Below are 288,358 nucleotides of genomic sequence, written 5' to 3'. Positions count from 1 at the left end.
GAGTTCGGGCGTGGCACCCGGCGCTGCAGCCTTTGGGACCAAGACCACTGGGCTGGCCCAAGGACTGCTGGAGGACTCAACCACCCCTAGGGCAAGCATCTTTGAGACCTCCTCTTTGATGCAGGCCCTGACCCTGTCAGTTACCCGGTAGGCCTTGTGCTTCACAGGTAAGCTGTCTCCTGTATCTACATCATGGACGCACCAATTTGTGATACCAGGAACCAGGGAGAACAGGTCAGGGAACTGCCCCAGCAGCTGGCGACAGTCACCCTGTTGCTCAGGGGTCAGGGTGGGTGAGAGGTTAACTCCATCCACTGACCCGTCTCGCTCTGAGGCTACCAAGAGGTCAGGAAGAGGCTCGGACTCCTCTTCCGTCCCATCATCGGTGGCCAAGAGCATGCCCACTTCGGACCTCTCCAAGTGGGGCTTCAGTCGATTGACATGTAGGACCCTTAAGGGGTTCCTAGGCGACCACAAGTTCACCAAGTAGGTGACAGAACTCTTGCGCTCCACAATCTCAAAGGGTCCGGTCCGCTTGTCCTGGAGTGCACAAGGCTCCGCAGGGGCCAGGACCCACACTTTTTGGCCAGGTTGAAGTTCAACAAGAGTGGCGTTCTGGTCGTACCACCGCTTCATTTCCTCCTGGCTGGCTTCCAGGTTTGCCTCAGCAAGTTGCCTGAAACGCCTAGTCTGGTTCCGGAAAGCCAGCATGTAACTGTGTACATTCTGGGGAGGTTTCCTGGGAGATTGCTCCCAGCCTTCCTTGACCAGACTAAGAGGTCCTCGTACTGGGTGGCCGTACAAAAGCTCAAAGGGACTGAACCCTAGAGACTTTTGTGGCACCTCGCGGTACGCAAAGAGAAGGCATGGTAAGAGGACGTCCCACTTACGCCTCATGGGTTCCTCGAGACCCATAATCATGCCCTTCAGGGTTCGGTTGAAGCGCTCAACCAACCCGTTTCCTTGGGGATGGTAAGGGGTGGTGAACTTGTAGGTCACACCACACTCTTGCCAAAGGGACTTCATATATTTCGATATGAAGTTGGTCCCCCTGTCAGACACCACCTCTAGAGGGAATCCTACTCGTGAGAAAATTCCCATCAGTGCCCGTCCCACCACGGGGGCCGTCACTGTCCTCAGAGGGATGGCTTCAGGGTACCGAGTGGCATGGTCCACCAAGACCAGGATAAACCTGTTGCCCATGGCTATCTTGGGGTCCAGTGGCCCCACAATGTCAATCCCCACCCGCTGGAATGGGGTACTGACCACAGGGAAAGGTTGGAGTGGAGCTCTCAGCTTCCTTCCACTCTTGCCACTTGCCTGGCAAGTCTGGCATGTCCTGCAGTGAGTGTCAGAACTCCTGCGCATTTGGGGCCAATAAAAGTGGGTGACAAGCCTTTCAAAGGTCTTGTCCTGCCCCAAATGTCCTGCTAATGGTACGTCGTGAGCCAGCCCCAGTAGGAAGGCTCTGAACTTTTGGGGTACCACCAGCGTACGGGCTGACCCAGGTTCAGCAACCTTAGGCTCTGAGTATAGGAGGTCGTTCTCCCAGTAGATCAAGTGAGTTCCGGACTGATCACCATTGGCCTGGGCTGCAGCCTGCTGCCGCATACCCTCTAGAGAGAGGCACTCTTTCTGCTCCCTGCAGAATTCCTCCCTGGTGGGGCCTCCTTCTTGCTGCCAATGGGTCAGCTCAGGCAGGTCCCCCAGTTCGGCTATCTGTTCCCCGGTAGGCTCCAGGGCATCCCCCTCAAGGTCTGCTTCCTCCTGGGCCGTGGGAACTTCAGGAGCCGGATTCCCGTGCCTCCCTTGCCCTCTCTCTAAGGCCGGTTCCTGGGCCTCTCCCTCAGGCTCCAGGGTTCCTTCAACACCCCTACCGGCTGCCATCGACCGGGTGGTCACGCACGCCCAATCAGGCAAGCCCACCATCCGCCGGTGAGTTGTCTTCTCCACCTTTTCCCAAGGGGAGCTCTCCAAATCGTTACCTAGGAGACAATCAACAGGCATGGCCTCTCTCACAGCCACTTGCAGAGTACCAGAGACCCCCCCCCCCACTCAAAGGGAACCTGAGCCATTGGACACTGACTCTCTGTGTTGTCGGCGTTGACAACACGGCAGAATGCGTGCGGGACAACCTGCTCTTGAGACACCAGGTGTTGCTTGACAGCAGTCACACTGGCTCCTGTATCTCTAAGAGCCCCCACCCTCTTGCCATTTATGGTCACCCACTGCCCATACTTTTGAGTATTGGGGGCAGCTGGGCCTCAGCGACCATCTCACTGTCTCCTAATGAGACTAGGGTCATCTGTACGGGATCCCCCGCCCCTTGGACATCTATCTCCCTCCCCAAGGCTACACTATTCACCTGCTTGGGGGGTGGAGCACCAGAGGGTGCTGGTTTACCATACAGGGGGCACTTGGGATCCACGGAAATGTGCCCCAGGTTGTTACACTTGTAACATCTGAGGGGCCCTCTTTGAACAGGGTTACCTGTCGGGGCCCCGGTCTGCTTCGGGGGTGGGGGTGGCTGAGAACCTTTCCCTTGGTTCCCTTGGGAATTACTTTGGGGCCCTCTGTAGAACTCCCTCTGTTTACCAGCAAGCTTCCTCGGGTTGGACAGCTTGCTATCAATCAGGTGCTGGCGTACCTCAGGAAAACAATTATCCGACAAGTGCTCCCATGCAATTAAATCAAACAGCCCTTGGTAATCATTCACTTTTCTACCCTTCACCCAACCATCCAGCGCTCTGCAAAAAAAGGTCACATATTCTACATAAGTGGTACCAGGTTTCTTGGTGCAATCCCTAAATCTCTGTCTGTACAATTCAGGAGTTAACCCATACCTTGTCATAAGAGCCTCCTTCATGTGTGGATAGGATGTGTGGACATCAGAGGGGAGGTCTAGCAGTGTGTCCCGCCCCTCACTCAGGAACCTTCCCCACAACCCCGCTCCCCAATCCTTCCCAGGGACCCGGTGGGAGGACATGGCTACTTCATAGGCCCTGAACCACTGCCCAATATCATCCTGCTTATAATATTCTTTGACTACATCTTTAGGAATGTGCACCCTTGACTCAGTTGAATTGCTGCCACCAGAGGGTGAGTTGTCTAAACTCCTGGCCTTGAGATCCAACTCTCTCATTTTTACCTCATGCTCCATGGCCAGTTTTTGCCTTTCCATCTCCATTTGCAGTTTTGCCATCTCCACCTCATGTGCTCGTGCAGCACTCCTGTCGGCCATCTCCTCGGGCGACAGGCCTCTGCTAGGCTCAAAAACACCTTCTGGGGGTATCACCTCTCGTACATTCTCTGGAAACTTTGATTCGTGCCAGGCTCTCAGCGCCTTCACGTACTGATCCTTGGTCGTTAGTCCACTTTGCTTAATTCTGTACTTGGAGAGATATCCTTTCAGGACATCATTTGTGCACTTCCTCAGTGCCTCGGGCTCCCAATCGATGTCATCCACTCCAGAGAATACAGAGGACGCTCCGCCTCCACCGACTGAGCTAGGCATGGTTTCTTAAGGTGAAGATTCTTCTTTAGCAACAACTGTCAATCAATCTGTGGCTGCGTTATAGGTCTGCTCTACGTGGTGATCAATAATTCACTGTATGTAAATCATAACTGCAAATTCGAAATCCCACCGCTGCCACCAATGTTAGAATGGGGAACCTCTGGTTGGCACAGGTAGGTACTTGTGACAAGCAGTGGTCCCTTCTTCTATTCAGGGCGAGAGAATTATCCCTTCAGAACAACCCCTGCTCACCCTATAGGTAGTGTGGCGCGAGCAGTCAGGGCTAAACTTCAGGGCGCTAGTCAGTTAAGCATTTATGATCACACACAGTAAACCACAACGATCCCCCACAAATGGACACCAGGCGTAAGTTGTATCAAAAATACGGATGCTTTATATAAAAGATTCTTGGTTACGCAGGCATGTACAAGACCATCAATAACGGTTGCGAAATGGAAGCCACAAGATGATAATTAGGCACTGTTCTTTTCTTTGGTAACTTATTCGATCACGAGCGCTTCACAGGGCTCGGTTGAGTCGGTCCAGTCACGATGATGTGCAGTGCACCCGGGGTACAGTGATACGGGGAAATCAGAACGTTGCGGACCCCGAGTCCGATAGAGAGTTCACTGTACCTGGGAACGTGCGATGTGCTTGGACGAGTCTTCGGGGGAGATGCATGTTCTGCACCTCGCGGGTCTTCCGGATCAAGAATTCAGCGGGCGGCTCTTGGTAGACCGGTGCGGCCCAGGGCCTCCGGCACGGACTGTGCGGGAGGTCACTGCGGAGGGCGGCACGGTCAGACTCAGACTGGGAGGTGAAGCGGGGCGGCCGAATACGTTACGACGTACGGGCGGCCGTCCGAGGCTTGATTTCACTTCCCAATTAGAAATCCGGCGGGAGGGCGAGAGGGCACCAGGCACGCTCCAGTGGCAGGCAGGTGACAGGGAAGCGGGGCAGCCAGCCTAGATGGGTCCAGAGCGACTCAGGTAGAGCGGGGCTCTCGGCGAGGGGAGGCGGCCAGGCTTCTGGGTGGGATGCGAAGGTGCGCAGAGCACTCCGGCGGGAGAAAGCACACGGCTCGAGTTCTCAGACGAGCGGAGACACGGTGAACCCACTGGTCCTGGGGTTCAGTTCAGGGGGCAAGCTCTTCTTCCAAGCCTTTGGAGATAGTTGAAAACAAAGTGCAAAGTCTCTTTCAGTCTTTTCCTCTCCTTCCTCAGCAAGGCACCTACTGCAGGCCAGTCCCTCAGGTCAGGGAAAGTTACTCCTCCTTCAGCTTCTTCCAGGTCCTTCTAGTCGGGCAGAGTTCCTTCGTGGTTCAATCTGGATCTGATTTCTTAGGAGCCAGGCTCCTACTTTTATACAGGGATTCTTTTGTTCTTTAGCGCCAGGGGGCCTGGGCCTGGCTCAGTCCAGTTTTGGAGCACTCTGTGGTGGTGACTCGGCTTGTTCCTTTCAGCAGCAGGGCAGAGACATCAGCCGCTCCACAGGGGGCGGCGCCGGCTTTGTGGTGGCAGAGCACAGGTCTATTCAAGAGTCAGGGTGCACTCCTCCCACCCATCCTGGTGTATTCTCTCTACCCACCACCTGGCAGCCAACCTGTCTCCTGGAATCCCCCAGCCCTGCTCCTGTACTGTTGCTAGGCAGAACACACACCCACGGACTGAGATGGTCAGGCACGCAAAGGCTAACTTTCTAAAAGCAGCATTTGCAAACCCAGGGTATTAAAATAACCTTTACTAAAAGATGTATTTTATTATCCCGAGTTCAGGCATACTAAACATGACTTTCTACCATGCTCTCTGAGTCCACTGGGGTCACAGCGTCGCGATCCCAGCAGCCCATTCTGGCCTACGGAGAGCAGGTAGCCTTCAATAGTGAAAAACGAAAATGGCTGTAATTCACTATTAAGACATGCCACACACCTCAGGGCATGTCCTACCTTATGCCTACAATGCACCCTGCGCTTGGGCCTACCAGAGGGGTGACTAACATGTAGTTAAGGGAAGGTTTAGGGACGGGCAAGTGGGGACACTTGCTCAGTCAGCGCGACGGTACCAGACTGCGCGCAGGTTCTGCAGTGGCAGACCCTAGACACATTTTACCCCGCTGCTTCGGTGGGTGGCACAACCAGTGCTGCAAGCCCACTAGCAGCATTTGGATATACTAGCCCTTGGCACCCCTGGTGCACTCTACTAGGGACTGATAGTAAACCAAATAAGCCAAACGTGGAAGTCAATTCACATAATACATTTTACCATAGGGAGCACTTGCACTTTGGCACTGGATGGCAGTGGCACAGTGCCCTGAGCAGCTAACACCAACACAAAAACACATTGAGGCACAGACAAAAATGGAAGGGTGACCCACGCCAATGGTGCCAGGTCTAACATACGCCATTGTGATACGGTCCGTACCCGCGTGTGTAGGGTCTGTACCAACATGGTCGTGCAGCCCTAGGCGTACGCCATGGTGATACGGTCCGTACCCGCGTGTGTAGGGTCCGTACCACCATGGTTGTGCAGCCCTAGGCGTACGCCATGGTGATACGCTCCGTACACGCATGTGTAGGGTCCGTACCACCATGGTTGTGCAGCCCTAGGCGTACGCCATGGTGATACGGTCCGTACCCGCGTGTGTAGGGTCCGTACCACCATGGTTGTGCAGCCCTAGGTGTACACCATGGTGATACGGTCCGTACCCGCGTGTGTAGGGTCCGTACCACCATGGTTGTGCAGCCCTAGGCGTACGCCATGGTGATACGGTCCATACCCGCGTGTGTAGGGTCCGTACCACTATGGCGTACAATGTGGATATTCACTGTGTCTTCAGCATAGGTTGGGCTCTGTGGCATTGTACCCTGGCCTAATGTGTATATACGTAAAGTGTGCTACATGTGTCCACTGTACAGGGTGACCCCATTTGGCTTGTGCATACTCACAGTGGCCGGTGCCAGTGTGTTTTGGGACAACTATCTGATGATGGTTGTTTGTCAATTTTATGTGTGGACGTGCGCACAAGGGTTAGTTTGTGTACATTCAGGATTTATTGAAGGGCATTTTAGTAATCCCTGAGTAAGAGGTGTAAGTACTTCCTCTGTGTCACTCACATTGTCTCAGCAAGGGGGGGTTTGTGCAGGAAAGGCCTACATGTCCAAACCGTATGTGTTCTTGCCAGGTCTGGCCTGTGTGTGATGATTGTCTGACCATACACTAACATGCAGTGACCCAGTCATGTTGGGCAGGGTTAAATGTATTTGCTAAGCAGCATGTGCCAAAAGCTACAAGACATGGATCCTGCTCATCCCTTTTTTACCTAAGGTGTGTGGTCCAGATGCTGTACTCGACTGTCCCCAGAGTCTAGCTCCTCAGTCTAGTTAGATTTCAAGTTCTTTGCTGTTGTGTCATGCTCTCCATTGTTTCTCAGTGGCATGGTGGGTCAACCAACTGTGTGGTGCAGGGCCTACATATGTGCGTAGTATTGTAGATGTTACTCATGTTGCTTTTCATGCTATGCACTGTGACCTATGTAGTTTTGAATCATGTGTCATATGTATACAGGTGTCTGATTATTTCCTGTCTCTTCACCTTGCGCACAGCATCGTCGGGGGAAACCGAGGGAGACACTGGCACGGAAATTGAGGAGGGATCCAGCAGCTGTGCCACCAGTGCCGGCGTGTCTGGCTCAGCGAGTGGCACGGAGGCGGAGGGGAGTATGGCGGAGGACCTGTCCAGTCCCACCACCGACTATGACGCTGACGGGTCCGAGGCTGAGCTCCCTGAGAGGGCGGACGCTGCTACCAGAGGTGAGAGCAGCACTCCATCTGTCGCCGCCCCTTCAATTCCCATCACCCGCCTCCCACCTGCTCGGGTCCTTCCCACCGTGCTAGGTGCCAACAGGTCACCTTCATGCCAGGCACCGCACCCCCTGCCCCTGTCTCCCCTGCTGCCGTCAATGCCGAGTCTGTGGACATTCTGCGGCAGTTGCAGGTTGGTCAGGCATCGATGCTTACTGTCCTCCATGTCCTCCATGGCCACACCACACTGCTAACACAGATGCAGTCATACATGGAGGCCATGTCAGCAGCGATGTCTGATCAACGAATGTTGCTGAAGTCCATAGACTCCACACTGACTGCAGCAGTGGATTTCCAGCAGCGCTCCGTCCCCCCTACCCCTGCACCATCCACACTTCCTACTCCCATGCCTGTCCCACACACACCCAGACGTCACCATGCACGCACCCCACCAGACACAGGCAGCACACCACCATGGAAGGCAAAGCGCACTCCTCCAGTCATGCACACACAGGGGAAAGTAGGCACACCCACTGGGTCGGGGGCAAACGGCAGCCACGCAGCCAGAGTGGGAGTCCACATTCCTCAAAACCCACTTCCTCCAAAACTACTCCCCTTAGCTCTCCTGGCCAACTGTCAGAGAAGGAGTCCCTCGTGGCCAGTGTGTCCCTCAGCCCCAGTGTGGCACCACCCCGCAAGCGTTGGAGGCAGTGCCCGGCCAGGGTAGTTGAGTCCCCCCCCTGTCCACACCCTCCCCCAGGAGCGCTGCAACCCATCCCTCTGAACCCCCCCCCCTCCTTGGGGCCTGTGGTTCCTTCGGGTGCAGGGGAGACGCTAGTAGACCTTGCCATCGTATGCAGCGCCATCCTCACAACCACCTTTGGTGCTGCCCCACCCCCTGTGGTGGAGTCGTCCCTCCCTGCACCCACAACACCTACCCTTGCCCCTCCTGTCCCTGCGGTGCCTGGTCCTTCCCCCCCACATGATGCCCCCCCTTCTGTGGATGAAATGGACATGTGTCCCCCACCAGGACTTTTCACATGGCATTCATTTAGCAAATATTATTTTCTGCTGAATAAAGCATTTTGTTTTTCTTTTACACAATAATGCTTTCCTGGACTTGCTGTTGGTGGTGCTGCTCCATGATTTGTGGTGGTGATAATGTGTTAGGTGTCTGGGATATGTTGTAGTGTGCTGCTCATGGGGTGGACCCTGGTATCTGTGTGCCATCACAAGGGCTCTGCAAATAATCTTTGGTCATGTGTGCTCTTACTCTATGGTGATATTGTCCCAAGGTGTGTTCCTTCCTCTGTGGACCCTGACATCTTCCTGCAGGCTGTTTCCCAATTGTTGTGCTGAGCTGTGTCTACATATCCTGGGTGTGTGATGGATCCCTTCAACTTTGGCCATGCCTGCTCAGCAATGTCTCCACCTGCATCATTTGTGGCATCCTTGGTGGTCACTGTTCTAGTGTATGGAGTATATTGACATGACTTCATGTGGACATGTTCCCTTTTACGCCCTATGCATGTGTGTACTCCCAGCCTCGCACACATGTGTTGCGTGTTCTGCAGGGTCTTTGGTCACCTGACTGACAATTGTGGGCATTGTATCTGTGGGTACTCCACCCTTTTCCTTCCATAGTAGGCAACAACTTGTTGGCTGCCCCAGCACCTGTACATTCCTATCAGTCCTGGAATGTGCGTGACAGCGTGTGTTCCCTTTGGGTCTCTTAGTTTAGTAGGGTGGCACATGAGTATACAGTCTTGTTGCATGCTCTCATTGTGTGTATTGTGCTGCTAGCACCAGGGGTGGGTATGCATGTGACATATGTCTGGGCACTGCTGGGAGTGATAGGCACCCACCCCTCCTATGTCTGGGCACTGCTGGAGGGACTCTGCACCCACCCCTCCTATGTCTGGGCACTGCTGGGAGTGATAGGAATCCACCCCTATTATGTCTGGGCACTGCTGGGGGGACTCTGCACCCACCCCTTCTATGTCTGGGCACTGCTGGGGGGACTCTGCACCCACCCCTCCTATGTCTGGGCACTGCTGGGAGTTATAGGCACCCACCCCTCCTATGTCTGGGCACTGCTGGGAGTGATAGGCACCCACCCCTCCTATGTCTGGGCACTGCTGGGAGTGATAGGCACCCACCCCTCCTATGTCTGGGCACTGCTGGGGGGACTCTGCACCCACCCCTCCTATGTCTGGGCACTGCTGGGGGGACTCGGCACCCACCCCTCCTATGTCTAGGCACTGCTGGGAGTGATAGGCACCCACCCCTCCTATATCTGGGCACTGCTGGGGGGACTCTGCACCCACCCCTCCTATGTCTGGGCACTGCTGGGGGGACTCTGCACCCACCTCTCATATGTCTGGGCACTGCTGGGAGTGATAGGCACCCACTCCTCCTATGTCTGGGCACTGCTGGGAGTGATAGGCACCCACCCCTCCTATGTCTGGGCACTGCTGGGGCGACTCTGCACCCACCCCTCATATGTCTGGGCACTGCTGGGAGTGATAGGTACCCACCCCTCCTATGTCTGGGCACTGCTGGGGGGACTCTGCACCCACCCCTCCTATGTCTGGGCACTGCTGGGGGGACTCTACAACCATCCCTCCTATGTCTTGGCACTGCTGGGAGTGATAGGCACCCACCCCTCCTATGTCTGGGCACTGCTGGGGGGACTCTGCACCCACCCCTCCTATGTCTGGGCACTGCTGGGAGTGATAGGCACCCACCCCTCCTATGTCTGAGCACTACTGGGGGGACTCTGCACCCACCCCTCCTATGTCTGGGCATTGCTGGGAGTGATAGGCACCCGCCCCTCCTATGTCTGGGCACTGCTGGGAGTGATAGGCACCCACCCCTCCTATGTCTGGGCACTGCTGGGGGGACTCTGCACCCACCCCTCCTATGTCTGGGCACTGCTGGGAGTGATAGGCACCCACCCCTCCTATGTCTGGGCATTGCTGGGGCTGATACCCACACACCCCTATGTGTCTGTCCACTGGCGTGGTATGACCCGTACCCACTTCCTACGACCTGGGTACGGCCCGTACCACCATTGCAGTGGTGATGTAGGGGTACGCCTGGTACAAGCCGTACCCACGTCCTTGAGGCATGGGTACGGGTCATACCCCCATTGTTGGGGTGACGTAGGGGTACGCGTGGTACGGGCCGTAACCACGCTCTAGGGGCGTGGGTATGGGCCGTACCCCCATTGTTGGGGTGCCATAGGGGTACGCACCGTACCCATGCCTTTAGGACGTGGGTACGGGTTGTACCACGCCCACCCCTACGTCACCACTGCAATGGTGGTACAGGCCGTACCCATGCCTGTGGAACGTGGGTACGGGCCGTACCACCATTGTGGCGGTGATGTAGGGGTACGTGGGGTACGGGCCGTGCCCACGCTCTGGGGGCGTGGGTATGGGCCGTACCACCACTCACGCTCTGGGGGTGTGGGTACGGGCCGTACCCCCATTGTTGGGGTGTTGTAGGGGTTTGCACCGTACCCATGCCTTTAGGACATGGGTATGGGTCGTACCACGCCCACCCCTATGTCACCACTGCAATGGTGGTACGGGCCGTACCCATGCCTGTGGGACGTGGGTACGGGCCGTACCACCATTGTGGCGGTGACGTAGGGGTACGCGTGGTATGGGCCGTACCCACGCTCTGGGGTGTGGGTATGGGCTGTACCACCATCCACGCACTGGGGGCGTGGGTACGGGCCGTACCCCCATTGTTGGGGTGCCGTAGGGGTACGCACCATACCCATGCCTTTAGGACGTGGGTACGGGTCGTACCACGCCCACCCCTACGCCACCCCAAGAATGGCGGTACGGCCCGTACCCATGCCTTTAGGACATGGGTACGGGTCGTACCATGCCCACCCCTACGTCACCCCAAGAATGGCGGTACGGCCCGTACCCATGCCTTTGGGACGTGGGTAAGGGCCGTACCGCCATTGTTGGGGTGACGTAGGGGTGGGCGTGGTACGACCCTTACCCACGCTCTTAAGGTGTGGGTCCGGTGCGTCCCACAATTGTTGTGTAGCCGGTTCGCGTCCATGTTGACTTCCGTTGTGGCGGACACAGGCCTTGGTGGAGACGCCCCCATCCCCGAAGTGACCAGGCCCTGGGGGTCAGGTATGTACAGGGCATGTTTGATTTTGGACTTGGGTGGGGGTTATGTTTCCTGACCCTGCCCCCCTCCCCTTTGCCCCTGGGTGTTGTTCTGACCTTCTGCGGCGTCTGCGTCAATTCCTGTACACCAGGTGGACTGCAATGAGGGCCGGGATGACACGTAGGTTGGGGTCCATGGCTGTCCGTCGCGTACAGGTGCTCCTTGTGCGCATCGTCCTGATTTCCCGGCAGTTTTTGGCTCCCGTAAAATATTGTCCGTGCGGAGTGACGTCAGGACGAATCGTACTTGCTGGTTCGTGAAACGCTGCCTGACTCGGTCCGGACGTCACGTCCACGGTGTCACGGATCAGAATTGTGGGTATTTTTTTGTTGGGTCGGTGTTTCTTACGATTCGTACGCAAATGGTGTTTGCGTGCGAATCGTACTTGCATGTTTGTAAGGTATTTCTACCGGGTACGGGTCGGACGGAGAAAACGCTCCGTCCGACGGTTCGTACCCGGTTTATCCAGGATCGGAATCGACCCCTATATGTTAAGCAATTTTGTAACCATCTTGGAATTCCATCCTTTGCAGGATAATGGTCAAATGTTATCATGAGAAATGTAGCCCTTAAAAACTGTTTTAAATAGGAGATTAAACTTGGTTGGGGCTTAATTTTATTGAATTAATTAATGACCGACCAAGTATGCTTTTTTTGCAATCTTTTTCTTATCCAATATAGACGATAAGAAATTTGCTGATTGATTTAATATCTGTTTAAAAGTAGTTTTATTTCTATCCATATGTTCAAAAGGCAGGGGCTTGAAAGTGTTTAGACTCTCTTTTAGGTAAGATCTCCAAGCAATTACATACTCATATTTTGTTACTTCCTGTCAGCACTGATTTGCAAGAGTGCCTGGGTCAGATTAAAAAAAACGATTATAAGCATTTTTTTAAAACACAGATTGCCTCTACATGCTTTGGTTTTTCAGGTCAAATTCCAATCTGACGTTGGTATGTCAGGTGTTTCTCAATACCCTAAAGATTGATTTGAAAACTTTTATTTGTAGATTATCAAGGATTTTGGGGTCTTTACATCGAAAAATTACTGAACCATAAGCTAGAGAGAGAATCAATTTTGTCTTCATTACCTTAAGTCAATGCTCATAACTAGGACATAACAGCTTATCTCACAATGTTCTAAAAGCAAAAGAAAGTGAGGTGGCTTTGACCTTTATGATAGTAAAATGATGTTTAAAAGACACTCTATCATCAAACGTGATTCCTAGATACTTTTTCCATGCTCTCATATTTGATTTGGTCGAACCTATTGTCATGATTAATGTTTTTTTGTCATCATTTGCAGACCATTGCCTAAAATATAATTATTAAATGACTCAATCAGTTTTTGTAAACTTATGGCAGTGTGGCTAAGCAATATAGTGTTGTCAGCAAACTGTAAATATTTCATATTATAACCTGCAAAGTTTGGAGAGTGAGCATTGACGTTTTGCAGATGGCGCAGTAGATCGACCATAAAACGCATAAAAAGACATGGGGCTAATATGCATCCTTCTTTGAGACCACTATGGGTTTCAAGGCGGTGAGTGGTGCATCTGCCATCCCTCAGTTTTAGCTGGACCCACGTATTTGAGTATAATAAATATGATCACATCTAACAGTTGTTTGGTTACACTCCATTCTGATAAATTTGCCCAAAGTAAGTTGCGGGGAACAGAGTCAAAGGCAGCTTTGAGGTCTACAAAACAAATATATAGCTTATGTTTATATGCTTTGCTCTCTCCGCCATCATCGGGGGCGTCCACAACTTCACAATTGTTGACTGTCCCCTACAGAATCCAGTTTGGAAAATCTGTATAATTTTTCTTGTTGTGGCCCATTCTTCCAAGTCCTTAAGTAGACATGTCGCAAAGATTTTTGTCTCCACATCCATTAGGGCGATTAGCCGATAATAAGCCAATTAGGATTTTACAACGTCTTTGAATAATGGTGTTAAAATATATGACTACAGATCTATTTTAGCTTTAAAAACAACATTGGGAATTCCACTGGGGCCTGGCGCCTCATTTGATCCAATCCTACTTATGGCCATTTTTACCGTTTCCTCCTGTAATGACTCAATTAGTAATGGTTGTTCTTTGTAGGAATATTTATTTCCACTGTTCCCACTACCTATGTTGTTTAGCGGGACTGGCATATACTGTTAGATGTTAATACTTGAGTCATTTACTAAAGATGCCCCGTACAGTTTAAAAATAAAGGACACCCAACCTGATTCAGGAATATCGTCACTATTAGTTCTCCTGTTACCATGTTCAAGAAAATTAATTGTTTCCCAGAATGTTTTTGTTTTCAAGCTGTTGATTTTGCTGGAGTAATGCAGTTTTGTCCATATTTCTTCAAGGTGTGCCCTTTTTCTGTTCCATGTCTAATTATTTATATAGTCTTCTCAAGTGTTTTAGTGAGAACAGTTTTGAGAATTTAAAAACACTATTTGGTTGTTTGTAAATAGCCTGTGAGTCTTTGTTAAGTGCCATCTTTTGGAGATGTAACCTGTGCGAGTACTACCTGGTTTTTGCTACCCTGATAGGGTTTCCCCTGGTATTGTTTTTACCCAAAAACGATCTACTAATGAGGAACAGAAACAGGGCCACATTTTCACCATAGGTTTCCCATGTCAGCACTCACTAAGGGGCTGATTACGACGGCTGGCAGTATCGGAAATGGGACCTCCCGACAGTCTGTTGGCGGTTCCGACAAAGGCATTACAAAACGACCACCACCACAGCGGTCACAATGCCTATATTTTGTATTGCTGCGCATGCTGCTGGCAGCATGTCAGTGGGGGTTTCCCCGCCATCGTAATCAGGCCCTTAATACTGATTCTATTGTGGATACCAGGAAGGCCAAGATCTCCATTTGTTTTGCTGAGTGCCACACCAGTTTTCTAAAGTTATAGACAATAGGCCCAGATTCAAGGGTTCTTGACTTTGGTAGATAGTCAACTGTTAACAACAATGTCATTGTTTCCATGGCATCCGTTTTCCCGATTATAATCTAATAGTGTCATCCTATGCAGATGATACCTTACTATACATTAGAAACCCAGAGGATAATCTGTCCCCGGTTCTCAGAGAGGTGGTGAGATTTGGTGAGCTCTATGGTCTTAAAATAAACTGGACTAAGTCGATAATATTTCCTTTGACCAGTTGCACTACCCCTCCTGAAATGGACTTCCCACTGTCTTGGACTACTGATCCCGTACGTTACCTAGGCATCCAGATCCACTCCAATCCAGAGATAATATTCAGGGAAAATTATGGCAAGGTAGTTTCTAAACTTGAAGAAGATGTGGAACTTTGGATACGGCTACCTCTCTCTTTGTTGGGGCGAATATCACTGATGAAAATGGTGTCCTTCCAAGGTTCCTGTTTCTATTTTTAAATATGCCCATCGTCCTCCCAGCCCATTTTTTTAAATCAATCACTTCCATACTGACGAAGTTGGCTTGGGCGGGGAAGCAGCCACGGGTACAGTGGAAGGTGCTTACTCTCCCTTACAGCTTAGAGGGATTTGGCACCCCAGATATGGATCTCTATTGCAGAGTGGCACAGAGTAGCCATGGATTCCATTGGGTTCATCAACAATTGGACGATCCGCACCTACATATAGAAAAAGTAGCTGTCTCCCCCGCTGCTCTTCCGACATGGTTATTTCACTCTCCCGATCGTCGCACAGGTGTTCTAGACTCTATTAACTCCACGGTACATGCATGGCATGATCTGCTGAAAAGGCAAGCTAGCAATATATTGTATTAACCAGTAGCCCCGCTGGAGTGGTGCTCATGGCTGTCTCTGTGTGGTGATCGTGCGGTACTTAAAGCTTTGACCACCATCAGCATTACCGAGGCTGGAGACCTCTTCCTGGATGATAGGGTTCATACGTTGGGCCGAGGTAGCCACTGTAGGTCAGGATGCCACCCTCTTGATACAATTCCAATATCACAGGGTGCGACATGCATTGCGCGAGCTTCTTGGAAATGACATGGAGGAGCCACCTGAGGTGGCGCTCTTCACATTATTGTTGAAATCGAAGTCTCCTCATAGATTAGTCTCAAATGTCTATGGAATAGTGCAAAACCATCGTAAGAATTTCTACACTAAGGCACGTTTGGAGTGGCAGACTGATCTAGATATGGTTATAGATGACGACACCTGGGTCTACTGCTGTGCTGCAACACATGGTGTTTCCCTAAATGGTCGGCATCAGCTAATTCATTTTAAATATCTACAAAGGATCCATTACACTACTGTCCAGCTATTTCGTTATGGATTGAGAGAGACAGATGAGTGTGACAGGTGTAAAGAGCGAACGGCAGATTTCCTGCATGTGGCCTGGCAGTGGCCAAATTTTGGAAAAAAGTATTCCGGGAACTGATTGCTATCATGGAAACATCTATGCCCCCAAAGCCTTTGATCGCACTATTAGGTTGTACTAAGCAACTAAAGAAAGATATTCTGAGACTGGTTGATATGGGTTTATTGATTCCAAAACTAAGGGTAGCAATGCGTTGGGCACGTGACCCCTCTCCCACACTACAGGAGTGGTCCCACGACATGCCGTATTGCAATATTCAGACCGAAATGTATAGTGAGCTGCTTCCTCCCCAGAGTCGGCCTAACCTTTTATGGGGGATTGTAGCAAACATATGTTGCGGGGAAAATTTGTCGACTACTGATCAACCTGCCGGCTGAACTGGTAACCCATCTTGTTAGTTAAGATTAGCTGATGGGACAATGCTCAAAACTGTGATTTATCAAGTAAACAATTTGATGTAATGACTAATGTATTTGTGGGCTGTTGCTGTGTCTATCGCCTAATTATTTTTCTTTTGCGCACACTGCTGTGGTGCATTTGTGGTTTTCTTTTTTTTTCTTTTCTTTGTTTTTTTTCCGTTGAATGTTATGATGTACACTGCGATAGATATTTTTTTCCAGACTATGGATTTGTATCATTATGTGCAGTATGTTTTCTCTTTGTTTAAGATCAATAAACTAAAATAATAAAAAAAACGATAGTAGAGTGTTGCTATTAATTTTTAAACGTTGAAGAGCTTACAATATTATGTGGAGTGTCCGCCTGTAGCAACATGAGCTTGTATTTTTGTAACTGGGAAAAACATATCTGAGTCAAAGCTCTAATTGGTATATGTGGAAGGTTCTTGGAAAACAGATGCATCATAAAATCACCTGAAATTATTAGGCTAGTGACAGGATGTTGATGAGTCAACGTTTTAATTATTTCCCATTGTACAGTAAGTTGAGTCATCTTCACTGATGTCTTTGTGCTCCAATATACTGTTGCGGGGATTCTGCACATATACAGAAGTATGCACAGGAAAACAGGACCTCGGTGAATAGGGGTGTGCCAACCTACCACATTAGTACCCAAAATTCCAAACCGATTAGCTATAGTGTCTCATTCGTTCACCGTCTACAGCGAAGTTACCAATGATTAGACAACCCGGAACACATCTCTCTATCTTGGGAATCGGGGGAGCCAGACACTCTTTCGCTCACTCACTCATACTTGTCCACAATGCGAGTAATCAGAGACGCGGTATAGTTTAAAATGTTTATTTCAATAAACGCGTTCTATTGTGCTGTACACGTGCAAATACTAGCAGCAAAATGCATAAACACAATATAGTCAGCATTGTTACAATACCCTATAATAGAAACGGGGATATCATGTTATAAAAAACACTGGAAAAGAGCTAAACGACCTAACCACCCTCCCCGTGACAAGAAATTGTTTATTATGAAAAAGAAGACCTCTGGGCTTTGTCAGCAGACCCCCATACCTCAAGGTATAGATGCAATGTTCCCATCGAAGGACAAGCACAGCTCTTCTCTTCGCAAAGGTGTCTCTCCAAGTGTGTGAAAACCTGTTTCGTTTGCAATATTAAAGCACACGATTTCCAATAGTGCAGCTGTGTGTAGTATGCTATGTCTAGGTGTGAGGGACTGACCAGAACGAAATAACAAGGGGCATTGTTGTTCGACCTTGAACATCGTGTGCAGACTAAACCTCAGAGCTCAGCAGAGAACGTGCAAGGTAGACAGTTTGCATGTGAAAAGAGCACAAACAAAGGCTTGCGAAATATATGCATGTAGAGTCGTACACAAAAGCAGTCTCATGGCAGCGAAGCTCATGCTAACTTAGCAAATGTCAGCAATGGACCAATAACCTATACTACAATACTTTCAGAGATATTTAAAATTGTATTTTGATGCATAATAGCCAAGTTAGTTGGGAATCAGTTTTGTGATGCTTAGTATCTAGGTCCAACGACATATGTAAATAGCCCACCTTTTGCTTGGCCATAGGCAGATGAATGGAATGCAAAATTAGCGTACTCTTGATTGCCAATAATGTCCTTGTGGCACATTTTCCGAGTTTCATGAATCATTAAAACTTTAACATTCTGTATGAAAATTAATGTGTCATTATCTTCTAGCAGTCTTGTAAGGTCATGGACATTCTATCAACAAATATTTAGGAATTTTCTTTCCTTTGACCAAACTGTTTAACCATCAATAATTCCCTTCAATTTTACTATAGTAAGTATTTTTGAAATCCAGGCTCAGTCATCGCTTAGAGCTGGATTTTTCTGTATTTATTCACACATTTGGGAGCACGAATTGTAGCTTGTGATTTTAATGCCAGAAGATAATGCAGGATTGAATAGTGGGCCTATTGCTCCTTTTAGAACATTAGTATACCCTCTGCATATTCCACTTGTTCTGGGGTTTGTCTGAGAAGTTCTCTTTACCGCTGGCTTGGGAGTTAACAGAGATGGATAATGACTATCATTACATTTCCTTATTTTGATCCCCCTTTTCTAAAATTGTATACCATTTTCTAGGCTTTTATTGATTGTCTCTTCACTATGCCAAATGGTACAAGTTGTTAAGGATTTGCTGGATCTTTTTTGAATTGGTCTGATTCTAAACCTTCTGATGTTAGATTATTAAGCTCTGGAACTTAGGCTAGTAACTTAAGTATATTACTACAATTTAAAATGTCGTGTGTGCTCCTTGAGACGAATGTGTGGAATAAATAGTAATTTTGCAGAAGAAGCAGAACAACTATCCCCAATTGTTGTTGTATTCATCATGTGGCGGTGAACAGGAAATGGTGATGAAGTGAAACCTTGTATCTGCAAACATCTTCAAAGGTATTCTGTTGGAGAATTTAGGGTTAAAATGCAATGTTTTTTCGAGGTGTCTTTTTGTGTTTGTACTGGATGTTTACCAGAGAGGGAAGTTGAAGGTGCCTTTATGTTTGCAGATTCGTTTTGCTGACAGACTGATATATTGCTTCGCCTTCCTTAATCCTTATCTGGCATGGATATCTGTACATCTCTGCTTAGTAGTGGAGGCCATTGACTAGGGCCTTTTCCAAACACAAGCAAGTTGGACCTTTGCAGAAGTGAGTTATTATTGACTTTTTGGGGGTGTCTTCAGAAGAGAGTGCAGGTCTAATCTACATAATCTTGTGGTCAGTTCATTATCCCCCACTTTTGCTTCATAATAAAGTATTTCGGATGATTTAAAGATCAGCTAGTTTTCTTTTGGTTCATGGAGTACACTTGTAATGATTATATTCTATTGTGTGCTTTTCTTTTCATTTCTCTTTTGATAAGCACTACTAATTTTGAATTAGAAGAATAGAAGCTATTGTTTGTTACTTGTATGTCTTCATCATCTTGTGCTGGTGTTAGTTGTGTGGCTTCATTCTGTTTGGAAACATCCGGGAGTCTTGTAAGCCACATGATATTTTTTTGCCTTCCAGTGGGATTTATTCTTCTTTCATCTTCCTTGATAGATAGTGTTTTTATTTGTTGCTGAACTTTTAACTTTTGAGGTGCATTGTTGTTTACTCCCTCATTTCCTTTCCCAGTCATATCTAATTTGTTATTCGCGACTTGTCTGGGTGTTTGCACTGTTGGTATTTTAATATTGTGACACTGACTGTGACTATGATCTATTATATTTGGTAGATCCTTTTTATTCTGTGCCAACATTATCTTAACTTCAGCTACGAGGGATCCAACTATGGTCTGTAAATCTGAAATTTTATGTTCTCTACCTTTCTTTGTTCATTCATAGTCCAATTATAGTGTTTATTACCTCCAGGATCAAGGTTGGTTTCAGTTCAGGATCAGTTCTTCCTGTATCTGATTTTAGGCTGAATGGATCGATCATCTTTCAAGAAGGAATGGAAGCAATTGCCAAGTAGATGAAGAACAGCTGCCTACAACTAAACACGCACAATACCAAATTACTCATCATGGGTCCACACCCCGCTCCTGAAACGGCACCTGCCCCTACCCTCGGGAATCCACCCTCCCAAACGGACCACACGCATAACCTCTGAATCATCCTGGACTCTAAACTCATGATGGACTGCCAGATCAAAACTGTCACCTTTTCCTACTACCACTCCCTCGGCCTCCTCCAATAGACCTTCAAATGGATTCCCCTTGAACACAGGAAAACAGTCACCCACGCCCTCATCAGCAGCAGACTGGACTACGGCAACTCACTCTACGCCGGTATCAACAAGACCTCACCTGCAAACTCCAGAGTGTACAGAATGCAACTTCCAGGCTAGTTCTCAACCTACTGTGCCACTGCCACACCAGCCAACACCTACAGACACTAAACTGGCTCCCCATTGAGAAGAGAATCACATTCAAGCTCTTCTCCCACATCCACAATGCCCTCCACAACACTGACCTGGCCTACATGAACCACTGCCTCTCGTTCCACGCACCCCAAAGATCCCTCCACTCAGCCCAGCTCCCTCTTGTGACAGTACCATGCATCACAAAGACCAGAACAGGAGAAGACTCCTTCTCCTTCCTCGCGGCCAAGGCATGGTACACCCTCCCTCTCCACTTCCAACAGACACCATCACTTGCCAAGTTCTTGAGAGGACTCAAGATCTGGCTCTTAGACGAAGCACCGTAACACCCTGAAGCCGTGAACCTACCCCCCCCAGCACCTTAAGACCCTATCGGGTGAGTAGTCATGCTTAACAAACCTGTGATTGATTGATTGATCTATATCGGTTCAGCTTTTCAGATCATTAGGGCTTGAAAAAGCTTCAAGTCTCACATTTTGGCATTTGTCGTCTATCGAAATTTGGCAGTACTAATTTAGGTGGTCCTATGGGATGACAGAAATACATCATCACTTATATTCAAGTTGAAGCCCGATGATAGATTAATCACCATGTTGTTCACATTTAAGCTGAGATCCAGTTGAACTCTGTCTGAAATTATATCTACATTGGAATCTGATACTAACTTTTTCACAGACCCATCACTGGTATAAGAGGCTGTTTTCTTCCCTTTGACTGACCCACTACTTACTCCTCTTGGCTGAGTCAATGTTGGGGCACAAGAGGCATTTCCTTGTGCTTTTACAACCATTAGGCAAGAGCCCATCTCCAGAGTAGAGGTTACATTAAAGGCTTTAGGTGGTTTTCTGGGGCTTATGCCTGCTATTATAGGTTCATTTCCTGCTTCTTTCCCTGAGAAAATCTTTCCCTGAGAAAATTGTGCAGTTGGTTATTATTATGTCAGATTTTATATAGCTTGTTTCTGTCATTGTAGCAGCTTAGGCCATTTTTATTTACACTCCAGGGTCTATATTACTTCCCCTAATATTCCAAAAAGATTTGAATTAATCTACAATGGTTGTATGAGATGCCTCATTATGGTGTTTTGGGAAATAACCCTCGGAGGCATTTGAAGGGGAGTCAGATGGTGATATTGTCGTGTTAGCCCTTTCTCCTATTGGTATGCTTGGACCACTACATGATGCCTAAGATCCACTTTTGCCCAATCTCTTTTTCCATTGCTTTGTTTTTAGTTGGTGCATTGCCCCACGCAAAAGGCTGGGCATCATGGCTATCTTGCCATGTAGTTTTTGACATTTGTCTTCCTCCTCCAACTTTGCCTTGCCTTATCTCTTAGACCGCTGGAACTGACTTACCAGCTGGTCAAATGATGACCTTTTGACTGATGACTTTTTATGGTACAATCCTCGACTGTTAGATGTTGTTAGAATCTCCCCAGTGTTATTCACTGTTACTGTATAGGCCCAGGCCTGGCAGGAGGTAGGGGGAGGCTCACGATAATACTTGACTAAAATTCAATCAATCAATGTGGCCCAGCTTTTGGATGAGGTAGATGAGGTCAATGCTGGCCTCATACTGTTCCTCTAGGAGGTACAGGCGCAGGGTCACCGGGCCTCAAGGGGCTGGAAGGGGAGAGTGGTGGGTCTCACTGAGAGCTGGGGCATTAGGGAAGATCCTTCCACTCTTAAAACCTTCCTCTCCCCTCCCCTCCTCTTCTCTTCTCCCCTCTCCACTCCTCTCCTCTCCTCTCCTCATTGTCAAATCCTCTGCTGTCTAGCTGTCTTGGCTGCCTCTCAATCTGGCACGTGAGCTTCTCCCTTTCCTAGTCGCTGCCACGAGGTGTAAAAGTGCAGTTTTGCTGGTTAAAGTCCAAAGGAGCATTGAAACGGGCGGGGACTCTGTGGGCCCCTCACCACCCGTAGCGCTACCACCAATGTTGTCACTTCTGACACTAATTCAAACAGCCCCGAAACTCTGCAATTTAATCCCGGTCTCCTCCTCATTGAGCCACCTCCATGGGCGGGGGGACTTGAAAACTAAAGGCAGGAGCGGGGCAGAAACACAGCAACGGCACGGAGCTTGATGCTGACCCGACGCAGATGCTGATGTCTCTGACGATGTATGCTGAATAGCACACAATATTGGCATATTTAAAAAAATTGAGAAATAAAATATATAGATAATATATATAATATTGAGATTTTTTTAAATTTGTTTTATAATATATATGTGTGTGTTTGTGTAAATGCATTTTTATATATATATGTTTAAATATTACTTAAACATATTCAATTTACAATATATTAATGTTATATGTTAAAATAGTAAGGGCCTGATTATGAATTCGGCAGCTTTACTGCCATCCCACTGCAGCAACGGGATCGAGCACGCCAACGAGCATCCGGCCTCCCCGCCCATCACTTAGGAGTTTCCCGCAGTGGTGGTGGTTGCACGGCGGCGGAGTCAAGCCGGATTTCTATGCTGCCCGCACTGCTGACTGCTGGACTATCCCAGAATGTGATCGTAGTCAGTCGGGGTGACATGACATAATGGCACAATCACTCTCGGAACACAATTTGTCCAATTTAATTGCCTTTCTACTGACTCTCACATGGTAGTGTCCCCATCATGAAAATATCGGTGGAAAGACATGTCGTAACTTGGCCGGCAGAAACAATGCTGGGTCCGTCTCTATCGGGCTCCGCTGACTCTGCTGCCACTGCCATGGTAGCAGACAACTATTTTGAACTATTTATATATTTATATATATTTACACATATAAATATTCACTGAAAAAACCATAGGTTTCAGACATGTTATAGTTAGCGGAAATTTTACTGATAAAAAACCAATGAAATTCCCCCGTTATAGTTAGTGCAGGCAACTATAACTCACGCGACCGCAATCCTCTGCTGATGCTAATACTGTATTTAGACACTTATTTGCCCATGTCTTCTTCCATAAATTTTTAGCTATACATATATTACAAATATTTTTTTTTCATAAAGACACATATGTCATCAGCAGAAGATTGCGGTCGCGTGAGTTATAGTTGCCTACACTAACTATAACGGGGGAATTTCATTGGTTTTTTATCAGTAAAATTTCCGCTAACTATAACATGTCTGAAACCTATGGTTTTTTCAGTGAATTTGCAAGGTTTTTTAAATGCTAATTCCTAACTATAACGTGTGTGAAACCTATGGTTTTTTCAGTGAATTTGTACGGTTTTTTAAATGCTAAGTTACTTTACGCCATTCGTGGCGTGCACGCCCACTTAACGCAGTTCGTTCCGTGCGCGCACGGTGCGCTTCGCGCACCGTGCGCGCACAGTGAGCACGCGGTGCGCTTCACGCACCGCGCGCCCACTTTACGCAGTTAGTGCCGTACACGCAAGGTGGGCACATGGAAGACATATTATGCGCTTCCTTGTGATAGGTAATCTGTTAAATTTAATTTGTAAGTGATGACAATAATATGCCATGCACAGAGAGTGTTTTTTTTTTTTTTTATTAAAATTTTTAGCGTAAGCGCACCGTACGCGTACGGTAAGCGTAATCGGCGAAATTTTCAAAAAATAAAAATTTACCGTTTTTGGCCTTGGGGGATCTTTGAGGACTCAACTAACATGGCTATGTGCATGGGCGCTGTCTAAACAGCCCCTTTATATTTTTTTTGCCTTTGTTTACAGCCCCCCCCTCAGAGTGCGAGAGAGAAAATGGCGGCCGCCGCTTCCTGGTTTCGACCGATTCGAATGTTTACTTAGATGTAACAGCCAATCAGAATCGCGCTCGCGCACGCCACCGTACGCGTACGGTAAGCTTACGGTAAGCGTACCGTAAGCTGGCTCAGATATATATATTGATTTAAAGGCTATTTTCTCAGAATCTACTGAACAGATTTACACCAAACCTACAAAAGGCACTTCCTTGACCTGAGGACTACCTCTCTGCCAAATTTCTAGTAATTCTGTTCAGCCGTTCGGGCTGTAGCCCTGTCTAAAGGTCCTATGGAAAAATGCATGGGAAAAACGCGTTTTGGGACCCCCCTTTTATCTCAGCCCCCGCTTGACGAATCCCCCCGAGACATTCAGGGTAGGAGCGGAGCGTAGCGCCCCACCTATTTTGAGAAATTCGCGAGGATTCGTCGACCGGCGCAAAAGTTATTCAAAATAGAATGTTGCGGATTTCCTATGGAAACAGGGTCCTAACTATAACTACCTACTGGCGACCGCCAGTAGGTAATATATTACCTACTGGCGGCCGCCAGTAAGTAGTTATAGTTAGGACCTGGTTTCTATTCAAAAAGCGTTTTTTCTTTTGACCCCCAGGCCCAAAAAAAGCATTAAAAAAAAAATCATGTTGGCCGAATTTACACTGGGTGCGCAAATCCGGCCAAAATTATTAAAAACAAGTGTGGTCTCCCGCGCATTGTTTGTTAAAGAGCCCCCGGGTAGGCCAGGTCCTGGGGGCAATTCTAAATTAAGGTGTGAGCGCTCGTGGGGACCCCCACAGCCCCGGGGGCTGCCACCTTCCCGGGGCTTCATAATTCATGCGCAGGGGGCACACGGCCCCTCGCAGCCCCAGGGACCGCCACATCCCCGGGGCTTTAAGTAATAATTAGTGCTGGGGGCTCGAGCCCCCCTACACTGCCACGGGGACCACCACCTCCCCGTGGCACTAAATATTCAAATATGGTGGTCCATTGCAGACCCCCAAGCCTTGGAGCCTCTCTCCTGGGGCCCTTGATGGCCCTGGGGACTGCCACCCCCCAGTACCGGCTCCTGCAATGTCCTGGGGTACCCTAGCAAGCCCTGCTTTGCTTTTTGGAAGCCTCGCTTCTAAAAAGCTAAGCAGATTGCTTTTGCGCAAGGGCAGCTCCCCTTGTGCAGAAGCAATGCTGGCTTCCGCAGGAGGCGAGGAGCTGGCTGGGACCATCCACAGGGGCATTGGGGCTCCCCCCATGGTTCCCACCACTAAGGGCCGGCCCTGGGGGATGGGTTCCCTGTGGCCATATTAAGCCTGAGGAGGAGGTCCACACGGCCCCCCTCCCAAAAAAAAACATTAAAAAAGAAGGCTGGCCAGGCCCCCAGGGATGGGGTCCTTGGGGCCATAATTGGCCACTGGAGGGGGGCCACGTGGCCCACTCCCCAACATTTTAAAGAAAGGATACCAGGCCCCGGAGGATGGGGTCCCCGGGGCCAAAAGTGGCCGTGGGAAGGGGGGCCACACAGACCCCTCCCATGAAATAACAAATTTAAGAAAAAGAAAAAAGAAACCAACAACTCGCCGGAGGCCCCGCCCCTGCCCTGAATGACTCAGTAAACGCACCCCCTGGCACGTTCTAAGTTGGGGAATAAAGTCCCCTTGAATACTGAGGGTCCCTGGAGGCCAACTACCCCACCAGGTACCTCTTGTTACCTCCAGTAATCCCACACAGTATGATTGCTAAGACATCTTCGGAGGCCATGCCCCCTTTCTCCACCACAAACGTGCCACCTGGCAGAGTATGGGATAGGGGATGAAGTCCACACTACTCCTGAGGGACTTTGGGGGCTAAGAATCCCTTCTGGTACCCCCTGTAAATCCTATGCAGTGAAATTCCTGAGCACTGGTCGGAGGCCCAGCACCCTTTCTCCACCAGTCTGCAAACGTGACTACTAGTTAAAGAAGTCTTTGCAATGTAATAGGTTTCGCATTTGCAAGAGTTTGAGCTATTGGCATTGTAAATGTACAAGTTTTTTTACTAATGTTTTTTAAAGTGGAGTGGATGTACGTTGTGTGTAGTGGAATTATTTGGTATGTTGTGCAGTGAAATTATGTGGATAGAAAGTATGTGGTATTTAGTATATAGCAATTATGTAGAGTGGGGGGAGGAGCCAAGATGGCGACCGGGATGGCAGCGTAGGCTCCCGGCTCCGTGAATCTCCGCATCCCGCACAGATATCCTGCATGAGATCCTCAGCCTGCGCTACGTGCCCGTGTTGGTGATTGAGAGCGGCAACCGATCGTGTGATCCTGAAGCTTCTAGCGGCGGTACCGCCCGAGAAATGTTCATTTGAAGTTTGCGGCCTGTGCGGCCCTGGAGCCGGGACCTCGGGTGGACAACATGGCCGGGCGGCAGTTCAACAACAGCGGCCATTGGTGACCGGGTGGAGTCGGAATACCGAAGCGGCGCGAATATTGGCCTGAATCTCGCTGTGGTCGCTCCTATCACCGAGAATAGCGTGACGGGTGCATACCCGGGGTGACGATTCCAGGGGTTATCGGCGATCGCCTGGACCCTCGCCAGTGAACTGATCGGACGCGGCCTGTGGCTCGTCCCGATTTGCGCGGGCTGCTCCCGGTTTTCGCAGACACTGGCCCAGGGGGAGAACGACTGTCACCTGTGACCACACACTGGATACACTTTTTGCCTGCCTCCGGACCCTTGCTTGCAGTGACATGGAACTTGATGCGCTTGTGCCTGAGACCCGGTCCCCATCTGGGGTGGCCCTGCCCTGCGGCCATCTTGATAGGATGGACTCTATCATCCTGTACACTGGGTCGCAGCAAGATTGGGAGTGTGTGGCGCAGAGGAGCGTAGCGGAGCGAGCGCGGGGGGCCGTGCTGGGGTACGGTGACCTTCTCGATGCTCTCGGAGCCCTTCATTCCACCCTGGTTCACGGCGCCCGGGTTTTGGGGAGGAAGCTTGATGGTATTGCGTCAGCGTCGGAACAATTGCGGTCGGCCTGTCCCAAGGTACATAAGGCTCTGTCTCACCTTCCACAGGAGGAAAGTACCGTGACCGCCTCTGTGAATAAGGGACAGATGGAAACTTTGGACACTGTGGCAGCGTGTGGTCGGCAGGCTGTGGGGTCGGTCTGTTCCGGAGGTTTTGGACTTGAGCGGAAGGTGGTGACTTTGTCCCACGCGCGGCCTCCGGCGATCCAGGCAATCTTCACGCAACGGTCGCCTGCTCTGGCTGATTCCTCCTACCTGGACCTCGTGTGCGGCGCAGGCCCTGGGGCAGTACTGGGAAAAGCGATCTTCCATGACGATGACTGTGTTGGTGTTCCGAAACGTCCTCCCCGCATGTGTGTGTCCCTTCCTGGTCTTTTTTGGACGCCCCTCTTCCTTGTAACCTTGGACATTATAATGGGTCGATGGGTCTGCATTGGTGGATTCGCAAAGAGTGGCCAAGGATAAGGCTGATCCTCCAGAGGTTGTCATTTAATAGGCGGGCGGGCTTGGGGGTTGTGTGCTTTCACGATGTAACTAATAGTGTAGTCGGTGAATAATGCTCCCCATTTCTCTTAGGTATTGCCGAACTTTTGCTGTTTACTGTTTGCGTTGGGGAGGAAGATATTGTGCGGGAGGGAGAAGCCGGGGGCATGGTTGAAGGCCCTCCTCCAGTTTATTATTACTCTCTCCCCTTTTCTGTTAGGGGGGGTTTCCTCTCTTTCCCCTTTTTCTCTGTTTCTTCTATATTTCGGGTCTGGTTCTGGGGCGACAGGCACGCTGCGGGGGGGGGGCCGTAGTCATCTGCAGAGGTGCAGGGTGGGGGGTTGGGGGAGGGGCTTCTATAGTCCTTTACTTTGTTTCTATGGCCTTCTCTTTCTTCTCTTATTCTTCTTTGTCTTTCTTTTCTGGGGTCAGTGCGGTAGGTTTCCTTCGTGGCCAATCATTGTTTTTCATTTGTGCCCCATTTCCGTGGGGGTTTATGGGTCCTAGGGCAGGAAGCTGCAGGCGCAAACGGCTCGTGATATCCCTCCACATCCTGAACCTCCTGTTTCAGCGCCATTGACTTGATAGATTGCTATTTATTGTTGACGTTCACTATTCTGCCTGCCATTTTTCGCTGCTGAGAACTTGATTGGCACCTGATCCTTCTATCCTTTATTGTAAAATGAAAACCTTTTATATCCTGGTTTCCCTCTTGGGCTGTTCAGTGGATAAGAGAATACTATCATGGAGAATCTGCTTCCCGAGGTGCTGCATGTGATTCGAATCTGCTTGCTGTTACTTTCACTGCTTAGCGGCCGGCCCCGAGGGTTGTAGGCCCATACTTGTCTTTATTTGCAATGTCAATAAAGGTTTTTCAAAAAAAAAAAAAAAAAAAAAAAAAATTATGTAGAGTGGGATTATTTGCTATGGAGAGTAATTTTGTGGTGTTTTAGTCTGTGTTGTGAAGTGGTAATCTGAGGTTTAGTCTTCCTCGCTTCCATAGCAGCTCAACTATGAACTCAGTGAGACAAAAAAGAAGGAATCACTGAGGAGCACTTGTGGATCTAGTCAGCGGTATAAGCAGGGCCACTGGAATTATGCGACTGTTTGGCTGCACCGACTTTTGCAGAGTTACATATTTTCTGCATTAGCCACATAATTCATCATCTGCTCCCTAATCTGCAGATTTGAACCAAAAAGCCTTGTTTCTAGCTCAAATGGCTCAAACATTACCAAAAATGCAGCAACAAGTGTTACAACGTGGTGGAAGGCCCTTTGCAAACCTAGAATTGTCACCTGTTACTTGTTGTTAAATGTGACTAAAAGCGCCTTGAGACCCTCACGGGTGAGTAGCACGCTTTATAAATCCCCTGATTAATTGATTGGTTGTTAAATTGGTACTAATGGTGTGCAAGCCACTCTTGCTTCCTTCTGCACCTCTCTTTGCCTCTTTCTGCATTTCTGTTGCTTCTTTCTGCACATTTCTTTCTTTTTCTGCACTTCTCTTTCCTCTTTCTGCAAATCTCTTCTACTTTCTGCACCTCTGTTCCCTCTTTCTGCACATCTGTTGACTCTTTCTGCTCGTCATTTGCTTCTTTCTGTACTCCTCTTGCCTCTTTCCGCACCCTTCTTCCATCTTTCTGTAGCTCTCTAGGCTTTTTCTGTATCCCTCTTACATCTTTCTGCACCTTTTTTGCTTCTTTCGGCACCTGTGTTACTTCTTTCTGCACTTCTCTTCCTTCTTTGTGCACCTCTCTTGTTTCTTTCTGTACCTCACTTGCCTCTTTCTGTACCTCTGTTGCTTCATTCTACACTTCTCCTACCTCTTTCTGCACCCTTCATGCCTCTTTCAGCACCTCTGTTGCTTCTTTCTGCACTTCTCTTGATTCTTTCTGCACTGCTCGTGCCTCTTTCTGCACCCCTCTTTTCTCTTTCTGCGCCTCTGTTGCTTCTTTCTGCACTTCTATTGCCTCTTTCTGTACCTCTCATGCTTCTTTCTGCATCTCACCTGCCTCTTTCAGCACCTCTGTTGCTTTTTTCTGCAGATCTCTTGCCTCTTTGTGCACACCTGTTCCCTGTTTTTGCACCTTTCCTGCCTGTTTATGCACCTCTCTTGCCTCTTTCTGCACCTCTGAGTTAGGGGTACTCTTAATCCACATGCTCTATTATGTACTAGGGCCTTACAGGGAAGGTCATGCCAATCACAGGCATACCCCAACCCATAGTGTACCCTAATGTATGTAGGTGTTTTCACTGTCTTTCAGCATAGCACTGGCTCTGGGCCTGGTTAGTCAGAGTCAGTTACCACCAGTACTAGTCAGTAAAAAGTTGGGAGCATAGGATGACTTTGAAACAAGGCCTCTCTCCGCACCTCTGTTGGTTCTTTCTGCATATCTCTTACTTCATTCTGCACTTTTCTTCCTCTTTCTGGTCTTCTGTTCCTCTTTCTTCACATGTGCTAACTCTGTAGGCATAGTTAGAAATTTGCATTTAAAAAACTTTAGAAATATACAGAAAAAAACATAGGTTTCAGGGACATTAATTAGAAATGATCATTTAAAAAACCTTTGAAATACACTGAAAAAACAATAGGTTTTAGGGACGTTAAAGTTAGAAGTTATCATGTACAAAACCTTTAAAATTCACTGAAAAAACCATAGGTTTCAAGGACGTTATGGTTAGAAATTAGACTTTAAAAAACCATAGAAATTTATTGAAAACAACATAGGTTTCAGGGACATTATAGCTAGTTGGACATTTAACTCGTACAAAACCAGAAAAATTTGGTCCTAATAGTTAGTTGAGCTAACTATAATTCGCGCCTCCGCAATGCACTGCTGATGATGTCACATATTACATCATTCATGACATGGTCAGTGACATCACTGTTGACATCACTGATGACATCTCAAATGACATCACTGATGACATCACTCATGATATCATCCAGGTGATAATGTGATGCACCTCCTCACACCCTAATATAACCTTTGATACACCCATTCCAAAATACAGGCTACCATTTTTGAAACCATAGACACACCAATACCAGTTACTACATACCCACTCACTGATTCCTAGGTCTACACACATGTCCACTCATTCACCCATACAGTCACTCATACATGCAGTCACTTATCAATACAGCACTATCATTTGAACTCATATACCTATACAAACACTTACACAGCACCACTCATCCATAGAGTTACTCACACACCTATTCAATCATGCAAAGAATCATTCACACTCCCATTTACTCACCTATACAGTCATACACACACCACCTCACTTATTCATACAGATACTAACACATACTTACTCTCTTATACAATCACTGATACAAGCACACACTCATCCATACAGCCACTCTCACTATCCCTCACTCTCACATATAGTGATTTATATAAACCAACACTCACATATACTGCCTTTCACATATGTAGTAACTCACACATGTACCACTGAGACAATCATTGGCTCACCAACATACTCATATACACTCTCACCCACCCATACAGCCCTTCAGATGCACTCTTGAACCCATACACCCAGTGAATTACCCACTCACACATCTATGCACAGAGTCACACACCCCCCACCCATCCACACAGACATTCAGGCATCCATACAGCTACACAGACAACCAATAAATAACCCATATAGACACTCATATAGCTACTCACCAGCCCATGCAGCTGATTACACTCCAACTGACAGACTAATACAGACATTCACACAGTTTACTTTCGAACCCTTGCATTTAGTAAGACACATTTAATCACTCACTTATACAGTCAGTCATGCACCTACTAAATCATCTATTCAGACACTCATTCGCCCACTCATACTTCAAAACACCTTGGCATATATGTATAAAAACATATTTAAACTTTACGGAAACACACAGTCACTGGATGATGTCATCAGTGACGTCATTTGAGATTACATCAGTAATGTCACTAACAATGTCATGAGTGATGTAATATGTGACGTCATCAGCAGTACTTTGCGGGGGTGCAAGTAATAGTTAGCTCAACTAACTATAACGGCCAAATTTCTCTGGTTTTGTACGAGTGAAATGTCCAACTAACTATATTGTCCCTGAAACCTATGTTTTTTTCAGTGTAGTTCAAAGGTTTTCTAAATGATAATTTCTAACTATAACGTCCCTGAATCCTATGGTTTTTTCAGTAAATATATATATATATACATACATATGTATTTATATATATATTACCTACTGGCGGTCACTGGTAGATAGTTATAGTTAGGACCTTGTTTCTATTCAAAAAGCATTTTTTGTTTTCCCAATAACTTTGGCGCCGGTTGACGAATCTTCGCGAAATTTTCAAAACTAGTGGGGTGCTCCGGTCAGCTCCAACCCTGGGAGCCAACTAGCCCACCAAGTGCTTCCAGTAAGCACCACTGTGCTGTGTTGCAGAGAGGTGGTCGAGGTCATGCCCCTTTTTACACCACTCTGCAACGCAGCTCTGTGACGCTTGCTAGAGGTAAATGGTGGGCTAATTTGACCCCAGGGACCCTCAGGATTCAAGGGGACTTAATCCCCCAACTTAAAATGCGCCACATGGCGCGTTTGCACAGTGGTGAAGGGAGGGGGCAGGGCCTGAGGTGACATGTGTGCAAACACACCCTGTGGTGCATTTTAAGTTGGGGAATTAATTCCTCTTCAGTCCTGAGGGTCCATGGGGGCCAACAACCCCACCAGGTACCTCCAGTAAGCGCCACTGCACTGCGTAGCAGTGAGGTGGGCTAGGCCAAACCCCTTTTTACACCTCTCTGATACGCAGCTCTGTGGCGCTTACTGGAGGTACCTGGTTGGATAGTTGGACCCCAGGATTCAAGGGGACTTAATCTCCCAACTTACAACAGCCACAGGGCATGTTTGCACACATGTCACCTCAGGCCCCCCTCCCGTCACCACTGTGCAAACGCGCCCATAGCGCATTTTAAGAGGTAGTTTTAATCTTCCTGCCCTATTATGTACTAGGGCCTTACAGAGGAGGTCATGCTAATCACAGGGGTACCCCAACGCATAGTGCTCCCTAGTGTATGTAGGTGTTTTCACTATATTTTAAGTGTCTTTTAGCATAGCACTGGCTCTAGGCCTAGTTAGTCAGAGTCAGTTACCACCAGTACCCGTCTGAAAAAGTTGTGGGCACAGGATGATTTTGCAACAAGGCATCTTTCTGCTCCTCTGTTGGTTCCTTCTGCACATGTCTTGCTTCTTCCTGCACTTTTCCTCGTCTCTGTGGAATTCTGTTGCTTCTTTCCGCATTTCTTTTGCTTCTTTCTGTGCGTTTTTTCTTCTTTCTTCACATGTCCTACCTTTGTAGGCATAGTTAGAAACTAGCATTTGAAAAACCTTTGAAATTCACTGAAAAAAACATAGGTTTCAGGCACATTATAGATAGAAATTAGCATTTAAAAAAACCTTAGAAATTCACTGAAAAAATCATAGGTTTCAGGGGCGTTATAGTTAGGGGTGGGCGGAATTTGCGAAAGCGACTTTTGCAAATTATCGCGAAAATGTTAAAAATCTCCGCAAACAAGCGGAAATATCGCGAAGATGCGGAAGTTTTTTCCCGCCCGTTCGCGATATTTTTTGCATGGTTGCGGGTCGCTAACTTACCCCTGCGGTTGCTCGCGGGCATGATCGCGAGAAGAAAGACGTGATCGCGTGACACATGACGTCACTGCGGACGCGAACTGTCGCGAGACAGCGCAAATGGCTAAAACAATACAACATCTCATGGAGAACGCGACCGGATCGGGAAAACTTGTCGGCGAACGCGGGGATTCAGGTAAGGCGATCGCGCGCGCGCGAGAATGTATTATTTTACAGTGCGAGCAAGAACCAAATTATCGCAAAGCTGCGGAATGCGGAAATTTTGACATTTCCGCGCTCTCCGCGGAACGCGGAAATGCCAAATTATCGCAATTTCCGCGAACGGAACAGGAATTTTGCCCAGGCCTAGTTATAGTTAGTTGGACATTTCACTCATAGAAAACCCGTGAAATTCCCCTGTTATAGTTAGTTCAGCTAACTATAACTCACGCCCCTGCAATGCACTGCTGATGACGTCACATATTACATCACTCATGATATGGTCAGTGACATCACTGATGTAGGAGAGTAGGATCTGCTTCACATGGGTACCCCCAAATTTTACTGGTGTTTCACTGTTTTTCGACCTTAGTCTTGCTGTGGTGCTGCTAATCAGGACCCCAGTTTAGCTGCTTCCTCTCTAAAGTGGTTTCCATGTACATTAGGTACATTTCTAATTGGATTCTGGAGTGCCTTATAAGCCCCTAGTATATGGTATACTATGTACATAGGGCATAGGTACCTCAGAGGCCTACCAGGGGCCAAAGCATGTATTATGCCACCCCTGGAAAGCACTCCAAAATGACACCACAGGTATGCTACTGCAGCCTGGGTAAGGTGGTGCTTGCAATCCTTACTGTGGTATAGGCTACCTATTTCACTACCATTGCAAATACATATAAAACCTATAAGTCACTCCTATGGCAGGCCTTAAGAATCCTGAAGGCAGAGTGCTTGGTTTTTATGTGAGAGGGTGCCCCTGCAGAAGCAGAGCCCCTCTGCAGCGTTCGGAGTACCTCCTCTGATGCAGTTTGTGGTGCAGCCTGACCATATACTCTTCAGTGCATTATAACCTCGCGGTAAATGCTAACTTTGGACTGGCTGCACGGAAACATGTTGTGTTTGGTGTCAAATGCTTTGGAATACTACCCCCCACCAGTTCTGGCAGCGGGGCTAGCATTCCACCCTTCTAGAGGGAGAGACATGTTCACACTGGTCTACCCGGTAAAGACTTTCTACAGCCCGGGCATCACAAAATGGATGCCACTGCCACAGACACGGGTCTGGCCTCCTGCTGCTGACCGAAATTCCAGCAGGGGAGGCCTGGACAATAGGTTTCCTGTCCCAAGGAGGTGTAACCACCTCCCCAGACAGTCAGATGTGTATTGGGGCTGGGTGGGAGCACTCTCTGGTGATTTGAAGTCCTGCACTGGGGGCACACTTGGTGTCCCTGTGCATAGTCCAGTTCAAACCGGTTGCAGGGGCTACCTGCCCCTGCTCTGGTGTGAAACTGGACAAAGGAAATGGGTGTATCCACCCCTCTTTCCAAACCCTCCCATAGGTGGGTCCCTAGAGTATGTCCAACCCCCAAACTTTGTATAAGTATGGGAAACCAGTCCTTGCGACTTTAGATTACCCTGGACAAAACTCTGCAACATATATCCTGGACCTACGACGTTCTATTTTGACTAGAAGACTGAAGAAATCTCCCTTGGGGTCAAGGAGTGACTCCCCTGCTTGGCAGGCACCATGGAAGCAACAGTCCAGTCTGCAACTCTGAAGCTCCCACCAGATGCTAAAGTCTTTGCATCACCAGAGATGGATTTCCAGACTTCCCTGAGGCTACCCTGAGTCCACAGCAAAGCTGAGGCCCGTGGCTATCGTGGGAGATGTGGAACCGTGACCCCTGGACACCGTGATCTTTTGCTGATCCATCATCTTCCTGGTTTTCTTCGAAGTTATGCTTTGGGCTTTGAGTAGCCCCAGCCTTGAGCACCTCCTACACCGAAGATTTCTGTCCTCCACTCCACGAGTAACCCGTGGGCCAGTTTCCAGTGCGACCACTTGAGGCTCCTTCGCGATTGCTAGCCCGTTGGCTAGTGAATCCCCATGAAGGCGACTCCTCTTCTGATTGGGCTTTCCTGGTTGCTCCAGATGTGCCCCGACTTACCTTCACTGGGTGAGTGCCCCAGACCTTGCTGGTCTGCACCGACATCCTTTTTGTATTTCCAAGTGACTTGCAGTTGCCAAGGCTTGTTGGGCCCAATCTGGTCAAAAACACTGCAGCACTCGACAGACTTTGCGGGACAGCTCAAATTCAGCTCCTGGTTGTCGTCGACACCTCCTGGACCGCCTGGTTGAAGATTCAAGACACCTTTCAACTCACCTGAAGCAGCCGACATCTGTGGGCATTGGACTATCGTGCCCTTGGTCCCTGGTAAGTGACCCAGACTCTGTCCCCTCTGCTTTCAGGTTCCTTTCATCCTAGTTCCGGGCTTGGGTCTCCTCGGACACTTCTCCTCTTCCCCGCAGCAGCACTTCCTGAGCAGCTTCCATTGAAAACAGCGACGCGACCTGACACCATTTGACACCTATGCACCCAGCTTCCCTGGGTGAGGTAACTCGAGTACTCCGGTGCTCCCATGGGTGTTGGCCCTAGACACCTCTAAGTCCAAAAGGGTTCACTCGTAGTCATCCTCTAAGTGTCCTTAAACTCTTAATTTCCAACCGCGACTTTAACCCATAGAAGTTAACAGCGATTCGCGGCTGTGTTCTCACACTGCACGCGTCCCCCGTGGGTCCCCTGTGTCATTACCTTGGGTGGTTCCTTGTGGTCCAAGCACTTTTACAGGCTATAGGCCTTGTATCTAGTTCAATTGTGGTTCTTATACCACTTTATTGGTATATGGTTTGGTACGCCCCTAGGGCCCAAATGTGTATTTGTGCTATTACTGTTGAATACTGATTTGTAACTTAAGTACTTCAAACTCTAGCCTCATAAAGAGACTAGAGGGGTGTGTTTTATATTAAATACATATATTTTAAATATATACCTGTTGTGGTTGTCCTTTCATTTGGTCATTCAGGAGATTATAGACTGGTAAAACAAGCTGCTTTACATTCCTTCAAGACTTAGCCTGAAGGCTGCTCTCCATAGCTGCCACTAGGATAGCTTTCAATAAAGGTTGTCTTTAACCTATCACCATAAGGGGTTGTTTGGACTGATACAAGGTGCCCACTATAACTAGTGGACAGCATATATTAGGCCAACTTCTCACAACTGATGACATCACTGATGACATCATCTATGTGATAATTTCATGCATCTTCTCACACCCTAATGTAACTTTTGATACACCTACTATAAATTATAGACTGCCATTCTCAAAACCATAGATACTCCAACATCAATAACTACATACCCACTCACTGATTCTTAGGTCTACACACACATCCACTCACTCACCCGTACAGTCACTCTTACTCACGGTCACTCAGTACAGGACTATCATATACACTCATACACTTATATAGACACACACACACAGCGCAACTCATCCATAGAGGTACTCACACACCTAGACAGTCATGCAAATAATTAATCACACTCCCATTTACTCACCTATACAGTTATACACACACAAGCTCACTTACTCATACAAATACTAGCACATTCTTACACTCTTATACATTCACTGATACAAGTACACACTCATCCATACAGCTACTCTCATAATCACACACTCTCACTTATTGCCATTTATATACTCTAACACACATATATATTGCCTATATCATATGTAGTTACTCACACATGTACTACTGAGATATACATTCACTCACTAAAACACCCATACACACACTCACCCACCCAGACAGTCCATCACAGATGTGCTCTTGAAACCATGCACCCAGTGAATCACCCACTCACACATCTATGCACAGAGTCACACACACCCCACCCACACAAACACTCAGTCACCCATACAGATACTCACACAACCAATCAATAAATCATAGAGACACTCATGTAGTTATTCACAAACCCATGCAGCCACTTAGACACCAACAAACAGACGGATTCAGAAATTCACACAGTTTAGTCACTAACCCATGCATTCAGTAAGATATGTTTAATCACTCACTTATAGAGTCAGTCACACACCTAATAAATCATCCATTCAGACACTTATACACCCACTCATTCTTCAAAACGCCTTTCTCTATATATATTAAACATATTCAAACTTTAGAAAAACACACAGTCACTGGATGATGTCATCAGTGATGTCATTTGAGATGTCATCAGTGATGTCATCAGTGATGTCACTGACCATGTCATGTGTGATGTAATATGTGACGTCATCAGCAGTGCATTGCGGGGGTGCGAGTTATAGTTAGCTGAACTAACTATAACGGGGGAATTTCACAGGTTTTGTACGAGTGAAATGTCCACCTAACTATAACGCCCCTGAAACCTATGGTTTTTTCAGTGAATTTCTAAGGTTTTTTAAATGCTAATTTCTAACTAGAACGTGCCTGAAACCTATGGTGTATATATATATATATATATCCGAGGTAACCTTTTTCCAACAGATTCTAATAGCAGGCGAATCGGAAAGCAGGAACGGACACCTCTTGTATGGTGCAGAATTTTTATTATTTAATGCGCTAAGCCGCCATGACGCGTTTCGGTCTCCCAAGACCTTGATCACATGACGCGCTGACATCCCTTTCCTCAATTTAAAGTGCTAGTGCAGTAAACATGGACAACAGACATTTCAATTGGAATCAACCTTGAAACACATATTCCTGTTAATACATATGTAAACATTGGTCACTGTGCAAAAATGAGCATATATTGTGCAACTTGATGCGTTTTATAAATAGGTTAATCAAATCAATAAATATCAATTTAAAAACCATGATTATATATAAAATCGCACACAATGTTAAGCAGATCCTTAATTGATATATTTACACTGTGCAATCCGAGCGTTTTTTGTGCAAAATAATGCATTATATAAATAGGTCATCAAACTTAATAAATATCAAATCTTAAAAACCATTTATATAGACACGAATATCCAGCTAAAATGTATATAGTGGACCTTCAATTTATATATTTACACTTATATATATATATATATATATATATATATATATATATATATATATATATTACCTACTGGCGGTCGCCAGTAGGTAGTTATAGTTAGGACCCCGTTTCCATTGGAAATCCGCAACATTCTATTTTGAATAACTTTGGCGCCGGTCGACGAATCCTCGCGAATTTCTCAAAATAGGTGGGGCGCTACGCTCCGCTCCTACCCTGAAAGTCTCGGGGGGATCCGTGAAGCGGGGGCTGAGATAAAAGGGGGGTCCCAAAACGCGTTTTTCCCATGCATTTTTCCATAGGACCTTTAGAACGAGCTACAGCCCGAATGGCTGAACAGAATTACTCAAAATTTGGCAGAGAGGTAGTCCCTAGGTCAAGGAAGTGCCTTTTGTAGGTTTGGTGTAAATCTGTTCAGTAGATTCTGAGAAAATAGCCTTTAAATCAATATATATATCTGAGCCAGCTTACGGTACGCTTACCGTACGCTTACGGTAAGCGTACGGTGGCGTGCGCGAGCGCGATTCTGATTGGCTCTTAGATCTTAGTAAACATTCGAATCGGCCGAAACCAGGAAGCGGCGGCCGCCATTTTGTGTATTTCACTCTGAAAAAAAAGAGTGAAAACAAGGAAAGGGGGCAATGAGGAGAGTTACAGACCCCCTAACAATTGTAAGGGGGTCAAAGAAGGACAGAAAAGTACAAAAAAAATATTTATTGATTTAAAAAAAAATCACGGGGTACGCGTACGGTAAGCTGACCGTAAGCGTACGGTAAAAAAAAAATAATAAATAAAAGAAAATCAGATTTAAGAGTTTAGAAATTAGGGAGCTCTAAAAAGAGCTGTTGTGTTTATGGAGTCATTTTTTTAGTGGTACCTACAAGTAAGTACCGATGCAGAGTCTAAGGTTCAAGAGGAAGACTCTGTTCCCTTCATCATTGAAGTGCACACCATCTCCTCTATAAATGTCTTGCATGTCATAACGCAAGTTGTTGTGGTAAATGGCACCCATACCATAGTCACGGAGGAAAGCAGAAACAGATTTGTTGACGTGCTTTCTTGCTTTGTCAATCTGCGGACAGAAATGATTGGACCAGTTCCATTTTTGCCTTTGGCATATGTTGGAAAACACAAAGGCAGTTTTAGGGAAAAGTGTAAACAGTTGTGCAAAGGTGTCCTTCATAAGCATTTCCAGACCTACCCCAGTCAAAGTGCCTAGGTCATTGCCACCACAGTGCACTATTATGAGGTCAGGGTGTTGGATTTGAATGAAGGATTTCACCAATGGCATCAATTGGTGCCACTTTAACCCTCTCTGACCAATCCATTTAATGTCTACATTTGGCAAAGCAAGGTCTCTCACCATATCTGTTTTCTCTGCAAACTTTTCACTCCAGAAGACATAGCTGTGCCCTACAATCCACACTGTGAACATCTTCAAAGGAGAACTGGATGCACTCAGGAGGTGTCTTTCAGTAGAATGGCAATATGAAAAGAAAGACAGTTTGGAAATGGAGGCATACATATTTTTTTAAAACAAAAAGAACTGATTGGCTGTTTCATACCATTCCAGAATAAAAACTAGGCTGTATGTGAAAATTAATAGAAGCATGTTTTGTATTGGTTCAAGAAAATGTGTAACCAAAGAACAGTACTATGGATTTGCTGTTAGGTTTGAAAAGTCAAGCACTCTTGCTCTGTGGAATTGAAACATTGTGTGTCGAACTTCTGACCTAACTGCACACAGCAGTGTTCCATGAGCTGTTGCTATGGTAGCAGGCAGAAGTCAAGTTGGGGGAAGGGTACTAGGCAGAAGTCAAGTTGGGGGAAGGGTACTGTTGGAAAAGGGTTGGTTTTCAACCAATAGAAATGTGTGATTACATGTGAAAAAAAAGGGGGAAGCACTGAGATTTGAAACTTACATGTATATGTGTGGAAAAATAGAGGGAAAGTTTGCCATTATCTGGTTCTGCTGAGAGGAGAGAGGTGAACACAACAGAGATCCTAGCTCTGATAATCTGCTGTTTGAGTGCCACATTTCTTTCACAACTAACTAATTTAAAAGGTGAGTTTACAGTTTGAGAGGGGATGTATGTGGTAACTTAAGAAATGAATAATAGAAATGGGAATTGTTTTTGTTGTAGTTACATAATGTGTCAGTCTGTAAAAGTGATTTCAAAATGAAAAAAGAGATATACACTTGGCCGAAAAAAAAAAGAGCAGTAAGTGTGCTTTCAAATTGGCAAAGAAATTTCGTTTTGGCACTAATGTGAAAACATGGCTCTGTGTGCATAGTAGAATTATAGGCAGAAATGTATTGCGTCTTGCTCTGGTGATTTCACAGTTGCAGTAGATGGAAAAGAGGAGCGAATTTTTAGGGGAAAGAAGCAGAGGTTTAGCACACACCCATGTGCTTGCCATGTATAGTCATGCACAGTAATTAGAAGCGAGTGAGGTTTTCAGGTTTAAGTCTGTAATGCAAATACATTCAGCATCAGTAAGGCTGGTTGCCCCTGCTGGAGTGTAGGCAGTCACAGAGAATACACACGGTGGTGGTCTGAAAAAAAAAACAGCTTGGACATGTGCATTTAAATAAATTTAAAAAAAAGGTTTCAGAATGTGATTTCACAGTTGCAGTAGATGGAAAAGAGGAGTGAATTTATAGGGGAAAGAAGCAGAGGTTTAGCACACACCCATGTGCTTGCCATGTATAGTCATGCACAGTAATTAGAAGCAAGTGAGGTTTTCAGGTTTAAGTCTGTAATGCAAATACATTCAGCATCAGTAAGGCTGGTTGCCCCTGCTGGAGTGTAGGCAGTCACAGAGAATACACACGGTGGTGGTCTGAAAAAAAAAACAGCTTGGACATGTGCATTTAAATAAATTTTTAAAAAAAGGTTTCAGAATGTGTCAGTCTGTAAAAGTGATATCAAAGTGTAAAAAGAGATTTTCACTTGGCCCCGAAAAAAAAGAGCAGTAAGTGTGCTTTCAAATTGGCAAAGAAATTTCGTATTGGCACTAATGTGAAAACATGGCTCTGTGTGCATAGTAGAATTATAGGCAGAAATGTATTGCGTCTTGCTCTGGTGATTTCACAGTTGCAGTAGATGGAAAAGAGGAGCGAATTTTTAGGGGAAAGAAGCAGAGGTTTAGCACACACCCATGTGCTTGCCATGTATAGTCATGCACAGTAATTAGAAGCGAGTGAGGTTTTCAGGTTTAAGTCTGTAATGCAAATACATTCAGCATCAGTAAGGCTGGTTGCCCCTGCTGGAGTGTAGGCAGTCACAGAGAATACACACGGTGGTGGTCTGAAAAAAAAAAAACAGCTTGGTTTCATAATGTGACAGTTTGTTATACAGATTTTCACTTGCCCAAAAAAAAAGAGGAGTTTGTGTGCATTCAAATTGGCAAAGAAATTTCGTTTTGTGACTATTGTGAAAAGAAATGTAGTAATATATTTAAATACAATAAAGGATTTTTTTTTTAGTTTTTTTGCAGGTATTGCTGAAGAACAGTGATCAAAATTTAAGATGCCTACAAAATCTCGAGTTCAAAAAACGCTAAAAAAAAAACTATATTTGAAGACAACTGGAGGACCAAAGTTAGTAGAAGATGCTGATGTAGGGAAAAAGAAAAAATCTGCTGGTAAGCAAAAAAAACAATTTATTAACAAATTATTCAAAACAAAGAAAAATGTTCAAAATGTCTGTTGTCAGAAAAAAGTAAAAAAACATACAGAACAGCAAAAAATTGAGGATTTAGTTAATGCAAATATACCTTCTGCAATTGAAAAGTTTAACATAAACAGAAAAACAGCATTTAAAGAGATACGTAGAAAAATGTTTCAGAGAAGAGTTATGTCCAATTTGATAAAGGATATAAAAAAATATAAGCAAAAGTCTAAATATTTCAAGAGAAAAAAAGAAATTGAAGCCATTGCAGCAAAAGCATTAGAATTAAAAAGGAAACTATTCATATTAATTTTGAATAGGATGCGTACATTAGATAAAATGGTTAATGTACTAAAATCACAAAGCAAAAGCAAAAGAGTAGTGAACAGAACAAATTTTTGTAAAGTGTTTTTAGGAAAATGGATGCATAGTTCAAGTAGTGAACCTTTTTTTAATGAGGAGAGCTATTTTCAAAGTAATAGTTTGCTGCATGCAGTTGACACCAGAGGTCGTTCATACGAAGTAAAAAATGGTTGCATAATGGAGAAGGAGATAATGGTTCCAAGAGATGAGGTACAAGTGATGGCAGATGAGGCAATGGGGAGACGTCCTAAAGCCCCAGTGTACACTTGGAATTGTAGTAGTATTTGCAGTGTGCGTCAGGAATCTATTGACAGATTTCGAGAGTTTCTAAGAGAATATAGTAAAAAAAGTGTAAAACAGAAGATTAAGGTGCTTCAAAGTCTGGATCCATGCAGAGTGAGAGAGAATACTGGTTTGCAGGGTCATTCTCTGGCTTGTCTATCTAGAAAAGTGTGCAATAGTGTTTTCCATCATTTTAGGATGCTGGCTGTTCATCATACTGAAATGAGAAAGTTTGTGAGACGGTTGTATTTTGCCAAAAGTCCAGCAATAAAGTTAAATGAATTGAATAGGGCTCTGTTCCGAGGAACGGTATCAGATGTAGAGAAGGTTGTTGATGAAATTCAGTTTTGTTACTTTGGTCCTGAACAAAACAGTGCAGAGAAGGACACAGTAAATGAGGCAGAAGTGGAAGAGAATGTAGAACCTTGTGTAAGTAAGACATTTAATGATCACATAACAAAATTTGCAATAGTCTCTAATGAAAGACCAAATGTTACTTGTATTTGTTGCCGCAGAACTCATTATAGAAAACAAACTAGGAATGTTGATCTCTACAGAAAGAGTGAAAATGAAGATAATTATAAGTGGATGGATTTTGCAACATATATATTTCTAGAAAATTGTTATGAATTGGGTGAAGATCAGCGTATTTGTAAATACTGCTACACCAAGTTAGAGGAAAATAGAATGCCGACCAGAGCTGTACATAATAATTTAGAATTGGATGCTATTCCTGCTGAACTTTCTGAATTAAATACATATGAGTCTATACTCATTCAATGTGTTCATCCGTTCCAGACCATAGTACGTATGGAGCCCAAAACTGGTAAATTACCTCCTTCAGATTTACTGAGAGGTTTAAAAGGTAGAGTGGTGTATTTGCCCTTGGATTTGAAAAAAAATATGGAAACTATTGATGCGGATACTTCGGAAAGTGAACCATTAATTATTCTGGTTAATGGTGTACCTACAAAGAATAAGAAGATTTGGCAGGAGCTGGTAGATGTGCGGAAAGTACAAAGAGCAAATTTGTATTTGAAAAAAAATAACAAATGGTATGAATCAATTTATATAGTAGAAGAAGAAGAAGAAGAAGAAGATTTACAAGGAGATACTGAAACACCAAGTGGACAAATTGAAAAAGTGGACAAGTCAAAGGAAGAAGAAATGTATGAACATTTTAGCATACATCCTCTCCATTCGAAAGAAGTTATGGGAGACAATATTGATCTCTTTCAGATGAAGAAAGCAAAAGGAAATCCCGTGAGTGTATGGGAGGAGAGCTTGGAAGCTCGATGTTTTCCCCAGCTGTTTCCTAAAGGAAAAGGAGGACGATACGATGAACGTCCGGAACAGATTCCAGCTTCTGAGTATCGGACTACAAGACTATATGCTGAAGATCCCAGATTTCGACAAAGTATCCCTTATTTGTTCCATCTTTTATTTGAAAGCGACTTGTCTGCATTGTCTTATGCAGTAAATCACATTTTAAAAAGTGGAGTACATTTACAAAATGTGACTGCTAAGGATTTTATGGAGAAAGTGCAGCACCGAGATGATCATTTGGAAACACAACTGATCAATCTGATGGCTTGTCAGCGTGGGACAAATGAATATTGGTACCGACGCCATGGTGAATTAAAATGCATGTTACGGAATTTAGGAACACCAACATGGTTCCTTACCCTAAGCTGCGCCGAGTACGCTTGGGATGATTTACTGGATTTTCTACGAGAGGCCAATTCAAATATTGAAAACATCGAATACAAAACAGCAGGAGAACTGTGCTCATTGGATCCGGTTAATGTTTGCAGATATTTCAATCATAGATTTGAGGCTATGATGTCCTTCATCTGCAATAAGAAAAATCCACCCCTTGGAGAAGTAGTGGATTTCTTTTGGAGAAAAGAGTACCAGGCAAGAGGTGCTCCTCATATTCATATGCTGCTGTGGATCAAGGATGCCCCAAAGTTTGGAACAGATACTGATGAAGCAGTGTTATCTTACATTGAAGAATATGCAACATGTGCTATACCTAAAAGCACAGAAGAGAACAAGTTAAAGGAGCAAGTTCTACGTTTCCAAAGTCATCGGTGTGGAAAATACTGTCGACGGAAATACAAGAGCAAAGAAAAATACTACACTAAATGTCGATTTGGATTTCCTAGACCTGTTCTTTCAAATGGAAGAGTCAACAGTTTTATGTCAGCTGTGAGACATACTATCACAAGAAAATCACCTAAGAATACCTACAACCTTAAAAGAAAAGAAGAATCAAAAAATATAAATGACTACAACCCAGTCATTTTATCCATGTGGAACGCTAACATGGATATACAGTATGTAGCTGACAATTCCATTGCTGTTGCTCGATATGTAACGTCTTACATTACGAAATCAGAAAAAACAGAATTGAAGGAAATGTGGGAAGAGATTTCTCACGAGAAGACTGTCAGTAAGAAGCTGTACAGTTTCAGTTTGAAGATGTTATCGCATCGAGAAATTGGATCCTACGAATGTTCTGATAGATTATCTTCTGCAAGTCTCTACTCGAAGTCAAGAAGAATAATTTGGGCAAGTTTAGGCCTTGCAGCAATGAGAAATCGGGTACTGAAATCTGTAGGAGAAATTGAATATTTGGCACAGTTCGAACCTGAAAGTACAGATATATTGAAAACAAACATGTTGGACACATATTATCCCAAGAGAAGTCATCATCTGGAGAACATGTGTCTCTATGAAGTGCTGCAGAACTACATTTATTCACGGAAAGCTGCAGAAGATATCAATAATGGAAAATATAAAGTCATTGGTGAAGAAGGATGTTTGGTGAAGCAAACCAAAGGAAGTTTGATAAATCACCGGAAGCTGAGTTGCGACACTACCGACAAGAAAGAATTTTACTACTTGGCTCTTTTACAGTTGTTTAAACCATGGCGTTCAGAGGATGAACTACTGGGAGAATTCCAGAGCTATGAAGATTCTTTTAATGCTTGCAAAGACAGCATACAATGCAGTACATTCTCAACTTATCTGCAAATGTTAAATGAAGAAATTGAACAGGAAACTACAATTGCAGCAGAAATAGCTAGAGACAGTTCTCAGGACAGCCAAAGTTCAGGAACATACAGTCAAGATCCCCTAGGACAACCAATCGTTGAAAATGAAGCATCAATAGCCATGAATGAAGTGGAAACGGCTATGAATCAAGCTCAAGAAGAATTTATAGACTTAGAAAATTTGGAAAGACAACTGAATCAAGAGCAGCTACAAATTTATGAAGAGATCAAAAACAAAATTGATCACGGATTTCTACATGAAAAAAAAGAGTGCTCATGCACATCATTTCATCCAATCAGGATGTATGTAAGCGGACAAGCTGGCACTGGAAAAAGTTTCCTAATTAAAGTCATCAGAAGCTACCTAAAGCAAAAAACGGATTCTACTTTGTCTTGTGTGGTTACTGCTCCAACTGGGTTAGCAGCATATAACATAAAAGGAATCACCTTACATCGTTTGCTAATGTTACCAGTGGAGCATGAGAACAAAATACAATTCAACAAGCTAACTGGAGAAGCATGCTTGGAAGTTTCAAGAGTATTGAAGAAGATGCAAGTTCTCATTATTGATGAGGTGAGCATGGTATCAAACTTAATGCTTGCCTTTGTGCATTTAAGAATGCAGCAAATTTTGAAGACAGACTATGACGTGTTATTTGGTGGAAAACACGTCATAGTTTTTGGGGATCTTTTGCAACTTACTCCAGTTAAAGGACAACCAGTGTTTAATACTGTGACACATGAAGACACGAAGAAGTCATTGGGAAGCATTGGAAATACAAATATTTGGTCCTTCTTTGAGTACAAGGAACTTACAACTAATATGAGGCAAGCAAACGATGAAGAATATGGAAGTATTCTGAAAGATATCAGGATTGGACTACTCACAGAAGTTGGCAAAAAAGCATTACAGAGTCGGCTGCTAAATAATTTATTTCCAAAGCAAGAAATAGTTGCAGAGAAGATATACAAGAACATTGCAGAAAACAAAAGTGTCATCTGCTTAATGCCAACTCTACGTGAATGCTCAATATTCAATGAGGAGCTTTTGAAATTGGAAAAGGAAGAGATCAGGAAATTAGAAGCAGTGGACAAAATTGAGGATGGAAGAATTACTGTCACAGTAACAGGCAAACTGAAAAATAAATTGGACTCACTAGAGAAGAACATCTCCAAAACAGCAGGATTAGAAAAAAATCTATATGTTTGCATGAACTGTAGAGTGTTTTTAAGGAGAAATTTGGATGTTGAAAAAGGCTTAGTAAATGGAGCGATGGGAAGAGTTGTGGGTTTTATTAATTATCAGAAAAAAGATGGAATTGAATGGTTAAAAATAAAATTTGATCAGATAGAGGAAGTTAAAGACATTTGTCGTTGTTCAGTTCGTTTCATGCTTGTGAAAGACTTATATGTACGTAGGAAGCAGTTTCCATTTTCACTAGCATATGCTGTAACTATTCACAAGTCTCAAGGATTGACTGTAGATTGTGCATTTGTGAACATTGGTTCAACTGTGTTCAAAGAAGGTATGGCATATGTAGCTTTGTCACGAGTCAAAACATTATCAGGTTTATTCATGATAGACTTCGATGACTCAAAAGTTAGTGCTGATACAAACTGTGTAAAGGAGTATAATAGATTAAGAAGAAGCTATGCTCCTCATTTAGGTCAGTATCCTGTGTTGGAGAAACGTGTAGTTTCTCGTAAAAGGAGAAATGAGAATATCTGTAATGAAGATGTAGAGAGGAGGAAAAAAAAGAGGAGTGATGTAATTGCAAGCAGAAAGAATAAGGAAAATGAAGAACAGGTTGTAGGATGTCATTTTGAAAATAGCTCTGGTGTCAACTGCTACGCAAATGTAGTGCTGAATGTTGCATTTTATCTGGAAGGTTTGCAAGAGCAGATAACACTAAATCAGGGAAAAAGATTCTGTTCTGAGCTCAGTCTCCTGTTTCAAAAGCTGAGTAAAGATAAAACTCAAATAGAAAGTGCTACTGATATTAGAAAACTTTTAGATGTATGTTCAGGACGAACACAGTTTTCTCAAAATGAACAGCAAGATGCTCACGAATTTTTGATGTATTTTCTTCAGGTAGTGGAAGAAGAAGGAGTTCCCATTGACATTTTTTTTGGTCTCTCTTATAAATGGGAACATAGTTGTGATAATTGTTATAATATAAGTGGTTCTATTGTTGATAATGAAAGGTTTATTTATTTGACATTGCCAGAGAGTAAAACAGTCACTTTTGCAAACTTAGTTAAAGATGCTAATCATAGCATGAAATGTGGTGAGTGTAATTCTGACATGTTATCAACATTAATTTTAAGGGAATACGGACAGTATGTAATTTTAATGATGCAACGATGTAGAGCTGATGGATCAAAATTGGATACTTTAATAAAGAAGTTTACAGGACAGCAATTATCAATTTCAGGAAAAACTTTTGTAACTGTTGCAATAATTTTCCATGATGGACCTACTGTTACTTCTGGACATTACACAGTTTATCTAAAATGTGAAAAAGGATGGACACTGTGTAATGATTCCCAATTGATTTTCAAACAACGTTTGCCTTTTGATTTAGCAAATTCCTATCTAATCTTCCTGAAACCTAAATTTTAGAGAGACTTGGCAAGATCTGGACAAAATAATTTTACCATTTTACAGGATTATCATTGCAATTTTGATGAAAAAAGATTTTTAAAATTATCATTTGGCCTAAAGGAAAGATAACCAATTGTAATGTGGACTTTTTAAATTTTTAATGCAATTTTGAAAAACCAATAATTTAGAGATTATCGGTAACTTCTGGACATTTTAAATTTTGGAATGTTATTGGACTGCCATTGGAAATTTTTTCAAAAATGATTTAAAAAATTACTATTTGGCCATGTGGAAAAGTAAGCAATTCTATTGTGGACTAAATAAATTATTCAAAAAATTTTCGAGAACCAAAATGTTACAGAGAATCGGTGAGATCTGGACAGATTAAACTTTAGAATTTTAATGGTTTTCCCTTGGAAATTTATTCCAGGGAAAGAATAAAAAATACTATTTGGCCTAAAGGAAATAAAATCAGATGTATTTTGGAGTTATTTGAGATATATTATTGTGAATGTACTTCTGAAACAAAAATATCAGACGGTCTTTTAAAGAAAAAAGTATTGTTTTTAGATGACATTTTTTTAGATTAATATGCATTTCTGTAATGATAAGTTTAAATGAGAAGAGATTCTGGGCTTTTTTAATACAATCTTTGAGATTGTTAAATTTTTTTTGCCCGCTGTAAAATGATGAATGCAATTGCTTTCACAATTTATAGTGAAATGCAATATATTCTGAAAACAGCAAAAATAAGGCAAAAATTATTTTTTGGTAAAAAATGTAAATATGTGTACTGTATTATAAATTGTTATAAAAATATTAATACTTTTTTCTTTTTTTCCAGATCGATATACAAAATTTTCGAAAACTACAACCATTTTAAAAACTATTTTTTAAAAAAACAAATGAATAAATTTTTCTTTGAGTGAGTATGGTAAGTCAATAGTAATAATTGTAGTCTCTCAAAGACCTTGTAATGTGATAAATTATTTTTAGTGTTTTTTTAAAAAAAAAAAAAAAATTACGCGTACCGTACGCGTACGGTAAAAAAAAAAATAAAAAAAGTTTTTAAAAACATGTAAAAAAAAGATGAAAGATAAGGTTGGCTCTTAAAAGAACCGTTGTGTTCATGCAGGGACAGAGGAAAGGAGCCATGGGAAAATCATTCAAAGCTACAAATGTGCTGATCTATTTTGTCATTCACTAGGGAAACACTGGTCTCCCTATGACAAATTAGACCTTTACAAACTGCGCAATGAATATCAACCCTCCGAAATCGAAGGTTCATTTCCAGAGGGCCAGCAGAAGGAGATGCTCCCCCCACAGATGAAGGGCTCACCTGACCTGCAGAAGAAGGAGTCTGCCCTGCAGATGATGGTCCAGGCTGAGCTGCTGTGGAAGTACTGGCTCGTCTTTCTGAAGAGTTACCTCCAAAAAGATGACCATGTGTCCTTCTGTGTACATCCTGGAGGTGCCTCATCATGGTGTGATTCCCAAAGGAATACTTCCTGTCAGGATTACCTCTAGAAAGTACACGTGAACACAGCTTGCAAGTAACTTTGGGTGCATTCACCTTTTGCTGGCCTTCTGGAAAAGTAAAATAATCCCAAACATAAGAAGGCTTTACTTTCCTCGCTCTCTGCCTCAAGACAGTGCTGGTGGTGCTAGCCTCACTCTCAGAAGGGCTCTGCTGTTCTGCCATCGTATCCCAAAGACAAACCAGCTCCTTCTCCTAAGGGATCACAAGCAGAAATGAGGGGAATGGGTGTGGTGTAGGAGAGTTCTAGAACTGAAAGTAGTTTCAACCAATTAAAAGTTGTGTTTCAAGATCACATGACCTACCGTACGCTTACGGTACGCTTACGGTACGCTTACGGCAAAAAGTACGCGTGCGCGTAAAAAAGACACGCGCTTGCACGCATGCGCATAACAGTCACTCCCCGGCACTTCCGCGTAACGTGCGCGTGTGGCGTAAGCGCGCACGCGTCCCACGCGCAGTCCGCGCGGCTACGCAAAGTGCGTAACTATACGCAAGCAGCGTAGATAGATTACGGACGTTGCGTAAACCGTACGCTTACCGTGAGCTTACGGTACGCGTACCAAAAAAAAAAAAAAAAAAAAAAAAAAGAACTGGAAATAAATTTTACATGTTTATTTTAAAAAATATATTAAAAAAAAATATTTAAGGATTTTAAAAATTAAAGCATAGTCTTTATAAAAGGTAAGAAAATTAAATAAAAAATATGTTTGAAAAAATTGAAGAATAAAAAAAAAATTAGCATTTAAAAAACCTTGCAAATTCACTGAAAAAACCATGGGTTTCACACACGTTATAGTTAGGAATTAGCATTTAAAAAACCTTTGAAATTCAGTGAAAAAACCATAGGTTTCACACACGTTATAGTTAGGAATTAGCATTTAAAAAACCTTAGAAATTCAGTGAAAAAACCATAGGTTTCACACATGTTATAGTTAGCTGGACATTTTACTCGTAAAAAACCAATGAAATTGCCCCGTTATAGTTAGTTCAGCTAACTATAACTCGCGCGCCCGCAATGCACTGCTGATGACGTCACATATTACATCACTCATGACATGGTCAGTGACATCACTCATGACATCACTGATGACATCTCAAATGACATCACTGATGACCTCACTGATGACATTATCCAGTGAATGTGTATTTTTCTGAAAATTAAATATGTTTTATATATGTATATCTCAAGGTCGATGGAAGAATAAATGGGTATATTACTGTCTAAATGGATGATTTCTTTTAGAAAAATTGATTGTGTAACTGACTGATTAAGTGTATCATAGTGAATACATGGCTTAGTGAGTAATGTTTAAATATATAAATATCTGTATCAGTCTCTCACTTTGTGTATAAGTGGCTGCATGGGTTGGAGAGTAGCTACATGGGTGTCTATATAGGTTATTAGTTGGTTTTTTGAGTATCAGTATGAGTGTCTGCATGGTTCGGTGGGGGGTATGACGTAGTGCATAGGTGCATGAATGAGTGACTCACTGTTTGTATGTGTTGAACAGAGCATGTGTGCAGGACTGCATGGGTGGATGAGTGTGTGCATGGGTGTGTTAGTGAGTGAATGACTGTCTCAATAGTGTCTTTATGAGTAACTACATATGTTTAAAACTAGTATATGTGACTATTGGTTTATATATGTGAGTATATGTGAGAGTGAGAGATTGAAAGAGTTCCTGTATGAATAAGTATGTGTTTCTATAAGTGATTGTTAAAAAGACTAAGTATGTGTAAGTTTCCGTAGAAGTAAGTGTGGTGGTGTGTGTTTAACTGTATATGCAAGTAAATGGATGTTTGATTCTTTATTGGCATGAGTGACTATGTGTGTGAGTAGCTTTATGGATGAGTGGCGTTGTGTAATAGGATGTATAGGTGTATGAGTACATATGATAAGTGAGTACATGTATGAGTGACTGTATTGGACTGTTGGTGAATGAGTGGATGTGTATGTGGATCTTAGAATTACTGAAGAGGTTGTTGTAACTGTTATTGGTATGTCCATTGTTTTGTAAATTTTAGTCTCTATTTTTGATTGTGTGTATCAAAGGTTTTATTAGGGGAAGAGGAGGTCTGCCACTCTATCACAAGGATGATGTCATCAGTGAGGTCATCAGTGATGTCATTTGAGATGTCATCAGTGATGTCATGAGTGATGTCACTGACCATGTCATGAGTGATGTAATATGTGACGTCATCAGCAGTGCATTGCGGGCGCGCGAGTTATAGTTAGCTGAACTAACTATAACGGGGCAATTTCATTGGTTTTTTACGAGTAAAATGTCCAGCTAACTATAACATGTGTGAAACCTATGGTTTTTTCACTGAATTTCTAAGGTTTTTTAAATGCTAATTCCTAACTATAACGTGTGTGAAACCTATGGTTTTTTCACTGAATATATATATATATATATATATATATATATATATATATATATATATATATAAAAAGATACAATAGCAATTGGATGAACTATTTTTCATAGTTAAACTTTTTTCCAGACTTAATGATTATAGGCAGTGTTTGAACACTTTACATAGTCCTGTGTTGGATAAGTTGCTCTGGTGCTGGAGAACTCAGATAAACCTTTATCCTCTTGTTAAAAACACTAATGGTATGTTTATTCCATCAATTTAAAGCCAACTCTTGATTTCAGATATGTAATAGAATAATTATTTACTAAATGGTGCTGGATAGAGCTTTGCAGTGACAAGAGGCTAGGAGGAGAGACACATGCACAGTGTTCATAGGACGCAATCCATGTATAATTTCAATGAATCTGAAAGGATGATAAGTGATTAGAATAGAGAACTAATTATCAGCAACAATGGAAATGTATTCCTGTAGCCTCGTGCCTGCAATAGGGGTATGTTAGACTCGGCATCTTTTGGCGTGTTTCCCCAGAGTTTTTTTGCTTTCTGATCTCCCGGTTCTGACTCTGTTTGTGCTGGATTAGTGTTTTTGCACACATTTCTCACTGCTAATCAGTGGTAAAGTGCAAGTGGTCCTGTGGTAAAATGTGTTATGGATCGGTGTTTCCATGATTGGCCTGTTTGATTTATGTGTCAGTCCCTAGTATAGTGCACTGCGTGTGCCAGGGCCTGTGAGTCAAATGCCGTTGGTGGGCTGCAGCATGGGATTGTGCCACCCACACGAACGGCCCGTAAAAGGTAACTCAGACCTGCCATTGGAGAGTCTGCGCGCAGTTTGTAACTGCCATGTCAACTTGGCCAGTGCACACACTTGCCAGTCCCTCACCTTCCCTTTTTTTACATGTCAGCCACCCCTAAGGTAGGCCAAAAGTACCCCGGTGGGCTGGTTGCAGTGTATGTGAAAGGTAGGACATGCCATGGTGTGTGTGGCCTGTCCTGATAGTGACCTACGGCCAATTTTGTTTTTCGCTATTGCAAGGCTCACTGTTCCCCATAGGACAGAATGGGGAGTTTGTTTATAACATTTTATAAACATAACTGGCCCCAGGAAATTAGGTAGGAAAATAAAGTTTAGTATGCCTGAACTCAGAATCTAAAGATACATCTTTTAGTGAATGGTGATTTGTACATTCTGTGTTTGAAAATACCACTTTTAGAAAGTAGTTATTTTCTTGCTCAGTCATCCCATGTGCCTCTTCTGGAATGTGGATTGCTTGTCTGGTTTTTGGATGACAGAAGGCTGGGGAGCACGAGTGGCTCCAGATAGTCAAGGTGGGTCAGGAAAGGGCTGAATAGACCTGGGCTGCAATTGGGGAAGGGGGAGGAGATTTGCTTGCACCTCAAAGGGGCTGTTTCTGACTCTCACCATGCCGTCTCCACCTCCTGCCAGGAAGTCACACCAGAGAAAGCAGAACTGGTTCTGGCTGGGCACAGACACTCTCTGCCTAAGAGATCAAATGATTTTGGGATATGAATATTGGGGCCCAGACACCTGACTTGTAGAACTCTTTTGGATCAAGAGGACTGCCAAGAAGAAGAGCTGTAGAAGCTGTGAGAAGGAACTACCACTTTGCTGTGTGCTTTGCTGTGTTGGCCTGTAGTGGCTGCTTCGTTCTTGGTCAGTGAAAGGACTGGACTGAACTTTCTGCAATCTTCTTTTGTGAGTTTCTTTAAGGGCTTGAGGTAGAGCTTGCCCCCTGCTCAAGAAGTCTCAGGAACAGCAAAGACTTCAAGCTCTTCTGCCCTCAGGACTGGGGACTGTGTGTTTTGTGCTGCAACAGAGGAAAAAGCAACCCAACGCTGTCTACGATGCCGCTGCTGACTCCTGAATGCACCTTAGAGGGCACCGCCGCAACACTGCACCGTGACCCTGGTCTCACCGACGCCACCTGCTGATGCTGCCACCGAGACGCTGCTTGCACCTCGACCTGTTGGCACTGCACTCCGCCCAGCCTCGCTTCACGACGACGCCTTGGTATCCCCGATGCCGCTGCTCCATGCCGAAATCTACGCTGCTGCTTGCACCATGGTTCGAGGACACCGCTCGTAAAGTTACATGACGCACCGCCCTCCTCCCCCACTGCAGCCTTGGCCTACCGACGCTGGCACCATCGACTCCAGTTCATCAGCCGACGACAGTGCTTCAGCCACGACAACGACACTGCATGCACTGTGACCTGCCAGCACCACAATGAGCGCCGCCTCCACCTTGCACCTTGACCCTGGTCTCACTGACACCATCTGATGCCGCCACCGAGCTGCTGCTCGCACTGCGACCTGAGGGCACTGCACGCCACACTGCTGCACTTACCACCACAGCACCCGACGCCTGCCGATGCCAGTGCTCCTGACTTCAACAGAGGGGAGTTCGACCTGCAATGTGTGTGACTTCAAGGGCCTGACAACTCCTGCACCGACCTTAGGAACCAACACCTGTGGACACTGTGCTTTTGGAAGCTCAACGAGAGGTCACTGACGCCCTGTATTTCTAAAAGGTACTGTTTGCGGGTCTTCCCAACACCGTAGCTGGCCCCCGACGTCGCGGTCAGCCAGAACTGTTTGAATTTGTTTGCTTACGACGCCGTGATAGACAAGGACGGAGCTATCGACATCAAGGAACTATTTTTCAAGCATATTTTGATAATTGAAGATTTTTAAGTACTGTTTTGTAGATTTTATTGTTTTTGGTCTTGTCTTAAATATATAAAAATATTGGATATTTTTCCAAACTGGTGTGGTGTCCTTTTGTAGTGCTTACACTGTGTTACTGTTGGTTATTTGCAAATGCTTTACACACTGCCTTTAAGATAAGCCTAACTGCTCGTGCCAAGCTTCCAAGGGGGTGAGCAGGGGTTATTTTAGGTGTGTAACTCCCTTGTCCTGACAAGAGTGGTATTTTCTGCCCGACTTTGGCACATGCCCTAGCCGACAAAAAATCCAATTTCTAACGGTATATTTCTGCATTTTTTCAATTCACAGTGAATTCCAGGCATACTACTATAAATCTGATCAGTTTCTCAGGAGGTTTTTAAAATTCTTGCATTTTCCACTCGCCAGAACTATTCATGGGTTATGAAAGCAGTGGCTGTATTCAGCCTTGATATGGATGTGCAGTTTTTGTATTACATTTTTATTATGGTAGACCTTAGCAACTAGCAATTATGGCTCATGACATATATTACAGAGTCTGTAGAGTTTCCATTGTTTGCTAATAACGGTGGAGCTATTTGATGAATCTGCATGAAACTTTCCGTGTGCGTGCGTCCATGTGTGTGTGTGTGTGTGTGTGTGTGAAAGTACCATGGGAATATTTGCTCTCCACTACTGAAAAAAATGCTAGAAAGAATACTACTAAACTAGGCCATGAAAATAAAGCTTTGTTCAGAGCAATGCCTTCTCTTAGTTCGCGATAAAAGAATATTTTTAAAAAGATGATGGGGTTGATAGGGATCCCTGACAATATTGAAACCACCAATATTGTGATACAGAAATATCATGTCAAAATCATCCGCAAAAGTATAGTTTTTCTATACTTATAATAGCAGGTACAAAAATGACGAGAAAAAATAGTTTTACACTAATATTGAAAAAGTATATTCAATAATATTGGATCCTAATATAGATGATGTAAGTTGTTCAAACACTGCCTATTCTCTTTAGGTCTGGGAAAAATGTAATTATGAAAACTAGTTCATCAAATTTCTCTATATATTGCATTAAATAAAATTTGTCAAACTTTCACATTATGAAATTTTACATAGCATTTTTTAAGTGAGATACACAGAACCAGTCTCCTGCTAATACCTTACAGTACTTTTTATCAAGGTGTGGGCTCACTTAAAAATAATATCCAGGATGGTAGTAAGTCATATTAAACTCTGAAAGAAATAATTTCATGAAATCTGCATGGAATTTGATAACATTTCACAAATGCGCATTTCTGTCACCCTTGATTCTAATTTGGGAACTAGGTTTTTCAGTGTGTGCTTCAGTAACAATTCATCAAACACTCTGTTTGATTTTAATTTCCAAATTGTACAGCGGTCAAGTTTTAAACCTTCCTTCATCTCTTTGTTTATAAAGATGTTTCCCTTTATTTGTTCAAATCTATACTTTTATATCAAACATGTCTTCTGTAACCTTCCAATCGTAGATAAATGTATTCATATTGTCTGTGATATCTTTTAGAAAATATGTGTAGTATTTTTTAGCAGTACGTATGATGCATGTGAAAAAGATTAAAGACATTATAAATGAAAAATATATATAATTGTCTGTGTAAAATAAGCTCTTTATAAAAGTGTGGCAACTGACAAGAACAATTGGCCTCATTCTGATGGCGGTGGGTTCACCACCGATAGGCTGTCAGTGGAGGTCTTACCGACATCCAGGCCTTTAGTCTGACGCCACATTATGATGAGGACCGCGGGCGGTCTGGGGAACAGACCACCGCCTCTAACAGGCTTAAGCTGCCCATCAGGGTGGCGGTTGGACACATCCCTATACTAAAGGAGGCACCGTAGAGACTAGGGTGTCTATTTCCCACAGCCTTTTCATGGCGGTCCCACTGCCATGAAATGAAACCGTGCATGGATGTTTGAAAAGTGCCTTTTTATACTGCGGCTTGTGCTGCGGTCCTTTCCGGGCTGCAGCAGAAGCTCCAGTAGAAAACGGCATTTTACAACTGCCTGCATGGCGGTTATATGGTAATGAGGAGGGCAGGACCACTGACGTCTTTTTGGGCGGTCACCTGCCAGCAGTGATAGCAGGCGGATGCTCATCCGACCACCATCGTAATGAGGCCCAATGTTTTCAATGGTTGCTCAGTAAAACATTATTCTATGATAATTATTTGTCATGTATGCCAAAGTATTTTCTTTGTTTACATTGATGTTTCTCTTTATTTGTTCATATCTAAACTTTTATATCATGCATATCTTCTGTAACCTTTCAATCGTACATAAATGTGTTCATATTGTCACTAATATCTTTTATTAAATGTGTGTGGTATTTCTTAGCAATACGTATGATGCATATGAAAAAATATAACCACATTATAAATGAAAAAAAAAATCACTGTCGGTCAAAAATAAGCTCTTGATAAAAATTTACCTACTTAAAAGAACAGTGTTTTCAATTGTAGATGTGATTCTATATTAATTATTTATCATGTATGTAATGCATTTTCACAAACAATGACTCTTAATGACTTTTAGGCCCTGTTATGAGTGGGAGGAGTTAGCCCCTGAACCTGCCTTAGAATAAGTGTTGCCAATGACATTCCACCTCCTCACTGTACAGGTCCCATTCCCTCTACTCTCCTTTGTTTGTCTATGGTCCTAGCACTCTAGATGATGGCCAGGGGGCGCCCCCCCAGTAGGTCCCCTAAGCTGTGCAATCTATTGCTGCCTTCTATTTTGACTTCCAGACCGGAGGTCTACAGAGCCAGATAGGACGGCGTGTGTGCAGAATGAGGCTCTGGGTTGCTTTAGATATTGTTTGGGTTCACACCACAGGGAACTGTGTCCCTACGCGCATGCGTCTGTAATGAGGTATCGGAAGCTTCTCCTCTCGTTTTGTAATCCTCAGGTAATGTTGCTAATTTTTAAAACAAAACATATCACACAATGTGTTAGTTTTTCATAATTAGTTATTTTAATAATTCGTCAAAACATTATTTTAATAAATCACCATTTCCAGATATGTTTATACACAGTACACAAAGCAGGAAATCAATGAATAAAAAAATTACATTTTTGTTCCTTCGTTTCCAATACGAAATTGTGAGTGGTGTACATTAACTAATCAATAAATTAACGGCATTATTTCTGACTCAAATGGTAATATAGATGTTTTTTTCCGACACCGCTATTTAAATAGCGTTGAAAAAAAACAGAAGCAGTGATATATACTGCAAGACGAGTGCAAGTCACACTTTCAGTCAACTCAACATCTGACACATGCAACAAAGTTTGTAAGTTTGTTCTTCTCACGAGCCTGTGATTAACATGAGTTGCTTCTAGTTTCGTTTTCTCATTGTAAACGCTGCCACTAAAATACTGCCAGTCAAAAAGGGAAGGAAATCTCATACACATTGAATATTTCAAAGGCATATTCTATTGGTTTTATTCCACAAAGATGATAGTCATTTAACATGAAACAGGAGAGGACTTCTTAAACATCAAAAGATCATAATATATTCCACTCCTTTGTACATCATATAAAACTCATATTTTTTGTGCTATACCATATGTTCTAATAGTTACCCTAAATATGGAAGACGATGTGTTCTTTTCTTTTTTTTCATATCTTTTTGCCCAGTATGTAGCCTGTCTTTTCTGCTTGCATCTCTTTGGAACAATGCCTTTGATAACCCTTTCTCTTGAAAGTATTCCTCTTTGTGGTGCTACATCACTGTACCGGCTCAAACAGAAACAACTGATGAGAAATGAAGGACATTTTAAAGTAATCTAGTTCCTCAGAACTGCAGAAGCTATGCTGTAAGCAACTATTTCTAACTACACTATCTTTCACGTATTCCTCATAGATATTTAAAAAAACGGATATTTTCTGAAGCTATATACACTGTGACTCGGTTGACCAGGTTAGATACATCATATACTTCATCCCCTTCGGAAAAGTACATCTTTCAAATTAAAAAAGTATCGTGCCATACAATTTGTATGCCACATCTTTCCATGGTATTTTGAGCAAGGTCAAGTTAAATACTGTGAGGCAGATTTACAAGCCCCCTGCACTGCCGGTGCGTCACGTTGCGTGACGCACGGGGGGCCAGTCGCAGCTCCTAGTGGGAGTGCTGCGGGGCTGTGTGGCGGGGCAGGGGAAGGGGTAGTAAACTCCGGCATACAGCCGACCAGAATTAAGTCCATAAATAAATAAAACAAATTACATTGCGCACTCCTGCAACGCCATCAGCGTTGCAGCGCTCGCAGTGTAATTCGTTTTATTTATGTACTTAACTCCGGTTGGCCGTATGCCGGAGTTTACTACCCCCACCCTGCCCCTTCCCTTCCCCGACCAGAGTTAAGTACATAAATAAATAAAGAAAATGAATTACAATGCGCGCGCTGCAAAGCCATTAGCGTTGCAGCGCGAGCAATGTAATTCATTTTATTTATGTACTTAACTCCGGTCGGCTGTATGCCGGAGTTTACTATCCCCACCCTGCCCCTTCCCTTCCCCGCCCTACCTCACCGCCCCGCAGCACTCCCACTAGGAGCCAGGACTGCGGGCGTCACAATCTGTTAAGTGATATTTACAAGCACAGGTAAAGCCACCCCTCGGGACTTTACCTGTGCTTGTAAATATCCCCCCTTTGCACACAACACTTTGCGTGTTGGGGGTGTGACATGGGTGTCACTGTGGGTGTTCCCACACAACACCCATGTCCACTGATGCATTTCCAGATTTACGAGGAATCATAAATCTGGAAATGCCTCAGAATGCTACGGTGGTGTAGCGAGGTGCAACGAGGAGAAATGTTTTCATTTCTCTTCGCTTTTTTCCTCATTCAGTGCATGCTGCATTCTACAGCACACATTGGAAGAGGAAATCACCTCAAATGATTGTTTTTCTGTAGGAAGGTGCCTCTTCCTGCACAAAAACATTCTCCCCACAATGCAGGAATCCTTGCACCATGGTGCAAGGGTGCCAGCTCCTGCGCATTGCAGCAGTTTGTGCGCCAGGGCACGGGGAAGCACAGAGATGTGACATATTGTTGTAAATATGTCGCATCCCTGTGCCTCGAAATTAACGCAGGATGGCGCAGAAAAACGACTTGCAGCACCGCGCTCCGTTAGTTTCTTGTAAATCTCATCCTGTATTTTTGCCAGGTCCACGTCTATGTGCTGCTAAATAAAAATGTAACATTAAGAATTGATTCTTTTTTAATACAAATCCAGTGATTCTCGTAATAGACTCTCCTAAAAAGAAATACTGTGCCTGGTCACTGGAGAATTAACCAATCTCCTACTGTACAGGCAAACAAAATTGTCTTCGAAACTGAAATTCATTAACCCTTTGGCTTTGGGTCAGCCAATGAGAGAAGGCAAGTCCCTTACATGTCATAGAGGGGAATGGGCTCAGAGAGAGTTGCTGACCCCATTCTATGACGAGGTCTCAATGATTAACACTCGGCCCTGGTCACTTAAACAAAATTAGGTTTAAAACTGAAGCTCCTAAGTCGTCAGTGACGTTCCCCCTCGTCGTGAGGGTAAAGGACTCAAAGCGCCTTGATACGCTGAGGAGGTCATGCCCACAGGGCTGGGAAATTCTCAGTTTGGCAAAGTTCAGCTCAAGCAGCCAGGCACCTGTGCATTGAGCGCATGTTTAGTGCCTAGCTGCCTGACCTGAACATGAAGAGTGTCTGTAAGGCTGACCTTTGCTCAGGCTGACAGACACTCTTCCTGTCTGCAAAAATTTGGGGCGCGGGGCCCCTCCGCTCTTACATATACATGTATTCACATTGTGGAAAGCGGTAGAGTGATCAAACAGATTTATATGATTCGATAAAATGATAATTCGTTAACTAAAAAATTAAAATCGAGGACATGATTTTATAATATTTTGGTATGCTCATGGTGCACATTTTGTTGATAGTATGTTTTCTGTGTTTATTTGCACTGTGGTTCATGTAGTATTTAGGTGATCACAAGATGTCGTCACATATCGTGACCAAGGCTCTATTCAGCCGAAATGCATTGATGAGTTTTTCTTGTTTGACTGAAATAAAATAATCGTGCAATGCCTTTTGAGTGGCATCCCTTTCATAGAAGCGAGCAAAGGAAGTTGGGACTGGTTAGGGTAGACTGCAGTCATGCTGATTGTACAGCATCTCTGGCATTCAGGTTGCATGCTGGCAAACACCATACCTGCTTTGCTTGAACGTATATATATACATCTATATTACCTACTGGCGGTCGCCAGTAGGTAGTTATAGTTAGGACCCTGTTTCCATAGGAAATCCGCAACATTCTATTTTGAATAACTTTGGCGCCGGTCGACGAATCCTCGCAAATTTCTCAAAATAGGTGGGGCGCTACGCTCCGCTCCTACCCTGAAAGTCTCGGGGGGATTCGTCAAGCGGGGGCTGAGATAAAAGGGGGGTCCCAAAACGCGTTTTTCCCATGCATTTTTCCATAGGACCTTTAGACAGGGCTACAGCCCGAACGGCTGAACAGAATTACTAGAAATTTGGCAGAGAGGTAGTCCTCAGGTCAAGGAAGTGCCTTTTGTAGGTTTGGTGTAAATCTGTTCAGTAGATTCTGAGAAAATAGCCTTTAAATCAATATATATATCTGAGCCAGCTTACGGTACGCTTACCGTAAGCTTACCGTACGCGTACGGTGGCGTGCGCGAGCGCGATTCTGATTGGCTGTTACATCTAAGTAAACATTCGAATCGGTCGAAACCAGGAAGCGGCGGCCGCCATTTTCTCTCTCGCACTCTGAGGGGGGGGCTGTAAACAAAGGCAAAAAAAATATAAAGGGGCTGTTTAGACAGCGCCCATGCACATAGCCATGTTAGTTGAGTCCTCAAAGATCCCCCAAGGACAAAAACGGTAAATTTTTATTTTTGAAAATTTCGCCGATTACGCTTACCGTACGCGTACGGTGCGCTTACGCTAAAAATTTTAATAAAAAAAAAAAAAACTTTCTCTGTGCATGGCATATTATTGTCATCACTTACAAATTAAATTTAACAGATTACCTATCACAAGGAAGCGCATAATATGTCCTCCATGTGCGCACGGTGCGTAACGTGGGCACGCGGTGCGCGTAGCGCACTGCGTGCCCACCTTGCGTGTACGGCACTAACTGCGTAAAGTGGGCGCGCACAGAACGAACTGCGTTAAGTGGGCGTGCACGCCACGAATGGCATAAAGTAACTTAGCATTTAAAAAACCGTACAAATTCACTGAAAAAACCATAGGTTTCACACACGTTATAGTTAGGAATTAGCATTTAAAAAACCTTGCAAATTCACTGAAAAAACCATAGGTTTCAGACATGTTATAGTTAGCGGAAATTTTACTGATAAAAAACCAATGAAATTCCCCCGTTATAGTTAGTGCAGGCAACTATAACTCACGCGACCGCAATCTTCTGCTGATGACATATGTATCTTTATGAAAAAAAAATATTTGTAATATATGTATAGCTAAAAATTTATGGAAGAAGACATGGGCAAATAAGTGTCTAAATACAGTATTAGCATCAGCAGAGGATTGCGGTCGCGTGAGTTATAGCTGCCTGCACTAACTATAACGGGGGAATTTCATTGGTTTTTTATCAGTAAAATTTCCGCTAACTATAACATGTCTGAAACCTATGGTTTTTTCAGTGAATTTGCAAGGTTTTTTAAATGCTAATTCCTAACTATAACGTGTGTGAAACCTATGGTTTTTTCAGTGAATATATATATATATATATATATATATATATATATATATATATATATCGCCAGTAGGTAGTTATAGTTACAACCTAGTTTCCATAGGAAAAGCATTTTTTGATTTGCTAATAACTTTGCCATCGTTTGACAAATCTTTGCGAAATTCTCCAAAAAAAAGTCTATCCAGGTTAGCTCCTATCCTAAAAGTTTGGGGGTGATTCACCAAGGGGGGGCTGAGAAAAAGGGGGGCCCAAAACACGTTTTCCCCATGTTAATTTTCATAGGAAATTTTGTGACGAGCTACAGCCCGAACTGCTGAACGGAATTACCCCAGATTTGGCAAAACGGTAGAGCTTGGTTCAGAAAGCGACCTTTTTTTTAAATGGTGTAAATCCGTTCAGTAGTTTAAGAGAAATTCAAAAAATAAGAGTCAAAAAATCTATTTCCCGTAGGAACCTTTGTGCAATGCTACAGCTGAAACTACTGAACGGATTTACCCCAAATTTGGCACAAAGGTAGTGCGTGGGTCAGAAAGTGACCTTCTTTTAAATGGTGTAAATCCATTCAGTAGTTGCTGAGAAATTAGAAAAATAAAAGTTTTGATATCTGGGCAGAGCCTAAGTCCCGTGCACGAGCTTCACTGTGATTGGCTGCCAACACTCCAAACCAGGAAGTGTTGGCAGCCATCTTGTGGCTCTGTAGAAGCGAGTCGCTAGAAAACTGAGAAACAAAGGTAGAAAACAAGAGAAGGTGGCAGAGTAGAAACACCCTGACCCCCTAGGCCTGCACAGGGAGTCCCAGAAGGACCCCGAGGCCCCCCCCAATTTTTTTTTTTTAAAATCGGCGCAATTCGCGCTGGGGTCGCGGGTTCCCGTGTTTTATTTTAATGACACCCCGGGGTGGGCTACTTCCCAGGGGCATTTCTTAAAAAATATTAGCAGCAGCTCACTGGGGCTGCGGGAGCCCGCTGGGGTCTCCGCCATCTCCGGGCTTCATTCATGTTTGGATGGGGGTTGCACGGCCTCCCTCCTGGAGCCCTCCATCTGCTTATAACTTTGGCGTCGCTTGACGATTATTAACAACATTTTTCAAAAAGTTTCTCTTTTTTGATCAGCTCCTATCTTGAAAGTTTAGGGGTGATTGGTCAAGGGGGGGCTGGGAAAAAAAGGGGGGTGTCAAAATGAGTTCTCAATGCATTTTCCATAGGAAAGTTTAGACAAGGCTACAGGTCAAACTGCTGAACGAAATTACGCCAAATTTGGCAGGGAGAAAGGTCTTGGTCTAGAAAGTGCGGTTTTGTAGAAATGGTGTGAATCCATTCCGTAGTTTTTGAAATATTAAAGGAAAAAATATATATATATATATCTGGTCGGTGTCTAACTCTCGAGCACTTCCTTGCCACTGATTGTCTGCTAACACTTCAAAGCAGGAAGTGTCCTCTGATTGGCTGCTAACACTTCAAACCTGGAACTGTTAGCAGCCATTTTGTGCCTCACATCGAGTGAAAATATAAAAGAAAGGTTCCGGGGGCAATTTAATATAGCGGAGCTCTGTGTAATGATGATTTAGACACAGTGACGGTTTTAGATTTATTAACAATAAAGGAGAAACAGGTGAGCACCAGGCTGCACGACTTCCACTCCAGGACACCAGTAGGAAGATAACCCTTTCACGCTCCTTGTGCCCAACATCACCACTTCGCAGCTATGCCTTTAGAAGCCTGTCCATCGGCACGCAGCTGTCTACCTTTGCGAGCTAGTATGCTGCTGTGCCTCTACCTCTGCAAGCTACTATGCTGCTGTTCCTTTGGGAGTGGATGGCTCGTAGTTCTGCCTCTGTGAGTCGAGCAGATGGTCCGCAGTTGTCCCTCTGCGAGCCTGCGTACGAACTGTTCATAAGTCACACTATATGAGCATTGAAAAGCCATTTTGTGATTCAGTCCGTCAGCTGGCATCTGTCCGAGGCATTTCTGAAAACATACCAGAGCTCTTTCTGTGAGAGATACCCCTTTCACACTGCATCTCCCCACAGTAGCAGGTAACGCACCCTCTTCCCACATCACCAGCATGCCCCCAACAACCTTCTTGGGCCCAGAAGTGCCCCTCTACAAACTATTAATAAAAAGATGCTTGTGAGGTTGGAGAAATAAGAATATTAGTCATGTATAGATTAACATTTCAAAACATTTTATTGAAACAAAACAACAACAAATAAAACTATGTACAGCCATGGCATGTCATCGCTGGTCCATTTGTGATTCACAGCCTGCAAGACAAAAAGAAAGATAAGATGGTGCGTCATGCGTCCAGCAAAGGAGAGAGAGAGAGAGAGAGAGAAAGAGTGAGTGAGAGGAAGAGAGAGAGAGGAAGAGAGACAGAGTGAGAGAGAGAGGAAGACAGAGAAAGAGAGATAGAGTAAGAGAGAGAAAGAGTAAGATACAAGGAAGAGAGAAAGAGAAACAGTGTGAGAGAGAGGAAGACAGAGAAAGAGAAAGAGAGAGAAAGAGAGAAAGAATGAAATACGAGGAAGAGAGAAAGAGAGAATCAGTGTGGAAGAGAGAGAGAAAGAGTGAGAGAGAGGAAGAGTGAGAGAGAAAGAGTGAGAGAGGAAGAGAGAAAGAGTGAGAGAGAGGAAGCCAGACAAAGAGAGAAAGAGTGAGACAGAGAGGAAGACAACGAGAGAAACAGAGTGAGAGAGAGGAAGAGAGAGAGATAAAGAGAGAAACAGTGTGAGAGAAAGGAAGAGAGAGAGAAAGTGAGAGAGGGAGAGAGAGAAAGAGTGAGAAAGAGGAAGAGAGAAGGAGAGAGAGAGGAAGAGACAGAAAGAGAGAAAGTGTGAGAGAGAGAAATGAAGAGATGGAGAGGAGTGTTGACACTGGAGAAAATCTTTGCAGCTCACCTTTGTGCCACCGGTGTGTCTCCAACCACGTCCCCGAGATAGTGCACCGTCAAGTTTAGTGATCTGAAAGATAGTATAGATTTAGTTATTGCAGACTGCATACAACTGCACATGCGTAATTCTCTGTTTCAAGGAAGAGAGAAAGAGAGAAACAGTGTAAGAGAGAGGAAGAGAGTGAGAGAAAGAGTGAGAGTGAGGAAGCGAGAGAGAGAAAGTGAGAGAGGAAGAGAGAAAGAGTGAGAGAGAGGAAGACAGACAAAGAGAGAAAGAGAGAGAGAACATGGAGGAGAAAGAGTGAGAGGAAAAGAGAGAAAGAGTAAGATACAAGGAAGATTGCAAAAGAGAAACTGTGTGAGAGGAAGAGAGAGAGAAAGAGTGAGAGAGAGGGATAGAGAGAGAAAGAGTGAGAGAGGGGAAGAGAGAAAGAAAGAATGAGAGAGAGAGTAAGAGACAGAGAAAGAGAGAAAGTGTGAGAGAGAGAAAGGAAGAGATGGAGAGGGAGTGTTGACACTGGAGAAAATCTTTGCTGCTCACCTTTGTGCCACTGGTGTGTCTCCAACCACATGCCAGGAGATAGTGCAGCCCTCAAGTTTCCTGATCTGAAAGATATTTTGAATTAGTAATTGCAGAGTACATACAACTGCACACGCGTAATTCTCTGTTTCGCCAATGTGCAATGAGGCAGGTGCACCCCATCCACTCCGACTGCTCGGAGGTGTCTGTGCACTCTTGAGCACCCAGACTGCTGCAAACTATCCATTCCCACCGCTCAGAGGTGACAGCCCGCTGCTGCGGAAAGAAGTCTCTCTGCTCACCTTCCGCCACCGGTGTGTGTCTAAGAGGGTCCACCTTGTGCCAAAGCAACTTTGTCATGCGTTCAGGATGGCCACGCATCATTGCAGATTATTCGCGTGTTCAGCTTTGGAGATGTTGGAGGGGGGTGAACGTCGATTCGTGATTCACAGCCTGTAAGATAAAAAGCAAGATAAGAATGTGCGTCATACATCCATCAAAGGAGAGAGGAAGAGAGAGAGAAAGAAAGAGTGAGCAGAAGACAGAGAGAAAGAGAGAGAAAAAGAAAGAAAGTGAGAAGACAGAAAGAAAGATTGAGAAAGACGAAGAGAGAGAGAGAGAAACAGTGAGAGAGAGGAAGGGAGAGAAAGAGTGTGAGAAAGAGGAATAGAGAAACAGAGGAAAAGTGAGAGAGAGAGAAACAGACAGAGAGGGAGAGAAAGAGACAAACAGTGTGAGAGGAAGAGGGAGATAGAAAGAGTGTGAGGGAGAGAAAGGAAGAGATGAGGAGGGACACTGAGTGCCCACACTGTGTACAAAACCATCACAACTTACCTTCACGCCACTGCTCTGTCTCCAACCATGTGCCGCGACCTAGTGGAACTCTCAAGCGCCCACATCTGAAAGATAGTACAGAATTAGTCATGGCAGAGCAGGCTTGCCTTTCCTCAAAACACTGCTTTGTCGAAATTTTATTTAAAAAAGGGGGGGTGGGGGAGACACAAAAAAATGCACGGATTCGATTACACTGGTGACTTAAAAACAAGTGAGGCCACTTCTGCTCAGGCCCCCTGCTTTGCTAGGTATGCATACATTAATGGGCGGCCCTGCGAGAGAAAGAAAGTGACACCTCTGCCTGTTGCTAAATGTGAGGTAATGACGCCCATCTGCCTCCAGAAAGGCCATTCAGACACCCACTGGGCCACTGGCTCTATCCAAACAACAGCGACACCGCCCAAATCTGCCCCCCAGACTGCTCCAAAAAGCAGCCCACAGTTGGAACTTAGCACCGGCTCCTCGGGCATTGCACCAGTGCCCGTGTTACCAATCCGACGCTGTGGCAGAGTATATACGAGTGCGTACGCCTAAATCGCTCTGCTGTCTTTCTGCATTCAGGCTGCTGTACCCCATCCACTCCCACTGCCCAGAGGTATCTGCCCGACGCTGCGCACCAAGGCCTCACTGCTCACCTTTTCGCGGTCACGGCACCCTCCACTTCATGCAGCTCCATTCTGCAAGCTAATAGGTCTCACGTTTGGTACTGAGTCTTGATATCGCTATGGCAGAGGACATACTAGTTCACCTATCATCATCGCAGGTTGTGCACCCGCTCAGTGCTTGCGGTGCTACTAACTCAGTGAGAAGTGAGGCCATGCACGTGGTGATAGGCCCTCGTTATTGGGTTCTGGCCTACACTGTGGTGCAGCAGAGCACAAAAAACATCAAGTGTCCGGACCAACGGGACGGGCCATCACTGTGGCGGTGGGACTGTGCTGGCCGCAGTGAATGCGTTGCGAGTAACTCTAAAATGGCATAGAGCACGTGCGCCCGGTCTTTTTTATTAGTAGGGTCACATGTCCTGTGACGCCTGTGCTGGATGGGTGTGGTGTGGGTGTATACCATCCGTGAGGGAGTGTCTGTGCTAATGGGTGTCCATGTTGGAGTGCTACCATCACCCGGGTTGCAAAAGCCAAAGTGTCACTCTGTGAGCCAAGTCCAACAATATGGCCAACATGGATGGTACAGGGAATTACGGACCCTATATTCATCCATAGTTTCACAAAAGAAAGATGGTGGACATGAGACATCTGTGTGGATATGAATGTTTATTGCACATTCAATGAAGTGTTGCAGCTGTAGCAATACAGGGCCATAGAAAGTTGAAGTTTCAGTTTTTGGCACATGGAGGGCAGCCAATTAGAGACAAGCTCGTTGTCGGAGTTAGGCTGCACCAACATAAAATAACTGCGACGATCCTCACACACTTATAAATTCACTATAAACTCTGATTGCAGTACTCTAATGATGCAGTCTCTGCGTACTACGTACTTGTACAATGACCGAGACAAAGTTACATAACTAAAGTTTTCCCCCGCTGTCAAAGGTGAGATGGTTGCATACGCTGTCCAGAGCACTATGTAATGTGGTAGGGCCTAGGGGCAGCATGTTGCATACATAATGAACACACGGACACAGATAGATAGTGGAACTGGGTACGGGCATGTGCGCTTGACTCCTTATTATTACCAGGGTCACATGTCCAGTAATATCTGTGGTGGATGCGTGTGGGGTGATTGTAAGCCAACCTTCCGGGAATGGTTGGTGCTGGCAACAAGTACAACAGTAATCATTGGATCAGACACAGAGATTCAATCATAAAGGGTCAATCATTTGTGCTGCACTAACACTGACTATCTTGAGAACTATCTCTAGCAATTTCATCTGCAATAGTTCTTTCTTGATTAATCTCTTTGTTCAACATTTGTAGATAATTTGGAAACATTGTGCATTCAATGCTATCTTTACATGCATTGAAAGAATCTTCATAGCAGTCAAAATCTCCAAGTAATTCCATTTCAGTCCGCCAAGGTTTGAAGAGTTGCAGAAGAGCTAAATAGAAAAACTCTCTTTTATCTGGAGTATCACAACTTAATGTCATGTGATTAATCACATTTCCTTTGTCATGCTTTATCAAACATCCTTCGGATCCAATTATAGTGTATTTTCCTTCATTTATTTTTTCTGTAACATTTTTTTAAAAACTATAATGTTGTAGTATTTCATATAGACATATGTTTTCCAGGTATGAACTTCTATTTGAATAGCATGTATCCAACATATCAGAATATCTGTACTTTCTGGTTCATTCAGTGCCAAGTATTCAATTTCTTGTACAGATTTCAAAACTCGATTTCGTGCTGCAGCAAGGCTTAGACTTATCCAGATGATTCCTCTTTACTTTGAATATAAACTTGCAGATGTCTATCGATCCGAACATTCGTAGGATCCAATTTCTCAATGTGAAAGCATCTTCAAGCTGAAGCTATTCAATTTTTTGCTAAGTGTCTTCGCCTGTGAAATTTCTTCCCACATTTCTTTCAATTCTGTCTTCTCAGACTTTGTAATATATGACGTGACATAGCGAGAAGCAGAAATTGAGTTATCTGCAACATATTGCATGTCCATATTTGCATTCCACATCTTCAGAATCACCGGATTGCAATCATTATTGTACTTCGATTCTTCTGTTCTTTTTATATTGTAAGTATTTTTGGGTGATTTTTGAGTGATAGTATGCCTTACTGCTGACATAAAACTGTTCACTCTTCCTTGCGATGACTTATGGTGCACTGAGTTAGTAGTACCTTTGGCGCTCAGTGTGTAAGTACCCTGTGACGATGCGTGGTCCGGGGGGCCGCACTCAGAGCAATGTCTTTTGTCTATTGAATTCTGCCTCAATAAGGCCACATGGCGATGATTTATGGTGCACTGAGTTAGTAGTACCTTTGGCATTGAGCGTGTACGTACCCTGCGATGATGTATGGTCCGGGGGGGGCCGCACTTATTCCCTGTTTTTGGATCGCACCCCAGATTTGGCTGCTCATTGAAAATATCGGGAACTGGTACTTTTGTGTCAATTTTTGCATGGGGACAGCTACTCTGTATATTATTACCGTTAGTTGTTGTTCTCATTTGTGACAATTTTTTTTTGTAAAAGCTATTGCTGGAAAACTGGGGATATTGGCTGTTTTCACTAGGTTGACAATGAAGTGATAATTTAAAATCACTGAAAAAACTATAGGTTTAAAGAAGAAAATAATTAGAAATTAGCATTTAAGAAACCTTTGAAATTCACTGAAAAAAACCATAGGTTTCAGGTACGTTCTAGTTACAAATTAGCATTTAAAAAACCTTTGAAATTCACTGAAAAAAACCATAGGTTTCAGGGACGTTATAGTTAGTTGGACTCCCGGAATGCACTGCTTTTTTTTTTCTTAGTCCTCATCACTCAGTTTTGAGAAATAGAGTGTATATAGCAAAAATAACCACTTAAAGAGAGCTTTTCCTACAGGCCTGTACTTTCCATGACCCTTCCCCGGCACTAGGACCATTCTGTATCCTGCGTGGGGTTATCTTATTGGCCCTCAAGCATCTCTTACGCTGCTTGCCCACTCTTTCCAGGAATGGAACCTGTGTGGCCAACACCCAAAACTGATACTGCGCTTAATCATTGGACTTCAACGGTTTGCTAACTCATGAATTGATTACAAATTCTCAGACCAGTACTGTTCCCAAATGTTCCAAAAATCTAGTCTATTGCTATGTGCTCCGGCTCTATCCAACAGGTTTATTCTAAGCAGGCATTCTTCTTCTGTAGGGGACAGGGTATTAACCCATTTTATGTCAATCTCTCGCCTTGCAGCTAATACCAGTAAAAATAGTAAATTCCTTTGTTTTTTGGTAAGGCTGGACCTTCCACTTTACCCTAAACAATATTAATTCAGTGCTTACCTGTATTTCTTGATGGAAAACCTGAGAAAGCGTCTTACCCACTTTCTTCCAGTAAATTTGAAGGTGGGGGCACTGCCAGAACACATGGATGTCATCAGCACGTTCTTCTCTGAATTTAGTGCAACTCTTTACTCTCCCTTTATTAAATTTTGACAACTTCTTGGGTGTCCATTATGCTCTATGCAGAGTAAATAGATAGTTCTTTTTGAGAGGTGCAGATTTAATAACATCCCCACATGCAAGCCGCAGATACTTGCCATAATAATGATACATCCAGTGACGGCAGCGCCTTCCCCCAGATCTCGTTAGGTAGAGTAAATTCCTCTCGTCCTTCGTTGATGAACGCCCAGTACCAGTAAGCTACCTCTTTCTTATCAAATTTTCCTTGGAGCTTCGCTTCTAGTTCTGGGTTTCCCATCCCGTCTTTTCCCAAGGATTTAGCCCAACTTATTAGTTGATAATGTTTAAACTTAGATAGAACCCATTGGTCAATACTACCAATCAGTCCCAGTCGACAATATTTGACCCAGTCAATATTTGACCCCATTCCACTACTCCGCTTTCTCTCAACGGGACCGATAGCACATCCTTTAAACATTCTGGCGTACCCGGCGATTCCCAGATTGGGGCATGGTGACAATAATAGGGGATCTTCCACAAATGCCTTATCTGAGCCCACATTCTAATAGCCGCTACCAATGTTTTTAATTTGATTTTCTTGAAGAATTTTGTGTGGCCAAATTTGTTTAAAAAATTTCCTCCCTCTGGACCTGTCATTGCTTGCATAAAAATTGGGAAAGAAATGTATTTTTGAAATAATTCTCTAATATTTTTAAAATGGAACGCCCTGTAGTATTGGAACAAATCCGGGCTGGCTGTTCCTCTGTGTTCCTGTTTCCTCCTTAACTTCTTCCAATAAATTCTAGCTCCCCTTGAAGCCCAAATAAAGCTATTGATTTCACTCTACATTTTACTAATCCAATCTTTTTTTAACTCTAATGGTATCGAGTTAAACAAGTACGTGAATTTTGGGTAAGATCATCATCATCTTCACCAGGTTAGACCGGCCTAGAAATGAGAAAGGGAGACACCTCCATGCGTTAAGCAATTTTTTGGACTCTGCTTGAATTTTGTTGAAATTAATTTGAGCAATCTTCTTGACCTATCCCACAATTAAAATCCCTAAATATCTTATTTGATGTTTTACCAGGGGGTCTTCACTCTGTGTATTCCAACACATAATCTCATTCTTTTGATGATTTATTTGATAGCCTGATAGGTTACCAAACTGCTCCAATGTTTCTGTTATTCCAGGAAGGGAGTCGATCAAGTTATTTGTAAATACCCCTGAATGCACTGCTGATGACGTCACATATTACATCATTCATGACATGGTCAGTGACATCACTGATGACATCACTGATGACATTACTGATGACATCATTCATATGACAATCTGATGCACCTCCTCACACCCTAATATAACCTTTGATACACCCCCTGTAAAATACAGACTACCATTTTCAAAACCATCGACACACCAATACAAGTTACTACAAACGCACTCACTAATTCCTAGGTCTACAGACACATGCACTCATTCATCCATACAACCATTCATACATGTAGTCACTGATCAATGCAACACTATCATATGCACTCATACACCTATACAAATACTCACACACCACCACTCATCCTAGTCAGTCATGCACTTATCCTAATCAGTCATGCAAATAATCAATCACAGTTCCATTTACTCAAATACACAGTTATACACACACCACCTCATTTATTCATACAGAATCTAACACATACTTACTCTCTTATATAATCACTAATACAAGTATTCACTCATTCATACAGCCACTCCCACAATCACTGACTCTCACATATATTCATTTATATACTCCAACTCTCACATACACTGCCTTTTACTTTTGTACCTACTTGGACATCTACCACTGAGACATCCAGTCACTCACCAACACATCCATATACACACTCACTCACCCATAGAACTGTTTCCACATGCACTCTTAAAGTCATACACCCAGTCAATCAACCACTCACACATCTATGCACAGAGTCACACACTCCCCACCCAACCACACTTACAATCAGTCTCCCATACAATTACTCAGGCAACTAATCAATAACCCATATAGACACCCATGGAGCTACTGACCAACTGATGCAGCAAGTTATACAACAACAGACAGACTGATACAGACATTCACACCGTTTAGTCACTAACCCATGTATTCAGTAAGACACATTTAATCACTCACTTAAACAGTGAGTCACACACCTACTAAATCCTCCATCCAGACACCGATACATCCACTCATTCTTCAATAAAGCTTTTTAATTATATAATACATATTTAAATAAAAAAAAAACACATCCACTGGATAATGTCATCAGTGATGTCATTTGAGATGTCATCAGTGATGTCACTGACCATGTCATGAATGATGTAAAATGTGACTTCATCAGCAGTGCATTGCAGGGGCGCGAGTTATAGTTAGCGGAACTAACTATAACGGGGGAAATTCACTGGTTTTGTATGAGTGAAATGTCCAACTAACTATAACGTCCCTGAAACCTATGGTTTTTTAAGGGAATTTCAAAGGTTTTTTAAATACTAATTTGCAACTATAACGTACCTGAAACCTACGTTTTTTTCAGTGGATATATATATATATATGAGCAACAAGAGACCTCTGAGCCCAGAGGTCAGGAGAACACGCACTCAAACGGAATCCACTCGTTTAGTTGCAGTTCGTTTTAATTCAAAATTAAATTCATCAGCAAAACAAGCCAAACAACACTGGCCCAACGCGTTTCGGTTCTTACTCGAACCTTGATCAAGGTTCGAGTAAGAGGTCTCTTGTTGCTCATTTATACCGGTTGCCCTACCGGGCGTACTACGCACTGCCCCGAACAAAGAGCGCCGACCCTCAACCAAGGGCATCACAGGATATATATATATATATATATTATCTACTGGCGGTCGCCAGTAGATAGTTATAGTTAGGACCGAGTTCCCATAGGAAATCTGAAAATTCTATTTTGAATAACTTTGACGCCGGTTGACTTATTTTCGTGAAATTTTCAAAACTAATGGGGCGCTCTGCTCAGCTCCTACCCTGAAAGTCTCGGGGTGATTCGTCAAGCGGGGGCTGAGAAAAAAGGGGGGTCCCAAAATGCGTTTTCCCCAAGCATTTTCCCATAGGACCTTTAGTCGAAGGTACAGCCCGAACGGCTGAACAGAATTACTTGAGATTTGGTAAAGAGGTAGTCCTCAGGTCAGGCATGTGCCTTTTGCATATATGGTATAAATCCGTTCAGTAGTTCCTGAGAAAATCAAAAGTAAAATCATATACATATCTGGGCGGAGCCTAACCACAAATCTCATTGTGAGATCTGATTGGCTGTCAGCACTTCATCCAAGAAGTGTTGGCAGCCATCTTGGGACCAATATACATGATAGCACCTCATTAAAAAGCATTGCCAATAACAGAAGGTTTTAAGACTTTAGTTACATTATAAATCATTTGTTGATGGTACCATAATCATTTTAGGAATTGTGGTATGTTCTAAGGTGATTTTACCATGTGAAAAATCCTTCTGCTGGGATATCATGAATCATGTTTGAGAGAAAACTATTTTCACATGCTTTTCCCACAGAGGTTTGGAAGGTGATCTATAAGCTAAAATGAGATCATATTTTCTGTAAATTCACATTATCTTTCTCAGTCATGTGAGAATGAAGTCTGACATTCTCAGTAAAACATGTACATCCAACAAGGGCAGAGACTGTCAGTTCATTCCTTTGTGTTCTACTGTAGCTTCCCAGAGTGTTCCAAAGAACAACTAGAGCGCTAACAGTCTTACTTATGACAAAGGTATGGCACACCTGAGGCCATCTTGATTGGAATAAAGTGGTAACATTTAAAACATTTAATTTAAAAAGGAACAACATGAGAGGGTTCATTTTGCCATAGAATGTATGATTAGTGCTGCAGAAAGAAAAATTAGGACACATTTTGAGTGACTTCTCAAATCCTCTTCTATTTCATTAAAGAATTCTTACATGCAGACTGAAACATGCACTTTCAATACCAGCAGCAGACTTCCCTGGTGAGCAGTAGCTTTACTACAGTGATCTAATGAGGAACTAGAGTGCTACCATTCAGAATTTATGGCAAATGTGTCACATCTGAATGCCTTCTTGATGGAACCAAAGTAAACAAGCATTGAAAATGCAATAGGTCTCGCACTCGTTTAAGTTAAAGCAATTCTGTTTGTAATTAGGTGGCTTTTTAGCTTTGCTTTTATTAGTGTTTTTCAAAATTTCATGTACATAACATGCATATATGTATATGTATGCATGCATTTATATTTGTATTTATATAGATATGCAGATTATATATATGTTTATATATGTATGTATATATATATATATATATATATACACATATATGTGCATATGTGTGCGAGTAGAGAGAGGTAGAGAGAGGTAGAGAGGTAGAGGTGTAGAGGTAGAGACGTAGAGGTAGAGAGGTAGAGGTAGAGAGGTAGAGAGAAGTAGAAAGAGAGGTAGAGAAAGGTAGAGAGGTAGAGAGTAGAGGATGAGTAATAGAGAGTAGAGAGAGAGTAGTAGAGAGTAGTAGAGAGAGTAGCAGAGAGTGAGTAGGAGAGAGTAGTAGAGTGAGTAGTAGAGAGTGAGTAGTAGAGAGTAGTAGAGAGTGAGAAGTAGAGAGTAGTAGAGAGTAGTAGAGATTGAGTAGTAGAGGGAGTAGTAGAGAGTAGTAGAGAGTGAGTAGTAGAGAGTGAGTAGTAGAGAGTAGTAGAGAGTGAGTAGTGGAGACTGAGTAGCAGAGAGAGAGTAGTAGAGAATGAGTAGTAGAGAATGAGTAGTAGAGTGAGTAGTAGAGAGTAGTAGAGAGAGTAGTAGAGAGTGAGTAGTAGAGAGTAGTAGAGAGTGAGTAGTATAGAGTAGTAGAGAGTAGTAGAGAGAGAGTAGTAGAGAGTGAGTAGTAGAGAGTGAGTAGTAGAGTGAGTATAGTAGAGAGAGAGTAGAAGAGAGTAGTAGAGAGTGAGTAGTAGAGAGTAGTACAGAGTGAGTAGCAGAGAGTGATTAGTAGAGAGTAGTGGAGTAGTAGATAGTGAGTAGTAGTGAGTAGTAGAGTGAGTAGTAGGGAGTAGTAGAGAGTGAGTAGTAGAGTGAGTAGTAGAGTGAGTAGTAGAGAGCAAGTAGTAGAGAGTGTGTAGTAGAGAGAGAGTAGTAGAGAGTGAGTAGTAGAGAGCGAGTAGTAGAGAGAGTAGTAGAGAGTAGTAGAGAGTGAGTAGTAGAGAGTGAGTAGTAGAGAGTAGTAGAGAGTGAGTAGCAGAGAGAGTAGTAGAGTGAGTAGTAGAGAGTGAGTAGTAGAGAGAGAGAGTAGTAGAGAGTGAGTGGTAAAGAGTAGTAGAGTGAGTAGTAGAGAGTAGTAGAGAGTGAGTAGTAGAAAGAGTAGAAGAGTGAGTAGTTGAGAGTGAGTAGTAGAGAGTAGTAGAGTAGTAGAGAGTGAGTAGTAGAGAGTGAGTAGTAGAGCGTAGTAGAGTGAGTAGTAGAGAGGGAGTAGTAGAGAGAGAGTAGTAGAGAGAGTAGTAGAGAGTAGTAGAGAGTGAGTAGTAGAGAGTGAGTAGTAGAGTAGTAGAGATTGAGTAGTAGAGAGTAGTAGTAGAGAGTAGTAGAGTGCTAGAAAGTGAGTAGTAGAGAGTGAGTAGTAGAAAGTAGTAGCGAGTGAGTAGTAGAGAGTGAGTAGTTTAATTTAAAAGAAACACAATGAGGAGGTACATTTTGCCATAGAAATTATGATTAGTGAGGAAAAAAGAAACATTAGGGCACATTTTGAGTGACTTCTCAAATCCTCTTCTATTTCATAAAAAAATTCTGACATGCAGACTGAAACATGCACTTTCAATACCAGCAGCAGACTTCCCTGGTGAGCAGTAGCTTTACTACAGTGATCTATTGAGCAACTAGAGTGCTACCATTCAGAATTTATGGAAAATGTGTGACACATCTGAATGCCTTCTTGATGGAATCAAAGTAAACAAGCATGGAAAATGCAATAGGTCTCGCCCTCGTTTAAGTTAAATCAATTCTGTTTGTAATTAGGTGGCTTTTTAGCTTTGCTTGTATTAGAGTTTTTCAAACTTTCATATACATACCATGCATATGTATGCATATATGTTTGCGAAATGTACCTCGAACAGAAGTAATCGTGTCTTCATGTTATGACATATTGGTGTTTATCCGTATATGGCATGTGAGTTTGACACATTGGCCCACTTGGGGACAGCATAAATAACTACAATTATAGCTCACATATACCAATACGAGTTTATTCAGTCTAGAAAGAGTGTGTTTCTGCGCAATTGCTTACACCATTTTTTTAAGATTCAAATGGCTGATCTTTATTAATTATTTTCCGTTTGATGTACTAGACAGCTTTAAATTGTTGTAAATATCGGAAATCAATATGCATCCAATTAATTATGCATTGAACATTGCACCAATTGAATTGCATCTATTTAGATGATACTAATTCCCCTTTTTGAGGTACGCAGAAATCGAAGTTAGTATAACAATGTATATTCAAACATGGCCGCTATGTTGATCGCTGTTCACTTGTCAAACGCTAAGTCCATCGTCACTTTTCAGGTCTATGTAATGCCTCCTCACTTTGTAGTATACTGGGTGATCAAGACAGCTTGCTGTCGAAACGCGTAACCTACAGGATTAAACTTTTGTGGTTCAACTCCGAGTGCGGGTGTTCTTTGAAAAAGACGCTAGTGTGCTACATTATATGCCGGGAGACCTGCCCGACTCAACCCGCCACCTGTCTACGGGCCAATGGGACTCCAGTAATCTGGGTCATTATGTGGATATGAAATGTGAGGAGTCCTCACGGCCGGCCGCTACCACATTGGTGGAGAAAGAATATTGATCTGCAGTTCTGCATGTTCAGTGGCAGTCACCGAAGCATCTCGGAGGTAGGAGTCTCCTTTTCCCGTCTCGGGAGCGTGGGTGATTGGGAGGTGGGAGGTGGGCGTTTGGGAGCAGACGCGCCCTGTCCCTGCCGGTCATCACGCTAAGGAGATTCCCTTTCTCTCTGGGAACTGGCATTTATGCCTTACAAAATTCTGGAATCAAGACAAGTGCTCCCTTTTCCGCATGACAACGAATGGTGGATATAAGACAACACTTGGGAGCTTGTTTCCCCCAAAAATCGAAGCTATCCAGTACTCTTGTAACTGAACAAAGGTGACCGATATGCCATCAGCAGACTGCTAGTAATCATTTATAAAAAATATTTCTGTGCGGCAACAGGAACCTCTAATTATTTAGAGGGGAAAATGACCACATCAACAAGGAGAGGAGTGTCCACTTCTCAATTTTCTGAATATTACGCATGTGCCTTTTTTCTGAAAAGGCACAGTAATTCACAGACATATATTCTTCATCAGCATGAATACAGAAACGGAACGTGGGGCAGCAGCAGTGACCCTTCTGGCACGTGCACCGGGAAAAGGAATTAATGCTAAAAATCCTCAACAAGTTGACACATCATTGAATTCCAAATTACGACGTCTAGAAAAACTTAAAAAGTCTGAAATTGCGAAATGGTGGGAAGCCATATCATTACAGGACTATGTTGACAAACAGATGGTACCCAGAGGCCTTCGCATCTACATTATGCCTTCATACGAATCGCAAAATCCCCGCATGTTGCAAGATTGGCAGGAAAATTCAGCAAATAGTTCAAGGAACATGCTAAATATACTTATAAAATATGCATGGAAGATAGGGATAACATTTTAGTGGAAATCAGTACCCTGGAAGCTGAATTATCCAACAATGGCGAGCAAGATATGATTAATAAATTCCTGTCTGAGTTGAAATTGAAATTACAACAACATGATATAAAAAATCGGAAAAAAAGAAAATTACACAGAGACTGCGTAGACTATGAGTCAGGCCGTATCCTTACGTATAGTCATAAATACGACTATTTGTATGAAGATCTACCACAGTCAATGGAGCCCGTACAAATTACAACAATAGAGACAGAAACTGTTGTAACAGAAACCAGCGGGTCTGATAATGAAAATTCTGTCTCAACAGACAGTTCAACATCTGAAAGACCAATCCCGGGTAAAACGGCGACTTTTTTAGATGAATTCCGAATTCTAAGAAGAGGTCGACAAATACCGAGATCGACGCCTCAGTCACCATCAGGAAGGGGGAGAGCATCACGAGGCAGAGGCCGCGGAAGAGGAAGAGGGAGGGGAGGAGTAAACAAAGACAGAAACGCAGAAAACAAAGGGAATGCAAAGACCAACACAAAGAGCCCATGGGATACAAGGCGCGAGGCTCAAGATACATGAAGTAATGGATCCAGACATGGTAAATAAAACCATTGTTAATCTTAGTAACAGACAATTGACATTTCTGGAGAAAAGTACCTTATGTCTTGGCCTCACGTTCTGTCCTACGGAAGTTTTTAATTATGCAGACACCCGCATAGACCTGTATAAATTTGTACGGTAAATAAAACTGCAGAAATGGCATGCGCTATATAAACGTGATCATCAGGCAAACAAAGACAATGCTAGCAATGGTCCTCCTTTTTCCAATCTAAACATTGCAGATGTTGAAGTACTAGATGATATATAGGGTCTAATTATGGAACATGAAACCGTCACGGCCACACAGTTTGAGGGTTGGGACACTGATATCTCCACAGACTCTGCTGCCCCCATGAAGTTCAAACCCCGATCAATATTTTACCCTAACCTCCCTCACGACAATATAGATACTTTCCAAGAAGTAGTCACGCAAGCCTTGTTGAAACTGAAACATCAATCCAATAAGAGAATACAATCAAATCTTTCCTCGAAACAAAATAAACTTTTGATTAATCTGGCAGAAGATGAGAGTATCGTTATCCGTCCAGCGGACAAAGGAGGGAACATTGTCCTTTGGGATAGAGATATGTACATTACAGAAGCAATAAGACAACTTAATGACAACAAATTCTATCTGAAAGTGAATATGGATGTGTATAATACCAGCATTGTCGAAATCTGGGAAAGATTGAAAGAGTGGGAACAAAAATGTTACATCACTTGGGAAGAATACTGTTTCCTGAAAAGAGATTTTCCCAAATTATCAATTTTGTATCCATTACCGAAGATACATAAGAACCCCTCTTTACCTCCAGGATGACCTATTGTTTCCTCCATAGGTAGTGCCCTGGAAAATGTCTCTAAGTATGTGGATAATTTCCTTCGGGAATATGTAATAGAACTTCCCTCATACGTTAAGGACACTAAGGACTTCCTTATCAAACTTGAGAACGTTCAATGGGAACGAACTGATCTTTTGATAACGTTAGATGTAAACTATCTCTATACGATTATAGATCACAAGCAGGGCATAGAAGCATGTCATCATTTCAAAAAAAAAGATCTATTAAATATTTAGAACACACTAGAATGCTTATAGAGAAGATGTACCTATGCCTCACGAATAACATTTTCATGTTTAATGGTACCATATATAAACAAATACTTGGTACGGCAATGTGAACGTGTTGTGCTCCATCTTTTGCAAATCTTTTTCTAGGAAAATGGGAGGAAGACATCAGAAATGATGAAAGCCTTTTTTCATCTTTTGGCAAAGTCAAGATCTGGCTTTGCTATATAGATGATTTATTTGTGATTTGGACTGACACTAGCAGAAAGATTCATTGAGACACTCAACATTAACAACTATAACATTACACTCACAAGCAATACGAGTAGAGTCTCTATTGAATTTCTTGACCTCCTAGTCACACCACAGGATAACACTCTTCAAACCAGTCTCATTAGAAAAACCACGGCAGGTAATACTCTTCTTCACGCTCTCAGCAGCCACCCAGATACCCTTAAGTGGAGTACCCCTTTTGGGGAACTGCTGAGAGCAAGAAGAAATTGTAGTACCACAACAGCTTTCAAGTCACAGCAGGAAGTCATGACGAAAAGATTCTTGGATAGAGGCTACCCTATGTGGGTCTTAAAAAGAGCCATCAATAGAGTCAATTTTATTGATCGCAATCAGACTCTTAGTACTAAGGAGGAGATCGAGAATACCCCCAACACAGATGAAACTAAGAGGGTTATTCTCACCTACAACGGAAACTCAGGGCAAATACACAAGATATTTGCAGACAAATGGGAAATTCTGACAAGTGACCCCATTGTGGGTCCTACTTTCCATCGTCGTCCTAAAATAACATAGCCTCAGAGATATTCTTGTCCATAATGACATAACACCTACGGCTAATACCAGTGAACATAATCTCAAAGGCTTTTATCTATGTGGACATTGCAAAGCCTGCCGCAACAGCTACATGATTAAGTCCTTTAACATCCCTGGACAGAAACTGCCCAAGAATATAAACCAATTTCTAACATGCAGTACTACTTACTGCATATATGTGTTAGTATGCCCATGTCAGCTATGGTATGTGGGGAGCACCACTTTTATGGCGAAAAAAAGAGTATTGGAACACCTATGCGCCATAAACAAAAAAGACAGTCATTATCCCATTGCTAGACATTTTGAGCTATTCCATTTGTCAAACAGCTCGCTATTGCGATATTTTGTGTTGGAACAAGTACATAGTGGTCCCAGGGGAGGCAATAGAACTTTACAACTTCGCAAACGAGAATCCAAATGGATAATCGAATTAAAAACCCCACAGGACACAATTTAGATGAAGAATTGAACACCCTCTTACGTTGTGATTAATGTGTCTCTGTAATTCTTTTTCATCTGTACCATGCAGTTATCTGTAACATGCTGATTCTATGTTTGTTTTAGATGTAATTTTTAACCCATTAGTTTACACTATGCATTAGAATAGTGGATCTAATATTTATCTTAACATTTTGTTTTTTGTATGTAGGAAGAGAGAAAGGGTCGTACCGTCAGCGGACTGTTCCCTATACCTTTCTTCCATGGTCTGTGGTTCTTCCTCAGATAAGACTTTTCAGTTATTTGTTTATTTCTTTTGGGCACTTCATTTGGTTTTTATAGGCTTACTGACTTTGTAGAACTCTGGTGAACAGCAATGTTAGTATATTAGGCACTTTTGGATTTGAATATTAGGTTGCATAATATTAGACCACTATGGTTTGAATAATTTTGCGAAATGTACCTCGAACAGAAGTAATCGTGTCTTCATGTTATGACATATTGGTGTTTATCCGTATATGGCATGTGAGTTTGACATATTGGCCCACTTGGAGACAGCATAAATAACTACAATTATAGCTCACATATACCAATGCAAGTTTATTCAGTCTAGAAAAGAGTGTGTTTCTGCGCAATTGCTTTCACCTTTTTTTTAAGATTCAAATGGCTGATCTTTGTTAATTATTTTCCGTTTGATGTACTAGACAGCTTTAAATTGTTGTAAATATCGGAAATCAATATGCATCCAATTAATTATGCATTGAACATTGCACCGATTGAATTTGCATCTATTTAGATGATACTAATTCCCCTTTTTGAGGTACGCAGAAATCAAAGTTAGTATAACAATGTATATTCAAACATGGCCGCTATGTTGATCGCTGTTCACTTGTCAAACGCTAAGTCCATAGTCACTTTTCACGTCTATGTAATGCCTCCTCACTTTGTAGTATACTGTGTGATCAAGACAGCTTGCTGTCGAAACGCGTAACCTACAGGATTAAACTTTTGTGGTTCAACTCCGAGTGCGGGTGTTCTTTGAAGAAGACGCTAGTGTGCTGCATATATGTATATGTATATGTTTGCATGAATTTATATTTGTATAGATATGCAGATTATATTTATATGTTTTATATATGTATATATATATTCACTGAAAAAACCATAGGTTTCACACACGTTATAGTTAGGAATTAGCATTTAAAAAACCTTGCAAATTCACTGAAAAAAACATAGGTTTCACACATGTTAGCTGGACATTTCACTCGTACAAAACCATTGAAATTCCCCTGTTATAGTTAGTTCAGCTAACCTTTAACTCGCGCGACCGCAATCCACTGCTGATGGCGTCACATATTACATCACTCATGACATGGTCAGTGACATCACTCATGACATCACTGATGACATCATCCAGTGAATATGTGTCTTTCTGAAAAATAAATATTTTTTATATATGTATATCTAAAGGTTAATGGAAGAATAAATGGGTAAATAAGTGTCTAAATGGATGTTTTTTTTTAAACATTAATTGTATAACTGACTTATTAACAGTATCTTAGTGAATACAAGTATTAGTGAGTAATGTTTAAATATTTAAATATCTGTATCAGTGTCTCCCTTTGTGTATAAGTGGCTGCATGGGTTGGTGAGAAGCTACATGAGTGTGTATATGTGTTATTAGTTCGTTTTTAGAGTATCAGTATGAGTGTCTGTATGGTTCATTGGGGATGTTACTTAGCGTATAGATGCATGAATGAGTGACTCACTGTTTGTATGTGTTTTGAAGACAGTATGTGAGCAGGACAGTATGGGTGGATGAGTGTGTGTATGGGTGAGTAAGCGAGTGAATGACTCAATAGTGTCTTTATGAGTACGTCCATATGTTTTAAACTAGTATATGTGAGTATTGATGTATATAAGTGAGGATATATGAGAGTGAGAGATTGGAAGACTTCCTGTATAAATAAGTATGTGTTTCTATAAGTGATTGTTTAAGAGAGTAAGTATGTGTATTTTTCTGTAGAAGTAAGTGTAGTGGTGTGTGTATAGCTGTATATGCAAGTAAATGGATGTTTATTTGCATGTGTGAGTAACTCTGTGTATGAGTGTAGGTGTGTAACAGGTTGTATAGGTGTATGAGTACATATGATGACTGAGTACATGTATGAGTGACTATATAGAAGTGTTGATGAATTAGTGGATGCGTATGTAGAATTTGGAATTACTGAATAGGTTGTTCTAACTGGTATTGGTATCTCTATAGTTTTCAAAACTTTAGTTTGTATTTTTCAATGTGTGTATCAAAGTTTATATGCGGATAAGAGGAGGTCTGCCACTCTTACACAAGGATGATGTCATCAGTGGCAAATGTGTGACCCATCTGAATGCCTTCTTGATGGAACCAAAGTAAAAAACTGAAAGTATTTCCTTCTGAGGAGACTGCAGTAAATGAGGAAATTAGGAAACTTCATAACAAATAAATCTCCCAAGATGGCCACCAGAGACAAAAGAGCCCAAATGCAGCACAAATATCACCCAGATGTAGCCCACATGTAGCCCAATGACAGAAGTGTGCAAAACACTTATTTTTTGTGTATTTGCAGTTTTATATAGTGCAGACTTGTCAGGTATTGGAGTTCTTTACATGAGCATTGGTTACATCACACAAGATCAAATTCATTTTGGTTGTAGACATGGGGAGATTAAGTGATTTACCAAGAATCAACTCCAACCTGGTTCCCCAGTTGCCAAGTCTGCAGCTCTGGAAGTAACACCACATCCTCTCCCCTAAGTGCAACATTTAATCAAGTGGTCAACTGGATAAAAAAACATAGAGATTACAAATAATTTAAAAGTACTTTGTCGCTATTTGAAAACTCAGAAAATATGTCCTCATTTTAGTTTTTTAGAGCACTAACCATAATTTTGATGCAAATAAGACCCTCTCATATATGTAATTTCTAAAAGAAATGCTCTAGGTATTACAGTTTTGATTACATCAAGATGACGTCAGGCGTTCCACACATTTGTAATAATTATAGAATGTTAGCAATCTAGTTGTTCATTGGGATACTGTTGAGAGGCAGAGGACAGGGGCACGGACTCGGAAAATTGAAGGCAGGTAGGAGAGTGCAGAGGCAACAATTTGACCACACTGGGAAGGCAGGAAGGGCAGTGGCAGCACAACAGACTATGGAGGGCAGTGGAAAGGGGGGCAGGGGCAACAAACCAACCATACAGGACTGGCAAGAGAGGCTGTGGCAATATAATAGACCATTGTGGGCAGAAGGAAGAGGCAGTGGTAGTACAACCATACATGCCAACAGACCCGTTACAGCCAGGAAACGTCCAATGTTTTTAAGCTCAAATGGGCTTTATTTGATCTGTCTCCTGTCTACAATCTCCTCTTTTTCAATGTAACTCAAAGGGGAACATCAATGCCCCAGTTTTTTTTCAAAATCTCCCTCTTACCAAGTTCAAAATGTTTGCAAGTATGGTACATTGGATCATGGTAGGCAGGGGAAATTGGGGTAGGGACTTGGACTCGGATAACAGAAGACAGGAGGGACATCAAACTGACCCTACAGGGCAGGCATCAGGGTTTGCAGCAGCACAATACACCACACAGGGCATGCGGGACGGGAGTGCAGCACAACAATCCATAGAAAGCAATAGGGAGGGGACAGGGCCATGCACATGGACAACACAGAGAACAGAGGGGAAAGAGGCAATGGTAGCTAGCTGACCATAATGGACAGATAGGAGAGAAAGCTGCAGCATAACAGACCATAAAGGGCAGGAGGGACAGATCAGGGGCATTACAATGGAACAGACAAGCCAGGAGGGAGGGAATAGGGGTCTGCACATGGAAACAGAGGGCTGGGGGCAAGGGGGCAGGGCAGGAGCAGCAAGATGACCATGGAGGTCAGTCAGGATGGGCACTAGAAACAAGACACACCATGGAGAGCAACAGTGAGACTATGATGGCATACACACAGACCATGGAGGGAAGGTGGGAGGGGGTCAGGGGCAGCTAGCTGACCACACAGGGAAGGTGGGAGGGGCCATGGCAGCACAGAAGACCATGCATGGCAAGCGGGAGGGTTAGTGGCAGCACAATGGCTATGATGGGCAAGAAGGAGGGTGCAGGTGCATGCACAAAGGACCATGGAGGATAGAAGGGATAGAAGGGAGGGTCAGGACCTGGATACACACAAGAAAGTTCAGGGGAAGGGGCCTCACAACAGACCACGTGGGGCAGGCAGGAGGAGCAGTTGCAGCGCAACAGACCAGGGAGGGCAGAAGGGTGTGGCAGTAAAATGGACCATGGAGGACAGGAGGAAGGGGATAGGGGCATGGCATGTGGACAGGCAGGGTGGAGGTGGCAGGGACAGGTTACAGTCATCTGACAATGCTATGCAGGTGGGAGGGGAGTGGCAGCTCAACAGAACACTCAGAGTAGATAGGAGTGGCAGGTCCATGGAACATGGTGGGCAAAAAGGATGGAGCAGGGGCATGCACAAAGACATCGAAGGGCAGGGGGAAGGAGAATATGGGGAAGCAAGCTAAGCACAGAGGCTAAGCAGGAGGTCAATGATGGCCATATAATGGGGCAATGGAGGGCAGGAGGAGTGGACTGGTACATCATGCTAAATGGAGGGCAGTGGCACCACATCAAACCATGCATGGCAGGAGTTAGGAGGCTAGTCCATGGATGCAGACACCAGAGGATAGGGAGGAGGTGGATGGGGCAGCAACTAACTGTTCAGAGAAGGTGGGTATTAGGAACTTTATTGTTTTTAAAATGTGTGTCTGTGCGAACTACTTAAAATATGAACAAGTATGCAACATAATCTCACTTTTATTCAGGAAGAAGAGGACGTTTTTGACTGTGACTCCGGGCTCACTTGGCAGAAACACCCCCTGACCCTCCACCCCCCATCGCAAAATGTAATGCCCGTGAAAAGGGTAGGTGGACGCAGTGTTATGTAGAATATAGTCCTGAGAGCACGATTGAAAATGAAAACTTGAAAAATGGTATAAACTATGCACCAAAAAGTGTGATATAAGATGAACCGGGCGTGAAATATAATATGCAATACATTGTGCGCAATGACAGATTCATTGGAGAGCGCGAGATAGCACAGGCACAAGCGCGTGCTATGCAATATGCGCCTTGGAGTGTAATATGCACAGGGCAGTGTTGTGTAACCTAACTAGTCTCTAAAGTTGTAATATAAAATATGTGCTGGGGAGTGTAACATTGCATATGCACTGTGACAAAGATATGGATCCCAGATTGTAATATGTATGGCATAGCGCTGTGCGTTATAACTTAGGCATCGAGGAAGGCACGTTAGATGGGGTAATATAACCCGTACAAAGGCAAGTGTGGCATGACATATTCACGGTGTGGTGTTACAGTGCACATGGGCTAGAGAGTGTAATAGCATACACACTAGCTGGTGGAATACAACACAGAGGTGTGTGGTAATTGGCGGGCAATGGTGGGTGTAACACAGCATTGGCCTCAGTCAGGAGCACGCTGTGACTCTCAAGTGAGTTTTGTCTCCTTTCCAGAGAGTAAAATAAAAGTATTACACATCCGGCAGTGGATGTGTGTTTTATTAACCGTAAGGGGGGTTTCTTGCATAGTTTGGTCGAAGTTTTGTCGAATCCCCTTTGAATGGCTTGGTGTGCGTGTGTATTAAATGTGCCCGTCAATAGCTACCAATGTTTGTATAAATAAACGACAAGGGTGTCTACTTGGAGAGTACCCACCGGCGGGGGCGCCGGGATTAGGCACAGTAGAGCTTCACTAGCGGTGTAAATACATTCCACGTGGATTCATTGTATGCATAGTCACCTTTTAATGAATATCATGCAAATCGTCATGGTAATAGGTACATACGGCTTGTCCAGCATGTCCTAGGTGTTTCTATAAATATATATATTTTTAAAATATTCAAAAACAAAGGGCGGCCCGGGGGATGGGTTCCCTGGGGCCATAAGTGGCCTAAGGAGGGGGGCAATGCGGCTCACTGCCCCCAGGGACCTCCACCTCCCCGGTGCTTTAATCAGTTGGGAGGGGGGCCGCGTGGCCCCCATCCTGGAGCCCGAGCTGGCCCTGGGGACTGCCACCCCCAGGGCAGGCTCCTGCAATGTCCCAGGGTGCCCAACCCAGGGACATTGCTTTTTGCTATTGGAGGGCGGGAGCACGGCTTCTGCCCTGCCATAGCAAACACTGCTTTGCTTCTTGGAAGCGAGAGCAGGAAATCTGCTTGCGCTTCCAAGAAGCAAAGCAGAATTGTTTTTGGACAAGGGGAGCTGCATGTTAGCAGCTCCCCTTTGCCCAAAAGAAATGCCGGCTCCCGCAGGAGGCGGGGAGCGGCTGGGACTGCGGGGGCATTGGGGAGGCCCCCTTGGTCCCCAACGTGAAGGCGGTCTCAGGGGATGGGGTCCCCGGGGCCAAAAGTGGCCTGAGGAGGGGGGTTCGCTCTGCCCTCTCCCTTTTGCTGGGTTTAAAAAAAAAAAATAAGGACAGATCCCAGGAGATGGGTTCCCCGAGGCCATAATTGGCCTCAGGAGGGGGATAAAGCAGCCCCCTCCCCCCAGAAAACCAGTCTGGCTAGGCCCCAGGGGATGGGGTCCCCAGGGCCAGAAGTGGCCCAGGTGAGGGGGGCCACGCGGCCCCCTCCCAGGAAAAAAATGTATATATAGAAACTCGGCCAGGCCCCTTGAGATGGGGTCCCCAGGGCCAATAGTGGCCCAGGGAAGGGGAGCTATGCGGCCTCCTTCCTGTCATTTTTTCTATATAAAAGAAGAAATAAATGCTCAGGCCCTAGGTGATGGGGTCCCCAGGGCCAAAAAATACTAAAAGAAGGGGGGCCCCCTTCTAAAAATATTTTTTTTAAAGGATAAGCTGGCATCTCGCCGGAGGCCCCCCCTCCCTGCACCACTGTGCAAATGCGCCTTCTGGCGCGTTCTGAATTGGTGGATTAAGTCCCCTTTAATCCTAAGGGTCCTTAGGGACCAACTAGACCACCAGGTACCACCAGTAACCGCCAGCACCTTTGCTTATACTCCTGAACAAGCTTCAGAAATGTATGCACTTATACAGGACCTGAAAGCATCTGACCTTCAAGGCAGCACAATCACTCAACAACTGAAACAATTGGAATTTCTAGTTAGGAGAGAAATGAATCAACGTCTTCATGCTTCGACGTTAGTTCAGTACCATCGTGCCAGAAGGATCCCACGTGGATTGAGGATGTCCATCAAACCCATGTTATTTAGGTTCCATCTCAACAAAGACTTCATGGAAAGATGCTTTTCTATTCTCAATAAATGTTCCCCAGACCTAATCTTATTACTCGTGGAAGAACTATCTAAAGCGATTAACGACCTCAATAAAGAGATTGAGGAGATTAAACAGAATTTACATACACACATGGAGGATGTAGATTGGAAGAAATCTCTTGATGACATCAACTTGAGACTTGATAAATACACTAGAGAACTTCAAGAAGGAAAATTACGTAAATATAAAAGAGATACCTTGGATAAAAAAATTAAATGAGGTTTATACTTGGGCAGAAGTTTATGCTCAACGACGCCCATTTTTCAAAAAACCAACAACCACCTCGTCGGAAGAAAGTGTGGCCACCGAAAATGACACCAGTATGTCTAGACCACCTGCTCATACTCAGATAAGAGTTGTTGAAACATCAATGGAAGCCACTGACGGGTCATCAGCGTCAAGTTCTGTTAAATATTTAGCCAAGGGCTCAGATCCAAGTCAACCACCAGGATCGTCCAAAATAGAAAAACCAGGAGAAGTAATCGGAAAACCCAGACGCACTCGCACTCAGAAACAAACTTAGTTGTCAACATTTCTTCTATGGGACTAAATTCACATCAAATTCAAGTTCTCAACAGAGGGTTGGGCTTTGTTCCCACATATGACACTAATGTTTTGGAATATGAAGTAGCACTCTTTAAGTTCATGAGGATTCTACGTTTGAGACATTTTTTTACGAATGTGTTACCAGTCAAAACTGACACTGAGAGAACTGAGTTTTTGGAGTTTCGACCCAAATCTAAATTTCAGGCCCCTATTTCTCACAAAATTTTGGACTCATTTGAACACCTGGTCCGTAAAGACTTCCTTCGCATACACTTCAGACAATCTAAGAAGAAGAATCTTTCAAAACACGAAATCATCATGTTACACTCCCTACAAAACAACGCAGAGATTTGTATCCAGAAAGCTGATAAAGGCGGAGCCATTGTAATTATGGATCGAACTTTCTACTCATGCACCGTCTAGGAGCATGTTGCAGATTTACAGTCATATCTGCCTTTAGATACCGACGACACCAAATGAATTAAAAACCACTCTCAAGAGTATTCTAGACCCTGCTCATGAGATGGGTTGGATTTCAGTCTCCACCAAACAATTCTTGACAGTGGATCATCCCAGGAGACCTTTACTCTACATGCTTCCCAAAATCCATGAAAATCTTCACAACCCTCCCATGCGACCCATTGTAACCGGATGTGGAACCATCTTTGAGCCTTTAGGTCACTAAATTGACCATTGTTTGCAACCGTTTGTCCAAGAATGGACATCCTATGTTAACCCTTTCGATGCGCATGACGGAGCGGTTCCGTCATGCGCATTGGTCGCGCTGTGCGGATGATGGAACCGTTCCGTCACGGCGGCGCCCGCGCAACGAACCTTCAGCACGGTGCGGTAATCCGCGCCGCGCTGAAGGGGTTAAAGATACCAAGGATTTTTTGTCAAAATTGGAGTCTGTTGTCTACAATGAAAGGATGTTACTCTGCACCATTGACGTTAAGTCTTTATATACTTCCATTCCGCACATTGCTGGTATGGAAGCGGTGGAATGGGCCCTACTGCGCCACTCATCGATCAGAGCCGATAAAGTCTTCATTCTCGAAATTTTGCATTTCTGTTTGTACCACAGTTATTTTTTCTGGAATGACCGTTTCTTTTTACAACAACAAGGTACTTCCACGGGTTTTGCAGGGGCTCCTGCTTATGCCAATACTTTCATGGCAAAATTTGATAATGATCATATTTACAATGACATTGGATGGACAGACAATTTCCTGCTTTATTGCTGGTAAATTGATGACATTTTTATACTTTGGACTAACACCCAGAAGTTTTTGGAACACAAAATAGAACAACTTAACACCTATGATGATCATATTCAGTTCACACACACGATCAGTGATACAACCATTTCATTTCTAGATGTGTCCCTTGCCATTAGCGAAGGCATAATCCAGACAGTGCCCATCACTTTCGGAGTTTTCATCCCAGAAACCTTAAACACAATTTGCCTTTTTCCTCAGTTCTTGCGGATTAAAAGGATCTGTTCTGAGCAAAGCAGTTCGGTAAAGCATTTTGATTATCGACAGCAAATGTTTCTAAACAGAGGATACCCCAATGAAGTGATTGAGCAGGCAAGAACACGCACTTTTAAATACACTCATGATTGTTTGCTACAATCCAAACCTAAGAAGAAAACATCCAGACAGGTTTTTGTTTCCAAATTCTCTACCAGCTCATCAAAGTTTAGGCAAATAATCACTAACAGGTGGGAAATGCTTCAGAATGATTCCGATCTCAATGGTATTTTCAAAGAGCCACCCTTGTTTGCTTTTACCAGATCCAAAAATTTGAAAGAGATCATCAACACCCGAAAAAATCTCCCATCTCCAATTTCATAGGTATGAACAAATGTTCTAATTGTGTACACTATAATAATGTCATTATGGGCAATCTTTTGCATTATCCCACTACCGGAGAAACCATTAAGGGCCATATGTAGGTAATTTCTATTTACCGATTCCTAAATACCGAATTTTACCGATTCGGTATTTAAGAATCGGTAAATAGAATGTAGGTAAAAAAATCGGTAAATTTTACCGATTCGGTAATATTCGTTATTACCCATTCGGTATTTACTGAATCGGTAATAAGGCATACCTTCCCATTCATTCCTATGGGCTTAGAGGCCCATAGGAATGAATGGGAAGCCATTCACTATTACCGATTCAGTAAATACCGAATCGGTAATAGGGGGAGCATATTCAAGGGTTGCAGGGTGTCACATTGACACCCTGTTGCACCCCTGAATCGTGCATGTGTGCACATGTGGCGCACATACATGCCCTAAGGGCATGTATGTCTGCCACATGGCACTTTTAACCCCTTCGCTGCGGCGCGAATTCCGCCGCAGCGCTGGGGGGGTTTGGGGTGAGCTCGGCGCCGCCATGCGCATGACGGAACCACGCCGTCATGAGTCACGGGCGAGCTGTGCTCATGACGGCGTGGTTCCGTCATGACTCCACCCACTTGCGCTGATCGCCCGCACAGGTGGGGAAACAGCGCTGCGTGGGCGGAGCGGCCGCCAACGGCCGCAGCATGATGGAACCACTCCGTCATGAGCACGCGGTGCCCGTGGCTCATGATGGAGTGGTTCCGTCAGAAGCATGCAAGGGGTTAAAAAAGCTCAAAATTGCTTTTGAAAAGGTATTCGGTATTTACCATCAACTTGTAGTTGGTGGTAAATAACGAATCCTTAAACCAAAAATGCACTCACTTGAGTGCTCCCTACATAGGATTTAAGGATTCGGTAATTTACCGATTCGGTATATTACCGATTTCTTAAAATACCGATACGGTAAATTACCGAATCCTTAAAACCTGACTCCTACATTAGAAAGGGCTAAATACCGGTTGGTAACGGGAAAATTACCGATTTTCGTCCGTTACCGGCCGGTATTTACCTATCTACATATGGCCCTAAGTTATTTCACAATTCAGATTGTAATTCCACTAAATTGATCTACTATATTAAATGCCCTTGCGGAAAGCTTTATGTTGGAAACACTGAACGAAAGATCAAAACTCACATAACTGAACACAAAAGTACTATCAGAACACAAAACAAGAACAGTAGTCTAGCTACACACTGGTTGGATGAACGGCACAGCATCGCCCAATTAAAAAGTTCAACATCATCCAGACATGGACCTCACCAGGTCCCTTTTACAAAGAGAAACGTTCTGGATCAGGCGCCTAGACACTTTAGTAGATAAAGGAATGAACGACAAAATAGATTATTCATGTTATTTATAATCTCTTTGGTACTGATTCTAGTGTTTATGCATGATCTCCGCAGTTTTGTTATGTCTGCACTCACATTTATGAGTTTCATGGTATTTTGTACCTCACACATTCTGAGCACTTTTCTTGAGTTTCACACCACCTGTGATCTTTTTGGGGTATTTGTTTTTTGGGTATTCTGTGAACAGGGTCGGTTATTTCTGTATCTGTTACAGTATTCAGAGACCAATATTGTTACACCAAGTGAGTTCATGAGGACTGCGTGATATTTTCCACTATTTTCATTCATTATTCCAATTTTCATTTATTTTCAATGTCTTATTGTGTGGTATATTTTTCATTCCATAGTATACAACGGTTCGGTCAGCATTCATTTCACTGTTTCAACATGGCGGCCGTGTTCGCCGTGTTTTTTCAGTCCGTCGTTGATTTTTTCCTGCCGATATTTCACTCCGGTTTTCGGCACGCATTTAAACACAGCGGTTGAGCAGAACGCTGCGTACACCCGACTCTGTCTGTTTTGATTTTTCAGCGTCCTTGCAGTGCATATTGGGGACTGCTGGTTGGTCTAAGAGGTAAATTTTGTTCGTTAGGATATTTGTCATCTTTTTACGATACACGCGTTAGTTTGTGGTCCTCATTGTAGTTTGTTTTATGTTGACAGAATCCTTTTGGTCTACTTGCATTACATTTTCCGTATATTTTGTTCATATTTTCAGAGTTCGAAGCCCCTGAGGAAGGGCCAATTACGGCCTGAAATGCATTGGGCACGACGAAAGCATTTGGACTGATGACAAATTATCTTTGTATTTGCTAAACCTTTGAACAAATGTTTCAAAACATTTTTGAACCGTGTTATTTATTTAATTTCAATTTGTGAACACTGTGTACAATGTTTTAAGTTGTATGTTGGATAAAACGCATCTCATATATATTTTTCGAACTTGAGCATTGTCTAGTTTGATCATTTTGATGTTTGGAAACTTACTTTAGTAACAGTGCACAGAGGATGTGTCCACTGACTCATTTTATTGTCAGTATTTAGTAGGCACTTGTCAGACAGTGAGTGCCATCCACTGTAGCATGCTTTGTTCCTTTAAAGTCTTTTAAAGTTTGAGTGAACAGAGTCAGTGTTGAACATATTGCAGAATATTTAGTGTGTGCCTCTCTGTTTTTTGATTACCTCCAGTAAGGCCCACACATTGGGACTGCTAAGAGGTGGTCCGAGGCCATGCCCCTTTTTAAACCACTATGCAAACTCACCTTTTGGCACATTACTGGTGGGGAGATGATGTACTCTTGTGTCCTGAGGGCCTTAGGACTAAAGTGGACTTCATCCCCCAAGCAGCAGTGCGCCAGGAGGTGCGTTTGCAGAGTGGTGTAAAAAGGTGAGCTGGCGGAACAGAGGGAGGAGAGAGAGTAAAAGCTGGGAATGGCCAAGCTCAGGATGCAAGAGAAGAAACTGGCCATGGAGGAGAAACTAGCTTTAGAGCATTTGGTTCATGAAAGGAGCATTAAGGAGATGATACTGAAAGAAAGGCTAGCAGATTCCAGCAGCATTGGTGGCAGCATGTCTGCAGTGTCTGAAGGAGACAAAAAGGTCCACATCCCCAAGAATCTGTTGCCTAGTTAAGTGGTGGGCGATAATATTGACAAAAGGTTTTATGCCTCCTAGATAGCCCTGAGGATTCGCAAGATAACAGAAGAGCACTTAGGAAGTTTTGTGTGGAAACACATGCCTACAGTGGGATGGGACATGCCTCTTCCTGTAAAGGTTGGGGATTAACCTAAGTACACCCCCATGAAAGCCATCTTGATCACTTTGGGCTGACCTCTGAAAAGTACAATAAAACGCTCAGGGACAAGCTAGACAGTAAACTAACTGACCCTAGGAAGCTTGCTGAGGTGGCGGACCCCTGAGCCAGCACAAGAGTTCCCAAAAGGGTATCTGGGGGAGATTCCCACAAGGGTGGTCAGAGGTCCCATCAGAAGAAAGGGAGGGTTGAAAAACTTAAAAATAAGAAGTTCTCAAAAGGATCCCAAAATAGTTCCCAAGGGAACAACATTCTCCAGTCCCAGTCTAAGAGTAAGATGAAAGGGTTATTTGATAAGCAGACAAGAAGGTTTGTCTCTAATGCACATAGTGCTACATGTGTGGGCACTCCCAAGGGCAACTCCAAATGATCCAAAGGGGCACAGCCCCACCAGTAGGCAGACACCAGGGTTGGTGAATGTGGCGGTGAGGTGGTCCCAGTTAGCTTTGGGGAGCATATAGAGGTCACCCTTGTTTCCCTGGTGGATAAAGAGAAGGGCCAAAGGTGGCCCATGTGCCTGCCAACACTTCTAAGTACAGGCAGTGGTCCACCATCAATGGGAAATTGGTGGAGGCTCTGAGTGACACAGGAGACATCATAACTACTGTAAGGCATCAGCTGATGTCCTGACAGTAGTAGGCCCTCCCTAACACATTCCACCAAATCATAGTCATGAAAAATAGTGAGAATTATGTACCAGTGGCTCAGGTTACCTTTGAGTGGGGGGCTCAGCTTCTCTAAAAGTAGCTGTGAGTCCTGTCATGCCTGTATATTGTCTGTTAGGTAATGACCTGGAGCACACTATCTCGTGGCAAGTAGAACTCAGGTCACACTTGGAGGAAGTGGAATTGCCTGAATAGACCTGCATGACCACAAGGCCCATTGCTGCCAGGAAAGGGAGTCAAGGGTGCCTGGAGCAGGGGACAATGGCCCAGGCAGCTGCCAAGAAGCGTGGAAGCAAAGGGCGCAGGAAACCAGTCCTAAAATTCCCCCAGTCTAGTATGATGGGGCACCTGAAGAAGACACCCCATAGCGTACCAAAGAGGACATTGCTACCATGGGTGATCTGCTAGAGCTTACCAAGTTTAGAGTAGGACCATCAGGGAGGAATTCTGCAAGGCACAGAAAGAGTGTCCCGCTCTAGAGTGCATGAGGCAGCAAGCTGAGGCACAAACCGCAGGTGACAAATCTGGAGAGCACCTAATCTATTGGGTGAATGACCTGCTATACAGTCAGCCTAAGGTTCCTGGACCTGGGACAGCCCACGTTCTGGTGGACTCCCAGTGTTATAAGACCTTCCTACTGGGTTAGGTTCATGACATCCCCCTGGCAGGACATCTTAGGCAAGACAGGACCTTTGCAAGGCTTGTTGTCCACTTTGATTGGCCCCAAACGAAAATGGTCTCAGATACATTTTTCAGGACCCGTCTCACCTGCTAGGCCAGTAGGAAGTCAGGGAAAAGGCCCAAAGCTAGTGGTGGGAGATACATTTTGCAGAGTTCTGGCCAACTTTTCTTGCATGCAGCTCACCAACCATAAGTTGGTGAGCACAAGTAAAATATGGCATCCCCGAGCGTGATTTTTGGTCACGTGGAGGGCAACTAGTGAGATTTTCCCAACCCAGACGGTTGCAGGCGGTCACAACTGTAAATGGTCAAAAAGCTGCTGCTCGAGTAGAATACATACTCAAGCTGCAGCAAAATCAACTTGAGAAGCAGCACTCTGGGAGGGTAGGCATTGACAGTGGCCTCAAGACAGCTTTAGGCAACAGGATCATCCTGGTCTTGGTGGACTATGCCACTCACTACCCAGAAGCCATCCCTCTGAGTTTGGTAACTGCACATGCGGTAGTCAAGGCTCTGAAGGGAATCTTTACCCCTGTACGGTTCCCCAAAGAGATAGTGTCTGACAGGGGCACTAACTTCTTGTCGGCATACATGAAGTCCATTTGGGATGGATGAATGTGGAGTAAGTTCTCTACATCCTATCACCCCCAAACCAACAGTCTTATAGAGAGGTTCATCAAGACTTCGAAGGGCATGATAATGGGCCTACCTAAGCCAATGAGGTGTAAGTTGGGCGTCCTTCTACCATGCCTTCTCTTTGCATACATGGAGGTGCCACAGAAGGGTGTTGTGTTAACCCCTTTGAATTCCTTTATGGCAACCTTTTTAGGGGACCTTTTAGACTTGCGAGAGAGAAGTGGGAGCGAGGTCCAAGGAAGCCCTCTAAGGATTTATTTTATTTTATTCATTGTTTTCTATAGCGCGAACAAGACCCAAGAATTAGGTGTCAGAGCGCTTTACATCATCACCCCTTTACAATCAGAGGATATTCATTACTTTAACCACAGGCATGAAAACGTGTTTCATAGTATTGGCAGATGCTAACCCAAGTCCAACTTGCAACATATTGAAGAATAAGGAAAGCTTTAGGGAAAAGTAAAACATGACAAAAACATTCTTGTGAACCAGAATAGGTCAACTCTAGGGGTGGGCGGAATTTGCGAAATTCACTTTTGCAAATTATCGCGAAAATATTAAAAATCTCTGCAAACACGCGGAAATATCGCGAAGATGCAGTAGTTTTTTTCCCGCCCGTTCGCGGTATGTTCTGCGTGGTCGCGGCTCGCCAACTTACCCATGCGGTTGCTCGCGGGCACGGCCATCCTGTTTTCACTTGTCTCGCGGTGCATGATCGCGAGAAGAAAGACATGATCGCACGACGAATGATGTTACTGCGGGCGCGAACTGTCGCGAGACAGCGCAAATGGCTACCAACAATCCAACAGCTCGTGGAGAACGCGACCGGATCGGGAAAACTTGTCGGCGAACGAGGGGATTCAGGTAAGGCGATCGCACGCACGCAAGAATGTATTATTTTACAGCGCGAGCAAGCAAAAAATTTCCGGTAAAATGCGGATTGCGGAAATTTACATTTTCGCGCTCTCCGCGGAAACCGAAAATGTCAAATTATCGCAATTTCCGCGAGCGGAACGGATTTTTAGCCCAGGCCTAGTCAACTCCTGATATCCTAGCTGTCTACGATGGTTACACTATTGCTACTTTAAAACAAATATACATTGATCCTTGACAGTAGACAACATCCCTGTAGATGGACAAGGAAGTAACTGTCTTATACCACAGCAGACTGTAGTGGATCGACGATTCGCCTGCCAAACTTTTCGGTGGGAGCGAATTCCAGATCCTTGGTGCTGCATCCGTAAATGCTCTATCGTATGATCTCTTCTGATGGAAGAATGCTGGTTTTAGAGAGAAATCTTTAGATCCCCTGGAGGGTCTACTGCCTCCAGATAAGGTGATTTTCTGGGCCAGGTAACGTGGAGTTTTGTGGTGTATTGCCTTGTGTATGATACATGCAATCTTGAACTGTATTCTTGCCTCGTACGGTGGCCAGATGAGCGCTTTCAGATGTGGAGATATGTGGTCAAGTTTTTTTGATCCAGTTATAAGTCTGGCTGCAGTATTGAGACATGCTTTTAGGAGGCTGTAGAGATCTTAGGAAGCCCTGAGAGGGTTGCGCATCCGTACTCAATTCTTGATATGGCCAGTGCCTGGACTGCCATTTTGAGATCATCTGAGTCGATGAACGGCTTTAATTTTTTGAGGTAACTCAGATGAAAACAAGTGGTTAATACAGAGTGATTCCAAGAGATTTGGTTGAGTCTACTAGAATTGGGGAACCGTTTAGCGCAGTGATCATCTTGGTCCATTCCTTAATCCTGGCTGCGCTTTTAGGAGGGGAGATCAAGAGGAAGTCATTTTTTCTTTGCATTGAGCTTAAGATGTTTGTCACCTAGCCATTCAACGGTTCTCAGTAGTGCTTGGTTCATTATGACGATCTCTTCTGTTGGTATAAGCCTCATGTACAGTTGGGTGTCATCTGCATACATGTGGAAGGAAATGTTAGCCTGCTGCAATACATCTGTTAATGGATCAATGTACAGGTTGAATAGTAATGGTGATAGAGTTGATCCTTGTGGAACCCCAATCTGAATTGGAGATGGAAGGGATAGCTCATTGTTCACTAGGAATCTTTGCGATCTATTCTCTAGGAAGCAATAGAAACATTTCAAGACTGTTCCTGATAAGCCCATCCTATTTTTGAGATGGTCTAATAGTTTTGGATGGGTTACAGTGACAAATGCGGATGATAGGTCAAGAAGGAGTAAGAGACAGATTTCATTGCGGTCTAGAGCAAGCAGAGTGTCATCTACGATGTGTAGGATTGCTGTTTCTGTACTGTGGTCTGATCTGAACCCAGATTAGTAGTCGTTCAGTATCTTAAATTCGGTAATATGTTGATTCAGTTGTTGTTTAGCACATTTTTCTTGTACTTTGGCTTGTAAGGGGATGGTTGTTATCGGCCTAAAGTTGTTTGGATCCGAAGGGCTCTCCGTAGGGAAAGATCCTTGGGCCAGTGATTCATTAATTATCTTAGTCCAATTGGGGATGACCATGTCGTTGAATGAGGACCAGCATTTAGCAGGAAGAGAGTCATTGTAGTGGTTATTGGGTTTCAGGGATAGTAAGGTTATTGTAATGTCATGTTGGTCATATTGTTTGAGGTCTGACCAAGGAGCATTGTTTTTGGGTGTTGCTTGTGCAGGTGTGTCTGTATTCTCCCCTTGATTTTTCCCTATATTCAAGGCTTTGTTAGTGGTACTCTTGAGTTCTATCTCCAGTGGGCTGGCTTTGTTGGTAAAGAATGTTGAGAAGTCTTCACAGTTCAATTCCGATTTAGAAGTTAGTAGGGAGGATTTGGCTAATTTGTTCGATTGATCTTTTAGTAGCTCAAAGAGTTTTCTCGGCCTGTTCTTTGCATTATCAAGCTCATTTCTAAAAATAAAATTATTTAAGTACGCCTTTATTGTAGGTTTTTCAGGACTTTCTTAATTGTTTTAGGTGGGAGTATGATGGACTTTGTCTCCAAGTCCGTTCCGTAAGTCTGAGTTTCCGTCTTTCTTCGTTAAGTGAAATACTGAACCATGGGATTTTATGCTTGACCTCAATTCTTTTCAGTTAAAGGGGCTATATTGTCCAATATTTTAGAAATTGTATGATTGTAATGATTCGTCATCTCACTGACATCCGTCAGTTCAAAAGGGGGTTGAAGTTAATTCTCGCAATGTAAAGTTAAACTGTCAGGGTTCAGACCTTTAGTGTCTCTAACCCAATGCTTGGGTTTGACTGTCTCCACACACATTGAATCATCCATCCTACCCCAGGAAGGATGACATCATCTGAGCACCAGTCTCAGGGAGGAAAAATGAAGGAGGATTCTGGAACTACTGTTTGGTTTGATAGCAGTTGCATTTCCATGTCTTTGAGGTGGACTTGAATTCATTGTGGGCACTTGCACCAGTAAGAAAGATATGGAAGTAAGGTGGTCTAGTATTTCTAGGACACTAAATGATTCCTCTAATCTGGTTCTAAAATCAAACCACCATGATGGTCTAATTTGGAAATAATTGAAGGCCTACTTAATATTCTGGCAGAGGCAAGACCTAAAATCGAAAAGGAAATGTTACTGTGATGCATAATTGTAGCACTAAAATGTGTGGGATACAATAGGTTTGAAAAAAGGGGGGTGGCCTAGTCTGAAGTTAACTAGGACTGCAATATGCACAGCTGTAAATGTTTCAAGCATTTCATTGATTTCACATAGAATAAACAATAATCATATTCAATTTTTTCATATGAATTTCCACAATATACATCATCATTCAATATGTGTACATTTATATAGTGATAGACACAAGTAACTGCTTAATTAACGTTCCAAACACCCAATGCATTTCGGGACATTTGTGGTCCCTTCGTCAGGGGTAAACTGTTGGAAAAGAAAGGAGAGTGTATATCAGAATCTGCACTTGCGTGAACAGAAGGTTGTATTTTGAACTTAAAATGAGGTATACGATACCTTTGGGTAGTTCACATGTGTTACGTGTTCATATTCTAGGAAAAGAGTTCAGAAGATAAAGATGTAAGAAGAACTGATCTCTCTATTAATTGGTGGTAATAAATGATGCAAGGAACCCCGATTTCGTACCTGATTAGTTGTGTGATTTGACACGATTTTCAAAGTTGCAGCGAAAAAAATCTACAGAAATAAAAACTAAATGTTAACTCCGCTATGTGAGGCAATATACCTGAGTACGCTAAATGTTTAAAGCGAAGCTCACCTTGATAGCCTTAGTTCAGGTGGCGGTGAAAACCGTTACTGAAGCTGGATGTTACCGATCTGAAAATAAAGGACGAAACCTTATATTCCAGTCAAATCCGCTAATCTGAGCCCATCAGAATGCGGGCATATGAAAGAATATGCTTACCGATTCAGAAAGTTTGTTGCGGAGTTTTTAGCCACGAGCGCTCTCGGTCGAGGTTTGTTGCTCGTCAGTTTCAGGTGAGTTTATAATCACGCTCTAAGCGTGGACGTAGAAACTAAAAAAAGACTGTGAAGAAACCTGGTTTTGAAAAAAAGACTCAGGTGCTACCTGTAGCATCGGTGCAAGTTTTACAAAATCTAAATGGTCTTTTGTAAAGTATATGTGTAATCTGAATAAGAAGTAGAATGACCATGGAATCTTCTTGAATGATTCAAAAAAGTTTCCGAAGTAGAATAAAGGCGCTGCGAGCGCACTACCTGGGCGACGAGTTGTTTGTCAATAAAGTTGTGAAAAAAATAAGACCTAAACAACGATGTTTGGTAAATATAATTGTGAGTGATGGGGTTTGATGGGTAAAATTGTGTGACCGCCAGAGTCTAAATTACCTGGCTTCATGACATAGTGTAAATAAGCGTAATGAATTACGGCAACAATATATAAGTTCGAAACATGATCAAATAATACAGGTCATGTAAATTATGTGGTTAAATGGAGCGTCAACAATTTCATAAAAACATCATTATAAACAAAGGTCAAGTTCTCTATTCTTTTTCTAAGGGGGTTCAAACGTAAGATGCAAGTATGTGTGATAGTACATGTACGTGTAATGTCAGGTAGGACATAATCGTGGGTGAATGCATCATAGGTATAAGTGCTTTCAAGTTGAGTCAGGGTCCCGAAGTGGAGTACAAGTGTCAAATGTGAGTATTATTTTAGAGAAAGCAAGCCATCTCGAATTTATCATTGAGTCCATGCGGCGTAAGAGTTTTGAGCTTCTTAATCCAGAATGCCTCTCTTTGTAAAAGGTACTTTGAATTATCACGATCTGTGTGTTTTGGTACTTCTTCAATGATTTGGAATTTCAGTTGGGCAATTTGGTGTCGTGATTCCTCCCAATGCGTTGCTATACTAGACGTTGTGCTTTTAGTGCGTATTTTGCTTTTATGTTCCGTCAATCTGATTTTCATTTTCCTCTCAGTTTTGCCAACGTATAGTAGCCCGCAAGGGCATTTAATGATGTAAATGACATTTTCTGAGTTGCATGTTGTGCTGCTGTGAATTTTAATTTTTTGGCCCGTAGATGGATGCAATAAAGTATCACCTGTGATTACGTTGTTGCAATGTGTACAGTTCCAGCATTTTTGTGTGCCTTTACTTGGTTCCAGGGTCCTTGTTGGTTTTTGTTTTTTAGATAACAATTCTTTCAAGTTTTGTGCTCTTGTGTAGGCGAATAGTGGTTTCTCTTTGAAGAGATTTTTGAAATCAATTTCCAATTGGAGTAGATTCCAATGCTTGTGAATGGTTTGTTTGATCTTCCTGGATGCTGTGGAATATTTAGAGACAAAAACTGTACGTGTGCTAATCTCTTTTTGAGCTTTCTTCAGTAACTCCTCACGGGGTCGGGTCTTGACTTTGTTTAATTGTTCTGTAAGAAGATTCTCAGGGTACCCTCTGTCTTTATAATTCTTTATTTGCTGTTGCCATGTGGATTCACATGCCGTGTCTGTAGAAGAAATTCTTTTAGTTCGCAAAAATTGGGAAACTGGTAGATTCCGAATCAATGAAGGAGGATGGAAACTGCTGAAGAGCAGAGCATTATTTCTGTCTGTTGGCTTTTTATACACACTCGTTTGTATTGCACCTTGTCCAATGTCAATCCATACATCTAAAAAAGCAATTGATTTGCGGCTTATTGTGTGAGTGAATTGAATTCGAGGATCAATCAAATTGAGTGTCCGTATGTTGTTTATGAGTTCTGGTTCTGACCGATTCCAAATGAGGAAGATGTCGTCTATGAAACGTTTGAAGAATATGAGACCTTCTTTCCATGTAAGGTCCTGGAGGATATAGTCATGTTCGAATTTTGCCATATACGTGTTAGCGTATACGGGTGCTCCTGGAAAACCCATAGATGTTCCATTTAGTTGTATGTAAAACTTTTCATCCCAACAGAAGTAGCTATTTTGGAGGCAGAACTCTAGTAGTTGTAAAATGAAGTGTTTGGGTATTTGTGTGTTTTCTTGCTGCAGTAATGCCCATTCGACTGCTTCTATTCCGCTGGCGTGGGGTATCGAGGTGTATAATGCAACTACATCTATAGTGCATAGGATCCAATTTTCTGTATTTAGATGTTTAATCATTTGTAGATTTCTCAGGAAGTCCGTCGTATCTTCAATATAGGTCTCCCAATTTTGAACGAATGACTGCAGAAATGTATCGATGAACCTGCCAGGTTTTTCAAATATTGAGTCGCATCACAATTATATTTACCAAACATCGTTGTTTAGGTCTTATTTTTTTCACAACTTTATTAACAAACAACTCGTCGCCCAGGTAGTGCGCTCGCAGCGCCTTTATTCTACTTCGGAAACTTTTTTGAATCATTCAAGAAGATTCCATGGTCATTCTACTTCTTATTCAGATTACACATATACTTTACAAAAGACCATTTAGATTTTGTAAAACTTGCACCGATGCTACAGGTAGCACCTGAGTCTTTTTTTCAAAACCAGGTTTCTTCACAGTCTTTTTTTAGTTTCTACGTCCACGCTTAGAGCGTGATTATAAACTCACCTGAAACTGACGAGCAACAAACCTCGACCGAGAGCGCTCGTGGCTAAAAACTCCGCAACAAACTTTCTGAATCGGTAAGCATATTCTTTCATATGCCCGCATTCTGATGGGCTCAGATTAGCGGATTTGACTGGAATATAAGGTTTCGTCCTTTATTTTCAGATCGGTAACATCCAGCTTCAGTAACGGTTTTCACCGCCACCTGAACTAAGGCTATCAAGGTGAGCTTCGCTTTAAACATTTAGCGTACTCAGGTATATTGCCTCACATAGCGGAGTTAACATTTAGTTTTTATTTCTGTAGATTTTTTTCGCTGCAACTTTGAAAATCGTGTAAAATCACACAACTAATCAGGTACGAAATCGGGGTTCCTTGCATCATTTATTACCACCAATTAATAGAGAGATCAGTTCTTCTTACATCTTTATCTTCTGAACTCTTTTCCTAGAATATGAACACGTAACACATGTGAACTACCCAAAGGTATCGTATACCTCATTTTAAGTTCAAAATACAACCTTCTGTTCACGCAAGTGCAGATTCTGATATACACTCTCCTTTCTTTTCCAACAGTTTACCCCTGACGAAGGGACCACAAATGTCCCGAAATGCATTGGGTGTTTGGAACGTTAATTAAGCAGTTACTTGTGTCTATCACTATATAAATGTACACATATTGAATGATGATGTATATTGTGGAAATTCATATGAAAAAATTGAATATGATTATTGTTTATTCTATGTGAAATGAATTAAATGCTTGAAACATTTACAGCTGTGCATATTGCAGTCCTAGTTAACTTCAGACTAGGCCACCCCCCTTTATTCATACCACGTGTCACGCAAACATAAGGCAATATTGCACGCCTATCGGTCAAACAGTCTATTTTTCAAAACAACGAGTGCGCCCACCACCCGATTTTTTGACGTTTTCACTTTTGCGACTTTGGTGGACTGCACCGCGTAAAAATGTCTTTCGAATCCATTGCCAGCATTACTGAAAACAGAGCTACAACAAAAGTTTACACAACAGAAGACGCAAATGAAATTTACAACTTAATAAAGGAGACAAAATCATTTGACGCACAGAGCGGATCAGTCACACAACAATTACGTCAACTGGAATATCTTACCAGAAGAGAACTGAATCAACGTTTACATGCTTCTACATTAATACAATACCATCGAGTCAAACGGATCCCCCGTGGTTTAAGATTATCTATACGTCCAATGCTCTTTAGGCTTCAAAACAACCCACATTTCATGGAAAAATGGTATTCCATTTTAAATAAATGCTCTCTGGATCTGATACTGCTGATAATTGAGGAACTGTCTAAAACAATTCGGGATTTAGAAGAAGAAATAAACACATTAAAAACTGAACTATCAACAAGAATGGAGGTTGAACCATGGGGACAATTTTTAGAAAGTCTCAATCTAAAACTAGACAAATATGGCAAAGAGTTACAAGAAACCAAACTGCGAAAATTTAAGAGAGATACAATTGATTATAAGCTGAATGAAGCTTATACTTGGGCCGATGTATATACACAACGCAGATTTACCACCAAAAAATCCACCCAAGCATCCTCAGAGGAAAGTGTTGTGTCTGATTCAGATATTGATACTCAGAGAGCATCATTTAAAGCTAGTACTAGCTCAAAAGCTACGACAAAACCACCAGAAGGAAGCTCACCGAGTGTAACACCCAGTACTTCTGGTTCTTCATCTTCTTTTTTGGACTCCAGCAGAGAACAAGGGAGACCCCCAGACAAGAGCCAAATCAAAACAACAAGTGGCATCGAAAAACAAGGAGAGGAAAAGGACAAAGACAAAAGCAAAAAGGGCCTGAGGAGTCAAACAAAAGTCTCATCATAAATATCTCCTCTTTAAAACTAACACCGTTTGAAGAAAATGTATTGAACAAAGGAATGTCCTTTGTAAGCACCTACAATAGCACAGAATTGGAGACAGAAGTAGCTCTTTATAAATTTATGAGAATTCTGAGACTCCGCAATTTCTTCACCAACATTTGCCCCCAAGATCCAACGGACAACTCCATCACAGACTTAACACTTCCAACTTTTAAACCAAAGAGCACTTTTGTTGCTCCTGTGTCTCACAAAACTCTGGATACATTTGAATTATTGGTACAACAAGATCTAAAAAAGATACAATATTCCAACAAAACAAGCAACTTGAGTAGGGCTGAAAAAAGTGCCCTAACTGAATTAGCTAGAAACCCAACAATCACAATTTCGAAAGCAGACAAAAGGGGAAGGATTAGTTATTATGGACTCAGAGCACTACCAAAGGAAAGTTCTTGAACATATCATGAATGAAGCGACCTATGGAAAACTTGACAAAGATCCCACAAATGAAATTTCCAACAATCTCAACCTCATACTGGATAAAGCGGAAGAATTCAATTGGATTGACTTACCAACCAAAAAATATCTTCGGACTGACTTCCCAAGGAGACCAAAAATTTACTTATTACCAAAGATTCACAAAAATCTGATGGATCCTCCGTTCAGACCTATCGTCTCTGGATGCGACTCAATATTTGAAAAACCTGGCAGGTTCATCGATACATTTCTGCAGTCATTCGTTCAAAATTGGGAGACCTATATTGAAGATACGACGGACTTCCTGAGAAATCTACAAATGATTAAACATCTAAATACAGAAAATTGGATCCTATGCACTATAGATGTAGTTGCATTATACACCTCGATACCCCACGCCAGCGGAATAGAAGCAGTCGAATGGGCATTACTGCAGCAAGAAAACACACAAATACCCAAACACTTCATTTTACAACTACTAGAGTTTTGCCTCCAAAATAGCTACTTCTGTTGGGATGAAAAGTTTTACATACAACTAAATGGAACATCTATGGGTTTTCCAGGAGCACCCGTATACGCTAACACGTATATGGCAAAATTCGAACATGACTATATCCTCCAGGACCTTACATGGAAAGAAGGTCTCATATTCTTCAAACGTTTCATAGACGACATCTTCCTCATTTGGAATCGGTCAGAACCAGAACTCATAAACAACATACGGACACTCAATTTGATTGATCCTCGAATTCAATTCACTCACACAATAAGCCGCAAATCAATTGCTTTTTTAGATGTATGGATTGACATTGGACAAGGTGCAATACAAACGAGTGTGTATAAAAAGCCTACAGACAGAAATAATGCTCTGCTCTTCAGCAGTTTCCATCCTCCTTCATTGATTCGGAATCTACCAGTTTCCCAATTTTTGCGAACTAAAAGAATTTCTTCTACAGACACGGCATGTGAATCCACATGGCAACAGCAAATAAAGAATTATAAAGACAGAGGGTACCCTGAGAATCTTCTTACAGAACAATTAAACAAAGTCAAGACCCGACCCCGTGAGGAGTTACTGAAGAAAGCTCAAAAAGAGATTAGCACACGTACAGTTTTTGTCTCTAAATATTCCACAGCATCCAGGAAGATCAAACAAACCATTCACAAGCATTGGAATCTACTCCAATTGGAAATTGATTTCAAAAATCTCTTCAAAGAGAAACCACTATTCGCCTACACAAGAGCACAAAACTTGAAAGAATTGTTATCTAAAAAACAAAAACCAACAAGGACCCTGGAACCAAGTAAAGGCACACAAAAATGCTGGAACTGTACACATTGCAACAACGTAATCACAGGTGATACTTTATTGCATCCATCTACGGGCCAAAAAATTAAAATTCACAGCAGCACAACATGCAACTCAGAAAATGTCATTTACACCATTAAATGCCCTTGCGGGCTACTATACGTTGGCAAAACTGAGAGGAAAATGAAAATCAGATTGACGGAACATAAAAGCAAAATACGCACTAAAAGCACAACGTCTAGTATAGCAACGCATTGGGAGGAATCACGACACCAAATTGCCCAACTGAAATTCCAAATCATTGAAGAAGTACCAAAACACACAGATCGTGATAATTCAAAGTACCTTTTACAAAGAGAGGCATTCTGGATTAAGAAGCTCAAAACTCTTACGCCGCATGGACTCAATGATAAATTCGAGATGGCTTGCTTTCTCTAAAATAATACTCACATTTGACACTTGTACTCCACTTCGGGACCCTGACTCAACTTGAAAGCACTTATACCTATGATGCATTCACCCACGATTATGTCCTACCTGACATTACACGTACATGTACTATCACACATACTTGCATCTTACGTTTGAACCCCCTTAGAAAAAGAATAGAGAACTTGACCTTTGTTTATAATGATGTTTTTATGAAATTGTTGACGCTCCATTTAACCACATAATTTACATGACCTGTATTATTTGATCATGTTTCGAACTTATATATTGTTGCCGTAATTCATTACGCTTATTTACACTATGTCATGAAGCCAGGTAATTTAGACTCTGGCGGTCACACAATTTTACCCATCAAACCCCATCACTCACAATTATATTTACCAAACATCGTTGTTTAGGTCTTATTTTTTTCACAACTTTATTGACAAACAACTCGTCGCCCAGGTAGTGCGCTCGCAGCGCCTTTATTCTACTTCGGAAACTTTTTTGAATCATTCAAGAAGATTCCATGGTCATTCTACTTCTTATTCAGATTACACATATACTTTACAAAAGACCATTTAGATTTTGTAAAACTTGCACCGATGCTACAGGTAGCACCTGAGTCTTTTTTTCAAAACCAGGTTTCTTCACAGTCTTTTTTTAGTTTCTACGTCCACGCTTAGAGCGTGATTATAAACTCACCTGAAACTGACGAGCAACAAACCTCGACCGAGAGCGCTCGTGGCTAAAAACTCTGCAACGAACTTTCTGAATCGGTAAGCATATTCTTTCATATGCCCGCATTCTGATGGGCTCAGATTAGCGGATTTGACTGGAATATAAGGTTTCGTCCTTTATTTTCAGATCGGTAACATCCAGCTTCAGTAACGGTTTTCACCGCCACCTGAACTAAGGCTATCAAGGTGAGCTTCGCTTTAAACATTTAGCGTACTCAGGTATATTGCCTCACATAGCGGAGTTAACATTTAGTTTTTATTTCTGTAGATTTTTTTCGCTGCAACTTTGAAAATCGTGTAAAATCACACAACTAATCAGGTACGAAATCGGGGTTCCTTGCATCATTTATTACCACCAATTAATAGAGAGATCAGTTCTTCTTACATCTTTATCTTCTGAACTCTTTTCCTAGAATATGAACACGTAACACATGTGAACTACCCAAAGGTATCGTATACCTCATTTTAAGTTCAAAATACAACCTTCTGTTCACGCAAGTGCAGATTCTGATATACACTCTCCTTTCTTTTCCAACAGTTTACCCCTGACGAAGGGACCACAAATGTCCCGAAATGCATTGGGTGTTTGGAACGTTAATTAAGCAGTTACTTGTGTCTATCACTATATAAATGTACACATATTGAATGATGATGTATATTGTGGAAATTCATATGAAAAAATTGAATATGATTATTGTTTATTCTATGTGAAATGAATTAAATGCTTGAAACATTTACAGCTGTGCATATTGCAGTCCTAGTTAACTTCAGACTAGGCCACCCCCCTTTATTCATACCACGTGTCACGCAAACATAAGGCAATATTGCACGCCTATCGGTCAAACAGTCTATTTTTCAAAACAACGAGTGCGCCCACCACCCGATTTTTTATACAATAGGTTTGACCAGTATTTTTTTATACTTATGTATATATTCATTTACAATAACTAAATTCCTTTTGATTTCTGGAATACATAAATTTTAAAATATTATGCTATATTACATACTATACTTTCCAGGATCATCATGTTAAATATTATTTTAATACAATTTCAATACTTTTAGCACTATAGGGAATACCATTTAAACGTGACACATTTCTTAATACAATTCCAAATAAATACTTAATAAAAAAAGTAAAATTAAAATAACGGTAATTCAGCTTTGGACCTACAGTAACACCAACAGATTGAAAGAGGGAACAGCAGGACTGTCATTTAGCAGCTGAGAGTGCATGGCAGCACCATTCTGGGGATGACTTTTCAAATAGCTTTGATATTTCCATCGCCTAGTGGAGGAAATGTGGTTGCTAGCACAAAAATATTGCTTTTATTTATATGGAAGAAAAGGGGAGGGGGGGTATTTTATATGATACGTAAATATTATACCCTTTTTACAACATGAATATAGAGCCTCTTTTACTTATTTTTGGCATAGGGCAGCGCTGCATGTCTTCCTGCTGCACTGCCCTACATCAAAAGAAAAGGGAAGGAATCGGATGTATATATGTAATACAGCACATTGCTGTCTTATATTACTGTGCTGCAAGACAAATGGTTGTCTAGGAAAATGCAGGCAAGCTTGCACCATGGTGCAAGGGAGCCTGCTTTGAAATCAGGTTGTTTTCGTGCAGGAAGGGACTCCTTCTTTCACAAAAACAACTGTTATGCCACCCTTGGGAAGGCATAGGCTTTTGACACATTCCCAAGTTTACAGCATGTTGTAAATCTGAGAATGTGTCAATTGCCATGGGTGTTACGTGTGAAAGCCCACCATAGTGCCCATGGCATGCCTAACTATCGCAGTGTGAGGCAATGCAGTTACTTGTGCTGCATTGCCTCACACCATATCTACAAGGTCATGAAAAACCATACAGGGTGGCTTTACGTGACTTCTTAGATATGGCTTTGCAGTGTGTGCCACCATCCCATCGTTAAAAATGACGGTTCCTGAGCGCACTGGGCTTGTAAATGAGCCCAAGCATATGGAGCCTCAATATTGTTTAGCTTAAAGTTCAATTGAATGCCTGCGTTTCTCAAATTTTTAAAATCTTCTGGAGAATCTAAAGGATTGCTCTCTTAACAGTAAAAACAACATATTATTCTGCCGTTTTAACAGAAGAATATTATTGGGGCACTTTTGCACCACTGGAATATCACTGTTTTGACTTTCCTATGACATAATGTGCAGCAGCATATTTACAAGGCCTTTTTACGTGGCTTTTCATGGCCTTGTAAATATGTTCCCCTTTCACGCACAATACTGCGTGAAAGGGGCGTTCCATGGGTGCTGCTGTGGGTGTTCCCACACAATACCGCTGGAATCTGAAGCATTCCCAGATTTATGAGAAATCGTAAACCTGAGAATGCCTCAGAATCTAACAACACCCCAGGGGTGGCGTTAGGGAGGCGCAACGGAGGGAAATGTTTTCTTTTTTTCCTTTTGCTATGTGTGCTGCATTCTGCAGCACACATAGAAAGAGGAAATCGCCTGCCTTGACTGATTTTGTGCAGGAAGCGGTCCCTTCTCACACAAAATCAACCAGCCCCGCAACGCAGGCACCCTTGCACTATGCAGGCACCCTTGCACCATAGCGCAAGGGTGCCTGCTTTGGCAGCCCATTGGGTGCCGGATCAGGGGGGAAAAGGACAGGAATGTGCGGTATCTCATATCGCATTGTTTTGACGCAGGCAGCACATCAAGATTGCTTGGGGTGCTGCCCTGCGCCAAAACCTCATAAATGAGGCCCTACTGTATTTAGAAAGGCGGATAATCAAGCACAGTCTATAGTATTAGGAGGTGGGCGATCTTTCCGGGTGAAGGCTGCAGCGTTATGGAATTCGCTCCCGCTACAGCTCCGTACAATTAACGATCTCTTGCTATTCCGGAAATCCTTAAAAACTTTCTTGTTTTAAATCTGTTGCCTTCCTGTGGTCTTGTGTTGGTTGTGTTGTACCTTGTCGCGCACCAGGACGCCCCTTAGCTGGGGCAGCTGTGCGCGTAATAAATGTTATTAACATAACATAACATAACATAATGCTCAAACGTATGTTGCTAAGTGGGAATATAAGTCTCGTTGCTGTTTCTTGTAGTAGACCACAGAACAAAAAGTGCAAACCGCCTCTCACGCTTTCTTTACGCATGCTTTTCACCAGATCCGTTTTGAGAAAAATACAGCAGAAGTCGATATTAAATCTACCGATCGAAGAAACGCCTGTTCAGCTCATGTATAACTCCGTGTGTCTTCGCAGGAAAATATTAATTGAAAGTTACGTTGTGTATTTTTTTACCATTTGATTTTTTAATTAGATCAAGGAGACTATTCTATAAATCTCAGGGTCACTGCATTGATAAGACAGCAGGACATCAATCAGAACCCAGATGATGAGCTGTAATTGCTTCTTGTGATAAAAGGAAAAAAGCCAAACACGGGTGCATGGTATTTTGCAAAGACCACACTGTGCATCTAATCACATTAGATTGCTGGCAGGTTCACAGTGCAGCGAGCAGAATAAGTCAAGGACCACCCACGGGTGAACTGAGTGACTTATGTGTCTGTGTGATCATCAGACAATCTGTAGCCTTCCCTCCGTGTCTCTGAAGAAACGGTGCGAGCTGTCCGCACAGGTGATTTATTGAAAATAAACAAAAGGTTACAGGCTGTAATTTACGACCAGAAACTGAGCTTCGCCAATCAGCCTTGGCCAGTGAGGCTGATGGGCTCATTCCCACACACACAACACACACACACACACACCCTCTCTCATGCCGAGGGAGAGAAAAGAAATGTGAACCAAAACCACCTGCATTAACAGCACTCACACATTTATTACTACGATGCAAAGGTTAAATTCGACTTTATTGCCACAGTACAGCTAAACTGATATAAGAACTCTTTTTACTGCCTCTCATATTGCAGGTAACAATTACTTTAAATGGAGGAACAATTCTTCTAATAGATGTCTCTCCAGTGTGATTTCACCTTGCTGCACAAATGTAACTTCTTGCATCCTGATTTCGGTTAAATACCTGTTGTTCAAACAGCCATAGAGGACAAAATGCCATGGCATAAACCATATACGCAAATGCACAGAGTAAAATATGTCATATTTTACAATTGCTGAGAGAGGTGACTCAGCGATGGTAATAAATAGTGTATTAAACTCCTCTGTGAATCTGTATTTATGCACTATGTGCAGCATTACGATGTCGGGTGGAAACTTTCCGTCTGACACCATCTTGGATTTGGGAACCGACCGACGCGTGGTCGGCGTCTCCACCCGACCAATTACAATGTGACAGAAAACTACTCAGTCGGAGTCCCATTGTACCCTGTGGGAGCCAGTGTTCTGCCCAACAACACATTCTCCTTTTGTGTATGTTTGTAAAACCCTGCACCCTGTTGCAGGCACCTCATTGTGCCTGCCACACAGTGCAGGGTTTTACAGGGGGTCCCTTAGGTACCCACTCAGCCCCCAACCTCCCGTGAGCTCAGGATGAAGGGGGCCCCCAAAGTCACTTTGCCACAGCCTTTCCTTGTCGGACAGGCTGACTGGGAAAGGCTGCTTGAAATTGACATGGTAAGGGTCGGTCTGAAACGTGGTTCGTAGAGGTGTACGATGCGTTTCCAACCGACACGAATACTACAAGAGCCAGTCGCAACCGATTTAGAATACCAGCCCGGTTTACTTTCTGACCGCCTCAGTCGGATGGATTGTAAACCGACCGAGTTGGTCGGGAGGGTTCCGACAAGGTCAAGGAAATTCCAAAGGTCGGGCGGATGCTTTCCGCCCAACATCGTAATGAGGCCCAAAATATTTATGAATAGAATTAAATTTATATATATATATATATCATTGTTAACATCTCTGGTTAAAATATAAAACTTATATATACAGCTCTAGAATGTGATTCACACTTAAATACGTGTTGAGAACTTTCCACTTCAACACAACCCTTTGAAGCAATACTCCATACATAATGGCATTGACATCTGTGGTGCCCACTGCATAGGGCTGTGTACAATGGTTGATCTGTGTGCATGAATTATTCCGTTGTTGGTTTGTTTGCATAAGAACCCGTTTGTCTGGGAACACGGATTGTTTCTGTTGGATCTCTTACTGCCATGTTCCCTCATCGGTGTCTCGATATGCATGAATCTATAGACTTTGCCAATTATTGTTTTAAAAAGGCAACAGAAACACCAAATGGGTAAATTGAGCCTTTTCCATAAGACAATAATGCCATATGGACACTTTTGAAGCCGTCTTATCTAAAACGAATATCGTGGGAAGAGAGATTTTGTGCAGGTGTTATTATAGGGTCAAGCTAACAGCTCACTAAATCTCGCTAAAAAAAGAATGCCCTACCCTTACATGTGTTCCTATTTACCAATGCAGCCATGAACTCTCAGTCCGGTGTCTTCCACATACAAGGGTGATATGTGCAAAGGCCATCATTTTTCAGGCATGTTTGGGCAAATCTTGAAGAAACTAGTTTTGATGAACCATTTTCGCAAAACAGATTTACACAACTTTTTTCAACACACATTCTGTAATACTGATTGTTTTTCATATCCTTGTTACCCTTTTCCCAAGCTGTTTCAACTTTTGCTCTTTTTTCTGGTCGCTCCAACTATGCAGCCCAATACATTATTGCCTCCCCCTTCGCCCCCTTCGCCCCCTTCTCCCACTTCCCCTTTTTATTTTTTTAACTTTTTACTTCTTGATCACCCAGCACCTTCCCCAATCGTTTTTCATTTTATTTGAACTCAGGAGAGGACTCTTCCAACTTCTGCAACCCCCCCAACATCTGGCCTTTGATCCTACTCTCTGCTTTTTTACCCCCCCTCCCGAGCCTTACTTTCCACTGTTAACTTTTTATTTTCCTTTCAATGGCCATCTTTTTTTTCTCTTCTCTTTCCCAACTTCTTTTTTTTTTAACTGTCATGTTAGAGTCAGAAAAAATGAATACTGTATTCGTTTTCGGTTCCTTTCCCCTTCCGCATCTTTTTTAAGTTAAGATAAACATGAATTCTTGAAATTCAATTAGTTTAAGAAATTGTAAGACGTTTTCTATTTGTTTTGTACTGGAATTGGGATTAAAAATTGAGTCTATAGATTTTTTGTGGAATGGCAGCTCCCCATTTTGGCAATTCTCTAAATCAAATTTTATCAGACTGCTTTTATCAGGCTGGTGTTCTCCATTTTGGGAAGTCATCAAACTGAGGTGCATCATTTTGGACACTTAAGGCCCCTTAAAGTGCTTAATGTGTAAATTAGTAATTACCAGTGCACAATGCTGTGCTCAGAAACCCAGGGCATGTTCAATCAAATGTCAGCACGCCGAATACCAAGGCTGTGTAGCCTTCAATTAAGGTCAGACCTCTTTACTCTACTGCCAGTCACTCTTCCTTTCTCTCACTCTTGCACGTTGTTGCTCACACTCTTTGTGACGGTTTTTTAGGTCGATCCTAAACAGCCTTTGCGCTGCAGGCGATCTATTGTATCTAGTTTGTGGGGTCTGACTACACCTTTGCTTAGGATTGGTTTTGATTGGCTTTTGTGTGTGTCATTTAAAAATGAAAGTGCGCTGATTGGCTGAAGCTTCGTGCATGTCCCACCTTTTTTTTAAAGTTTGCTCCACTGGAGTATTGCTGCGGGAACGAACAGGAACCCGCACGCAGTCCCTGCCTTTCCATTTCCAGCGTCATGCTGTCTTCGACAATTTGTGCACTTTAAAGTGCCCCTGGGACACAAGCAGGGACGGACTAGAGTGCTTCTGTAGCAGAATGCCCTCTGCGGTCCCCCTGGGGCACAAGCAGGCATCCACTTCAGCGTGCCTTTCTTGCTGGAAAAGCTGTGTGCTGAGTCATTTCCCAGAGACCGGCGTGTTTCCCAAGGACTCGCAGTGCACAGATGGTGTGCACTGAGTCCTCCAAGCCGCCTGCTTACATCACCAGCGCATTGGGGAAAAGGTATTTTGTGATGTCGTTTTTATGTACTTTCACATTGTGCTGCTCATCTTAAAAGTTAACTCCCGTGGAGTATTGCCTCGGGAGCGAGCAGGGGCGCGCAACTGCTTGCTGCCTTTATCTTGTTATTTCCACATTGCCCCGACCCTGGCCTCCAAACCTTCCTGGGCTGGTTAAACTTTGCAGTTGCCGTACGAGGACACTCCAGCATTCTCTTGCAAAAAGAAACGTTTTTTATTTACTTTTCTATAGTTAAAAAAAGTCAACACCTTTTCATAACTTTGCAGGCTAATGTTTAATTTTGTCCACTGTTGAAATGAAGATGGAATTCCTATGTGTAGTGGCTGCATGGATGATTCAAAAATATTACAATGCAATGGGACGGTTGTGCGTGGCAGTTGTGGTTGTGGGGAAATAGTTGGGAGGAACAGTGAGTGGTGGTAGCAAGTCTAGATGGTAACAGGGGCTGTGATTGCTGGGGAAAGGGTTTTCAACAAGTATCAAGGAGCGGTGAACACATTTGGTGAACAGAAAAGACTGCGGCCACTGCACAGTGAGGCCTAGAGATGCTGTAGTTTGTGCATTGAGGCAGCAGCTCACTCCATTCCTCCGCAGACACGTTCCTAAGGAGTGAATGTTTAATGTTACACATGTGTTTAGTTTGCGCTGGGTAAAATGAGTCACCGTCTCAGTAAATGGTGTTGTCTTGTTCAGCTTGTCTCCTCACGGTGTTTTTCAAGCCCCTGGCTTTCAAAGATGCTCACGATTCACGAATGTGGGGGCGCCAAGGGATTTGCAGAGAAACACTTTATTTCGCACCCAACAAACCACCCTTGCTGTCTGTCTAGGCTAGTTGTGTTGCTGAGTGACGACACACACCCAGCTCTGTAAGACCCAGTAGAAGGGGCCTCACTACCAGCTTTGCAGGGCCCAGAGGGAGGGTGCCTGAGGGGCCCACTTCCCCGGGCCTTGCTGCCAAGACACCGCGTTGGAAGGCCCAGTGCCAACGCTGCAGAGTCTGAGAGAGTGAGCATGGCTCTACGTCTCTACCTCAGGCTTTTCTGCCTGTTAGAGGGTAGTGGTGCCTAGTTTACTCTGCACAAAGCAGACATTATACCTCTCACAAGCAGTGTTTGGAGGGTGAATGTTCTATTTTGCGCCATGTACTTCTCATCAGTTAGTTCCCTTTCTTGCCTGCTTGTGTTGACCGCCATCCCTAATACATCGGTCCTGTCTCTTGAGAGCCAGGCTGACTCGAATGTGAAAATTACATTAGGAATTTGTAACTGAGCGGGAAGTAAATTGGAGCAAACTGTGAAAGAAATGGTGGATATTGTTTCTATTACTGTCTAAGATCCAGCCTTGTTTAATAGGTGTGTTGCCCTGACTCAAAATGAATATACAAAAATAAGCACAAAAAAAGATTTAAAAACTAGTATTTGGATTATGTTTCCATATCGTGTGGGTCCTGTGGCTTTAGTTTTTGTTTCACTGCTAGACAGTTTAGACACACGTTTTGTCACCACTTTATGTAAAATCAGAGCCTATTTCTATCCGGTTCAAAGTGATGTTGTCTTGAGGGTCATGTGACATTTTTACTCTCTGTCTCTGAAGAGTTCAAACTTGGCACACTGAGTAGGCTTGCACATCTGATGGGGATGGACTGTATGGTAATGCTCTTGTCAATACAATCAAACGTCATATGTTGCCCATAAATGCTTCTCCCGAGAAAAGTGCTCCTACCGAGAAAAGTGCTCCTCCCGAGAATGCAATTTTTCTTTATAAGATCAAAAAAATGAGAACAGGCATGCAATATCCTTTTTTAGGTCGAACCTGCACAGCACATGTGCTGTTCTGCCAGGCATGCTGTTTTCGAGTATGTATGTGAAGCTCCGCCCACTTCCCGCCAATATTTTTCATTGTGTTTCCTGCAACATTCAGTGCACCATGCACGCTTGCACTTTCCAAGCAGCCCGGGACAATAGTGGCCGCTTCTTTGAAATAAAAAAGCTTTTGCATTTACAAGAGTTTGCGCTATTGGCATTGTAAATGACAATGTCTTTTATTTTTTTTAACAACAAATTTTATTGATTTTCAAGGTACCATATGGGCATGCCCAGCGAGCATCAAAGCATGTAAGAAAACAATATACACTAGCAAGGCACCATATAACATCCCCAATGAAGTCTGCAGAACAGCAGACCCTAAACCCCCTCCCCAACAACGCACCATACATCAATAATACAATATTATGCAAACGTATTACAGTCTTGCCTCTTTTACCTCAACACGACACCATTATCTTATATCGGTGAATTACTCAAAACCAACTTATCTAATGGATCAGGGGTGCCACTGACCCCAGAAGCGGCAGGACTATGCCTCGATACGTGGCCCATCTGGTCCAGATCTTTTTGTTTTTTTGCGGACATCCCCTGGCCTGAAATACTGCAACTTCAGTGAACATGCACCTATCCATTGCTTTCTTCCAGGTACCAATACTGGGTGGGAGTGTTGCCTTCTAGTGTTGTGCGATGTCACATTTCGATAGTGTAAGCCCTAGGAACAATAAATGCCTTTTATATCTGTTCCCCCCGATGTCTTCTGTGCTGTGTAGGAGTATCAAGTGGGGGTCTGCAGGAATGCACCATGCCAGCACCTGCCCCAAACAGGACCTTATGCCCAATCAGAAGTGCTGCAGAGCCACACAGGTCCACACCGTGTGGAGAAATGACCCCTTCTCAGAATCACAGCAGAGGCACATAGGGGACTAAACAGCCCCCATCCTGTAGAGACATAAACGTGTAAAGTAAACCCTGTGAAGATATTTTAACTGGATCAGACGGTAGCGGGCAGAGACCGCAGAGTACCGGGGGCTAGCCAGTGCCTTGGCCCAGTCATCATCCGTCAATGTGGGCACATCTGCTTCCTATGCAGCCCGGGTCTGATGTAAAGTGGTTGTGGAGTGTGTAGTCAATGTTTGATAAATTTGACGGATCCTGTGGGCTTCTAGTTCCCCCATGAGCAGCTGGCCCTCCAACGGGTGGATCTCCGGGAGGCTCGTGATGTCCCTTATCAAAGGGGATATAGCGTGTCTAAGTTGCAAATATCTGTGAAATTGCGTTTTGTGGAGGTCAAAATCAGCCTGTAGTTGCTGAAAGGATTTGAATGTGGAACCCCACATTACATCTCCCAACACACAAATCCCAATGTCATCCCATCTGCGGAAACCTGCCAAAGCCACGACTGGCCGAAGGTGTGTGCCGCGCCACTGAGGCGTAGCCCCGGTGAGCTTGCCCCACCATCCCATCTTGTGGACCGCTCGCCTCCAGATCTGAATGGCCGTCCTACATGCCGTGGGGAGTTCCGTCAAAGGCGAGGAGCTGTACAAAAAGTGGAGTAACGGGGTTTTGGCCATGAAGAGGCGTTCCACAGCATAAGCTGGATCAGATTGCGAGCAGTACCACCAGTCATTTATCACCAGGAGATGTGAAGCCTGGTAATACGCCTGCACATCTGCCGCCACTATCCCCCCGCAGTAGGTAGATTGGATACAGGTCGCAAGCGCCACCCGGACCGCTCCACCTCCCCAGAGAAAGCTATTGAGTAAACCATTAATTTGACAAAACCAGGACCGGGGGATTGAGAAGGGATAATTTTTCAGCCTATATAGCAGGCGAGGCAAAGACACCATCTTGAAAATAGCCAATCTACCATATAACAAGAGAGGGAGTTGGGACCACACCGTCGTCTTGTCCCGAACTGTAGGCAATAACGGCGTGATATTCCGCGACCAAGCTTTGAGTGGGCACCGTGTAATAACTACCCCAAGGTACTGGAAGCCGAACTCCACAACCACCAGCTGCGAGGCCCACGCTTGGGACCGCTGGTCCCTGCAAATCAGAAACAAAATAGATTTGGAAAGATTGGCGCAGAGGCCGGATGTCTCCCTGAAGACCCTCAGAATCTGCAGCACTCGGGGTCCGGAGACCCATGGATCCACCATGAAAAACAAGGCATCATCAGCGTAAAGCACAATCCTATCTGAGCACTCTGGAGACCAGTCCAAACCCCGTAACCCAGAATCCAGGTGAACCCACGCCGCCAGGGCCTCAATAGCCAGTGCGAACAGCCCTGCTGTGTGCCTCTCCGAATGGCGAAGGGGGCTGAGCAATGGCCATCCACTCGGACCAATGCAGTGAGATCCGTATAGAGCAATTGCACGTAGGCCCGGAATTGGGGGCCCAAATTGACTGCCTCCAAGAGCTAAAAAAGGTACGCCCAATGTAATCAATCGAATGCCATGTCGATATCGGCCAACAGGACAGCTGCAGGACGTCCCAGACGGTGAGTCTCCGCCACCGCCTTATGAACTTGTCTGATATTTTGTCTCGTGGAGCGCTGTGGCATGAAGCCCGACTGGTCAGGATGCACCAGCTCCTGTATACAGGCACAAAGGCGGTCCGCCAGGATTTTCCCCAGCAGTTTGGGCTCGAAATTTAGCAAAGAGATGGGGCAATAGGATCCCGGGTCATCAACTTCTGTGTGTCTCCAATCCGGAGGGAGAATATGCTGCTCTGAGGCGTCCTGAATCGCCTGGAGTAAATGAGGCCCCAGAATCTCCAGATGAGGCCAAAGAAAATCGCATGGGAACCCGTTCGGGCCCGGCGCACGACCAGGGTGGATGTCGAAGAGAGCCGACCGCAGTTCCTCCAACGAAATAGGCTCCTCCAGTGCATCACGCTGCTCGTCCGATTAAGCGGCGGGGAGGGATATCCACTAAAAAGGTATCTATGAGGGGTTCGGAGATAACCTCCTGTGCTTCATACATTGCCGCGTAAAAATTAGAGAATGCCTGAACAACCGCCTTGGGGGATGCACAGGCAACCCCCGCAGGGGACCACAAAAGAGGTACCTTCGGCCGGGCTACCCTAGCCTGGCAGAGCCTATGAAGCATTTAGCTAGACTTACCACCCCATTGGTAAATCCTATGCTGGGTGGCCAGCCAGGCCTCCTTGGCACAGTCTGTTTGGGCTTGATGGAGCATTTGTTGAACGTGCAGCAGATTCCTGTGGGCCGTGGGGTCCTAGCCACCCACCACAAGGGATTGGATTTCTTCCTGTCTGGTCTCCAGGTCGCATACCTGTGCCAAGCGGCGACGCTTTTCCTCGGTGCGGTAGCTTATGTCTGCACCCTGAATTGTGGGCTTAAATGCTTCCCACAAAACAACTGGGGACTGGCATGAGCCGGCATTGTATAGGAAGTAATCGGAAATTGCCTGACTCAGCATCTCCCTGTATGCCTCATCCCGGAGCAGCCAGGGGGACATGTGCCACCTATAGGGGGCCCTGTTAGTTGACAGTTGCAATTTAAGTTGGATCGGCGAGTGGTCCGACAGGCCTCGAGGAAGAATAGATGTATGTGCCACCCTGTGCATATAACTATGTGGAAGGAATAAATAATCCAGACTTTAAAGAGTCGGGTGAACCGATGACGTGTATGAAAATCCAGCATCCATCGGGTGTAAGGCATGCCACGTGTCCACCCATCAGAGTATGTGCGAGTATATTCAATTTGGATGTAATAGGGGTTGTATCAAGTTGTCGGGCCCGCCACCTATCCAGTGGGCCCATAGTATCATTCCAATCACCCCCAATACCACAAGGCCACCCGGGAGGTCCCCCCACAGCTGCGTTAGTTCATCTATAAACGTCTGACCAGGAGGCAGAGGGGCGTAGACGCTACCCAGTGTAATCTGTTCACCGGGCAAAGTACCCGAGACCACTGTATATTGACCCCCCGGGTCTAGCCAATGACGTGGGATTTGGATTGGCACCCTACAATGGATGAGAATGGCAGTACCCCTTGCCCCCGTGTAAAGCCAGAATGATATACCGTGGAGTATCCGTATTGGGCTAGACAAGGGGCCTTCGTGCCCAGAAGATGCATCTCCTGGAGCAATAGGACATCAGCTGCATACCGCTTCGCCTGGTGAAGCACTGCCCCTCGTTTGATTTTACTAAGCAAGCCCCGCACATTCCGGGCGAGAATGTTGAGTTGCCCTGTAGGTATGTTACCTGTCAAGTGAGCCATCCCTAGGTGGCCAACAAAATAACAGCAACTGATGCGTGTAAGGTGAAGCAATGTGACGTGTGCATGGTGTGGAAACATTCAATAAGAAACAAAACAACTGATAAACTGTCCCCGTCCCCCCTCCACCCACAACCCCCATACTTCCTGCAACACGGAGTATCTGTCGCGGTGAAAACCCATCCCAGGCCCCCAACAGGCAACATAAGCGGGCCCTCCAATGGACCCCCCCGCCCAACTTACCCAACATAACCCAAAACGTTCAGGGCAAGCCTCGTTCCAGTCCCTCCAGGGCCTATAATAAAGACTCCCATCTTTAGAGCCCAATCAAGTCAGTGTGTGACCACCGTCCAGAGACAATTCCCACCCCAAGAAGGAAACATAGAGAAAACAAAATTACTGTGTCCCAATGTAGTTCAGCTTCCAGAACCTGTCAGCTCTGGGGTACGCCAATTGGAGCGGGATTGGTTTCACCGAGAAGTCGCATCTCTGCCCTGTCGTCCACTCCGATGCGAGCCCTGAGAAGAATAAGAGTTCACCGGTGGCGGCGAGTGGGATTTCAGTATACGTCTCTCATCAGTCCACACAAAGACTTCCTCCAGGGTATCAAAGAAATATGGGGCATATCAACAAGGGCGTTAACTCTGCTTTTTTGGCTTTAAAAGCCCAAAAAGCAGAGATAAAACTAGCACCCTATCAACAACAGGGTGCTAACATGCAAATTTGCATGTTAGCACCCTTTTACTCTACGCTTCCCCTTGCATCTCTAATGAGATGCAAAGGGGGAGTTCCAGAGTAAAATAATAGGGGAAATGTCGGTAAGCGACATTTCTCCTATTATCAAGAATATCGCTAACCCTGTTAGAGACAAAAAAACAGCACTAACCGCGGTTAACGGTGCTTTTTTACGTCTGGTATTTTGCTGACTTAGCCATGATATCCTATGGAAGGAGGATATCATGGTTACGTTTGTCTGTCCCTATCAACAAGCTAACGTGAGATTATCGCTGGGTTTCCAGCGATAATCTCACGTTAGCCACTTAGCGTGAGGATTTTTATCGCTATTGAGATAAGCGTTGCTAATAGCACGCTATCTCAGCGATAAAAATCGACGCTAGCCGGCGTTAATTATCCTAGCGCTAAGTGCGCTTAGCGATAATTATCGCCGGTTGTTGTTGATATGCCCCTCTGTCTTTTCATTGAATATCACCTTCATTCGGCCCGGAAACAACAAGGCATAGGATGAATTCAGTTCCCGTAGCCGTCTCTTGGCAGCCACAAAAGACTGCCGCTGTTGCTGCACCAACTTAGAGTAATCAGGGAAGACCATGATGGGGTGGGAGTCGAAGACCATTTTATCTTTATGAAGCCGGGCATATCGAAGTACGGCGTCCCTGTCAGCATAATTAAGGAGTCGGGCAATTACTGGTCTCAGGCGTTCCCCAGGCGGTGGTTTCTTAGCCAGAGCACGATGGGCCCTCTCAACCACGAAACAGGAGTACATGTCTTCCGGGGACAGCAGTGCCCGCAGCTAGTCCGAGATGAACTTGTCAATGGAGGCCCCCTTGTTGCCCTCTGGAAAACCCACTAGGCGCAGATTATTGCGGCGGGCCCGCCCCTCCGCATCTTTGACCCGTGCCTCTAGCTCCTGCGATTGCTTGGTCAGTTTGTCCACCTTTTGTTGTACTCCGGTGACGGAGTCCTCGACAGTTGAGATTCTGGTCTCCGCTTCCGTAATGAGGTCGACCGCCTTCCGCAAATTTCGGCAAATGAAAGACACCTCCGTGCCCTCTGCCCCGATCTGGGCTCTAGGGCCGTCCGCGATTGTGTGAGTGCTTCCAGCGACTTCGCCGCATCCGATGATAGGCCATCGGTGGACGCCCCCCTCAGGAGTGTTAGTAGTAGTGGTAAAGAGGTCCATAGTATGCTGCTTGGGGGCCGCCGCACCCTGCTTATCCCTGCCCATGGCGACCGGTGGGCAACTAGGCGGCCGATTCAGCAAGCAACAGTAAATGACAGCAGGTACAGACAAGGGCAGCCTGAGCCAGACTCCAGCACAGTGCAGCGCCGCAGCCCAAGACACGCGCTTTAGATTATTGCGTTGGGACCCACCTGCAACAGCAGTCTCTTTGCAGAGGACACTTCGCAGGAGCAGCCAGACACAGTGTGATAGTCCCTGGAGAGGGAAGGAGGCAATCCCGATGCTACAGCACAGGGTCTCACTAAAGTGCCAGGAACCGGGCCGTCATGAGAGCCGGGGCCGCTCAGCAAGTCACAGCTGTGGAAAATTGCAGGCATCCAGGCACCCCTCACCTGAGCCCAGTGGGTGCTGAGCCTCTCGTAGTACCAGTGGTAGGCCCCCTGGCAGCCCCTCACCACCACAGCCGCATTTCCAATCAGGGTAATCCCTTTGGATCTCCAGATAAGGGGGGGTGTGCCACCACACTAGAGGTCCACGGCCCACCTGCAGACCCCCCAGTGACCAGACTCTTCTGTGCCAAGATTCGGTGCCACAGGAGCTGCACCAGGCCGCACCAGGCCACGATGAAGAAGGTTGGGGAGGGGTGCCGGCTATTACGTCGCATCGGGAGCCCCCGGTACATCGTCCTCCCGCTGAGCGTCTCGCAGGGCTGCACAGCTACGATGACCCCGCTCTGTTCCAGACTCCGTGAAAGGCAGGATAGGCGGCCACCTATACGTCCGGGGGCCCACCACAGCCTCGAGTGCCCCGCCTCTCATCACAGGCGCGTCGGCTGCCGGACGGGAGTCCGCTCACCATGTACCGGACACACTGCAGCCACCAAAACAACTTCGCTGGGTCACGACAGGCACCGCAACCTAGAATCCCGCCGGAATCAGGCTTGGGGTCAAGGATGATGATGGATTAAGGCCCTTAGAGGGATCGAACAGCGGAGCTTTACGGAGTCACGTCCGCCATGTTCGGCTCCCAGGCCACGCCCCCGACAATGCCTTTTATTTATTTGTAAATGATCAAAACAAATAAATAAAAGGCATTGTCATTTACAATGTCAATAGATTAAACTCTCGCAAATGCGAGACCTATTGCATTGCAAATGCTTGTCCTTCTTTCTCTTCTTCTGTCTTTCTGTGTTTTCCCTCTCTTGCTCTCAGTAAATGTCCAGTGCAGAAAAATAAGTGCCTGTCCCCAAAAATAAGTACTCATTGCCCCCACCTGCACCCATACACTCAAATTAACCACTAGGGGCCAGATGGATCAAAGGGTTTTATCCATTCTGTGTCTATGGGAAAATATGTTCATACATATGGCCCTAGGGCCTTAGACCATAAATGCTTGCCCCATTTACCATCCTATAGATTGATCAGAACACACTGAAATTGGTGATGTCAATTAAACAAAGGTATGACTCCAGATACTTATTCAGTAAGTTTTCTCAAAGAAGCTCATCTTTCCTTTTTTTCCTTTGGAAATGAAACACTAAAATACATTGAGCAAATAGCAATTATTTCATTATCTGCTTCTGAACACTATTCATTCTTATCTCATACTGAATGACATGGCGAGCTGTACCCTTCTTGTGTTTGGTATAAAAATCACCAGTCATGAAATATGCCTTCCTTCCTTGAGTCCTTACTTCATATCATATTTTAGGTCTTCTGGGTTTTACCCCTGTAGCCAATGCTTTCTATTGCTCGAAGGCAAGTTTGATCACTAATGATTCCTCTGATTTTATAGCTGAATAATGTGATACCCTCTCGAAGTTGCTTCCATAGTCATACCATTTGGAACTAGATTATGCTTATGGTATATTATATTGAAGGTGAGGTTTTGCATTCACGGTTAGATGGTTAACTGCAACTCCAGTTCGCTGAATACCTATTTCTTTACTTGTGACCTATTGCATCTCCATTCACTACAATACTTCTACTAATCTTATCCTTACCCCAGCTCCACCTTGCATTCCTAATAACTTGTGCAGGTTGTGGGATACGGTATCAGATGTTGTGCTCACATCGATTAGGAGGATGGCAGCAGTGCCTCCTTGATCTAAAGAGCCTAGCAGCTACTCAGAAATAGCAAGCAGTTCTGGCTCTATGTTATGCTGAGACCAAAAATCAGACTGGAATGGGTGTGAAAAATTATAATGCTCCAAGTAATAGGAAAGTTGATGATTTATGTGTTTCTCTAGAATTTTATTGGGAATGGGAGTAAGGGTTTTGAATGGTAATTTTACAATGCCTCCAAGTCTTCTTTAGTAAACCAATCACTTTTGCTTCCTTCTAAGCACAAGTGACACAAGTGGAGGACAGGGAGAGAATAAAAACCTGATTTATATGTTGGCAAACAGGGATCTCCGTTGCAACAGAGTTCTCTCCTCGTCAACAATATGGTCAACAATATTGTCTGCCCATTTAGAATCAGGCAGGACATAGGTTTGTCGATGATGGAAAAGCCCCTTCGATGGAGTAAGGACCATTGGAGGTTTTGGTCATATGTCTGTCCACCTAATTTAGATGGGCAGACATACAGCTGATTTTCAATGGCCATCACCACCAGTAAAAACTGGGTGGTAAGGGAACTCCCATGGTGAGGGGGGCATTGCTGCCAGACTTGGGATTCTCTTTTCAAAAATATAAAACATTGTAAGTTTGCTGTATGACGCCGTCATGTTGACAGAGCCTCTGTGATGGCAGTTCCTGCCAATGCTAGAAATGGCGCTGGGTGCAATGGGAACGTACATTGACACAAGCCTCAATGAGCCTAGGACTCCTCTATAATACCACAATGTCATGGTCTGTTAATGTCCCCCCATGCTTCATGCAGTGTGGATAAAATGGAAAGCAGTACATCGACTACTCTGCATAGATATCATTGCTCGTTTAGAGGCACCTCTCTGGTCTAATGAAGGCATACGCATAGGCCATAAGCCGATTCGGTGGTCAGCATGGAAAACTAGAGGATCATGACAATCGCCAATCTTCTTAATGGGGGCACCATCGGTACTTTTACAATGCTTCAATCAGAGTTTTTTTTACCCCAATCACAAAAGTGGTTGTATTGGCAACTAAGATATTGCCTACGCTGTACACTTTGAAGAAACCCTCTACATCTCCCAGAATCCCCTATATGGGGATATCTCGGAAACTAGGGACTCTCTAGATGTATTGTATCAAATCTATATAGGATCCCTATTTATTTAGCTTATTCTTCTGGCACACTAAGATCCACTAAAATGCATTGGCAGGAAAAGTTAGGAGTTGCATTCTCAGATGGAGACTGGAAAGAGATCATAAAATACCATGACCACTCACTTCGGGATAGACTCACTTGTGGATAGACTCTTCCTATCCCTACTTGAGGACAAATCTTTTCATGGGCAGTCACTACTGAAGCCATAGACTCAGTCGGATTTGTAGTCCAGATCTCCCTTGATTAGGATCTCTTTCGTTGCCTAAATGTACCCTATGCCATTGTCCATGAACGTTTTTTCTGGCACGCTCTGACCAGACCCTAAGCTTTTGCTAAGAGAACTTTTCTGAATTGTCGCTCTAGCCATATTGGTGGCAGGAACCCACTTGCTTAGTGAATTTCCCATGGACTCTATGGATGAACAATAGATTTACAAATGTTCTTGTAAGATTGTCTTTTGTCTAATATTCTGATAAACATGTTGTTTTATACTACATTCTGTAACTGCTTATTGAGACTCATGACTTAGTGCCATAATGCTGATGATTATTATAAAATGTCTTTTCAATAAATTTCTCACAAAGCAAACATAAAATCAGAACAAGTACATGGCTCAAGCGTGCAACAGTATGATTTGACCAGAACGGAGAGACAGTGCTGGCTATCAATCTATAATCCTGGGCGGTGTAGCTGGGCAGAGAGCCCAGAGTCATTAGTACCCCACTGTCTCTAATAGCAGCTACCTTCCTTTAATGAGTCTGGAGCTCTTCGCATGCCATACAAAAAAGGAGTTCAAAGAAAAAAAAACTATAGGAAGGCATACAGGGGGGGATATCAGAGGGGGAGGGGTGGAGGAGATCCTCCCTGGCCCTAATGAAGGTGAACCTCACCCACCTCAGCAGAAGCCTTGGCGTGACGAGTAGTATACTTGATTGACCAATACTAGATTCAGAGGTACTTCTTGTTCACTTGCTGAAACCACACAATAGAGACAAAACTACTGCTCTAATATTATACATGAAAGTTACTTCACAAATAGCAATGTTGATTAATGGTAAACTTAAGCTAATTCTTTTACTTTCTCATGTTACCTTAAAATATTGTGATATCGTCAATATATCCATGCTTGGCACTTAAGTGATAATAATTTACTATTATTGTTTTATTTCTACTTCAATAATACTTTAAAACTGACCTAGTCCTAACTGCAAACACATAACAGAGACAGTGTTAGTCTGCTAATGTTGTAAATATAGAATTATCTAACAAATAGTATCATTGATTAATGTTTGTAGTTGGCTATTGTTGAAGGGTCTGAAGAGTGTTTCCATCTGGGAAGGTTGTATAAGAGTTGGGGGCACTCTGAATAGGTGTGAGCATGGCTGTGATGGGTTCCAGTACTCTAGAGTAGGTCTGGTGAGGGCTGGTACTGTGTTGGCACCTATGGGGATGGACTTCAAAACAGCAGCAGTTTCTTCTGGGGTGATGGCAGGCAATGTGGTTAGCATTGGTTCTCTGGATAAGATTGCAAGGAGTTTGAGAGGTCTGTTGGGTTTGGTTGAGGGTTGCTGTAAATGGCAGTGATGTTGATAAAGAATTGAGAGAGTTTGTTTCAGAGATCCTGCTAGGGGGTGAACGAGTTGGAGGTGGCCATTGGTGAGGTGAAATCCTTCACAATGACAAAGGTTTCTTTGCTTTTTTTGGTGCTGGGGTCGTGGTGGCCAATTTGGTGGTCCAGATCATTTAGTGGTAGCGTACCAGGGCGGATTTGAAAATAATACCTTCTACATTGTCCTCGCTCATTCTCCATTTGTGCTCCAGTTGTTTGCAGTAGCGTTTCATCAGTCTGAGTTCCTTCCTGTACAAATAGATTAGGATCTAGATCCTTTTTTTTTGGGAGGGTCATGGAGTAAGCTTGGGAAATTATCAAATTGTCAAAATTCTTGGTGGCTTTTTGAAGGTTGTTGCTGTTATAGGGTCAGTGGATCTTGAGAGCGATGCTGAATTGATGAGGGCTTTGTATGTGCAGGAGACTGGTGGAGGCTCTTTGACTCTGATTTTGACAAAGTTGGTGAACAGAAGGCCACAGAGGTGCCTAGTAATGTGAGTAGGTCCCTTTAAGTGTTGGATGAGGCCCAGTCTTCCAACGTCTTTGATGAATGCTTTTGAGTTGAGTTATGTGTGGTCTTCCAGGTGGAAGCTCTGGTTTACCAGCAGGATTTCATTGCTAGCACAGAGGGTGAGTGTTACACTGAAGTCTGTGATGGTGTTGGTGAAGGTGGTCCCAGTGGTCTGTAGATGAGAGTGCCACTCACGGTGAAGTTGGCTGTGATGTGGATGACATGTCTGTGGAAGTGGTGCAGCTGATGGCGTTTTTATGGATGACAGCAATTCTGCCTCCCGACTTGTGAAGTCTGTGTTGTTTGGTGATCTTGTATCTGTGGGATGGCTAAGGCGATGCATGACGTAGCCAGGTTTCTGTGGGGAAAATTAGGTTTGGGTGTTGTCATGCAGCAGGTTCTAAATCACCATGGCATGTTTGGTGCATAATCGGGTGTTTAGTAGCATGAATACTATGACAGAGTTTTGTGGGTGATCCCTAGGTGTGGTGAGTGTTGGGTGAGTGTTGGGTATGGGTGGATAGGTGGTTGTAGGGGTGCAGCGGGGTAGAAATGGGGGGGAGGACAAGTGTTACTGCTGCTAGGAGTAAGTTCAAGACACACAATTAATGGACGGAATGCAGAATAAATCAAAACATTTACCCCCAGTCAAGAGATCTGGGTTAAATCCATCAGTCTATTGCTCACCATGTGGTCCCAGTTTAGACCTAGCCATATGCAAATTAGGCCTGGGCGGTGAACTTCTCTCAGTTCGCGGAGTTTGCAGAGTTTTCTGCATTCCGCACTCCTCGGAGCTCGTGGAGTGCAGAAAACTCCGCTTCACGATGTGCATGGGAGTTTCTTCCCCGCTCACGATCGCAAACTGCAAGTTCGCAATCGCGAATGGTGAGTTCACGAGCCCCGAACTGCCGCTCGCGTAGAATTTCTACCCGAACAGCAGAAATACCAGCCCAAACTGCAGTTCACACTGCACTCCGCCACTCGCGGAACTTTGCTGAGTTTATTTGTAATCTGGGTTTCCCGCCCCGTCGTATACCGGAGGAAATACCATCCAGGAAGGAGCTGTAATCTAAACCCGAAAACGCTGTATCTCTTACTGAAATATCTGCTGACCAAAACCTTCTGATCCACCCCTTGAACAGTTCCGTTAGCGATCTCTTGCTGGTACCTTCGTCTATTCTGAACGGTTTCCGTATCAGTTTAATATTGACTTACGGCCACCCGGTGGATCTTTGATGTAACCTGATTGGATCATTTGGTTGTTTCTCTGACTGTACTAAGTAAAACTTAGTAGCATCATTTTTCAGGTGTGCCTGTTTGTCCCACGCCACTCTTCCATCCCTGCCCTGATGAAGGTGTTGCCCTGGCGTGGGCTATACACCAAAACGTTTCTTGTGTCCTTGGATTGTGTTTCCATTTGCCACCGGGACGATACATGAGAATCTTCCATCTGAACATCATGTGACAGTTTTACCACCTTGATTGATCTGTGTTGCCTTGGAACTATGGTTGTGTTGTAGAATGAATGTATATGTCAATTTGAATGCATGCAAGTATGATTGATAGCTTTGAATGTGATGTATGTGACACTGTGTGTGTATATATATATATATATCTATTGTTGAGTATTTAATTATCTATGTATTTTGTAAAGTCTGACAATCATGTTTGATATTATGACAATAAAAAAGACAAATCATTTTGTTAAACTAACTTGGTTGTTGGAATATTGAATATATGCAATTGTCAGCTCTGGCGCTTGGTGCATAATTTTGGGACCCTTTCCTTAGGGCCTTTTGTAATTATCATATATAGGCAGTTGATTTTTGTATGTGTTGGTTCTATTTGTTAACTACGCCCAGGCCTAATGCAAATCAGTCTTGACCCTGTGCCTCATGGGAACAGTCCAGCCCGAACTGCCAAGCCAGGTCCTCAATGGACCGGAAACAAGCATCCTAGGACTGGTTTTGGGGTTTTTACCCCTCATCAGCCAGGATAGCTTGAATCCAGTGGCACAGTGCGCCCGGGGCCCACGTCTGGGCTTACTCGGAGCATTTAGGGCAAGAATGCAAAAGATACACACAAAAAATATGGATTTAGGGCCAGATCTCTGTACTGGGGTGAATGTATGAAATTGTTCTGCATTCTGTCCATCAATTGTTCTTTTTGCAAGAGTAACTTCAGGCATGGATAGGGTCAGACGGGCTTGCCTATGGAGCACCTCTGGCATGCCAGCATATGTTTCTAAGCTTCTCACCACCCCTTCAGTCATGCATTTTGATCTACTTTATTGCTATCCAAAACTAGATTCCTGTGCATTCACTCTTGCTAAACTCTTCCAAAATAGACTGTGCAGCTTTCCTCCTTTTTATTGTCTATCGCTCAAATTGAACAATACCTTATATTCCCCTGACCCATTTAAATAGTCCCCTTTTTCCAGAAATCATAAGAGTTCACCCAAATTTTTATAACCAACACAGCAACTGAGTATCAATTACTGATAATACACAAGATGCACTCTCTGGATTCCTATAGTAAATTACTACTGTCCCTCCGAATGTGCCTTTGTATCAGTCAATGTTATTCTAACTTCACACCAGAATTGAGATTAATCTAATTGGGTATATTCTCTCTAGATGACTCTCCGCTAATAACAGAGCCATATATAAACTATTGTCAATTGTATTTAAAGCACTGCACAGTTTGGTCCCTAACCTCCTCTTCGGCAACCTATTTTGGTACATACCCACACAGTATCTAGTAATCACTAGCAGCCAAATATTCTTGGTAAGATTTATTAATAAGAAAATGAAGAAAAAAAAACATATATATATATATATATATATATATATATATATATATATATATATATATATATACAGCTCCACACTGCCAATCGGTAATCATACCGGAACACAGACGACAGCACTCACGGGGGAGAGTTCCAAGTGATGATTTATTAGGAACTCTGGGCGCTCATAACAGACGCGTTTCGGCAACTCGCCTTTCTCGATGTTAAACTCGGAACGCCAATATCGCCATTGTTTTAAACTCATGGTTCGCGCTCACGCTAACAGTCAACATAGTAGACAGACTAACAAAACCCTGTGATCAGGATGTTAATATTCCGCCATCTTAGAACGTACCAAATGGTAACATAAAGCATCACAATAAATGCAATTCACCAACAATGATAAAGCCCTGAATGGGCATACATTCTTATTGCGCGAAAACGAACATAATTTCTCAAGGAGAAAAACAAAAGGAAAACAATGGACAGCGGCTTTCAATCCTCGATACACAATAGTTAAAACAGTGCATAGAATAACATGGCAGAAAAGGAGGAGAGAGAGAGGACTCAACGGATGCAAACGTCATATGCAGTAACAGACAGTAAATATACAGTAAAATATTTAATAAAATATTTCAATCTCCCAAATGTACCGCTAACTCCTCACTGCTGTTCAGACCAGACGCATTTTTACTTTGCAGATCGATAATGTACCGTGACTCAAGACGTCTAAGTCTTTGAATCCTATCACCTCCCCTAGGGTTGACAGGTACCTGATCCAGGCAAAAGTATGTTAACAAATCTCGATCTCTCTTGTGACATTGATTAAAATGTCGAGCAACAGGATAGGACTCGTCAAAGTTTATCGGCAACTCAATGATCCTTTGTACTATGAAAAAACCACCATGCTATTGTACAATCAGGGCATCACGGATTTGCATCTCATTTTGTCTTCTTGGTATAAGAAAAACTTACTGGAAGCAGATGAACATTTGTTCTTGAGATGTTTGAACCCTATTATTCCTACCTTTTACTATCTACCTAAAGTTCATAAGGACATAATAAATCCCCCAGGTAGGCCCATTATTAAAAAAAAATAAGCTTACCGTACGCGTACGGCAGAAAAAAAAAAAAAAAAAAAGAAAGAAAATTCAGATTTAAGTGTTTAGGTATTAGGGGGCTCTAAAAAGAGCCGTTGTGTTTATGAAGTGATTTTTTAGTGGTACCTACAAGTAAGTACCGATGCAGAGTCTAAGGTTCAAGAGGAAGACTCTGTTCCCTTCATCAGTGAAGTGTACACCATCTCCTCTATAAATGTCTTGCATGTTGTAACGCAAGTTGTTGTGGTAAATGGAACCCATACCATTGTCTCGGAGGAAAGCAGAAACAGATTTGTTGACGTGCTTTCTTGATTTGTCAATCTGTGGACAACATTGATTGGACCAGTTCCATTTTTGCCTTTGGCATATGTTAGAATACGCAAAGGCAGTTTTAGGGAAAAGTGAAAACAGTTGTGCAAAGGTCTCCTTCATAAGTATTTCCAGACCTACCCCAGTCAAAGTGCCTAGGTCATTGCCACCACAGTGCACTATTATGAGGTCAGGGTGTTGGATTTGCATGAAGGATTTCACCAATGGCATCAATTGGTGCCACTTTAACCCTCTCTGACCAATCCATTTAATGTCTACATTTGGCAAAGCAAGGTCTCTCACCATACCTGTTTTCTCTGCATACTTTTCACTCCAGAAGACATAGCTGTGCCCTACAATACACACTGTGAACATCTTCAAAGGAGATCTGGATGCACTCAGGAGGTGTATTTCAGTAGAATGGGAAAATGAAATGAAAGACAGTTTGGAAATGGAGGCATACATATTTTTTTAAAATAAAAAGAACTCATTGGCTGTTTCACACCATTCTACACTAAAAACTAGGCTGTATGTGTAAATTTATAGAAGCATGTTTTGTATTGGTACAGAAAAATGTGTTACCAAAGAACATTACTATGGATTTGCTGTTAGGTTTGAAAAGTCAAGCACTCTTGCTCTTTGGAAATGAAACATTGTGTGGTGAACTTCTGACCTGACTCCACACAGCAGTGTTCCATGAGCTGTTGCTATGGTAGCAGGCAGAAGTCAAGTTGGGGGAAGGGTACTTTTGGAAAAGGGTTGGTTTTCAACCAATAGAAATGTGTGATTTCATTTGAAAAAAAGGGGGAAGCACTGAGATTTGTAATTAATATGTATATGTGTGGGAAAAGAGAGGGAAACATTGCCATTATCTGGTTCTGCTGAGAGGAGAGTGGTGTACAGAACAGGGATCCTGGCTCTGATAATCTGCTGTTTGAGTGCCACATTTCTTTCACAACTAACTCATTTTAAAGGTGAGTTATGAGTTTGAGAGGGGATGAATGTGGTAAATTTAGAAATGAATAATAGAATTGGGATTCCTTTTGTTGAAGTTGTGTTTTTCATTTTGTGTTTTGGGAGAAATTTAAATGTAAGGAACATGTAAAATATTATGGACTATGTTTTCACCATAAATTAAGGTGTACTGGTATGAATGAGGAATACTGTTTTCTGCATAAAATCAGAAGATGACTCTGTGTGCAAAGAGGAATTGTTGACAGAGATTTATTTGGTGTTACTCTGGTAATTTTAGATTTGCATTAGTAGGAAAGGGGCAGCTATTTTTCTGCAGAAGCTGACTCTTAGCACACACCCAGCTGCTTATCCTGTAGAATCATGCATAGTATTCACAACTGAGTGGTGTTTGAGGTTGCAGTGAGTAATGCAAATACATTCAACATCACTAAGGCTGGTTGCCTTTGCTGGAGTGTAGTCATTCTTCCAGGTTACACATGTTCCTGGTCTCAAAAAGCTGTTTGGACATGTGCTGTTTTCAGATTCTGAAAAGTGGATTGAAAATGTGTCAGACTGTAAAAGTACTTATCACTTGCCAAAAAAAGAGTAGTAAGTGTGCTTTCAAATTGGCAAAGAAATTTCGTTTTCTGCCTAATATCAAACCATGACTCTGTGTGCAAAGAGGAATTGTTGACAGAGATTTATTGCGTATTACTCTGGTAATTTTAGATTTGCATTAGTAGGAAAGGGGCAGCTATTTTTCTGCAGAAGCAGACTCTTAGCACACACCCAGCTGCTTATCCTGTAGAATCATGCATAGTATTCACAACCGAGTGGTGTTTGAGGTTGCAGTGAGTAATGCAAATACATTCAACATCACTAAGGCTGGTTGCCTTTGCTGGAGTGTAGTCATTCACCCAGGTTACACATGTTCCTGCTCTCAAAAAGCTGTTTGGACATGTGCTGTTTTCAGATTCTGAAAAGTGGATTGAAAATGTGTCAGACTGTAAAAGTACTTATCACTTGCCAAAAAAAGAGTAGTAAGTGTGCTTTCAAATTGGCAAAGAAATTTCGTTTTCTGCCTAATATCAAACCATGACTCTGTGTACAAAGAGGAATTGTTGACAGAGATTTATTGCGTATTACTCTGGTAATTTTAGATTTGCATTAGTAGGAAAGGGGCAGCTATTTTTCTGCAGAAGCAGACTCTTAGCACACACCCAGCTGCTTATCCTGTAGAATCATGCATAGTATTCACAACCGAGTGGTGTTTGAGGTTGCAGTGAGTAATGCAAATACATTCAACATCACTAAGGCTGGTTGCCGTTGCTGGAGTGTAGTCATTCACCCAGGTTACACATGTTCCTGCTCTCAGAAAGCTGTTTGGACATGTGCTGTTTTCAGATTCTGAAAAGTGGATTGAAAATGTGTCAGACTGTAAAAGTACTTATCACTTGCCAAAAAAAGAGTAGTAAGTGTGATTTCAAATTGGCAAAGAAATTTCGTTTTCTGCCTAATATCAAACCATGACTCTGTGTGCAAAGAGGAATTGTTGACAGAGATTTATTGCGTATTACTCTGGTAATTTTAGATTTGCATTAGTAGGAAAGGGGCAGCTATTTTTCTGCAGAAGCTGACTCTTAGCACACAAACAGCTGCTTATCCTGTAGAATCATGCATAGTATTCACAACTGAGTGGTGTTTGAGGTTGCAGTGAGTAATGCAAATACATTCAACATCACTAAGGCTGGTTGCCTTTGCTGGAGTGTAGTCATTCTTCCAGGTTACACATGTTCCTGGTCTCAAAAAGCTGTTTGGACATGTGCTGTTTTCAGATTCTGAAAAGTGGATTGAAAATGTGTCAGACTGTAAAAGTACTTATCACTTGCCAAAAAAAGAGTAGTAAGTGTGCTTTGAAATTGGCAAAGAAATTTCGTTTTCTGCCTAATATCAAACCATGACTCTGTGTGCAAAGAGGAATTGTTGACAGAGATTTATTGCGTATTACTCTGGTTATTTTAGATTTGCATTAGTAGGAAAGGGGCAGCTATTTTTCAGCAGAAGCAGACTCTTAGCACACACCCAGCTGCTTATCCTGTAGAATCATGCATAGTATTCACAACCGAGTGGTGTTTGAGGTTGCAGTGAGTAATGCAAATACATTCAACATCACTAAGGCTGGTTGCCTTTGCTGGAGTGTAGTCATTCACCCAGGTTACACATGTTCCTGCTCTCAAAAAGCTGTTTGGACATGTGCTGTTTTCAGATTCTGAAAAGTGGATTGAAAATGTGTCAGACTGTAAAAGTACTTATCACTTGCCAAAAAAAGAGTAGTAAGTGTGCTTTCAAATTGGCAAAGAAATTTCGTTTTCTGCCTAATATCAAACCATGACTCTGTGTGCAAAGAGGAATTGTTGACAGAGATTTATTGCGTATTACTCTGGTAATTTTAGATTTGCATTAGTAGGAAAGGGGCAGCTATTTTTCTGCAGAAGCAGACTCTTAGCACACACCCAGCTGCTTATCCTGTAGAATCATGCATAGTATTCACAACCGAGTGGTGTTTGAGGTTGCAGTGAGTAATGCAAATACATTCAACATCACTAAGGCTGGTTGCCTTTGCTGGAGTGTAGTCATTCACCCAGGTTACACATGTTCCTGCTCTCAAAAAGCTGTTTGGACATGTGCTGTTTTCAGATTCTGAAAAGTGGATTGAAAATGTGTCAGACTGTAAAAGTATTTATCACTTGCCAAAAAAAGAGTAGTAAGTGTGCTTTCAAATTGGCAAAGAAATTTCGTTTTCTGCCTAATATCAAACCATGACTCTGTGTGCAAAGAGGAATTGTTGACAGAGATTTATTGCGTATTACTCTGGTAATTTTAGATTTGCATTAGTAGGAAAGGGGCAGCTATTTTTCTGCAGAAGCAGACTCTTAGCACACACCCAGCTGCTTATCCTGTAGAATCATGCATAGTATTCACAACCGAGTGGTGTGTGAGGTTGCAGTGAGTAATGCAAATACATTCAACATCACTAAGGCTGGTTGCCTTTGCTGGAGTGTAGTCATTCACCCAGGTTACACATGTTCCTGCTCTCAAAAAGCTGTTTGGACATGTGTTGTTTTCAGATTCTGAAAAGTGGATTGAAAATGTGTCAGACTGTAAAAGTACTTTTCACTTGCCAAAAAAGAGTAGAAAGTGTGCTTTCAAATTGGCAAAGAAATTTCGTTTTCTGCCTAATATCAAACCATGATTCTGTGTGCAAAGAGGAATTTTTGACAGAGATTTATTGCGTATTACTCTGGTAATTTTAGATTTGCATTAGTAGGAAAGGGGCAGCTATTTTTCTGCAGAAGCAGACTCTTAGCACACACCCAGCTGCTTATCCTGTAGAATCATGCATAGTATTCACAACCGAGTGGTGTTTGAGGTTGCAGTGAGTAATGCAAATACATTCAACATCACTAAGGCTGGTTGCCTTTGCTGGAGTGTAGTCATTCACCCAGGTTACACATGTTCCTGCTCTCAAAAAGCTGTTTGGACATGTGCTGTTTTCAGATTCTGAAAAGTGGATTGAAAATGTGTCAGACTGTAAAAGTACTTATCACTTGCCAAAAAAAGAGTAGTAAGTGTGCTTTCAAATTGGCAAAGAAATTTCGTTTTCTGCCTAATATCAAACCATGACTCTGTGTGCAAAGAGGAATTGTTGACAGAGATTTATTGCGTATTACTCTGGTAATTTTAGATTTGCATAAGTAGGAAAGGGGCAGCTATTTTTCTGCAGAAGCAGACTCTTAGCACACACCCAGCTGCTTATCCTGTAGAATCATGCATAGTATTCACAACCGAGTGGTGTGTGAGGTTGCAGTGAGTAATGCAAATACATTCAACATCACTAAGGCTGGTTGCCTTTGCTGGAGTGTAGTCATTCACCCAGGTTACACATGTTCCTGCTCTCAAAAAGCTGTTTGGACATGTGCTGTTTTCAGATTCTGAAAAGTGGATTGAAAATGTGTCAGACTGTAAAAGTACTTATCACTTGCCAAAAAAAGAGTAGTAAGTGTGCTTTCAAATTGGCAAAGAAATTTCGTTTTCTGCCTAATATCAAACCATGACTCTGTGTGCAAAGAGGAATTGTTGACAGAGATTTATTGCGTATTACTCTGGTAATTTTAGATTTGCATTAGTAGGAAAGGGGCAGCTATTTTTCTGCAGAAGCAGACTCTTAGCACACACCCAGCTGCTTATCCTGTAGAATCATGCATAGTATTCACAACCGAGTGGTGTTTGAGGTTGCAGTGAGTAATGCAAATACATTCAACATCACTAAGGCTGGTTGCCTTTGCTGGAGTGTAGTCATTCACCCAGGTTACACATGTTCCTGCTCTCAAAAAGCTGTTTGGACATGTGCTGTTTTCAGATTCTGAAAAGTGGATTGAAAATGTGTCAGACTGTAAAAGTACTTATCACTTGCCAAAAAAAGAGTAGTAAGTGTGCTTTCAAAGTGGCAAAGAAATTTCGTTTTCTGCCTAATATCAAACCATGACTCTGTGTGCAAAGAGGAATTGTTGACAGAGATTTATTGCGTATTAGTCTGGTAATTTTAGATTTGCATTAGTAGGAAAGGGGCAGCTATTTTTCTGCAGAAGCAGACTCTTAGCACACACCCAGCTGCTTATCCTGTAGAATCATGCATAGTATTCACAACCGAGTGGTGTTTGAGGTTGCAGTGAGTAATGCAAATACATTCAACATCACTAAGGCTGGTTGCCTTTGCTGGAGTGTAGTCATTCACCCAGGTTACACATGTTCCTGCTCTCAAAAAGCTGTTTGGACATGTGCTGTTTTCAGATTCTGAAAAGTGGATTGAAAATGTGTCAGACTGTAAAAGTACTTATCACTTGCCTAAAAAAGAGTAGTAAGTGTGCTTTCAAATTGGCAAAGAAATTTCGTTTTCTGCCTAATATCAAACCATGACTCTGTGTGCAAAGAGGAATTGTTGACAGAGATTTATAAAGAGGAATTGTTGACAGAGATTTATTGCGTATTACTCTGGTAATTTTAGATTTGCATTAGTAGGAAAGGGGCAGCTATTTTTCTGCAGAAGCAGACACTTAGCACACACCCAGCTGCTTATCCTGTAGAATCATGCACAGTATTCACAACCGAGTGGTGTTTGAGGTTGCAGTGAGTAATGCAAATACATTCAACATCACTAAGGCTGGTTGCCATTGCTGGAGTGTAGTCATTCTTCCAGGTTACACATGTTCCTGGTCTCAAAAAGCTGTTTGGACATGTGCTGTTTTCAGATTCTGAAAAGTGGATTGAAAATGTGTCAGACTGTAAAAGTACTTTTCACTTGCCAAAAAAGAGTAGAAAGTGTGCTTTCAAATTGGCAAAGAAATTTCGTTTTCTGCCTAATATCAAACCATGATTCTGTGTGCAAAGAGGAATTTTTGACAGAGATTTATTGCGTATTACTCTGGTAATTTTAGATTTGCATTAGTAGGAAAGGGGCAGCTATTTTTCTGCAGAAGCAGACTCTTAGCACACACCCAGCTGCTTATCCTGTAGAATCATGCATAGTATTCACAACCGAGTGGTGTTTGAGGTTGCAGTGAGTAATGCAAATACATTCAACATCACTAAGGCTGGTTGCCTTTGCTGGAGTGTAGTCATTCACCCAGGTTACACATGTTCCTGCTCTCAAAAAGCTGTTTGGACATGTGCTGTTTTCAGATTCTGAAAAGTGGATTGAAAATGTGTCAGACTGTAAAAGTACTTATCACTTGCCAAAAAAAGAGTAGTAAGTGTGCTTTCAAATTGGCAAAGAAATTTCGTTTTCTGCCTAATATCAAACCATGACTCTGTGTGCAAAGAGGAATTGTTGACAGAGATTTATTGCGTATTACTCTGGTAATTTTAGATTTGCATAAGTAGGAAAGGGGCAGCTATTTTTCTGCAGAAGCAGACTCTTAGCACACACCCAGCTGCTTATCCTGTAGAATCATGCATAGTATTCACAACCGAGTGGTGTGTGAGGTTGCAGTGAGTAATGCAAATACATTCAACATCACTAAGGCTGGTTGCCTTTGCTGGAGTGTAGTCATTCACCCAGGTTACACATGTTCCTGCTCTCAAAAAGCTGTTTGGACATGTGCTGTTTTCAGATTCTGAAAAGTGGATTGAAAATGTGTCAGACTGTAAAAGTACTTATCACTTGCCAAAAAAAGAGTAGTAAGTGTGCTTTCAAATTGGCAAAGAAATTTCGTTTTCTGCCTAATATCAAACCATGACTCTGTGTGCAAAGAGGAATTGTTGACAGAGATTTATTGCGTATTACTCTGGTAATTTTAGATTTGCATTAGTAGGAAAGGGGCAGCTATTTTTCTGCAGAAGCAGACTCTTAGCACACACCCAGCTGCTTATCCTGTAGAATCATGCATAGTATTCACAACCGAGTGGTGTTTGAGGTTGCAGTGAGTAATGCAAATACATTCAACATCACTAAGGCTGGTTGCCTTTGCTGGAGTGTAGTCATTCACCCAGGTTACACATGTTCCTGCTCTCAAAAAGCTGTTTGGACATGTGCTGTTTTCAGATTCTGAAAAGTGGATTGAAAATGTGTCAGACTGTAAAAGTACTTATCACTTGCCAAAAAAAGAGTAGTAAGTGTGCTTTCAAAGTGGCAAAGAAATTTCGTTTTCTGCCTAATATCAAACCATGACTCTGTGTGCAAAGAGGAATTGTTGACAGAGATTTATTGCGTATTAGTCTGGTAATTTTAGATTTGCATTAGTAGGAAAGGGGCAGCTATTTTTCTGCAGAAGCAGACTCTTAGCACACACCCAGCTGCTTATCCTGTAGAATCATGCATAGTATTCACAACCGAGTGGTGTTTGAGGTTGCAGTGAGTAATGCAAATACATTCAACTTCACTAAGGCTGGTTGCCTTTGCTGGAGTGTAGTCATTCACCCAGGTTACACATGTTCCTGGTCTCAAAAAGCTGTTTGGACATGTGCTGTTTTCAGATTCTGAAAAGTGGATTGAAAATGTGTCAGACTGTAAAAGTACTTATCACTTGCCAAAAAAAGAGTAGTAAGTGTGCTTTCAAATTGGCAAAGAAATTTCGTTTTCTGCCTAATATCAAACCATGACTCTGTGTGCAAAGAGGAATTGTTGACAGAGATTTATAAAGAGGAATTGTTGACAGAGATTTATTGCGTATTACTCTGGTAATTTTAGATTTGCATTAGTAGGAAAGGGGCAGCTATTTTTCTGCAGAAGCAGACTCTTAGCACACACCCAGCTGCTTATCCTGTAGAATCATGCATAGTATTCACAACCGAGTGGTGTTTGAGGTTGCAGTGAGTAATGCAAATACATTCAACATCACTAACACTGGTTGCCTTTGCTGGAGTGTAGTCATTCACCCAGGTTACACATGTTCCTGCTCTCAAAAAGCTGTTTGGACATGTGCTGTTTTCAGATTCTGAAAAGTGGATTGAAAATGTGTCAGACTGTAAAAGTACTTATCACTTGCCAAAAAAAGAGTAGTAAGTGTGCTTTCAAATTGGCAAAGAAATTTCGTTTTCTGCCTAATATCAAACCATGACTCTGTGTGCAAAGAGGAATTGTTGACAGAGATTTATTGCGTATTACTCTGGTAATTTTAGATTTGCATTAGTAGGAAAGGGGCAGCTATTTTTCTGCAGAAGCAGACTCTTAGCACACACCCAGCTGCTTATCCTGTAGAATCATGCATAGTATTCACAACCGAGTGGTGTTTGAGGTTGCAGTGAGTAATGCAAATACATTCAACATCACTAAGGCTGGTTGCCTTTGCTGGAGTGTAGTCATTCACCCAGGTTACACATGCTCCTGGTCTCAAAAAGCTGTTTGGACATGTGCTGTTTTCAGATTCTGAAAAGTGGATTGAAAATGTGTCAGACTGTAAAAGTACATATCACTTGCCAAAAAAAGAGTAGTAAGTGTGCTTTCAAATTGGCAAAGAAATTTCGTTTTCTGCCTAATATCAAACCATGACTCTGTGTGCAAAGAGGAATTGTTGACAGAGATTTATTGCGTATTACTCTGGTAATTTTAGATTTGCATTAGTAGGAAAGGGGCAGCTATTTTTCTGCAGAAGCAGACTCTTAGCACACACCCAGCTGCTTATCCTGTAGAATCATGCATAGTATTCACAACCGAGTGGTGTTTGAGGTTGCAGTGAGTAATGCAAATACATTCAACATCACTAAGGCTGGTTGCCTTTGCTGGAGTGTAGTCATTCACCCAGGTTACACATGTTCCTGGTCTCAAAAAGCTGTTTGGACATGTGCTGTTTTCAGATTCTGAAAAGTGGATTGAAAATGTGTCAGACTGTAAAAGTACTTATCACTTGCCAAAAAAAGAGTAGTAAGTGTGCTTTCAAATTGGCAAAGAAATTTCGTTTTCTGCCTAATATCAAACCATGACTCTGTGTGCAAAGAGGAATTGTTGACAGAGATTTATAAAGAGGAATTGTTGACAGAGATTTATTGCGTATTACTCTGGTAATTTCAGATTTGCATTAGTAGGAAAGGGGCAGCTATTTTTCTGCAGAAGCAGACTCTTAGCACACACCCAGCTGCTTATCCTGTAGAATCATGCATAGTATTCACAACCGAGTGGTGTTTGAGGTTGCAGTGAGTAATGCAAATACATTCAACATCACTAAGGCTGGTTGCCTTTGCTGGAGTGTAGTCATTCACCCAGGTTACACATGCTCCTGGTCTCAAAAAGCTGTTTGGACATGTGCTGTTTTCAGATTCTGAAAAGTGGATTGAAAATGTGTCAGACTGTAAAAGTACATATCACTTGCCAAAAAAAGAGTAGTAAGTGTGCTTTCAAATTGGCAAAGAAATTTCGTTTTCTGCCTAATATCAAACCATGACTCTGTGTGCAAAGAGGAATTGTTGACAGAGATTTATTGCGTATTACTCTGGTAATTTTAGATTTGCATTAGTAGGAAAGGGGCAGCTATTTTTCTGCAGAAGCAGACTCTTAGCACACACCCAGCTGCTTATCCTGTAGAATCATGCATAGTATTCACAACCGAGTGGTGTTTGAGGTTGCAGTGAGTAATGCAAATACATTCAACATCACTAAGGCTGGTTGCCTTTGCTGGAGTGTAGTCATTCACCCAGGTTACACATGTTCCTGGTCTCAAAAAGCTGTTTGGACATGTGCTGTTTTCAGATTCTGAAAAGTGGATTGAAAATGTGTCAGACTGTAAAAGTACTTATCACTTGCCAAAAAAAGAGTAGTAAGTGTGCTTTCAAATTGGCAAAGAAATTTCGTTTTCTGCCTAATATCAAACCATGACTCTGTGTGCAAAGAGGAATTGTTGACAGAGATTTATAAAGAGGAATTGTTGACAGAGATTTATTGCGTATTACTCTGGTAATTTCAGATTTGCATTAGTAGGAAAGGGGCAGCTATTTTTCTGCAGAAGCAGACTCTTAGCACACACCCAGCTGCTTATCCTGTAGAATCATGCATAGTATTCACAACCGAGTGGTGTTTGAGGTTGCAGTGAGTAATGCAAATTCATTCAACATCACTAAGGCTAGTTGCCTTTGCTGGAGTGTAGTCATTCACCCAGGTTACACATGTTCCTGCTCTCAAAAAGCTGTTTGGACATGTGCTGTTTTCAGATTCTGAAAAGTGGATTGAAAATGTGTCAGACTGTAAAAGTACTTATCACTTGCCAAAAAAAGAGTAGTAAGTGTGCTTTCAAATTGGCAAAGAAATTTCGTTTTCTGCCTAATATCAAATCATGACTCTGTGTGCAAAGAGGAATTGTTGACAGAGATTTATTGCGTATTACTCTGGTAATTTTAGATTTGCATTAGTAGGAAAGGGGCAGCTATTTTTCTGCAGAAGCAGACTCTTAGCACACACCCAGCTGCTTATCCTGTAGAATCATGCATAGTATTCACAACCGAGTGGTGTTTGAGGTTGCAGTGAGTAATGCAAATACATTCAACATCACTAAGGCTGGTTGCCTTTGCTGGAGTGTAGTCATTCACCCAGGTTACACATGTTCCTGCTCTCAAAAAGCTGTTTGGACATGTGCTGTTTTCAGATTCTGAAAAGTGGATTGAAAATGTGTCAGACTGTAAAAGTACTTATCACTTGCCAAAAAAAAGTAGTAAGTGTGCTTTCAAATTGGCAAAGAAATTTCGTTTTCTGCCTAATAACAAACCATGACTCTGTGTGCAAAGAGGAATTGTTGACAGAGATTTATTGCGTATTACTCTGGTAATTTTAGATTTGCATTATTAGGAAAGGGGCAGCTATTTTTCTGCAGAAGCAGACTCTTAGCACACACCCAGCTGCTTATCCTGTAGAATCATGCATAGTATTCACAACCGAGTGGTGTGTGAGGTTGCAGTGAGTAATGCAAATACATTCAACATCACTAAGGCTGGTTGCCTTTGCTGGAGTGTAGTCATTCACCCAGGTTACACATGTTCCTGCTCTCAAAAAGCTGTTTGGACATGTGCTGTTTTCAGATTCTGAAAAGTGGATTGAAAATGTGTCAGACTGTAAAAGTACTTATCACTTGCCAAAAAAAGAGTAGTAAGTGTGCTTTGAAATTGGCAAAGAAATTTCGTTTTCTGCCTAATATCAAACCATGACTCTGTGTGCAAAGAGGAATTGTTGACAGAGATTTATTGCGTATTACTCTGGTAATTTTAGATTTGCATTAGTAGGAAAGGGGCAGCTATTTTTCTGCAGAAGCAAACTCTTAGCACACACCCAGCTGCTTATCCTGTAGAATCATGCATAGTATTCACAACCGAGTGGTGTTTGAGGTTGCAGTGAGTAATGCAAATACATTCAACATCACTAAGGCTGGTTGCCTTTGCTGGAGTGTAGTCATTCACCCAGGTTACACATGCTCCTGGTCTCAAAAAGCTGTTTGGACATGTGCTGTTTTCAGATTCTGAAAAGTGGATTGAAAATGTGTCAGACTGTAAAAGTACATATCACTTGCCAAAAAAAGAGTAGTAAGTGTGCTTTCAAATTGGCAAAGAAATTTCGTTTTCTGCCTAATATCAAACCATGACTCTGTGTGCAAAGAGGAATTGTTGACAGAGATTTATTGCGTATTACTCTGGTAATTTTAGATTTGCATTAGTAGGAAAGGGGCAGCTATTTTTCTGCAGAAGCAGACTCTTAGCACACACCCAGCTGCTTATCCTGTAGAATCATGCATAGTATTCACAACCGAGTGGTGTTTGAGGTTGCAGTGAGTAATGCAAATACATTCAACATCACTAAGGCTGGTTGCCTTTGCTGGAGTGTAGTCATTCACCCAGGTTACACATGTTCCTGGTCTCAAAAAGCTGTTTGGACATGTGCTGTTTTCAGATTCTGAAAAGTGGATTGAAAATGTGTCAGACTGTAAAAGTACTTATCACTTGCCAAAAAAAAGTAGTAAGTGTGCTTTCAAATTGGCAAAGAAATTTCGTTTTCTGCCTAATATCAAACCATGACTCTGTGTGCAAAGAGGAATTGTTGACAGAGATTTATTGCGTATTACTCTGGTAATTTTAGATTTGCATTATTAGGAAAGGGGCAGCTATTTTTCTGCAGAAGCAGACTCTTAGCACACACCCAGCTGCTTATCCTGTAGAATCATGCATAGTATTCACAACCGAGTGGTGTGTGAGGTTGCAGTGAGTAATGCAAATACATTCAACATCACTAAGGCTGGTTGCCTTTGCTGGAGTGTAGTCATTCACCCAGGTTACACATGTTCCTGCTCTCAAAAAGCTGTTTGGACATGTGCTGTTTTCAGATTCTGAAAAGTGGATTGAAAATGTGTCAGACTGTAAAAGTACTTATCACTTGCCAAAAAAAGAGTAGTAAGTGTGCTTTCAAATTGGCAAAGAAATTTCGTTTTCTGCCTAATATCAAACCATGACTCTGTGTGCAAAGAGGAATTGTTGACAGAGATTTATTGCGTATTACTCTGGTAATTTTAGATTTGCATTAGTAGGAAAGGGGCAGCTATTTTTCTGCAGAAGCAGACTCTTAGCACACACCCAGCTGCTTATCCTGTAGAATCATGCATAGTATTCACAACCGAGTGGTGTTTGAGGTTGCAGTGAGTAATGCAAATACATTCAACATCACTAAGGCTGGTTGCCTTTGCTGGAGTGTAGTCATTCACCCAGGTTACACATGTTCCTGCTCTCAAAAAGCTGTTTGGACATGTGCTGTTTTCAGATTCTGAAAAGTGGATTGAAAATGTGTCAGACTGTAAAAGTACTTATCACTTGCCAAAAAAAGAGTAGTAAGTGTGCTTTGAAATTGGCAAAGAAATTTCGTTTTCTGCCTAATATCAAACCATGACTCTGTGTGCAAAGAGGAATTGTTGACAGAGATTTATTGCGTATTACTCTGGTAATTTTAGATTTGCATTAGTAGGAAAGGGGCAGCTATTTTTCTGCAGAAGCAAACTCTTAGCACACACCCAGCTGCTTATCCTGTAGAATCATGCATAGTATTCACAACCGAGTGGTGTTTGAGGTTGCAGTGAGTAATGCAAATACATTCAACATCACTAAGGCTGGTTGCCTTTGCTGGAGTGTAGTCATTCACCCAGGTTACACATGCTCCTGGTCTCAAAAAGCTGTTTGGACATGTGCTGTTTTCAGATTCTGAAAAGTGGATTGAAAATGTGTCAGACTGTAAAAGTACATATCACTTGCCAAAAAAAGAGTAGTAAGTGTGCTTTCAAATTGGCAAAGAAATTTCGTTTTCTGCCTAATATCAAACCATGACTCTGTGTGCAAAGAGGAATTGTTGACAGAGATTTATTGCGTATTACTCTGGTAATTTTAGATTTGCATTAGTAGGAAAGGGGCAGCTATTTTTCTGCAGAAGCAGACTCTTAGCACACACCCAGCTGCTTATCCTGTAGAATCATGCATAGTATTCACAACCGAGTGGTGTTTGAGGTTGCAGTGAGTAATGCAAATACATTCAACATCACTAAGGCTGGTTGCCTTTGCTGGAGTGTAGTCATTCACCCAGGTTACACATGTTCCTGGTCTCAAAAAGCTGTTTGGACATGTGCTGTTTTCAGATTCTGAAAAGTGGATTGAAAATGTGTCAGACTGTAAAAGTACTTATCACTTGCCAAAAAAAGAGTAGTAAGTGTGCTTTCAAATTGGCAAAGAAATTTCGTTTTCTGCCTAATATCAAACCATGACTCTGTGTGCAAAGAGGAATTGTTGACAGAGATTTATAAAGAGGAATTGTTGACAGAGATTTATTGCGTATTACTCTGGTAATTTCAGATTTGCATTAGTAGGAAAGGGGCAGCTATTTTTCTGCAGAAGCAGACTCTTAGCACACACCCAGCTGCTTATCCTGTAGAATCATGCATAGTATTCACAACCGAGTGGTGTTTGAGGTTGCAGTGAGTAATGCAAATTCATTCAACATCACTAAGGCTAGTTGCCTTTGCTGGAGTGTAGTCATTCACCCAGGTTACACATGTTCCTGCTCTCAAAAAGCTGTTTGGACATGTGCTGTTTTCAGATTCTGAAAAGTGGATTGAAAATGTGTCAGACTGTAAAAGTACTTATCACTTGCCAAAAAAAGAGTAGTAAGTGTGCTTTCAAATTGGCAAAGAAATTTCGTTTTCTGCCTAATATCAAATCATGACTCTGTGTGCAAAGAGGAATTGTTGACAGAGATTTATTGCGTATTACTCTGGTAATTTTAGATTTGCATTATTAGGAAAGGGGCAGCTATTTTTCTGCAGAAGCAGACTCTTAGCACACACCCAGCTGCTTATCCTGTAGAATCATGCATAGTATTCACAACCGAGTGGTGTGTGAGGTTGCAGTGAGTAATGCAAATACATTCAACATCACTAAGGCTGGTTGCCTTTGCTGGAGTGTAGTCATTCACCCAGGTTACACATGTTCCTGCTCTCAAAAAGCTGTTTGGACATGTGCTGTTTTCAGATTCTGAAAAGTGGATTGAAAATGTGTCAGACTGTAAAAGTACTTATCACTTGCCAAAAAAAGAGTAGTAAGTGTGCTTTCAAATTGGCAAAGAAATTTCGTTTTCTGCCTAATATCAAACCATGACTCTGTGTGCAAAGAGGAATTGTTGACAGAGATTTATTGCGTATTACTCTGGTAATTTTAGATTTGCATTAGTAGGAAAGGGGCAGCTATTTTTCTGCAGAAGCAGACTCTTAGCACACACCCAGCTGCTTATCCTGTAGAATCATGCATAGTATTCACAACCGAGTGGTGTTTGAGGTTGCAGTGAGTAATGCAAATACATTCAACATCACTAAGGCTGGTTGCCTTTGCTGGAGTGTAGTCATTCACCCAGGTTACACATGTTCCTGCTCTCAAAAAGCTGTTTGGACATGTGCTGTTTTCAGATTCTGAAAAGTGGATTGAAAATGTGTCAGACTGTAAAAGTACTTATCACTTGCCAAAAAAAGAGTAGTAAGTGTGCTTTGAAATTGGCAAAGAAATTTCGTTTTCTGCCTAATATCAAACCATGACTCTGTGTGCAAAGAGGAATTGTTGACAGAGATTTATTGCGTATTACTCTGGTAATTTTAGATTTGCATTAGTAGGAAAGGGGCAGCTATTTTTCTGCAGAAGCAAACTCTTAGCACACACCCAGCTGCTTATCCTGTAGAATCATGCATAGTATTCACAACCGAGTGGTGTTTGAGGTTGCAGTGAGTAATGCAAATTCATTCAACATCACTAAGGCTAGTTGCCTTTGCTGGAGTGTAGTCATTCACCCAGGTTACACATGTTCCTGCTCTCAAAAAGCTGTTTGGACATGTGCTGTTTTCAGATTCTGAAAAGTGGATTGAAAATGTGTCAGACTGTAAAAGTACTTATCACTTGCCAAAAAAAGAGTAGTAAGTGTGCTTTCAAATTGGCAAAGAAATTTCGTTTTCTGCCTAATATCAAATCATGACTCTGTGTGCAAAGAGGAATTGTTGACAGAGATTTATTGCGTATTACTCTGGTAATTTTAGATTTGCATTATTAGGAAAGGGGCAGCTATTTTTCTGCAGAAGCAGACTCTTAGCACACACCCAGCTGCTTATCCTGTAGAATCATGCATAGTATTCACAACCGAGTGGTGTGTGAGGTTGCAGTGAGTAATGCAAATACATTCAACATCACTAAGGCTGGTTGCCTTTGCTGGAGTGTAGTCATTCACCCAGGTTACACATGTTCCTGCTCTCAAAAAGCTGTTTGGACATGTGCTGTTTTCAGATTCTGAAAAGTGGATTGAAAATGTGTCAGACTGTAAAAGTACTTATCACTTGCCAAAAAAAGAGTAGTAAGTGTGCTTTCAAAGTGGCAAAGAAATTTCGTTTTCTGCCTAATATCAAACCATGACTCTGTGTGCAAAGAGGAATTGTTGACAGAGATTTATTGCGTATTAGTCTGGTAATTTTAGATTTGCATTAGTAGGAAAGGGGCAGCTATTTTTCTGCAGAAGCAGACTCTTAGCACACACCCAGCTGCTTATCCTGTAGAATCATGCATAGTATTCACAACCGAGTGGTGTTTGAGGTTGCAGTGAGTAATGCAAATACATTCAACTTCACTAAGGCTGGTTGCCTTTGCTGGAGTGTAGTCATTCACCCAGGTTACACATGTCCCTGGTCTCAAAAAGCTGTTTGGACATGTGCTGTTTTCAGATTCTGAAAAGTGGATTGAAAATGTGTCAGACTGTAAAAGTACTTATCACTTGCCAAAAAAAGAGTAGTAAGTGTGCTTTCAAATTGGCAAAGAAATTTCGTTTTCTGCCTAATATCAAACCATGACTCTGTGTGCAAAGAGGAATTGTTGACAGAGATTTATTGCGTATTACTCTGGTAATTTTAGATTTGCATTAGTAGGAAAGGGGCAGCTATTTTTCTGCAGAAGCAAACTCTTAGCACACACCCAGCTGCTTATCCTGTAGAATCATGCATAGTATTCACAACCGAGTGGTGTTTGAGGTTGCAGTGAGTAATGCAAATACATTCAACATCACTAAGGCTGGTTGCCTTTGCTGGAGTGTAGTCATTCACCCAGGTTACACATGTTCCTGGTCTCAAAAAGCTGTTTGGACATGTGTTGTTTTAAGATTCTGAAAAGTGGATTGAAAAAGTGTCAGACTGTAAAAGTACTTATCACTTGCCAAAAAAAGAGTAGTAAGTGTGCTTTCAAATTGGCAAAGAAATTTCGTTTTCTGCCTAATATCAAACCATGACTCTGTGTGCAAAGAGGAATTGTTGACAAAGATTTATTGCGTATTACTCTGGTAATTTTAGATTTGCATTAGTAGGAAAGGGGCAGCTATTTTTCTGCAGAAGCAGACTCTTAGCACACACCCAGCTGCTTATCCTGTAGAATCATGCATAGTATTCACAACCGAGTGGTGTTTGAGGTTGCAGTGAGTAATGCAAATACATTCAACATCACTAAGGCTGGTTGCCTTTGCTGGAGTGTAGTCATTCACCCAGGTTACACATGTTCCTGCTCTCAAAAAGCTGTTTGGACATGTGCTGTTTTCAGATTCTGAAAAGTGGATTGAAAATGTGTCAGACTGTAAAAGTACTTATCACTTGCCAAAAAAAGAGTAGTAAGTGTGCTTTCAAATTGGCAAAGAAATTTCGTTTTCTGCCTAATATCAAACCATGACTCTGTGTGCAAAGAGGAATTGTTGACAGAGATTTATTGCGTATTACTCTGGTAATTTTAGATTTGCATTAGTAGGAAAGGGGCAGCTATTTTTCTGCAGAAGCAGACTCTTAGCACACACTCAGCTGCTTATCCTGTAGAATCATGCATAGTATTCACATCCGAGTGGTGTTTGAGGTTGCAGTGAGTAATGCAAATACATTCAACATCACTAAGGCTGGTTGCCTTTGCTGGAGTGTAGTCATTCACCCAGGTTACACATGTTCCTGCTCTCAAAAAGCTGTTTGGACATGTGCTGTTTTCAGATTCTGAAAAGTGGATTGAAAATGTGTCAGACTGTAAAAGTACTTATCACTTGCCAAAAAAAGAGTAGTAAGTGTGCTTTCAAATTGGCAAAGAAATTTCGTTTTCTGCCTAATATCAAACCATGACTCTGTGTGCAAAGAGGAATTGTTGACAGAGATTTATTGCGTATTACTCTGGTAATTTTAGATTTGCATTAGTAGGAAAGGGGCAGCTATTTTTCTGCAGAAGCAGACTCTTAGCACACAGCCAGCTGCTTATCCTGTAGAATCATGCATAGTATTCACAACCGAGTAGTGTGTGAGGTTGCAGTGAGTAATGCAAATACATTCAACATAACTAAGGCTGGTTGCCTTTGCTGGAGTGTAGTCATTCACCCAGGTTACACATGTTCCTGCTCTCAAAAAGCTGTTTGGACATGTGCTGTTTTCAGATTCTGAAAAGTGGATTGAAAATGTGTCAGACTGTAAAAGTACTTATCACTTGCCAAAAAAAGAGTAGTAAGTGTGCTTTCAAATTGGCAAAGAAATTTCGTTTTCTGCCTAATATCAAACCATGACTCTGTGTGCAAAGAGGAATTGTTGACAGAGATTTATTGCGTATTACTCTGGTAATTTTAGATTTGCATTAGTAGGAAAGGGGCAGCTATTTTTCTGCAGAAGTAGACTCTTAGCACACACCCAGCTGCTTATCCTGTAGAATCATGCATAGTATTCACAACCGAGTGGTGTTTGAGGTTGCAGTGAGTAATGCAAATACATTCAACATCACTAAGGCTGGTTGCCTTTGCTGGAGTGTAGTCAGTCACCCAGGTTACACATGTTCCTGCTCTCAAAAAGCTGTTTGGACATGTGCTGTTTTCAGATTCTGAAAAGTGGATTGAAAATGTGTCAGACTGTAAAAGTACTTATCACTTGCCAAAAAAAGAGTAGTAAGTGTGCTTTCAAATTGGCAAAGAAATTTCTTTTTCTGCATAAAATCACACCATGAGTCTGTGTGCACACAGGAATTGTTTTTAGATATTTAATTTGTGATGGTTTTATTGTGATTTTCACTTGTAGGAAAGGGGTACATAGTATTTTATGATTTGAAAAGATCATAAAAAATATAGTAACATATTTAAATAAAATAAAGGAATTTTTTTTAGTTTCTTTCAGGTATTGCTGAAGAGCAGTGAACAAAATTTAAGATGCCTACAAAATCCAGAGTAAGGAAAAACCAGAAAAAAAATCTTTATTTGAAGACAACTGGAGGACCTAAGTTAGTTGGAGATGCTCATGTTGGGAAAAAGAGAAAGTCTTCTGGTAAGCAGACAAAAGATTTTTTTAAAAATATCTTCAAAAAAAGGAAAAATGTACAAAATGTCTGTACTGGAAATACGGTTTTAAATAGAAAACAACAGGAAAAAATTGAGCATTTAGTTAATGCAAATATACCTTCAGAAACAATAAAGATTAACTTAAAAAGAAAAACAGCGTTTAAAGAGATTCGTAGAAAAATGTTTCAGAGAAGAGTTATGTCCAATTTGATAAAGAATGTGAAGAAATATAAGAAAAAAGCAAAATTTTATAAGAGAAAAAAAGAAATTGAAGCCATTGTAGCAAAGGCTTTAGAATTAAAAAGGAAACTATTCATTTTAATTTTGAACAGGATGCGTACATTAGATAAAATGGTCAATGTACTGAAATCACAAAGCAAAAGGAAAAGACTAGTGAAAAGAACAAACTTTTGTAAAGTGTTTTTAGGAGAATGGATGCATAGTTCAAGTAGTGAACCTTTTTTTAATGAAGAGAGTTATCTTCAAAGTAATAGTTTGCTGCATGCAGTTGACACCAGAGGTCGTGCTTATGAAGTGAAAAATGGTTGTATAATGGAGAAGGAGAAAATGGTTCCAAGAGATGAGGAACAAGTGATGGCGGATGAGGTTATGGGGAGACGTCCTAAAGCCCCAGTGTATACTTGGAATTGTAGTAGTATTTGCACTGTGCGTCAGGAATCTATTGATACATTTTGTGAGTTTCTAAGAGAATATAGTAAAAAAAGTGTTAAAGAGAAGATTAAGGTGCTTCAAAGTCTAGATCCATGCAGAGTGAGAGAGAATACTGGTTTGCAAGGACACTCTCTGGCTTGTCTATCTAGGAAAGTGTGTCAAAGTGTTTTTCACCATTTTAGGATGCTGGCAGTTCATCATACTGAAATGAGAAAGTTTGTGAGACGATTGTATTTTGCTAAAAGTCCAGCAATAAAGTTAAATTAATTGAATAGGGCTCTGTTCCGTGGATCGGTATCAGATGTAGAGAAGGTTACTGATGAAATTCAGTTTAGTTACTTTGGTCCAGAACAAGAGAGTGCAGGTAATGACACAGTTATCGAGGAAGATGTGGAAGAGAATGTAGAACCCTCTGTAAGTAACAAATTTGATAATCAAATGACAAAATTTGCAATCATCTCTAATGAAAGACCAAATATTACTTGTATTTGTTGCCGCAGAACTCATTATAAAAATCAAACCAGGAATGTTGATCTCTACAGAAAAAGTGAAGAAGAAGATAATTATAAGTGGAAGGATTTTGCAACATATATATTTCTGGAAAATTGTTTTGATTTGGGTGAAGATCAGCGTATTTGTAAATACTGTTATAACAAGTTAGAAGAAAATAAAATGCCAGCAAGGGCTGTACATAATAATTTAGAATTGCATGATATTCCTGCTGAACTTTCTGATTTAAATACTTATGAGTCTATACTCATTCAATGTGTCCATCCGTTCCAGACTATAGTACGTATGGAGCCAAAAACCGGTAAATTACCTCCTTCAGATTTACAGAGAGGTTTAAAAGGATGTATGACGTTACAACGCACACTATTACAACGCATGCACTTACAACGCATTTTTTACAACGCAAAATCCATTACAACGCATGACATTACAACGCATGACACTACAACGCATTTTAAAAAAATACCTTTACAACGCACTACCATTACAACGCATACTACCTTTACAACGCATACCATTACAACGCATAATATTAAATTACATTTAAGGTAAGTATTAGATAGTATAGGGGTAAAAATTACTATTCTAACTCCAGGGGGTGCAAAAGTAGGGTAAGTGTTGGATAGTGTAGGGGTAAAAATTACTATTCTAACCCCAGGGGGTGCAACAGTAGGGTAAGTGTTGGATAGTGTAGGGGTAAAAATTACTATTCTAACTCCAGGGGGTGCAACAGTAGGGAAAGTGTTGGATAGTATAGGGGTAAAAATTACTATTCTAACTCCAGGGGGTGCATCAGTAGGGTAAGTGTTGGATAGTATAGGGGTAAAAATTACTATTCTAACTCCAGGGGGTGCATCAGTAGGGTAAGTGTTGGATAGTATAGGGGTAAAAATTACTGTTCTAACTCCAGGGGGTGCATCAGTAGGGTAAGTGTTGGATAGTATAGGGGTAAAAATTACTATTCTAACTCCAGGGGGTGCATCAGTAGGGTAAGTGTTGGATAGTATAGGGGTAAAAATTACTATTCTAACTCCAGGGGGTGCATCAGTAGGGTAAGTGTTGGATAGTATAGGGGTAAAAATTACTATTCTAACTCCAGGGGGTGCATCAGTAGGGTAAGTGTTGGATAGTATAGGGGTAAAAATTACTATTCTAACTCCAGGGGGTGCATCAGTAGGGTAAGTGTTGGATAGTATAGTGTAATATTATGCGTTGTAATGGTATGCGTTGTAATGGTAGTATGCGTTGTAATGGAATGCGTTGTAATGGTAGTTTTTAAAAATGCGTTGTAGTGTCATGCGTTGTAATATCATGCGTTGTAATGGATTATGCGTTGTAAAAAATGCGTTGTAATGGTAGTGCGTTGTAAAAGTTGCGTTGTAAAGGTTGTTCCCCGGTTTAAAAGGTAGAGTTGTCTATTTGCCATTGGATTTGAAAAAAAATATGGAAACTATTGATGCAGATACTTTGGAAACTGAACCATTAGTTATAATGGTTAATGGTGTACCTACAAAGAACAAGAAAATTTGGCAGGAGCTGGTGGATGTACGGAAAGTACAAAGAGCAAATTTGTATTTGAAAAAAAATAATAAATGGTATGAATCAATTTATATAGAAGAAGAAGAAGAAGATTTACAAGAAGACACAGAAACGCCAACTGGTCAAATTGCAAAAGTGGACAAGTCAAAGGAAGAAGAAATTTATGAACATTTTAGCATACATCCTCTTCATTCAAAAGAAGTTATGGGAGACACTATTGATCTGTTTCAGATGAAGAAATCAAAAGGAACTCCCGTGAGTGTATGGGAGGAGAGCTTGGAAGCTCGATGTTTTCCCCAGCTGTTTCCTACAGGAAAAGGAGGACGATACGATGAACGTCCAGAACAGATTCCAGCTTCTGAGTATCGGACTACAAGACTATATGCAGAAGATCCAAGATTTCGTCAAAGTATTCCTTATTTATTGCATCTTTTATTTGAAAGCGACTTGTCTGCATTATCTTATGCAGTAAATCACATTTTAAAAATTGGAGTGCATTTACAAAATGTGTCTGCTAAGGATTTTATGGAGAAAGTGCAGCACCGAGATGATCATTTGGAAACACAACTGATCAATCTGATGGCTTGTCAGCGTGGGACAAATGAATATTGGTACCGACGCCATGGTGAATTAAAATGCATGTTACGGAATTTAGGAACTCCAACATGGTTCCTTACCCTAAGCTGTGCTGAGTACACTTGGGATGATTTACTGGATTTTCTACGAGAGGCAAATTCAAACATTAAAAACATCCAATACAAGACAGCAGGAGAACTGTGCTCATTGGTCCCGGTTAATGTTTGCAGATATTTCAATCATAGATTTGAGGCTATGATGTGCTTCATCTGCAATAAAAAAAATCCACCTCTTGGAGAAGTTGTGGATTTCTTTTGGAGAAAAGAGTACCAAGCAAGAGGTGCTCCTCATATTCATATGCTGTTGTGGATCAAGGATGCCCCAAAATCTGGAACAGAATCTGATGATGCTGTTTTAAGTTTCATCGAAGAATATGCAACATGTGCTATACCAAAAAGCACAGAAGAGAAAAAGTTAAAGGAGCAAGTTTTACGTTTCCAAAGTCATCGGTGTGGAAACTACTGTCGACGGAAGTACAAGAGCAAAGATAAATTCTACACTAAATGTCGATTTGGATTTCCTAGACATGTTCTCTCAAAAGGAAGAGTAAACAGTTTTATGTCAGCTGTGAGACATACTATTACAAGAAAATCACCTAAGAATACCTACAACCTAAAAAGAAAAGAAGAGTCAAAATATATAAATGACTACAACCCAGTCATTTTATCCATGTGGAATGCTAACATGGATATACAGTATGTAGCTGACAATTCCATTGCTGTTGCTCGATATGTAACGTCTTACATTACTAAATCAGAAAAGACTGAATTGAAAGAAATGTGGGAAGAGATTTCTCACGAGAAGACTGTCAGTAAGAAGCTATACAGTTTCAGTTTAAAGATGTTATCGCATCGAGAAATTGGATCCTACGAATGTTCAGATAGGTTTTCTTCTTCAAGTCTCTACTCGAAATCAAGAAGAATAATTTGGGCAAATTTAGGCCTTGCAGCAATGAGAAATCGGGTACTGAAATCTGTTGGAGAAATTGAATATTTAGCACAGTTTGAACCTGAAAGTACAGACATTTTAAAAACAAACATGTTGGACATATATAACCCAAAAAGAAGTCATCACCTTGAAAACATGTGTCTCTATGAAGTGCTGCAGAACTTCATTTTTAAACGGAATGCCACAGAAGACATCAACAATGGAAAATATAAAGTCAGTGGTGAGGAAGGATGTTTGGTGAAGCAAACAAAAGGAAGTTTGATAAATCACCGGAAGCTGAGTTGCGACACTACTGACAAAAAGGAATTTTACTACTTGGCACTTTTACAGCTGTTCAAACCATGGCGTTCAGAGGATGAACTACTTGGAGAATTCCAGAGCTATGAGGACTCATTTAATGCATGTAAAGATACGATTGAATGCAGTACTTTCACAAATTATGTCCAAATGTTAAATGAAGAAATTGAACAGGAAGCTACAATTCCAGCTGAAGTAGCTAGAGACAGTTCTCAAGACAGACAAAGTTCAGGAACGCTCAGTCAAGATCCCCTTGGACAACCAATCGTAGAAAATGAAGCTGCAATAGCCATGACTGAAGTGGAAACGGCTATGAATCAAGCTCAAGAAGAATTAATAGACTTACCAAATTTGGAAGAACAACTGAATGAAGAACAGCAACAAATTTATGAAGAGATCAGAAACAAAATTGATCACGGATTAATACATGAAAAAAAAGAGTGCTCATGCACATCATTTGAACCAATCAGGATGTATGTGAGCGGACAAGCTGGAACTGGAAAAAGTTTCTTAATAAAAGTCATCAGAAGCTACCTACAGCAAAAAGCGGATTCAACTTTGTCTTGTGTTGTTACTGCTCCAACTGGGTTAGCAGCATATAACATAAAAGGAATTACCTTACATCGTTTGCTAATGTTACCAGTGGAGCATGAGAACAAAATAGAATACCACAAGCTAACAGGAGAAGCATGCTTCGAAGTGTCAAGAGTGTTGAAGAAGATGCAAGTTCTCATTATTGATGAGGTGAGCATGGTTTCAAACTTAATGCTTGCCTTTGTGCATTTAAGAATGCAACAAATTCTTAAGAGAGACTATGACGTGTTATTTGGAGGAAAACACGTCATAGTTTTTGGGGATCTTCTGCAGCTCACTCCAGTTAAAGGACAACCAGTGTTTAATACTGTGACACATGAAGACACGAAGAAGTCATTAGGAAGCATTGGTAATGCAAATATTTGGTCCTTCTTTGAGTACAAGGAACTTACTACTAATATGAGGCAAGCAAACGATGAAGATTATGCAAGTATTCTGAAAGATATCAGAATTGGACTACTCACTGAAGTTGGCAGGAAAGCATTACAGAGTCGGTTGCTACATAATTTATTCCCAAAGGAAGAAATAGTTGCAGAGAAAATATACAAGAACATTGCAGAAAAGAAAAGTGTAATCTGCTTAATACCAACTCTACGTGAATGCTCAATATTCAATGAGGAACTTTTGAAATTGGAAAAGGAAGAGAATAAGAAATTGGAAGCAGTGGACAAAATTCAGCATGAAAGAATTACAATTACATTAACAGGCGAACTGAGAAAAAAATTGGATTCTCTAGAGAAGAAAATTTCGAAAACAGCTGGATTAGAAATGAACTGTAGAGTATTTTTAAGGAGAAATTTGGATGTTGAAAAAGGTTTAGTGAATGGAGCTATGGGTAAAGTTGTGGGTTTTGTGAACTACCAGAAAAAAGATGGGATTGAATTTTTAAAAATAAAGTTTGATCAGATTGAAGAGGTTAAAAACATTTGTCGTTGTTCAGTCCGTTTTTTGCTTGTGAAAGACTTATATGTACGTAGGAAGCAGTTTCCGTTTTCTCTAGCATATGCTGTAACTATTCACAAGTCTCAAGGATTAACTGTAGATTGTGCTTTTGTGAACATTGGTTCAACTGTGTTCAAAGAAGGTATGGCTTATGTTGCTTTGTCACGAGTGAAAACATTATCTGTTTTTTTCATGATAGACTTTGATGACTCAAAAGTTAGTGCTGATGCAAATTGTGTAAAGGAGTATAATAGATTAAGAAGAACCTATGCTCCTCATTTAGGTCAGTATCCTGTGTTGGAAAAACGTGTTGTTTCTCGTAAAAGGAGAATTGAGAATATCTGTAATGAGGATGTAGAGAAGAGAAAACAAAAGAAGAGTGATGTAATTGCAAGCAAAAAGAAAAAGGACAATGTTGAAGAGGTTGTTGGTTGTCATTTTGAAAATAGCTCTGGTGTCAACTGCTACGCTAATGTAGTGCTGAATGTTGTATTTTATCTTGAAAGTTTGCAAGAGCAGATAATAGTAAATCAGGGAAAAAGATTCTGTTCTGTGCTGAGTCTCCTTTTTGAAAAGCTGAGTATTGATAAAACTAAAATAGAAAGTGCTACTGAAATTAGAAAACTTTTAGATGTATGTTCAGGATGTACACAGTTTTCTCAAAATGTACAGCAAGATGCACAGGAATTCTTGATGTATTTTCTTCAGGTACTGGAAGAAGAAGGGGTACAAATAGAAAATATGTTTGGTCTCTCTTATAAATGGGAACATAGTTGTGAAAACTGTTTAAATACATGTGGCTCTAATGTTGATTCTGAAAGGTTTATTTATTTAACATTGCCAGAGAGTAAATCAGTCACTTTTACTAAATTAGTTAAAGATGCTAATCATAGCATGGAATGCGGTGAATGTAAATCTGACATGTTTTCAACGTTAATTTTAAAGGAATACGGACAGTATGTAATTTTACTGATGCAACGATGTAGAGCTGATGGTTCAAAATTGGATACTTTAATAAAGACGTTTACGGGACAGCAATTAACAATTTCTGGAAAAACTTTTGTAACAGTTGCAATAATTTTCCATGATGGACCTACTGTAACTTCTGGTCATTACACAGTTTATCTAAAATGTGAAAAAGGCTGGACAATGTGTAATGATTGTCAATTGGTTTTTAGGCAACGTTTGCCTTTTGATTTAGCAAATTCCTATCTAATCTTCCTGAAACCTAAATTTTAGAGAGAATTGGCAACATCTGTACAAATCAATTTTACCATTTTATTGGATTACCATTGGAATTTTCAAATAAAAAGATTTTTAAAATTACCATTTGGCCTAAAGGAAAGGTAACCAATTGTATTGTGGACTTATTTAATTCCTAATTAATCGTTCGGAAACCAAAATTTTAGAGATAATTGGTAACATCTGTACAAATCAAATTTTGGAATTTTATTGGTTTACCATTGGAAATTTAATCAAAAAAGAATTTAAAAATTACCATTTGGCCTAAAGGAAAGGTAACCAGATTTATTGTGGAGTTATTTGAGATATGTTATTTTGGTGATTATGCTTCTGTAACAAAATTGTCAGACGGTATTTTTTAGAAATAGTTATTGTTATTAGATGATATATATTTTTTTTTTCTTTTATTCTTTTTTATTTTTCTCTCAACAAAAGTAAGTACAGTATCTCTTACATTGAACAGTTTACAATATTCTCCTTGATTTCTGTTATTTTTATCACCTTATTTAAACAATAAGAAAACCTTAAATAAACATTGAGAAAATACAAAGAGTAAAGAAGGCTCAGATTCTTCCCAACCCCCCCCTCTGTTTGTCCTTACTTTGCTTCTCCTTCCACTTACTTATTGGCTCCCAAATCCTTCTCCCCAAGCTTCTTCCTCTCCTCCCTTTCCGAGCATAGATATTTTGCTCCATATTATATGCGTACAATGTATTTGCTAACCACGTTTGGAATTTTGGGGGGTTTTTGTCTAACCAAGCCTTAGCTATTATCATATTATCAATCTATAGACAGCCATTATCACAAACAAAAATTCTGCATACTGCTCTTGCTCCCCTTCAGCCACTCCTAACATGATCCAGGATGGTACTAAAGAGATCACTATACCAAGAGATCTTGCTAAAAACCCCTCTATCTCTTTAATCAGTGTTTGTAATTGAGGGCATGTAGCAAATATATGTATACTATCTGCCTCTAACGCATCACAGCGAGGGCAGTTAATTCCTGTGATCCCACCCCATTTTGCTATCCTTGCCGGAGTAAAATATAGAAAATATAGTGTTTTGTAGTGTTGAGACTGCAGAGGGGCTGCACTTAATATTGTGCGTCCTAAATTCAGAGATTCGAGAAACAGGTTGCATTCAACTCCTATTTTATCTGCCCATTTCATGCTAAATTTCTCCAGATCATCCTGGGTTTCTTTCAGCAGGGCTGCATAAAATGACCTTATTGAGCAATCACCCATCAGCTTAATTTTCTCCATTATTTCTATTTTATTAAAGCCTGCAGGGCCTCCCGCTTTGTTTTTAAAGAAGCTTCTAATATGTAAATATTTTTTAAAAAAACTATTGTCTAAACCGTATGTAGTTCTCAAATCCGAGAATTGCTTGAAACCATCCTGGGAGAGCAAATCTCCTACTTGCGTAACCCCCTTCACTGCCCATTCTGCCATTATCTGATCATCAAATATTTCCGGTGGGAGCGATCTGTTATTAATTAAGGACACATATCTATTATACCTCCCCATCTTTACTTTCTTTAAAAAAGCATTCCATACCGTAACTGCTGCCTTAACAGTTTTAAACCTAGTTCTCTTGAAATAACTAAAATCTGTACATTTTAAAAAACAGTTATAAGGATTTGCCCCTAACACAACAGCATACACCCCAGTAGACATGTTATAGATTCTTACATCATCAGTATTCCCCCTATTAGACCTTGTATATATTGTAAGACAGTTGCCATATAATACAGTCAAAAATCAGGAGCCCCCCATCCCCCTTTTTCCCTAGATAATGTCATGAACCTATAGGCCCTACGAGTTTTGCCGTGTGCCCAGATGAACCTATTACATATAGCCTCTAGGCCATTAAACCAGCTGGCTTCGAACAGCAGGGGTATAGACCTGAAAAAGTATACAAATTTAGGTAAAACCAACATCTTAATGATGTTTGTACAGCCTACCAGTGAGAGGTGTAGATTATTCATTTTTTCCAGATCCTTTTTGACTAGAGCTATTAGTGGTGTCATATTGTTTTTTACGATCTTATCTATTTCTGCTGTAATTTGCACCCCTAAATAAGTTGCCGCTCCCACCACTCTGCCGTCATTACATATTGCCCACTGATTTTTTACTATCTGAGTTTTACCATTATTCAAGCTGTATCCTGAGAACTGGCCAAACCGCGCAGCTTCTTCTTCAATTACCCTGATAGCTTCTGAGGGTTTTGCAGTTAGAATAGCCACATCGTCAGCATATGCTAATGTCTTAAATCTGCAACCATTTAAAACTAGTGGTGGAATCTGAGCATTACTTTCTAACTTACGTATGTAGGGATCAAGGTATAAGGCAAAGAGGAGAGGGGAAGAAGGGCATCCCTGCCTTGTTCCTCTCTGGATCTTGACTGCGGATGATTGTCCTCTATTGACCTTTATCTTGGCCGTCGGATTTATATATAGAGTCTGCAGTGCCTTAATAAATCCTACCCCTATACCATACCATCTCAAAACTTCCCATAGGTACCTCCAGGAGACCCTATCGAATGCTTTCTCAGCATCCAGGAACAGAGCTGCCATAGGGTCTCCTAGAGTGCCTGCCGCATCAAATGCCGTAATTACTTGCCTGACATGTTGAGTTGTTCCCTTACCCGGGATAAATCCATGCTGAGAAGGGGTTACCAATGATTCGACTACCCTAGACAACCTTTTCGCCAAAATTTTGGAGAACACCTTGACATCTGTGTTCATTAGAGTAATGGGGCGGTAAGACCCCGGAAGATCTACAGGTTTACCCTTCTTCGGTATTACGATGATATCTGCGCCGCCCCATCATTCTGGAACAGACTCACCCTTCTGGGCTAACAACATAACGTTAAACAATTCTCTTACCAGAGACGATTGAAAAATTTTGTAAAATTCTACCGGAATCTGATCCGGACCAGCTGCCTTCCCAGATGGTAAATCCCTCAGGGCCTCAACCAGCTCATCCAAATGCAATACCTCTTCTAGCCCCTGCCTGTCCTCCTCAGATATCACTGAGGGTTCTATCTCACTGAGATATGTCCTTACATCCTCCTCTCCCTCAGGACCATCTTTTGTGTAGAGCTCCGTATAGAATTGTTTGAAAACCTCTCTTATCTGTTCCGCTTCCTTAACCCTAATTCCCTGAGAATTCCTAATCTCCTTGATGTCAGCCAACGCATCCCTTTGTCTGGCTCGCACAGCCAGTATATGGCCAACTCTTTCACTGAGTTCACACACCTTTTCTTTATTTGACATATACCTCTCTACTGTTTTTTTCCCCATCTCATCCATAGCTTCTGCCTTAAGAACAACTATTTTCAGTAAGATCTGATCTATTGGTGATTGTGTATGTATGGCTATCCCAAGTGCTTCTTCTGCTTCCTCAAGTGATTTATTAATTTATTCAGCTTTTGCCTTCAACATTATTTGGTCCTTAATTACATAGCTCAGGGTTTCTCCTCTTATTCCTGCTTTAAAAGCATCCCATACTATCCCCGGCGATGATGTACCCCTGTTTATCTCCCAGTAATCCTTAATCCAGTTGTTCATTCTTTCCCGATACCGTTGATCCTGAAGCAGTGTTCTATCAAATGTCCATTGCCTTAACTCTTTATTTCTCCTTTGCCCAATTCTTAGAGATAAGACTAGCGGGCTATGGTCTGAAATGATCCTTGGTTCCCTATCTATTCTAATTCCATCCATCAGTCCTCTTGTTATTAAAAAATAATCGAGCCTCACCATTACCTGGTGAGGGGCTGAGAAAAAGGTACTCCCATCTAGATTTGGGTGGCATTTTAGCCAAGGGTCTTCCAATAGGTTATGTGCTACCAGATCTGCCAGGGCTGTATAAGTCCTCTTTTTCCTCCCTGTGTATTTTCTGGCAGGATCTAAAAAACTGCTGTCTGCATCGTGTATATTCAGATCTCCACATACTATAATAGGCTCCGGCCAGTGTGCCAACTCGATATCCAAAAATTGAAAAATATCCGGATCATCTCCTGTGGACCCATACACCGAGACCACCGTAATAATTTCTCCCCTAAAACTTAGTTCTACCATGACCCATCTGCCCCATTGATCCTCCTTCTTTCTCCTAACCAACGTGTCCTTTCTCCTACCGAGAATCACCACACCTTTTGTTTTGGTGTTTTGGTTAGTTTTTGCTAATACATTAAAGCCAAGCTGGTCCAATAGATATGCTTTATTGCCTTCAATATGTGTTTCCTGAAGGCACACTAAATCGAGATTCAATGATTTTAGTAGGGCGGCGGTTTTGAGCCTCTTATTTAATTCGTTCAGGCCGCAGATATTTATTGAGGCTATCCTACAAGTCATCGTGATTCGTATTTTTTTCCCCCCATACTCTATATATACCTGTACCGCCAATATTTCAATATTCGTTATTTCCTTGTCAACAATTTTTATTACTACGTTACTGCACAACCTGCATCGACAATCTTCCTTACATATACTGTACTTACAATCACCTCCTAAGTATGTGTCTACCCCCCCCCCACCACCACCCCCTCCCCCTCCCTCTGTCTCCCTCCCTTCTGGATCCCACCCCCCCTAACAACAGGCAAATAGGTCAATCCTGACCTATGCGTGGCACCTGTAGTCTGTAGTGTCGCTACTCTCTCCTATCCTGTCTTCCTCACCTGCTAGCTATATCTTGTGGCCATTACGGGGCTGTTACGGGGTTTTTGGTGGGCTATTTGCTGTCGTTTTCGATGGAGCTCTCCCTTTATCTAGCTCCGTGATCTCTGCAAGATACTCTCCCGCTTTTATCTCAGACATAAACATCTTGGTGTACCCCTTCCTAATGACTTTCAGTCTTGCCGGGAACAACAAATAAGCTTCTGCACCCTGCTTTTGAAAGGGTGCAATCATCTGTCTTAACTTCCACCTTCTTTCTACGGTAACGTGGCAGAAATCTGGCCTGGCAAAAAATATATTTCCATCAGCTGTTTTTCTAGAATCTGGTCTAGCTTGATCAATTATTTCTTGCCTTGCTAAGAAGTTCCCAAGGCAAACCAACATTGCCCTTGGGAATGCGTTCTCTTGAGCCCCCCGGCTTTTTTTTACAAACAGAGGATATCTATGAGCTCTTTGTACTTCTAGCTCCCAGTGCCATTTTGATTCTGGAAAGGCTTCTTTTAATACCTTGACCACGTATCCTCTCGGGTCCTGTCCCTCCCGCCCTTCCTCCAGTCCCAAAAGTCTTACGTTGTTCCGCCTCTGGCGGTTTTCAAAATCCTCTAGTTTCCATTGTAGGTCTTCCACTACTTTTCCTTGTTCCATTCTAAAAGTCTGCCAGTCTGTTACCTCATCTTCCACTCTGCTTGTTCTTTCCTCAACTTGCGTTACTCTCACCTCAACCTCTTCATATTTTCTATTTACTCTTCTTAATGAGGCTTGCAGTTTTTTCGTGTCTCTTTTTGCTCTTCTACTTTCTGCTCTGGCCTCTGACTGCATCTGCTTTAGTGTTCCAAATAGCATTTCGAGAGTTACATTTTGAGGTTTTGGTCTCCCAGCACTGTTTCCTTCTCCCTGATCATTTTCCTGGTACGTTTCTGATGTAGCAGAATAGTCCCACGACAGCTTTTTATTCGTATTGCTTCTAGACCCTCGACCATCTCTTCTAGTTCCAGCTTTTTTTTTCTGAGTCACTAGGTCCCTGGAGCCCCGGCTTTTATCTGAGCCCGAAGTGTTTTCTGTGCAACTTTGTTCTTCCTCACTTTCGAAGTCGCTAATATCTGTTGTATCAGAGCCCTCATTAACAGAAAAAAATTCAGGGGAACCACCCCTCATACCTCTGTCTTCTCTGCCGCTTTTTACACTGACCCGGTCAAGATCTTGGTGCTCTTCAATGCTCTGAGTACTCCCCCAACTCGGGTCCGAGTGTTGCAGAGTTCCTTTATTCAGCCCTGCCTCCACAGTTAACAGCGCGTCTAACATTTGCACATTGTTATGCCTTTCCAGCTGATCTAACGCGCTGGAATCTGCAACGTCTTTCTGGTTCTCCCCCTCATTCGGCTTCTTGGCTCCAGCTCCCTGCAACGCTTGATGCGTGGTGCTTCCTTCCACTCCCAGCGGTTGCCCAGCAACCGGGACTGCCGGGCTTGCGTCCTCGCGGTCTGTTTCTTCGGCGTTCAAGGCGGCTGGAAACCGCGGGCCTCCTGCTCTACACTGTGAAGTCGTAGGGTGTCCGCTCGATACCCCAGATTGCTGAGGATCGTCCGGATACTTCTGAGACATCGTGGCTATCTTCGATACAAAGGACTCGGGTAGTGTTGATTGCCGCATCTGCTCCTTTAACATCGCCGTCGTTTTCAGCCGCTGAGTCTTCCCTACCGATTCCAATGTCTGCTCCCTTGCAGCCTTACTTGCTGTTGAACAAGTCTCTGGTCTTGCCTCGATCTTCTTTCCTTGCCGCTCAGCTTTTTTCAGCGGGGGTTCCTTTGTGGAGCGGATGAGCCGCTCCGCTTGTTTCTTAGCAGTAGTGGCTAATTCTTTAGGGATCGCTCCAGAACGGGTTTCTTCTCTTACTGCTAAGCCATCCATGAAGCCAGTCGCTCTGTCTTTGTCACTATCCGTGCCTCTGTTCTTGTCTCCATTCTTGTCTCTGTCCAGCTTACTTCTCTGCGACATCCCAAATGGTACTTTATCACTGTTGAGCGAACGTCTCCAGCAGCAAGACAGAACTCTCCTCACACCAGTTGCAGTTCTCCAGAGTAAGCCTAGTCTTGCATCTGCTGGCAAGAAGTTAGAAAAAAGCCCACCGAGGAACCACATCCCAATCCTCACAGGCCTCTTGACATCCTAGGATAGGAGAGAGACAGAGGAGCAACTTGCACCTACAGAGCTACGGCGGCCATCTTGCCTCGATTATTAGATGATATTTTTATTGAATATTTTGCATTTCTATAATGTTATGTTTAAGTGAGAAGAGATTCTGGGCTTTTTTAAAACAATCTTTGAGATTGTTATTTTTTTTTTGCCCGCTGTTAAGTGATGAATGCAATTGCTTTCACGATTTATAGTGAAATGCAATATATTCTGAAAACAGCAAAAAAATTGCAAAAAATTGTTTTTTGAAAATATGTAAATACGTGTACTGTATTATAAAATGTTTTATTAAATATTAATACTTTTTTCTTTTTTTTTCAGATTGAGAAAGAAAATTTTCGAAAAATAAAACCATTTTTCTAGCAATTTAAATAAAATTTAAATTGATATTTAATTTTTTGGGTGGGTCAGGTAAGTCAGAAATTTCATGGTCCCTTTTTTCCACTTCTCCACAATCAGATTATCAGTTTTTCGTTATTAATCCCTCAAGGACCTTGTAATGTGGTAATTGTTTTTTAGTGTTTTTTTAAAAAAAAATTTAAAAAAATACGTTTACCGTACGCGTACGGTAAAAAAAAAGTTTTTTAAAAAAAAATTAAAAACGTTGAAAGGTAAGGTTGGCTCTTCAAAGAGCCGTTGTGTTCATACAGGGACAGAGGAAAGAAAGAATGGGAATATTAGCTGGTAGGACAAATGTGCTGGTCTATTCTGTTGTTAATTAGGGGAACACTGGTCTCCCCACGAACAATTAGACCATGACAATTTGAGCACCGCATTGTAACCCTCGCAAATCGAGGGTTAGTTTCCAGAGGACCAGAAAAAGGTGATTCTCCCCCCACAGATGAAGGGCTCAGCTGAGCTGCCGAAGATGTACTCAGCTGATCTGCTGTGGATGTGCTCGGTCGACTTACTGAAGGGTTTACTCCAGTATGTCGAGCATTTGTCCTAGGGTGTACATCCTGAAGGTGTCTTAACATAGTGTGATTCCCGAAGGAATACTTCTTGTTAGGATTACCTCTAGAAAGTACACGCTGGCAAAGCTTGCAAGTCACTAAAGGAGCATTTACCTTTTTCTTGCCCTCTGGAAACGTAAAATACTCCCATATAAAAGAGCTCGTTTGTTTCCTCCTTCTCTGCCTGATGGTGGTGCTGCTAGCCTCACTCGAAGAAGAGGACTGCTGGTCTGCCATTGTATCCCAACGACAACTCAGCTCCTTCTCCTAAGGGATCACAAGCAGAAAGGAGGGGAATGGGTGTGGTGTAGGAGAGTTCTAGAACTGAAAGTAGTTTAAACCAATCAAAAGTGTTGTTTCTTGATCACATGACCCACAGTGCGCGTACGTTACGCTTACGGAGCGCTTACGGTGCGCTTACGGTAAAAGTACGCATGCGCGTATAAAAGACACGCGCACGCGCGCATGCGCATAACAGGCACGCCCCAACACTTCCGCGTAACGTACGCGTGTAACGTATGCGCTTACGCGCCGCGTACGCAGTACGCACGTCTACGTAAATTGCGTAACCATACGCAGAGTAGAAATATTACGTACATAAATCAAAACGTGCGCTTACGGTAAGCTTACCGTACGCGCACGTAAAAAAAAAATAAAAAATAAAAAAAAATTGGAAAAAAAGAATCACTATGTTATACTAATATATCTTACCTGTTTGGTTAAAAAAAAAAGGTGAAAAAAATATATATTGCAGAATTTTTAGAATTTTACCATAGTGTTTAAAGAGAATATAAAGTAAAAATAAAAGGATGTAAAAAACCTTGCAAAAACAAAAAAAAAAAAAAATCACACAAATTACAAAAATATAAGTATTAGCATTTAAAAAACCATACAAATTCACTGAAAAAACCATGGGTTTCACACACGTTATAGTTAGGAATTAGCATTTAAAAAACCTTGCAAATTCAGTGAAAAAACCATAGGTTTCACAGACGTTATAGTTAGCTGGACATTTCACTCGTAAAAAACCAATGTCATTTGAGATGTCATCAGTGATGTCATGAGTGATGTCAGTGACCATGTCATGAGTGATGTTATATGTGACGTCATCAGCAGTGGATTGCGGGTGCGCGAGTTATAGTTAGCTTAACTAACTATAAGGGGGGAATTTCATTGGTTTTTTACGAGTGAAATGTCCAGCTAACTATAACGCCTGTGAAACCTATGGTTTTTTCACTGAATATATATATATATATATATATATATTGGTTCTTGCCTTTTTAAGAACTGTTATCAACAAGTGTTACTATTACCAAATGTACAAAGATTCAAATGAAAACAAAAGTCAACATTTTACTAGATTTGAAGTTAGGACCTAATCACAATTTCTTTTTTTTCAGCAGTGAGATTTGAACTCCTTGAGCCATCTTGTTAGTCTGCACTAATTTCATGTTGTTTTTATCCTGTTCTTTTAGATCCTCTGGATTTCATATGTCCAAACATTCTGGCAACCCATCTCACCAGGAGTTCAATTAGTAATAAAAGAGCACCTATTGCAACCTGAACGATGAGCATGATTGTCCCTTACCCAGTATATAATGTCAGGAACATATTGCAGTTAGTCCAAAAGGGTGTTACATAATGTATACTCAGTTAAACGGAACACAGAATGAGTACGAAGCACCAGTACTGGTCAACGTCAGTGGCAGAGCTGTGACATATGGGGAAATTCTCGACAGAGCTAATATTATGCTGGTCTTCAGAACATGGCATTGCTACTCAGAAAACAATTGACTGTTAGTGCTGTTGAATGTTTAAATTAAAATGTGTGTTATTAATAGTGTACAGAGCAATTAACCTACAACTGAATTCATATGTGTATACTCACATGAAACTATTGCAGTTGAAACAAATTAGCTGTGACCTCTTTAAGTATGTTTTCCTGGCTTATGCTAACTTGGCCACAATACTGTCTTGTCCAAAATGGATGTCACAGCATCATGTTTATTCTCGGTTTATATTTCTGCTGCCCATAGTCAAGCAAGATATAGATTTGTTTATTTTTTACCAAACTTTCTCGAAGAATGCCTTTAACTCTGTTTAAGTCAAGTCAAATTTTATTTGATTTAGTTCTCTACTGAGAACAACAAATTTGTAAAACTACATTTGTTATAAAACATTAACAAGATAATCATTTGAATACATTTTTTCAAAAGTTTTTAAAACTTTGAGCAAATTATGACACACAAATTCATCAGGCAGCGATTTAAGAAGCAAAATTAGGCCTTGCACTGAAGTAATATTACACCTGGTTCAAATAGGTTTTAAATACCAATGTGTGGCTTCGACTAATGTTAAACTTTGGGCATACAAAGAGAACATGCTGTAAATCTTGCACTCCTCCGTAACAATGATCACAAATACTGGTGGCATTTTCAATGTGGTTCCATCTGGAAGTAAATGCTTTTAGGGGAAGAATCCCAAGCCGTAATAAAATATTGCATTGCCGGAATCCGTGCCTTAAAGTGTAGCGAATATACTGTTGCAGATATTTGTATCATATTGACTCTGCAAAATGTTTATAATGATGCAATTGAGAACAATGTTTGATGTCGAGGTCGTAACTTATCCTCGGCATTAAATGATTTTAAAAGAGCCTCAAGTGCGCAGGAGTCCAAGATTTCAGTAGTGTAGTTGTACAGTTCGAATATTTAAAAGCTGTAATTAGATTTTGTTTAAAAGTATGATGCGATGATTCGATCTGTTAAATATTTTCAAGGACCTTCCGCCTGCATTCGGCATTGCATTCGTTTACAATGGTTTGTTTTAAATCTAGCCCTTGGAGGTTGCATTGTGGAGTTCCTCAGGGATCTTCCCTGAGTACCACATTCTTCAATATCTATTTGCCAACTTTGGCAGGCATTGTCAAGGTGTATGGCTTTCAGATCCCTACTGATGATACTCCGCTGATTATTTCCATCGATGATAAGAATACTGAGACTCATGGGGACTTAGTTTGCTGCCTCCCGGAAGTAGCAAGGTGGTTTCAGGCATAATGGCTAAAACTTAATGCAGATAAAATAGAAATCTTGCTTTTGGTGGGGCGTGCAAGGTCTGGGAGGTATCTTGTTGGCCTTCACTGTTATGTCCAGCACTCAGGCCTTAAAGAGGGGCAAAAAATGTGGGTTTCCTAAATGATGACTCTTTCAATGCAGGACCAAATATGGTGTTCAGGAGATGTTTTGGAGTTCTATGCACTCTTTATAGACTGTTTCGGTTGATCCCAGTAACATGTCAAAGGAACAATGTTCAAGCTTTGATCACGAGTAGACTAGACTATGGGAATGCTCTATATGTGGTCATGTCAGATTATTTGTTCATACGTCTTCATTCTATTCAGAATGCAGTGGCTGATTTGTAACAGGTGCAGCAGGAGCTCTGCTTGAACCTATAATAATTCTCTTCACTGGCTTCCAGTCTGTAAGAGAGCTATTTTAAAGTTAGTTTGCCATGTGCACAGATCACTTTATGACAATGGTCAAGCAATTCTACGTGCTAGAGGTACTTTCTATAGGTGCAGGTGAATAAAGAAATCCAGAATGGGGGTTCGCTTTTTAATTTTTTGGCAGATCCTACAGAAATAATCTGCCCCCTAATCTACGTTTGATGTCAGATTCCTTAATTAGAATCGGGATCTTTGTTCAGCTGCAAACAGCCATAAAGGCATCCAAGATGTGCAAAAATAGCAATAGAATACATACAACTTTATAAAATTACTTTTTTTAAATGAGATACATAACATCGTAAGTTTTACGATACAAATGACCAACAGTCTCATAAAAACAGATTGGGATAAACTAAAACCAAGCCAAGACAAAGTCTGACACCAATTCATTGATCAACTGAGGCAAAAAATAAATTAATCTAAAAACATCGACCTCCTAGAAAGAACTGTGGCTTTAAGAAATAGAGTCACACATCCACATGTTTCATCATCTGGTGGTGATATTAAAAAGTGATAAGCTTAATAACATAACATGTTAATTCATAAAGTGCATATTCACCCTCGGTCTTCTTGCTGCTGAATAACAGATGTTTTATTGGTATCCAACCTAATGATATTCATTGTATTGACCTCAGATTGATGAAAGGCTGAGTGGACCCACCAGAATTTTAACATGTCACTATGAGGTCAAACACAGGCCCCCAATGTGGATGCATTAGTTCACTAAGCCACCGGACCCGGCTGTAAGTTCCTCAGCCTCAAAAAGGGTATGAGAAAATATTCTGGTATAAATTTTAGAATAGTCACAGAAAAACAGAAAATGTAACATGGTTTGTTTATGCAAATTAGTACATGGGCAATCTCTAGAGTCGAGCTGGTATTGGTGTACAAAGGTATACGTAGCCTTTAAAATATCTTTAGTGAAACTGCCATATTTGAATTCCCAACAGGCTATAATAGGCCCCCCTTACTCCGTGCAGGAATCCAACGGCGTGGGCTCTGCAGTGCGTGTCCATATGGTAGTTTCACTAAAGATATTTTAAAGGCTACGTATACCTTTGTAATTTGAACTATGGAATGAAGTGATTCCAAAAGGGGCAGACATATTATGGATCCTGTCCTTTGAGCTCTGCTATAGTATGCTACATATAAAAACAGATCTACAAACAGAGATCTTTGATACATACTTTTGGAAGTACTTATGGGGGTAGATTTCTGGTATCATAAAACGTGCAATAGGCGGACATCGCTATTAAACTAGGAAAATATCGGACGTTTTGGACCATGCTGGGTAAATCACCTTGGAACAATAAGAACGTTATAGTTGCAGGAGAAAAAATACTTTTTGAAAGCCTTGAGGAAGTCACCTGGTGTGACAAAACACGTATCGGCTGTTGTGCATTCGGATCAAGACTGTAAAGCTGCAAATACCCTTTACAAATCGTCTCCTTAATGTCATGCATGTCTAGAAACAATGGGAGTTTATGGTCTTGTTTGAAAACAGTGATGTTTTACACAATGTCTTCTTAAATTTAAAAAAAAATTATAATAATTTTTTGTATAAATCCATTACTGTTTATTGCCAGTGATATATTAACACAAATTGAATGCAGTTTGCTTATAATGGTTGTACATAGAAAAAAACAGGTTATTACTTTTGAGTGCCGGGATACTTGTATACTATATTGCTTCACAAAGTGACTGTTCGCAGGATCTGTGTATTTGCGCACCTAAGGTAGTAAGGTGCATTTGTTTTCCTGAGTGGCACCACAACAACTTGCTCTTTTGTCTCTGATGAACTTGGAAATTAAGAAAAATATCTTGACTGCCCATTCTGATTATATATTGTTTTCTGAGGTGCGATCCGCTATACATTACAACCATTCTTGTGTTTTTAAGCAAATGGACTACTTCACTATAAAAGCCTGAAAACTGAACACAAAAATCTTTTCCAACTCTTATTACTATTCTACAATTAGCAGAAATGGTCCCAGGGTGAAGATATAAATAATGCTTGATACTTGCTTTTTGACTCTCTGCCCTCATTCTCTCTTCTTTGGCTTGCTCTAGCATTAACGCTTGCACTTGCTTTCTGACATGGACTGCACGCAACACTATATCTAAAATCATATCACCCAATCCAATAGCTTCTAGCAATTTTTTAACATACGCTATCCAGGGGATCGAAAGACACTTGTTCCAAGCCAAACATTCTGGAACTATCTCTCTGGTTAAGTACGCTTCTTCTGAACTCCAAATAGATAACCACAGAAGAATTGGCCCCATATGCTTGCCCCATAAGTTGCTATAGGTACATATTGTACAGAATATGTTTGCAAAAGAGGTGTAAGGACTCTCTCTCCCTTGGGTGACGGAAGACTAAGCAGACACCCTACAGCCCTAGAGAACTTGGCAATGCTTTGTGAAATATGCACAGACCATGTCCCGGATGAGCTAAAAGTGACCCCCAGATTAGAGAAGGAGCTAGTGCTTAGAAACACTCCCTTACCCACCACAATTCTTAAAAGTCGCTTGCGCTTTGGAGCAGAGGTTGTCATTTAATTTCTATAGTACCCATGCAGGACCTGCATGTTTGGATAACATAAACTGTCGGATTGGTAGCAGACTGGTTCCATGCACCCCCACCGAGAAATGTTAGCCTATTTTCATTTAAGCAAGCTCACAGTGCCACTAGTGTCTCCTCTTATCGGGGAGAGATTCATTTCTGGCAACATTAGAACATGACAAACCTGATCCCTCAAGATCGTGGAAACAATGTACTACTTTTTGCTCAGTCACTCATGCTCATTTTGTTTATCTCAGAGATACACAGAATAAACAGTCTGGGCGTTTCAATAAGGATTTATTGAACAGTTGTTATTCTCGTGTAAAATATATGAGCTGCAACAATAATTAGACGGTAGCAAAGAATTTTTTTTTCACAAAATTTTATTAGGTTTTAGAATTTCGAGAAAAGTATATATCGCTCTACAGTTGTGCACACATAGATTTGCTGAAATATTGAAAAAACAATAGCTACTGGATAGATAAAGTGCCCAATAAAATAGTTGCACCAGGTATGCCTACAAGGTGCCTGTACACATATAAAAGTTGTAAAAAATTAGGCAATACTATGTATTAACGATACTTTCTAATATGCAACATACATGTAGAAACAATATTTTGATCGCAGTCCTGGCTGCACTGTTCATCATCCCATCATAAAATAGACAGTCTGTTTTAAAGATAACAAAACAAAAACATCCCATAACAATAAAAACTATGGTACTAAAAAACGAAGTGTCTGTCTCAATTTCTATCGGGGGCATGTCACGGCAGGAGTATCAATATCCAGGGGTTATGGGGAAGGAGGAAGGAAGGAACAGGAGGGAGGGGGAGCAGATCACGATCCCAGCAACACCTCAGTCATCAGTTACATCCACATCTTGTGATTTGACATGCTCTACCATCTGAGCACATTCTAAAGATATAGGTTTCTTCCTCAGTCCCCTGTATTCTTCGCGGTACAATGCCTCCCTCTCAGCAGTGGCCCATTTTATAACTTCCTTCCTCACACGGCGTGGCGCCCCGTGTGACTTACATCGCTGCGTGAGAAACCTCTTGGCCAACATTAAGATGAGGTTCTTGAAGTGACGCAATACTTTTGCCTTCTTGGGAAGAGGAGAAAGCCCCAGGATCAGGCCTCAAAAGTGTGCCAGGAGGAATGCTCTGAGAGACTTGTGAGGCCCTGTTGAACCTCCGTCCAAAATTCCACAAGAGCAGGGCAGGTCCAAAACATGTGCATAAAATCTGCCTCCAGGCCATGACACCATGAACATTTCGAAGAGGAACTGGGGTACATGCGTTGTATCACCCGAGGTGTGAGATATGCTCTATGCAGTACAAACATCTGTGGCACATGGACAATTAATAGACTGACATTTGGCCTTTGTTTTGGATTTGTTTTAATCCTTTCAGTAAACCACGCACCAGGGATATTCAAGGATATGCACCCACTCCCTGTCAGTGAATTCTCTAGACAGCTCCATCTCCCATTGGTGACACAGAGACAACAGGAAACTCCCAAATGGGACCGTAGGCCCTGATACAACCATCGAACCAGGTGTCTGCCTTGTCCCATTATGTGTAACGTCTGCAACAGTCTAAAGGTCGGGGGTTCAACCTGATCCATTAACCAGTACCTGCACACGTATTGTGACCTGCGGCATGTGTTAAGAATAATGTTGGGATTCGAGCGCAGTCAGAGGGGCCGCCAACTCGTCAGCTTGATCTTCCGTGATAGTGGGAAGCACTATTGAGCCAAAGAATATATCAGTGGCATCTGCCATGGCACGAGAGGGGGAGGCATAAAGGTCTGCATAGTAATCATGAAATGTCTTATTAACGTCTTCCTAAGTGGTGAACAACACATGGTCGTTATGACATATAGCCAGAATAGGTATAGGGGAAGGCTGGGGTTTAATCATTCTGGCCAGCAGTGTGCCTGACCTGTCAGAGTCCGCATGTGTGCGCAGCGTAGATGCATGTAAGTCTTTCACTCTCAAGCGTTCCAAAAACTCAGCATACCTGATTCTGGACTCCTGGAGATCCGGCTCCTTCCTGTTATCAGATTGAGCAGCTATTTCTAGTGTGGACAACAAATCCTCTTGGTCTGTGATCTTCATGCCGAATCTCTACCAGTGTCCCCATAGAGACCCCTCAGATTATTACTTAAAACGCTTCCCATTCAATAATCCTAGACGTTGCCGTACCCTTGTTGTCAATAAAGTTAGACAGTAGCAAAGATATATGATTAGCAGTACTATGAATATAAAAGGATAGTACAGTTGGACACCCTGCAAGTGATGCTTAGTCCGCTGTCAGCTGGAGCGTCTGCATGCAGGAGCCTCAGCATCTCTAGTCAGTGTGTTGGCCTAGAAGTCTTGGTTCCCTATGACTAACGCTAGCAAGATGTACTATATGTATACAGAAAGTATCTAGGGCTCCTTTGTCCCTTGTTGCTTGTATTAGCCATTGTTGGATTTGAGGATGATGTATGAAAGTAACCGTGTATGTAGATATGGGGAGGAACATGGTGTAGCCCCAGCATGGTTTCCAAGAACCCTTATTCATTTGTACTGTGTCAGTTTAAAGATGAAGTCATAGAACGCCACTGTTCAGGCAAACCCTCCTTCTGCACCCAGGACTAGAACTAGGGAAAGGTTCAATCCTACAAGGCTCGTTACTGTGTAGTGTAGGGGAGGTGATGTAGGTAAAAGGGTATGATGGTACCCGGGCCTATATTAGGGTACCTATATGAAAAATAACACCCACTCCTCTTCTGAACAATCAAATATGATAAAAATGCTAGTGAACTATTCTCCTTACTACATAGTAGTGCATAAAACATTTATCAATGAGCTTTATAAAAACCTTTGTTGTAAAATTGTTTAAAAAACAGTTTAAAAGAGAAAAAGAAAGGGGGGCGGGAAATTGTTTACTACGAAAATCAATTTGTTTGGAATTGTCCTTTAAGCCACAGTCCTAATTGAGTTTGTTTATATAAGTTACATTTCTATAAGCGTAAAAAGGCCATGCTTTTCAGCGAGAAAGTGTCAATTTTTAGGAAATGTTCCAAATGTAGTTAAGTTTAGAAAAAAGGAAAATCTGAATTCTTCCCCAGCACACGATGAGCCAGTTATAGATTAAATGTCCTGGCTGGGAGACGATACATCATTGCTGCTTACTGCTGCAGGTGACGGTCCTTCTAACACATCGCAGAGTACATCAATGGAGCACAGATGATTTTCAGTACTACCAATAGCTGGTGTAGAGGCAGCTGGTGCTGTAGTCGATACCTGGGTGCTAGTGGTGGAGCTGAAGCTCAACCCAGTTGTAAAAGGCACCTGCGGATTCTCAAGGAATGCGGTCATCAGTATAGAAATACGCTGGGGACATTGCCGAGCATGAGACCTCAAGTGTTCCAGCTTGGTATTCAAGTCCACAGGCGTGTCCGTTGCAAGTGTCAGACAGAGTTCCAACACGCATTGGTCACTGCAAAACAAGCATTAAAGAACAGGTAAGATGCAGTCCATCCAGACTGGTCTAAACAATAGGAACCAAGGGTCGCTCAGTTCCCCTAGGCGAGGTGTGCCCAGATGCTGTACCATGCGTTCACGGTATTTCTACTCCAGGAGCGCTTTTGCCATCTCGTTTGTGATTGAGCCGTCCATTGCGTAGGAGATAGATGACAATCGGAATTCCCACTATTGACATCAGAATCAGAGGTAGACCTCCAAAAATGCTTCCAAATACGGAGTGTATGAAGTTTGGAATAACTCCAAGGATTGTCTGAAAGGTGCTATGTAATCCTGACCCTATGGTCTTAAATAGGTGTACAATACCACTCGTATCAGACATGTTAAAGATACAACCCACCATTTCTGCAAAATGAATGGTGCAGTTTGTACGTATAAGTGCCAGTATCTCAGTCGAGGTCCTTGTGATTTGAAGATCAAAGGTCACTCGAGCGGAGGTTAAGGGTACGGTCTGCTGTAAAAGCATGGATTTCAGTCTGCTCAAAGTATCAAACTGTATAAAAGAAACATTAAACGAAGGCCATAACAGCACCTCCCTGACTATACTTGTTGGGGAAAACAATACTTGCATTTAGCAAGTAACCCTGGAGTTCACAGTAACCAGATAGGCAATGCCTGGAAGCATACCACAGCAACCTTGATCATTCAGCTCAAGTAACTCCCATTTCGACAGCAGCTCGAACATCTGTTTAATCACGGCAGCTGGAGTCCCTTTCATGTGGCAGGATAAGTTTGCTATCGACCAACTACACGCTCCATGCAATGAAATGTCCTGGCACATGGGAGAACCGCTCAAAGCGTTCTTGCAGTTTGTACCACTTAGAAACACTTCTTGAGCCCCACTCCGGCATCAAAATCTATATTGTAAATCCCAGGATTCCTTGATGTAATCCTTACCCATTTTTCATATTTGCCCGCCTGCCTCTGTTCAAGGAAATATTGAAACTGAAAAGTAGTGAACAGTAGAGTTATGTGGCCAAGGATAAGCCACTCAGTAGACGTAGCTTCCGCTACTGTAAATGGTAGTCATCGCAGTTTTTCAATACGCAGCATTGTATATTTAGCTCCCCTTTGTGCCAGTTCAACCAGTTTATCTGTTAGATTATATTCAGAAAACAGAGAGTTTATAAAACGCCAAGGCACAAAGCCTGCACGCAAAGATTGCAGCATCCAGCTCAATAACATGATAGAATGTAATTGAGATTGCCCGTGTTGTAATATGGCCAAATCGTGTTCTAGGATGTCTATCGCAGAAGACACAATGTTGCCTAAAGAATATATCTATGAGGACAAAGGTATCCCATTGTCTACCACAGATAACGATTTTTCTAAGTTAAAATGGTCTATTTCCCGTATTTTCTCTGCGGCCTCTTGTTGGGATATTTTCCAGATTTCATTATAGGCAGCGGAAATGCTAGCATATATGAAACGTTTCTGACGTGTTTCCTGGGACCTTGTAAAAAATCCCTTGGATCCATGACTCGTGAGAGTAAGGCTAAGTATTGTTACACTTCTGTGAGTGTTGAGGTTTCTAGCCAATCAAGGCACAACTTCCCAACGCTATAATGTTCTCTTTGTACATAGCGTGGGTCCGGCCTGTGGATACTGTACCCTTCGGTAACACCCAAGAATCTTTTATGACATATGTTTGCGTCTAAGGGCCAAACCATCCATTCTTTCCCATTTGGGTCTGCTCTATTGTACTGTAAAATGTTATCTACTGTTGCCCCATCCTGTGTAGTTGAATTGTGCCACCCCTGTTATGGTGTTGGAAACTGAGGTGTATTAAGGTATTTTATCTTGGCTAACCCAAGGCAGGATGTCTGTTGCACAGTTTCATTTAGAAATATCATCTGCTGTGGAATGAGTCATGCTCTAAATAGCGCGTCTGTTACCTGGACTTGCCCGTCCTTAGAACCACAGACTGATTTTAAGTATATTGTGTCCTTCCATGGGTCAAAAGCCTGTTCAGACAGTTGTGCAATAAAGGAAGCAGAGTAAATCTGTTTGTTGTTAGTCAGCATAATTTTCAGTGTCGATTCGGTGTAACCTTATAATAAAATGAGGTTGGGTCAGTGGTATTAAAACCTGAAAAATATTAAACTTTCAGTGCAAAAGTTTGTGAACTACTTTTGGGTGGTGTAGGACAATGTTCCCATTCATGGTATTCAAAAACATTTCTTGGTGAAATATATTTTTCCAGAAAATGTTGGTAGCAGTACAAAGTGTAATAGTCTGAATTACTTTCTAACATTTCAGTGTTCGGAAATGCAGCAGATTTTTCTAAATCAGACAACATGTTATTAACAGTTTCAGAGTCCCAATCATCAGATCATGAACTGAAGGTAATGATATCACTTAATACATTTTAAATAGATGACCGATTTTTAAAAGTTTAGGGGCAGGGCCGTCGATAAGTATCGCTCAGCGCACTTAGCGCGAGGATAATTATCGCAGCTAGCACTGAATTTTATCGCTGAGCTAGCGTGCTATCAGAAACGCTTATCTCAAAATCGATAAAATTCCAGGCTGAAGCTGCCAAATGTGCGATTATCGCTGGAAATCCAGCGATAATCACACAACATTTGGCGATAGCTTGCTGATAGGGCAGCGCAGACTTAACCATGATATCCACCTTCCATTGGCTATTATGGCTAAGTCAAACTAAAAGCAGGCGTAAGGAAAGTAGCGGTAACCGCGGTTAGCGATACTTTTCTTATCGCTATGCTTGTTAGCGTGCCCATTGATAATTGGAGAAATGTCGGTTAGTGACATTTCTCCACTTATTTTGGGACGGAATGTCCACTTTGCATCTCATTAGAGATGCAAAGAGGGGCAATGTTGTGACGGGCGCTAAGTCAGCAAAACACGCGATAGCGTGTCTTTGCTTATAAGGCGATGAAATTATCGCCTCTTTTTGCCTGAAAATGGACTCAAAAGCGGCGATAATTTCATAGCGCCGGCTTGATGATATGCGCCTCGGTCTGGCCGAATATGTTGAAATTAACCTTGTCCCAAGCTATACCCTCCGGTATAGGAACTGCTGTAATGTTCACTGATGACAAGTCTTTGTTTACGATGTGATGATTGATGTGGTTTTAAACTCAAGTTGACTTTTTGGGCTGTAGAGCTTTGCTGAAGGTATCTTCCATTAATAAGCATGCTAAAAATTACAACTAAGCCTTGTCAGAAAAGAAAAAACAGTATCCCAGTAATTATCCAGAGTTCTACCCAAGGCAATACCAGGTATGTCTTTTGAAGAAAGTGAAGAAAGTTCTTGATTTGTTGCCTGTGTGATTGTTGGGCTGGCGTCGTTTCTGGTTGTTTTTACCACCTGGTTGTTTTGTGTGCCCCCTTTTTTCTAATTCTTTGAAATGTTTAGCTTTTCAGAGATATTTGTCATATGTGCTGTTAATACAGACCCCACGAATATGTATCTATATGTTATTTGCATTACGCATTGTGCGGTTTTTCTTAAGTGTCAAACTTCCTCATACCTCTACCAGCCTACTTATCTCTTCCAAAACGCTAATCCACTTTTTAAGATGATGAACGCTATTACCATCCCGCTCACCCCCTTGCATTTCTCTTTTCGGTTTATACCCCAATCCAATATGGCGCTCAGCGAAGGCACCTTGCCACTTCCGGGTCACAAACCGGAAGTTCTTACATACGACTCCTATTTCACCGCTCCCTGCTACCGGCTGTCATTACCACCAAATAACACGGACACCGACAGCACCTGGCATTAGTAAGTAAGAGATACCCACCCCAAAAAAAACCCGCCCCCCCTCCCTCTCCGATGCACTACCAGACTCCCGCCCGCTATTACGCTTCTATAAGCTTGCTCTTCCTTGTCCTTTCTCCTTATTTTTAGAATCGTCGGGTTTACATACCCTTGTACCAAGATACCACTTTTCGCGAATACCCGGTAAGGGAATCCTGATCCCGCTCTATATTCCATTTGCAATTGCTCACCATATCAGCTCAAAGCATGCGTATGCCTGCATTACTCTCAACACTGATTTGAGCTCCGTACAGGCTAATATTCACGTCTTGTTTTTACCACCTACAATATATGGAAAATTTAAGAGCACCGCTTTTACTCGGCGACAGTCTCACTTTCAAAATCACTTGCTTGCGTCTATGACATAGACCATACCTATCGATGTGCTATCAATTGTATAACTATACTTCCATTCTATTTTTGCATGTCACACTATTCTTGAAATACGTAATGACTACGCTTTGCGACCGATGAAGCGCCAGTACCTCGACTCGCACTAAGTCACTGATTCACCATTTTGGTGCCACGCACCGATTTACTCGCCCATATTAAGTCTTAACTAATGCTAACTTTCCTCCTTTTTTTTCTCGTGCCTGACCGGGCCACCTTGATGCGCATCCATACTGTAATTATACTTTTATCTCTTATATTTGCATGGCAATTGACACTTTGCCCTTGTTTAAACATATACCCGTAATGCTGAACTGTAAATATCCACAACTTTTCAAATGTTGATTTTTGTCTCTATACGTCACATGACCGCGTTATCTCATCACAACCTTTTGCACGCTCGATGACTGTATTTAATACTGTTGACTCCTTTTGACCACCCTGCTCCTATATGACATACTATTCTTATCCTCTTCTGTCTCTATATGATCTTCTGACTTCAAACAACGATGTATTTGTTATTATGTTCTCTTCGCAACCATGCTCCCTGACAACCGGAAATTGTTTTTTGTAATTTGTCTCGCATATGCGCACCACTCCTTGAATGTTTATACCTATTTTCTTTCTCTCAAACATTTTTTTTGATGCGTCTGTATTTATAAATTTACTGTGCTAAAACGGTCGCAATTGTTACATTTACCTTCCTTGACATGGACTTATAAATATGTTGACTCCTTTCGCCCAATATATCCACTTTTCCTTTCCCACTCTCATTATCCAAATCACACCCCTATCCTTTTCTTATTAAACTTACTTTATTCTGCACAACTGCTCTACTAGACCTCTACTCCCCCTCACCTATACATTTCCGCTGCAACTCATACCACAAACTTGACTTAATTAAACCTTGTCATTTCCCTCGCACCCCAACTCTGACCCGTTTCTCACTTTCTTCTCACTCCCTCTTCTCCCTCTTCCCTTACTTATTCCCTCTTACGCTTCGCTTCTACACTTACCACCCACTACTATGCACATGATTTACACATGACTAACCATACCCTGTCTTAATCAACCCTTGATGTTACTTTGTCTATGTACAGCCCTGAGGAAGCCCCAGGCCTGATGGCCAATTAGAGGGTGAAACACGTGTTGGCTGTGCCATCCTTTCTTCTTTTTCAGCTACTAATAAAAAAATACAAATATCTTATCTTCATCATCTGATCCATTTGTATCAATCGGATATTTTATCCTAATCAACGGAAATTTATACTCTAGCCCAGATACACCCGCCAAAAACTTACTTCAACTTAGGGGGATAGGGGCCCCTCCCCCTGTTTCTGGGCCAGAACTAGTATCAGAAGGATATATGCTTATTAAATGACGAGTAAGGGATGAGGATTTTTTTCCCCTCACCTACATACAACAAACTATAACTTGCGCGACCGCAATCCACAATGTGTAATTTCAGATGTCATCATTGATGTCATGAGTGATGTCACTGACCATGTCATGAGTGATGTAATATGTGACGTCATCAGCAGTTTATTGTGGGCGCGCAAGTTATAGTTACCTGATCTAACTATAACGTGGAATTTCATTGGTTTTTTACGAGTGAAATGTACAGCTAACTATAACATGTGTGAAACCTATGGTTTTTTAAGTGAATATATATATATATATATAAATACACATGAAGTTCCTTCGTGTTGCGAAAATGATGCACTCTCAGGAGACGCTTTCAAATTTTGCAGTTCAGGATTGTTTAATCCGCTTCTGCGTTACGCGTTTCGGCAATGAAGCCTTGCTCACATGTAAGAAGCCATTGATCAGCTCAAATCATATACACAAAGACACCGCAAAAATAAAAAAATGACTCTTTGTACATGAAGTACCTATGAAATACTGCGGCCATTTTGTAGTGTGCATATAGTCCATACATGTAAAAGAAAATACAATCAATACTGTTGTATAAAATTGAGGGAAATGATATCACAGTCAAATAGGTCAATTCAACATTGTATTACATGTAGGAGGTTCAAATTGAGAAATCTATTCTGACATGTGTCAATAAGTTATGAATCTACGACCTCGGACTACACACAAGAGTATATAGTGGCCATCTTGGAATGATAACTGTCCTAGGCAGTGGAACATGCATCAGCCTAATAAACAGTGAAACCCAGGCAATCGAAACATTTTCTGAATCTAATGGTAGTTACACTGGTTATACCAAGATACGAAATTCCAATGCATCAATGCATGGTGCGGAGTCTAGGTTATGTGTAAACACAAACGTCGTGAAGAAAGTGATAAGAAAATGTCATAACAAATTAAACTAATAAACACTCAAAATCCCAGTCCCATATACTAGTCATATGGTATCTATCTCTATTAGATTGTCTCCCCTCATGCCAACCACCTGCCAGTCTGTAGTGGGATTTGGCCATGAGGATAGGTTACACCAGAGAAAATCCCTCGCCCTGGCAATGGGAAGACACTGTCCAAGATGATCTAATGCCTATATGTCTCAATATTAATATCTTCAGGACAGTAACATCAGTAGCAAGCTACGGGGGAGCATGTAGGTGAAGTATGCCACTGTGCACAATGTAAAAGGTAAATAGAGGGCCAGTGCCCAACAATGGATACAAATGTAAACATCTATAAAACGCAATGAAAAGTTGTACCTAGTGACACAGATATTGTCACGTATTGGGACAGTGCCCCATAAGATCACTAGTCAAAAGAACATGAGACTGGAAAAAAGAGTCAAAACTAAATCAAGCCACAAGGTGCGTGTTCTTGACTGAAGTGACTTGACGTCACCATGTGCCTCTGAAGAAAAGGTTAGGGTACCCATGAGGGTGAACTACCAAGGTAGTATGGGACACTTCCTTTCCTCCTGCAGTGAAAAAAAGGGAAAGAAAAAAGGGGTCAAAAACAGATATACGTGAAAGTGTCATATGCACAGGTGATTAAAACAAATGTATAAACATTACTACATTCCCTAGAAGCAAAGGAGGTTAGAGAAGAGCAAAAGAGCAACTCAAGCTACATGCAAATGTATGTGTAACTCTTCATCAAGATTTAAGCCACCTGGGCTTTTGGTCTGGAGATCAATGATGTGTTTGGATTCACGTTGTCTCAGTTTGAGTGCCCTTTCTCCCCCCAAGGTGGTTTTGGGATATTCTCTAGCACAAAGTAACTAAAAAGGGCACTATTCGAGTAATAGTGTTGTTGAAAGTGACGTTCTACTGGGTATTGTTGGTCTCTATTATTGATCGCCCTCATGTGTTCAAGTACACATTTTTTGGCTGAGTGGATGGTACTGCCAATATATTTCAGTTTGCATGGGCATTGCAATACGTATATAACAAAGGGTGTACCATTAGGGGCTTAAAAAAGGGGAAAGCCGCAGGTCCGGATGCTCTCCCAAATGAGATCTATATTTTGCTTAAAGAGTAACTTGCCCCGATATTACTGCAGTTGTTTAGCTCTGTTTTTTTGGATAGACAGAATCTCCCGTCGTCTTGGGATAATGCCACTATAACTATACTTTTAAAACCAAAGAAAAATCCGAGGGCTTGTGAATCATATAGGCCAATTTCTCTCCTTAACAGTGACTACAATTTTTTTACTCAGGTTTTAACAAAAAGATTGATTACGGATTATAGGATCATTAATTCATACCGACCAAAAAGGTTTCATAAGAGGGAGACAACTCTATGAGTTAGCTCATGAATTAATCGCGACCATAGATATTGCAAAGTGGTGTGAGAATCCCCTTACAGTGATGACGCTAGACACCGCTAAAGCTTTTGACACGGTTAGCTGGGCATTTTTGTATAAAATGATAGAACGCCTTAACCTTGGAGAATTTTTTTTAACAGCAATTAAAGCAGTGTATAAAAATCAATTGGCAAAGCTGTTAGTAAACGGGAATCTTTCTAAATTAATAAAAATTGATAGAGGGACTAGACAGGGTTGTCCCCTCTCCCCCCTCCTTTTCAATATTTACATCGAACCCTTGGCTTGTAAATTAAGGGCAAACCAAAATATCCAACCTTTTATTTGTAATGGATGGTCAAAAAAAATTGGTCTACACGCCGATGATCTATTGATCTTTACAGGTGATCTCACAAACTCTCTCTCAGCTATTTGGGAAACATTAGATCATTTTGCAAGCGTATCTGGATATTCCGTAAATCAACAAAAAACTGAATTGAAGCAATGGAATATACAATACTGTAGTAACTTGATAAGGCAATAAATAAAATACCAGGGAGTACAAATCGCTCATAATCTGGTAAAACTAGCTGAGATAAATTTTGAAAAATTAGTTGTATCAGCTAGAAAACAACCGCAGGCTTGGGGAGCGCTGCCATTGTCTTTTCTGGGCAGATCAAATCTTTTAAAGATGTCGGTGCTCCCAAAGTTTTCCTTTCTTTTTAACACCATCCCGCTAGAATTTAACAAAGCATGGTTTAAAAAACATGCAAGATGAGTTCACCAGTTTCATCTGGGGAAATAAATGTCCCAGAATTGCACTAAAGAAATTACGCAAGAAGAAAGAGCAAGGTGGTATAGCCACCCCAGATTTATTCCAATACTACAGAGCCTTCAACCTAAAGAACTTTTGTCAGCTTTTAAAGGATAGCTCCAGCTTTACCCCTTATTTAAAGGCTCTTGTAAAGGATCCTCAACTTCAATCAGAATTTTTTCTCTTCAAATTTGGCCACCCTAAATTTTTTTTAAAAGTCAAATAAAAAATCCTTCAGTATGCAGCCAAGATTTGATACTACATAAGACTGCAAATACCATACTACTGTGATTCCGCTCCTACTTGGGACTCTCCGGGCACCCCGGCATGTCTTTTGGACTCATTGGTGACCCCGCTACGAGAGAGTGGGATTAACTACTGGGGACAACTCCTGGAAAACTCTAAATTAATTTCATGGCAGAGATTGTCCGAGGTTTCCAGTAACTCTGTCTCCAGATTTAAATACTATCAATTAGCCAGCTGGGCAAATACACTGGACAAAAAGGGTGAGGGAAACAATGAGGCTGAATCTAGGATAAATCTACGCCCTAAGCTACAGAAATAAATTGCAGAGTGGTATTGGCTGTTTCTGTTTATTCAAGCAGAAGAAGGGTCTCAGAATTTGTTGATGGAAAGCTGGAAGAGGGAACTGCCGGATAAGGATCATGAATTATTATGGCAAGTATCTATGGCTTATTTATGGCGCTATGTGATATCTGCCCTACTAAGAAAAAAAACATCTCTTCACTGTCCATAAGGGATACTAGACACCTTGGAGGTTATCGAAGATGGGAATCCGGATAGTAAGAAAATGCTCCAAATATGGTGAAGAAAATGTGAACGAAGCACATATGCTCTGATAGTGTCCCTCGATCCAGTCCATCTTGGAGAAATTGGGTAAGATTGTATCAGAAGTCTTAGGTCAAGAACCAAAGGTGAGCTTGGATATTGTCATTTTTGGGGTTTTAACGGGAGTGGCAGATAATGGCAATTTTACTAACATTTTCAAAAAAACATTATTTTTATCCTAATTATGTTGGCAAGAAGGGAATTGTGTATCAAATGGATACTTCCATGTTCCCCCACATAGGTTGAATGCATCCACTCAGTACAAAGGGTGGCAACTCTCGATCGAGCTACTAAGTTCAGTAAGAAAACAAAAGAAGCTTAGAGAAATAGTATAAATCTCAGCCTTTCAACTTGATATACATTTATTATCTAGAATTTAATTTTGAAACACAGTTTTTTGTTTTTTGTTGCTTTTCCATTTTCTCCTTTTTCTAATTATCTGGTCCTATGATTAGTAATATGCTTTACAGGTTTCGGCTTGTCTGTGTCAGAGCCTTTATCTTATTTGCCTGTTTCAGTGAAGTTAGTCCTTTTGACCGGACAGGGAGGATATCACTCTTAAAAACCTGGGATGAATATAACATCTCCTCCTTATGGAGAGACCGGGTACCCCTGTCCCAGTAAAAATGGACCCCTTTTCTGATATGGTCTTGCATATTGACAAATGATGACTGACAAAAAAAAAAGGGTGTGCCACATGTGAGGAATTGTGTGATCTTTTTCTTGGTACCTCCCTCTGTGGTGAATTCTTTTCTCATGTGGCTGTATTTACAGGCTTTGCAGTGCCCACAGGGTAGGAACCCGCTCAAACCTTGATCTCTTATGGTGTTATAGAGTGTTATGTCGCTATGTACCAATTTGTCTCTCAAGCTGCAGCCCTTTCTATAAGTAATGCTGGGTCTCTCGCTGACTAAGTGGCTGATATTGGGGTCACTTTTAAGAATATCCCAGTGTTTAGCGAAAATCTGTCTGATGTTTTTGGCACTTCTGTTGTACGTGAGGATGACAAACTCAATGTCGACAACCATAACATCATTCTCACCGGAGCAATCAGTAAAAACTCAGTGGAGTTTTTAGATATCAAAGACTACACTCTATAACACCATAAGAGATCAAGATTTGAGCGGAAAAGAAAAAGATCACACAATTCCTTACATGTGGCGCACCCTTTGTTATATACGTATTGGAACGTAGAAGCGGATTAAACAATCCTGAACTGCAAAATTTGAAAGCTTGTCCTGAGAGTCCATAATTTTCGCTACGCGAAGAAACTTCATGGAAATTACGAACCGGGGCTCTCAAGTCGCATGTACCACCTTGTTAGGGTCCCTAGTCTGGAGTGTAGCATTTGTTATTAGGCCTGGGCAAAAATTTCGTTCCGTTCGCGGAAATTGCGATAATTTGACATTTTCGCGTTCCGTGGAAAGTGCGAAAATTTCAAAATTTCCGCATTCCGCAGCTTAGCGATAATTTGGTTCTTGCTCGCGCTGTAAAATAATACAGTCTTGCGCGCGCGCGATCGCCTTACCTGAATCCCTGCGTTCGCCGACAAGTTTTCTTGATCCGGTCGCGTTCTCCATGAGATGTTGTATTTTTTTTAGCCATTTGCGCTGTCTCGCGACAGTTCGCGCCCACAGTGACATCATGCGTCGCGCGATCACGTCTTTCTTCTCGCGATCATGCACCGCGTGACAACTGAAAACAAGATGGCCGCGCCCGCGAGCAACCACTTGGGTAAGTTGGCGAGCCGCAACCATGCAGAAAATCTTGCGAACATGCGGGAAAAAAACTTCCGTATCTTCACGATATTTCCGCGTGTTTGCGATAATTTTTAAAATTTTCGTGAAAATTTGCAAAAGTGGATTTTGCAAATTCCGCCCACCCCTAGTATATATATATATATATATATATATGTGTGTGTATATATATATATATATATATATATATATATATATATATTTTTTTTTTTTTTTTTCACTGAAAAAACCATAGGTTTCAGGGGCGTTATAGTTAGCTGGACATTTCCCTCGTACAAAACCCTAGAAATTCCCCTGTTATATTTAGTTCAGCTAACTATAACTCGCGCCCCCGCAATGCACTGCTGATGACGTCACATATTACATCACTCATGACATGGTCAGTGACATCACTGATGATATCTCAAATGACATCACTGATGACATCACTGATGACGTCATCCATGTGATAAATTAGTGCATCTTCTCACACCCTAATATAACCTTTGATACACCGACTCATAATTTCAGACGGCCATTTTGACAACCATAGATACTCCAATACCAATAACTACTCACCCACTCATTGACTTTTAGGTCTACATACATGTCCACTCACTCACTTCTACAGTCACTCATACTTACAGTCACTCTGTGCATTTATACACCTATATAGACACTCACACATCGCCAAGCATCCATTGAGGTACTGACACATCTAGTCAGTCATGCAAATAATTAATCACAGTCCAATTTACTCACCTATACAGTTAAACACACTCAAGTTCACTTACTCATAAAAATACTAACAAATTCTGTGTCTTCCTGCAGAAAAAACAAAAAGCACATGACACAGATATCCTTGCACTATGGCGTATACAGCCACTCCCATAATCTCACACACTCAGATATAGATAGTTATATACTCTTACACACATATACACTGCGTTTTACATATGTAGTTACTGACACATGTACAACTGAGATATACATTCAATCACTAACACACCCATACATACACTCACCCAACCATACAGTCCATCAAAGATGCACTCTTAAAACCATGCACCCAGTGAATCACCCACTCACACATCTAGTCACAGAGTCACACACACACCCTACCCACACAAACACTCAGGCACCCATACAGATACTCAGACAACTAATCAATAACCCAAATAGACACTCATATAGCTATTTACAAAACCATGCAGCCACTTACACACCAACACACAGACACATACAGACATTCACACAGTTTAGTCACTAGTCTGCAGTAAGATACATTTAATGACTCACTTATAGAGTCAGTTACGCACCTAGAAAATCATCCATTCACACACTTGTACACCCACTTATTCTTCAACAGGCCTTTCCCTATATATCTTAAACATAATAAAACTGTTCAGAAACACATACTCAATGGATGATGTCATCAGTGATGTCATCAGTGATGTCATTTGAGATGTCATCAGTGATGTCATCAGTGATGTCACTGACCATGTCATGAGTGATGTAACGTCATCAGCAGTGCATTGCGGGGGCGCGAGTTATAGTTAGCTGGACTAACTATAACAGGGGAATTTCTAGGGTTTTGTACGAGGGAAATGTCCAGCTAACTATAACGTGCATGAAACCTATGGTTTTTTCAGTGAATTTCAAAGGTTTTTTAAATGCTAATTCCTAGCTATATCAGGCCTGAAACCTATGTTTTTTCAGTGAATTTCAAAGGTTTTTTAAATACTAACTCCTATCTATAACTTATCTCTGAAGATATCATGTTTAATGATTTTGATTGGATTTCTATATTTTTCAAATTCAGTGTGTCATTTCATTAATTACATTTTTGTTAAAATATTTTTTATCACCATTTTTAAATGTATTTTTTCAATTAATTCTTGTAAAAATTAAAAAATATTATTTGAACTTAATGGGTTTTTCAAACATATTTTTTTATATTTTTCAAAATATTTTTTTAACTATATGTGCAAAACTTTATTTTATATATTTTTTTCAATGTTTTTGGATCCGCGAACCCACCGCGTCAGGATCCGGGCATCCAACGCGATAGGATGCGCGTACCGTGTGCGCATTTTGCCGTTTTTTTAAAAAAGGGGGGCCCCAGGGGGTAATTCTGGGACCGACTAAGCACATCTAGAGGGTCAGAGTATTTCCACTCTGCCCCCTTTATATGTTTTACGCACTTATTCCCCTTGCTTCTTCAGCCTCGCTTCTACCGAGGCAGAAAAAGGCCGCCAGCAGTTCCTGGTTTTGAATTTAGAGAGACGCTCGACAGCCAATTAGCATTCAGCGCACGATCGGGAGGGTGCGCGCTCCGTTCGGGGAGGGTTCGCGTACGGTGCGGGTACGGTCCGCGGATCCTCCGTGGCCATAGATATCACTAATTTTTTTACCCTAATTTTTTCAGGAACTACTGAACAGATTCACACCAAATATGCAAAAGGCACGAGTCCGAACTGAGGACTACCTCTTTGCCAAATTTGGTGTCATTCCATTCAGCGGTTCGGGCTGTAGCTGCGACAAAAGATCCTATGGGAAATTGCATGGGGAAAACGCGATTTGGGACCCCCCTTTTTTCTCGGCCCCCGCTTCACGGATCACGCACTTTCAGGGTAGGAGCGGAGCGGAGCTGGCCAAAACTTTGGAGAATTTCGCGAAGATTCGTCAATCGGCACCAAAGATATTCCCAATAGAATGTTGCGGATTTCCTATAGAAAATAGGTCCTAACTATAACTATCTACTGGCGACCTCCAGTAGATAATATATATATATTATCTACTGGTGGTCGCCAGTAGATAGTTATAGTTACAATCTAGTTTCCATAGGAAATCTCAAAATTCTATTTTGAATAACTTTGGCGCCGGTTGACGAATCCCCGCGAAATTTTCAAAACAAATGTGGTGCTCTGTTCAGCTCCTACCCTGAAAGTCTCGGGGTGATTCGTCAAGCGGGGGCTGAGCAAAAGGGGGGGTCCCAAAACGCATTTTCCCCATGCATTTTTCCATAGGACCTTTAGTCGCAGCTACAGCCCGAACGGCTGAACAGAATTACGTGAAATTTGGCAGAGAGGTAACAATAAGGTCAAGGAAGTGCCTTTTGCAGGTCTGGTGTAAATCTGTTCAGTATTTCCTGAGAAAATAGCATTTAAAAGCATATCAATATCTATATGCGCGCACCGTGCGCGCACCGTGCGCGCACCCTGCCGTGCGCGAGCGCAATTCTGATTGGTTGTTAGATGTCGGTAAACATTCGAATCGGTCGAAACCAGGAAGTGTCGGCTGCCATTTTGTCTCTCGCAGTCTGAGGGGGTGAAAAACAAAAGGTGGAGAACATGAAAAGGGGGCAGAGTGGACAGTTCCTGACCCCCTAGCCTTGGTCAGGGGGTCACAGAAGGACCCCCAAGGGAGAAAAAAACAATGATTATTTTTTTTTTAAATCGCGAGGTGCGCGCACCGCGCGCGCACGGCAGGCACTGCAAACCGTGGGTGCTCGGTGTGCGAAGCGCACCGAGGGCCCCCAGCACGCGCACGGTGAAAAATCTGAAAAAAAAAAAAAATAATAAATACATAACTTAGCATTTAAAAAACCGTATAAATTCACTGAAAAAACCATAGGTTTCACACACGTTATAGTTACGAATTAGCATTTAAAAAACCTTGCAAATTCACTTAAAAAACCATAGGTTTCACACATGTTATAGTTAGCTGGACATTTCACTCATAAAAAACCAATGAAATTCCCCCGTTATAGTTAGTGCAGGCAACTATAACTCACGCGACCGCAATCCTCTGCTGATGACGTCAGATATTACATCACTGATGACATATGTGTCTTTATGAAAAATAAATATTTATAATATATGTATAGCTAAAGATTAATGGAAGAAGACATGGGTAAATAAATGTCTAAATACAGTGATGTAATATCTGACGTCATCAGCAGAGGATTGCGGTCGCGTGAGTTATAGTTGCCTGCACTAACTATAACGGGGAAATTTCATTGGTTTTTTACGAGTGAAATGTCCAGCTAACTATAACATGTGTGAAACCTATGGTTTTTTAAGTGAATTTGCAAGGTTTTTTAAATGCTAATTTGTAACTATAACGTGTGTGAAACCTATGGTTTTTTTCAGTGAATATATATACACATGTATATATGTGTGCATGATTATGTATAATTATATATATATATAAAATTATACACACATGCACATATATGTATATCATATATTAATTAAGGAACTCGGAAGAGTTCATTCTGCCATCGATTGCTTCTTTGTTTGAGGACAACCTTGGGAAGGATATATATATATATGTATAGAGAGAGAGAGAGAGGGAGAGATCAAGAGAGAAAGAGAGAAGAGAGAGAGAGAGATAGAGAGAGAGAGCGAGAAAGAGAGGGAGAGCGAGAGAGAAGAGTTCATTCTGACATAGAGTGCTTCTATGCTTGAGGGCATCCTTGGGAAGGAGATATATATGTATATATATTACCTACTGGCATTCGCCAGTAGGTAGTTATAGTTAGGACCTATTTTCCATAGGAAATCCGCAACATTCTATTTGGAATAACGTTGGCGCCGATTGACGAATCTTCGGGATATTTTCCAAACTTTTGGCCAGTTCCAGTCCGCTCCTATCCTGAAAATTTCACAGTGATTCGTCAAGCGGGGCCGAGAAAAAAGGTTGGTCCCAAAATGCGTTTTCCCTATGCATTTTCCCATAGGAACTGTTGACGCAGCTACAGCCCGAACTGCTGAACGGAATTACACCAAATTTGGCAAAGAGATAGTCCTCAATTCAGATTCTTACCTTTTGCTTAAACGGTTTAAATCCGTTCAGTAGTTCCTGAGATAATTAGAGTTAAAAAGATAGATATATCTGGGCGGAGCCTAACCACACATCTCATCGTGAGATCTGATTGGTTGTCAGTACTTCATCCAAGAAGTGTTGGCAGCCATCTTGGGACCAATATACATGATAGCACCTCACTAAAAAGCATTGCAGTTAATAGAAGGTTTTAAGACTTTAGTTACATTATAAATCATTTGTTGATGGTACCATACTCATTTTAGGAATTGTGTTGTGTTCTAAGGTGATTTTACCATGTGAAAAAGCCTTCTGCTGTGATATCATGAATCATGTTTGAGAGAAAACTATTTTCTCATGCTTTTCCCACAGAGGTTTGCAAGGTGATCTATAAACTAAACTGAGAGCACATTTTCTGTAAATTCACATTATCTTTCTCAGTCATGTAAAGTGTCAGTTGATTTCTTTGTGTTCTACTGCAGCTTCCCAGAGTATTCTAAAGAACAACTAGAGCGCTAACAGTCCTACTTATGACAAACGTATTGCACACCTGAAGCCATCTTGATTGGAATAAAGTGGTAACTCTTAAAACATTTAATTTAAAAAGGAACAAAATGAGGGGGTTCATTGTTCTATAGAAAGTATGATTAGTGCTGCAGAAAGAAAAATTAGGGCACATTTTGAGTGACTTCTCAAATCCTCTTCTATTTCATAAAAAAATTCTGACATGCAGACTGAAACATGCACTTTCAATACCAGCAGCAGACTTCCCTGGTGAGCAATAGCTTTACTACAGTGATCTAATAAGCAACTAGAGTGCTAACATTCTGAATTTATGGCAATTGTGTGAGACATCTGAATGCCTTCTTGATGGAGTCAAAGTAAAAAACTGAAAGTATTTCCTACTGAGGAGACTGCACATATATCACCCAGATGTAGCCCAAGTATAGCCCAATGACAGAATGTCCCAGAGTGTTCTAACGAACAACTAGAGCGCTAACAGTCTTACTTATGACAAAAGTATGGCACACTTGAAGCCATCTTGATTGGAATAAAGTGGTAACACTTAAAACATTTAATTTACAAAGGAACAAAATGAGGGGGTTCATGTTGCCACAGAAAGTATGATTAGTGCTGCAGAAAGAAAAATTAGGGCACATTTTGACTTCTCAAATCCTCTTCTATTTCATATAAAAATTCTGACATGCAGACTGAAACATGCACTTTGAATACCAGCAGCAGACTTCCCTGGTGAGCAGTAGCTTTACTACAGTGATCTAATGAGCAACTAGAGTGCTAACATTGAGAATTTATGGCAAATGTGTGACACATCTGAATGTCTTCTTGATGGAACCAAAGTAAAAAACTGAAAGTATTTCCTACTGAGGAGACTGAAGTAAATGAGGAAATTAGGAAACTTCATAACAAATAAATCTCTCAAGATGGCCACCAGAGACAAAAGAGCCCAAATGTAGCCCAAATATCACCCAGATGTAGCTCAAGTATAGCCCAATGACAGAAGGTCCCAGAGTGTTCTAACGAACAACTAGAGCGCTAACAGTCTTACTTATGACAACAGTATGGCACACCTGAAGCCATCTTGATTGGAATAAAGAGGTAACACTTAAAACATTTAATTTACAAAGGAATAAAATGAGGGGGTTAATTTTGCCATAGAAATTGTGATTAGTGCTGCAGAAAGAAAAATTAGGGCACATTTTGTCTTCTCAAATCCTCTTCTATTTCATAAAAAAATTGTGACATGCAGACTGAAACATGCACTTTGAATACCAGCAGCAGACTTCCCTGGTGAGCAGTACCTTTACTCCAGTGATCTATTGAGCAACTAGAGTGCTAACATTCAGAATTTATGGCAAATGTGTGACACATCTGAATGCCTTCTTGATGGAACCAAAGTAAAAAACTGAAAGTTTTTCCTACTAAGGAGACTGCAGTAAATGAGGAAATTAGGAAACTTCATAACAAATAAATCTCCCAAGATGGCCACCAGAGACAAAAGGGCCCAAATGCAGCACAAATATCACCCAGATGTAGCCCACATGTAGCCCAATGACAGAAGTGTGCAAAACACTTATTTTTTGTGTATTTGCAGTTTTATATAGTGCAGACTTGTCAGGTATTGGAGTGCTTTACATGAGCATTGGTTACATCACACAAGATCAAATTAATTTTGGTTGTAGACATGGGGAGATTAAGTGATTTGACAAGAATCACAGAATGTTGAGCTGAAGCAGAAACTCCAACCTGGTTCCCCAGTTGCAAAGTCTGCAGCTCTGGAAGTAACACCACATCCTCTCCCCTAAGTGCAACATTTAATCAAGTGGTCAACTGGATAAAAAAACATAAAGATTACAAATAATTTAAAAGTTCTTTGTCGGTATTTGATAACTCAGAAATGATGTCCTCATTTTAGTTTTTTAGAGCACTAACCATAATTTTGATGCCAATAAGACCCTCTCATATATGTAATTTCTAAAGGAAATGCTCTAGGTATTACAGTTTTGATTACATCAAAATGACGTCAGGCGTTCCACACTTTTGTAATAAATATAGAATGTTAGCAATCTAGTTGTTCATTGGGATACTGTTGAGAGGCAGAGACCAGGGGCACGGACTCTGAAAATTGCAGGCAGGTAGGAGAGTGCAGCGCTAACAATTTGACCACACTGGGCAGGCAGGAAGGGCAGTGGCAGCACAAAAGACTATGGAGGGCAGTGGAAAGGGGGGCAGGGGCAACAAACCAACAATACAGGACTGGCAAGAGAGGCTGTGGCAATATAATAGACCATTGTGGGCAGAAGGAAGAGGCAGTGGTAGTACAACCATACATGCCAACAGACCCGTTTCAGCCAGGAAACGTTCAATGTTTTTAAGCTCAAATGGGCTTTATTTGATCTGTCTCCTGTCTACAATCTCCTCTTTTTCAATGTAACTAAAAATCTCCCTCTTAGCAAGTTCAAAATGTTCACAAGTATGGTGCATTGGATCATGGTAGGCAGGAGAAATTGGGGTAGGGACATGGACTCGGATAACAGAGGACAGGAGGGACATGGAGAGGTGCACCAAACTGACCCTACAGGGCAGGCATCAGGGTTTGCAGCAGCACAATACACCACACAGGGCATGCGGGACAGGAGTGAAGCATAACAATCCATAGAAAGCAATAGGGAGGGGACAGGACCATGCACATGGACAACAGAGAACAGAGGGGAAAGAGGCAATGGTAGCTAGCTGACCATAATGAACAGACAGGAGAGAAGGCTGCAGCATAACATACCATAAAGGGCAGGAGGGACGGATCAGGGGCATTACAATGGAACAGACAAGCCAGGAGGGAGGGAATAGGGGTCTGCACATGGAAACAGTGGGCTGGGGGCAAGGGGGCATGGCAGGTGCAGCAAGATGACCATGGAGGTCAGGCAGGATGGGCACTAGAAACAAGACACACCACGGAGAGCAACAGTGAGACTATGATGGCATACACACATGTATTCCCCATGGAGGGAAGGTGGGAGGGGGGCAGGGGCAGCTAGTTGACCACACAGGGAAGGTGGGAGGGGCCATGGCAGCACAGAAGACCATGCATGGCAAGCGGGATGGTTAGTAGCAGCACAATGGCTATGATGGGCAAGCAGGAGGGTGCAGGGGCATGCACAAAGGACCATGGAGTATAGAAGGGAGGGTCAGGACCTGGGCTCAGACAAGAGAGTTCAGGGGAAGGGGCCTCACAACAGACCACGCGGGGCAGGCAGGAGGAGCAGTTGCAGCACAACAGACCAGGGAGGGCAGAAGGGTGTGGCAGTAAAATGGACCATGGAGGACAGGAGGAAGGGGATAGGGGCATGGCATGTGGACAGGCAGGGTGGAGGTGACAGGGACAGGTTACAGTCAGGGGAGGGGAGTGGCAGCTCAACAGAACTCTCTGAGTAGATAGGAGTGGCAGGTCCATGGAACATGGTGGGCAAAAAGGATGGAGCAGGGGCATGCACAAAGACATCGGATAGCAGGGGGAAGGAGAATAGGGGCAGCAAGCTAAGCACAGAGGCTAAGCAGGAGGTCAATGATGGGCCATAGAATTGGACAATGGAGGGCAGGAGGAGTGGACTGGTACATCATGCTAAATGGAGGGCAGTGGCAGCATATCAGACCATGCATGGCAGGAGGGAGGAGGCTAGTCCATGGATTCCGAAAACAGAGTATAGGGAGGAGGTAAATGGGGCAGCAAGCTAACTGTTCAGAGAAGGTGGGTATTAGGAACTTTATTGTTTTTAAAATGTGTATCTGTGCGAACTACTTAAAATATGAACAAGTATGCAGCATAATCTCACTTTTATTCAGGAAGAAGAGCATGTTTGTGACTATGACTCCGGGCTCACTTGGCAGAAACACCCCCTGACCCTCCACCCCATTGCAAAATGCCCGTGAAAAGGGTAGGTGGACGCAGTGTTATACAGAACATAGTTCTGAGAGCACGATTGAAAATGAAAACTAGATATAGTATATGGTATAAACTATGCACCAAAAAGTGTGATATAAGATGAACCGGGGCGTGAAATATAATATGCAATACTTTGTGCTCAATGACAGATTCATTGGAGAGCGCGAGATAGCACAGGCACTAGCGCGTGCTATGCGATATGCGCCTTGGAGTGTAATATGCACAGGGCAGCATTGTGTAACCTAACTAGTCTCTAAAGTTGTAATTTAAAATATGTGCTGGGGAGTGTAACATTGCATATGCACTGTGACAAAGATATGGATCCCAGATTGTAATATGTATGGCATAGCGCTGTGCGTTATAACATAGGCATCAAGGAAGGCACGTTAGATGGGGCAATATAACCCGTGCAAAGGCAAGTGTGGCATGACATATTCCTGGGGTGGTGTTACAGTGCACATGGGCTAGAGAGTGTCATAGCTTACGCACTATCTGGTGGAATACAACACAGAGGTGTGTGGCACTCGGCGGGAACTGGTGGGTGTAACACAGCATTGGGCTCAGCCAGGAGCACGCTGTGACTCTCAAGTGAGGTTCGTCTCCTTTCCAGAGAGTAAAATAAAAAGTATTACACATCCGGTGGTGGATGTGTTTTATTAACCGTGAGGGGGGTTTCTTGCATAGTTTGGTCGAATTTTTGTCGAATCCCCTTTGAATGGCTTGGTGTGCGTGTGCATTAAATGTACCCGTCAATAGCTACCCATGATTTTTTTCCAGGAGATTCTTGGAAGATGTTTAGACTGCAATTTCCTAATAGAGGTGGGATCAAAATATAAAGGTATCGTATTAAATAAAAAAGTAACCTTAGGCAGAATAGACATTTTAACCAGGCTGATCCTACCCAATAGAGAAAGTGGAAGATGGGCCCAGGTCTGGAACAATTTACGACACTCCTTTGCAACCCTTGCAAAATTAATAGTAGTAGTCTGGTCAAGATCCGCTACAATATCCAGACCTAAATATCTCATACAATTTGCCGGCCGGGTTACAGAAACAAAGGAGCTTTGGTCAATATTCCAGGTCATCATCTCAGTTTTTAAAGTATTAATTTCATATCCAGAGACCATCCCGAATTCTAAAGCTAGCTCGAATATTACTGGGAGAGCCTAATGAGGATCAGAGGTAAATATGAGAATGTCGTCGGCGTATAGGGCCACCTTTCTCTCCCAACTCCCGCACGCAAATGCCTTGATGTTAACACTATCCCTCAAATTCTGAGCAAAAGGCTCAGCATATAAGTCGAACAAGAGCGGGGAGAGAGGGCAGCCCTGTCGGGTACCCCTCGAGATGTCAAATGAGTCAGAGAGTATACCATTAACCAAGACTCGAGCACTAGGGTTACGATAAAGAAGACTGATCGCCCGACGAAATCTGGCCCCCACGCCAAATTTTGCCAGGGCCTCTGACAGGTACAACCAATTAACTCTGTCGAAGGCCTTGGTGGCGTCCAGCGTGAGAACTGCCAAGGGTAAAGACCTCAAACATGCCATGTCAATTGACCCAAACAAGTCATACGTCAATTCAAAGAGCTGTTGTCCCTTAATAAATCCCTTCTGGTCTGTATGTAGGATGGAGGGAGCAACCAAGGACAATCTCTTTGCAAGAATGGAGGCAAAGATCTTATAGTCTCCATTCAATACAGAAATTGGTCTATAAGAACCACAGGAAGTTGGAGACTTCCCTGGTTTCAAGATAACGGTTATGGATGTGTTATCCCATGAAGTTGGTGGACGAACTCCGTCCATCAAGATCTGATTAAACAATACAGCCATAAAGGGAACAAGTTCCTGCTCCAATGATTTATATATTTCAGCAGGCAGCCCATCAGGCCCAGATGCCTTGCCTTTCCTGGCATCCTGGATGGCTTCCCTTACCTCCTCTTCCGAGATTTTACTATCTAACGTCCCTGACTGGTCAACTGAAAGTTTTGGCAGATCTACTTTCCCAAGCCAATCATTGATCTTAATAATATCCACATTTTTATCTTCATGATAGATGTCTTGATAATAATCTCTGAATGCTGCTCTAATGTCTGCATCAAAGGAGAGAGGAACGTTATTGACATGGATCTGGGTAATGTTGTTACGAACCTGATCAGTTTTTACTTTCCATGCCAATAACTTACCAGCACATTCACCATACTGAAAATGTGCGATTTTACAGGCCTCCCATCTTTCCTGAAGCCGCCGATTAAGAATCGAGGTAAGTTCACCCCTTAGGCTCAATAATTTAGCCTGTATAGGTGTTAAGACATCATCTGCGGAATCCGAGTTGTTATCAATTTCAGCCTGCGTTTTAATCAGATTTGGCTCAACTAAGGTAATAGCCTCTCTGTATTCCCTCCGTCTGTATGATGTCTTAACTGTGATGAGACCCCTCAGGAAGGCCTTAAGTGAGTCCCAAACCAGACCAGATTCTACAGAACCCACATTCACCTCTAAGAAAGATCCCACTTCAGTTTTTAAGAAAGTAACATCTTCCGGGTGGGAGAGCAAAGAACGGTCAAAACACCAGGTCCTTACTACCTCAGAGGTAGGAACCTTAAGTTCCAAAAAAACAGCAGAATGGTCAGATAAATGTAACGGGAGATAGTGAATGTCCTTGACTGCGTCAGATAGGCTATTACTAATTAATATAAAATCTATCCTGGATTGATGATTATATTTATGATTTCTAAAGGACACCCCCTGTTGCTGTCCAGCCCTTAATCTCCAGATGTCGACATATCCGTATTGTTTCATTTCATTCAACAGAGAAGATCTTGATTTAGAGGGGACACAGGATCTACTATTATGAGATTTATCCAGGACTGGATCTAGAACGATGTTAAAATCTCCAGCTAATATAACTGGTTCCGGGAAGGACAAGAGATGATAGAAAATCGCTTCCAAAGATGAAGGGTCATCCACATTAGGACCATAATATCCAACCACAGTAAATGAAGCACCCAAGATTATCATAGAGGCAATAACCCATCTTCCAGCAGGGTCAGCTTTAAAATCTAATACCCTGGCTCTAAGCTGCTTTTTAAAGATCAAAGACACACCACGGGAGTTCATAGACTGAGATGTTGATAATATAAAATCAATCCATTTATTCCCTTTTACCAGGGTATCAATTTCAGACTGTATCAAATGAGTCTCCTGAAGAATGATGACCTGGGCATCGGAGTCCCGGAGATATTGCATCAGTGTCTTAGCCCTAGGTTTGGTCCGGAGCCCATTAATGTTCCAAGACATCATTTTTAAACTAGCCATCTCCACTGAACCAAAACACTGTCAGCCTTATCTTTATAATAGAACTAATCATAGGTTGACCCACCTCCACAAGGAAAAAAAAAAACTCGCAGCAAGATAAAGATAAAGAAATCAACGGAATCAACAAGAAAAAAATACAACAAAATGACTGATGAGGAATTTTTAAATTTGCCCATGTACCCCACCCCACCCCACCCTCACTCCCCCATGGAGAACCCACGATGTTCCATAGCCGGATCAAGTCCAGTAATGGAACCCCACCCTCAGGCACCCGTTAATCACCCCACACAAGACCAACAACTAAACAGTATAGAGGTAGGAAGTAATACCACGCTACCCAATGCTGAGTAGAGAAATTATGCCTCACTATTATTCTCTTCCCCCTTTTTTTTTTCATCTTCCAAGAATCTCCTGGAAAAAAATCAGGAGGCGTAGGGAAAAAGGAGGGCTTGCTGCACCTGACCTCCAGGCTTATGCCTGGGCCTTCCAGCTATCACATGCCAGGATCCTACTAAAGAGGCCAGTGGGGCATGGAGTGTCGTCTCCCTATTCAAAATTATTGGATCTGGAAGACGTAAATCAGTCAGGTTTCCTCTTTAAGTTTGGGAACCCCAAGTTCTTCAAAAAAGACTGAAAATCTTAAAGGGTATGGCAAGAATATGGGCTCAGATGTCTAAAGTAATTAAAGTGGGGTACTATGGAAGCAGGACACTGCTGTGGGATCTACCTGATGGGCCATTATGGTTGGGGGATGCATTAGATATACCTATGAGAGAGGCTGGCCTGGAGGAGTGGGGTAACCTATTTGATGACGGGGATTTGTTACCCTGGGAATATCTCTGCACAAAGATTGGCCCACACTTCTCTAGGCTTAAGTATCTTCAAATGTCAAGTTGGGCTCCGGAATATTCCGTTCAACCATCACACAGTTCCAAATTTCCCTTGGGTGTACATAGTCATCTTATAAAGCTTTTGCTAGATAAGCCGCCTGCCAAGAAGGAAATTTCATTATGGTACAATTTAATCTTAGAGGAAATGGACGGAATTTTTTCACTCCCAGAAGACCTTTGGTCCCAATATGTCATCAATTCCGACTTGCAACATCTTTGGAACTCATCTTGCATGATGATGTGGGATATTGTTAAACCTGCATGGTTACGCAGGAATCATCTCTTCACGATTCATCGAGCATACTACTCACCCCTTCGTCTATCTAAATTTACTGAGGGGAGTAGTGTGGCCTGTGCGAAGTGTGGTTTGGTGGCTGCTTCTGACATTGATATGTTTTTTGAGTGCCCGCATTTGGCCCAATTTTGGGAAGCTATCAGTAAGACCCTTTCACTATCTCTTGGAGTCAGCATTACCTTGGATTTAACATCAGTAATTTTTGGTTGCTACCAAGGGGTCCCCTCCTTGGCAAAAAAGCTTATTTTTTACACCATCCTCCTAGCAAGGAGGGAAATATGTATGAAATGGAAAGACTCTTTATCTCCCTCTATTAACGACTGGTATGCTTCTGCTCTGATGGTTTCTCAGTTGGACCTGGCTAGATCCGGTCATCCAGATACAAGATCTTTCTGGCATCTCCTGAATTGGTCTCATTGAATTGATCTCATTGAATACCTGTTTTTTTTTTTTTTTTTTTTTTCCCCAGGTCCAATGATTATGCCATTATCCCCATTCAGGGGGCTTCTTGTCTCATGGAACTAAGTTTAGTCCTGTGACGTGATTCTGGCAATTGCTTGTATGGTTATAAATTAGTGATCACTGCTGGTTGAAAGCATTGTTGCTGAGGGGTGAGCCTTACGTTCCATTACATACAATTACTGTTAATTGTATGTAATGTTTTTTAACTTTGTTTTCAAATAATGTGATTTTCACATTTTTTGTTAAAGTTATACACTCCTTGTTGGAAATTATTCAGCAATGTTTGTTTTTGAATATCGGGACTGATGGGGGATTATATACTCCAATATGGTGCCTGAATATGAAAGTTCAGTGGTCTCTCTTCAATTTCCATCGTAAAATGCATCATGTGACCGTTGACGTATTTTTAAATGTCTGCCGCTTTCAGGCGCAAAACTTGTAAACATTAGACTAAGGCATCAGCCGAAACGCGTCATGTTGCAAAGCGGATGAATTAATAAAAGAAACTCTAAGAAAACCCCTGCGAGTGCTTTCCTTATGCCAGAAGGGAGAAAGGAGTGAGCAAGCATTTTAAACGCAGATGCACCTCCGCGTTACTAAGCACCCGTCCGAGAGTGCGCTGGTCTATGGTGTAGTTGGAGCCATTATATATATATATATATATATATATCTATATATATATATATATATATATATATCCAAACCGCTACTTTCCGATATTCCACGAAAAGAAATCCAGGACTCCCAGGGGTGCTGTATTCAAAATTTTTATCCAGGCAAAATTGCAGCCTCAACCAACGCGTTTCGCAATAAAGCTTCTTCACAGTATGGCTTCAACAAAATCTCAACCTCCTTTTATATGAGCATTCAAGGATATCGAAATAGGACTAAAAGTAGACGGTGCATTCAAAGTTTAAGTGCCATTTTGTAGTGGTTTGAGCAGGGATCTGTTGCAAAACAGTCCTGAAACTGAATATAAATGTAAACAATTGTCAAACATTTCATTAATTGTAAATGGCATAGAGAGATAATGTCAATCAATCTATAAAATATTATATGATTAGCAGAACAGCACTCTCAATCTAAATGTTTCGAACGCAGACATTCTTGAAAACAATCGCCCCAGTGGGCGTTGGTTATGCCGTTATGTGATTACTCATAAAGGACATTCCAAAAATCAACGGCACTCGTAAATTAATACATGCTTAAATTCATTAATCACTGCTCTAATTCAAAGTCACAAATATAGCCCAAGTGGGCATTGTCTAGAACTGCAATTTATAACAAACCACATACAATCATTAGGTCAACTGTTCCCCAGAATATGTGTAAACAGTCCACTTGCGTCTCTTCTAGTACAATAAATCCACTTCACATCTATTTTCCGAATGCTATAAAAGAGAAAGAAAAAGAAGGGAAGGGGAGGGGGGAGTAACTGAAAAAAAGAAGAGAAAAGAAAAAGAAAAGAAAGAACAATTGATAAATCTTTCATGTTCAAATTCTCTTATCTCAGTAAAATTCTTCGAATCTACAATTTGACCAACTGGAGTAGTCATAAAAAGCATTAATGAAACCTCAAGCAAACTCGATAAAACACATGATCCAATAATATTGATCTTCCTTATGAATCACAAGTGTATAGCCATCTCTTCGCTTGAGTTCAATCCTATAGGAGTCAGAGTGTCAAAGTCTATTATAAACCTTGATTCCATACGTCTTAGTTGACTTTCTCTGTCACCCCCTCTCTCAAGTCTAGGAATTGTATAAAATACTGCGAAAGATAACAATTTTTCATTTTGATTATGTTCCCTGAAAAAATGGCGTGCTACTGGGTATTGCCCCCTGTTTTTCGTAATTGCACGTAGATGTTCCAAGAATCTTTTTTTTGCTCGATGGATAGAACTACCTATGTACAATTTTCCACAGGGACAACGCAGGCAGTAAATACAATAATCAGTTTCACAAGAAAAGTTCCCTCTAATTGTATATTCCCTGTTGTCATTAGGGAATGTTAAAATCTTACAATCTCTGCTATTAGCACAGGCTTTACAATGTTTACAGGTTTTAAAGCCAGTATAGTTTACATTACTAACCACGTCCGTGGAAGAGATAGCATTGTTACACAATTCATCTTTGAGAGATCTATTCCTGCGAAATGTTATTTGTGGTGTATCATTAAGACACTTTTTCAAAGTAGCATCACTCAATAAAATATGCCAATTGTGATTAAATATTTTTCTGATTTTGAAAGCACTGCTAGAAAAGGTGGTAATAAATCTAACATTGTCATCTTGTTCATCACTTATTGGTTTTGGTCTCAGAAGTTCAGATCTGACAAGCCTATCCACTTTGATCTCTGCTTGTTTAATGTTATGATGACTGTATCCGCATTCACGAAAGCGGTCATACATTACTGCCTTCTCAATTTCATACTCATCCAGTGTACTGCAATTGCGTTTAGCTCTTAAAAGCTCTCCATAAGGGATGCTTTGTATTAAGCTTGGTGGATGAGCACTCTGTGCATTCAAAAGACTATTTCCTGCGGTTTTCTTTCTGTGTAATTTAGTGACTAGAGTTTGATCTTTAACTTGAATTTCCACATCTAAAAACACGATCCGTGTTTTACTGATGTGTGATGTAAATTGTAAATTCAACTCGTTGTCATTAAGTGTCTCAATAAACCGATTGACCGATAATTCATCCCCCTTCCAGATTAGAAAGATGTCATCGATAAATCTAGCCCATGTCACTATGTTGTCACCACGCATTTCCCACTCTTGGGACACCTGCTCCTCCCACCAGCCCATGAACAAATTTGCGTAACTGGGGGAGAAGCAGGTGCCCATCGCAGTCCCTTGTTTTTGTTTGTAAATGTTGTTATTAAAGAGGAAACAGTTGTTGGTCAAGCAGTATTGGGTCATTTCTATCACCATTTGTTTATGCGCAAATAATGAGATATGTCTGGCTCTTAAGAAGTGTCTCATAGCCTGGAGCCCCAGGCTATGCGGAATACTGGTATATAAACTGGTTACATCTAGTGTAACCAGTAACAAATCATCTTCCCATACTATCCCATCAATTAGTGTCAGAAAGTATGTTGTGTCTTTAATATATGCTGGAAGTGCAACAACAAAAGGTCTTAAGTAATGATCAATAAATTTAGAGGTCATTTCTAATTGAGAACCCATTGAGGACACAATAGGTCTCCCGGGAGGTTTCTCTTTGTTTTTGTGTAGTTTGGGAAGTAAGTACATAATAGGTAGTTTAGGATGTTTACAATATAAAGTTTGGAATTCCTCCCATTCTAGTAACCCTTGATGTTTCCAGTTAACTAGCATCTCATTATACGTAGAGTATGATTTAAAAACCTCTGAGTAACTGCTTAAACTATAACAAAGTGGGTCATTCAGTTGACGTAGACCTTCACTTAAATATTCTTGTTTACTCCAAACTACAACTTTTCCGCCCATATCTGAGCATCTGATAACAATAGACTGGTCATTTTTCAGATCTTGTATAGCTCTAAAATGATCACTGTTTAAATTCTTACGTGCTCTACTCTCCATTTCATATCTCAATTTTTTAAGATCCCGAATAACATTTCTTTCAAAGACCTCTATCGCATCACAATGGACATATGGTGTAAATGTGGACTTAGACTTGAAATGACTGGATTCCAATAAATCCAATGGTAATTGCAAACTATCTAGATCTATATCTGCATCTTCTTGATACACTATGTTCTCTTTTAGTTCAGTCATAGTATGTAATAAGTCAACTTCAGAGATACATAATGTTTTTGACCCTCGATTACAACTGGCTTCTACAATCGGTGGAGTTTTTGTAAAAAAACACTTCTTCAATTTAAGTTTTCTTAAAAAGCAAAAGACATCAATACGGGTTTGTACATAGTCCAAATGTCTAGATGGACAGAAAGAGTCCCAAGGAAAGCAGTTTGATATCCAAAGGAGATAACTTACGGTCCGACATGGTTACTACAGTCATCTTGCTCCCCTCTTGGCACGGGTTGACCAGGCCACTGATTTGCTGGCTTCTCCTTTTTCTTCGCCTTGTTCTGTTGTTCTGGCTTCTTTGTTATATATTTATATATATATATATATATTCACTGAAAAAACCATAGGTTTCTCACATGTTATAGTTAGCGGAAATTTTACTGATAAAAAACCAATGAAATTCCCCCGTTATAGTTAGTGCAGGAAACTATAACTCACGCGACCGCAATCCTCTGCTGATGCTAATACTGTATTTAGACACTTATTTGCCCATGTCTTCTTCCATAAATTCTTGTTTAAAGCTTGTTTTTACCACCTACAATATATGGAAAATTTAAGAGCACCGCTTTTACTCGGCGACAGTCTCACATTCAAAATCACTTGCTTGCGTCTATGACATAGACCATACCTATCGATGTGCTATCAATTGTATAACTATACTTCCATTCTATTTTTGCATGTCACACTATTCTTGAAATACGTAATGACTACGCTTTGCGACCGATGAAGCGCCAGTACCTCGACTCGCACTAAGTCACCGATTCACCATTTTGGCGCCACGCACCGATTTACTCGCCCATATTAAGTCTTAACTAATGCTAACTTTCCTCCTTTTTTTTCTCGTGCCTGACCGGGCCACCTTGATGCGCATCCATACTGTAATTATACTTTTATCTCTTATATTTGCATGGCAATTGACACTTTGCCCTTGTTTAAACATATACCCGTAATGCTGAACTGTAAATATCCACAACTTTTCAAATGTTGATTTTTGTCTCAATACGTCACATGACCGCGTTATCTCATCACAACCTTTTGCACGCTCGATGACTGTATTTAATACTGTTGACTCCTTTTGACCACCCTGCTCCTATATGACATACTATTCTTACCCTCTTCTGTCTCTATATGATCTTCTGACTTCAAACAACGATGTATTTGTTATTATGTTCTCTTCGCAACCATGCTCCCTGACAACCGGAAATTGTTTTTTGTAATTTGTCTCGCATATGCGCACCCCTCCTTGAATGTTTATACCTATTTTCTTTCTCTCAAAACATTTTTTTGATGCGTCTGTATTTATAAATTTACTGTGCTCAAACGGTCGCAATTGTTACATTTACCTTCCTTGACATGGACTTATAAATATGTTGACTCCTTTCGCCCAATATATCCACTTTTCCTTTCCCACTCTCATTATACAAATCACACCCCTATCCTTTTCTTATTAAACTTACTTTATTCTGCACAACTGCTCTACTACACCTCTACTCCCCCTCACCTATACATTTCCGCTGCAACTCATACCACAAACTTGACTTAATTAAACCTTGTCATTTCCCTCGCACCTCAACTCTGACCCGTTTCTCACTTTCTTCTCACTCCCTCTTCTCCCTCTTCCCTTACTTATTCCCTCTTACGCTTTGCTTCTACACTTACCACCCACTACTATGCACATGATTTACACATGACTAACCATACCCTGTCTTAATCAACCCTTGATGTTACTTTGTCTATGTACAGCCCTGAGGAAGCCCCAGGCCTGATGGCCAATTAGAGGGTGAAACACGTGTTGGCTGTGCCATCCTTTCTTCTTTTTCAGCTACTAATAAAAAAATACAAATATCTTATCTTCATCATCTGATCCATTTGTATCAATCGGATATTTTATCCTAATCAACAGAAATTTATACTCTAGCCCAGATACACCCGCATCTAACTATAACGTGGAATTTCATTGGTTTTTTACGAGTGAAATGTACAGCTAACTATAACATGTGTGAAACCTATAGTTTTTTAAGTGAATTTGCAAGGTTTTGTAAATGATAATTCCTAACTATAACGTGTGTGAAACCTATGGTTTTTTCAGTGAATTTGTACGGTTTTTTAAATGCTAAGTTATGTATTTATTTTTATTTTTTTTCTGGTTTTTCACTGTGCGCACACCCTGCCAGTCGCCAGTAGGTAGTTATAGTTAGGACCTATTTTCCATAGGAAATCCGCAACATTCTATTTGGAATAACGTTGGCGCCGATTGACGAATCTTCGCAAAATTTTCCAAACTTTTGGCCAGCTCCGGTTCGCTCATATCCTGAAAATTTTACGGTGATTCCTCAAGCGGGGGATGAGAAAAAAGAGGGGTCCCAAAACACGTTTTCCCCTTGCATTTTCCCATAGGACCGTTGACGCAGCTACAGCCCGAACTGCTAAACGGAATTACACCGAATTTGGCAAAGAGGTAGTCCTCAGTTCAGACTCATGCCTTTTGCTTAAATGGTGTAAATCTGTTCAGTACTTCCCGAGAAAATTAGAGTTAAAAAGATAGATATATCTGGGCGAAGCCTAACCACACATCTCATCATGAGATCTGATTGGCTGTCAGTACTTCATCCAAGAAGTGTTGGCAGCCATCTTGGGACCAATATACATGATAGCACCTCATTAAAAAGCATTGCAGTTAATAGAAGGTTTTAAGACTTTAGTTACATTATAAATCATTTGTTGATGGTACCATACTCCTTTTAGGAATTGTGGTGTGGTCTAAGGGGATTTTACCATGTAAAAAGGCCTTCTGCTGTGATATCATGAATCATGTTTGAGAGAAAACTATTTTCTCATGCTTTTCCCACAGAGGTTTGGAAGGTGATCTATAAGCTAAACTATGAGCATATTTTCTGTAAATTCACATTATCGTTGTCAGTCATGTGAGAATGAAGTCTGACATTCTCAGTAAAACATGTACATCCAACAAGGGCAGAGACTGTCAGTTGATTACTTTGTGTTCTAATGCAGCTTCCCAGAGTGTTCTAAAGAACAACTAGAGCGCTAACAGTCCTACTTATGACAAATGTATGGCACACCTGAAGCCGTCTTGATTGGAATAAAGTGGTAACTCTTAAAACATTTAATTTAAAAAGGAACAAAATCAGGGGGTTCATTTTGCCATAGAAAGTATCATTAGTGCTGCAGAAAGAAAAATTAGGGCTCATTTTGAGTGACTTCTCAAATCCTCTTCTATTTCATTAAAAAATTCTGACATGCAGACTGAAACATGCACTTTCAATACCAGCAGCAGACTTCCCTGGTGAGCAGTAGCTTTACTACAGTGATCTAATAAGCAACTAGAGTGCTAACATTCTGAATTTATGGAAAATGTGTGACACATCTGAATGCCTTCTTGATGGAATCAAAGTAAAAAACTGAAAGTATTTCCTACTGAGGAGACTGTAGTAAATGAGGAAATTAGGAAGCATCATAACAAATAAGTCTCCCAAAATGGCCACCAGAGACAAAAGAGCCCAAATGTAGCCCAAATATCACCCAGATGTAGCCCAAGTATAGTCCAATGACAGAATGTCCCAGAGTGTTCTAACGAACAACTAGAGCGCTAACAGTCTTACTTATGACAAAAGTATGGCACACCTGAAGCAATCTTGATTGGAATAAAGTGGTAACACTTAAAACATTTAATTAACAAAGGAACAAAATGAGGGGGTTCATTTTGCCACAGAAATTATGATTAGTGCTGCAGAAAGAAAAATGAGGGCACATTTTGACTTCTCAACTCCTCTTCTATTTCATAAAAAAATTCTGACATGCAGACTGAAACTTGTACTTTGAATACCAGCAGCAGTCTTCCCTGGTGAGCAGTAGCTTTACTACAGTGATCTAATGAGCAACTAGAGTGCTAACATTCAGAATTTATGGCAAATCTGTGACACATCTGAATGCCTTCTTGATGGAACCAAAATAAAAAACTGAAAGTATTTCCTACTGAGGAGACTGCAGTAAATGAGGAAATTAGGAAACTTCATAACAAATAAATCTCCCAAGATGGCCACCAGAGACAAAAGAGCCCGAATGCAGCACAAATATCACCCAGATGTAGCCCACATGTAGCCCAATGACAGAAGTGTGCAAAACACTTATTTTTTGTGTATTTGCAGTTTTATATAGTGCAGACTTGTCGGGTATTGGAGTGCTCTACATGAGCATTGGTTACATCACACAAGATCAAATTCATTTTGGTTGCAGACATGGGGAGATTAAGTGATTTGACCAGAATCACAGAATGTTGAGCTGAAGCAGAAACTCCAACCTGGTTCCCCAGTTGCAAAGTCTGGAGCTCTGGAAGTAACACCACATCCTCTCCCCTAGGTGCAACATTTAATCAAGTGGTCAACTGGATAAAAAAACATAAAGATTACAAATAATTTAAAAGTTCTTTGTCGCTATTTGAAAACTTAGACAATATGTCCTCATTTTAGTTTTTTAGAGATCTAACCATAATTTTGATGCAAATAACACCCTCTCATATATGTAATTTCTAAATGAAATGCTATAGGTATTACAGTTTTTATTACATCAAGATGACGTCAGGCGTTCCACACTTTTGTAATCAATATAAAATGTTAGCAATCTAGCTGTTCATTGGGATACTGTTGAGAGGCAGAGGCCAGGGGCACGGACTCTGAAAATTGAAGGCCGGTAGGAGAGTGCAGAGGCAACAATTTTACCACAATGGGCAGACAGGAAGGGCAGTGGCAGCACAACAGACTATGGAGGGCAGTGGAAAAGGGGGCAGGGGCAACAAACCAACAATACAGGACTGGCAAGAGAGGCTGTGGCAATATAATAGACCATTGTGGGCAGAAGGAATAGGCAGTGGTAGTACAACCATACATGCCAACAGACCCGTTTCAGCCAGGAAACGTCCAATGTTTTTAAGCTCAAATGTGCTTTATTTGATCTGTCTCCTGTCTACAATCTCCTCTTTTTCAGTGTAACTCAAAGGGGAAAATCAATACCCCAGTTATTTTTCAAAATCTCCCTCTTACCAAGTTCAAAATGTTCGCAAGTATGGTACATTGGATCATGGTAGGCAGGAGGAATTGGGGTTGGGACATGGACTCGGATAACAGAGGACAGGAGGGACATGGAGAGGTGCACCAAACTGACCCTACAGGGCAGACATCAGGGTTAGCAGCAGCACAATACACCACACAGGGCATGCGGAACTGGAGTGCAGCGCAACAATCCATAGAAAGCAATAGTGAGGGGACAGGACCATGCACATGGACAACAGAGAACAGAGGGGAAAGATGCAATGGTAGCTAGCTGACCATAATGGACAGACAGGAGAGAAAGCTGCAGCATAACAGACAATAAAGGGCAGGAGGGACGGATCAGGGGCATTACAATGGAACAGACAAGCCAGGAGGGAGGGAAAAGGGGTCTACACATGAAAACAGAGGGCTGGGGGCAAGGGGGCAGGGCAGGAGCAGCAAGATGACCATGGAGGTCAGGTAGGATGGGCACTAGAAACAAGACACACCATGGAGAGCAACAATGAGACTATGATGGCATACACACATGTATTCCCCATGGAGGGAAGGTGGGAGGCGGTCAGGGGCAGCTAGCTGACCACACAGGGAAGGTGGCAGGTGCCATGGCAGCACAAAAGACCAGATCAATCTGGGTTTATACCGTCCAAATCTACCACGCATAACACCCGGACACTCTTCGCCCTATCACATTATCTGCTTCCTACCACGAAGGCGGCGGCGGTATTACTAGATGCTGCCAAAGCTTTTGATTCCATTGAATGGCCCTATCTATATACCATACTGCAACGTATGGGCTTTCCCCCGCTCTTCCTGCAGGGGGTGGCGCTTCTGTATACAGAACCGATGGCGCAGATAAAGGTTAATAGATACGCTTCCGACCCGATCAAGATCGCGAGAGGCACGCGGCAAGGTTGCCTGCTGTCTCCGCTACTATTTGTGTTAGCACTGGAACCGCTGGCTTGCAAAATTAGACAAAAACACCTTTACTCGGCGCTCCAGTTCCCACAGAGGCCACTTCATATCTCGCTGTATGCTGACGATATGACGTTGTATGTGCGAGATCTGGAGGTGAACCTAAGCCCACTACTGCGAGAATATATAAAGTTCGGCCAGCACTCTGGTCTCACTATCAACTGGTCAAAATCGATGATCATACCATTGACAGACACCACGGATCCCTGTCCAGTGGATTTTCCGCTTGAATGGCAGTCGGACCCGGTGAGATATTTGGGGGTCTGGTATCACCGAGACCCAGAGGTGGTGATACGCACAAACTATGGGCGGGCGATTGAGACCTTAGAAGGTAGAATAGGGCGATGAATCCAGCTGCCATTGTCGCTGGCAGATCGTATAGCCATTGTCAAAATGGTTGTTCTCCCCAAGCTATTGTACCTTTTTAATAACATTCCGATTAAGCCACCGGCGGAGGTGTTCCGAAGAATCTCATTCATGGTCCTCCGCCTTATATGGGGGGGTAAGCAAGCTAGGATAGAACTGCGTTCCCTCACACTACCATACGCCCAGGGGGGATTTAGGGTCCCGGATTTTCTGCTCTACTATCTTTGCGCGCAAGCACAATATGCGCATTACTGGTATCACCCGGTCCCATTTCTGACACACACCGCTATCGAAGAAGGGGATGCACACCCTGTCCCACTAAGTGCTATTATAACACACAAGCGACCTCCATTGCATACTCTGGTCATCAACACGATAGACATGACCAATAGAGCTTGGCACACCATGGGAGAGAAAGCACACAGGCTGCCCCTTTATGCGCCGGCGCTACCGCTGCAGCATCATCCTGAGCTCTCAGTTACTCAGGAAAAGGTCGGCATGGATTTGCTTCGACAGGTTGGCCTGACCACCATGGGGGACTTATACGAAGGTGGTCCCTTTAGGACACACGAGGAACTGACATACATAAGCAACCAGACACTACTGTTTACATTCACATACTACAGACTACAGAGGGCGCTGCAGAAACTTTACCCCATGTACCCAGAGGAACCGCCCCCCTTGAGTGCCTTACAATTGGTGATCGCAACACCGACTGCCACTAAATTGGTGTCTAGATTATACATAGCGATGCAGACAGACATTGCCGACACGACACACAAGGCGCTGGAACGTTGGAATGGTTGCCTGCTGAGTCTCTTGTCGGAGGAGGACTGGGGGGTGGCATGTGCGATTACTGGGATGCTGACACCGAATGGGAACCTGCGCATGCTGCATTACAAATACCTCCATCAGACGTATTATACCCCAGCAAGACTCTATAAGTATGGGTTGAGGGACGACGCTAAATGTCAGCGCTGCGGGGTAGATCCGGCAGACTTCATACACTTGGCATGGCACTGTGGAGCGGTGGCGGAGTACTGGCAGAGGGTGGTACATATATTGGGTGCCATGGTGGGCACGCACCTCGAATGCTCGGCTAAAACATGCCTGCTGGGCCTATTGCCGGGAATAAGGGCTACCAAGCGCAAGTTCTGCCTGATTGCACTGCTAATTGCTAAGAGACGGGTGTCGTTATGTTGGGGTGGCCGTATGGAGCCCAGGGTCAGGCAATGGCTTCAGGACTTGACTTATTGCAGAGACACGCTGCAAATGTACGAGGAGGAGTTGCCCACAGGGTCCAAACCCAGGGACAACTGGACATACCTGGTTCAATACTTACAAACACACCAACCTGTGTAAACTTTATTACTGCACGGTAACATCGGTCAAGATGACATAGGAGTATAATGATAATTATTGCATGCTGGATGAAGGATGTTGATGTGCCATGACCTGTATTTTGGTTTACATGTTACCACTGTATGTTCTGATTACATGCTATTAAAATTCAATTAAAAAATAAAATTTAAAAAAACTATAACGGGGGAATTTCAATGGTTTTGTACAAGTGAAAAGTCTAGCTAACTATAACACCCCTGAAACCTATGGTTTTTTCAGTGAATATATATATATATATATATTCACTGAAAAAACCAGAGGTTTCAGGCACGTTATAGTTAGGAATTAGCTTTTAAAAAACCTTAGAAATTCACTGAAAAAAACCATAGGTTTCAGGGGCGTTATAGTTAGCTGGACTTTTCACTTGTAAAAAACCATTGAAATTCCCCCGTTATAGTTAGTTCAGCTAACTATAACTCGCGCGCCCGCAATGCACTGCTGATGATGTCACATATTACATCACTCATGACATGGTCAGTGACATCACTCATGACATCACTTATGAAATCTCAAATTACCCCACTGATGACATCACTGATGACATCATCAAGTGAATGTGTGTTTTTCTGAAAATTACATATGTTTTATATATGTATATCTCAAGGTCGATGGAAGAAGAAATGGGTATATAAGTGCCTAAATGGATGATTTGTTTTTGAAAAATTGATTGTGTAACTGACTGATTAAGTGTATCTTAGTGAATACATGGCTTAGTGAGTAATGTTTAAATATGTAAATATCTGTATCAGACTCTCACTTTGTGTATAAGTGGCTGCATGGGTTGGTGAGTAGCTACATGAGTGTCTATATAGGTTATTAGTTGGTTTTTTGAGTATCAGTATGAGTGTATGAGTGTCTGTATGGTTTGGTGGGGGTATTAGGTAGTGCATAGGTGCATGAATGAGTGACTCACTGTTTGTATGTGTTGAAGACAGCATGTGTGCAGGACTGTATGGGTGGAAGAGTGTGTGCATGGGTGTGTTAGTGAGTGATAGACTGTCTCAATAGTGTCTTTATGAGTAACTACATATGTTTTAAACTAGTATATGTGACTATTGGTGCATACAAGTGAGTATATGTGAGAGTGAGAGATTGAAAGAGTTCCTGTATGAATAAGAATGTGTTTCTATAAGTGATTGTTTAAAAGACTAAGTATGTGTAAGTTTCTGTAGAAGTAAGTGTGGTGGTGTGTGTAAAACTGTATATGCAAGTAAATGGATGTTTGATTCTTTATTAGCATGAGTGACTATGTGTGTGAGTAACTCTATGGATGAGTGGCGTTGTGTAACAGGATGTATAGGTGTATGAGTACATATTATGAGTGAGCACATGTATGAGTGACTGTATAGGAGGACTGTTGGTGAATGAGTGGATGTGTATGTGGATCTTAGAATTACTGAATAGGTTGTTGTAACTGGTATTGGTATGTCCATTGTTTTGAAAATTTTAGTTTCTATTCTTGAATGTGTGTATCAAAGGTTATATTGGGGGAGAGGAGGTCTGCCACTCTATCACAAGGATGATGTCATCAGTGATGTCATTTGAGATGTCATCAGTGATGTCATGAGTGATGTCACTGACCATGTCATGAGTGATGTAATATGTGACGTCATCAGCAGTGCATTGCGGGCGCGTGTTTTATAGTTAGCTGAAATAACTATAACGCGGGAATTTCAATGGTTTTGTACAAGTAAAAAATCCAGCTAACTATAACGCCCCTGAAACCTATGTTTTTTTCAGTGAATTTCTAAGGTGTTTTTAAAAGCTAAATCCTAACTATAACATGCCTGAAACCTATGTTTTTTTCAGTGAATTTCAAAGGTTTTTTAAACGTTAATTTCTAACTATGCCTACAGAGATAGGACATGTGAAGAAAGAAGAAAAAATGCACAGAAAGAAAAAAAAGAAATGCAGAAAGAAGCAACAGAAGACCTCAAAGACGAAGAAAAGTGCAGGAAGAAGGATAACGTGCAGAAAGAACAAACAGAAGAGCAGAAAGAAGCCTTGTTACAAAATCATCCTGTACCCTCAACTTTTTCAGACGGATACTGGTGGTAACTGAGTCTGACTAAACAGTCCTTGAGCCAGTACACTCAGAATACAGTGAAAACACCTACATACACTAGGGAAAATTATGCGTTGGGGTCCCCCTGTGATTAGCATGACCTCCTCTGTAAGCCCCTAGTATATAATAGGGCAGGGGATTAAAACTGCCTCTTAAAACGCGCCACAGGGCGTGTTTGCACACGTCACCTCATGCCCTGTCCCCTCCCTTCCCCACTGTGTAAACACGCCCTGTGGCCGTTTTAAATTGGGAGATTAAGTCCCCTTTGAATACGGAGGGTCCCTAGGGTCCAACTAGACCACCAGGTACCTCCTGTAAGCACCACAGAGCGGCGTTGCAGAGAGATGTAAAAAAGGGGGTAGACCACCTCTCTGTAATGCAGCGCAGTGGCGCTTACTGGAAGCACCTGGTGGGCTAGTTGGCCCCCAGGGTCCCTCAGGAATGAAGGGGAATTATTTCCCCAACTCAAAACACACCACAGGGCTTGTTTGCACATGTCACCTCAGGCCCCGTTCCCCCCTTCACCACTGTGTAAACGCGCCCTGTGGCTCTTCTAAGTTGAGAGATTAAGTCCCCTTGAATCCTAAGAGTCCCTAGGGTCAAACTAGCCCACGAGGTACCTTCAGAAAGCGCCACAGAGCTGCATTGCATAGAGGTGTAAAAAGGGGCGTGGCCTCAGAACACCTGTTTGCAACGCAGCTCCCTGGCGCATACAGGAGATACCGGTTGGGCTAGTTGGTCCTCAGGGACCCTCAGTATTGAAGGGGAATTAATTCTCCAACTTACAACTGGCCAGGGGGCGCGTTTGCAGAGTGCTGCAAGGAGGGGGCGTGGCCTCCGGCGTGATGCCATTCTTTTATTTATTTTATTTTTTTAAGAAGGAGGGCTGTGTGGCCCCCCTTCTTTTTCTAATCTATTGGCCCTGGGGACACCATCCCCCAGGGCCTGCACCCTAATTTTTTTTCTTGAAAAAAATTAATTTGGCCCTCCCAAGGCCTTAATCGGCCCCGGGGACCCCAACCCCCGGGTAATTTTTTTTTTTTATTATTCTTTAGGAGGGGGGCTGCATTGCCCCCCTCCTCAGGCCACTCATGGCCTTTGTTTTTTATTATTTAAAAAAAATATATATTTATAGAAACACCTAGGACATGCTGGACCTATCACCATGACGATTTGCGTGATATACATTAAAAGGTGACTATGCATACAATGAATCCACGTGGAATGTATTTACACCGCTAGTGAAGCTCTGACGTGTCTGACGCCCTACCGTGCCTAATCCCGGCGCCCCCGCCGGTGGGTACTCTCGAAGTAGACACCCTTGTCGTTTATTTATACAAACATGGGTAGCTATTGACGGGCACATTTAATACACACGCACACCAAGCCATTCATAGGAGATTCGACAAAAATTCAACCAAACTATGCAAGAAACACCCCTCACGGTTAATAAAACACACATTCACCGCCGGATGTGTAATACTTTTTATTTTACTCTCTGGAAAGGAGACGAACCTCACTTGAGAGTCACAGCGTGCTCCTGGCTGAGCCCAATGCTGTGTTACACCCACCAGTGCCCGCCGAGTGCCACACACCTCTGTGTTGTATTCCACCAGCTAGTGCGTATGCTATGACACTCTCTAGCCCATGTGCACTGTAACACCACCCCGTGAATATGTCATGCCACACTTGCCTTCGCACGGGTTATATTGCCCCATCTAACGTGCCTTCCTCGATGCCTATGTTATAACGCACAGTGCTATGCCATACATATTACAATCTGGGATCCATATCTTTGTCACAGTGCATATGCAACGTTACACTCCACTGCACATATTTTAGATTACAACTTTAGAGACTAGTTAGGTTACACAATGCTGCCCTGTGCATATTACACTCCAAGGCGCATATCGCATAGCACGTGCTAGTGCCTGTGCTATCTCGTGCTCTCCAATTAATCTGTCATTATGCACAATGTATTGTATATTATATTTCATGCCCCGGTTAATCTTATATCACACTTTTTGGTGCATAGTTTATACCATATACTATATCTAGTTTTCATTTTCAATCGTGCTCTCAGGACTATGTTCTATATAGCACTGCGTCCACCTACTCTTTTCATCGGCATTACATTTTGCGATGGGGGGTGGAGGGTCAGGGGGTGTTTCTGCCAAGTGAGCCAGGAGTTACAGTCACAAACGTGCTCTTCTTCCTGAATAAAAGTGAGATTATGCTGCATACTTGTTCATATTTTAAGTAGTTCGCATAGACATACATTTTCAAAACAATAAAGTTCCTAATACCCACCTTCTCTGAACAGTTAGCTTGCTGCCCCATCCACCTCTTCCCGATCCTCTGTTGTCTGAATCCATGGACTAGCCTCCTCCCTCCTGCCATGCATGGTCTGATGTGCTGCCACTGCCCTCCATTTAGCATGATGTTACAGTCCACTCCTCCTGCCCTCCATTGCCCAATTCTATGGCCTATCATTGACCTCCTGCTTAGCCTCTGTGCTTAGCTTGCTGCCCCTATTCTCCTTCCCCCTGCCCTCCGATGTCTTTGTTCACGCCCCTGCTCCATCCTTTTTGCCCACCATGTTCCATGGACCTGCCACTCCTATCTACTCAGAGTGTTCTGTTGAGCTGCCACTCCCCTCCCACCTGCCTAGCATTGTCAGATGACTGTAACCTGTCCCTGCCACCTCCACCCTGCCTGTCCACATGCCATGCCCCTATCCCATTCCTCCTGTCCTCCATGGTCCATTTTACTGCCACACCCTTCTGCCCTCCCTGGTCTGTTGTGCTGCAACGGCTCCTCCTGCCTGCCCCGCGCGTTCTGTTGTGAGGCCCCTTCCCCTGAACTCTCTTGTCTGTGCCCAGGTCCTGACCCTCCCTTCTATCCTCCATGGTCCTTTGTGCATGCCTCTGCACCCTCCTTCTTGCCCATCATAGCCATTGTGCTATCACTAACCCTCCCACTTGCCATGTATGGTCTTCTGTGCTGCCATGGCCCCTCCCACCTTCCCTGTGTGGTCAGTTAGCTGCCCCTGACCCCCTCCCACCTCCCCTCCAGGGTCTGTGTGTATGCCATCACAGTCTCAGTGTTGCTCTTCATGGTGTGTCTTGCTTCTAGTGCCCATCCTGCCTGACCTCCATGGATATCTTGCTGCTCCTGCCCTGCCCCCTTGCCCCCAGCCCTCTGGTTACATGTGCAGACCCCTACTCCCTCCCTCCTGGCTTGTCTGTTCCATTGTAATGCCCCTGATCCGTCCCTCCTGCCCTTTATGGTCTGTTATGCTGCAGCTTTCTCTCCTGTCTGTCCATTATGGTCAGCTAGCTACCATTGCCTCTTGCCCCTCTGTTCTCTGTTGTCCATGTGCATGGTCCTGTCCCCTCCCTCTTGCTTTCTATGGATTGTTGTGCTGCACTCCCGTCCCGCATGCCCTGTGTGGTGTATTGTGCTGCTGCAAACCCTGATGCCTGCCCTGCAGGGTCAGTTTGGTGCACCTCTCCATGTTCCTCCTGTCCTCTGTTATCCAAGTCCATGTCCCTACCCCATTTCCTTCCATGATCCAATGTACCATACTTGCGAACATTTTGAACTTGGTAAGAGGGAGATTTTGAAAAAAAACTGGGGTATTGATTTTCCCCTTTGAGTTACATTGAAAAAGAGGAGATTGTAGACAGGAGACAGATCAAATAAAGCCCATTTGAGCTTAAAAACATTGGACGTTTCCTGGCTGAATCGGGTCTGTTGGCATGTATGGTTGTACTACCATTGCCTCTTCCTTCTGCCCACAATGGTCTATTACATTTCCACAGCCTCTCTTGCAAGTCCTGTATTGTTGGTTTGTTGCCCCTGCCCCCCTTTCCACTGCCCTCCATAGACTGTTGTGCTGCCACGGCCCTTCCTGCCTGCTCAGTGTGGTTAAATTGTTGCCTTTGCACCCTCCTACCTGACTTCAATTTTCAGAATCCGTGTCCCTGGCCTCTGCTTCTCAACAGTATCCTAATGAACAACTAGATTGCTAACATTCTATATTTATTACAAAAGTGTGGAACGCCTGACGTCATCTTGATGTAATCAAAACTGTAATACCTAGAGCATTTCCTTTAGAAATTACATATATGAGAGGGTCTTATTGGCATCAAAACTATGGTTAGTGCTCTAAAAGACTAAAATAAGGACATATTTTCTGAGTTTTCAAATAGCGACAAAGCACTTTTAAATTATTTGTTATCTTTGTTTTTTTATCCAGTTGACCACTTGATTAAATGTTGCACTTAGGGGAGAGGATGTGGTGTTACTTCCAGAACTGCAGACTTTGCAACTGGGGAACAAGGTTGGAGTTTCTGCTTCAGCTCGACATTCTGTGATTCTGGTCAAATCACTTATGCTCCCCATGTCTACAACCAAAATGAATTTGTTCTTTGTAGAAATCAAGACCAGGCTGATTGTGATGTTTCAAGAGGATTTATTCAAGTTGGTTACAAGATCAGAAATACAGTAGTATTCAGCCCCACCAGGAGCAGCCAGCTAGGCGCTCAGCCCTTCTCCAACTGTGTATTTCATACACCAACATTCTATGTTACATCATATCAAGAGGGTTCCACTGATGGAGCAGTGGATGACATGAACAGCACAATAACCAAGATACTACATATCCTCCTTTCTTCCAGAAAGAAAACAGAAAAGAGAAATATAGAATAAAATGTAGAAGCTAGAAAAACAAAATAGAGAGGAGAGTATTAGAGAGAAACAAAACAGAGGTAGAGAGAAAGAAAACAACCAAAAAATCTTAAAGAAACAGATAAACATAACCTGTTTCCCATCCTCCTTTCTATAAATGAGAAAAAGAAATGAAGAAAAGAAAGAGAAACCATCAATGAGTACTCTCTGTACACCAAATTGCCAGGTAAGTATGCAAGAGAGCAAACCACATCAGTAAGAAACAAGATGACAGAGAAGAAGAGAAATACAAAGGATTACTCCTGCTTAACTGTAATAAAAAAATATTAAGATAATAAAATGATAACAGCACTGGGTGAAACTGTCTACTAAAACAAGAAGCAATACGTAGAGGATAAACATAACACCCAGTCTACTGAAACCCTGTACCATAGAAATACGACAAGAAACCAAACTATGCACCCAGTAAGGGTAGAAATGAGTGTGTGCAGGAATGACCTCAAGTGGAGATCTAAATATTGTGCACTGTAGAATAAAGCAAACAACCCACACTAAACACCTTAAGTAAGGTACGAACTTGCACTGTAGTGAAGGTATAAATCATGTAATGACATGTGTAATGTCATGTCCGTGTAAGGACGCACCTCAACTGGAGGTACAATGTTATGCACTAGTTGATGGAGAGGCCCAATAAACATAACTCCGGAGAGGTCAAGAGATTGTGCATTGTAGATGCATGGACAGAAACCACGCAACGTGTGAACCTAGATAGGTGTGCACTGAAACAAAGGAGAAAAAAAATTGCCTCGTGTAGAGGTCAGCGTTGTGCACTAGATTTGCAGGATAAAATAAAACCCTTGCAAGACACCTCGTGAGGAGGTAAGAACAATGTGCACTGTAATGAAGGGACTCAAAACCCCTGTGAGACACCCTGTGTGGAGGTAACAACAATGTGCACTGTAATGAGGGGACTAAAACCCCTGTGCACTGTAATGAAGAGACCAAAACCCCTGCAAGACACCTCGTGTTGAGGTACAGATTGTGCACTGTGTGAAGGTAAAAACCTTAGACACCCTATGTAGGATAAAATGTAAAGCTAAACATGTAAACCTAGACATTGAGCACTGTGTGAAGGTAAAACTATTGTGTACAGTACTACACTAAAGATGTTGTGCACCATACAAAAGAGACGACATATCATGAGGTAAAAAAAAAATGCACTGTCAGTAAACTGTATAATAAGAGTAAAACCAAAAGACATATGTTGCCATAGTAAACATGACATCTAAAAAAACACACATTTCTTAAATGAATGAAATCACAACTACTTGGTAAGAGCAGTAAACAAAAAAAATGCTTGTTGTTTAACCAATGTCAAAGGTGTGCCTGTCATCGCGATGATAGACAGGCAACAGTTCTCCAAGACGTGCATGAAAGTACTTCTGCTGGTCAAACACAGAAAATCCAAATGTTTTGCAGCAAGACAGAAGAGATGAGTTGAAAATTGGAAGTCACTTGGAACCCATGACTTTGCACCGTAGTAAAACAACAGATGTGCGCTAAAAACAACTTAAGTACCTCCAAATTGGAAAAGAAATCTTCAAACGATGACCTGACCTCGCCGAACACCAAGAAGTACTTACAAACTGTGCTAAGAAAGACGTGGTTGGCAACGTACACTTCAGAAAATAGGAGGACACGGCTCGATAATGTAAGTGCTGCTTCCAACCGCAAGATGGAGGCACGTTCCTGACTCTAAACCCGGAATGAATGGTAAAACCACATCATGAGGGGGAAACAGACAAACCAAGGAGGAAAAAAGGATGAAAGAATAGAAACACATACTAACACCATCCTCCTCCTTTACTAGTGAACAACGAAAAGGTAAATAGCATAATAAGAGCTCACATACAACAAGTGAGCAAGACACTCGTGAAAAGAGTAAAGGGAAAAACGTACCCCAAGACTCCACAAAAAGGATACACGACACCCAAAGAAGTACTCCTAAACTAAGGAGACTGTGGCCACTACGCCACCCCTCGTGTAAGGGACCATGCTAAGATGGGACTAACCCATAAACTAAGCAGAGTAAAGACTAGTGTTGCATGGGACTGGCACACAAGAACATGTGCAGCACAAGAAAACAACACAGGTGCAGCACAGTGTGGCAGACGCACAGACTACGTCGACGTGTAGCACAGGGTGACTTACACACACAACATGACGTTAAAGTAGAGTGAGGCGCGGGGCGTCTTACACACTGGACACAGCAAGGTGAGACGCGGGGCGATTTACACACATGACACAAAACGAGTTGGTGGGACTGACACCCAAAACACACCCAAAAAACAAAGAAGTGTCCAACTCACAAACGGGGAAAACACTCCATAACCCAAAAGTAAGAGTGTTGGACAGGCCACATGAAGGGCTTGCTCCCTCCCCGCATGACAGGGCCCGAGCCCCGGCCCTCCAGGTGTTACCCACAGAAACCACCCGCACCCCGTCTCCAGACGGGACTCCGGCCCCCGGACATCTCTGTATCATGGGGCCGAACCACTACCGGCTCCCTCGCCCGGCCCAGCCGCCATCTTGGACACTGCACCACGAGGCCGCGTGGCCTCAGCTCGACCCTAACCCTGGGCCTGGCCAGGCCCCGACATCCCGGCACCACCATCCACCCAGGAGGTGAACGGACCACTTGGCAGGTCGATGGGAGAAAGAAGTGTCGATGGCTCTCCCCCGCCAGGTGCCGATCGCCCCCCAGCTCCCCCCGGCGCTGGCTCCACCCCCCTGCTGGGTGTCTGGACTCCCTCATCCCGGACCTCCCGACCTCCAAGTGCGAGGGTCCGGACATCAAAGGGCGCCAGACCTATAACTGGGGCAGCTCCAGAGCAGGAAGGAGTTGTATCCTGGAGTCGAGAGACACCGAGAAGAACTCATCCTTGACGGACTACCGGCGCTGCCGTAGCCCTGCCTTGTGAACTATCACTCTGCCTGCTGGCGCTGCCGCGGCCTTCTGCATCCTCCATCCTCGTCGGGACCTGCTGGCGCTGCCGCGGACCGTTGTAACTACCACCTTCATCGGGACCTGCTGGCGCTGCCGCGGACCGTGTAACGACCACCTTCACCGGGACCTGCTGGCGCTGCCGCGGCCCGTCTAACTAGAACACCGAGCTCGAGGATTGTGAGCTATCCATCATTTCATCGCATCTACCAGATTGGTAACAAGACTGTCCCGCTACCCCCTTTTTCCCAACCAAGAGACTAGAATCGAGGGGACCCCTGAGTCCTGACCTCCTTGTACCATTCTATCGTACCTAAAGATTGCTTATAAATAACGTTAGAACCTATCTTTGTGTGGTGTACATCTGTGGGGGGGAAGTTACTCGTCTGTACGATCGCTGGAGACGGCTCTCCCCGGAGACCTCTCCCCTTGTCCTCGGCCGACCCTCCCGGTCCGTCTAACAAAGAGGGTTAACAGCAAAGCTGTGAAGACTAAAGACATGGATATGGGGCTGAAACCCATACCAAATGTAGCAAAGGTAAACACCCCTTAATAAGTGACAACAACATGAAAAAGAGACATGGGACTAAGACCCACTCCCTTCCCATAAGTAGGGAAACGACATCTGAAAAGAGAAAATGGGTGAATAAGAGACATGGGACTAGGACCCACTCCCATCCCTTAGGCAGGGATAAGATGTCAGAAATAAGAACGTGAGAGGTGTAGTGCCAGCAAAATATCAAGGTGTGAAATGCATAATAACAATTGTTGGCATACAGCAATAACAAATTACTGTAAATTCAAAAATGTCTTTTTCAAGTAAAAACAAGACATTATAGCGTTAAATCTTGTAGAGATCCACAACAAATTTGTAATTTAACAATGATAATGGTGTGCCTGTCACCGGGATCTTTTGAGACAGGCGGTCCAAATAACCAAAGTGCATTATATTTATGATGAAAAGGAGCGGCACACGTAACTTGAGAAGAAACTGTGCAATAGTGAAGAAAATGAGACACCCAGTTTCTGAACAGGTCATGTTATGAAAATTTGGACTCACCACACGGTCTGGCAGCAAAGTGCAGTGTCTATGTTTCATCTATATTAGAGTCCTTGTCGTAGGCAGCTGACCCTTGACCTTCTGATGTTTCGCCTGAGAATGGGCAGAAATCCCACACACCAGATGTCGTGCTTCATACACAATTTGTTGTTCTTCCTGTGCTGTACAACCCGTCCAGTGCTGTAGGTGCTGCACATGCTGCATTTCTCCCCATAATGAAAAGCGACGCTGAAAACGATCTGACTTTAGAGAAGAGAATAACTTTATTAGGCGAACAATGGTTGGCAAATCACGGACTGTAAAAGGCAAATAGAATGCCTGCACACTCCAACTCCAAGATGGCGGCATGCTAAGCACGCCAGCACAGGATGGCTCACGGAGTGTGCGTGCGCCTTTGATCCTGTGCGAAGAGACTAGCGGGTGACGAAGGCAGAAATGTCAGGTCCATCACAAAGACTGCCAGAGTTGCATGGGGTGTGAACGTGCTTACATTCAAGTTTTAAAATGTTGGGTGACAGTTTCTACAGGCCTCAATGTTGTGAAGAGAAAATACTCGCAGTAGTAAATAAATCGAACATAACTCACGCTGATGGCCTCTTCTTCCAGCAAGCAGGGAGAGAAGGCCATAAAAGTATTGTCCGGCCGTGCAACAATACAAACGCCAGTAATTAAAAGTAAAATGGCACAAGTGTAGTTCCAAGTGGTACTGTGCTGACACAGAGGCACACAGAGTAGGAAACATAATCAGAACCCATGCATTGAAAAGTCTTAAACAAACGCACAGCCACAATTGAAAAACTCGAACCAAAGTGCTTTTTGCCAAACAGAATCATTTAACCCCGCACTGGAGGCAGAAACACAGGCAGCCACTGATTACCTTGCTTTGTGAGGCACTGTAGACGTTTGTTGTGGCACTGTAGACGTTTGTTGTGGAACTGTAGATGTTTGTTGTGGCACTGTAGACTTTTTGTTGTGGCGTAGGGCCTTTTGCAAGTTGTAGGCATCCTTGATAACGTTTTTTCCATGATGGACATTGCAGAACCGCAAAAAAAAACAAGTAAGAGAGAGCGCGGTGCTAGAGGCTCGCGCTAAAGTTTTAAAAATATACATGGCGGTTGAAAATTGCAAGGTTGCTCAAACAACCTCAATAATGAAAGAAAATGTCTCACACTTAGAAATTATCACCGAACTAAAACGCCCCTTGGAAAAAAGTGAACAACACTTTTCTTTCATGAATGTGTCGTTGATGTAGAAAATAACATAATAGGGCACGGTTTGATAGTGGATGCTTGATGAGAGTTTGTTAAGTGCGCAGTTTGTAGACTTGAGCATACTTTGAGAGTAACTGCGTGATGAAAGGCATGATGTGCGCAGTGTACTGAGTGCGCAGAAATTTAGAGGGTTGAATATTATGAATAGGCAGGCACTGTAGATTAGAGCCAGAAGACTCACAAGGTTTGCTGAAAACACCTCACTCTGCGCAAGGAACACAAACTCAGGCAGTCATAAATTACCTTGCTTGTAGAGACACCGTAGACAAAGCAGGAACAGGCTTGGGCTGCGGTTGAAACAGACTTGCTTGTTAAGGTGCTGCATGCGTTGGAAGAACAGACCTTTTGAGACGCTGTAGGAACAGACCATATGAGATGCTGTGGGAACAGCAGGCAGAGACAGGAGCTGCTTAGAGACTGGAACTGGCACCTTTGCGTTGAGGGCGACCGGTGGGAGGTCACTGGTGGGGCTGAAATGTGCCAGTAGAGAGTAAGTGCAGATGTAGATTCAGAAGTAGCTTGAGGTTGAGAGTAGGTACTCCAGATGTCCTCAGAGGTAGCAGAAGCAGGTTCTTAGGTTCAACTCGTCGCCATAAAATTGTAGAAATCAAGACCAGGCTGATTGTGATGTTTCAAGAGGATTTATTCAAGTTGGTTATAAGATCAGAAATACGGTAGTATTCAGCCCCACCAGGAGCAGCCAGCTAGGCGCTCAGCCCTTCTCCAACTGTGTATTTCATACACCAACATTCTATGTTACATCATATCAAGAGGGTTCCACTGATGGAGCAGTGGATGACATGAACAGCATAATAACCAAGATACTACATTCTTGTGTGATGTAACCAATGCTCATGACTCCAATACCTGTGCGCACTATATAACACTGCAAAAACACAAAATAATAAGTGTTTTGCACACTTCTGTCATTGGGCTATATTTGGGCTACATCTGGGTGATTTTGGGCTACATTTGGGCTCTTTTGTCTCCGGTGGCCATCTTGGGAGATTTATTTGTTATGAAGTTTCCTAATTTCCTCATGTACTGCAGTCTCCTCAGTAGGAAATGCTTTCAGTTTTTTACTTTGATTCCATCATGAAGGTATTCAGATATGTCACACATTTGCCATAAATTCTGAATGTTAGCACTCTAGTTGCTCATTAGATCACTGTAGTAAAACTACTGTTCACCATGGAAGTCTGCTCCTGGTATTAAAAGTGCATGCTTCAGTCTGCATGTCTGAATTTTTTAATGAAATAGAAGAGGATTTGGGAAGTCACTCAAAATGTGCCCTCATTTCCTTTCTTCAGCATTAATCATAATTTCTATGGCAAAATGAACCCCCTCATTGTGTTCCTTTTTAAATTAAATGTTTTATGCGTTACCAGTTTATTCCAATCAAGATGGCTTCAGGTGTGCCATACTTTTGTCATAATGAAGACAGTAAGCGCTCTAGTTGTTTTTAAGAACACTCTGCAACATTCTGTCATTGGGCTATACTTGGGCTACATCTGGGTGATATTTGGGCTATATTTGGGCTCTTTTGTCTCTGGTGGCCATCTTGGGAGACTTATTTGTTATGAAGTTTCCTAATTTCCTCATTTACTGCAGTCTCCTCAGTAGGAAATACTTTCAGTTTTTTACTTTGATTCCATCAAGAAGGCATTCAGATGTGTCACACATTTGCCATAAATTCAGAATGTTAGCACTCTTTTTGCTCATTAGATCACTGTAGTAAAGCTACTGCTCACCAGGGAAAACTGCTGCTGGTATTGAAAGTGCATGTTTCAGTCTGCATGTCAGAATGTTTTAATGAAATAGAAGAGGATTTGAGAAGTCACTCAAAATGTGCCCTAATTTTTCTTTCTGCAGCACTAATCATACTTTTTATGGAAAAATGAACCCCCTCATTTTGATCCTTTTTGAATTAAATGTTTTAAGAGTTACCACTTTAATCCAAGCAAGATGGCTTCAGGTGTGCCATATGTTTATCATAAGTAGGACTGTTTGTGCTCTAGTTGTTCTTTGGAACACTCTGGGAAGCTGCAGTAGAACACAAAGGAATCAACTGACAGTCTCTGCCCTTGTTGGATGTACATGTTTTACTGAGAATGTCAGACTTCATTCTCACATGAATGAGAAAGATAATGTGCATTTACAGAAAATAAGCTCTGTTTAGCTTATAGATCACCTTCCAAACCTCTGTGGGAAAAGCATGAGAAACTATTTTTCTCTCAATCATGATACCCCAGCAGAAGGCTTTTTCACATGGTGAAATCACATTAGAACATACCACAATTCCTAAAATTAGTATGGTACCATCAACAAATGATTTATAATGTAACTAAAGTCTTAAAACCTTCTATTAACTGCAATGCTTTTTAATGAGGTGCTATCATGTATATTGGTCCCAAGATGGCTGCCAACACTTCTTGGACGCTTGACGAATCCCCCCGAGACTTTCAGGGTAGGAGCGGAGCGAAGCGCCCCACCTATGTTGAAATTTTCGCGCGGATTCGTCAACCGGCGCCAAAGTTATTCCAAATAGAATGTTGCGGATTTCCTATGGAAACACGGTCCTAACTATAACTATCTACTGGCGACCGCCAGTAGATAATATATATATAGAGAGAGAGAGAGAGTTTTTTTGAGTTGTAAAGCCAAAGCATTTTCTTTCCATGATTCAATGTAGTGATTTCATATTGCAGTCTGGCCAGAACACAATGGTGCCCTCTGAAGCCATACAAGCTTGTGATATAAGAGGATTGTGTAAATACAAACTGCCTTTATGAAATGACATTTTAATCTGACACTATTGGTTACGTCTACCATGGCCTTATTGGGAAGTTTAATAAACCAAATAGTAGACAATTTAAATGAGGGCTTTAAGGGAAGAGCACGTGTTCTGTGCACTGAACAGCAGTGCTATGTTGTGCTGAGTTATAATACCAGCAATAATATGGATAATAAAAAAAGTAACAAATCATGGAGAAAAAGCAAATGTGCTGCATTGGTTGTTGTTTGAATATCTTTCACTTTTCATATAAACTACAAAAAGTGTGCAGGATACCATCTATGCTGACCGACAGTCTGCGTTAGGTAGTGCCATGAGCTCTAAATAATCAGATCTCTCAAAATGTGTACTGTTGAACGGCGTTGCCATGTTTGCCGCATGGCTAGGTACATGGCTGCATTTAACCAAGCTCAGGAAGTCCCTGTTTGATTAACCCATAGAGGCACCCTTTCGATCCCCTGGGAAGTTGGGCTCAAAACCATTGGATGCTGTGATCAATATTTTTAAAGCACGTTGTTACTCCTTTATGGAGCTGGTGTCTGCGGATATTGTGATACCTCTCACCTACAGGTAAGCGAGAATGTGTTTCTGAGAAGGCTTTTATCTGTACCCAACAGTGTCCCCGTATTTCTTTGTCAGAAGGAGCCAGGCCAGCTGAATTTGGAAGAAAGCATTAAGCTAGCACCACTCATGCTGTGGTATTCTATCTGGTCTAAACACCAAACGTTTCTAAATCAGGAGGTAATTAATGTTTTTTTTACGCCTTGATCATGCTGACAGTGTCCCACTGCTAAGATATATTAGAGAACAATTTGTCTTGGTAGAAACGCCTGATTGTTTCTCTAGTCCACGGGATATTGCTACCATTTCTAAATGTCAAGTTAAATTTCCAAACTATATGGAGACGTCCAGTGTTACAAAAAAAAGATGATTACTACGTACCTTCTTTTAGTAACTACGGCTTGTATGAACCCTATCTTTATTTTCCTCTACAACACCATTTCTGAGATACATGAATATAAGGTGCATACCTGCCTTATTTCACTTGCAGTTGCTACAAACAAAATATATGTGCATGATGTTCTATACGTTTGTCTTTGCAGCTGCAAGAATGAGGAATTTGGTGGGCAATTAAGTTATACAGGCATCATGATTATTCTTATTATTGATTTGATTTGGTACAATCAGGATTAGGTACTGAAAGTCTATATTAAAATGGATTTAGCAACCACAGGAAGAGAAGTAAGTTGTGGTCTTGCTGTCGGATTTATATGATGCAATTTCCTTTCCTTAGCCAATAAATTAAGTGGACAGATTTTAAGTAAACTTGCATACAACACATTGCAGTTGCTGAGACAAAAATAAGCCCTTCCTAAGCACTATATTTTGTGTGAATTCTGGCCTCTCTGCATATGCTTAGTAGTATTTGTACTTGTATTTATTTATTAACTGTACCATTAATTAAAATCTTTACAGTAAAAAAAAAAATAGTCAACAAGACTAAAATTAGTCAAAACTTCAGGTTGTATTTGGGCGATGTGATGCCCCCCCACCCCTCTCGTGGCCCGCCCGATCAACCGCGGCCCTCAGTAGTCACTAAAAACAGTTTGCTTATCGAGTCTATAAGCCGTTCGCCAGGCACTTCAGTTAAAGTACATAAAATGGTGCAGTCTTGATTGGGTGGATGAAGAGGGGTAGGCGCCTCAGTGCTTTTTTTGGGGGGCCTGGCTGCCTATTTCTCCTGGATTTTGTGTGATTGATTCCAGGGCTTGATTGTGTTCATTGGCAGCCTTTAGGGAGATCCTAATCTGGTGCGTACATTTCCCCAGTCTTGCTAGTGTCATCGTGGTTGTCGCAGAAAAGCACAAGGCTGATGCTTCACTGCAAGACTTATGCTGTTGGTGATACAAACTGGGCGCAGGAGTCGCAGGAATTTGTTAAGTTCGGGACAGCAGCATAGGAGGTACAACCAAGATTCCCTCCTGTAGGAGCACAGTCTGCAATTTGTAGTTTCCCCCGTGCGGGCCCCTGTGGCATTAAAAGCGGCAATTCCTAGTGTGCTTAGTCTCATAACAAGAATCTTACTTCGGGCTTGTGGTGTGAGGGCCTTACTTAGGTAGGGTTGTGCTTTACCTACCATATAGGAATTATTCAGTGGGTCTAAAAGGGTGCTCGAGCGGAGAGATTTATAGTCGAGATCAAAAGATATGTTGCACACTTGTCTATTTATTGCTTTTTTCCAAGAGTTCAATGGAATTTCCAGCCACGGTATGTTCTCTTCCTCAATCTTCAGCGTGGTGAGAGCTTCTCCAAGGCTAGTGTGCCAGGCCGAGAGAGGCCCCTTGAAGATGGATCTTAATTGTCTTAGAGAGTTTGCTGGGGCCCTTAAAATCCTTAGATATAGCTTTATGATCTCCCACTGGCACGTCAGGTCTGGCCTTGCCAAGCCTAGCTCCCATCTTAGCCTTGAGATCCACGCTGACCTAGGAATGAGGAGCACAGATTTATATGCCTGGGCCTGGGCTGAGTTGAGGAGCCAGGGAAGGTCAGTTGGCCATAGCCAATAGCTGGCAACAATTTCGACTTTAAAACAGACAATATTAGTCCAGTAGAAGGGCTTACCAGGTGTAGACTCAGTTGCTTTAGCAGGTGTGTGAGCTTTTTGGCCTTAGATAGCTGTTGTTTCAGATAGGCGTTCGCCTTGGCTCTTTCCGTAAGCAAAACCCCTAGGTAATTATATGACACTGCTGTGTTGATTGGCAGATTTCCTATTTGCCACTGTGTTTTCTTTTTCAGATGATAACTCCTAAAGATGACAACCTTAGTCTTCCCCTGGTAAACTGTCAGGTTGTTGTCGTTATTATAACAGTTCAGTGCGTTTGGTGCTCTTTGGAGGCCCACCTTCGTGTAATCCATTATGGCGGTATCATCAGCATATTGTTGCACCGGCAGCCTCATGCTTCCGAGCCTTGGTGTTACCAGGCTGGCTCCTTTCAGGACGTTCCCCAAGTCCGCAGTATACGAGTTAAAAAGGATGGGGGCCAACACGCATCCTTGTTTCAGCCCATTGGTCATTGTTATTTGGGGGACACTGTGCTGGCACTTGCTTTGACCCTCACCCAAGTGTCCTCATATAGCGATCTGATTGCCTTCAAGAGGTTTGGTGGGATGCCCCATTTTTAAAGTTTCCATCATAGTCTTCTGCGTACAACTTTGTCGAAGTCTGTGCTGTAGTCCATGAAGCAGCAGAAAAATGGGGGCTTTTTCTTCCTTGCTGTATTCCAACTGACCAAGAAAAGCCGGTATCACAGAGAGAACATTTTGGGGACCTTTTTTTGCTAGGCCTGAGCAGTAAGGTATTCCTCAGAGAAACTGCAGACTGTGCGGAAAAAGTTTTACAACAAAACAGTAAAGAATAATAATTTCCATGCAAAATGTTTGTAAAAAAATAAAGGTATACTAAGAAATATGAAGAAAAGTTGAAAAGAAAAATACACCAGTCAATCAGTAGATAACCACAACAGTACAATTCATTTCTCAGAACAGGTTCCATTCGGCTCAGGTATCCAGCAGTCTCAGTAAATTGAAATCCCACACTTTACTTCTAGGAAAGGTCTGTGTCCGGGGAACTGCTTTAAGAATTGTAAATTCCAAACAGGCAAACATATTGTCCACATTGGACACAGGCCTCTATATCAATGGGGGGCCATTTCATAGCATTGGCTGGTTCCAGACCTAGACCAGGAGTTTTATTGAGCTCCGTAATTTAATTGCTAGTTTTTACCTTTTTGATTATCGTATATCTGAATCACCTATAACTGTGTTTGCTATGTCTATTCTTTTTCCTACATCTGACATGTAAAGCGCTCTGATACCTGCTAGGGTCTTGTTCGCACTATATAAAACCTTCAAATAATTATAATAGAACAACATGTTTGCAGCAGGTGAATCTAGGCGGAGGGTTTTTCAGCTCCCTATATGTAAGCAGGGATTTACAGAAACTTTCATTTCTCTATGGGAGCTAGTGCTGCCGTCGGTTTCCACCCGTCTCACAAGCTCCCATTGAAAAATTGAAGTTTACATCTGCACCATGTGTGGTCGCATCCAAATAATGCAGTTGGAACTGCCGACCAGAGGCTGGTTGGTTATCATTTTGCAGCGATGTCGGTCGGAGGCAACTCCGACCGAAATTCTAATCAGGGCCTTAGTCACTTTTTTAAAAAACTATTAAAATTTCCCAATACACAAAGGGGTTTTCTAACTTTTTGAGAAGAAAAATCCTCTGAGTAGGCTGCTGTTGAAATTGTAGTGTCACTGTGGAATGGAAGGCAGGATACTTCTAAAAGTTTGCTCCTGCAGGATCTCTGGCTCTCTGAAATTTTCTCTCCTAAACTTAGTCTACTGTTAGAAGGTGCTGGGAACTTGGAGTGGAGCACTGCTGAAATTCAATTCAACACCATGAACCAGCTGATCTGATGTATTCCGCAGCAGATCATGCTGAAGCTTTGCAGCAAAGGTTTCCAAAAGTTTGCAAAATTTCTTCTTGTGCACAAGCAATCACAGTTGTACACTTGAAGGTATGGGAGAACAACTGCATGTCCTGGCATCAGGTTACATTCAGAAATTTGACACAGCTAATAAGGGCCTAATTGAAATGTATAATTTATGTGGGATATGAATAATCCATTAAGATTTCCATCACCTTAAGCGTGACTAATCAAAAAGCAATTAATTTTACATTCATTTTTCTCTTTTGCATCCCTGGCTGTAATTCCTTTGCCATAAGCAGCCAACTTTCCTTAGGCCCAGACATGTAGAAAGTGGCCTGGGTAGGCTAATTTGTACACTTCACTGAAATTGAAAGAATTGACTTTTCATAGTTTTTTTATACAGTGAATGTCTTAGGCATGTCAGCCTTAGGATGGTCTACCCCCAAACATTTAGCCTCTCCTGCTTCAGTTTGCTGAACTTATTTTTGATGGCCTTGAGCCTATGTGTACTTTACAACCGCTAACCTGTCTTAAAGTGCTTGGGCTCACTCCCTTACAACGTGGTTACATTGACTTATACCCAATTGGCATATTTAATTTACTTCTAAGTCCCTTGTAGAGAGGTATATCATATATCCAGTTAGACCTGACATCCTTAGGGTGGCTTCCCTCTGACTTTTTGCCTACTACCTCCACTTTTCTTACTTGATTTTGCTGGCTTAAGGACTCTGTGCACTTTACCATTGCTAACTAGTACTAAAGTGCTTGCACTCTTCCCCTAAACATGGTAAAATTGGATCATCCCCAATTGCCGTATTTCATTTACCTACAAGTCCATAGTAAAGTGCACTACATGTGCCCAGAGCCAGTAAATTACTAGTAGACCTGCAGCACCTCTTGTGCCACCCATTTACATAGCCCTCTAGCCTCGGCTCAGGCCTGCCACTGCAGAACCTGTGTGTGCAAATTTACTGCCATTTTGACCCTGGCAAGATAAACCTCTTACCAGGCCCAAACCTTTTCTTTTTTATAAACATACGTCACCCCTAATGTTGCCTCTCTTCTGTGATATGTATTAGTTGAATGTATTTATTGATTTTTACTTCTTTTCTTTTGTTCTCAGGTGATGCAAGATTTCTGGCCACTACTTCACAGAAAAGGAAAGACAAGGTAAGTGTATGTTCTTGATTACTTATTATTTTGGATTTGCTAGTTTCCCTCTCATTGACTTACTTGTACAAAGCTAGACTTTGTTTTAAATCGTCTTTTTGAATAATATCATGTAAGTAAGATACATAGGAAGGTTAATTATTTGGTTCTTAATGATAACCTCGAACACTATGCCAACTGCTTCCTCGTCAATATATTATCGCTGAGAGTCTTTTGCTTAATGCTCGCACGCTGTATATGAATTGCAAGTCCGTACAATACTCTCTCTTTTAAACGAATTATTTCGACTTTCTGTGTCATGCATTGCTAGACATTAGCTTCCGTATATTTTTTTATTCGCTGATCGTTACTATGGAAATATCCTTAGGGAGAATATTCTGGTGAGAATAATAATATTTAATTAACAGAACTCGTGGCTGAATTCTTTCAATGTTTACTTTTAAGCGGCTCCTACTCCGTAAGCTTCTTTGCTAATTATTTCTGCGGTCAATCTCTGCCTGAGCCACTACTCTTTTTGACTTGCGCACTGTCGTCTGAGACTCTGAAGAGCATGCGCTGAAGAGTACACTAACCTGGTGATTTCTTGGCTTTAGATAACCCGACACTGAAGAACCGACGCCACTCAGATGCCTTCCTGACTAACTACTTCACGACGACAAAGGTAGGTTCAAACCAGGTCAAGCTCTCGGTGAAGTGTGCCTTAGAACGTTGGTGCGCGCTTCACCTGAGCTCTTCAAAACAGGGTGGCGAGACTAGACCGCTAAACGGCGAGTGCGCTGGAGGCCATCTTAGATGTCCAACGTTGCCAGCACACTCGCCAACTCCAGGCACAACGAGTCTCAGGGTTGGGATGTTGTGGGGAAGGAATGGATGTAAGGGCCACAACAGGGCTGCGAGGAGGAAACCTCCCGTGAGCCCTGACAGAACCCTTCTGAGGAACCACCTGCATTAAAAGCAGAGGTGTTGACCTCCTACCTGGAGCTTCCTGCCATGCCACGGAGCTGTGCCTCTTGCTGCGACCTGTCCCCAGAGGAACTGGCAGAGCGGGGGAAAGAGAGAGAATTTAAGCTGTAGATGGCTAAATTAAAGATGGAGGCAGAGGAGAACAAAGCTTCAAAGGCCTTAGTCCGGGCTCTGGTGCTCACCAGAGATCTCTCTGGCCACAATCCTGCTTTGAAGTATACAAAAATATATTGATGGAATGCTTGCATTAATCTCAGTCACTGGTAATTACTTGGGATCGCATCCCAGTCCATCGCTATTTTACAAACCATACCACCTTGGTTTGGACCCATATGCTAATCAGTTTTGACTCTACTCCAACAGGAACAGTCCAGTCAAATCTGGCATGCTATATCCTCCCTGAACCAGAATCCTGAGGTGGCATGGTGTACTAACTAATGATTGACTGGGATATGGCCCTGCACAATTTCCAGTGGCTGATATTAATTTAAGTATTCCATCCATCACTTTTTGTGTACTTTTAAGTGACATATTTGGGGCAGCCCGTCTGACTGTCAGACTTTCTGCACCCTAGCACCATTGGAGCATCACCAGGACACTTCTTGTGAGATACAGCGAATGGTTTTACTTCTGAAACAGTGGTGTCGCTGCATCGCCATTTCATGACTATAAGGAGATTCCGTGGTTTGATATTTGATATTTGAGGGGGTATTTATAAAGCGCAACGTTCGCTCCGGAGGGAGCATCATGGCGCTGAAAAACCTGGATGCCCGGTCAAAGGTAGGTGCGAGGGAGGCTAGATGGCGGCTTTAGTCCAGTCGTCGGGGAGGTTAAAGATCCAAGTTTTGAGAAGTTTTCTGAAAGGCTTCTCTAAGGTCTGTTGTCTCAGGTATTTAGGCATGCTGTTCCAAGCTTTGATGGCCAGGGAGCTTAAAGTTTTTCCACCTTTTGACTTTAAGTTGTACCTGGCGGAGGACATGAGATTGTCATGGGCAGAACAAAGGGAGCGACTCGGGTTGTAGTGTAGAAAGCGTCTGGTTAAGTATTTAGGACCAGTGTTGTTAAAAGCCCGAAAGGCAACAGTAAGAATTTTGAAAAGTATTCTTTTATGGAGGGGTAGCCAATGCAGTGTTTTTAGGGCTACAGAGATTGAGGATTTGCGGGGTAATTTTAGGACCAGGCGGGCAGCAGTATGGAGGACGCTTTGGAGTTTGGTCAGAGTGGATTTTTTGGTCCCAGCCAGGAGGCCGTTACAGTAGTCAATGCGCAAGATTACGAGGGCTACTGTTACAGTTTTCCTGGCCTCAAGAGGGAGAAAGTCGAAGAACTTTCTGAAAGATTTAATTATACCGAAGCATCTGCCGGCAACCGTCCTGGCGTGTTGGTCGAATGATAGATCTGCGCCAAATACTACACCAAGGTTTCTAGCTGTTGTGACAGTTTGAGGAGGGGCAACAGAGTTATGCGGCCACCAGAGGGCTGGGCAGAAGGAGGTGTTCTTTCCGAAGGGGAGGATCTCTGTTTTACTAGAGTTACATCGGAGGTGGTTAGTGTCCATCCACTGGAAGACCGCAGTTAAGCAGTTTTTAAGATTAAGCTCAGCTTTATTTGAGTTGTCCTCAAGGGGTACAATCAACTGAGTATCATCGGCATACGAGGTGACGGGTATGCCGAAAGATTCAATCAAGGTAATGAGGGGAATGAGGTAAATATTAAAAAGGAGGGGACTCAGGATGGACCCTTGGGGTACTCCAGAGGAGACCTTTTTCTCCTTAGATTGAAAAGGACCAAGGGCGACGGTTTGGGACCTATCGCTGAGGAATGATCCTATCCATGATAGGGCTGTGTCTGAGATCCCTATAGCCATCAGTCTGTTGATCAAGATAGAGTGTGATATGGTGTCGAACGCTGCCGTGAGGTCGAGAAGTATCAGAATGGCTTTCTTTCTCTGATCTTGCAGCGTTTTAATTGTGTCAGTCAGTTCGATCAGAGCTGTTTCAGTTGAGTGTTTAGGCCGGAAACCAGATTGTTGAGGGTGAAGTATATTATGGGTTTCCAGGTAGATTTTGAGTTCTTTATAAACTAACTGTTCAGTGATTTTTCCCAAGGCAGGGAGAAGGGTGATTGGGCGGAGATTGGTCAAGTCCACTGGGGATTTGTTAGTCTTCTTCATGAGTGGTTTGACAACACCCTTTTTCCATATGCGACGGACAGATCCGGAGCTGAGTGACAAGTTGACTATGTCATTGATGGTAGGTTGGATGCCAGACAGCAATAGCAGAGATCCCTTTGAACGTAGCAGTGAACTGGGAGTGAGGGTCTTGTTCCTTGAAAATTTGTTCAGCAAAAAATAGTTTTTAGGTTGTCAAGAGATTGTTCATTTTTACCTGTTCTTTAGTTTTTAAGGCTGAGTTATCGGTGCGCCCCAAAGCCCTGATGTTGAAGTCTCCCACTAGCAGAATCTCATGCGTGGCAACCTCCAAGAAGAGGTCCTCCAGACTATTGTATAGGACTGGTATAGCAGACAATTTTAATGTTGAGGTTGCATTGTGGTAGCAGTTTATTACTAGTAACACAGGGATATCTTTGCAGTTAGTTGATGTACCTCAGATTATTACTGCTTGCTAGGCTGGGGAATTTAGGTTTAGAGGCACTGCCTTGATCTTTCAGGAGCCCTTTACAGAAATTGAGAGGCCCCCGGATGGTAGGAAAAAAAGAATAGTACATTTTGCTGTGTTTGAAGAGTTCATATTAGCCATATAGTACTGATGGGGTGAGTTCCCATGTCTCCTGCAGGAAAAGGATATCAGTTCTGTCCATGTAGGTCACCATCTGTTTGGACGATAAAGCTGATCTGAGACCCACCACATTCCAAGTTGTATTTGGGGGTTCGAGCTAGGAGCAGTTCTCTATGATGTCTCTGTTTTGGTTACCTGACTGGCTCCACCCATTGAAGTTGCTACTGCTGCTTGTCGTGCATCTTACCCATCTTTGATTGTGGGCGCATGAAACTTGGATGTAGTTTTCATCTTTTAACGTACTCAAGAGCCAGACATGGGTGGCGCCCCACACGCCCCTCAGCACATTTCTATGAGGCCTCGGATGTTCCTACTCTAGCAACATGTGAGGATATTTCGGCGGGTGTGGCTTTAAGAGCTCAATGCCCCAATCCTCGAAATTCCTTGCTTCACCGAAGATGATGGCCCTAATGCTATCTCTTAACCAGGTATTTATGGTGGCCTCCAAGGTTCCTTTTTCTGGAATTCAAGTAAACTTTACGGATGTTAGGTCAGCACCTGCAGAGCTGAGATATGTTTGAATAAATGTAAGAGGTTGCACCTGTTATGCATGTTTGCGAACCCTTTCGGGTGTAATGTGGGATTAACGCCAGTTCGTACTGTACCAAGGTGCTTGCATGGGTTATGGGCTGTGGGATACTGAGAGGGTGAGAATATAGGTGCCTCAGTTCTCTGGAAAGGTGGCTCTTCTGATTGAGTGAGAGCTTACTTGTAGCATCAATCCATCTCTGCCCATTGGGCATCTGGATGTGAAGGTTACTATGGATGGTTGGTTGAGCCTGTTGAGGTTTTTCATTTAAGCTGGCTTGGAGTGCCCCCTAGTCTAGATTATTTGGCAGTGGTTGGTTGGGCCAAAGAGTTTTTTTAGTCACTACTTACGAAAGTGAGGAGATCTTTGACAGTTGTTATTTTAGTTTGTTCGATGTGTAGCGGTATTGTGTTGGTGCTTATGTTTGCTGTTTGTTTTTCAGGTACCACTCTAGGAGTGAAGCCCCCAAAAGCCTGGTATTTGCGGTTTAATGAATTAGTCCGATTTGTCCCTTGTATGGACATTTTTATGAGGTTGTTTGGTGCACTAGTTGGAAAGGTCAAGGGTACATCCTCTGTGCACTGTCCCACCTGTGTTGTACATGGGGTAAGAGGATTTCCGTTTGTTACCAGTGTGCGTCTCAGTTTACAAATCCCTGTCGGGCTCTCCTTGTTTGATTTTATTGACTGGGTGGCAGGTGTAGAAGCTTTTGCGACCCAGGATTTCTGTATGATTGTCTTGGGTGACTGAGCACACAACATCCCTTCTACAGCTGCAGATAATTATTGGGGGGGATGGTTTGCAGCATTGTTTGATGCTTCACAGTTAATGTAATTGGTTTAGAGGTTAGGTTGAACATGAGAAAAGGCTTTGTAGGCCCCTGTTCTTGATCCACCTTATAAGAGTTAACGATGCCCAAAATCAAACGGTTCCTTTTTGCAAGACATTTTTTTACTGTTTTTTATGTTTCTTTTTTGCCCTTCATGAGAAGATAGAATTTTTTGGGGAGGGAGATGGAGTTGAAGGTCCCTTTGTGAGATGGGTTCATCTTAATCGGTCAAGCTTAGGGAAGAAAAGACCACAGTGCAGCAATGTTGGCCTGGTCAGCTTTCTTAAGTCAAACTCGAGGAGGGTACTTCTGCAGTGAAACAGGGGACATGTGTTGACTGTTTGATGGCAAGTTCGGGCCTAGTTTTGAGGGGGGGCATTGTTCCCCTTGTTGTGGCTAGAGAGACACCGTGATTGTCAGTTGATTTAGGTGTAGCAGTTTTTCCCAGTTGTAGATTGTTTGTAGCTGATCCAGTACAGCAGGCATTGCTCTTGAATATGTTTACGAGGGAGCATACTATTTCAGGGAGAGTGCTTAATTTGTTGATCAATGGGGAGCATGGCCATGTTTTGTCTTCTGCAGATGTGGTGAGGTTTTCTAAGGAGGTTAATCTATCTGAATCCCAAGTCCAAAAAGCTTGAGGCGATAGATTGGTTTAGGTCTATCTGGAGTTTCATCTTTTGGGATTGCCATAAGAGGGACCTGGCCATCATACTTTTTTCACCATGTCACCCCAGTTTAGACCAAGCCAATTGCAAATCAGTCTTGACCAGATCCCTCGTGGGAGCAGTCCAGCCTGAACTGCCAAGCCAGGTACTCCCTGGACCAGAAACAAGCATCCTGGGACTGGTTTCGGGGCATCACCCATTAAGTGGGACGGGTATGCCCAGACGTGGGTCTTGTGCTCGCTACACTACCAGATTCAAGCTACCCTGGTTGATGAGGGGTGAAACCCGAAACCAGTTTTAGGATGCTTATTTCTGGTCCAGGAAGGATCTGACATGGCAGTTTGGGCTGGACTGTTCTCATGGGGAACAGCGTCAAGACTGATTTCCATATGGCTGGGTCTAAACTGGAATGATGTGGCATGCAAAAAAATGATAGATTTAATCCAGATCTGTGAACGGGGGATGAATTTTCAATTGAGTCAGCTTTCCGTCCATCATTTGTTCTTTTTGATGTGTAAAGAGGCCATTGAAACTGAGGAAGGGCTCGGGGGCCCAGTGGAGGGGCTGCATTACCCCCTACCTGAATTGGGCTGATGGAACTGTTTTGTAGCTTTTTTCAAAGTGCTAGTGTTTGTGCCAGTGAAGCTTGGACCTGGGCTTCCAGCATGGCTAGAAAGTGGTTGGATAGACTACCTAGCTCCAGGTCTGATATAATTCCCTCCTGGGCTTCTTCATGGTGGACTGAGTAAAATTTGTCTAGGGGGTGTTTCTTCCTAGCTGACTGCTCAATGATGTTTTCTGGGATATTGGCTGAGAAGCAGTTGTACTTGAATGCCCCTTGGTGATTACTTTACCGTACATGAGCTTCGGAAAGATGTTGGCCCTCCCGAGCTGAGAGGATGATTGTCTCCCTTTATTTCTGGGCTTTCAGTTGCAGTTAACTGTTTCAGTGCAGCATTGTGGTCAGGGGAAAGGAGGAGGAATGGAGAAACCTTCATGTTGCCATTTTCCTCCTGGCGTAGTTGTGGGCAGGAAGGAGACCTACGAAGTGTTGGTCTAGCTGAAGTTGAGTCTCTGTTTATATTGTTTGCAGTGTTTAAGGACTTATCAAGCACCACTAAGTCCAGAGGACCGGTGAGAGCGGTGATTGATTCACCTGAGGTGGAACCTTGCTGAAGTATTCACTAATCAACCCCTCGGATGGTCTGCTGGTGCGGTAGGAAAGGGGGCACTGAGATCAGACTCCTGAGGAGTGAAGAGGAGTCAGCTAGGAGGGTGCTTCCCTTTTTCCGAGGTAAGGCTTTTCTTTTGGGCATAGTCCATGAGCTTTGCATGGGTTCTTACTTGAGTAGGTTGAGCAGGGTTGAGCTAGCATGGCTAGAATGGCAAGGATGAAACGGTAGTAGTGTCGCATTACTGTCCCAGTCTTGTCCTGTGGATCGTAGCCAGGACAGATGGGAAGGGCACGAGCATGCGACTTGGAGAGGACGTCCTGCACTAGGCAGATGCATTATTAGCTGTTGTTCCCAGGCACTGTGTGAGAGATTATTCAAGGAAATTCTGGGTAGTTACAGCTGAAGACGGCAGTATTATGGAATAATGGTGTGGTGATTCCGTTTGTTGGCTCTCAGTTGAATGCAGGTTCAGGGGAGCCCCCAGAGGGCATGCAGACCGTGCCTGATCCTGACCAGACGGTCTCCACTTCCCCCTAGCTAAACACTCCAGTGACAGTCACTAAGCTGCCACCTCGTTACCTGCTGCTGCCTAACACCCTACTGTGGGACCGCTTTAGCCAGTTTAGGTAGTGGTGGAGAAGGTTGAGGGGTCAAAGTGTCTGCCAAAGCCAAGGGCACTGGCTTATCACAGATATCCATGGTTGCTGTTTCTCTCTGCTGAAGCCCCCAACAGGCAGTGATGGTGATGAGTCAAAGCCACCTTTGCAGGACCTCCAGGCAATTGGCAGATGTAGGCGTTCAGTACCGTTAATGGGAAAGCGACATCCAGAAGCTTATGGGATATGGTGCAGGGCTCTGCCCCCCCCCCCCAGCGACTCAGGCATGGCTCACAGCGGCTGTAAGTCTGCAGGGGGTAGACAGTGGTGCTGTGCTACACCATTCTGTGATCACCCCCTAAAGGCAGTAATCACCCTCTCCTCTGATTGTGGAGTCGGAAGACGAGGGGCAGGCCTCCCACACCTCCTTCTATAGCCCTCTCCATGTTGCTTGCTCCTCCTCTGGTAGTGCTTCACCTCAATGTCCTCTCTATAGCTGCAGCAATCTCCAGGGATGAATAAAAACACAGATCTCTAATCCATTAGTAAATGCTCCATGTCAGGAGCCTCTCAATGAACCTTTTCAGCTGCATCGTCTCTACAGCTATTCTTTAACTCTGGGCGGAGTTTGCATAGTGGCGCTACACAAACTTCTGCGAAGCCGCAAAAAAACTCCTTGAGCTACGCGGAGTTCCGCAAAGACGCGGAGTTGCTTGTTCCTCCCATTCGCGATGCGTTTTTCCTGTTCGGTAACGGGCATTGCATGTTCAGGGACGCTTTTTGCGTGTTCAGGGGAAAATATCGCACAAACTTCACAATGCGGTCGCCAATGGGTGCGGCCATCTTGTTTTTTCACTTTTTGCTATGGTTCTGGGCATGTTTTTCTATCCTCCCTGTATCTTTGCAATCCTTTTTTTCTAGAAACTTTTTTTGATCTTTTCACTTAATTAGCTATCACTCTATGTTGCTGATTTTATATTTTTGTTTTTTTCCTACTTTTTGTGTGTTTTTTTGTGCGTTTTTCACTCTTTTTCTATGAATTCCTTTTTTCATTCTTTTTATTACTTTCTTACTTCCTACCTTTTCTTTTCCTCACCTGCCTACTCAGAACCATGGCAAAGAGCCTTAAGAAAACCAAGGACCAGGGGAAGAGGAGTTAAAGCTGCAACCGCCTTCCTTGCGGAAGGTGGTGCCCACAAGAGGGGCACCCACGGGCCCTTCTCAGTGAAGCACAGGTGGTTGCACTGTTTTTTTTGTCCAGCTCCACATCCCCTTAACTGTGGCAGAAGGCGGCATGCCTGGGTCCGGTACGGGTTCCGGGAACGTCACCTGCGGTGGGAGACGGTGCGCCGGGCAGTGTTTTGATGCTCTGGGGTCCAGCGCACCTGTAACCAATTGATGCACCAGTGGTCTGACATCCTGGATCGGGAGCAGGACCTGCTGGACCTGCTAGGTGTTGAGGTCCCAGGGCATGGTGAGTAACAAATTAATTATATCACTATTGTGTTCTTCTGTTCTGTGTTACTGCGAATATAATGTTTTTCGCAAAAAACTAATATTCTGCTTACATGCAGGTAACTTATGTTAAAAAATCTTATTATTATGTGATTGTTACTTCCAGACAGGTGCTCATGCTCGGCGCTAATAACTAATCGTACTGGTTTGCATTGCAACTTTGCGCTCTCTTGTGCTGGTTATGTAAGAGAGGTTAGAGAATTTAAGTTAGGTAATGCATATAGGAACGATTCCAGTCCTTTACTTTGTCCTGTCAGGCTGTCCTGTCTCCTGTCACTAAGATAGTGGTAGTAGTTAGTATTATTTGGTAATTTAGCTGCCTGCGTGATACGTCCTCTCACATGACTTCAGTCCTATTAGAACCTTTTGTAGTTCGATCATATAGTGAGTGAATAGAATAGCAACCAACCAATGGTGTATGCAATATGTATGAGTCCATCTATGCATTAAATAAAAATGCAGACTTCGTAATTGGCCCGTCAAAGGGGGTTCGAGTTGGAGACAGAGATGATTGGGCATGAAATCGGAACTTAGTAGAAGTAAATATAATTTTTTTGCAATTCATTCCAAAGTCTGGAATAAGCGGACTAGGTATGTTTAGGAATAGTATTCAGGAATCGGAATTTAACTGTAGAATAATAATGATCGGATGGTACTCAACTGTGAAACATACTTGTCAATTACTACTAGTCGAATAAGTCAATCTTTAGGATAGGTCAATGTTATTTCAATTACCGTTTCGTCTCTAAAAATATTTTTGGAGCAATTATATTTATGTATTTAACACAAATTATTTTTTGTCATTTTAATTATGTCTTACATGATCAGCATCCAGGGGAAAGAAGAAGAATGGGTCAGCTGGCAGTGCGGCGGGTGCGGGAGCTTGAGGGCCCTCCCAGGAGTAGCATGAAGCGGCCTCAGGCGTAGATGGCTCTGCTGCTTGCCCCAGTAAGTCCTCCTCCTGGTGTTGTTATATATTAATATTTCCCTAACTGTTACCGCTCTATTATTTCCATTTCCTCATTAAAAAATATTCTAAAATCCTCTTCAATCTATCTGTTTCTAAATTCTTGTTTTTTTTCCTCCATTACCTACTACTAAGTACTAGTACTAACATTTAGTGTCTGTTTTTTTTATATCAAATCAAACTGCATCTGACTTACCTCTGCTCTGAATCTGTATTAGTCTGTCTGTAGCTTGCTTTCTTCTGGGTTTTACTCAGCTTTTCCTCTCCCCTTATTGATGGATTGCCTAGTAGTGGTACTGTAAGATCAGAGAACCCATTGGTCCTAGGCTATTACTGGTACTAGTACTAGTAAGGACTCCTTACTACTACTACTAGTACTAGTAGCACTAATCTGCTGTGCAGATTGCATGCCCTAGTAAGGTATTCTCCGCAGGTTTGTGTGACGAGAAGGCTTTAGTTTCTTTTATTGTCTAATCATGCTCAATCAGTAATGGTGGTCACTCACGTTGGACAGTACACCCCAAAGTGGTGTGTTTTACTTTTTTGAATAAAGGCCTAGTACTTTTTTTAGTAGCAGCAGTTGATGGTGAACACTGAACAACTGATTACTGTGCACCATGGCTGGAAGAAAGTATGAAGAGTAGGAGGACGGCACCATTATTTTCCAACTAAGAGAGACTTCATGTGCGGCCAGTTGGCCACCCTGTAACAGAGCAGTCAGCTGCTTGCATGCTCGTGTCTAAGCTACTATTTGGCGAATTTGCACCGAATTGTAATCATTAACTCTGTATTAATTGTTTAAAGCGTCTCCTTGTTGTGTTTTAGCTGTTTTAAATAGTAGATAGAAAAGTACACTGCACTTTGAATTTGATTTGCGGAGGGTGGTGAGAATCGAACCCTGAGTGGGACACTCTACCTGGCGTCAGACCGGACACATTGTAACCGCCATTTTGATATTGTGTGGTCTAGTTGTTAAACTGGGGGAAATAAAACGGAACGCTGCGTGAGCGCGAAGCAGACGCAAACAGCGGGCAAGCCCGTCTGCGCCCATCAGCTTCCCAGAGGCGACCGGTGCCGGAAATGCTGCTGGGCACTCGCCGGACTTCAATCATTGCATAAGGTATCGCAGATCTAAGTTATTAGCCATCGGAAAGTGTGTGAGCTGCTGCAAACTTTGCGGATGAACAACCTCTTCCCTCAGCGCAAAGGTAGCTGAGGCTCCACAGAAATCTGATAATGGCGCCCACCTGATCGGACCTTAGGGGAAGTGAGCCATTTGAAGGCAATCCTGCTAAATATCCGGTTGTTAAAAAAACATGAGCTTCAGCACTTCGACCTTTTACTGACCTAAAGCCTGACATTATGTTTGTTACGGAAACTTGGTTAAACGACAGCTCCAACCCCACTATCGCTAGTGCGATTCCCCCAGGGTATCGGATTCTTAGAAAGGACAGGCCGGGTGGCAGTGGCGGGGCATGGCTATAATTTTCAAAAATATTTATTCCTGTTCTCTACTCCCTATTGCAGAGATAGAGGGAGCTGAGGGCCTTGCTTTTCTTCTAACTGTGTCAGCACACCAATCTATCGCTGGGGTCGTAATCTATTGACCTCCGGGATCGGCCGGAAAATTCTTAGAGTCAATTGGTCATGTTATAGCCTGTATCGCTGCCAAATACAGGCATTGCCTGGTACTTGGAGTTTTTAATATCCATATGGATCAGCCTGCGGAACCTGAGCCTTCCAGGCTGTGTAAATCTTTGGGTATTTTCAACCTGGCTCCCTATGTCTTCCTTCCTACTTATGAAAAAGGCCACATTTTAGATCAGAATTTTTTCAACGGCCAGTATAGTAATAGAAGTGCCTCTTCCTATAATATGGTCAGATCATTTTCTGCTTACTTTCAGAGTCCCTCAAGAATCTGTCAGACCTCTGTCATACTGCAGGCCCCGTCCTTATAGTTTCAGGCCGTTTAATAAGCTCACTGTAGAGGCACTGGACAGTGCACTCAGTCTTCATCCTATTCCTTTTAATGGAATGCTGGAGAGTGATGTACTCTCCTTGGAGAACTGGCTACAGCTCCGCTCTTTGGAGCTAGCTCCTCCCATGACCAGGGTAGCAAATGCCAGTAGGGCCTTGGCACTATGGTTTACGGAGCCATTCCAAAAAGTGAAAGCACATGTAAATGTCTTGAGAGAGTATGGCGGAAGAATTTTAACCCCTCTGATAAAGCCACTTATAAACAGGCCTTGAAAGTTCATTACTCCAAGGTCCGTGATGAAAAGAAACTCTTCCTATCCACCAAAGTTGAACAGGCTGGGAACAAGAGTAAGGAACTGTTTAAAATCGTTAAAGACTTTACATTCCCTAATGCTATGGACAGCCCATTTACCCTGACCAGCGACTGGACTAATAGTTTAGTGCACTATTTCTTCGAGAAGATTATAATCATCCAAGATTCTTTTAAGGAGCTGCCTCGGGTAGAGGGGCAAAATACAGCTGCTCCCCCTAGAGTTAATCCTAATTTAGGTGCGTCTCTCTTACAGCTCCCGCCTATCCCATTAGATAAATCCCTCGAGATAATGAAGGCTCTGAAATCCGGTTGCCCCGTGGACCCTTGTCCTGCGAGAGTCCTGGTGTCAATTGTTGAAGTGATTAACCCAGCGGTCAACCAGGTTCTGAACTCCTCCTTGTCGGAGGGAATAATACCCGAGAGCTGGAAACACACAAGAATTCTCCCGCTCTTAAAAAAACACGTACAGCAGACCCACTGATAGCGGCTAATTACAGGCCAATTTCACTGTAGCCATTCTTTTCCAAGGTCTGGGAGAAATATGTAAACATAGTCACTACGGCATATGTGAAGGCTAATAACTTATTACATCTGATTCAGTCAGGGTTCAGGGCAAACTTCAGTAACAAGATGGCCTTACTAGAAGCATCTGAAACTATTAAAGCTACCTTGGATAGTGGGGGCAATGCCGTACTGGTGCTATTAGACCTTTCCGCAGCCTTTGATACCGTGCCCATGACCAACTCCTGGAAAGACTCCAGGATTGCGGTATTGGTGGCACTGTTCTCAAATGGTACACTTCCTTTTTAAGTTGGAGTTCCCCAGGGCTCTATTTTAAGTCTGGCCCTGTTTAATGTGTATATGGTCCCCCTTGCACTCTTAGCAGAGGAATATGGCGCAAAATTTGTATCTTACGCCGAGACACGCAACTTCTGTTCACCTGCGAGAAGGGCACCGTGTTCAGAGGCAGTGAGATAAACACCTGCCTAACGGAGGTGTTCTCCTGCCTCAGATGGAACCAATTAAAGTGTAATTCCAAAAAGACGGAGATTATTTTTTTCGGTTCCAATTCAATTGAGGTGTGGCACCAGTAGGGACCACTGGACATGTCCCACCCGACATCCTCAGTCACAACCGTAAAACACCTCAGGGTGAAGCTGGATACGGACATTTCCATGAAGATCCAAATTTAAACTGTGCCCGGCACCTGCTTTGGGCTTCTAAAAATGCTTAAAAACTTTCGCCCCCTGCTCTCGATCCCCCTCAGAAAGATGGTAGTCCAGGCACTGAATGTATCAAGGCTGGACTACGCAAATGTCTTATATTTAGGCATACCGGAATATCTATTAGGTCACCTGCAGGTGATCCAGATTTTGGCAGCCAGAGCTATTTTTCTGGTAGGACCCAGAGCTCATATGACCCCCCACTTAAAATCTCTTCATTGGCTTCCTGTGCATAAGAGGGTCCAGTTTAAAGCTCTTACCTTGGCCTTTAAGGCCCTACATAAATCAGGGGCTCATATCAGAAAAGAGATTCTGCACTATGCCCCTCGATGGACCCTAAGGTCCTCGATGCAGCACCTGGTGACCATCCCTAGGTTTTCCCGTTCCCGCTCTTTTCAAGTGGTGGCATCCCGATTGTGGAGCGGTCTGCCACCTTCTCTTAGACAGACATCTGACCTATTTGCGCTCAGGAGGAAAATAAAAACCTGGCTATTTCAACAGTAGTACTTGTCAGTTGCCGGGAGCATACTCTGCCTGTTTTAGTGTTCTTCAGCGCCGGGACACTCTGGGAGTAGCCGCACGCTTTACAAATACCCAATTGCACTACATTACATTACTCTTTCTTCTTTTCCCCAAAAAATGAGATGGCCAGTAGGTCACTGTCACTGAGTCCAGTCCTTTGGGTTGTCCACTTCTTGAGAGGCTTTGCAAAAATTGCCATCAACAAAATGCCCAACCGGATATTGTTATTTGATAGGACATACTGTCTACTCTACTCTAGTATCCGAATTGTAGATAGTGATGTGTGTGGTGTATGTATTATTAACTATGTATTTTCAACCTTGCTAATGAAAAACATAAATAGGGGAGACGTACATGACATCTAACAAAATGCGAAATGATTTTTCCAGGCATACCGACCACCAGTGCCGGGGCGAGCGGTGAGGCCCATGCCACTTGGAGGGAGCGGAGGATGCGGCAGCTACAGGGGGTGAGCCAGCAGCAGTGGCGGGCGCTGGTAAGTCATATTCCTTACTTATTGAGAATGATGAATACACTCGCTGTAAGGGTGTACACTCAGTACTATTACACTGTACTTCTGCTGAAACTAAGTTGTCTTGAACACAGAACAGTTGAAGAAGACACCCTTTACTTAACATTAGCATTAGTGGCAGGGGTTGAGTAACCAATGGCCTATTCAAATCTATCTTCAACTCAGCAGAGACAGTTTTATGACGAAGACAAAGAGTCAGATGAGTCGAAAACATGTGTGTCTTGCAGATAAGGATCCATGGGTGAAGGAAGGGGCCCCGGGATGAATATAGGTGTCTGAATCCTCTGGGGGGTTTGAGGGGTCAAACTGTAAGGCAAGCAAGGACGCATGGGTGGTGGCTAGTTATATCTATGACAAATGTATGTTGTCAGTGAATGCCGGTTTATGATAGCCATGTTTTGATGGATAGATGCTGGTTGGTATAGATAGCAGGTGAAAACGGAGTCAGACTGGATGAAGAGAATATAAAAGAAAATCAAACTGTGCCAGAGTACCAAAGCCAAGGGAGAAGATTAAGAATAAAATAATAATATTGCTTGAAGAGCAATGCTATGATACATTAAAAAAGCCCTGGGAAGAACAAGGACTGTTTTTTGCAAGGCTTTTGATTCAAAGGTTTGAAGTTGTACTTGTATTTCAGAATGGAATACTCCCTTGACTCACAGTAGTTCGCAAGCACAACATATATATTGTGCATAACTATTTTACCCTACCCACCCATCATTAATCACCTCCTTCTCCCTCCTCCGAGGACCACTTCCGCTCCAGTCCCTACCCATGTCATTTTTGAGTGTGTCAGCCATTGGTGGCCACTTGGCTGCATGGTAACTGTGAGAAGTTGGCCTGATATATGCTGTCCACTAATTATAGTGGGCACCTTGTATCAGTCCAAACAACCCCTTTTGGTTATAGGTTAAAGACAACCTTTATTGAAAGCTATCCTAGTGGTAGCTATGGAGCGCAGCCTTCAGGCTAAGTCTTGAAGGAATGTAAAGCAGCTTGTTTTACCAGTCTATAATCTCTTGAATGACCAAATGAAAGGTCAACCACACCAGGTATATATTTAAAATATATGTATTGAAGATAAAACACACCCCTCTAGTCTATTTATGAGACTGGAGTTCTAAGTACTTAATTTACAAGTTAGCAATCAACAGTAATAGCACAAATACACGTTTGGGCCCTAGGGGCGTACCAAACCATATACCAAAAAAGTGGTATAAGAACCACGACTGAACTAGACACAAGGCCTAGAGCCTGTAGAATCGCTGGGACCACAAAGGAACCACCCAAGGTAGTGATACAGGGGACCCACGCGGGCGTGTGCAGTGTGTATACACAACCGTGGGGTTCCGTTAGCTTCTACGGGCAATGTCGCGGTTGGAAATTTTAAGATTAGTGACTCTTAGAATTGAGTTAGGACCAAACCCTTTTGGACTTAGGAAGTTCTAGCACCCACGGAAGCACTGGAGTACTCGTGTTACTTCACCCAGGGAAGCCGGGTGCATAGGTGTCTTTTGGTGTCTGGTCGCGTCGTCGATTTCAATGGCAGCTGGCGAAGAAGTGCTTCTGCGGTGAGGAGGAGAAGTGTCCGAAGAGAATCAAGCCTGGATCTAGGATAGAAGGAACCTGAAAACAGAGGGGACAGAGTCTGGGTCACTTGCCAGTGACCGAGGGCAGGATGGACCAATGCCCACAGATGTGGAGTGCTTCAGGTGAGTTGACGGGGGTCTTGACTCTTCAGCCATGAGGTCCAGGAGGAGCCTGGAGAAATATTTCTCCTTTACCGGGACTGAATTTGATACAGAAACATTATAAAGTAGCTCAGTAAAATGAGAGGCAGAATCCGTGATATTAGAGTTTCAGAATGGGCTTTATTCCAATAAGCGATTATAATCGGATGCTTCAAGTTCCATCACCACGGGAGTTCAGGAAGTGAAGTACATACTTTATTGACAAGCAGTAACTTTTATAATACATACATCATAATGAAGTGAATACAGTAGGCGTAACAATTGATAAGGACATTGACGTTTGGTTTGCGTAACCGAAAATGGGTGTAATAATGAGTAAAAAGGAACATGATTGGTTATGATGAAATACATAGGTGGATCTATAAGATAATACTTGGCATTGATGCGCGCGCAGCAGTCTGACGTGTAATTGACGTGTAACTAGGGGGTGACGGGGACTTGACATTTAGCTCTACGTGTGGAGACAAGAAGTCTGGGGGGTCAAGTCAACCTAATCCCAAATCATATCTAACATCCTATGTTTAAAGAACTATGTTATCCATAAAAGAAGGACTTTCGGACAGAATCTATTCTATACTGACTGTGCGTGCATGTACAAGCGTCTAAGTGTCTACATGAGATGCGAGGGGGTAGGAATATTCCATGATAACAGGGCTATGATTTACTTGCATGAGGACAGAGAAGATGGGTCCTCTTGCTTGGTAACTGGAAGAATGTTTACTTAAGCTGCTAGGCAGGAATGCATCGGCTGAGGGGGAAGCAGATAATTCGAAGGTGAAATACAGTTCTTGGCAGAGAATAGGCTGATGTCAGGCTTCGTGAGCCGCGCAGAGAATGAGACAAAGTTCATGGTCACAGATGCAGGCTTGAACTGGAGCTTTCAGAGGCAGAAGGCAAGAGGAGTTCGATGACAGAATCAGGGCCTACTTGCCTGGACTGTGAAATGGCATAAGTGAACCATATAAAGCCGGTGGCCTTTCATATTTAGGAATGGAATATCCAGCCCATTCATGGCGGATCTGACAGAGGACATGTTGACGGTGGACGCACATGTGTTTGCGTCATCAAAACTGGAACTGGAGGGAACATACATGTACTTGCGACATGCACATAGAACCGTTGGGGTCCAAGATAGGGGACATAACTGACCAGGAAAATCCATATTTCCACATTCCCTCCTTGTCCCCTTCTTGCCCTTCAATAGATATCAATCTTCATCAATCCATTGATCTGTTCATATAGCATCATTTGTTCTTCTTTCTTCTTCCGGGATCTTGAATGAAAATCTTGATGTGGGATGCACGATGTGGCACACAGACCACAAATCGCTGGTCCACATTGCAGGCATAGACAGCAACTGAATAGTATGAGAAGGCCAATACCTAGGAAGGATAGAACTCTCCATCCCCAGGCTGATACCGTATTCCAAAACCAACTGGACCAAGTCCAAGTGCCTGGGTTCTGGTGTATCTGGCTTACTATCTTATGAAGGCGAGTGATGGCTTTATATACGGATGGCGAATTTTCTGGTTTGAATACGCAGCAGCTTGATCTGATGACCCTACAAGCTCCGCCTCTATCAGCCAGGATGACGTCAAGGACAAGACGATTTTGAAGCACAACAATCCGCATAGCAGACTGCTCTTCTGTTAAATTGCCTAAGGCGGAAATAGTTTCATTCACTACTGCTTCAAGGGTTCTAGTTAATCTACGTATTAGCTTACTATTAGTAACAGTACCTATATAGGGAAAGATGCCTTTATTAAAATCTACATACTTGTCCCATGCCGTCTCAGTGTAATCGACAATGGGGAGATCTCTCCGTTCTCTGTTGTGTACTAAATGAATATTTCTATAATAATCAGGAGGAGCTAGGAAAACAGGTGGCAAAAGGAATGCAATGTAGCAGGTACCATCCCAATCTAGAGGTAGACGCATATATGCAGTCTGACCACATATAAAGTAGGAGTGGCGGGAAGCTCTGAATGAAGATTTGCCTTGATCACTGAATTCTACTGTAGTAGTGCATTGACTATGGCCCATAAGTATGGAACCAACCTTTCTTACACATAATTCACCTTTTGCTGGGAATACTGACATGGTGGGTAAGACTAGTTCAACTTCGGATACGACATTTAGAATCATGAGATTAGGTGTAAAATTACCTAATCCATACACTTCATTTTCTAGATCAGTTCCTGTTCTTTTGGGGCGACCCTCCTTGTCAGGGTAGCAGACCTTGAGTAAAACTAGGTTCAGATTTCCCCATACCCAATGATCTTGGTAAACTGCTGTGTCTGAGTCTATGGAATTAATTAAACTAAACCATGCTCCACAGGAGCCATTATGTGTAAATGGATGCGGAAAGAATGGCAGGACTCCTTCATAGTTCTGATAGGGAGGGAGTCGGCCACACACCCAACAATTGGTGGCGTTACTAGTCTGATGGGAATGATGTAACATACTAATGAAAGTGTTATTGCGCAGCGCAAGTCTATAAGACAATTCATGCGGAGGTAAGTCACTAAAAGAATGTTCAGCAGCCACATTATAAACATGTCTAGAAATAGGGTAATATATGTGCAACAACATACTTGTAATGATTATTAAAAGACTCAATAAAAACAAAATTAATAATGTCACTATGCAGTGGCTACGCAGTGATTTACAATACGCCTGTCGTTTCAACATTTTTCCGGTATTTCCTCTACTTAGGTCCAAGGGATACATGTCAGAGACAATTCAACCGCTTCACCTTGGAGAGGACTTAAACAATCAAATTGCTCGACTTGGTGGGCCTAAGCTTCAGTTTGTAATTTTCAGATTTGTTAGGTTCAACAAAAGGGAGTTTTGTATCAGTCTGTGAGGGAGTGCAGGGCACAATGTTTATATCCGAAGGTAGTCCATGAAATTTCTTGATGTGGCTTGAATGAATCCAGCCCTTGCGGCCCTCGATCTTCACGGCTGTTCTTGTGGTCAACAGGACCAACTTGGGTGCTTTCCACCTGGGCTCCAGTTGAGTCTTTCTGTCGAAATTCCTCACAAAGACAAGATTACCCGGAACAACGTCATGGGGTTTCACCTCAGTGTTGTCGGGAAAGGCTGCAGCTACCTGTGAACGAGAAGATTGTAGTGCAGACATCAAGGAAGCCAAGTAATCTGTCAGCATATTACAGTCAATATCAGTTATTTTGCGTGGTATAGGCGTCCCCCACATATTCGGTGGTCTACCGAAGATCACCTCATACGGGGATAGCCCTGTTCGAGAGTGTGCTACCATTCTTATGTAAAAGAGTGCAACTGGTAATGCTACTACCCAGTCGACACCTTTCTCTCTGCATATTTTGGACAGTCTGATTTTCAGTATCTGGTTATGTCTTTCTACGAGACCTGCTGCCTCGGGATGTCGAACACAGTGGAATTTCCACTGATATCCTAACAGAAGTGAAACGTGTTTCATTAATTCGGATGAGAACGGCTGGCCGTTATCTGAGTAGACAACACGTGGTAAACCGTATCGTGGGAAGAATTCTCGAACCAACTGTTTGGCAGTAGTCGGGGCGGTGTAATCTGAAACCGGGTATGCCTCTGTCCAACGGGACAGAGCGCAGACAACTACGAGAACATATTTGAATCCTCGACATCGTTCCATCTGGATATAATCCATCTGTAGGACTTCAAAAGGGTGATCAGGAGGATGAAATCCACCCTGTTCTACGGGAACACTTTTTCCTGGGTTGAACTGGCAACAGATCATACAGGTACGGACCTTTTGTTTTGCGGCTGCTCGTAAATGTTTATTGAACCAAATGTGTTGAATGCTGTCTAGCATAGCTTTTTCTCCTAGATGTGCTGGACTATGTATAGTGTTAATTATAACTTGGACCATTGAATCAGGAAGGAACCATACAGACCTTTCCTTCATCATCCATCCTTGGTCCGTTTGGATCCCTCCTAATTCAGTCCATTTCTTTATTTCGTCTGGTGTAGCATGTGTCTGTATGTCAATTACGTCAAGAGTAGGATCTTTAACTGTCATACAATGTGTCGGTGTCGGGACTATTGTCTTTGTCATATCGGGGGTTTGAGTTTGAGCAGTCAGTTTAGCTGTTCTGTCGGCTAGATCATTGCCTTGGGAAATGGTATCAGTAACCTTTGTATGGGCTTTACATTTCATAATTGATATTGCAGTGGGTAGATGTATTGCATCTAATAATGCATGAATGAGGGGTCCGTGCTGAATGTGGGCACCGTGGGAAGTTAAATAACCTCTCTCTCGCCACAGCACGCCGAAGTCATGTACAACTCCGAATGCATAACGTGAATCCGTGTATATATTGACTTTTTTATTCGTGGCTTGAATACAGGCTTGTGTCAGAGCGATGAGTTCTGCGGCTTGGGCTGACAAAGTACTTATACGATTAGTTTCAATGACTTCAGTATCTGTTGTGACTGCATAAGCGGCTACTAACTCTCCTGTACTTGTTCTCATGCATGAACCATCGACATAAAATGTCAAGTCTGGATCTGACAATGGAACATCGGTCAAGTCTTGTCTGGGTTTTGTCGTTACAGTAATGACTTCAATACAGTCATGGGCTAGTGGGTCTGTTCCGATTACTGGTAAAAGTGTGGCAGGATTCAATGTGTTACAGCGTCTTATTTCTATATGTGGCTGAAACAATGTAAGTTCATACCCTGTAAGTCGTGCCACGGTCAAGTGTTGTGTTTGTGTTCTATTTACAAGAACCTCTACTGCGTGTGGTACTTGAACTGTCAATGGATGTCCTAACACTATGGCATCGCTTTGTCTGATTGCTAAAGCTGTTGCTGCCACTGATTTCAGACATGCAGGCAAAGCCTGAGCTACGGGATCTAATGTACTAGAAAAATAAGCACATGGTTTGTGTGCTCCTGCTTGTTCCTGTGTGAGTACTGACAAAGCAGTACCTTCGCGTTCTGTAACAAAGAGTGTAAACTGTTTTCTGTAACATGGTGTTGCTAAAACTGGTGCTTGACATAAAGCTTTCTTTAGGTTTTCAAAAGCTTGTGTATGTTCTTGAGTCCAAGGGAGAACAGTCGATGTGGCTGCCTCCTGTGTTGTCAACAGAATGAGTGGTTTTGCTAGGAATGCATATTGCGGGATCCACTGTCTACAATATGAAGTGAGGCCTATGAAAGCCCGCACCTCCTTTTGTGTCTTGGGTATTGGCATGTTAGCTATTAACTGAATGCGGTCGGGTGTAAGCTGCCTTCCCTCCTTGTCCAGCGAGTGTCCAAGATAAACAACTCGCTGGACACAGAATTGCAGCTTAGAAGGGGACACCTTTTGCCCTTTTTCGGCTAGAAATTGTAAAACTGTCAGTGATGCTTTCTCACATTCAGGTTCACTTCTTGCGGTGATCAGCAGATCATCGACGTATTGAAGCAGAGCAGTGTTAACTGGCATGTGGATACTGTCAAGTTCTCGTTTCAGTGCTTGGCTATAGATGCTGGGGCTTTCTGTAAATCCTTGAGGTGCGCGTGAGAATTTAAAGCTACGTCCATTTAAACTAAATCCGAACAAATATTGGCTTTCCGGATCTATTGGGACACTGAAGAAGGCATTCTTGAGATCGATTACAGTGAAGAATGTCGCTTCGGAATCAATAGCTGTCAGTAATGACGAGATATCTGGGACCACAGGGAATTGTGGCACAATGCATTTGTTTAACTCGCGCAGATCAATAACCAATCGATATACTGGCGGGGCCTTCGGATCTGTTCGTTTAAGAATCGGTATTATCGGTGAATTACATATATTGGAGTCTGTTTCCACAACTACTCCTTGGGCAATGAGCTCGTCAATGATTTGTAGTAAAGCCACTACAGCATCTGGTGGTAGCTTGTATTGTCGCATTCGTGGTAGCACCACTCCTGCCTTTAGTGTGACTCGATATGGTGTAATATTCATGCAACCAACATCAGTAGGGCCTTGTGCCCATAGATGTGTAGGTAAAGTCTGCAGTCGGGGATCCATGTCTCTAGATACATAGTGACCTTTAAAATCACGTAAAAACAATCTTACTCCTTCCGGAGAACAACATATTATAGCTCCTAGAGCTTTTAACGTTTTTATTCCTAATAAATTTTCTGGACATGATTTAGTAAGCAGTAAATCTGTAGTTCGGGTCAGAGGTCCTATCGTAAGTGGAAGAGGTTGTGACACTTCATTAACAATAGGTTTTCCTGAAAAACCAAGGGAAATATTCTGTGAGCCTGAGAGGGGTGCCCCTGGAACTTCACTACGTTTTATAGTTGTTCGACTTGCCCCTGTATCGAGTAAAAATTTTCTATCTTGACCTAATAATTTACTATGTACATAAGGTCCTTCTTGATCTACAGGAATGTCGATAAGGGGTAAGTCAACTTCCCTCTCTAGGCTAGTTCATGCGTAACGCTGATACTCGGGATATTCATACTGTGCGGTCTGATACATTTGTCGTGTTGTTGTTTGTGTGGCAGCAACAGGCAATGGGGGTGCAGCTGGCACAAACTGTATTGGCTGTTGTGCGGCTGGCATGGCCTGGACATGCTGTATAGCTCCTTGTTCATTCTGATCTTGTCTGAGTGGCCGTGATCTTTCTTGTGTTTTACCTATGGCGATATTATGTTTTAAAACTGGACAATCGTGTACGTAATGGCCTGGCTTTTTACAATAATTGCATGTCCCTTTTACAGGTCCTGCTGAATCGGAATGTGTCATACCCTTTTTATGTCCTTCAGCTGGAACTGTCTGGGAAACTAGCATTTTCATTTTTGTGTCTTTCATGCGTCTGTGTTCATGTTCTTGTTCCTCTTTAATTCTATTGTGGTGGTACTGTAACATTTGTAACATTTGTGTTGGAGTGTTACCTTGCCAGGTACTTTCGAATTTTAATACTCTATTCTTTACTGGGGGCAGAGCATTTTCTACTAATTTTGTTACAAACAGATGTGGGTATGATTCGCTACTTGCTTTTATGCCACTATTTATACCAAAACATTTTTCAAAACGGGCATAGTAATCACTAGTGTCTTCATCTTGCTTCTGTTTACAGGCTGAAATTGTACCCCAATCTTCCTTTTTCGTGGTTAATAAACGTGGCAGTACCTGTACTAGTAGTCCTGGTAATGCCTTAGTTTTGTCCCCAAGCCCCGAACCTGGACCTCGGGCCCTTTCTTCTGCTTCTAATGCTGACCATTCTATCTTTTGATCACCTACCTCCCACTCTTTTTCTTTGAGTTTCTCATAAATGCCAGCAGGCATCAACACCTTTAATATTGTCATAATGTCGGGGTAGGTATACTCTCCCATGAGTAACATGTCTTTAATTTCTCGGTGAAACCCCGCTGGGTCCTTGTCATGACTGGGTACTACTTTCTTCATTTCTAACAATTCTATTTTCGATATAGGCGTATATACAAATACGCGTTTAAACTCATTGTCCTCGCCCTTTATTGGGTGCACTTCTCGTAAGGGATTCTGTCTATCTATGTGATACGTAGTTCTTTCCTTGACGGACAATGGAACATGTTCTGAACATACAAAAAGAATATACTGCTTTCTTGATTCTAGAATTTCTTTAATTAATTCAGTACCTGGACCTCTCCATTTATTCATAAGTAATTCAGTCAGTATGTCAGGCAAGGGACCAGGGTCCGAATGCTGACTCCGATATAGTATAATGAGTTGTTGAATCATATAAATCCCAGCTAACCTTTGTTCATCTGGGGTAAGATTCAAAAATGTGCGTACTACTGTCTCATCACTATATTTTCCGGGACTGTCCACCCAATGAACAGCTGCCCTGGCTAAATCTTGTTCATCCATAGAATCGAGGAAATGATAACCCCTTCGTTCTCGGAGTAGTTTGTCGGCGGTTTGGAACGAATGCTCGTTAGACCTTATATTAATTATAGGTATTTGAAAATTCCTGTTATTATCTGGACACGTCGGATGTATTGAGTCAGTATGATATCTAGTCTGATTCCTATTACAAGATCTTCCTCTACCTACATAGGCTATGGTGTCTGACTGTCCTGTGGGCAGTCCTGACCCTTCTTCCTCGTTTTGTTCGAACTCGTCTGTCTCTAATCTCTCTTCGTGTAGGCGTTCTATTTCTTTACGGATCTTTCGGCACATGGCTATTATACAGTTTTGTTTATCATGTCTCCCTTCTGATATATTCTGGCTCCATCTTGTAAGATTTTTCATGGCTTCCGGGTCTACCCCCGGTCGGTCTTGATTTCTGATCACACAGTTTATGAGGAAACGTAACAGTTCCCCCTGTATCTCTACTTTCTGGTATTCCATAGCTCTGTAAATACATTCTGGATCTCGCCCTGTTTGGACAAAATGATATATATTATCTAGATGCGCAGTCATTCCTGGTAGCTTCGCTAAATACACTGCGGCTCGTCTGATACGCAATGATGCTAGGGTCATTTCGTCCTCTTTTCCAGGCACCGGGTCATATCTACAATCTATAAGAAGTTCCTTAAGCGCACGGGCACTAAGGAGTTTGGGTGTACGTGAATGCGCTGACTCTTGAAAAGTAAGCTTATTTATTCTGGGTGGCGTAGAAAAGGCATTGGTAGCTCCTCCCGCGGCCCCATCTGGGGCGTCGGGTGTAAAAGGATTCGTTGAACGTGACACAGCAACTACAGGTGTGGACACAGCCATAGAAGTAGCTGTAGGAGCGGATACAGAAACAGATGTGCTTGCCGGAACTTGTGACTCGATTTGTTGCTGTAGGGATACGGGTACTGGATCTTGGCGTTGAACCTCCCTGGTAGGCGGTCTATGTGGGGCGGAATTAGCATACTCGGGAGCTGCGTCATCTAAATATGCGGAAAGGAAAACATCTTCTGCGGTTCTAGGATGCCCCTTAGGATGGACCTTTATGGGGAACAATGGGGTTGGCAAGTCTTTTGGGGTTTCTGGAGTAGCCTTAGGTAATCCTTCGGCCAGAAGGGGATACATACCGTTCATAAGGGCATTTCTTTGTCTGTCTACTTGTTCTGATTTCACTCGGATTCCTTCCTCAATTAATAGATTCTCTCGAACTTTATTGGAATTCTCTTTACTCTTCTCTTCCTGTCTACGTGCTTTTTCTGTTCGTCTATGTGATTCTTTACGCCATAATTCAACGGCGTCTTTCTGTGACTGTCTGACTTTCCTTTTCCATAACTCTTCCTCGACTTTCATGATGCACTCTGCATCCCAGGTCCCTGCTGTGGGCCACCTCTGACTTTCTGGTAATCCCTTGGTATAGTCTACCCATAAATCAAGAAATAATATAGCGTCTAAGCCATGTTTGTGATACATAAAGTGCCCTGGGGTGTCCCTAGGAGGAATAGGGACGGCTTCTTCGAGAACCCCTTTTCTGGTAGTGATCTGTCTTAATTTCGAAAAGAGCGGCATATTGAGAACTAGCCTTATACTTGATTTTGACCTGGTACTTGAATTTGAACAGACTTAATACAATAAACACGATAATGAACAGTCATTCATACCACGATATACTTAAACACTTTAAACATTAAACATTAAACCTTTAACTGAAACAACAATGATGATCGTCTGCATAACTAATCACCAAGCTTAATTCTCGGCAATAACTAGACAATAACTAGACACTTCGGAATACTTCGGAATACTTGATATACTGCTAAACAGTACAGATACACTGCTAAAACAGTGCAGACCGGATTTGTGTACCCAAACCCGTCTTGACCGGCACAACCTATGTGCACGTCAGAAATGCCTCCCCAGCAATGGTACTCACCGGGTAGCTTCGGAAACGGAAGGCCTCAGTAACTTGAACTTGACTCGGACTAGACTGGACTCGGCTCGTCGGACACTGGGCTTGACTTCGGACTGGTGGGTCTCTGTATACCTCGGATCTTGCTCTCTCAGCTAGGCTCTGGTCGGGATACTTCGCACTTCTCACCGCCTCGTCTGGGTGTTGATCGCAGTCTCAGTCGCCCCCGCTTGACCGGAGGGAGATACAGGAAATCCTGCTGGTACGCGTTATTGTCCGTCCAGCCGTGGCAGGAGACCGGGCCTGCAACGCACCGCCGGCGCGTGAGATGAGAAAGTGTCCCTATTCGGGCGCCATCATGTGGTAAATATTTCTCCTTTACCAGGACTGAATTTGATACAGAAACATTATAAAGTAGCTCAGTAAAATGAGAGGCAGAATCCGTGATATTAGAGTTTCAGAATGGGCTTTATTCCAATAAGCGATTATAATCGGATGCTTCAAGTTCCATCACCACGGGAGTTCAGGAAGTGAAGTACATACTTTATTGACAAGCAGTAACTTTTATAATACATACATCATAATGAAGTGAATACAGTAGGCGTAACAATTGATAAGGACATTGACGTTTGGTTTGCGTAACCGAAAATGGGTGTAATAATGAGTAAAAAGGAACATGATTGGTTATGATGAAATACATAGGTGGATCTATAAGATAATACTTGGCATTGATGCGCGCGCAGCAGTCTGACGTGTAATTGACGTGTAACTAGGGGGTGACGGGGACTTGACATTTAGCTCTACGTGTGGAGACAAGAAGTCTGGGGGGTCAAGTCAACCTAATCCCAAATCATATCTAACATCCTATGTTTAAAGAACTATGTTATCCATAAAAGAAGGACTTTCGGACAGAATCTATTCTATACTGACTGTGCGTGCATGTACAAGCGTCTAAGTGTCTACATGAGATGCGAGGGGGTAGGAATATTCCATGATAACAGGGCTATGATTTACTTGCATGAGGACAGAGAAGATGGGTCCTCTTGCTTGGTAACTGGAAGAATGTTTACTTAAGCTGCTAGGCAGGAATGCATCGGCTGAGGGGGAAGCAGATAATTCGAAGGTGAAATACAGTTCTTGGCAGAGAATAGGCTGATGTCAGGCTTCGTGAGCCGCGCAGAGAATGAGACAAAGTTCATGGTCACAGATGCAGGCTTGAACTGGAGCTTTCAGAGGCAGAAGGCAAGAGGAGTTCGATGACAGAATCAGGGCCTACTTGCCTGGACTGTGAAATGGCATAAGTGAACCATATAAAGCCGGTGGCCTTTCATATTTAGGAATGGAATATCCAGCCCATTCATGGCGGATCTGACAGAGGACATGTTGACGGTGGACGCACATGTGTTTGCGTCATCAAAACTGGAACTGGAGGGAACATACATGTACTTGCGACATGCACATAGAACCGTTGGGGTCCAAGATAGGGGACATAACTGACCAGGAAAATCCATATTTCCACAGGTCCAGGAGGAGCCGATGACAACCCAGAGCTGGATTCGAGCTATCCCACAAAGTTTGTCGAGTGCTAGGGTGTCGGCGACCAGATTGGACCCAACAAGCCTTGGCAACGGCAAGTTACTGGCAATCAGAGAAAGGACTGCAGTGCAGACCAGCAAGGTCTGAGGGACTCACCCAGCAAAGGTAAGTTGGGGCACATCTGGAGCAACCAGGACAGCCCAATTAGAAGAGGAGTTGCCTTCGTGGGGACCTACTAGCCAATGGGCTAGTGATCACGAAGGAGCCTCAAGCGATCGCACTTGAAACTGGCCCACGGGTCACTCGTGGAGTGGAGGCCAGTGATCTTTGGTGCAGGAGGTGCTCAAGGATGGGGCTACTCGGAGCCCAAATCACAACTTCGAGGAAGACCAGGAAGATAGTGTTGCTGCAAAAGTTCACGGTATCTAGGGGTCAAGGTTCCACATCACCCACGATAGCCACGGGCCTCAGCGTTGCTGTGGACTCAGGGTAGCCTAGGGGAAATCTGGAAATCCACCTCTGGTGATGCAAAGACTTCAGCATCTGGCGGGAGCTTCAGCGATGCAGACCGGTCAGTTGCTTCTTTGGTGCCTGCCAAGCAGGGGAGTCATTCCTTGACCCCAAGGGAGATTTCTTCCATCTTCTAGTCGAAATAGCAAGTCGAAGGTCCAGGATATATGTTGCAGAGTTTCGTCCAGGGTAATCTAAAGTCGCAAGGACTGGGTTCCCATGCTTATACAAAGTTTGGGGGTTGGACATACTCTAGGGACCCACCTATGGGAGGGTTTGGAAAGAGGGGTGGTTACACCCATTTCCTTGGTCCAGTTTTGTGCCAGAGCAGGGGCAGGTAGCACCTGCAACCGGTTTGAACTGGACTATGCACGGGGACACCAAGTGTGCCCCCAGTGCAGGACTTCAAAGCATCAGAGAGTGCTCCCGCCCAGCCCCAATACACATCTGCCTGTCTGGGGAGGTGGTTACACCTCCCTGGGACAGGAAACCTATTGTCCAGGCCTCCCCTGCCGGAGTTTCGGTCAGCAGCAGGAGGCCAGACCCGTGTCTGTGGCAGAGGCATCCATTTTGTGATGCCAGGGCTTTAGAAAGTCCTACCGGGTTAGACCAGTGTGAACATGTCTTTCCCTCTAGAAGGGTGGAATGCTACCCCCGCCACCAAAACTGGCGGGGGGTTAGTATTCCAAAGCGTTTGACACCAAACACGACAGCCATCCCAAAGTTAGCATTTACCGCGAGGTTATAATGCACTTAAGAGTATGTGGTCAGGCTGCACCACAAACAGCATCAGAGGAGATACTCCGAACGCTGCAGAGGGGCTCTGCTCAATGCTGGGGCACCCTCTCACATAAAAACCAAGCACTCTGCCTTCAGGATTGTTAAGGCCTGCAATAGAAGTGACTTATAGGTGTTATATGTGAGTGCAATGGTAGTGATATAGGTAGCCTATACCACTGTAAGAGGTGCAAGCACACCCTTGCCCAGGCTGGAGTAGCAGACCTGTGGTGCCATTTTGGATTGCTTCCCAGGGGTGGCATAATACAGATTTCAGCCTCTGATAGGCCTCTGAGGTACCTATGCCCTAGGTACATAGTATACCATATACTAAGGGCTTATAACGCACTCCAGAATCCAATTAGATATGTACCTAATGTACATGCAAACCATTTTGGAGAGGAAGCAGCTAGGCAGGGGTCCTGATTAGCAGGGCCACAGCCAGACTAAGGTCGAAAAACAGTGAAACACCAGCAAAAAGTGGGGGTACCCATGTGAAGCAGATCCTACTCTCCTACAGTAACTAGTACTTACAAATCACTCAGTATGTTATCATCATCATCATCATCACGTGAGTGACATAAGCATGTCATCATTAACCATCATCATGTGCCTTATTGCAGTAGTTTGGGTGAAGGTGAAATTGTCTGAGCATTTACCATTGATTTAACAGAGTATGGCTGTAATGGAAAAATATATAATTGTGTAGTACAGCTGCCTCACATGCAGACAGTAGTAAAGTAACATGAGTCTGCTACATGAGTATGTCTGTCTAGGGCACAAGCTGACTGAGCTGACATGCCTACAAGATTAATTGTGCTAAACAAGAGAGAGAAGAAGAATACTTCTACTCTACTCCATAGTGCCTGAAAGTCTAATCATCACATCCAAATCTTAGGGGCAGAGGAAGTGAGGAGTATAATAGTACCACAACTGCTATTGCTACTGTGCCACTATAATTTTTATGTGTGTAATTTTGTGTTACTGTTTTGCTAAAAGTATTGGTTACAATTGTCTTTTTTTTCTTTCTTGATATAGCTACTCCTTCCTAATCCACCAGGCAGGAATTAGCAGCCAGGGCATGGCAAAGGAAGCTGGAGGCCATCCAGGATGAATATCGCTGGCTGGTTGTCCTGGTGGAGGAGGCGGAGGATGCGGCAGCTGAAGCTTCCTCCTATGCCCTGGGCCCCAGCAAGGCCCCCACGTGCCTCCGGTGGTACGACGCTGTGCTCTGGCAGCCGCCCATCAACATCTACTGTTGCCCCTCGCCTCTGTTGTTTCTGCAGGAACTTTCGGTGCCGCATGCTCATCAGGATGGCGTGCATGGAGGCCAAGCTGGAGGAGGTCCTAGAGCAAACTAGTCGCCACCAGTACACCTGCCACTAGACGTCACCTTAGGCTTTGACCCTTGCCCCTTTTTTAATCTTTGTTTTGGTGGATGGTATGTGGGAGTTGGGGAAACGAAATTTGGGGTTTACTTTTGTTTCTTTAACTTCAATGTGGATGGACATTTAATTAATTTACTGGACATTGGTTGGGGTTAGGGAGAGGGGTGGGTTTTTCTTCTAGTTTATATTTGTTACGGTAATACATTATTGATAGTTTTCCAACACATATGATGCCAATCGTTTCTAGATGGGTTACTCCTTTATGTCACCTTGTTTATTTCCTCCTTTTGCTGCAGGGCAACAGACAGTTTTTGAAATCTGCCAATAGTGTAACAAACTGACAGATAGATGCATTACCCTCACTTGTCCTACTACTGTCAGTCTCTCATCCTAGTCTATGCATTCTGCAACTAAAACCCCTTTGTAGGGTTCAGTGACTAAATATTGTGGGACATAATATAGAATGCCCAAAATATCGACTCAAAAATATAGAAGTACAGAATATAGAATCTCTATCTACAAACAGGTAAGTACTAAAATATCGATTCCAAAATATAAAATGTTGAAATATAGTTAGCTAAAATATTGAATTTTTTAAATGTATTCCAAATAATATAAAAGTAATTAAATATTAAAAACAATTAATTAAAACATACTTAAAATAATATGAAAAAGCTTAAAATGTAAAAAGAATAAATGTAATGTAAAAAGTTTTGTTGGATAGTGAGAGCGTAAAAATTACTATTCCCACTCCAGTGAGTGCAACAGTAGGGAACACGTTGGATAGCGGAAAGGTAAAAATTACTATTTCCACTCCAGTGAGTGCAACAGTAGGGAAAGTGTTGGATAGCCTAGGGGTAAAAATTACTATTCCCACTCCAGTGAGTGCAACAGTAGGGAAAACGTTGGATAGCGGAAAGGTAAAAATTACTATTCTCACTCCAGTGAGTGCAACAGTAGAGAAAGTGTTGGATAGCGTAGGGGTAAAAATTACTATTCCCACTCCAGTGAGTGCAACAGTAGGGAAAGCGTTGGATAGCAGGAGGGTAAAAATTACCATTTCCACTCCAAAGAGTGCAACAGTAGGGAAAGTGTTGGATAGGGGAAGGGTAAAAATTATTATTCCCACTACAGAGAGTGCAACAGTAGGGAAAGCGTTGGAAAGCGGGAAGGTAAAAATTAATATTCCCACTCCAGTGAGTGCAACAGTAGAGAAAGCGTTGGATAGCGTAGGGGTAAAAATTACTATTCCCACTCCAGTGAGTGCAACAGTAGGGAAAGCGTTGGATAGCGGAAGGGTAAAATTACTATTCCCACTCCAGTGAGTACAAAAGTACAGAAAGAGTTGGATAGCATAGGGGTAAAAATTACTATTCCTACTCCAGTGAGTGCAACAGTAGGGAAAACGTTGGATAGCGTAGGGGTAAAAATTACTATTCCCACTCCAGTGAGTGCAAAAGTAGGGAAAGCGTTGGATAGAGGGAGGGTAAAAATTACTATTCCCACTCCAGTGAGTGCAACAGTAGGGAAAGCGTTGGATAGCGGGAGGGTAAAAATTAATATTCCCACTCCAGAGAGTGTAACAGTAGGGAAAGCGTCGGATAGCAGGAGGGTAAAAATTACTATTGACACTCCAGTGAGTGCAATAGTAGGGAAAGCGTTGGATAGCGGGAGGGTAAAAATTACTATTCCCACTCCAGAGAGTGCAACAGTAGGGAAAGCGTTGGATAGCGGGAGGGTGAAAATTACTATTGCCTATCCTGAGAGTGCAACAGTAGGGAAAGTAATGATTTAGTATTAAAATAAGATTAAATTAATTATCAACACCAATAAAAAATCAATTAAAAATAATTACCAATTAATAAAAAGGAATTACCAATTAATAAAAACTAATTACCAATTAATAATTAATTATCAATTATCAATACATATAAATACAAATTAATATTTATTTTATTCCATTTAAATTACTTCCTACCCAATTCCCCTATAAACCCACAACCCACTCCCAATAATAAAAAATGCAAATAACATTATCAATTAATCAATTAATAAAAATTAATTGGCAATTAATAAAAAATTAATTAGCAATTAATACAAATTATTTAGCAATTAATAATAATTAATTACCAGTTAATAATTAATTATCAATTAATTATCAATCAACATAAATAAAAATTAATATTTACTTTATTAGAATTAAATTACTTCCCACCCAATTCCCCTATAAACCCACAACCCGCTCCTAATAATAAAAATACAATTAACATAATTATCAATTAATCAATTAATAAAAATTAATTACCAATTGATAATAATTAATTACCAAGTAATAATTAATTATCAATCAATTAATTATCAATACATTTATACTTAAAATAAATATTTAATTTACTATAATTAAACTACTTCCCACCATATTCCCCTATAAACCCACAACCCCTGTGCATATTACACTCCAAGGCGCATAACGCATAGCACGCGCTAGTGCCTGTGTTATCTCGCGCACTCCAATTAATCTGTCATTGTGCAAAATGTATTGCATATTATATTTCGTGCCCCTGTTCATCTTATATCACACTTTTTGGTGCATAGTTTATACCATATACCATATCTAGTTTTCATTTTCAATCGTGCTCTCAGGACTATGTTCTATATAACACTGCGTCCACCTACCCTTTTCACGGGCATTACATTTTGCGATGGGGGTGGAGGGTCAGGGGGTGTTTCTGCCAAGTGAGCCCAGAGTCACAGTCACAAACGTCCTCTTCTTCCTGAATAAAAGTGAGATTATGCTGCATATGTGTTCATATTTTAAGTAGTTCGCAAAGACACACATTTTAAAAACAATAAAGTTCCTAATACCCACCTTCTCTGAACAGTTAGCTTGCTGCCCCATCCACCTCCTCCCTATCCTCTGTTGTCTGAATCCATGGACTAGCCTCCTCCCTCCTGCCATGCATGGTCTGATGTGCTGCCACTGCCCTCCATTCAGCATGATGTACCAGTCCACTCCTCCTGCCCTCCATTGCCTAATTCTATGGCCCATCATTGACCTCCTGCTTAGCCTCTATGCTTAGCTTGCTGCCCCTATTCTCCTTCCCCCTGCCCTCCGATGTCTTTGTGCATGCCCCTGCTCCATCCTTTTGCCCACCATGTTCCATGGACCTGCCACTGTGTTTTGTTGAGCTGCCACTCCCCTCCCACCTGCCTAGCATTGTCAGATGACTGCAACCTGTCCCTGCCACCTCCACCCTGCCTGTCCACATGCCATGCCCCTATCCCCTTCCTCCTGTCCTCCATGGTCCATTTTACTGCCGCACCCTTCTGCCCTCCCTGGTCTGTTGTGCTGCAACTGCTCCTCCTGCCTGCCCCGCGCGGTCTGTTGTGAGGCCCCTTCCCCTGAACTCTCTTGTCTGTGCCCAGGTCCTGACCCTCTCTTCTATCCTCCATGGTCCTTTGTGCATGCCCCTGCACCCTCCTTCTTGCCCATCATAGCCATTGTGCTGCCACTCACCCTCCCGCTTGCCATGCATGACCTTCTGTGCTGCCATGGCCCCTCCCACCTTCCCTGTGTGGTCACCTAGCTGCCCCTGACCCCCTCCCACCTTCGCTCCATGGTCTGTGTGTATGCCATCATAGTCTCAGTGTTACTCTCCATGGTGTGTCTTGTTTCTAGTGCCCATCCTGCCTGACCTCCATGGTCATCTTGCTGCTCCTGCCCTGCCCCCTTGCCCCCAGCCCTCTGTTTCAAAGTGAAGACCCCCATTCCCTCCCTCTTGGCTTGTCTGTTCCATTGTAATGCCCCTGATCTGTCCCTCCTGCCCTTTATGGTCTGTTATGCTGCAGCTTTCTCTCCTGTCTGTCCATTATGGTCAGCTAACTACCATTGCCTCGTTCCCCTCTGTTCTTTGTTGTCCATGTGCATGGTCCTGTCCCCTCCCTATTGCTTTCTATGGATTGTTGTGCTGCACCACCGTCCCGCATGCCCTGTGTGGTGTATTGTAATGCTGCAAACCCTGATGCCTGCCCTGTAGGGTCAGTTTGGTGCACCTCTCCATGTCCCTCCTGTCCTCTGTTATCCGAGTCCATGTCCCTACCCCAATTCCTCCTGCCTACCATGATCCAATGTACCATACTTGCGAACATTTTGAACTTGGTAAGAGGGAGATTTTGAAAAAAAACTGGGGTATTGATTTTCCCCTTTGACTTACATTGAAAAAGAGGAGATTGTAGACAGGAGACAGATCACATAAAGCCCATTTGAGCTTAAAAACATTGGACGTTTTCAGGCTGAAACGGGTCTGTTGGCATGTATGGTTGTACTACCACTGCCTCTTCCTTCTGCCCACAATGGTCTATTATATTGCCACAGCCTCTCTTGCCAGTCCTGTATTGTTGGTGTGTTGCCCCTGCCCCCCTTTCCAATGCCCTCCATAGTCTGTAGTGCTGCCACTGCCCTTCCTTCCTGCCCAGTGTGGTCAAATTGTTGCCTCTGCACTCTCCTATCTGCCTTCAATTTTCAGAGTACGTGCCCCTGGCCTCTGCCTCTCAATAGTATCCCAATGAACAACTAGATTGCTAACATTCTATATTTATTACAAAAGTGTGGAACGCCTGACGTCATCTTGATGTAATCAAAACTGTAATTCCTAGAGCATTTCCTTTAGAAATTACATATATGAGAGGGTCTTATTTGCATCAAAATCATGGTTAGTGCTCTAAAAAACTAAAATGAGGACATATTTTCTGAGTTTTCAAATAGCGACAAAGAACTTTTAAAATATTTGTCATCTTTATTTTTTTTATCCAGTTGACCACTTGAGTAAATGTTGCACCTAGGGGAGAGGATGTGGTGTTACTTCCAGAGCTGCAGACTTTGCAACTGGGGAACCAGGTTGGAGTTTCTGCTTCAGCTCAACATTCTGTGATTCAGGTCAAATCACTTAATCTCCCCATGTCTACAACCAAAATGAATTTGATCTTGTGTGATGTAACCAATGCTCATGGAAAGCACTCTAATACCTGACAAGTCTGCTCTATATAAAACTGCAAATACACAAAAAATAAGTGTTTTGCACACTTCTGTCATTGGGCTACATCTGGGCTACATCTGGGTGATTTTTGTGCTGCATTTGGGCTCTTTTGTCTCCGGTGGCCATCTTGGGAGATTTATTTGTTATGAAGTTTCCTAATTTCCTCATTTACTGCAGTCTGCTCAGTAGAAAATGCTTTCAGTGTTTTACTTTGATTCCATCAAGAAGGTATTCAGATATGTCACACATTTGCCATAAATTCTAAATGTTTGCACTCTAGTTGGTCATTAGATCACTGTAGTAAAGCTACTGCTCACCACGTAAGTCTGCTGCTGGTATTAAAAGTGCATGTTTCAGTCTGCATATCATCATTTTTTAATTAAATAGAAGAGTATTTGAGAAGTCACTCAAAATGTGCCCTCATTTTTCTTTCTTCAGCACTAATAATAATTTCTATGGCAAAATGAACCCCCTCATTGTGTTCCTTTTTAAATTAAATGTTTTAAGTGTTAACAGTTTATTCCAATCAAGATGGCTTCAGGTGTGCCATAGTTTTGTCATAAGTAAGACAGTAAGCGCTCTAGTTGTTCTTAAGAACACTCTGGGACATTCTGTCATTGGGCTATACTTGGGCTACATCTGGGTGATATTTGGGCTGCATTTGGGCTCTTTTGTCTCTGGTGGCCATCTTGGGAGATTTATTTGTTATGAAGTTTCCTAATTTCCTCATTTACTGCAGTCTCCTTAGTAGGAAATACTTTCAGTTTTTTATTTTGGTTCCATCAAGAAGGCATTCAGATGTGTCACACATTTGCCATAAAATCAGAATGTTAGCACTCGAGTTGCTCATTAGATCACTGTAGTAAAGCTACTGCTCACCAGGGAAGTCTGCTGCTGGTATTCAAATTGCATGTTTCAGTCTGCATGTCAGAATTTTTTTTATGAAATGGAAGATGATTTGCGAAGTCAAAATGTTCCCTAATTTTTCTTTCTGCAGCACTAATCATACTTTCTATGGCAAAATGAACCCCCTCATTGTGTTCCTTTTTAAATTAAATATTTTAAGAGTTACCACTTTATTCCATTCAAGGTGTCTTCAGGTGTGCAATACGTTTGTCATAAGTAGGACTGTTAGATCTCTAGTTGTTCTTTAGAACACTCTGGGAAGCTGCAGTAGAACACAAAGGAATCAACTGACAGTCTCTGCTCTTGTTGGATGTACATGTTTTACTGAGAATGTCAGACTTCATTCTCACATGACTGAGAAAGATACTGTGAATTTACAGAAAATATGCTCTCAGTTTAGCTTATAGATCACTTTCCAAACCTCTGTGGGAAAAGCATGAGAAAATGGTTTTCTCTCAAACATGATTCATGATATCACAGAAAAAGGCTTTTTCACATGGTAAAATCACCTTAGAACACACCACAATTCCTAAAATGAGTATGGTACCATCAACAAATGATTTATAATGTAACTAAAGTCTTAAAACCTTCTATTAACTACAATGCTTTTTAATGAGGTGCTATCATGTATATTGGTCCCAAGATGGCTGCCAACACTTCTTGGATGAAGTGCTGACAGCTAATCAGATCTCACGATGAGATGTGAGGTTAGGCTCCGCCCAGATATATATGTGATTTTGATTTTCTCAGGAACTACTGAACGGATTTACACCATTTAAGATAAAGGTACAAGTCTGAACTGAGGACTACCTCTTTGCCAAATTTGGTGTAATTCCATTCAGCAGTTCGGGCTGTAGCTGCGTCAACAGGTCCTAAGGGAAAATGCATGGGGAAAACATGTTTTTGGACCCCCCTTTTTTCTCAGCCCCCGCTTGACAACTCACCGTGAAGTTTTCAGGATGGGAGCGGACCGGAGCTGGCCAAAAGTTTGGAAAATTTTGCGAAGATTCGTCAATTGGCGCCAACGTTATTTCAAATAGAATGTTGCGGATTTCCTATGGAAAATAGGTCCTAACTATAACTACATACTGGCGACTGCCAGTAGGTAATATATACTTAGAGCAGAAGAAGATCCTCATCCTGCCTTGAGTTAGTGTTGCTTTTACCACATCTGCCGAGCAAGTGTGTGATCAGATATTGGCATAAATTTAATTTAGTCACACCTCAATATAAATCACACATCCCAGGGGAAGAGGGTTAGGGTTTGATGAATGGTTGGGAAGGGGTATTTGAGGGAAAGATTTGACAAAGACAAACACTACACATGAACAACACACAATCTTGACAGACGACCATCATCAATCTGTTAAGGGAGAAAAAGGAAATGCATGCATGATGATGACTTGTTGGTTAATGATAAGTAGTACTATACTAGTAGTACAGGGCAGCAGTATATTACTAATTATTATTATTATGCAATTGCCTTGCCTGTCTGCCCTCAGAGAGACCCAAATTACATACATTTTATGTTCTGTTGTACCGGGCTTCCTATTAAAGCTAACTAAGAAAATTAAAAAAATAGCTATAGGGGTGAAATTAAGCAAAGAGCAAACATAGTGGTAATGTTAGGAGAGAAAAAATAGATCAAATTAATTAAAAGATGATGAATGAGACTATGTTATGGTCATATTGCGGAGTTGCATCTCGGCATTCCTCTTGGTCCTTCCTTCCATGCACACTCCATCCGTCAATCTTGGGTGCCACTGCCTGCCTGGTGGATGAGGAATTTGGTAAGGTAAGTGTGATTTGATTTTCCCAGTATAGCACAGGGTAAAAGCCGGCCTGTAAGTGTAGATGAATAAATAAAAGGGATATTGAAAAATCAAGGAGAAAAGTAAAGTTAAAATGCATAAATTACGGAGGCCACATGGCTAAATCATGTCTGCTCTGTTTCCAGCATTAACCTACAACAACAGCAGGACAGAGCAGGCCCTAGGCGCCCACCCAACCTCAACTTAGCTCAGATTGTGAGCCAGACAGAGCACATATATACAGCAACATAGCATTTTCCAAATTAAGTAACTAAATCAATGCACCACTGTCAGTCATACCACTACATTCGCCTCCACCACTACACAGGAATGTAGGTCTGCTGTGGTTGTTGTTGATTTGTTTACCTTTTAGGCCGTTTCATGAAATGCCCCGGGTTATTCCATCAATCATCTCCAATCCTATGTACTGACAACGACGTACATAGTATGGTCATCACGGTGTCCAACTCTGTAGTGTACCGAGTGAGTCCAGATTCCATATTCAAAAATGCAATGGATTGGCCTGCAGTAGAAGTACAATTTTGTTTTTAAACAAGAAGGGAAACCTTTACTTGAGTCACTTTTTTGTGTGTAGAATAGATTAAATACTAGTACACTTCATGCACAACAACAACACAAACACCAATCACAGAGTCAGCGTCTAATGCATACCATCATCGTTTAATTACCTGTTCTTAAAGGTCTGTCCCTCTCGGTTTGGAAACGAGGATAGCTATAGTCAATGAGTCATGTTCTTTGGAGGCACACATTTCTTGTACTATTCTCCATCCAATGTCTGGCTTGAGGGAAATTGATTTAGGGTGAGTCAGGACTGGAGGAGTCAATTGGAGCAGGACTCAGAGGAGTGGACTTGCTTCTTTAATGACTGCACACAGTTGCAACTCCAATCCTGTAATAAAAGCGTAAGATGGTGGTGATGGATTTGTTGTGATTCAAACCAGAAAGACAGGGACACAAATAATAAAAGTAAATAAGAAATAAATAAAAAGTAACAAGTTGAAATCCTAGTTGTCAAGGAAGTGGAGCTCGTCCGCAAACTCTGGTGGTTCACCCAGAAGTAGGTCATCTAACACACTACTTCCATGACCTAAATCACTGTCATCATCTTCCTGCTGTGCTACTTCAGGTATGGTGTAATCCGGTGGTATAAAGTGCTGATTCATTTTGATCATGGATAACCTCTCCATGTTTTGGGGCGAGAGACTGGTCTTTTTCACAGTTACAACGGCACCAGCAGCACTGAAAACATGCTCAGAAAAGACACTTGTGACAGGGCAGCCAGATAGTTTATCGCCAGCCTGCTGAGCACCTACCCCTTTTCCCAAACCAATAAACCAATGGGTTTTGATCAATGTAAACCTCTGTTGGGTCACCCAGATAGGCCTGGACCATCCGCTAAATGCTCAGGGGTGCTCCACTTTGTGCTGCCTCTTTTGCCTTTGCCTCAGCACTGGACCTAACAAGCCCTTGCCGTGCATACCATTCATGTGCTGATTTTACTGAACCTGATGATCCTGTTCTTGCTGTTGTTGATGTTGTTCTTGGTGTTGTTGGTGGTTTTGACTGCTGCGAGCCAACCGCACTGCCCTCAGGCTCTGAAGTTGAACTTGACGCCGGCTGCCCTGCAGTACTTTTTGTGGGCTGGAGTAGCAGGCCTATAATTCCCAGCTGTTCTTTTTCTAAGCAACTGGCTTCCGCATCTATCCAAGTTTTGTACTTGGCAACATCCACTTCTGAAAAAGGAATCAATGTGTTAGTGTTCAGTACTGCTTTGTACCATGGATCCAGAATTGTGGCAGAAATGTAATGGTTGGATGACACAATGTCTCTTTACACCCTTGTACTTTTAGATAAGTGAAGGGTTAAGCTCTTCACGAACTCATATGCTTCTTTTTTTCCTCCAAACCTGCATACATTGCAGATTCCCTCGTCAGCTGTGCCACAATGGGATAGCTTGGCCCATTGTACAGTCCTCCTAGCTGACTTCACGTGTGAAGAGCTCGAAAGGAAGTAGCATCTCTGTCAGGCGTTTAACTAGGCCCAATTGGTCCATCTCAACTGTCATGCCTTTCACAGTAGCATCCCCTCTTCGCATGACATGTACATTGAATGGTCTGTACTGCTCAAACAGACGTTCAAGCATGTAATAAGTTCAGTTCTAATGTGTTGGCACCTCCTGGATGAGTGCTTTAACTGGCACTCTATGCTCACATTGAATTATCCACACCTTCTTCTGGGCTTTAAAAGAATGGCTGAAATGTGTGCAGATTCTTCTGCAGGTGGTCAGTAAGTTGCTGACTCGGTCTTATTTTTCAGAAGGTCTTGAACAATAATGTTATTGCACTGCTCCAAACACAGGACCCTGAAATAGGCCCCATCGTACATGGGCCTAACTATATTACTGCCATTGTCCGTGGCAACAAAACCAATGTTAAGCCCTCTTGGGTGCAGCCATTCCACGACCTTGCTGTTAAACTCTTCCAAAATGTTTGCATCAGTATGAGGTTTCTCCATGGCAAACATGGCTATAGTTGCATGTTTCTGGGTGGCATTAAAAATCTCAGCAGTGTCAGCACCTGCAGATATCTTTTCTTGAACCCCTTACAAAAGAGATGCAGTGTGAAGTGATGCACATGTAATCAGTGGCTTGGCAACTGGTCCACATGTCTGTTGTCAGGTGTATAGTGTGAACAGCACTCTGCTGCAAAGCTTGTCCAAGCATTTCCAGCACGTCTTGATGTAGTGCTGGAACAGCAACTCTAGCAAGATAGGACCGGCTGGGAACCTTTTATTTTGGGCAGATGGCTGTCACAAATTCAAGAAAACCCACCCCTTCCACAAAAGAAAAAGGGAGAAGGTCCAGCGCTAACATTTTAGCCAGCTTCGCTTTGTACAAGCGTGCCATTGGGTGGTTGCGTTCGTACTGCCCCTCCGACCTAAACATTCTGACAATGGTAGCCTGGATATTTCTTTTCTGGTGCCACTGATGCAGGTGACATCTTCTTGATGCCTGATGTTGTTAGGCTCAACACACCTTTCATTGTGGTACTCTCTTGCCTGGGACCCCTTTGTGTCTCAGCCTGACTCTTACTCTTGTGCCACTGCAATGTTGCTGATGTGGATCTGGCCGGTACCACTGGACTGCTGGGGACAGGGCTACTTTGTGTATCAGAGAAAATGTCTCCCTCTTGTTCTCCTTCCACCATGATCAGATCTTCTACTCCTTCATCCACACCAACAACAATGGGTGCAGTTTTTTGGCTGCTAAGTTGCGCCTCCCACTGGATCATGTGGTGCTTTTTCAGATGGGTTATTTGGCCTCCGGTACCATAGTTTGTACCAAGCTTACCCCGACTAACACCTTGTCCACAAATGGAGCATATCGCAATGTTCACCTCCTTCCTGCTAACCGAAAAGAAGTCCCACACTGTGGAGATGAACTTTCTGGAGCTGCTGGTGCCACTTCCAATGCCGAATGAACTGGTAGGTGGGTGTGGAGTTTGATTCTCTGCAGTACCTACTTCTACTGCGGTGGTTGTGCTAGATGTAGGTTCTGTGTTGGGCCTTTGAAAATGCAAATATGGAAGCTGGAGGTGGTTTTGATGTTATCTGTGTTGGTGATATTCGTGCCACATCCCTCACAGCAGTTTGAGATGGGGTAATGTCGGTCTCCACTGGGGCGGGACTAATGTCCATGATGACTGGCTTGTCATCATACTCCTCTTCTACATCTACCTCCATACCTTTCTGGATTCTTCCTTTTCCCTAGCCTTGTCTCGTGGTGTGTCTGACTCTCAGACTGAGGTGGTGGGATCCATGTGGCGTCTTGATCATCAGAAGGGGGGCTTGCAGAAGAATACGATGGACTAACCCTCCTTTGCATTGCTGGGGATCTGGAAGACAATGGATCTTTTCAAAGAGTAGTTTCTCTTCTTCATCTGCAGGAAGCTCGATTTCCTGAACTGCTCCTACTTCAGGAGAACCAACTACTATTGTGGGTTGTGGTTGCGGCTGTTGTTGTCCACTTATCTGAGTTTACTGCATTGATTGGGTACTACATTGCGATAAAGATAAGTCAATTTCAACATCACTGCTTGTTGGCGTTGTCGTGATTGGCTGCCTCTGTGACAGACATGGGCTTGGGCCTAGGTTGGTGGGGTGGGTCTACTCATGCAGGGGTGCTGCTCCCAGCTTGCTCTCCGGATACTACTCCTGCAGGTGCAATTTTTTGTTTCCCAAAAAAGCTTTTGGGCGGCACACCATTCTTGGTAAGTGGCAGTTCCTTCTTCTCACAGGCAATTTTCTTGGTACTGGACGACCTGGTACCTTTCTTTGGGGCCATCTTCTTCAGATGTCAGCAGCACGCAGTGGCACAAGTTGAAGAGATGTCTGTGGTCACACTTCACGTGACGTCATGCGCAGCAGGACTTCTGCCTGGCAGTACAATGGGTGATGACACCTTCTCTTTTGTGCACCTAAAAGTAAAGAAGCAAGAAGAACATCAGTGAAACGTGGCAAATTTTATTAACTCACTTAGTAAACAAACATAACAGTGTAGCCATTTGTGAGACTTTGACAACAAGGGCTTTCATGGTGTACTGTGTACACTCAGGAAGGGTACGAAAGAAGAAGAACAAAAACAAAAATACAAATGTAATGGATGGAACCTGTTTGGCATTGTGTATCATGTGGGATGCAGCATTCAGGGAGCTGCAGCTGGCAAAGGGGTTGAAAGCAGTAAGCCAAGCGGAACAAAGAAAAGACATGCAGTCCTATGGGCTGACAAAAGCAGCACACTAGCTACCACCACAAAATGGCCACCAGCCACACGGTCACTCACAACAAGCAGGAGGCTTGGAAAACAATTAACTCAAGCAGGCCATATGGCCAGACAACGGAGACATGCTTAACAATACAGCCTTAATGCAACAATGAAAGAACGAAAATCCACAGGGCTAAAAAAGGTTACACAGGGCAAGTTAAACAATACCCACATCACACACATCCAACAAAGGCATTTATTTAACACACATGAAACTAAGTAAAATACCCCCAAAAACACATTTTGCAATTCAATCTAATGCCATCCATGACTTAAATAATGTTTAAATTTGACAGACACCACACAAACAGTTACTTCATGTACCCTAATGAATAGCTGTGGGCCTATTGGTTGGAAAACCCATTGGCAGACTAGGCCACATAGTGAACAAATTCAAATTAATAATATTGCAAATGTATTAGAAAATGTAGTGAACTATGCTGCAGTTTTTGCTGGGTAAAAGAAGAAAATAATTGCTTGCAAATCAATAACAAGGCATCGACACCACAAAGAAGGCTTGCAAGTTGCAGGCCTAATGCAGAAACACACTGGCTGCCTTAACAAAATGGTCGCCAGCCACATGGCCAGGCCACTACAACAACAAGAAATGGCAGACAGACAAAGCATGCCTATGGCAAAAACACACTGACTGCCTTCACAAAATGGCCACCAGCCACATGGCCAGGCCACCACCACAACCACAACAACAAGAAAGGGATGACAGACAATGCAGGCCTATGGCAAAAGCAGCACACCAACTACCATCACAAAATGGCCACCAGTCGCATGGGCACTCACAACAAGCAGGAGGCCTAGAAAACAATGAACTTAAGCAGGGCATATGGCCAGACAAAGAAGGCATGCTAAACAACACAGCTTTAATGCAACAATGCAAAAACAAAAATCCCCAGGGCAAAAAAAGGTTTGGAAGTTACACAACAACCACACCACACACATCCAACAAAGGCATTTTTATTTAACACACACGAAAAAAGTTAAATACCCCCCAGAAACATTTTGAATTTCAATCCAATGCCATCCATGCCCTAAATGATATTTAAATTCAACAGACACAACAGAAACAGTTGTTTCATGCACCCATGAGTAGCTCTGGGTCTACTGGCTGAAAGGCCTATGGTATTGGCAGACTACTGGCCTAGTGAACTAACTACATATTGCAAATTTATTAATTTCAAAAGTTGGAGAAAATGCAGTGAACTGTGCAACATGTTTCCTTTATAAAAGATGAACAATTACTTACAATGAAACAACTAGGCTCCTACTGAACTACAGGCCACCCACCCCAATACATTTTACAAAAAGAGGAAAAGTATAAAAAAAAATGTAGGTGCAATGCCCCAATCACACAAACAACACCAATTTTCCAACTTACCTGTGAAATCTCTGATTCAAAAGTCCTCAAATACAATGATATATGATGCAGCAGCCACAAAGAGTGAACCTTCTAGCTCCAAATCCAAATGAAAAGTGAACAGGAGATGGACAAAGCACTGGGAGGAGCCAGCTGGACAGGAACAGAAAGTTGGAGACTCTGGGGCACTTCCTTACTCTAAAAAAAAAAAAGATAAAGGACTCTTTGCACAAAAAAGTAAAGCCAAATGTCAATCTGAGGAGTGTTTTTAATCCAAACCACCATTTCGAGAAGGTTTTGATGCTGCTCGAGAGAGATTCTTCTACAGATTGCAAATTCTGTGCGTTCGGGATTGCGAGCTTTGCAAAACTTCCGCCGGAAGTCGAATTGCGCACCCAAATGTTGCGTTCATGATCGCACACTCTCGCAGGAACATGCGGCCAGCTACTAATTCTCGTGGCGCTCACGAATAGATGGGAAATATCGTGGGCAATCGCAGGCATCCCAGTAAGTTGCTCCCACACGTGCAAAGACGCATTTTGAGAGCGCAAACACAAAAAAACCTCTGCTTTGTTGCAGAGATTTCTGGCAACTCCTTGTTCCACGTAGAACGCGGATTTACCAAAAACTCTGTGTTCTACGTGGAACACGGAGTTGCCAAAAATCTGCAAACACCACGAGCGGATCGTATTTTACGCCCAGGGTAACTATTCTTATCACTCTGACCACATTAAATTACACAAGGACAAAACAGACAATTTTTAAACCTTAATAACTATCATTAGGCAGCACTCAAAAGAGGATTGGCACTCACCAATAGCCTTTTGCCATGAGTTTCAAGTGAAACAGGACTTAGTGGCCCTCCCATATTGTCTATGGTCTTTCTGGCAATTCTCTTGGACATGCTACGTAAGCATCAATACTATACTTATTTTTTATTCATCAGAAACCTATCTAATCCAATCTTTACCCTTGCTATACTCCATGCTAATGCACCATTTTAGGATAATGGAGAAAAGGCAATCCGTAGCTCATTCCTTCATATCTTGGCCTGTATGGAAAGATAAAGACATTAAGTTGATTGGTGACATACTGTCAGACAACAGTTACAAAATATTTGCAGACCTCCACACAAAATATAACCTCTCGTCCACACAATTCTGGACATACTACAAATTACAGCTCTGTTTGGGGACCAAGTTGAGCTATACTAATGTTCAGACCGAGTACTCACCAATCTCACAGCACCTTAACAATTAAGGAACATTCTTTCTGGGTCTCTGGCTTGTACAGACTTCTCTTTGATCGTAAATTATGTCGAACACTGGCCGACAAGTTACACAGTTTTTTGCAACATAAACTAGAGATCCCCAAAGAAAATTTGGATGATATACTGGTTAACTATGATAAAGGACACAGAGTGGCCATAATTTAATTGAGATATTTTAAAATACTACATAGATGGCATTGGTATCCACCAGAGTTTTTTGTCCAGTAAAAATACCAACATTCCTCCTCTGTCGGAAGCGCACCTTGCCTGAATGCAACATAGTACACATTCTATGGATATGGCCAAAACTAGCCCATTGTTTGATACAAATCTTAATGCTTGAGATTGTTCGCTACTTCCTTGGCCATCGCCAAACTGTGAGTCGTATGGCTCTGAAAGATGCCTTATGTACCCCAGTTTGATTCATGGTTAATGGGCATGTATCCTTTAATACATTTTTAAACCAATAATTGCTTTCTTTGGGTAAATCATGAGCATTCAATGTTATGTTATGTTCTTATGCACCCCAATGTAGGCCTAGGTAGCTACACAACCTTTTACCTACATTTGTCCTACCTTCTACCCAGTGCTGCACTGACCTTTTACCTAGTTAGGTGCTGAATAAATGTTGTGTGGTTTTCTCCAAAAACTAGCCTCAATTAGGATTCTTAGTATCACAGCAGGATTACCATCTTTTGCATTATATCTCTGTACAAAAGTCACAGCTATTGTCATCCTTGGCCGACCTGCCCACAGTACCATGGCACATCTAGGTAGAACCCCTGAGGGTACCTTTCGGGTATATAACGACCACATCTTTGCTGGGCAAACCAGAGGAGAAATTTCCATGCTAACCCGAGACGCTAAAGTCCCTGCACGCAGACACTCCAGTACTTTCTCTGATGATTGGGACTTTGAAACTGTGAGCTAGCTGGTCTACAGGCGAATATATCCTTTGGGGGTGTCTGGAATCAGTCTGAACACCAATTCCTTAGTTTATGTTGTCTAACCGCACAGATCCTATATAGACTTGTAGGAACTACACAACAATGTTAATAATTTGCAGACCACACAAATGCCAATTGCCGTCTTGGTGCTAGTGTCCAAACAGAGTCCTAGGGAGAAGGGCAACAGAAGGCCTAATTAGCAGTGGGAGTGAAAAAGTCAGGTTTTTAGTTGTTTTCTAAATTTTAAGAAATTTGTATGATGGCCATTGCTGAATTCTGAATTTGGTATAGTTTTCAGAATTGTGTAACTTTCTAGGCTCACTCAGGAGTTTCAAACCAGCTTACACCACAAACTGCAAGTAGGTTGATACCAAAAATGGACTACCCATTTGAAAACACCAACACAATGGAAGGATGTTTTTACTAGTTTGATTCAATTGTTAGAATAGAATACGCTTTCTTGCACAGCACTTTTTTCCATTTTTGAATGATAATGCTCGGTTTTCATTGTATTCACAGATCCCTCCAGAAGAATCCATAAACCTTGGGTACCTTGAGAAGCCCAACATCTGATTTGGGAAAAAGGATGCACATTTGGTCTGGCTGACTTTTGTGGAAAAAAAATGTTCTGAAGGATTAAGCATGATTTGCATGTCACGTCAAAAAATAGACTGAGCAGGGGAATGGAAAAAGGCTCAACAGCTAAGGGGTTAAGTGTTAAAATTCTAAAGCTCTCAAAAGGAGGATATGTTTTTAAGCATAGTAGCATTTTCAATGGGGCAAGCTTTGCAAATTTAATGTTTAAATGTACTTCTAAAGCAAAAGGAAATCCAAGCTCTACAAAAATGTGACTGCTGACTCACTAAAATGCAATAGCCAGAGTAGAAGTGAAGGAGTTGCTAGGGAATGACACTCATTAGCCATGTTATTTCATGACAAATATGCAATTACTTCTATACACACTCAGAGAAATAGCTTCCTTAGAATATCTCTGGTACATGTTTAGGTAACACAGGTCCAGCTCATATCTTCATTCCCTTTTAAAATTTAGAGGATGAGGAAATTAAAGTTTACAACTGCAATCTAGTTAAGTGGTAAAGCATTATTGGTCCATACTGAAAATAGTAAAGAAATATAACCTTTAAGTTGCAAAATTGTATCATTGTGACAGGGAAAATCAGTGAAAACCTCTTTCAACTAGTATCAATCAATGTCAATCGAACCTTTGATAGCATTAATTCCAATCTAGTTCCATGCATGTAGCCAGTCAGAAAGAATGGCCACTTTGGGACCTACAACGATTTTGGTCGGTCAGCCTGGGACCGCTCGTCGGAAGGTTACCGACTGACATGGTAGGTTTACAATCCGACCCCTGAATTGCAATGTCGGCTCTCAGTGTGTAAACCGGCGGCTCAATCCGACTTCCTTCCGACAGGCTCAAGGAGCCTGTTAGCCAGTTGGAAACCTCCACATAATCCCTTAGGGACAGCGTTTTTGCCGTCATGATTATGATGTTGGTCTCCGACAGTCTTTCCATGTCGGCCTTTCTAACATGGAAACCTGTAGGAGAGTGACTTTGGGGGCCCATAGCAGGGCCCCTTGCTCCCCTAGCCCTCCGGTTGTAGGCCCTGTAAATCCCTGCACCGTGGGGTAGGCACCCTGAGGTTTCTGCCCCACGGTACATGGATTTACTGAATCTTCCATTTCTGTATGGGCGCTTGTTCTGTGTCCGATTTCCGACCGCACCACAAGCTCCCATAGAGAAATGGGCATTTGCGACCACATCAAGGGGGCACATTTTCAAAACTTTTGCATTGGTTTAGCATCACAAAAGTGACGCTAACCAGCGCACACTTCTTTTTTGCTATTTTCTTTCCAGCGCAAAACTTGATTTGCAATGGAAAGCCCTCTTTAAGTAGCACAAAGCATCACCTAGCACTGCTTTGCATTACTTTGCGCCAAGAGAGCATTACATGGGCAGTACATGGGCATTCCCATGTAACCACCCATGCCTTTTGATGCAAAACCATATTTGTAAACATGGTTTTGTGGCAAAAGTTAACGCACCTTCAAAGGAAGCGCTAGCAGGAGAAATGCTTTCATTGCGCCATGCTTTTCCGACTTCCAATGCATGCTTCACTGTGCAGCACGTATGCAAGTTGGGAAAAGCTTTGCATCATGCCTTGCATAGTATTTTGTACAGGAACTGTACCCTTCCTCTACAAAACCTATGCTACACTCATGCACACACCCTAGCGCTGCGGCACTAAGGTGTGTGCATGGCGCACGGCAGCTGAAATCAGCGCCGGCGCAAGGGAAAGGGGAGGAGAGAGCCATATCTCTGAAGATATGGCGCTCTCCTGCTCCTTCTCTGTCGCGCAATATGGTGCAGCCTCGCGGGGGGCTGTGCTGAGTTGCGTGACTTTTTTGAAAATCTCCCCTCATGTGCGGACATTTCGGGATTGCCAAGGATGGTTGGTTCCGCAACGGCAGAGATGTCGGTCGGAGGCAACTTTGAAAGACATAATGAGTCGCTCTGTAGAAACTATCCAAATTCTATAGAAAAAGCAGGCTATTCCACAGGCAAAACATGATACATCATCCTCTGATTCTCATTTAAGATGCAGTCTGGCCTGTTAATTTTTGTTAAAATACTGCTTGAGGTATCAAGTGAGATAACTCCAAGAGCATCAATCAAGATAAGATTTTTCTCAGCACTGCTCAGTGGATTCTATTTGGTCATGCTCTGGTTCTAGTTATACATTTTAAATCTTTGAGGGTCATATATTGTGTGATAGATGTAGTGAGAATAATTTCATTTAATGTGCTTTCCACCAAAATATAATACTGAGAGTGACTCTGAGTCGTAATAGCTCTATCAGCATTTTTCAGTTGTTTCCCAAAAACAAACCAGCCAAAACTGGATTTTGTTTCTGTGAAATATTTCACAAATGTCCCTGAACCGCTGAAAGGTTTGTCCCTCTCACTGGTACCCCAGTGTGAAATTGAGGCAGGGATAAAGTAGGATTGGCAGAGTATGATATTTACTGCAGATGTCTAAGGGGCATATTATCAAGAAACAGCGTTAAAATTATCGCCGCTTTGGCGGCAGAAAACTGATGCGATAATGAGCTTGATAATATGCCCTTGAGAATTCCCATAGAAGCCCATGTTCTGGTGTCAACATGGGTTTCTATTGGAATTATCTGCAGCATATTATCAAGCCCATTATCGCCGCTTTATCGGCAGTTTTCTGCCGCTAAAGTGGTTATAATTTTAATGCCATGCTTGATAATATGCCCCTTAATTCTTTCAAATCCTAAATGACTGCTATAAAAAAGTGGATTATCCATTGTGCTGGCAGTAAATCTACTACAAAGACTAAGGCAGCTCCACTAATTTAACCGAGTACGGATCAATAACATGTATTTATATCTGAAAACTGTCCAAATTGAAGCTAACGGCTCGTACTCGAGAATACCGGCCGATGTGTGGCAGACGTTAGCTTCAATTTGGACAGCTTTCGGATATGAATACATGTTATTGATCCGTACTCGGTTTCTAGCCATTGGATGTCATAGTGCTACGCTGCCATCACGCACTGGATGCTTTTTTGAATCGGACACCATAGTAAGCAGCTTTTGGACAGTTTATTATTCAGCCTTGAAAAAGTCGCATGTACGAAACACGTGTTGGCTTCGGGCTTTGTACGGTGTAACTCTGGACCAGATAACAAAGAACGACAATATGCATTAAAGAGTGAATAAATACCAAGAAATACCTACTGTCAGCTGTGGATTGTTGATGTGCTTTCTTGCTTACAACTTTATTGATGGAATGTGATTGTGTATAAAAATTGACATGTGCTAAGGGTATATGCTTTGTATCTTGTGGCGGCATTGGCTGCTGATTAGGAGTAGTTGATGGTTCTCTCCTCCTTATTGCACCGTCCCTAAATAGTGTAAGTCTCCCTACGGCTAGTGTACTCTTCTCTTGCGCCTTGCCTATGCCCAATACCACCTCCTTACCTGTGCTTCCTGAGCCCCACACCTAGGTAGCTGTGACACAGAGCAGACAGGCTTAACCAGGGAAACTGTGTACAATATTGAGTAATAAAACAGTTATAAAGTCAAAAAACTGCACAATAAAAATCGTACAGTCAATTATGAAATATTGATTAACATGGGTTGAGCAACATTGCACCAGAAATTAAAATTCCAATAATGGGAACCAAGCCCAACATCGATGCAGTGCAGTTCAGGTTCAACAAGTGGGTCATTCCAGTTAACATTTTTATCTTCTGACTTAGTCTCTGAAATGAAAGTAAAAATCGTCCAGTGGGACATGATTTCAGGCTATATCTCCCAGAGTCCTCCTGAAGCCAGATAGCCAATGGACAAGGTCCCACTGAAGCTGTTGGTTTTGGTGGGAAAAACCAGTAGTGGGAGAAATTTACCGTTTGTTGCCTCTAAAGCCTTCTTGTTGGTTGTATGCTTTTCAGGGGTGGATTGTGTTCCAGCCATCAGTGAGTCTAGGGAAATTAGCAGCTACACCTTGGAGAAAAATTAATGTAATTTTCTTTTACATAATTACTGGAAGGTTTGGTGAAACTGTGCACATTTCACACACACAGGGTACAAAAGACTTCTCTTCATCATGTCTCCTGTTACACCTAACTATGAATGGGCAGTACACATGCTTGTCACATTCAAGTTAACAAAGTTCCTGATTACCATGTGTTTTGGACCACATTCTGCAGTCCTGACGGGGACGGTTGGACATTCAAATGTCTCGGAAGCGGTCGGGCCTACCGCAGGGTTATGATGCATGCATTGTGTACTCGGACCGATTGCTGAAAGGCCGCTGACACCGACACCAGTTGCCTTGAGTCATCGGAAATGAAGGAAAAGGGTTGAATACTCACTCAATTCCCCTTCTCCTTTGTGGACTCTAGTTTGAATCCCTTTCTCCAGGTCCCGCCTGCACCTCAGCAGCTGCACGCCAAAGTGATGGTATCAAGGTAAGTCCTCATTCGCCATGTATCCCCATTGTCCCCATTGACTAGACTGTGCACAAATCACCACATTCCAGCAATGGGGTATTTGGTACACAAGGTATGTCCCCACAGGTGTCATGCATGTATGTACAACTGCACATGCTCCCTGCGCAGTTTTACCCATTTGCAGTGACATGCGAATAGCACTCGTTACAACAACGCATGTGTTTACAACACATGCCATTGCAACACAAGTCGTTACAACAATGCTTTGTTACATCACATGCCATTACATCGCAACCTGCTACAACGACTTGCTGTAGGGGGGGCACTGGAGTTTGAAATAGTATAATTTAGTATTCCAAATCCAGTTTATGCAACAGTAGAGAAGGTGTTGGATTGAAAATCCAACAAATCCAACACCTTCTGCCCACTACAGCAAGTCGTTGTAACGACTTGCATTGTAATGGCATGCGATGTAACCACACGTCATTGTAAGGACTTGCGTTGTAATGGCATGTGTTGTAAACGATTAATTTTTGTAAACGCTGTTTATGTGACATGCCCGGCTAGCAGGGCACCTCTGATGATGAGACCTCTACGGTAGAAGCGGTTGTGAAGCTTTCCTTTTCTCGGTGGTTGAAATCAGACTGCAGCCTAAGCAGTCGGACGAACGGTCTGACCGCATCCTAATCAGGCCCATAATTCTTTGATGTACCACTTTTAAATACTAGGCACCCTACCTTTTATGCTACAAAGCCTACTAAAGAATGTATTTAATACTTAAAAGCAGGGTTCTTTCCTGTCAAAAATGTTTAGTTTGACAAGTTTGCCTGCATGTTTAAAAGCTGAAGAAGTCAAGCTTAACAGGTAGGCCCAAAGGTGCTGGGGGGAATGCTGGCAAAAAAAACTATTTGAAGGTAAAAAAAACAATTGACTTGCACATAGAGCCTTCGCTCAATTAAATACGGTACCAATGTTCGTCTTTTGAACGCCCAGGCCATCTAGAAAGGTTTGATCCTATTGCTCCTGAGGGGCTTCAAGAGCTATTACAGTTAACTCTGGGTCCCCTGATGACCCTTGTCCCACACATGCATTCTCCTCTGTTATTGGTGCCACAGTTTAAGGATTTGTTTAATCTGTTTTTGCAAATGGCTAAGGTGCCAAAAGACTGGAAAATAGCCTATGTTTTTCCAATTTAAAAAAAATCTACAGCAGACCCGGGTCTCTCTTTCAACCATTAACTGATTTTTCTGCTTCTCCCTTCCCAATCAAGATCATGGAGAAAATGATTAACAGACAATTATCCCAATACTTACAGACTCATCATATATTAATTTAAATCTGGGTTTAGGGCAGAAGCCTACAGTACAGAAACAGCTCATTTGGCTGTCACTGATAATTTCAATGAACAAAGGCAGATCGGCCATGCTAATATTGCTTGACCTTTCTGCAGAATTAAATACAGTTTTACATGACATTCTGATTAAATGACATTGGGGTGCATGTGTTTAGGTTTTGGCATGTCGAAGGAACTTTGTACACGATAGATCCCTAGCAGTTTCTATTCCCACTTTCAACTCCATGATCATGAATAATACTTGTGGGGTACCTCTGAGATCTTCTATTAGTCCCACACTTTTGACATTTAGGTGGCTCCTCTGGCAAATATAAAGAGGAGACTTATAGTTTTGATATTTTGTCGTATGCCGACAATACCCAATTGGTGATATCATCTGGGCAAAACCTTAAGGTAACAAAAGCTAGATTCCTTGGTTCATTAAATGAAAAAGAAGACGGAAACTTTATTATTTGGCAAAGCTGATCAGACCTGGTTGGAGGACTGGTGTTCTCCAGAACTGGAAATTGCCCCTTGCCCATAAGGGGTGGTAACATATCTGAACACCTTATTGAATGTAGCTTTCTATGACTAATTAAGTTAAGGCAATCCATGTTTCCTGTTTTGGTCAGAAAGGTTTTTCCCAGGCTTCCCCTCAACTGTAGAAAATCCATCACAAAGGCTCTTATAACTTATTGCTTGAACTATGGAAATGCTCTCTTGGTTGCCACAAACGAGTCTCTTTTGCCAAAAATGCAGGTGATTCTGAATATGGCTGTCTGACTGGTGTGCAATCCTCCTGCGAGT

The 288,358-nt window shown here is 42.7% G+C and overlaps 1 long non-coding RNA gene across 1 annotated transcript; it reads left to right on the top strand.

Moving 5' to 3' along the window:
• Nucleotides 1–114,964: 114,964 nt before the first annotated feature.
• Nucleotides 114,965–285,002, top strand: LOC146859909 (uncharacterized). The gene is made up of 4 exons (XR_014978738.1): nucleotides 114,965–115,270; nucleotides 234,628–234,674; nucleotides 235,268–235,335; nucleotides 281,736–285,002. It is a non-coding gene; the product is annotated as an uncharacterized LOC146859909 (long non-coding RNA).
• Nucleotides 285,003–288,358: the final 3,356 nt, after the last annotated feature.

The sequence above is a fragment of the Triturus cristatus genome, chromosome 3_1 (assembly GCF_964204655.1).
Source record: "Triturus cristatus chromosome 3_1, aTriCri1.1, whole genome shotgun sequence".
Lineage (NCBI taxonomy): Eukaryota > Metazoa > Chordata > Amphibia > Caudata > Salamandridae > Triturus > Triturus cristatus.
The sequence above is the reverse complement of the archived record's forward strand: the minus strand, read 5'-3'. Positions and strand labels throughout refer to the sequence as shown.